At 38.2% G+C, this 248,122-nt stretch overlaps 7 protein-coding genes across 11 annotated transcripts; 3 read left to right on the plus strand and 4 right to left on the minus strand.

The window, feature by feature from the left end:
• Positions 1–3,312: 3,312 nt before the first annotated feature.
• On the plus strand, positions 3,313–39,356 carry LOC129765056 (monocyte to macrophage differentiation factor). Of its 2 annotated transcripts, XM_055764889.1 has the most exons (5): positions 3,313–3,504; positions 3,558–3,844; positions 18,122–18,572; positions 27,150–27,509; positions 27,568–39,356. In XM_055764889.1, the coding sequence occupies exons 3-5, from the start codon at positions 18,132–18,134 to the stop codon at positions 27,847–27,849; spliced, it is 1,083 nt and encodes a 360-aa protein (XP_055620864.1). In that variant the 5' UTR covers positions 3,313–3,504; positions 3,558–3,844; positions 18,122–18,131; the 3' UTR covers positions 27,850–39,356. The 2 variants fall into 2 exon arrangements, with proteins under 2 accessions (XP_055620864.1, XP_055620863.1); XM_055764888.1 differs by having other exon boundaries at positions 3,313–3,844.
• LOC129765057 (uncharacterized) lies at positions 38,979–39,870 on the minus strand. Its single transcript, XM_055764890.1, has 3 exons — positions 39,626–39,870; positions 39,433–39,555; positions 38,979–39,369 (listed from the first exon to the last, which is right to left on the minus strand). The coding sequence occupies exons 1-3, from the start codon at positions 39,733–39,735 to the stop codon at positions 39,234–39,236; spliced, it is 369 nt and encodes a 122-aa protein (XP_055620865.1). The 5' UTR covers positions 39,736–39,870; the 3' UTR covers positions 38,979–39,233.
• A 1,409-nt stretch (positions 39,871–41,279) lies between these two features.
• Positions 41,280–42,197, minus strand: LOC129765059 (uncharacterized). Its single transcript, XM_055764891.1, has 3 exons — positions 41,944–42,197; positions 41,751–41,873; positions 41,280–41,687 (listed from the first exon to the last, which is right to left on the minus strand). Exons 1-3 carry the CDS (start codon positions 42,051–42,053, stop codon positions 41,552–41,554), a joined length of 369 nt encoding a protein of 122 aa, XP_055620866.1. The 5' UTR covers positions 42,054–42,197; the 3' UTR covers positions 41,280–41,551.
• Positions 42,198–55,031: 12,834 nt separating this feature from the next.
• Positions 55,032–56,122, minus strand: LOC129769418 (uncharacterized). The gene is made up of 2 exons (XM_055771694.1): positions 55,844–56,122; positions 55,032–55,785 (listed from the first exon to the last, which is right to left on the minus strand). The coding sequence occupies exons 1-2, from the start codon at positions 56,117–56,119 to the stop codon at positions 55,093–55,095; spliced, it is 969 nt and encodes a 322-aa protein (XP_055627669.1). The 5' UTR covers positions 56,120–56,122; the 3' UTR covers positions 55,032–55,092.
• Positions 56,123–68,422: 12,300 nt separating this feature from the next.
• On the plus strand, positions 68,423–85,888 carry LOC129768640 (regulator of G-protein signaling 7-like). Its single transcript, XM_055770406.1, has 6 exons — positions 68,423–69,193; positions 83,522–83,897; positions 83,958–84,676; positions 84,745–84,858; positions 84,938–85,063; positions 85,147–85,888. The coding sequence occupies exons 2-6, from the start codon at positions 83,574–83,576 to the stop codon at positions 85,472–85,474; spliced, it is 1,611 nt and encodes a 536-aa protein (XP_055626381.1). The 5' UTR covers positions 68,423–69,193; positions 83,522–83,573; the 3' UTR covers positions 85,475–85,888.
• A 6,873-nt stretch (positions 85,889–92,761) lies between these two features.
• On the plus strand, positions 92,762–93,440 carry LOC129769454 (NADH dehydrogenase [ubiquinone] 1 alpha subcomplex subunit 1). The gene is made up of 3 exons (XM_055771738.1): positions 92,762–92,955; positions 93,075–93,161; positions 93,218–93,440. The coding sequence occupies exons 1-3, from the start codon at positions 92,857–92,859 to the stop codon at positions 93,245–93,247; spliced, it is 216 nt and encodes a 71-aa protein (XP_055627713.1). The 5' UTR covers positions 92,762–92,856; the 3' UTR covers positions 93,248–93,440.
• A 25,246-nt stretch (positions 93,441–118,686) lies between these two features.
• LOC129767411 (uncharacterized) lies at positions 118,687–242,186 on the minus strand. Of its 4 annotated transcripts, XR_008741515.1 has the most exons (14): positions 242,113–242,186; positions 241,054–241,317; positions 153,486–153,632; positions 151,618–153,346; positions 142,934–143,299; positions 142,676–142,823; positions 142,242–142,613; positions 141,854–142,177; positions 141,604–141,790; positions 141,380–141,539; positions 141,159–141,282; positions 137,727–137,881; positions 132,880–133,458; positions 118,687–119,490 (listed from the first exon to the last, which is right to left on the minus strand). XR_008741515.1 is itself a non-coding variant. In XM_055768293.1 (13 exons), the coding sequence occupies exons 3-13, from the start codon at positions 153,599–153,601 to the stop codon at positions 133,258–133,260; spliced, it is 3,867 nt and encodes a 1,288-aa protein (XP_055624268.1). In that variant the 5' UTR covers positions 153,602–153,632; positions 241,054–241,317; positions 242,113–242,186; the 3' UTR covers positions 118,687–133,257. The 4 variants fall into 4 exon arrangements, 3 of the variants coding, with proteins under 3 accessions (XP_055624268.1, XP_055624266.1, XP_055624267.1); XM_055768293.1 differs by having other exon boundaries at positions 118,687–133,458; positions 142,676–142,808; XM_055768291.1 differs by having other exon boundaries at positions 118,687–133,458.
• Between the last annotated feature and the right edge of the window lie 5,936 nt (positions 242,187–248,122).

Consider the following 248,122-nt stretch of genomic DNA (forward strand, 5'->3'; position numbering starts at 1 on the left):
GCTCCATTGGCTATAATTGATAGGAATTTGGAACTCAAGTAATTTTGCGTCCGTTTACATCCGTTCACAGCAATCCACCATTCGATGAAATAGAAATCCATGAAATGAAAATCCATTCCATGAAAATTCATAGTGTATACACTTTATAGAACTCCATTTGTGACTGCGGAGAGTTATCTTTAGAAAATCTTAAAATAAAACCGGAAGAACTCTAAAGCCAATCGACCCGGGGATATATTCCGTTATCTATATCGAACTTCAATCTCGAAGGGGGAGAGTTATCTTTTGGAAACTTGAGAAGCAGAGAGAGCTCCTCTAGAAACAATCGTCCTGAAAATATGTTTCATAATGCAGGAGGAGAGTTATTTTTTGGTTACCTTGAGAAGATAACCGAGAGAAGTTCCTATGAAACCAATATTCCTGGTGATATGTTCCGTTATCAGTCGCGTGTACTATGTAGTGAACTTCAATCGCGACGGTGGAGTCATCTTTTTTTACGTAATAGCCATAGATTACAGCTATTACAACCAGAGATGCCAACCTTCCCGATTTTTTAGGATTCCTAGACTTTTTAGCACGCTCTCTAATATCCTGACGAACACTCAGTTTATCCTGATTTTTCTGAAATGATATTGATTTTTCCTGTTTTTTGTACTTTTTACATTATTCGTAATAAATATATTGGTTTCCATGTCAAATTTTTTTGTCATGATCTCCGGTTCGGTTCGCGCCAGGCTGTACCTATCTTTTTTCTCTACCTCCAATTGTTTCGTGGCTTTCCAAAACAGTGCTAGAAAATTTCATGAAACCAGGTTGTCTGACGAATTTATGAAAATACAACGGGATTAAGTTTGAGGAACAACATTGCTTTATTGAGAATAATGTGTATGTAGATGTTACCCCAGAGTTATTAATGTAGGAATACGTTTCAGATTGTAAAATTACTCAAAAGAAAAATTTTAAATCCACAGTCAATATAAAAGATTTTATATGTAATTTGTTCGTCTGATTCAAAGTAGAATCAACTTTAATTGTGGGACTTTGTTAAATATATCTATAACCGTACTAAATATCCTCAAAATTAGGATAAATTCAACAAGCTTCCCACTGCTGATATGCTTTCCTTATTTATTGAGTAAAGATTCATTCCAAAGCATGGACGATGAATTCAGTGAAAATTTTAATATTGTTTTTCCTGCAATTGTCTGTAGTGATACTGTAGGTTTTTCGGAAAAAATATAAACGATCAAAAGGTCAGGCGAAGCACTAGCATTTCCGCTTATGCGAGGATTCATACCATGCTTATTGTTTCTTTTACATATTTGATTTTCGCACGAAAAAAGGTATACTCTGTTTCTGGTGGAATTTGGAATGGATTCTGTATTTTAAGCTAAGGTAAATGATTTTGGTTTGTCTAGACGAAAATATGATCATGGTTTGTCCACTGTTCTGAATGCTTTAGTTCAACGCACCTGTGTCAAATTAGGTATTCGAATATGTCAAAACATATAAATAATATTGTCTTCTTCATGATTTACAGTTGTTTTATAATATATTTTTACAGATTCACATGTTTCAAAGGATTATAAAATCCACATGCTATTGGTGTCAATGCGCCCCTCACTTGAGCTAACTTTTAATGAATCACCAGATGATTATTTCGCACGTATTCAGACCTTTTTTGGATTATAACACTTACAAATGTTGTAAACATCATGCTTGCACTCCATTTGTATCAGATTTACATAGCTAAACCATTAAATTAACGCATTTTGATGAAATCAATTCTGATCATAAGTTGTCCAATTCACTAATGTTGTTTTGTCAACATGATTTCTATGGCAACCGCTTGGCGCGCTGCAGTTTTTTATGTTTGTTTATTGTGTTCTTCGCGCATAGCAGAAATAAAGTTTCTCTGTGTGGAATGTGTTCAGGTGAACACTTTCAAAATGCCTAAAAAAAGGCAACATTCTGAAGAAAGCCTAAACTATGAACGGATCAATATGATGACAGTAAACTCGAGCAATGATAAATGCAACATCTACTTGGAAATTCGATTTTTTCTATTCAAAAATGGTGATTTCTAAAATCGGAAAAACCATGATTATTTTTTGGACAAATCATGATCAGAGCTGGACAAACCATGATCATAATTTCTCTTTGAAACCCAAACTCGTCTCATTATATGTGATTTTCATGAAGAAAAATCGATTTGCATTTACTAGTTGCGTGAAAACACCCTAATTTGGACAAACCAAGATCATTTACCCTACTACCAAGCAACCTGTATCTCACATGTATGGCTCGTTTTCGACGAGGAAGCAAACATGTTCTGGGAGGATTGAATATTTAAGGTGTGCGAATGATGGCGAAAGATTGGGAAATAGAACTATGGATATGAAATTAAATTATAATGCTTTGATTGAAAATTTTTTTTTTCCCAAAAATTGACATTAATTTTTCGGACAGCTATCCTGATTTATCCTGATTTTTATTTTCATTCTTCCCGATTTTTTTAAAATTATAGTTGGCAACCCTTATTACAACCGTCCTCTTCAAGGACTTTGGGCCCTTTGCAATGGTTCTCAATAGTTTTAAGTTATTTTCCGGACATGCTCGTATAGAGATCCGTCATTTGCCGGCGTAGTTTTTTTATTCCACATTCTTCGTGAGTGCAAAAAAGATAGTAACGAAGATGGTCAAAATCGACACTACATAAATGTCAAAATTCGAGTCAGAAGTAAAAAAACCGATGATTTAGATTAGGTTTGATGCAGAGATCTAGAATCAGAAACCATGTCCCCAAGTATCTTTATTATTCACATTGTTGAGCAATAAATACGAGATTTTTCAAGTTTTATCCAAATAAAACTGTATTTTCTAGAGGCTCAAGAAGACAAGATCCTCAAATATTGTTTCACTGTAATGCTCGTGGTGGGAAAAGAATGGTTAATAAATGGTTTATTTCGTTATTTTATGAACCGAATGTAATACGACAAGAAGTAAATTCTTCGAAGAAAATTCTATTTCTCAAGCACTGGAGTAGGTAAAAAAATATTTTAAATAAATCAAAACCGAAGTTCTTAAGATAAAACAATTTTTCAGGATCCAATTTTCTTCCAGTTTTTTAAGAGCAATCTTCCAGTTTTTTGAAAAATGCTATTGGCAACCCTGCGACTAGATTATCACATCATTCATCTGTGTTGGTTCATTGCATGTTTGCGGATTCTCCCGCTCTTTTTATCGAAGCTAGAATTGTTCATTTGCTCCAGTCTTCACGAGAGAATGGTTGAAGCGAGATCAATCTAATCATTCAGGTTCAGTTCATCGCTCGACGTCGTGGTGGTAGCACTGTGTTGGCTTTGTGCTGGCTTCCTCTTGCGTTCACATAAACATACAACATACATGCATATATTTGTATTCTATGCTATCCCACATAGCTTTTTTGACAGTGCGTGGTGTTATAAATAAAAAAAAGTTTTGTTTTTGCTACCTATCATTTACGTAAACAGTTTTCTTGAAAAGTGTGCTACAGTATAACCAGTGTATCATTTTAGTATCAATGTTTTCCGTAAAGTGAATTGAAATACGAATCTCGTGAATAACCTAGGCATTTATCGATCATCCAAGTGCATTTTCTCGACGTTCGTGTAGCCCTGATGGAAATATAAATACCGAGGAGAGGGTAACATCAAAGTTACTGATGCAATTCATTCCAACCCGCTTGCTGAATTTGCTCATTGCTACCAAAGGAAGTGATTTGTGCTAGTCCGATTGTGTACCAATTTACTTGGGGAGTATACGAGAAGGCACAATAGGAGATAACCGCGAAGAAGACTGACCGGTAGGTATCACGCATTCCTGCAGTGGAAGTACTGATTGGAGCGCTCTGGAACCTTCTTGCACATCTGGTGCATTCAGTGGAACGACCCCAATTCCGCTTGTAGGGCATTTCATTCAACATAGATGTTTCAAAAAAGTTGTCTCGGGTCCAATATGTTGCTTCCGAGGAAAGATAGAATTCAGCTTTCATCTCCGATATGAATTAAGGATAAGAATATCATTTCGTGTTTCTATTCAAATTTTGTTCTACAATTTTCGTGTAGCATCCGCTAGTAGAGTAGGAGTAAATTAGCTTATAAATACAATGTGCTGTCCTTGACATTCGAAATACACGAAAGGTAACATACTTTCCACGAGAGGGATCTGATTTGAGAAAAAGATTACACAAAAAATTGTATAGAAAAAAACTGTGACATTCGTTTGTAGCGTTTTTCATCACTGTCGTTTCACATTCATTATGCTACAGCTGCCTTAATATTTCAGATGACTTTCAGAAGCGAGATTTATAAATATAAAACACTTTTTTGCGATCGTGACAAAGCTGAGAATTAGCACAACTTGAGATAGGTTGTCTGTTAGAGGCGAATGAACTGCAAAGTTTAAAGCCTCTTAAAAACAAAGAAAGAAGAAGAAGTTGTCTGATATGCCGGCATAACATGTTGACCCAGACTGTTCATTGATTCTACTAATCCCATCCGACTTGAAGAAACCAAGGTCATTTCTTTGCGAAACACGATTATTTTGTGCAATGTGAAAGCATGAATTTGTGAAGACGAAAAAGAACACCTAAGTTTGAATCGACTTAACATTGTGTCTATTTCTAATCTACTAAATCGTTTCGCATCTTGTCTCTGACGGTTAATCGTATTACGAACTGAACGCACAACACTATCAGGGTACACATTATTGATAGATAGCAATTATCAGGTTGAATCTACTATTCTTAAGGGGGTATTCTAGTGTTGAGACGAATTTCGGGCGTTTTTTCGAGCTCCGCAAAAATAAAACGAAGAATATTTTTACTATCCATTATATCATTATTTGTTCATCTATCTTTTAACAATAAAACAAAAATTGAACGGAGAAAAAGTGTGCATAATTAGAATAGTTAAGGGCAGGTGAAGTGAGGGGGTTCAACAAAAAGTTGTGCCATGGCGTACACGATTCCAGCACTTTTGGTTATCTGAAACAAAAATATCGAACGGATTCTGAATCAGTAAAGATGCCGTTATCGCATGAACCTCGGATAAGTCAAAAACATTTTTTTTCACTAAATGCGGTTTAAGACGTTTTTTCTACGTTTCCCGATTTTTTGAAAATAGTAAAATTTGAAATTTAAAAATTATTTTTTAGAGGTTCATGCGACAGAGAAATGCCTGCAGATTGTATCCATATAAATTCGACATGAATCGGTTCAGTAGAACTAGAGATATCGTGTACGCCAGTTCGAAAAAAATAGTTTCGAGAAAAACGAGTTCAAAGTTCATTGTTATGGCTAGTCTTCAGAAAACGAATTCAGCTCTGTGCTTAAGTTTAATTTTCATCAGCGCGTGTTTAAAGAAAACTCGTATTCTCTCTTGGTACAAAGAGCACAAAATCATAAGCACGACAGCGCAAAATGTACATTTCTTCTCACTTGTGCGATGCGCGTCTCATTCTATACACACAAACACACATACACATCAAATTCTAGCGCCCGCTTTGTCTTCGTTCGTTCTAAGCAAAGTGTAAAAACAACAGCGCGCCCCTATTTGAACCGTATACGCTTGTGTGAAGAAAAAATATCTCAACAGAGAGAGCAATCCAAATTCAAGCGCGCAGTATAGAAATACGGCGCAAATTTCAGCGTAAAACTCAAAACGGCGTTGACAACCAAACATTTCATCTGTGTTTTGAAGCGTGCTCATTCGCCAGAGCGCATGTGTGCACAAGGAGTGGGAGCTCAACTGGGTACAAACATCTTGTTGCGCATCAGCACCGAGTTGCATTGTGAAGACTGGTTATGACCATACCAGATTAGATACCGCATCACTAAAATGGCTCTAACTCGGTAGATAATAGGATTTTCGATAGGTCCTTTCTAAAGTATATTCTTGAATGCCTAAAGCACAGAAATATGAAGGAAAAATTTTTCAATCTTTTTGAAATTTGTAGACTAGAATACTGCCTTAATTCGTCTTTAGAGCTCCGGATACGGGAACCTCTGGGTCCGCATCTGCATGTTTCAGTTCCGCCTTTGACTAGTGTGTGTCCGATCACCCTCCACTTACGCTCCGGTTGGTATCCCTTCTGGTGGCAACGCCGAGGAAGCTTAGCGTATGAGATGCAATTGTGTGTCAATCAGGCTCGAATTAAATATCTCAGACATCGGCACAGTATAATGCCGGGGGTTCAGGTTCGATTCCCATTCAGGTCGGGGGATTTTTCGTCAAAAAAAGTTCTTGTGACCTGCACTGATACATGCGTATTCTTAAGCCAGCCACTCAGAATTCAAGGCGTGTTATTTGGCATACGAAACCTCAATTAAGTATAATGAAAAATGACACTAGTTAACACTAAACCTATCACGAGGAGTCAAATGACCCATTTTAAACACTTTGTCAAAATTTTCTTGCAAATTACATTGGCACAACCTCATTTGCCTACACTACCTTTCTCAAAACATACATCGAATGTATTTTCCAGTGTTCACTTCTCTCTTGTTAGTTTTTTACGGAGAAGATATGTAATCTGCCCTAACTACGCAACGGGTCATTTGACCCGTACAAACATTCATATGATATCAGAAAGATTCGTGTATGTGGTTGTGATACAAGACCATTTCATTACACATTTTTGCTATTGCTTTATATATTTTGTTGTATTTGTTAATGAATAGTGAATGATAAGAATAAATTATATTGCTGATTATCCAAGCGGTAACCATTCCAGGCTACAGTGCTATTTTTTGCGTCAAAAATAGTAATTTCATTATTTTGCTAATAATTGTTATCCTAAAATGTAGAAATACACAGGAGAAAAATCGTATGCAACGTTTCTCAACAAAACTATATAAATCAAGTCATTGTTCACTAACTATTCATAATGGGTTACTTGACCCGCTGTGGTAGGAATACGTATACATGAAACATCGGTAGGTTTAGTGTTAATAAAGACTGGAACGTGCAAAATTTGGTCGACGAAAATATCGTTTCTTTCAGTCAAAATTCATAATATAAAAATCTTCCTATTCTTCTTTTGGTACTTCAATTCATATATTTAAAGGAAAAAATGTTGGTTTATTCTTTTGGTTAAATTTAAACTGCTGCTCATTTTCCATGGATTTATTAGTTTTTGCCATAGAACTACGTCTTTCATTAAGGGTGCCAAATCAGAAAACAGATCACGTTTTTATGAAATAAAGTTAACGTTAATAATTATTTTTGTCGCGAACGAATCTTGACAATTTACATACCAAACGAATCGGAAATTCTCTAAGATTTGTTTTTTATGCTACATATTACAATTCCCTGATCCGTAAACGGTTCAAATTGATGAAAACTAGAAGCATTTCCATTTTCCCATACATTTGTTCTGCTCAGTTGGGGACATCCCTACCCCTGCCGTCAATAACGAGTAATTCATCGGCGATCAACGAAGGAGAATGATTAAAAGCAGTGTTGGAAAAAATCATCTTCGCTAAGATCAAATGCATAGATTTTCGGGCTAGGTTGCATCGATTTTCGTTTGGAATATATAGGTTATTCCAAACGAAAATTAAAATGACAGATCCAGGCAACCATTGAATATGAGAAAATAAACTTTTGTCCTTCAATATGTTTTGATGTTTATTTTTTCCACCCAGTGTCATTTTCATCTTGATTATCGGAAACGTCAGAACTGAATTTCATTTCAGTCAAATGAATATCAGCTGTTGTTAACTTCTAACCTGAGGCTGCTGTGTGCGGTTGGGTTTTGCAGTTGCCGGATGCCTTAATCGGAAATACCTTATGAAATTCCCGATGTCCCAAATGACTTGGCGGTAGCTAAAACCACTCGTTGTATCCATTCTGCATATGCCGTTGCTACCGTCTCGCCAAATAAAATTTATTTTGAACTTAAATTCACTGCCAGAACGAATATCGTTTCGGATGTGATGAATATCAACTTGTTGTTTTCGATATCCAAAGTATCAATAACAGCGAAGTTATGAACCCCACTCAATGTCGCATTCATTCATTATAGCAAATTTGCTCATGCAACAGCGATATGAACAAAATGAACTCGTTTGTTATTGTCATCAATATAATGCAGTGTGTTTCAAGCTGAAAAAAAGTCATTTACACTGGAACAAAATCATATTCGTTTCTCGTGAATATTTGTTGATATTCTAAGACACTGATTAAAAGTCTTCGTGAAACCAAATTACTTACTCGCTGATGTCTCTGGCATTGTAATCTTTCATCAAGCTAACGCCATTCCATTTAGGTTATGAACTACAGAATTCTATGGGGAGTCATCAAACTAGGCTATCAACGGCTCACCAAGAAAATAATTGTTCAGAAATTGTGTGTGTGATTTGGTTTCGCATGACAGAAGTTAAACTCTCAACCAAGAATGACAGCTAAGCTAATCGAGACCGGAAATATTAATAAAAAGGGCTTCTGTTGAAAAGAGCGCTGAGCGGAGATAAGTGTGTGTATATTTAGTTTTTTTTCTTTATTATATTTGTAGCTAAGAGTTTGGAATAAAAATCATTATTAAGCTACCTTTGCAGTGATCTTAGTTTATCAGTTAGCTAACACAGCCTTCTTATTCTAATTATACAAATGTGGCCTTAATCTCCTCTTAAACAATCTCATATTCAAATGTTTCATTTCTAAAGGTAAAGCATACATTATAATACCTTGATAAATCAATTTTTTTGTAGGTTTTCCATGATAAATTTGAATCTATCATCAATCCAAGAAAGTTAACAGAATCTATTTTCTTCAGAGGCTTCGAATTAATTCTCAAATCTATTGAAGCAGTACTATTTATAAGCATGTAGCAAGAATTTTCAACATTCTGCTTTAACCTGTTTGTAGTTAACCATTGTAACAGTAAGTTCATATCAAATTGCATATTTCTTTCCAATTCTTCTATTGTGTTGGCCTCATAAGCAAGACAAGAGTCGTCTGCATACAACTGTAAGCGAGGCAAATTCCCCATGTCATTAACAAAAATTAGAAAAAGGATTGGGCCTAAAATTGAACCTTGCGGGATGCTTCATTTTTCTTCGATGCCTTTGATATTTCATCAATGCATCGAACTGACGCTATGGCGAAGCAGGCATTAAGGTTTTGTTATTTAAGGAACATCAAGCTAAACCATAGTGAATGTCGTGCTGGAATGTTGTGAATTATTTGGGTTCCCGTTACAATCGCAAAACTGCTTTCAACAAGGATGGCATTTGCGCTAATCTTGATCATAATGAAGCAATGCAACTCTTTTCGAGGTTATTGAGATTAACAGACAGAATTTATATCGTTTATTTAGTCACCAGGAAAGTAAATGTCGTTCTAGAAATTTGTATGTAATTGGGTTTCGCTTGCCAGTATCGAAACTTTCTCCACTAAGGATAACAGTTGCGCTTATCTCGAGCATGAGAAAGTAATGCAACTTTTTTCGAGGCCATTAATATTAACATAAGCGCAAGCTTAATGAGAAAAGATGAGAAGTGTTGATATTCTTAGTCGCTTGAAGCCACCAATGCTCTGTATGCATGCTCTGTTGAACGCTTGTTTGATGTAGGTTGGTTTTCGTTGTACGGAGGATGCCTAGAGGTGCGATTCCACTGAGACAATACTAAATAACATGAGCCATGATATTTAATACTTGCAAGTATTGCCATTGTTGTTGTTTCCATTCAGTGCCAAAGAAAGATTGATGTAGTTATGAGATGTGGAATAATGGTGCTGGTGCAACAAGTATATAATCGCCTGTAACCGAGTGTATGTCAATTGCGAAAAAGGCCACCGGAGTAGCGTTCGAGGTAAATTTTCAATGCATTGACATGAAACATTCATATACATACGAGTGCGACATGCGATCAGCTTGTGTATTGTTTTGCGAGGATGAATCATCAATCAATTATCGTCTGATTCTACAATAAAAAACAATTTCAGGGCGACTAATCTACTAAACAGTTATTTCTAAAATTTCGCAGCATTATTGAATAATATCTGAAGCTATAAACAAGTGACTTGAACAAATTAACAGCGTAGTTCTACGTCAACAATGTGACACGCTGCTACTCTTGCTTGGACGTAATTTTGAAAACTGGACAGCAAACGTGAAAATTCATTATAGCAACCATTGTTTATATACTCAACTATCAAATGCAGCATCTCAGGTTTCTTTAATGCATTTTTAACAGAAATACACCAATTAGAAGTCGATCAATTTTTGCGCGTTCCAATCTTTACCTATGTTGAGACGGCATATGTTACATGAATATGAAGTACTTAGCTTTTATCTTGTTGACATCGATGGTAAGATCAGTCACAGAGAAGCATACAGTCAGGTCATTGAGCATACCCTGCATGTCAGAGCGCCGTTGTGATAGTAAAACAATATCGTCAGAAAAAACGAAGTCCATTCTGATGGCCCACGTGTTGGTTCATAGTCAATCGCAACAACAACGATCTCGTCGATAACGATGAGGAACAATAGCTGTGCGATTAAACATCCTTACCTCACACCAGCCGCGACTCTGATCGGGACGGATAGGATTTCATTGTGTAGAACTTTGAGGCTCTCATTTAAGTAGTGCATCGTGATCCTGCACCCTGAATAGGAATCCGACTCCACGATAGTATCGTGCGTTATCTCTTTGTGTGCCAGAGTAATATCTGTGCCGAAGGTAGTCTTTGTTCGCCGAAATTCGAATGGTGTTCATCGAACATTCCGAGTTTCCTGGGCATCGCCTCGCTAGCCAGTTGATCTAGCTTACCCTACACCCAAAGTTAATTTTTAGCACATGTTATGGCATCTCGATCTATTACATTAAATGAGCTTAAAAATAACAGAAAATGTTCTACTCCCCAATACATGTATATCATTTGTATAATATATATATGCTAGAGCCAATATGAGCGAGCGAAACAGGAGACACATTTAAATGAAAGTATATGAAAGTTTTTCGTATAGTTTGCCAAATACACGGCCCAGACAGAGAAAGATATATTCTCGTTCATGTTCTTCTTTATCCTCTTAGAAACCACTTTCCAACTTCATTTTATGATGAGGTATAATATTATCACGCTTCTATATAATAGCACTAGCAGCACACGATAGCGTGATCGTGTGAAATAGCTTTTCATTCCAGCCGGCTTTGGTTCGATCCCCATTGACGTCGTATGGACTTTTTTTTTGTCACAATCCCAAATGAGATGAGAAAAGATAACAGAAAGAGATGTCTGCTCGCATGATACAAACCATTTTCAAGCTTTTAAAACAGCTCATTATTTGCGCATTTGACCCTCCAGCACACGAAATGGCATTATTTCTTCCAAAGATGAAATGTTTTCTGCCAACGCTAGTTTGGGTGTACTAACAATAATCCAGTTCGTATTCTTTCCAACTCGGCTTCCGTAATGGATTTGTTTTCGGGTTCAATGAGTTATTAGCGGCCAGAGCCAGTCTTCCTTTGAATCGATTCACCATGTTTTAACAAAGATGATCTTATAAATGTTAGACCGGCTGTAACTCACAGATTGGAAGGACAGTAGTATTAAAATTTGAAGAGAAAATCTCTTTTGACGTAGGACTACGTCTTTCATTTCTATACCGGGGTGTAAAATCAAAGTTTCGAAAACGAAAGCGTTACGCCGGAGACCGAGATTTTGAGTGTTAATAGCTCCTAAACAACTGAACGAAATGGTATGATAAACACTTCATTCGAAAGATAAAATGTCTACGCTTTCTATACTTTTTACTTTCTGATCCAAAAACTTGTTTCAATAGTCTTAAATTTGCTTTCAAAACAGGCTATTGAAATCACCAATCGGTATATAAGCGAGCGCCGCTCGGAGATCCACTCAGTTCTAATTAGACAGCGATTGAAGCATGTTGTCGCTGTTGTGGTGAAGCTCTTCGTTTATCATGAAAGCGCGGATGAACGGTGTCACCAAGAGCCTGTTTGTGCTCCTTAGGCCAGAAGGGAATCCATCAGGAGGAGAGTGATGCCATAAACGGTTCCCCGGGAAGACATCGCTACACACACACATACACGTGCGGAATTCTTTCCGTTTGGATGCCATTCAGCATCGAGAAAGTTCCGGACAGATCTAATCATTTCTGGAAAATAATCTGCCAGTTCCTCTGGGAATTTAAAAATACATTCATGTGAAAGAGTTTATTTGAATGTTTTCTATCCATGTAACACTGTGACCAAATATGTTTAAATCAAGTGCTATTAACAGATGGTTATCGAGTTAGCATTAACCACTGGTGGGCTTCCAGTATCGAGGAAAATGTGGAAATATCTAATCTTACTGAAAATAATCTGCCAGTTCCTCTGGGAATTTAAAATTACATTCATGTGAAAGAGTTTATTTTGATGTTTTCTATCCATGTAACACTGTGACCAAATACATTTGGTTTTGTGATTTTTCAATCAATCGCAATTAACAGGATAGCTTCTGGAGATTATTCTTCCCCATCAGTAGGATATTTCCGTATCCAATATTGGATGCATGAAACCTTGTGCCTCCAACGTAACGCTCTCGTTTTCGAAGTTCTCCAAACATTCATTCATTCAGAATGAATTCAGATTCAACTTCAAACAAATGATCTCTAAATCAACGATAGTCCTACGTCACCATTGCGGTTATACCATAGATATAACCCACTTCCTGTTTTTGATATTCAATTTATTATCTACTATATGATATTCTCTAACGTTTCCAGAGGAACATCACCACCTCAATGTAGTATCACTACATGGGCTGATTTAAATGAAAACAATCGTTTTATTTGGGAAAGCTGTATTTATTCCTCAACATAGTTTCCTTCGAAGGCAATACACTTGGTATAGCGAGTTTCCAACATTTCGACCGTTGGTCTTTTGGCCGCCTTGGCCTGCTTTCGTGGCTTGTCAGCCACTTTGCAGACTGCCTATTGGACTCAGACAATGGATCCACGTTTCATCCATTGTCACAAAACGTAGGAAGAAGTTCACTCAATTACGCTTCAACAACGCCAAACCAGCTGTTGAATCATAAACGCGCCGCTGTTTTTGGTCGACGGTCAGCAAACGCGGCATATCGCGCGGATAGCTTTTGACTTAGGATTACGTCTTTGATTTCTATATAGGGGAGTCACTCTACGAAAAATGTAACGTTTATTAAGAATTTTGCATATTACGCAGAATCGTTCTTACGATATATGTTATTATACACCCATTCCATGTCAATTAATTGTAGCTGTTTTTTGTTGTTTTCATGACTTTGAACTAGAGGGCACTATTTTTTTTATATTTTTCCTTGAAAAATGAGGATTTTTCACATAACATATCTCGATATCAAACATGCGATTTTTTCATTTTTGAGATATGATTTTCCAAAGTTAACCCTTTATTCAAAAATGACTTTTTGCAAAAATTCATAACATTTGAACTACTGAATCGATTTAGATGATTGACATATTAAATTGATATCAATAAGCTAACCTTTTTTGAAGAAATATCACACGTGTGGAAAGACTGGATTATTCTAGTCGCATAGGTCTAGTCTAGTCACATAGGAATATTGAACGAAGATTTAAAACATGTTAAATTTGAAAAATCATATCCCAAAAATGAAAAAAATAGCAGCTCTGATATCGAGATATGTTATGTAAAAAATCCAGCTTTCCAGAAAAAATATAAAAAAATATAGCACCCATTAGTCGAAAACCATGAAAACAACAAAAAACGACTACAATCAATAATTACGAAAACAAAATCCATTTTTTTGCTTCAATATTTTTTTAATAAAAAGCTCATTGGCTTCAATTTGATATGTCGATCATCTAAAACGGTTCAGTGGTTATAAAAGTTATGAATTCAAAAAAAAAATCATTTGATTTTTTCAATAATGATTTTTCGAACCACCCTAAAATAGAAATGGTCACCCTCACAAAAAAAAAAAAAATACGGGTCAAATGTTTTGTGATAAATAACAAAATTACCACTTTTCACGAAAATCTGAGAACCACTATATCGGTTTGGCATTTTTTCGCCTGAGACATCAACAGTGGAATTAATAAAACTAGTGAGCAATTTAACAAATAAAAGAGGTATGTTTTGCGAGGGGATGCGAAGGTGTATTATCTTGTATTATGTATTCCTTCTTTCAAAATCGTTACCATGAATGTTGTTTGCAACACAAAATTGTGTGCAATAATTCGTTCTATCAAACAAATTAGCAAGACTATTTTCGAATGTAAACATGTTGAAGTAGTCAGATGTTAGATTTCATCAAAGTAACGAGAAAAGTGTCACTAATACAGTGATCGTTCGTTTATTGGGCCAGAAAATCCATACAATTATCGAATTTTACTCGCTAATTGGACTGTACAACAACAAAAACAATACTTCAAATTGAAGATGACATCTATTAGATACATAACTGATTTGCAACCCAGTTAACGTACGCCCTGTTATAGATAAGTCTAGTTAAATATAGTCCAGTTAGCGAATGACTTTTATACGAGGGTCGTTCGAAGAATATGTTTCAGTGCCTCAGAATTCGCGGAAAAATAAAGTTAGGACAAAAAACAAGGTGATTTTCGTTATCTACGTTTTATTTTCTATTTTTCTACATAATCGCCGTAACGTTTGAGGCTTTTTTCATAGCGTGGCACGTGTTTTTCTATTCCGAACGCATAGCGTCCAACTTTCTGAAGTACGATGTAACTGCGTCACGAATTTCTTCAGTGTTATCGATACGTTGAACGCCTGTTTCATCACCGGGAATAAATGATAGTCGCTAGGGGCGAGGTCTGGGGAGTAAGGAGGATGCTCGAACACAGTCCATTTGATTTTTTTTTCAATTGCTCTTGAGTTACGCGAGCACAATGGAGCCGCGCATTATCGTGGATGAGGAACACTCCTTTTGTCAATAAACCTGGCCTTTTGTTCTTAATCGCGGTTCTTAATCGGTCCAAAACTTCACAATAGTACGGTGATGAAACAGGCGTTCGACGGTTAGTTGAACAGTTGAACTTTCTGCCAGAAGCTAATTTTCTTTTTTGTTCGTTACAAACCGTTTGAATGTCGGTAAACATATCAATATTAAGGTACCAATAACTTGCTTCTAATTCAAATGAAAAAATTGTCATTCCATCGGCTCCAAAAAACGTTTGCCTCAGGACTTGACCATTGTCGTAAATTTCTTGAATTTCAAATGGTTCCTATGACCAGATGGGTCAATTCCAAGATTCCATCACCACATAATATTCTCGTAGGATGGTGCGCTTCTAATTCAAATGAAAAAATTGCTATTCCATCGGCTACAAAAAGTGTCAGTTATAATTAGAAGTTATTGGTATCTTGGTATTGGTATCTTCACCAACATAGCGTTTGTCGGTTATGAGTACATATAGCAAACGGCCCTTTTCAGGGCTACTATTTGGAGATTCACTAACAGATTTCTGAACAATGAAAAGAATAACATTTAAAAAAACAACTGTTCTGAGCAAACACAGTTCTACGTCAAACTTCCGTTCGTGTTCCTAGGTTCTACTTTTTTCTAGTCATTGTTGCTTGTGAGGTTAAATGGGACTCCATATTTTTCAGTGGATGGTGGACCACACTTGATTGCGATATCACAGGTATCATTGATAGTCTTCCACAGACAATCTCATGATCAAAATAGTCGTTGCATAACTTGTAGTTGCTCTAGTGTCATTATAAAGATGGTTCCATCCAGTACCATGGAAGTTTATATTACCCGGAATTGGAACTGGGGATTGAAGAATCGAAACTGGATTCCAGAGTTGTCTATGGCTAATAAAAATTCTAGGAGAAACATATACTGAAGCTAAGCAAATTTTTTATTTATAGTTATTTGACAACTTGAGGCCTGGAAGTGTTGGGAGGTGAGTTTCATAGAAAGAGTTGCACTTCTTCATCCCTTAACACTTTGAGCCCCGTGTCCCTCAAAGTGTGAGCTCTTTGTTAGGAGAGCGTTGATCACTGGGACTGACAGTCACAAAATAAAAAATCATAAATATATGGTTTGTTTTCGGATGTTGTTGCAAAATAGTCAGATTTGTGACTTTTTAGTTTTTATGCAACAAATATCTTCGGGAACTGGGACCGACACTGATATGTTGCAAAAGCTCTTGATGTGTGATGAATGGAAAGCGCATCAAAAGTAGTGCGGTACTCAACGCGTTAGAAAACTCTCCGTGAGAATCATGTCGATACAGAGGAACCCTCCAGAGATTTCTTTTTTTATGATTTCGAATTCTAAATGATGAAAGTTTTACTGGTCCCGACGTAATAGTTTAATTAGGAAACATAACGATTAAAAAACAAATGTCAGCGGTGAAATTCAAATACCACCGTAGCACTGAAGTTCTCCTTATGAATTGTTTTGTTTTATTTTTTCAAATACGTCATTATTCAAAGTCTCATTTCACCAGAAAGGAACGAAAAGTGTGGTCATATCACTATCTGGGTCTAGAGTCCACCACCTTATCGCTTATCGTTGTAAATGGTTTCTTTTCCTTTGAGGGAACTGTTCTACTTCTGGATTTTACCTTCAAAGCATCAATACACGCCCATTTTTAACTTTGAAACTTTTAAGACACAGACATACTGGATACTTGCAGAAGAAAAATTATTTTGTATTGTTTTTTTTTCCTAATTACACCCTTCTGTTTCCGCATTCTTTCATGAAATCGAACTGCGCCAATCTTCCACAATGCGATTACATTCGTGCAGGTCGGGTTTTTGTATGGCTTCCTTCATCTGTTATTTTTTTTTAATCAATTTTCGCGACGCTCTGCGAGTGTACCAACAGGTCGATAACAATGACCCACACAATAACGGGCATAGAGCGAACTGTGATCTATAATGATTGTATCGTTTACGTCACATTCGATGGCTCAGCGGCTCATTTTTTTTCTACGACAACCTGTGTTGATCGTGCTGACCGTGAACTTGCTCTCTCTATGTGCACAAGATACTGCCGCCATCGGTCAGTGCTCCCCGTCGTCATACGTCGGCGATTGCATACAAACGTGATTGAACCATGATGCTATTTTGATACACGACGATTGTTGTGTACAATCGGGGTGGTATCTCCCAGCTGATGCAGAAATGAAAGTAGAACGTGTAATCTCTGAGAGTATATCTACACGTGGAAAACACGCGAGGTGTCCGCCACCTTGTAACATTTAGTTGCCGGTCGTTTGCGTTTGTATCGTATTCGGAAGCAATATAGTAAGGGTACGAGTTCTGTCTATCCAGAACAGAGTGAATATAATTCATAAGCATGTTTTAGTGTCTGAACATAAATGGGTGAATGCTAGCGATGTTTCGATTCTCAATAAGACTACTCTTTTCGATCTCAATGTTTGGTACTAGAACTGTGTTCCAGAGTAATAACTCAATATTATAATTGTTTTTCAGGAAATTTTGAAATAAAAATATTTGACATTATTAAGCAGAAATGTATATCATATTGTTAAAATAACACTTTCTATCTTAGAATTCACCTTTAATTAGATGAATTATAATTGGTTTTGGACGTTGATTCGCAAATTATTCCATTTAATCTCGAACCGAATGTGAAAATACTTCAAAGTAAATAAATAATCAGACAACGCGAGGACTGGAGAGTAAGACGCATGACTCAACAGCTTTAAATCCAGTTTCTAATTAGTTTTTTTTTTCGGAGTAACTAACGTTGCGTGTGGTTTTGCGATGTGCTGTATACAGTTGGACGGATTGTTTATTTTTAGTAATATGGCTTCTAACTACTCGCCTCGCACCGAACCTCGAATGTGATCGATAACAGATCTTTACATGGTTCGTCCTCATTGCCTCCTTTTTTTCGTGGCTACATTGATCTCCAACCTATTTGGGCCCTTGAATAAGTCCTAGAGTCCGTAGAGAATATGCCGTGTGCTCCCGTGGCCGAGTGGTTAGCGTACCACACAGCGTACCAACATCATTTGTTTTTTGATGTACACGACAAAATTTGGTTCTATTATACAATTGGAAATGTATATTTCTATCAATATTTTTTCTTCATTTATTTCGTAGGATCATCACAATGCAAGATGTCGTCACTGCTCGGCATGGTGCATCGTACCACAACAGTTCCAAAGCGTATAGCAACGGAAACATCACTAATGGAGGAAGCCCCACAGCACAGCATCACTATCAACATTACCGCACGTCACCGACGTCATCGATGCCTTCATCACCCTGCAAAAAAGCGCCACTTTCCTCGTCTCAAATTTTCCACGCCAATGGCACTGGTACCAGTGCTTGTAATGGCGAATTTAAACTTTGCGGCTACGATGGAAGTGAAGAGTTCGGTTGTGGTACCACCAATTCATCCAGCGGTACGACACCAGCGGAAATATTTGGAATACTGGGCTTCTGGTTGAAGCTGCGTCACGATCTAACTTCCGTTCCTTGGGAGCAACTAAGAGCGGTGAAAATGAAAAACGCCCGAGCTGCTCCCGGATGTGCGTACATTCCGACCGAGGTGAGTTGGATGTTATATCCCGGAGTTCTGTGGAGTTGTTGTACTAGTGGCACTATGATATGTGTAAAACTCGAGTATTAACATTTGCATTGAACATGGAACAGAGCTTTCTTGTGCTGTAACAGCTTTACTAGTCGAATCTTTGACGTGGAAGCTTCAAAGAAAAAGGAAAGAGAAGTTGAAAATTGAAACAAAACATGGAAGGTAAAGGTAAATTTGTCAGAATCATACAAACACACCATACAAACCGCCATATAAACGAAGCATAAATTTCCTGCATAACTCAAAAACTGAACAAGCAAACGGAACCAAATCCACATGCCAGGTTTTAGGAGGCAAGAAACGTTTCTAAGGTGGTTCAACACTTCTCGCACCTCTCTAAGGGACCAGATGAAACACAACCTTTTGCATAACTCGAGAACTAATCAAGCAAATGGAGCCAAATGTGATGGTTTTTGGGTACGAGAAATGTTTCTACGATGGCACGACACTCCTTCCTCCTCTGGAAAGCCGAGTAGGTCCCAGAAAGTAGAAAAAATAATACCCATATTTCAACCAAACATGACAATTGAAAATATTCGGAAAACTCTGAAGAAAATGGGAAAATTCGGAAAATTCAATTCTCATATGTTGTACAATTACATAGTGACAAGCGTTGTTAGTTCATTCGATGTTTGCGCTAACGAAATTGTTCTTTGTTCGAAAGTGGAAACGGATTTTAATGTGATAAAACGCACTCCTATATCTTCTTCTATCTATATAAATAAAAATGGATCGCCGAATGTGTTGATAAGAAAAAAGTTGATGGGCCAGGGCCTAAGGGCACGGACGGAATCTTGACATAGGACTGTGATTGTGTGTAGTAATTGCATTTGAACTGAGTTTTTTCATTGTTCAAAATCTGTATTTTTTTCTCTTTTGATACATCAAATTGAAGCCCTAAAAAAACGTTTCCTATATCAACATGTATCCTTTAAACGGATTAGATAACGTGGTAGAATCAGGAACCACATTCTGCTCAAATGTACACAAAAATACTACCCTTTTGTTCTGTTCATTCAATCATGCAGGAGAAGACAAAGAGCCATCATTTATAATTTTTAAACACAAGTCTAAATAGTTAAGATCTACATTAATATAAGCCTAAGTCAAATAAATCTATGACTACAGAAATATGTTATAGATAAAAATAGCATTTTCTCCTTCGTTGCCACGTTGTCCGTAACATTGTTTGTTGGGGGTTGTAATAACTTTATAGTCAGGTGATGTATTTTGTGTATCCTATGGCCATGAGTGTAGCAAGACCTACACGATAAAAACGTGAATTGAGCACGAATTGATTGGGCAACATACAATACAATAACTGATAAATGCTTATTATCGGTAAATGGCGAATAATTCATTATACGCATCAACTCGCATTGTGAGCTAACGCCCGAATTTAGGCAAAAAGATTGCTTGTTGCAACATGGTTGTCGCAGAGCATCGAGTGGGAGAGTATTGTTTTCTTGACGGGTGAAGGAGGAGTATGGAATAGAATTTCTTTGCACAAGGGCCCTTCTCAGGGCTAGAGGCGGAAACCAAAAATAGAATAGAATGAAAACACAGATGCGAGTGAGCCAGCATTACACAACGAGCGGATATCCATACATACATACACAGCTCGATACAAGGAGAGGAAACCCTCTGTATGCTACGACAAAAAAGAGCAGCATACGAGATTTTTTTGTGCTAGTGCGGATATGGAAGAGTATCCAGAATTTTGAAATATACGAAGGCGGTCCGATAAGTACTTAGCCTCATCGTCCGATGGTGTCAGTATCGCAGGGGATTACTTATCGTGTAGTACATTCTCGTAGTGAAGTGAAGTGAATAATACAATTCCGTAGTTCTACGTCGAAAACTGCGGTCGTGTCCTAGATACAACCCATTACAATTTTTTTTACTAGGAACTTTTACTAGGAATTTTAGAGTGAAAGGTTTTTTTAAAAGGTAGAATAGAAGATCAATCAATGAACAGTTATGCGATTGGACCCATGAACGTGCGCTTAGTGAGAAAATGAAAAGAAAATGTACATTCCATGTGGGAGTGATTTCGGAGTTTTGGAAAAATATTGTTTGATGCCAACTTACTTCAAATTGCATGAAACGTCGAGATCTACCAGAGATTTGATCTTTGATAATATCCCTTGGGTGATTTTACGGCTTTGAAAACAATCAAACTTTGATGACCTTCGACACTAGTAAATAAAGTCCGATTAAGATGAAACTTTGCATAGGGTATTTTTCGCGGGAATCAACATTTTGCAGAAAGTCCTTTTCGAAAATTCGAGAGTCCCTTTTTGGTTCTAGGGCAATCCGTTTTCCTCAGCCCAAATAATAATTTTATCGATTCTACATAAGGCTGTTTCATTTGAAATACAATTTTCGGACTCTTCATCTTCATCATCCTGATGTGCCTCCAAAACTGATGAAGCATTCGCTTTCTTCGAAGTCTAAATCGATTTTTATCATCGTAGAAAGTTGTATTTGGATGCAAAACAATGTTGACTATGTTATCGTCGTTCAGATCCTCAAACTCCACTTCCTCGTCATGCACGGTATTGTCTAGGTCCATCAATTTCCGCTGAATCGAAAGTATGCGTTCTCTTACAACCGATAACGGGATATCGGCATTTTCCATGACTTGGCAATGGAATCAGCCGGTACCTTGTCCCAAGCCTCGGCCACCCAAAACATAGCATTCTTAATGTTGATTCGTTTAACCATGTCATCTAACTCTCCTTGGCGTCCAAGAAGCTCACGCATGAGCTTTTGCTTGTAGCTGGACTAGATCATTTGAATATTGTTAGATTTTGTTAGATTTTCAAAACATAACTCCTTTCCCCAGGACGCGCCAGACAATTTCTGGCTACGAGAATGCAATATACAAATAAATCAGTGAAAATCATAGTTATTTTTTTTTTTATTTTATTTTTTATTTTTTTTATGATTCGATTATCTGGAGGTTTCGATTTTCCGGAGTGAAAAAAAATCAATACTCCGGATAATCGAGTCCGACCTGTATTAAATTGGTTATATCTCGAGGACGGTTAGTCCTAGGATAAAATGTTACACCTAGTTTTTAATGTAGAATCACATGTAGATTTCATTTTTCATGTTACTTCTTTTAAATAGTGATGATTTCACAAAGTATTGGAATTTCAAAAAAAATCAAAAATTAATATCTTCGTGTTGGTGAGATAACCACGACACCACTGTACATCAAACCTTGTTAAATTGGAAGGGCTTTCCAGTAAAAATATACATAAAAATATTGAAGGGGGAATGTTTTGAGATATAAAGGTTTTTATTATAAATTTCAATTTTTGAGTGAGATGTGAACAGTACATCCAAAATGTTATTTTTGACGTAGAACTACGTCTTTCATTAAGGGTGCCAAATCAGAAAACAGGTCACGTTTTTATGAAATAAAGTTAACGATAATAACTATTTTTGCCGCGAACGGATTTTGGCGATACATACCAAACAAATCGGAAAATTCCTAAGATTTGTTTGAAATGCTATACATTACAAACCCATGGCGTATAAATGGTTAAAATTCATGAAAACTATAAGCGTTTCCATTTTCCCATACATTTGTTCTGTCCATTTGTATGCTTCCCCGAACAGAGCTGTCAATAACGAGCAACGAAGGGGAAATCGTAAGACATACAGTCTCCGTGAACAAAGGAAAAGAAGAAAAACGTAGAGGAATATTTGCCTATAGTATAAACAGTGGATCTCGCTGAGGCAAACTTTCATCCTTCGTGAGGACACCGACTGAACAACATCGTTGCTGGGCGAGCTGGATGGTGAGGAGCGGAGGAGTAATACGAGAGAAAAGAAAAGTTTTCCAAGGGCCTTTTTGAAGGTTAGAGACGAATGAGCTAAAGAAGTTTAAAGTCTCACGTGTCTTAGTTTCGGATTGAGTTGTGGACGCGACCAAATTACTGACTCGCTGATGTCTCTAGCATTGCAATAATTGCATCAAACTGACGCCATTGCATTAAGGTTCTGAGCTACACAATTGTGTGGGAAATCATCAAGCTAGGCTATCGTCAGCTCACCAAGAAAATAAATGTTCTGGAATTATGTCTGTGATTCGGTTTCGCATGACGGTAGCAAAACTCTCTCCACAAAGGATGACATTTAAGCTGATCTAGACCGGCAATATTAACAAAAAGGGCTTCTGTTGAGAAGAGCGCAAAACAGAGATAAGTGTGTGCTTATTTAATTGCTACAGGCCCTCTATATATGGATATTTTTGTGTGTGTACGTGCGTGCGTTTTAACGTATTGCGCTGTTGCGGGTGAACACGTCGATCCGAACGTGGCGACAAGGAGGGGAGATAGCAGGAAGGAAATATTTGCAAAACTTTCTCCACAAAGGATGATAACTGCGCTTATTTCGAGCATGTATTGTTCTGAGAGGACAAAAATGAATCATCAAACAATAATCATCAAATGATTCTACAAGAAAAAAATATTTCAGGGCGATCAAACTGGTAGAATGGTTATTTCTGAAATTTCGTAGCATTATAATATAATATTCGCAGTTATAAACAAGCGACTTGAATTAAACTACAGTGTAGTTCTACGTCAACAATGCGGTCGTGTCTTGGACACAACCTCCTATAATTTTTTCTAAATGATTGTCCAATTTATTGTCCAACAACTTTGACAAACACCATATTTTAATCAGACATCTGGATTTTGAGCTACGATTTTTGAAAAGAAAGATCAATTATTCTGAATACGCCCTTTTTAAAAATCAGTCATAATTTAAATTGATCATATGATAAGGAAAATTGTGATTTTAGGTAGTTTCCATTATAAGTACAAAGTTTTTAAAAAATCGGAGAGGGTCGGGTCAGTGGTCGGCTGATTTGGGATGGAATTGCTCTATATAGCTTTTCGAGGTCCATGGTTACTATCTCAATTCGCTGACGGTTTCTTCTAGCTTCAAATATCACCTCCCCGAGGGTCGCAAAGTACATTCTGTTAAATATTTACCAGGAATTTGAGTTTTTAAAGGAAATGCTTTTCAATGCCATCATTTAAATTTATATTATCGCCTTCAAAATGGGCCCCTTCTACAGAATAACATTGTTTCCAACGAGCAGTCCAGTCATCGAAACATGGCTATATTCAGGAATTACCTTCGGTTCACGTAGCGATTCAGTTCTTATGTCTGCAATGCAGTCGAAACGGGTCCCACGAAGCGGTGATTTACGTATAGGAAAAAGGATGTCTCGTCGCCAGTAATTATGCGTTGGATGAAAGTGGGTTCAGATTTTGATCGTTCAAGCATGTCTTCAGTCATTTGATTGCGATTAAATTTTTGATGAGCGTTGAGCTCTACTCGGCACTAGTCGTGTTGCATGAGGAAAGTTCCTCATGCCCATAACATCTACCAAAATATGACGAACGGTCGCGCGAGAGAAATTCAATTCACGGGGTAGCTCTTCTGTAAACAAACTAAATGACAGATCGCGCTCAAAATTGATATTAACACCGCTGACAGTAGTACCAATTAAAAAAAATAAAAATGTTCAGCGGGAAAATTTAGAATTACAAATTCTTGAAATTATTCGAAGTTCTGGAGTTTTTCAATATTTCTTGATTTTAAAAGTTCTAAAAATAAAAAAATATGAAAGTTTGATCTTTTAGACTAATTGCTTTAGGTCTATTAGTACTATAGTTCTTTAGTTGTGTAGTTCTTTTAACTGGTGTCGCGATTGGAGTTAGATAAAGAGTAGGCACGACAAATAACGAAATATATCCCTGGTTTGTATTATTTTAGAAGAATTTCTAGGTTACCTTGTTAGGTTTCTCAAGAATTTTCTGCCATCGTGATTGGAGTAGGCACGAGTAGGCACGATAAATAACGCAATATATCGTCAGTTCGATCAATTTCGAAAGAATTTTCTCAGTTACTTTGTTAAGTTTCCCAATAATAATTTTGTGGCATCACGATTAAAATTCAATGAAGTGTACGCGCTGAATAACGAAATATATCGCCAGGTCGAATAGAAATGAAGGAGTTCTCATGATAACCTTTTCAGGTTTCCCAAGGATATCTCACCTCCGTCGAGATTGGATTACGACAAAAAGTACGTGCGATAAATAATAGATGAAAAAGAAGCCGGCTCAATCAACTTTATAGATTTTAATTCTCAGGATACCTAATCATAATCTCTGTCGCGTTTTACCTATAAAAATTTTGGAATTCCGTTTTACGAGTGGTCGAGAGTTCGTGTTCACATAATCACATCACTTATCTCAGTGAATCCTGATTGTTACCTCTTCCCACTAACAACTATCCCTCCCATGATGATCGCTAGGGAACCACGCTATAGAGGCGACCCTACTGGCCTTCGGGTGGCGAATATCATACTAACATTCCTTCGCTTCCCCTGGTGACCGTAAGGACGTGGCCGGCGTCATTATTGACTATTTGAAGCTCGAATCACCGAAACTTGCACAATGAGGATGATTTGCTGTGTTCTTTGTGCAATTTCGCTGGTTCAGATCAATCAGTCTACCCAAGTTCAAGCTTAGGTCCTGCTCAGGACTCAGTAGTCTACGTCGAGCGGACCAATCAGGCGATATAAGCTGTTTTATCGTCATCTCTGCTTATCACCAATACGATAGTGTAATCGGTAAATCCTATATGCAACTCGTTGTTACTCTCTTAGTCAATTATGAAGAAGATTCTGTATTTGACATCGAATGTTTGTGAAACAGAACGAACACACTCACGCCGAGAAAAGCGATTGTGTAATTTACCATATGTCTTTAATGAGATGAAAATGTACACGATTAAATTCGGCTCTGCTACAGCCGAGAGTGCTTATGAACCAGGCGAGGAGACGACAACCTATCAATACACGTTGTCGGAAATTGTGCAATTCGGAAACGTGGATGGATTTGTTGGACAGCTTGGATTTTTCAGCTCATTATACTGATTTCTTTTTGATAGTTTGTATATCTATCATAACACTGGAATCTTTCCAGTGAGAATGTATTTCTTTTCATAATAAGAAGAGTCGAGATTTCTATAAAAATCGATTCTGGGACAGATGTGTTATTTTTTCGAGAATTCAAGGACGTCACTTTTCCGCCGAAGGGGCGTTGTGATCGTGTAGCAAGCTTCGGAAGCAGCTGAGGTTCATGTAGGTCAGAACATGGTGATTTGTGAAAATATTCAGCAAAAACAACAACATGATTACCAGTACTGTAAATTGGCTCTGAAAAATGCCATCTGTCGAAGCAAATGTTCCGTCTGATGGGAACTGTGGGATGGACTGTATATGTATGGTTGTTCCACTCATGAAGACAACCGGTACGTGGAAGAAACCCTTGTGTTCCTCACGCCTTACTCATCTGGGTGGGAGCCCCTGTGGCTCCGCTCTATGCTCTGAAAAGAGCATGTAAACTCTTTCAGGATGTGTTTTAGAAAACTCTTCGTGTTAAATTTCTCCTGCTACTGATAGTATTAGTGCCACCGCTGATGTGGTTATGTTTTCATCGATGTTGAAACTCTTGCTGTTGTGGGCTACTCTTGCCGCGACTGTTCTTGTTGTTCTTGCTGTTGCTGATGTAGCACTTTTGCGATGATGTGTTGGTTGCTTCTGGGTGTTGTTCTTGCTGCTTGCATTCTTGCACTTGTTGTTTGCACGCTGATGGTTGAGAAAAGACTGTCCCTGAGCGCGGTCGGGTGGCTACTTTTATGCTAGGCTGTTGCGTCACGAAGAGAAAAAAGGGGGTGGGATTTACGTTCTGATTTGTTTCCCTCTTCAGTGCGCTTCTCGGACTGAACAGCAAAGGAAAAGAAAAAAGAAATGAAAGGAAATCCTATCAGATCATATGATCTCTACAGCTCATGATACTGTCTATTTAATCCCCGAAGTTGAATTCACTTAGCCCGGTGGCTCCCAATTCTTTACAGAGTATAAAGTTGAAGAGAGTATCTTGCAGGCCAAAATTGATGTCAAAATGTATCAGAGCGTTGACACTCCGAAACAAGACTTTTTCCGGAAACAAGAGAAACTATCGGAGGAAAACATAAGGGCCCCTGTGACACCTTTGTAGCTCGTCTAGGGTCTATAGATTTGGTGAAAGGTTAATATGTCGAAAATTTGAAACACAATTTGATGTTTGGAAGTGTTTATTTTGTGTTAAACTTACTAAGGACCGCAAATAAATCTGTAAGACATACGCCTGGGACCGCACGTTTTGGGGCAAACTTGTACGTTCGGATTCCACCAATCAGATCGTTTTCTTCGGTGTGGATGAGACGAAGGCGAGCAAGAAGGAACACGAAACACGTAACAGAGGGACGCGGAACACGAGAAAATTTGTGAGCGGTCCCTAATGTGTTAAGAGCAATATGTTTGGCTGAAAAATAATAAGAATTAAGCTTTCTGAAGTTACAATGCATGCATGCAATGATTTGTAATTATCGCATCCAACAACTTAATCCCACGATTAAAACATTTTTTTATCTCTCATTTTTTATCGTTCCATTTCATAGGTTGAACACATCGCTAACGTTCTCACACACGGTTTCTGGGTGCTTCCTTCGGTATATGCAGCCGTTAATCTACTCTACCGCAGCAACACATCGGCCCAGGTGCTGGCGGCGGTTATCTATGGAGCTGCCTTGTCGATGCTCTTTTTCGTGTCAACATTCTTCCACTGCGTGTTCTACTGCAATCGAAATCGGCCCCTGAAGGATGTCCTACATAGGTGCGACAGGGCTATGATTTACGTCTTTATCGCCGGATCGTACTATCCATGGCTCAGCTTGGGTCACAGCACCCATCCGGAGATAGTGTCGGTGATAAAATGGTCTGTTTGGGTGCTGGCCGTTCTGGGCATTGTCTATCAACAGGTATAGGTTGATATATTTTTTTCCTCTGTCTATTATCAATACGGCTGCGATATTCTAGATGTTTCACGAACGCTACAAGTGCCTGGAAACGTTTTTCTATCTGGTCATTGGACTGGGACCATCACTGGCGATTATTTTCTGGGGACATGAATTTACTGGAATGGCCGAACTGAAATTTGGTGGCCTGCTGTACATTATTGGAATTGTGTTTTTCAAATCGGATGGGTTGTTCCCATTCGCACACGCAGTTTGGCATTTGTTCGTAGTTTTGGCTGCTGGAGTGCACTACTTTGCCATACTGACCTATCTGTATCCGGTAGAGGTGATAGATAACACTTAGAAATAAGGATAGCGCACCACAGCTAGGGGATGCTCAACTATCGAAACCGTGATATTATAGTCGACCAACGGATGTTTAGGAAAAGATTTAGCTGAGGACAGTAGGAACAACAACGAATCTGCGGATCCATCAGTATATTGAGACATTTCGCAACTTTTTTTTTTTGCGCAAACGCTTTGTTGTTTGGTTATTTAAGAATATTTTCGCTAAGTAGTATAAAAGTATTGGTTCTAGGGATCCTATTTCATTCTGCATGTGCATCTGATATATGAGAAAAAGTATAATCTAGAACTCGTGTCGATTCAAACCTTAGGTGTTCAAAACTTTGTTTCTATATCGTGCTGTTTTCCTACTCATCACATAATTCGTTTAGTAATATTTCGTAGTCACAAACATGAGCAAATCCATTACCAAAAAAAACACCATAACTTTCATAACCTGCCCGCCGGTGCAACTCGAATATTTTTCGCCAAGTAGAAGCAAGCAGTAGTTTATTGTGATACAACTTTTCTTTAAGAGAAACTTTAAAGTACATATTTAGTTATTTAGTATCGATAAGTATGATAAGTATTCAACAGAATGAAATAGAGCGTTCAGAATATTTAGGAATTGAATGCGTCCCACAACACAGTTCAAGCAACTACCAATTTAAAGAAAAATACTCATTTACAGCATACATTAGTGACTACTCGATGTTATACTCATGCGACTAGCGGGATACTCTTGCGAACCGACGCGTATTAGTGTAGAAAACAGCATGCAAATCTATCAGGCATAACAAAAGAAACTAAACCACCTAAACTATTAAACAATGAATGTTTTTAGCGACTTTCTTTTCGTACAACAGAAATTTACTATCTAGTGAGAATTCCAAAATCATTGTCGACGTTGTCCAGCATATGATGTAGCTATGAATGTTATCAACGTATTTAATTCCACCGTTTTTGGTTTTAGACGGATATATACACATATGTAATCGAGAGTAAATGCAGCAACGGTAGTTCAAGGTTGATTGCTGTAGCATGGTTCAATTAGGAATAGTTAGATAATATAAGAAAAAAAATCAGTAGCTGCATTTGCCATATTTTGATGAAAACAAATGATCGCATGGCATGATATGTGAGGAAAATGAAGGTAACGGGAGTTCTGTATATAAAAGGATAGGGATATTAAATAGAAACCAAAGGTTTATCGCAAGAATGAAATAAAAATTGTCATTACAGAGGTCATAGCATTAGAATGGTGTGATATTGACAGGAAAGCTTAAAAAATGTGAGTAAACTGTAATGAAGCCAGGAGACTTTACATTAGTAGAGACTATGAGTACCAAACTAGAAATCGGATCAGTAGACAGAATTACTGGTGAATAAACATCCAAACCAATTGCAATACAACAAAATCTTGATGAATAGGTCATACAGACTGAATGTTATAACTTAATCGATTTGTATACCATAATGTTGGGAGAAGTGAGATTAACCGTGAATAATATAAATTTGACGAATTTCATGCCAACTTGTTATAGGAGTTGGCAGCACCATCTTTGATATCAGTGGAAAATTGTGGGTGTAGAAGCATTGATCATTTAACCTTTCATAATCCAGTGGAATCTATATTGTCACCCACAAAAATTTTTTTCGCTGCGCTTGTATTATTGTTTCGTTATTTTGTTTAACCAAAGACTTCTAAAGTTATCTGGCAATACTTTATCTTTTAGGAATTGCTAAGAATGTACGATATTAATTTTGGAGATAAATGAATCGTTAGATTTAAAGTCTCCGTAAACAAAGGAAAAGAAGAATAATATTAATTTGGGAGTCATTTACATAAAACAAACCGCGATTTTGGAGCTCCAACAGAAAATTTTGTAAATTCGTTGAAACTGCAACAAGTTGATAAGTTTTTCACCGGAAACCTTCTATTTAGGATCTACTGTATAAGATAATGCAGTTTTTCCAATAAAATTAATGGTGTATTCGATCAAAAATTCAAATCAGAATTTCAGTTTTTCCTCTGTAAGGTTGTATTGCTTGGAAATATCTGTTTCATATCAATCTTTTCAACTGAGTTTCCGACCACATTCGTCCATTATACCATTGCATTCGGGATACCGAAAATGAACCAACGCCAAACCTCACAATCACAGCAAGCCACTCACAGTTTATTCATCCAGTTTCGTTCTGCTCTGCGTTCACGGAATGTGATCAAAAGGAAACATCCCTGGTTTTGTCATTCATTGATATTAATATACCAGTTCATTCACTATCAGCATTGTTCTCGGACACAGACGAAACGGAAAAATTCGTTGAGGAAGATAACAAAGTACAGAATGCTCATAATAGTGACAAGAAATTAAATTGCCAGACACTTGCCAGAAATGCTTCAAAAGACTCCAATTCCGATGTAAAAAATACCGTCCTGACTCCAATTTCGAACATTTAATTTTTTACTCAAATTCCGAACACACGAACATAAAATGGTGGTGTCCAAGACACGACCGCAATGGAAATATATTGAGCTTCCTTTTGCAAACGGATCAAACTGTGCTATAGGATCAGCTGATGCAATTGTAAACATCCAGCTTTGGCTGACGATGTTTGCATTCGTCGTCCAAGCCTATGCAATCCTTAGCTGTGTGTCTGCGTGCAGATCTTGCTCTTCTGTTGGTATTTCCGCTTGCGCCACCGATTTGTGTTGCCCTTTCGGAGTAACTTCAAAAATAACTAAATGAGCAAGGCACTGACTCAATGAGAAAATCATACACTTATCGGGATATTGAAAATGAACAATCTCAACATTCCTGACAATTCAATGGTAATGAATAAATGTGAATGAATTCTCATGATGCGTGCTTTAAGGAAAGCTCAGATAGCACAGAATGAATATGAATGAACACAGTTGTAAATTTGTTTGACGTCGAATGATTGACAGCAGCATCGACAAGCAAAATAAACGCGTTACACTGATAAAAATATATTTTCAATATTACTTATAAAGCTCAATATTTCCAAGCCCTGATTGCACCCACAAAAAATATATTAGGTTGGGGAAAAAGTGATCCATTTTTTTCTCATTAGCTGGCTTTAGTGATCAATATCTCGCGCAATGTCGACATTTCAAACTAAAAAAAAACCTTTGTTGTTTTTTGTTTGTTCCATTCGGTTGTGAGTTACAGGGTATTAACAATGGAGGTCAACAAAGAGAATATTCGGTACATTTACACTTTTACACTGAAATTGAGAATGGTGTTTATGGTGCCGATACTGCAACAGTAAAATACGTGCAGTTCAATTACTTTATTCAATTGTTTAAATTTTCTTCATCTTAAAAAAATATTTTTATAGTGCAAAACACTAAATTAAGATCTCTATTGTCAACAAATGGACCGTTTGAAGCTAGCGATTGACCAGAAACGTCCAGAATTGACCAACAGAAAAGGTGTTGTGTTCCATCAGGACAACGCAAGGCCACTCAATTCCGAGAGCTTGATTGGGATGTTTTTATGCATCCACTATATAGTGCGGACCTGGCATCAAGCGATTACCACCTTTTAATGCAAAATTTTCATAGTGATAAAAAAATTGGATCAAGAGAAGAATTGAAAAATCTATTGCTAGAGTTTTTCGTCAATAAGGACCAACACCTCTATGATAGAGACATTATGAAGCTTCCTTTTAAATGGCAACAAATTTTACAACAAAACGGTGCACATTTGACCCAAATCTGACAATCCGAAGTATATGAAAAATAGTTTTGAATTTCACCCAAAAATAATGGATTATTTTTTCCTCAGCCAAATATTTACGTTGCACTAAAAATATTGTTTTAATTTTCGCATAATCAAAGGCGCAGAAAGTGGGCTTGCAAGGCAGCGGCAAACGGTGTTTTTGGGGTTAACAGTGGCAACTATATTACCACCAATTTTTTCAACTGTTCATTTTTTATCAAGGTTAAATATCTGTTCTTTCTCATGTAAGGATTATGTTTTACTGAAGTTTGAGTCAATTCCTCGCTTAGTTTCCACGGCCTTATAGAAGGTTAGGTAAATTTCCATATTTGAATCCTTAAAAAAATAAGACTTCTTTTTACTTTTTGAAATGGGTCGAAGTTTTTTTTCTTAAGATTTAACAAAAAAATATAAATGAATTACTTTAAACCCACAAAATCCTGGTCAAGGGATGGGATGTAAGAAATTGTTTACGTTTTCATAAAAAATACCAAAATTTTCTTTTAAATTAGATTACAAATTAATATCTTTAAAATTGAAATTCATTTTTCTCAACTTTTTTTCAAATTCTCAAAAAAATATATGAATTTAATTTCATTATAATTTCCAACAAGTCGCCCATACATCGGAAGATGGTCACTATTACAGGGAAACAGTTTTTCTAACAACAACTTTTTCATGTTTTCTTTGAAAAAAATAACGACTAATTTTGATCAGAGACAAGATAGTGATCTAGTTTACTGCACAAATATGAATGGTTGACGTAAGCGCCTTATTTCTTCTGATAACTTATGTTGTTAACTTATGTGCATACTTGTAATAATATATCTTTTCGAAAAATTGGTGACCAAGTACTGTTAGTTATGCCTAATTATATAAATTTCAGGCAATATCGTTCATCGCCCTGTCAGTCGCTATATTTGTTGTTTTCGTTAGCAAAGTGGCTAACAACAATGTCTACAGTTGCTATCAATTTACAAAACGTAAACAATTGACAATCATGAAAACTGAACGATACAGGTACACTGCTCTGATTTATTAGTATGTTCACATCTTTTCATTGCATCTTCGATAAGTTATCACCAAAATAAACATGACTGAAACAAGGATATCCATATTTCTACTTGTTTCTTATTCCACCCAACAGATTTCATTTGCTATATCGCGATGAATAATGGCCGAAAATAGTAGACGCTGTGGAAATGGTGAGAACAGATGTCCCGTTCGAAGGGCGGCTAAATTGTATGGAATTTCGTATTCAGCGCTGCGCGAGAAGGTCTTAGGAATATATTCCAGACCAGGGCTTGCAAAAGCAACCGCTTTCGATGCCACAGAAGAAGGACAAATAGCTGAATGGCTGCTAGCCAAAGCAAAAGCCGGATTCCTCCTGGATACAAAGAGATTGATGTACAGCGTGGCATGATATAGGATTGGAGAAAAAGAAATGTCGTATTTCTGATCGAAATTTGACGCTTTATTTAACATACTTGAAATTATCCAATTTAAGTCAAATATGCGCCGTTTGTTCGCAAACTTGTTGCCATTTAGAAGGCAACTTCATTATCCCGCTCCTTATAAAACCCCCCTCCTTGTTTACAAAAAACTCAGACAGTCAGTTTTCGCAAACCTCTTTTGAGGCCAACTTAGTATCACCAAGAGCGTTTTGCATGGACCGGAAGAGATGATAAGCACTTGGAACCAGGTCCGGACTATACGGTGGGTGCAATAGGACATCCCATCCGAGCTCCCGTAGCTTTTGGCGGGTCATCAAAGATGTGTGAGGCCGAGCGTTGTCTTGGTGGAAAACAACACCATTCCTATTGATCATTTCTGGCCGCTTCTGGTCAATCGCCTGCTTCAAACGGTCAAGCTGTTCACAGTAGAGAACCGAGTTGAGGGTCTGGCCATAGTTGAGCAGCTCATAGTAGATGATTCCCTTCCAATCCCACCAAAAACACAGCAAAACCTCCCTGCCGTCAATCCGGGCTTGGCAACGGTTTGGGCCGGCTCACCGCGCTTCGACCACGACTTTTTTCGCTTTAGGTTGTCGTACGTGATTCCAGTTTCATGCGTCAACTCGTGTGGCACCCATACATCCAGCTTTTTTGGAATCCAATCTTCTGCAAATGGTCCCAAACGGTTTTATGGTCTATACCATGCTCCTGGCCAATCGAGCGAGTGCTCACATGCCGGTCTACTTGGATGATTTCAACGATTTTATCGGTTTCCACGACGATTGGCCTACCAGTACGGGGTGTATCTTTGACAGCCACTACACCAGAACGAAATCGATCAAACCAACGTTGTGCTGTGCGAATCGTTACAGTATCGGGTCCATAAACTACACGAATTTTTTCGGCCGCCTTCGTAGCAGTTTTACCTCGCAGGTAGTAAAAACGTAAAATATGGTGAATTTCTTGCTTCGTGGACTCCATCTTTGACGCGCTATAACGTGAGACTGAAAAGGACAACACAACACTGTCAAAACGACAGTTGTAGCACAGATTTTCGTCTTTAAATAGCCGTATAGTACGACCCGATGCGATGAGTACAACACAAGATATGTTTAAGTGTTGCCATATATTGACAATATACGATATTTTTTTTCCCTCAACCCAATATGTGCGAAAATCAGCTCGATCCAATCCATTCAAAAACGGAATATCGGGTCGTAAATGGATCAATGGGTTCATTAAACGGCATCCAGGAATATTGAAATGGATGCCAAGCGTTTTGCTGTGCAACAAATCGGGAACTGGTTTCACGAAATCCGTGAGTATGTAGAAGAAGAAGCACTGTCCAATGAATTTAAATTTCCGGAACAGATATTCAATTTGGACAAAACAGCGGAACGGAGGAAGTGGTTTTAGCTGGTTCCGGCCAAAAATACGTCCATGCAAAGGTTGGTGACACCGAATCCTGGTTTGTCTTCCACCGAATTCCGCTCAAATTACTCATCCGCTGAACGTCAGCATTTTCCGACCACTTAAAAATGATTGGAATCAAGTTTTGGTAGAATGGAGAATCAACAATAACGGTGAAATACTTCTGAGGAATGAAATTACACCTCTTTTAAAACAAGCTGTGGATAGAATGACGAACCAACGGTTTCCGACGATGTGGTTTGTATCCGTTAGATCCTGATGCATTTAATTACTCAGGTCTTATTGGGAAATCCAGTGAAGCATCTTCATCACAAGCTGTGTTGCCAATAAATAAACGACCTATTACTACTGTAATCTATTCGATTATTGATTTCAGCTCATTTAACTAGTTTAGAACATATAACATTGTCAAATCTACTATTTAAAACGATTCAATGTTATAACAATTTGATTATTGGAATTAGGAACACTAATTAACAGAATTAGGAAAAATGATGTTTTCAACGGTTGACGTATTAAAAAAAAAAAAGGATCAAAAGGTGCCAAATGTTTTCCATCATTATAGGTAGTATGATTGTAGCAACGCTCTCATCCGTATATTTATCAGTAGTGGAAAAAAATTCCAAGCAAGTAGCACATTTAAGAACATTATATATGTGCAAGCAGTAATTTTTAGAGTTCACAAACGTTAAATATTGTCTTAGCTGAGCGGTATATGGGTACATCACGCTATGTTTGTGCAAGAACATTTGAGAATCGTTCAAAAAACCATTTTGACGTAACAGCCATTTCTACGCAATAATGCCGTCGCTCTAAACATGTAGCCAATCGTTTCAAAGGGTTCGGAGTATATATATATATATATATATATATATATATATATATATATATATATCTTCTCAGGTTTCCCAAACATAATTCGTGCGACGTGCGATAAATAATAAAATACACAAATTTCTTTCAGTTATCTTTTAAGATTTCCAAAGGTAATTCTCCACCGTTTTGATATGATTTCGATAAAAAGGACATGCGATAAATATTTTAAAAAAAGTTGGTCCAAATCATTTTACAGGTTTTCCTTCTCAGGATACCTAAATATAATTTCTGCCGCGTATCGTAACACGTGATTTTCGGATTTCCGTTTCGTGAAGCGGTCGATAGTTCGCGATTACATAATCACATCATTACCTCAGTGAATCCTGATTCTTTCCTCCCCCCCACTAACAACTATCCCTTCCATGATATTCGCTAGGGAACCACGCTATAGAGTTGACCCTTCGGGCCTTCGGGTGGCGTATATCATGCTAACATTCTTTCTCTTTCCCTGGTGACTGTAAGGACGTGGCCGGCGTCGTTATTGACTATTTGAAGCTCGAATCACCGAAACTTGCACTATGAGGATGATTCGCTACTACCAAGCGTTATTCTGTGTGTTCTTTGTGCAATTTCGCTGGTTCAGATCAATCACGGAGAGCAACTACGAAATGTACAGTCTCAAGCTCAAGCTCAAAGTCGCTGAAAAATTTGTATGTAGCGAAGGCAAAATATTTAGCAAAAGAAGCAATCTTGCTCAACTGGTGCCAAACTTATTCCCCGCTTTCTTTGCCCTATCGATAATACATTGTTTAACACTAATTATCACTCTTCTCCCCCTTCGTGTGTGATTTAATTTGTATACCATTTCCAAAAGACAAAATATCTTTCGTTTCCAATCAATCTACATAATGTTGCGCTCGCTCTTCCTTCCTCACAACCAGTGTTGCCTTATTTTAATCTGTATCAGAAGGGTTAAAAATCTTGCTCATCTGTACTTTTTCTTCCAAATATCTGTACCAAAAATCTGTACCATCTAAAATATTCGTTGTAAAAAAATATATAATTAGAATGAAAAAAGTACTCATTTATTTATTACAAATACTACATTTACATTTGCAAGTCATTAGTGTGTTTGATGATGCTTAAACATGGCTACTATGTTTAATCAAATCTTTTGTTCTCAAAATAGCGTTCATCGTATCGTTGCTGAGCCGATTTCGATTCTTATTTTTGTTCTGATTATATTCAGAAAAAAAATTTCAGAGGAGTGAGGCGTAGTGAGAAAGTTACAAACAAGGTATCGATGCGCCGAAAATGTGACCGTCAATTATTTTTAAATATTCAATTTCACACGCGAAAAAATCTGTTCCAATCTGTACTTTTTGACGAAAATCTGTATTCTGTACCGTACACAATGTACGTTTTTTTATGTACGTGTGGCAACATTGCTCCCAACACCCACTTCCCATTGAGAAATTGTTGAATAAACATCTTTTTCCGACGAGCGTTGAGCGGAAACGACCTGAATCCCTTAAGATTCATTGTACTCCTAATAAATTGCCGAAATACGTAATCTTACGTTGATCGCACTTGATTGAAAAATTTAAAAAAAATGTATTTCTTCGCAGTAATATATCATAAATGGAAAACAAATAAACTTTTTCGCTTCAAAGAAATTCAATGCTCTAAGGAGCAGTGCTGAAAATATTCACGTTCACGACATTCAAATTCAGCGAATTGCTGCCTTCCTTGTATTGATAACCTACTGCTAAAGCGAGAGTCGATAAATATGAAACAACACTGTCAATGAACCCCCAGTGGAACGAACATCAACATCAGCTTGCCATGAAGTTCATTTTTCATTCGCACCTTCCTTTTCGTCATGGTATTCGTAAGGTCGAAAAAGAAGATCATTGCGTGTTAGTGAAAATCAAAGCATAAAATTCAACGTCACCAATTGAGAGTAAAATCGATTAATGGTAAAGGATGGCAATCCATCACACAAAATTCTTGTTTTTGGCGAGTTCGGCAATAGAATGTATAGAATAACTCTTGCTACGTTTTATGAATCTACTCACGATTGCCCGGAAATGACATACACCACCATTTATATGTACAATGGGTGGTTTTCAATAAAAATTCACTGCAAGCGATGAAGATCAACTTAACGTTCGTGATAATCACCTGAAATTATTGACAGTAATGGAAGTGCCTGAATGCAGACTTTTCGAAATTCGTTCATGCTGTTTTCGATCAATATACCAGACAAAGCTCATGCGTCCCGACTCTTGTGTTATACTCATTATGACAGATATGGTGTTGAGTTTCAACAGAAGAGAATTCATCCGATACTGGGAAAAATCTAATTCCTTCATTCGTGAATAAATTTTGATAATTTGTGGCACTGCTAAGGAGAACTGGATTTGATTTGCTGAAAACAAAATCCCTCGTACTGTGTTGTGCTCAGAACCACTCTGCTGCTTTCTGTGGCATTGTTGATTTCGGCTTCTGTGCAACGGTTTTCGAAGGTTTAGTTTGTTTTTTCTTTGCTAAAGCTGTACCGGCAGTTGCAGGAATTTTTTTTCTTGCTGCTCACCTTCGTCACAGTAGTAACTTTGAGCCTTTCGGCATCGGTAGCTGTTTTCTTCTCATCGGTAGCAGCGATGACTTCGATTCGGTTTTTTCTTGGCGGCTGTTTCCTCGCTCGACGCCGGCCGGAATACAAAAAAAAACAAAAATTTGACTCGGTGAGATTGTATCGACTCCTCAATTCGATTTACATAATAGGGTTCGTTGTTAAAAAAAACGTTTTTTTCTGTAAAAGTGTCCATATAAGTGTGTTGTTTATACGCTATATATATATTGTTTGGACTATACTATGATAATTTTAAAAACATTTTTAAGAAAAATGAATTTAAATTTTCAAAGTACAGTAATTTACATTTAATGCGACATTTAGCTTATTGGATAGATTTGTAATGCGACACGTTTAATTGGACATTTTACATCCAATTGGACATGTTTACCTCTTATTGGCCATTTTTGTAAACATCGAGTTCGGGGCCCAAATTATGGCTCCATATTGAAAGTCGTCACCAGACGTCGACACTGTACCACTCTCATCGCCAATGTCCAATTACAGGTCAAAATCTCCTCCAATGCGACACTGAGTGGCACCTCGGCATGTCGCATTAAATGTAAATTTTTGTATGTGTTCAGTATATTTTTTTAAATATTTTTTTTATTGTTTTTTTATAAACATTTGAACATTTTCTTACAGTTCATCCTTTGATTAGAATTATGTAAGTATTGTAGTTTTTAAGTTATTTTTTTTTGTAAAAAAATAAAGCAACCATTTTTTTTAATTACAAGTATGCGAAGCTGCTTGAATGATCAATGTCATTAGACCCACATTTCACTGCAATCTGAGATGGTGCTGCCAATAGTCAGTGGAGTTGGCATAAAATTCATCATTTACATTACTTTTTTTCTGTTCTTATTGTGTCCATCATATAATTTTCATTGCGTCTTCGAGAAAACATATGAAAAAGTGTACTGTTATTAGTGTAAATTATTGAATTTCGTTGATTCATTCCTCAACATGCTCTTCCAGTGTGTTGAAAGTTATACCATTGCTGTCGTATACCTAAAACCATGACCTTACTCATGAACATAAGCAGAATAACAATATTCAAGAAGCCAAATTATCAGTATAGCATATAGTTTCACACCAATGAATCCCTTTTCGGTATATAATGGTATATTCAGACTATTTAGAGATGTATTACATGACAACGGGATGTAGACCTGAGTTGAAACTATAACCACATGAATATTTTTATTGAGTCACAAATGGCCGTAGCAGGTTACGGTAATTATAATAAAATTGAACAAAACATAGAACTATATTTCCGGCCTGAAAGAAATCCTTGTAACAGAGTCACGCAATCTTATTGTCAGTAGACTGGAGCGTTCATTATGTCATGCAAACGTCTAGTCTGTCGATCTGGTAGACGGAAGAATTTGTCTAAAACATATTCAATTTCCTTTCTCGTGTGCAGCGGAGGCCACAGTGTCGTGATTGCGACGTGTCTGAAAGCAATAGAGGTATCATTGCACCCACCGCCAGTTAATTATTAGAACCAGAACACTAACCTATGAAAACGCATCGAGTCGTAGGCCGAATTCTGCATCAGTTCCAGCATCTTCAGCTCATACTTGAACTGCTTGTCATAGCGAAGCTTGTCCTGATGATAACGCTGGCGACAAACGACAGGGCTGTATACGAGATAATAATGAGCAGTAGTTTTTGCTCTTAATAAATGTAAATATATGTTTCACAACTTACTAAGAAACTTCAAATTTGGAGTAGCTCGGATTTATGCATTCTCTAGAAATTGGTGTACAAACGGATGAAAATGCTACGGATTTACGCTTCGATTTTCTTCGGCCACCCATTTCGACTGCGGAAACCGGAATGCAGACATTTCAGTGTAGGTATCGATTACTCTACTGAACCATGTTACGAATGGACTGATAAACAGTGCGTCGGTTGTCTAGGTTACTTATTAATAATTACAGCTTGATGTAGGTCATTCAAATGTACGAATGCCCTATTTGGGAATCTACTCCGCTACTGTCTTTAACGTATGAGGTGAAAGATATTGGATTTTTTGCAGATTGTTTGATGATGACGTCAAAACTATCAAATATCCCATTGAGCATAATACATTCCGGATATGAAGTTCGACAGATTAGATAGAACTCATTTGCGTCAAAACATAATTTGATGCAAGTCAGTATGTAAAGCATATATGTATCGTTTAGAGTCCAAACTTTAGACTCATATTCCGGACACTTTATTTTTGACCGTAAGCATCGTAGTTCGATCGCCGGGTGGGATGCCAGAGAAGTACAGAATTCCGAGGCTGCCTTGGGCGAGCCAGAAGATTAGTATTCTGGAGAATAGCAGGACAGTGGATTTTTGCAGTTTAAACGTCAGATGTCTCCATGACTCGGGTAGTGTTCCTACGCACTTCCAGAGTGTCTCAATTGAAAAGCTGACAGCGGCTTTCATAGCTAGGAAGAGATTGTATCGACTCCTCAATTCGATTTACATAATAGGGTTCGTTGTTAAAAAAAACGTTTTTTTCTGTAAAAGTGTCCATATAAGTGTGTTGTTTATACGCTATATATATATTGTTTGGACTATACTATGATAATTTTAAAAACATTTTTAAGAAAAATGAATTTAAATTTTCAAAGTACAGTAATTTACATTTAATGCGACATTTAGCTTATTGGATAGATTTGTAATGCGACACGTTTAATTGGACATGTTTACCTCTTATTGGCCATTTTTGTAAACATCGAGTTCGGGGCCCAAATTATGGCTCCATATTGAAAGTCGTCACCAGACGTCGACACTGTACCACTCTCATCGCCAATGTCCAATTACAGGTCAAAATCTCCTCCAATGCGACACTGAGTGGCACCTCGGCATGTCGCATTAAATGTAAATTTTTGTATGTGTTCAGTATATTTTTTTAAATATTTTTTTTATTGTTTTTTTATAAACATTTGAACATTTTCTTACAGTTCATCCTTTGATTAGAATTATGTAAGTATTGTAGTTTTTAAGTTATTTTTTTTTGTAAAAAAATAAAGCAACCATTTTTTTTAATTACAAGTATGCGAAGCTGCTTGAATGATCAATGTCATTAGACCCACATTTCACTGCAATCTGAGATGGTGCTGCCAATAGTCAGTGGAGTTGGCATAAAATTCATCATTTACATTACTTTTTTTCTGTTCTTATTGTGTCCATCATATAATTTTCATTGCGTCTTCGAGAAAACATATGAAAAAGTGTACTGTTATTAGTGTAAATTATTGAATTTCGTTGATTCATTCCTCAACATGCTCTTCCAGTGTGTTGAAAGTTATACCATTGCTGTCGTATACCTAAAACCATGACCTTACTCATGAACATAAGCAGAATAACAATATTCAAGAAGCCAAATTATCAGTATAGCATATAGTTTCACACCAATGAATCCCTTTTCGGTATATAATGGTATATTCAGACTATTTAGAGATGTATTACATGACAACGGGATGTAGACCTGAGTTGAAACTATAACCACATGAATATTTTTATTGAGTCACAAATGGCCGTAGCAGGTTACGGTAATTATAATAAAATTGAACAAAACATAGAACTATATTTCCGGCCTGAAAGAAATCCTTGTAACAGAGTCACGCAATCTTATTGTCAGTAGACTGGAGCATTCATTATGTCATGCAAACGTCTAGTCTGTCGATCTGGTAGACGGAAGAATTTGTCTAAAACATATTCAATTTCCTTTCTCGTGTGCAGCGGAGGCCACAGTGTCGTGATTGCGACGTGTCTGAAAGCAATAGAGGTATCATTGCACCCACCGCCAGTTAATTATTAGAACCAGAACACTAACCTATGAAAACGCATCGAGTCGTAGGCCGAATTCTGCATCAGTTCCAGCATCTTCAGCTCATACTTGAACTGCTTGTCATAGCGAAGCTTGTCCTGATGATAACGCTGGCGACAAACGACAGGGCTGTATACGAGATAATAATGAGCAGTAGTTTTTGCTCTTAATAAATGTAAATATATGTTTCACAACTTACTAAGAAACTTCAAATTTGGAGTAGCTCGGATTTATGCATTCTCTAGAAATTGGTGTACAAACGGATGAAAATGCTACGGATTTACGCTTCGATTTTCTTCGGCCACCCATTTCGACTGCGGAAACCGGAATGCAGACATTTCAGTGTAGGTATCGATTACTCTACTGAACCATGTTACGAATGGACTGATAAACAGTGCGTCGGTTGTCTAGGTTACTTATTAATAATTACAGCTTGATGTAGGTCATTCAAATGTACGAATGCCCTATTTGGGAATCTACTCCGCTACTGTCTTTAACGTATGAGGTGAAAGATATTGGATTTTTTGCAGATTGTTTGATGATGACGTCAAAACTATCAAATATCCCATTGAGCATAATACATTCCGGATATGAAGTTCGACAGATTAGATAGAACTCATTTGCGTCAAAACATAATTTGATGCAAGTCAGTATGTAAAGCATATATGTATCGTTTAGAGTCCAAACTTTAGACTCATATTCCGGACACTTTATTTTTGACCGTAAGCATCGTAGTTCGATCGCCGGGTGGGATGCCAGAGAAGTACAGAATTCCGAGGCTGCCTTGGGCGAGCCAGAAGATTAGTATTCTGGAGAATAGCAGGACAGTGGATTTTTGCAGTTTAAACGTCAGATGTCTCCATGACTCGGGTAGTGTTCCTACGCACTTCCAGAGTGTCTCAATTGAAAAGCTGACAGCGGCTTTCATAGCTAGGAAGACTATACGGGTTTCGCCACGGCAGTAGACGCAGAGTGATGTGAATAAAAACATTTTCGGTGCGGTATACGTTGTTCTGGTAGTAGGGGTTTCAGACGGCAGAACAGTACTCCAGTATTGAGCGAACGAAGCCACAGTAAACCGCTTTCAGAAAATTAATTCTGCACTCTGTGCTGAAACTAAACAAAACATCAAAGGAAACATCGGATTTGTTCAAGACAGCCTCCGGCAAGTTCAAAAGGTCAGCAACTAAACAAATACTCAATCAACAATTTTCTGCAAACGGGTCACATTGTCGTCTGTCCTGTATGTAGATGGACATCCTGAGCAGGTGACCGTTCCCGGATCATCTTGTGCAAAACCGACGTCTCGTTTGATGTTTTCATTAGTTTTACACATACCTTCATCGCACATATTCGTTCTGAACTTCCAACTTAACTTCGACGAGATCAGAAAACAGGGGGTCAAAATCACGACAGAAAAAGACGATGCTCATACATAGTTTTTTTTTCTGAATCTAGATTGGATACTATCATTTATTTAAATTTTCGTGCTTAAATTTTTTCGATGTTTAATCAATTTTTTTAAACCCAACATAGCGTTATCGCATTGTTGCTGGGCCGATTTCGAAGATTGTTTTTGTTCTGATTATATTCAGAAAAAAATCGCTCAACAGTTGCCGAGGAGTGAGAACCTTACAAACAAGGTATCGAAGCGCCGAAAAGGCGAGCGAACCGCCAATTCTTTTCAGGCATCCAACGAACTCTGCACATGCTCGTTTTCTGAAATTGTGATTTCCTTATGGAGCAATTCTATCTTTAAGGTACGGAAATAGTCCTACACATCTTGTACATTCCCATTGTAGAATCCTCGAAACGCTTCTAGCACAACGTTAGTGCTTGTCACATTGGAAAGTATCCAGGGATTCAATATTGCTCCAGACTTGAGCGTCGAATCATCAAAATCGAATATTTTTCTCATTTGTTTGACCAGCGTTGTTTGATGATCTACGAAAAAACTGCGAGCGACAAACATTCTTTTGAAATGATCTGTCTTTCGCTGTCCATTGCTCTGATAATTTCTTCGACTGCTATTCCAACCTAAACTTCTCGTCGCTTTTCAAATGATCTTCATATTTAATAGCATTGGACATTGAAGCAATCTAAGATTCCTCGCAGATATTAGTGTGAATGATCAAATAAAAATCTTCCAGCTCTTCATGTAGCATCGTGAAATCAGGTTTTTCAGCCTGGAACAAACGATTCAATCTGTTGATCTGGGGCAAAACATACGTCGCACCGTCCGGCGCGAATCCTTGCAGACGATCCTTGTAAGGCATTTCTTTCTTATGAAACTGATCAATCATTGCATTGTAAATGCTTTTATGATCAGCAGCACCCAGCGATACTGCGGCGTAAAAGTCGTCACGAACCTCAATGTTGCTTTGTTCAAATGTAAGAAACTTCACAAATGGAAAAAAATCTGTACCAATCTGTATATTTTGACGAAAAGCTGTACTCTGTACCGTAGAGAATCTGTACCAAAAATAACGAAAAAATCTGTATCTTTCCAGATAAATCTGTGCGTGTGGCAAAACTGGTCACGACCACGAGCAGAGGATTATTCATATGCTCCAACAAATCTGCATATACGAACCGTTTTTCTGAAATCCTTTCAATCAGGGCTTCGAACAGCTGCTTTCAAAATTCTGATGCTTGCTCCGATAGCTGTTCTAGCATAAATTGCGTTCCGACGCCAGCTTCATAAAGGGTGCAGTTCTTTCGGCATAGCAGTTCAAGTTCAAGAGACCAGAACTGGTTCGAGGTCATATACCAATTCCTTTATCGCTGTCAGTTTTCAATCGCTGAAGCTTATCCTGTGTCTCGTTTTCAGATCGGGCAGCGATTTTTGAACTGAAGCTCGGTAGAATCGGCGCAACACTGCTAGTTGGTTTGTTCGATATTATTTTGATTCTCGAGCGGCATAAAGACAAATATTATTTATGGTGTAAAATTAAAAATTACCAAAATTACCGTTTATTGATTTGTAAAATTGCCGGTAATTCGGTAATGAACAATGATCCCTACTGGAGAGAGTAAAGAGTGGAGGTGTAGTTAAGGATGGAGCATGCTATGATTGCTATTACAACGGGTGGGTGGGTTGATATGTTTGCTAAAAAACGACCAAGTTTTGATCGTAACACCCTCTAGTTCTTTCGCTTTCAGTATCAGGAGGACATCTTCACGACTTTCATACTAAGGCAACGCACAGCCCTTGAAAATGAAGTCGCAAATGTCATTTATTTTATTCCCCCACTGGATGCACGTTCGAAACTTAAGTTGCCTGTTATTACTCCTGCCTTTTTCTGCTAACTGACGGTTTGTTACAGCAGAGGCACAATTCATTGACTTTTTCATGATTTTCTCGCTTGGGTATAATGATACTCTATACCAGTGGTTTTCAACCTTTTTTGCCCCATGCCCCCCTTTTTCCAAATTCACCCGAGTCCTTCCCCCCCATCCAGATTCACATAAATACGTTGATGCAAATGGCAGTAACACTCGTAACGCTAACTCCGCGATATTTGGATAAGAATCGATCATTGTAGTCCAGAACTCGCATTGTGATTTGTCTTCAAATAAATCTTTCGCAGCAGAGTCATTTTAAAGGTCGATGAGTTCGTCCTGAAATTGATCGGGAACTTTAGACACTGTCAGTCGGAAAATATTTCGAGCCAGGTCCAGATCTTGTTTTTTTATATCAGGGAAATATGTTTCGAATTCAACTTGAAGTGATGACAAATGCTGCACAATCTCATTCTTGATGGTATTTGGTACTATTTTTTCGTCTGTTCCACTATCAATCACTGACTAAACTCTTTCGAACATTGCGAAGTTGTTCGATTGAGCCTTTTGTTTCCAATTCTGAAGTTTGTCGAGGAACGCATTTAACGAATCAATAAAATCTATGATGGTAGTTTTAAGTTTAGCTTGTTGAGCTGTTCAAATATATCAGCCAAGTAGGCTAATTGTATGACCCATCCGGGTTGCTTATCACTGCCAAAAGATCGATTTTTCCTTGCAGCTTAAGAAAAGATTTCATCTCAGTTCTCAATTCAAAAAATCGATCTGTAACATTTCCCTTCGAAAGCCAACGAACATTGGTATGACACAATAGCATCTGGTGATTAGAATCCAAACTTGCACAAAATTGCCTGAAAAGTCTCGAGTTCAATGCACTTGATTTCACAAAATTTACAGTTTTGATTATTTGTTCCAAAACAACAGTTGAAGATTCTGGAAGTGTTTTGGAAGCTAGGGCTTGTCTGTGTATCATGCAATGGATTCCTTTAATCTTTGGATTAAGTTTTTTAACACTTGCCTGAAATCCTGACTTGCTTCCCATCATTGCTGGTGCACCGTCAGTACAGGAACCGCAAACATTATCCCAAGAAAGGCCAGTAGAATCGATGAATGAACTTACTTTCGCAGCCAATTTTTACTCCAAGCCGTTTCCTAGTACGATTTCCACCATTTTCATTGCGCAAGGTTTAATGAGCGTTTCTCCGATTGTATGAGGCTTTTTTTGCTTCGCAATCTCCAATGAAACGACATACGATGCCTCAACAACTTTCGAGTTTGTAGAGAAGAAATTACCGGTTCTATCCATCTTCATCATTTTAACATTCCGTTTACTACGTTCGAAGAAATCTACTCCTTTATCCGAGTATTGAGGGTGTGTTTTGAAATACTACTTCAATTTACATGGTTTCATGGAGTCATTGGTGAGGACTTTCAAACAAATCAAACATTACGGTCTTTCCTCCCCATTCACAATGATAGAGGAGAAACCGAACTGAAGATACGATATGTCGTACTTCCTTATTTTAGAAGCCATAGCTATGTCCTGCAAAAAAAAACACAATATTTATCATGATGAAGAAAATTACGTATTCAAAATAGTACAAATCGTGATCGTAAAGTTTCAGAGCGATTTTTTCTTCACTCAGAAAGTCCACAAGTTACACTGTTTGTTGAAAACCCTGCCGAATTGCAAATCCAACATGAAGCATAAGTCGACTGCTTGGATTTCGTAATAAATGCGGCGTTTTTCACACAAATCAACGCGAGTATTTTCTGTTCCAAGTTGACGTTTATTGTGAACCGCGTTTATGGTGTTATTTGTGAGAGTGAGCAGGACGGTATTAAAACACGGCTCACCGTAAGTCAAGACGACAAAAGATGGAAATATTTACATACATATACAGTGCTGTGGTAGAAGTATTTGGGCCAAGACAATATGACAATCTCGACGTTTTAGTGCCGATGGAGCAAAATTGCTGCATAGGCTGTTTTCAAGCTGATCCGTTGAACACTGAGAAAAAAAATGTTTCTAAACATTTTCAACTGCGAAATAAATGTGTAGTATTCTCTGGCACAATTCCCCCCTTATAATGATCAAATTCCCCCTTAGGGGGGAATTCCCCACCGGTTGAAAACCACTGCTCTATACACTACGAGTAATAGGATTTGTCCAATTCTGGAAATAGCCATTTGTTTATGCAATCATCTCCTCGTTCGAAAAAAATCTTTTCTCCGTCAACCAGTCACTCGTAAAATTTCGTAGTCACTCGAAAAATCACTCGACTTCCTTGATTCAACAGAATACCAAACATAAACAAACAGTCCGATATGGCTGAAACTTGGTGATTGTTCATCCAAGAGATGCTACTATCTAAACATCAGCTTCATACGCGCCAGTAGTGACATCTTTCTAACTTTGTGCGGACTGCAGTTGACTAAACCTGAACGCGTCATCACAGAGAGATAGATGTTTTCATCTGGAATGAATGACAATCATAATTCATATGATGATTAACGCATTAAAAAGATGGACTTTTTTCGGATGGTGATAGAAAAAAACTAAAACAGACAATTGAGTTTTTCTCATGGAGGGTAATTATATTAGCTTACTTGCAGAAAAATTCTACGCCTTTGTGAGCGGCCTTCCAGCAGTTAACCGGAACATTTGCCATGGTGGACAAAAACATGCGTGTAGGCATATTTTTGACTTGGTATTAAATCGATGTTCAGCCGTTCCATCTCCTCTAACGATCGCTTCAAATAGTGGGCCGACGCCAGAACCGGCCAGAACACCGCGTCTCCCTCGATGACCGACGCAACCTTCGGCAGACACTTCGTACTATAAATTTCTCCGTTCACGGCCAGGCCGGAGCTAAAGAAGAGCGGCTTTGACATCTCCTTCTCAATGATTGTCAGCCACAGCAACACCTTCTTGGGGAATTTGGTGTGTGAAATAAATTTCACTTCGGAGCTCACTTCCTTCGTGGGGGAAGTAAAAACGAAGTGTCCTCTAGCAGTCGTTGCCATCCAGGGTGAGATAGGTCTAGTCGTCCATCACTATCACCACGTCGCAATACACCGGGAAAATCGACTTGACCATCCTTTTCAGCCGCTGCCGCTGCGTCATTGTCTGCAGCTCCGAGACCAGATGAAAAATGTGTAGAATACAGGAATATTTTGGTTGCAAGAGATCATCAGGTAAGTACGGGGAATTGGGAGGGAGTCGTTCATTATGAGAAGTTTAAATGGTCTCACAATTAATGCAGAGCTCTACTTTTCACAACTGTATAGATTACCCAAAACTAAAGTGACCAGATGGTCAAAGGTCTAACGCGGGGCAGAAAAAACAAAACGTTATGTATATACGTTATGTGAAAATAAACCAAAGTTTAGCGAGTCTCATTTATTCGCTCAGTTAGAGCATTAAAGCCTTGCAAGCACGATTCAAATTTAACAATTTTCTTCAAATTACCGAATGGAATGCTCGAAAATTTCAATCCATTTTTCATCCAATTTAGTGTTAACGTATGCATTAAAAATGGACTATTTTCGGATGGCGATGAAAAAAAACCTATAAAAAATAATGTAATAGAACAAATTTCCCTTAAATATTACGTTTATTAGGCCTGCAACAAAAATTATTCAAGGCTGTTGATAAGCAGCAGCAGCACTGTCAAGCAACTTCATGATTTTTTCATACTATCAGCTTCACCCCACAGCACAGGAGTTGGACATCCTGAGACACTGTGTGTCCGCCAGACATAGCCCATCTGGTATTTACAACATCCTCTCCCTGTCGCTCCTTAAGCCGGGAGATCGAAACAACCGGCCAAAAGGTGAAGGAGAATCTGGCCAAAATGGACATTTTTATGCGGAAGCGTCAGACGAGACCGGCAGTATCTGAGCAGTAGGCAATCACCCAGAAGGAGTAGCTTCAGGTGCTGATGAAAAACTTCTTTCCGGCGAAAGAAGTGAAAAACTTCTTTTCGTGCTCATAATGGAAGACGAGACGTGCTTGATGCTAGAATTCAACGAATGGTCGGGGACCGGGTACTTCACGTTCCCCAGGTAAGCGATGACGTCGAATATATCATCCACATCAAGTTCTCGAAGAAGGTCCTTCTCTGACAGACGAGAAGGGAATGTTCAAGCCGCTCTTCCTTCGAGTCATATGGTGAACGGGGAACGAGTACGAAGTGCTTGCCGAAACTTGCGAAGGTGATGTGGTCTTTATGCCGAAACGGGGATCAGCCCAATATGCCAAAAGATCACTGGAGAATGGATAATGGATCGGCTGGAGATAAACATTGTCGCGTAGACCGCCAACCTTCCCAACATACCCCAGCTGCGGCCTATAGAAAACTTTTAAGCGAAAGGCCAAAATGGAGAGATAGCTGACTACCAAAGCCACGAAAAGGTAAAAGAACATGTCGACATACATCTTTTCATCAGCCATGATTGAGGTTCCGGCCAACATTTGCTTCGTTTGCAATACTTCATCAAACAACCTTGCCTCTTCCTGTCCAGCATACACTAGATCTTCCGGCTTATTTAACACGTTAAGCCCTGACCGAGCTAGAGGACCAAAGATGAACTTTTTCGTCCTTGCTTTTATAAAAATGATTATAAATATTTATAAAAATCTTAAAAATAAATCTTTATAAAAATCAATTTTCCGATTTTGTTGCTGTCGTTTCCTGTTGACACTCTCTAAACAAAATTCCACTGTCGGTGCGATGAAACCAGCTCAACGTATTAATAGTTGAATGCATTGGAAGCGCTCTTGAACAGTCTGACAAATAAAAGTTTTATTTTGAGGTTCATCCATTTAAGAAAATCAACATGATCAAATTGTAATCTCATTATAAATAAAAGCGCTTAAAAATCTCGTGTCCAAAAGCGCGGTGTAAATAAACAATGAGCATGTTTTGTTAACATACAAAAAGAAAGAGAATTAGCAGTGAACAGCTTGCTTTGTGTTGCATGTCAATGAAGAGTTGAAGAAAATCAGCTGAAAATCTGCAAATGCATGAGTAGCCAATACGTAAATCGATCAAAACAGTGACAAAATTCAACTTATGTCACAAATCTAATCGACAAAAATGTTCTCCTTTGACTTCGGAGGTACTCAGAAAAGTAAATAGGTGAACTTGCGGTTTGTGAGTTCCTCGAGGAGGTCATATCCCGCCCATTAGGTATGTACTGCTAGGAAGATCGCTCCACTGTAGTCCAAGTGTGAGCGCATCGACAAACAGCAATACTGTTCGACTGTTGCCCGGACAGCCGGACCAAACCTATCAGGCTGTTGGTACGCCGGTACAAGTTGTCGGAACTGATCGATTGGTTCCACCAGGTGATGCGCAAGGATGAAAGCTGGTGGGGCTATCGGCGTTTACGGTACGATTCTACTTTCATGATGAAGGTTAGATTTACAGAATTCGTTTGCACCTCGTTCCCGTTGGGAGACTAGCACACCGAACCCGTCGAACGCGAATATGTGACCGATGATGTCAAAAATGGTGTCCCAACGCTGAAAAATTTGGGCGTGAATTTGACACTGATCAGTATACAATGATTAAGTTTCATTCGGTGACTTTTCGTGTCTTCTATCACATTGATTCCACTATACTATGTGAAACTTTAATGCATTAACTTACAAAAATAAAAAGTTCTGACGGTAAGGTCACACGGGATCTGAATATTTGTTGCAGGTATTATAAAACGTTAAATCAATAAAACAAAAGTTGAAAATAGAGGTTACTATTTTTCCACTGTTTTGTTCGCCGGATTAGATTAATTCGCTAAAGTACCGTCGATGGGGATGTGACCCATTCAAAAGTTTTATGTGTAAATACATGTGCAAATGCATCAAACTTTGATAAATTATTAAACAATAACTTCTTGTACTACAGTATAGTATTTGTACCACAGTAAAGCAGATCATATCTGATATAATATGTAATTAAAATACAACATTTGTGGATTTATCATCAGCTCCGTAGTAATTTGTATCGGTTCTTTCTTGAAACAGAAGAATAGATACTTATTTTAGCCTAAGAAATAGGAGGTAAATTGTTAATAATTATCGATAAAAAACAATTGAAGTTGACATTGTGTTGAAGAAGCAACGATATCATTCTGGGTGCTCCGTGAGCTATTTGACAAACACTGAAATCTCAAATTAATATCTACCGTCTGACCATGTACAAGCATTGTTTGGTCAAAAGCATTTTGGTAACACGTACGGAAATCTGGATTAAAGGTGGGCCCCTCTCTGGGAGGTCGGGAAATAATGAATTTTCGTGAATTTCTTTCGAATGTTACAAATAAAGTGAAGTATTCGGGTATTTTGGTTATTGTTTAAGGTTTATCTGAAGTTGTATTTTCCATTTCTTGAGTGCACGAATAATGATTATTACGCTGTTGACAGCTGGATGCGTAGTTGCTGTCTGAAAATTGAAACCTTGCTGGTGATATCGGTTCTGAACTAACGGGGTATCGTAGAACAAATTCCAATGAATATTTTGAAACTTTGAGGCAATACCTAAAGCGTTACATAGGGCTTTTTGAAAATTCGAAACATTGCCAATATGGCGGCCTGTTTTTTAAAATAAGTTATTTTACATGAAAAATCGCTGTTTAGAAGCTCGAAAAACTGGAAAAAATGAAATATCAAAAAACAACTATGTAACGCTTTAGATAATCCATTTTTACAGGCTGATAACAAATTTCAGCTGAATCGGTCGAGTAGATCCTGAGATATCGATACCATCAGTTGAAAAAACATGGTTTCGAGAAAACCACATTTCAAAACTCGTACAGCAATACTACATTCCTTGATGTGATTTCATACTTTTGGCTGTAACTTTCCAACTAAATCAAATATCGAATATTCTTTTGGGATAATATTTCTGAGGGCATTGGCTTCTCAAAAATGCAAAAAACTCAAATTTGATTTTTTCGATTGATATGTTTCTCACAATGCTACTTAAATAGGTTGTCCTACAAATAATAATAAGACGGCGCCAGTGGTTGTATGGTTAGCGTAACAGCCTCACAATCCGATCGGCCTGGGTTCAATCCCAGCTGGCGTCGTTGGGATTTTCTGAGGCGAAAAATCTCTGGTTACGTCTTCCTTCGGAGCGGAAGTAAAAGAAGTTGGCCCGGCTCATGAGTTGTTGAGTCTGATAGGTAGGAACAGGTGGAGTCGCCTCCCTGATGTCGGTGATTGGCACTAAAGTGGCGGAAATAGGCCGACGAAAAATAAGCGAAGATAAAAAAAAAAAAAAAAATAATAATAAAAATGCAAAACTGTAGAATAAATATGCCATGAATTAACTTGAAAAATTTCAAATTGTCCTTTCTAAGGTTACGAGAGAATTAGTTTCGCTATCCTTATCGGACTTTTCAAGGTTGGAGGAAAATGAACTTTGGTGTTTCAAACTTCTATAATAGAAAGGAGAAAAATTAAATTCTGTTCTCGCTCTAGTCAGTCAGTCAACAGCCTTCCTTGAGGCTGGAAGGCAGTCTTCCATGTTTCACAAAAAACACTGCGTCCGGAATAAACATGTCCACGCTGCTGTTCACAGTTTTGTGTTTGAGTACAAACATGATTTTTTCGTACCTATGTTAGAAAATGTGACATGTTTGTATTCGTGGTATGTTTGGACATACGATGTTTAATCCCAATGTTTCACATGATGTTCGAACATGGTGTACAGTTTCTCTTGCATTTCCACCCCAAGCACCGGCAGTGCGTAGAGTAGAAGAAGCGAATCGGACACCACACCACCACCACTTAACGCGTGGTGTGTTGGTATGTTGACATGGAAAAAATGCTTTCCTTTCATGACAATGGGTGCTTCATCAAAAATATTGGGCAAATAAAATAAACCTCTTTTTCTGTTGTGAACAAAATAAACATCGATTGATATGAGAGTTTTTCACATTTGATAACATTATTTAGTGCACGCATCAATTTATATATTGAATTCATGTAACATTCGCTATTATTAGCTATTTGAGCAAGTACTAAAATTGAATTATTCAGCAGTGACATGTTAGGCGTGACGCTAACCACTCGACCATGGGAGCAACAATTTTGGCTGGATCTTTGAATACAAATTTTGATATTTGTACAAACACTATTTTGTTTGCCACTCTTCAATTTCCAACAGTAGTAAACAATATCAAACACCGAACAAGGAAAAAATCAACTGAAATATTCAAGGTAACCTAACCATATACCGACAGGTTCGAAGAACAGACTGAAAAAATATTTTAGGCATCCAATAATTTAATATTTGCTTGTCGTGTTTTGTGTAGAATATATTTGATCAGTACACGTTGGACAAAATTTATCTGTCAAAAAGAGTCAAATATTTGGCTTCGGTCAAACAGTGTATGATCACCCTAACATAGTTGTAAGCAAACATTGTCAAAATATTGAACTCCCGGCCCCGTTAGGCTGACGCCATATGAGCCTTACTAAAAATATATATTTTGGTGCATGAACTTATAGCCTCTTAGTTCGTGCAATTTTTGAAATGCGAGTTCGTTTCTGTGAAAAAGTATTCTTCGAAGAAATGTTTTGGAATGAATAATTTCTTTCCGTGTATGAAAAGAAACGAAACGAAAGCAATGAATACTGCGACATAGGGTGATATGTTTGTACATGATGTTCTTGAATTATAAACATCGTGTTTGTTTTCACATGTCTATGTTTGTGTATCATTGTTCGTGTTGGGGATAGACACTCAACACTAGCGAGAATCATGTTCGAATTCAAACAAAAACATGAAATTTTCACATCGCGTGGACATGTGTAAGTGTTTTTCGGAAGACTGCTGGAAGGTAATTTTAAAATTTTCTGAGAGAGAAAAGAGAACCAGAGAGACAGAGAGTGATTGAAGACATACATACACACAACATACATACAACTTCCTCTTCTAGCGAGAGTTTTTAGTGGAAAGATTGAATGATCAATTTGAACAAACCAAACAACACCAGGGCTCATTTGTTTCAATGAATATGCGAGAAACTTATGAAAACATGGGACGGGGCCGCTAGTATTTAAATATATTGATATCGCGGGACATTTAGTTCCTTTTGCCAAATGCGAGACGTTTCGTGGGACGTAATCCTACGCGGGACATTTTGTTGAAATGCGGGACTGTCCCGCGTAACGCGGGACGTCTTGTCATTTTACCCAAAACGATTAAGAAAAAAAACACCAGAATTGATCAACAGAAAAGGTGATGCTTTCCATCATGACAACGCGAGACCACACAAATATTTGATAACGTTCCAAGTTGGTTGGAAAGTTTTGGTGCATTTTGATGCAGTTCTACGCGGAAGGAATTATGAAATTATTCGAAAATGACAACAGTTTATAGGCAGTGATAACCCGTGAAAACGTTCAAAATTACCAAATTTTGCTCAAATGTTTAGATGAAAGCAATCAAGGTAGATTATTAATTTCAACTTAATGTCTGAAAATTCATTTCTCATCAGAATTGTTTCAGCAGAAATCACAGATCTAACGATATCATATTCAATCACATAAGTGCACCATTTGTTCCTATTTCCGTCATTCCATGCATGTGGCCTTTCGTACCATTCAAACTCGAAAAGTTGAATTACATTAGGATAAAGGCGCGTCTATCGCATCTGCGCACTCAAAAACGCATCGGACGTAAAACAATCAAGCCCTTTATTCAATCAACAGATACTTGGTCACACATTGCGTGGCTTCCTAAACTGGACAACCTTTTATGTGTTGCATTTGTGGGGAGTATTTTTCGTTCTTTACTCGTCGTCATGTTCGTATATTTTTTTATGAATTGTTCTTCAAAAACACGTGCCTGAGCAAGAATTATTATATGAGTGTTTTCAACTCAATTCAATTCAGTTGCATCAATATCGCTATGCACACAAAGTTAATTGAGAATATAACAATATCAATGGTTTTAACAGATTTTCATATTAGCGAATAAATAATTGCACACGAAAACAAACGTATAAAGAATCCGCATAAAACATTCATAATTTAGTTTTCAACAGTAATTTCTTGAGTTGATGTTGCCGTCGGTACTTCGGGAGGAATTACTTCTGATTCAGGCGGTATGTCTCCTTCCGGAATTGTTTGTGGGATATCAAGAGCTTCAGATGCCACTGGAGCTACTTCAACTTTTTCCGGTGCCGTTTGATCCGCATCAACTGTTTCCTGTGCAACCTGATTAGTTTCAGCTGCTTCCGGTGCTGTTTGTGCCGCTTCAACTGCTTCCGGTGTTGGTGTCCTTTGGGCTGCTTCAGTTATGCCCAAATTCTGGGTCATCTGTGCGACATCATCACTTGGCGCTGCTCCGTCGGGTTCTTTCTCCGGAGTAGGTGGTCTAACTGTTTCTATGGGTTGGGCCGATTTGTAACCCCTTTTAATTTTCCCCTTGATCGCTCTCAGAGGAGGATGTAGACGCAGTTGGGCCGGTAACTCTCCATCCGAATAGAGACGATCGCTAAAATAAACACGCTTGATACGAACGTTCGCATGGATTTGGATTCGAACCGTTTCAATGTAATTAGTTCCATAGGCACGCCGTGTGAAATCTGCCAGATTAAACTGAATTTGATTCCATCCTGGGCTTAATGCTAGAGGCATCACTGTGCAGAAATTATCAATTCGTGTTGCACTTTGGTAGTTTGATGCCCGAAATCGTCGCAATTGGTTACAATCATCGAGAATCTGTAATTGAAAACAAGCCATAATAGATCACTCCTGCATTGCGTGCATTGATTGTTACCTGTATTTCGAAGGAGAAAAACTTTTTCAAATTTTTCACAAGAAGCACAAGAAAGGGCAGCTTGACTCCCAGCGAGGGACAGGGACTTCTCGGAGCCACTATGTAGGTGGTGGCCACATTAGCTCCCATCAGTTCCAGTGTCATTAGCTTGAGATCTTCATCGGTTAGTCGTTTGGAGTGGCCGTTTTTTGTGACCACGTCCCATATTTCCAAAGGCTTGCTTCCGCTGCTGGAAAAGACAGTCAGGAAACCTCGCTGATATGCGTTGCGAAACATTGCCCGGCTTCCAAAGAGTGAAAAATATAAAACGGTGCGCAGCCTACTCGAAAATGATTATGCTTACACAATTATAGCCGTTTGGGGTAGTGATGTAATGTATTTGAAAATTTATTAACATAACATATAGGAAAAGCGTTCAGAAGATAATCAACATTTGTTTTATTGTTAAAAGATAGATGAACAAATAATTATATAATGGGTAGTAAAAGTATACTTGTTTTAAATTTTTATTAAGCTTGGAAAAACGTCCGAAATTCTTTTCTCTGCACTAGAATACCCCCTTTAACCGTTAACCTTTACAAAATAAAGTGATACCTCAGACCCCTATGTAGAGTATAGAGAATGATGATTTAAAATGTATCACTTTATTCCTCAGAGGTCATTTGGCGGTTGAATAAATAAAATAAAAGAATAATAACAAGCAGAAGATATATGAGTAACATGCCATGAGAACAACAGACCAATCAGAAGAAAGAACGCGGGTAAGCCATGCTATAAAAGCGCGCGCATTTCGGCGCTGCGATTATTCTTACAACGGACGTGGAACGAGCAACACCTAGCAGTGCTAGCAGCAGCAACAACAACGAGGATTGGCACCGACCCGAGCAACAAGCAGTTGAGCTAGGCATCACATCGGTCTGCTTTTAGCAGCGGCAGCAGCAGCGGAGTAATTCCGTGCGGCCAGCAATTGAGCTGTGCGTCGCATCGGTCTCCATCAGCGATAGTGAATCGGATTGGGCGTCGTATCGGTCTGCTTATAGCAGCACCGAAGTGATTCCGTGCAGCCAGCAATTGAGCTGAGCGTCGCATCGGTCTCCTTAAACGGAAGTGAATCGAATTGGGCGTCGAATCAGTCTGCTTATAGAAGCGACGGTAGCAGTGAAATCAATCCGTCCGACCAGCAATTGAGCTGGGCGTCGCATCGGTCCCCTCAGCGTTAGTTAATTGGACTGGGCATTGGTCTGCTTATAGCAGCGGCAGCAGCAGTGAAGTAAATCCGTGCGACCAGAAATTGGGCTGGGCGTCGCATCGGTCTCCTGCAGCGGTAGCGAATCGGATTGGGCGTCGTATCGTTCTGCTTATAGAAGCAGTGAAGTGATTCCGTGCAGCCAGCAATTGAGCTGAGCGTCGCATCGGTCTCCTTCAACGGTAGTCTGCTTATAGCAGCGGTCTATACCGAAGCTGATCCGAGCGATCACAATGGGCGATCATCCAGGCGGTCGCGACACCCTATAGACAATTTTTTTTCAATCTATCTAGAGTTTTTGCTATTCATACAAAATACTTACCAATTCAAATACTTTGCGGTTGGTTAAGTGAGTAAACTTGACATCATTTTCTCATCAAAATGCAACAAAATAAATAGACATAAAAATCAGTAAATATCAAGTGTAATTAATAATACAAATTCAAACACAATTTTTTGATTGACAAAGTATTAGGTGTACCGGTAAGTTTCTTCGGTTTTACAACAGATGGCGTAGTTTGATTATTATTCCAGTGAATCAAATTTCCAGACATTCGTTGGAGAGCTACTGTCATTGCGCGTATTTTTCAGTATATGTCAAAAAGTTAAAGCGTTAACAACATAGTTTTTGCCACTTCGAATTTCGTACCAACGAGAGTGTTTTTGCGGGGAATGTTACTTCATTACTTCAATATGAAGAAAGCTGCGGAAAGTCATCGCATTTTGGTGGAAGTTTATGGTGACCATGCTCCAACTGAGCGAACGTGTCAGACGTGGTTTGCACGGTTTAAAAGTGGTAATTTTGACTTGAAAGACGAAGAACGTTTCGGACCGCCAAAAAGTTTGAAGATGAAGAATTGGAGGCTTTACTCGATCAAGATCCGTCACAAACGCAACAAGAACTTGCAGATACACTTGGAGTAGCACAGCGAACCATATCCGATCGTTGAAAAGTAATGGGAATGATCCGAAAGATAGGCCATTGGTTGGCGTATGAATTGAAACCACGAGGCTTCGAACGCCGTTTTTTCACGTGCGAACAACTGCTCCAACGGAATAAAAGAAAGGATTTTTGCATTGAATCATTACTGGCGATGAAAGGTAGGTCCATCACGACACTCCTAAACGTCGGGCAACGTATCAACATCGACGGCCGCGCGGAATATTCACGGCCAGAAGGTTATGCTGTCTATTAGGTGGGACCAACGGGGTGTGGTGTAGTACACTGCGTTTCACAACTATAAAACCACTCATTTTTTCCAGAGATTCCAGTTTCCAGAGATATGTAAGAAGTCGGTTGAATTGAAGTATATAGTGTAGGATATAACAACTATCTTCATTTAAAAGACTGGCCATTTGAACTTTATTGTTGTGTTCAGGCGCGAAACATTCGAAAAACAAAAATTCCAGTGTTTCATAACTATAGAACCAGATGGAGAAACTCTCACTCCTTTACAAAATTAACGTCAATTTCAAATGAATAAACTAAAACCGAATAAAACCATTACGGGGGACCTCTACCGACGACAATTGATGCGTTTGACCCGTGCACTGAAGGAAAAACGGCCACAATACGAGCAAAGACACGATAAAGTAATTTTGCAGCACGACAATGCTCGGCCGCATGTCGCGAAACCGGTCAAAACATTCTTGGAAACGCTGAAATGGGAGGTCCTATCCCACCCGCCGTATTCTCCATTCTCCAGCTTCATCCGATCACTATCTTTTTTGATCGATTGACCAGCACCAGCACTCCAATGTTGAGGAAGTCAAAAATTGGATCGATTCGTGGTTAGCCGACAAACCGGCCGATTATTTCCGCAAAAGGATCCGTGAATTGCCAGAAAGATGGGTAAAAGTTGTGACTAGCGATGGGCAATACTTTAAATAATAAATTTGTAACCATTTTTGCAGAATAAAGCATTAATTTTTGAAAAAAAACGAAGAAACTTACTGGTACTCCTATTATGATGATGGAAACAATGTAGGATACTGTATTTCAATGCTGCGTTGTAACAAGAACTTCTGATAGTCTTGGTTGAGCTTTTGCTTAAGCTCCTCATCTGTACTGATGGTAATCAACTTTTCTTACATTATCATAAAGGCTTTTCATGGCTGTGATCAAATTCAGGAGTTTTCCGAACCTTTTTTAAAATCTTTGTGTGATGCATCCAGGTGAGTGACATATGATAATATAACATCTTGGAGCCTTTGTGATAATTTTGACAAATGCAGAAACTGTGAATATTCTTGAGTTTAATCATAAAGTACGATATTATTGATTTTGTCAAGTTGAGATCTTCGCCTTGCAGCTGCTAATTAACTTTGTTCAACATAATTTCTTAAACAACTTGATTGCGATAACATTTTTGAAGAGCTCTCTTCGCACTAGTCGTGCTGCGACTTTTCTCATGCTCAAAACATCAACCAAAATATGACGAACGGTCTCGTGAGAAATATTCAATTCAAATGAGTCAATAAATATCTGCAATTATTCAAATTTTTTCAAGTTCGAATCTTTATCTTCTAAAAACTCCAACACAAATTCAAAAATTGTAGAAAGTCTTTAGTTATATAATAACTTTGTAATCTATTGAAGTAAATCAGTAGCTGAGTGTATTATCATTCAAGCAACAATAATACTTTCTACTAAAATACTAGTCATTTTTATAACAAGTCGGTTTGCGTAACACAATTCATGCAGTATCTTGAAATTTTTCAAATAAGAATCTGTGTTAATTAATAGTCGTCGATTTTTAGACCTCGTCCACCCCCAAAATTAGTTTTCGTTCATGTCGACCCCTGGGAAACCGATATCGATCACTTTAAGAATTCTTGGTCTAGAAAATTGGGCACCGTGACGGTACAACAAAGCTGTGGGTCAGCAAAGCTAGCGATCCTCGAGGTGTTTCTTAATTGGCGTTTTTCAAGGCCTTTGTTTTCTTCATGTGATATAATAATCTCATACAAAAATTTCATCTGAAGATAATTTGATATTATAATGATTAGTTTAGTGGGAAACTAATCTCGCCTCCAGATGTCGACACCGTACCGTTGTCATCGCGAATGCGTTTCATACCGTTTCCACCGTGAAGTGTATTCGAGAATCAGGCCCTCTGTCTCCAGAAAGTCTCTTTCGTAGGCTTCCCTTCTGGTAAATTTGCATTTTTCAGTTCATAACTGCAGATCGTTTATCAGACAAAGAACTTTATGGCGAATTTCGACCGCGCATATTTTGGTAATAAATTTTCGCAAAGTTTCATCAAGCTCTTCTTTGCATCCAAATTCGGATTTGTATTCCAGTACGGCATAAACTGAGCCTTACCACTTCTTAATTCACCTTTCTTCTTCGTTTTTGGATGTTTCCCTTTTCGCCGCTTCCCCCGATGGCAGCTTCGGATTCGGCTTGAAAAGATCCAGTACTTTTGCACGTGTTAGGATTTTTTGGCTTTGGACAACCATGGTCTGTCACTTCCGGGTTTTCGGCCGTAGGTCAGACTTTTTTGAGTAACCATCTCAAAACCATTTCACAACGTCACACACCGTGGATTTCGGAAATTTCAAAAGTTTTGCTAATTATCGTACGGATAGACCGAAATTTTCGTTTCGAGTGCGACGCGTTTTCTCAACCTTGATACCTACTGGAAATGACATGACTGAAATTTGTTAAAATTATATATTTTTATGATGAAATGTATTGACTCATCTGGGCATGGCCTGTATATACAAATTGGGAACCCATTAAGGTTAGTCAATTTTAACAGAAGTTGCTACGAGTTTTGAGAACTTCAACTGCGTCTTGAGCTATTTAATTGCTTTCACAAGATACTTCTTGTCAATACTTGTGTACATTCTGTTAAATATATACCGGGAATTTCTGTTTTTAAAGAAAATGCTCATCAAAACTCATTAGGTTGTGGTAAAATAAATCCCTTATTTGAAAAAAGGTGGTAATCGCTTAGTGCCAGGTCCGGATTATATGGTGGATGCATTAAAACTTCCTATTCAAGCTACCGGAGTTTTTGCCGAGTCACTATAGGCGTGTGCGGTCTTGCGTTGTTCTGATGGAACACAATACCTCTTCTAACTTATAACTTAAACTTTTTTTTAATATTTCCTCATTTAGTAACTGTCAGTCCCAGTGGTGATCAACGTTTTTCTATCGAAAAATTCAACGGCAGTCCCTAGAACCGACATGGGGCTTAACGTGTTAAGAAATGAGTCGATTTTATTCTGTTCGGTGAAGGCTTCGCCGATGGAAATTCGATTCATTATTTTTTTTGATAATAATTGGTGTGGCACTCAAACATCGAGCTTCTTTTTGAATCCAACTTTGCACAAATGGTTTGAAGCTGTTTTATGGTCGACCCCTAGCTCCAGGGCGATGCTACGACTGCTAATATGACGGTCAACTTCGATTATTTGTGTAATTTTATCGATATTTTCGATGAGGGATATGCCTGTGGCAGGTGCATTTTTAACATAAACAATGCCTGAACGAAACCGAACGAGAACAACTGTAAAATGTTCATTTTTTTATTTTTGACTATGAAATAAAATAAAAATTTGCTCTTGATTGTTCTTTTAAATCAAGAGCAAATTATTTTTTTAGTGTGCAATGTAATCCTTACAAAGAGAATAAATTTGAAATTGTTTGAACGATACTATACGAGATATCGATCACTAAAGCAATATACGGAGAAAATAATGGATTTCTTTTTCTCCAACCTAATATTATCGCCTCCAAAATAGGCCCATTCTAACGCAATACAGTGGCAGACATTCGTTGAGCCGCACCCTTTTTTCGTCAATATTTTTAAAAATAAGTCAGTTCTTTGTAAAGTTTTGCTCATAAAAGACGATTATTGTTTATTTTCATCGAATTAATTCTAAAAAAAAGCATAAATTCACTTTTTGTTTTCTAACTAATTCAAATATGTGGAATCAGGGTGGACATTCGTGTAGCCGCATCCTAAAATTTCAATAAAAGAAACTTTGTGCGACAAATTTCGGGTCCAATCGGTAGCTAATATTTCGTATGTACACCTTCCTTTCGTATCATTTGGCATCGAGTCAGACAGCTTTTAAAGTGTTGCCATATTGATTATAGCCCAACATTCCTGATTGACTGCCTTGAGACTGGAAATGTTGTCAAATTGTCATCCGTTTGCATAGACCATCTCCGCCAAGATTCTCCATAGGTTCTCTATGGGATTGCAATCGACTGCCAGCAGGTCATTCAAGAAGCGGAATGTCCTTCTCGTCAAACCATGCCTTCGATTGCTTGGAAACGTTGATCTATGCATAATCCTGCTGAAAAAACGAACATGCTCGGTAGCGTTATTCTCAATATGGCCAATCAAAACGTTCTCCAGTAATTGAAGATACTTTTCGGAGTTCATTCGGGTGAAAATTAAACAAATGAGAAGCTTGCTGTGATAGGAAGCGGCTCCCCACACTGTCAAACTTCCGCCCCCAAAGTTTCGCTGCGATCTAACGACATGCCGTTGACTTAAATTGTACCAATAGCAACTGTAACAGTCCGGACCATCCAAATTGAACTTTTTCGCCGGAAAATACTACATTTCTTTATTCTAGTTTCCATTCCATGTATCTCCGGGCGAAAATGAGATGGTTCTGCTTATGGGTGGCGGTCAGTTTCGGCTTCCCTTGAGGTTTCTTCCACATGATGTTTGGTGACTCATTCAAGATGCGCGCAATATGAGTCTTCGTTACTGGAACAACCGATTCTGCCTTAATGTATGAGCAGGACATCGTTTCCTGGTTGCTTCGTGTCTTATTCGACCGTTAAGACGCAAAGTAACTTTGGTGTTCCTATTTGTTGGTTGTTATATCCCATATTCCTGGCACTATTTAAATAAATTCCGTACCACTTTCTCAGATAGACCAATTTTTGTTACGATCGAGCGATAAGAAAACTTTTGTTCACTGAATATCTTTATTATTTTCCGCCCCTCTTCCGTCAATAGGATACCTTTCGCCATTCCTTTAAATTCTACGTAAATCACTAATCTGACCAACTTCTTACGTTGCACATCTAATATTTATCTTGTAAATTGAACATTCTCAAGTATTTTTTCAAAAAACACAGATAAAGGCTAGGTGAACATGCGAAAACTCGATTTTTATGCCCTGCGGCTAAACATATGTCTCCGGAAAAAACGACGTTTGAATGTTTATATCCACCGATGCCGCCTTGTGTGTGTGTGTGATTGTGACGCACGTACTTTCAATAAAAGTGAAAGAACATTCCTAGTTGTTTTGTACGTGTTTCAAGTTTTTTTTTTCAAGTGCGGCTAAACGAATGTGTATCACTGTATACTTTTTCCAGCGAACAATCCGTCCAACAAGTCTTTGGAACATTTTTTATAGCTGTATTCAGGAATTGCCTTCAGTTCACGCAGCGAATTCGTTTTTTTGTCTTCAATGCCGTCAAAACGGGTCCAACGAAGCGTTTATTCGAGTTTCGGAAATGTCATAGGGGAAGTGGGGGAATAGTGGTCACATAATACATTGCTTGTATTGGGATATGATTTGTATTCTATTTCCAATAGACAAAATAACTGTTGCATCAAATCAGTCTACATATTTTTTGCGTTCGCTCATCCTTTCTCACAACACAACACACGTGCGCATACAATATTGGATACGAAAATTTTCTACTGAGGGGAAGAATAATTTTCAGAAGCTTTCCTGTTAATTCAGATTGATTGAAAAATCACAAAACCAAATGTATTTGGTTGCAGTGTTATAAAGGGTGTGTCACATCAAATTGCATCACGGGAAAAACGCTGTAGAAATTTAATTTTTAGGAATTATATCTTCAGCTTTCGCTTATAATCAGATAAGAGTGTATAGATCACGTTGGCCATGCTTCACTGTCAATTTTTCGTGAATTTGGAAAAATGTCGGCGAACGAAAAAGAGCGTCGTGAATTTATCTTGTGCGCTCATTTCGAGAATCCGGAGTTGTCACATCGGGACATCGGTAAGATGCTGGGAATCGTCCAATCCACGGTCAGCAGAGTACTAAAACGATACTTCGAGAACCTAACCATCGACCGGAAGGTGAAGAACGGCAAAAATGGATGCTCCGTCAGTGAAAAAGATCACAAGCGCGTAGTTAAGCAGTTTAGACGTGATCCGAGAAGTTCGGTTCGGGATGTCACCAATAAGCTGAATTTGTCAAGTTCATTCGTCCAGCGGACCAAGCAGCGGGAGGGCCTGCGTACATACAAGGTTCAGAAGGCTCCTAACCACGACGAAAGGCAAAACATGGTGGGGAAGACGCGAGCCCGGAAGCTGTACACCGAAATGCTGACGAAGCCGCATTGCCTGGTAATGGACGACGAAACCTACGTCAAAGCAGACTTTCGTCAGCTGCCGGGCCTGTTGTTCTTCTCCGCAGAGGACAAATTCAGCGTTCCGGAGGAGATTCGCATACAGAAACTATCCAAGTTTGCCAAAAAGTACATGGTGTGGCAAGCGATCTGCTCTTGCGGAAAGCGGAGCGCCCCCTTCGTGATGACCGGCACGGTAAACGGGCAGGTTTACCTTAAGGAGTGCCTACAGAAGCGCTTACTACCACTATTGAAGCAACACGAGGGGCCGACCATCTTCTGGCCGAATCTCGCTTCGTGCCACTATTCAAAGGACGTGTTGGAGTGGTAAGAAGTCAACGGGGTCACCTTCGTGCCAAAGGAAATGAACCCGCCCAACGCGCCGGAGCTTCGCCCAATAGAGAAATATTGGGCGATTATGAAGCAGGCCCTCCGGAAGAACCCAAAAGTTGTCAAGTCGGAGGCGGACTTCAAGAGAAAATGGATTTCTGTTCAAAAAAACTGCAACCTGACGTTGTACAGAACCTTATGGACGGGGTAAAGAGGAAGGTGCGAGCATACGGGCTTGGGCTCGAAGTATGAATAAAAAGAAAATGCCAAAAGTTGTTTAATAGTTTTTATTTTACTGTCTAAAATTTTCAAAAGGATCGGTCTACTGGGCGAATTTCTACAGCGTTTTTTCCGTGATGCAATTTGATGTGACACACCCTTTATGAATAGAAAACATTAGAATAAATTCTTTCGCATCAATGTATTTTTAAATTCCCAGGGGAACTGACAGAATATTTTTCAGCAACGATTAGTTCTTTCCCAATTTTCCTCGATACTTGAAGCCTATTTATTATATAAGCTTACTGTATACTTACTTCGATGTTATTCGTTTCTCCCTCAGGGTAAGCGAATATAATAAGGGTGGGGTTTACATTTTATACTTTTATGGTTTATAATATCACGCTTCCTTTGCTTTCGTTCAGGGTAGAGGCGAATGAACTACAAAGTTAAAAGCCTCTTAAATTCTTACTCTACTCTCGCACCGTGAGGACTTGTTTGTTGAGGGACCAAGCAGACAGCTCGTTAGTCTTTCGGTGGTAAAGCACCGACCGAATTGCTGATCCGCAAGCTACCTTTGCAGCATTTGGTTCGTGGAATTGCCCAGGACTTCAAAACCGACTTGCTCGTCAAAGTCCCGCGGTTATGTCACTGCAGGAGGCCTATTCGAAGATACCAATGTGTGTGCTATCCACGCAAAGCGCGTCACATTATGCCCAAGGACATCCAGCTGGCCCATCGTATCCGAGGAGAGCGTGCTATATTAGCTTAGCATATAGTCAACGGCCCTTTTCGATGATAATTCGATATCGATAGAGGCCATGTATATGGATTTGATAGTGAAGAATATGAAATACATGACATGGTGTAGTGAATATTTTCCCATATCGAAGAAATCACTTCGATGAAACTGCATTATAAAATTATTTGTGTACGAATGCCGCAATCGATAGTCGACTCTAAATTGCGCTGGGTAATTTCCTCTGAGGACTCGATTCCTCCTTTGAGCATTAATAATCTCTTTCTGGCAAAACGAAGTGGTATGAATCACATTATTCGAAAGATAAAATGAAGATGTTTTCTGCCAAATTCCTTCAACCTCCAAACATCTCTTTCTCCCGTTTGTCGTTATTGCGTTCGCTAATCCTTTCTTACAACACCCATTTCTCGTTTGAGAAATTGTTGAGTAAACATCGTTTGCCAGTGCGCGTAGAGCGGGAATTCCTTAAGATTCATTGCATCTCTAATAAATTGCCGAAAGACGTGGTCTTACTTTGATCGCCCTTGATTGAAAAATCCAAAACGAAATGTATTTGGTCGCAGCATTATATGAGTAGGAAGCAAATAATCGCACGAAAATTACATGATTTTCGCGATGTGAAAAATTTTCCGTTTTTCATGTTATGCATCCAATATTGGATACGAAAATTATCTACTGATGGAGGAAAATAATATTCAGAAGCTTTCCTGTCAATTGCTATTGATTGAAAAATCACAAAACCAAATGTATTTGGTTGCAGTGTTGTATGGATAAAAAACATCAAATTAAACTCTTTCGCATCAATGTATTATTCAATTCCCAGGGGAACTGGTAGATTATTTTTCAGCAACGATGACATCTTTCCGGAATCTTCTCGATGCAACCAAACGAAAATAGTTCCGCGAGTGCATGTGTTTGTGTGTGTGGTGGCTGCTCCGATGTCTCAAGCGGAACCGTTTGTGGCATAACTCTCCTCCTGATGGATTCCCTTCTGGCCTAAGGTGCACAAACAGGCTCTTGGTGACACCGTTCATCAGCGCTTTCGTGATAAACGAAGTTAGCTTCACCACAACAGCGACAACATGCTCCAATCGCTGTTCAATTATAACTGAGTGGGTTTACGAGCGGCGCTCGCTTATATACCGATTGGTGATTTCAATAGCCTGTTTTGAAGGCAATTTTAAGGCTATTGAAACAAGTTTTTGGATGAAAAAGTAACAAGTATATAACGCGTAGACATTTTATCTTTCGAATGAAGTGTTTATCATACCATTTCGTTCAGTTGTTTAGGAGCTATTAACGCTCAAAATCTCGGTCTCCGGCGTAACGCTTTCGTTTTCGAAACATTGATTTTACACCCCGGTATAGAAATGAAAGACGGAGTCCTACGTCAAAAAGGTGAAAAATCGAACTTGGAGGTAAAGTGGTCACCTAGTGGGAGCAAAGTGGTCACTTGCACATATCAAGCTAAATGGGATAGATTTATGCGTTTTTTTCGTCCAAATTTGTTCAAATCATACTTGATATAGTACGTACATGTATGAAATAAACTTGGCCTATTCACCTAGAGTCTCAATTTGATTTTTCTCATGCATACGAGAGTGCAGTAAGAACCACATATCGTTCCGCATAATAAGGCTTCGTTTAGTTGGAGTGGTATATTTTTCCAGAGTCAATGCCACAAAAAAAATCTTCAAGAGCAGAATGTCACAAGGTATATCAGCTTTAGTAAACAGAACATTGTAAGTGAATAACACCTATGACACCTATGCTAATTAATCGCTGAGATTGAACACAATATCTCTTCACCTCTCCTAGAATAGGTTAACAGTTGTCCAAACTGATGATTTGTCCAACATATCAGATTGATTATACTAAATTTCGCGTGAAATTCCTTAGATACCATGCGCACAGAACTACGGCCCAATGATTATCGAGAGAGCAAGCCACTTGATTACGATGAAATTTTTGAAGAGCGCTTTTGGTACTAGTCGTGCTGCGACTTTTCTCATGCCCAAAACATCAACCAAAATTTTACGAACGGTCTCGTGAGAGATATTTAATTCATGTGCTAATTCTCAAACTGAAATGACATACTGAATAACGGACATTGAGACCACTGACTGTAGTACCAATTTAAAAAAATCAAAATGTTAAACAGTAATATTTAAAATTACGAATTCTCTGTATGTATTTGACAGAATGTATCACTCACGGTGATGACATTATAAGTAAATAATTTATGGAATTCCAATCATCAATCAAGAAATATTTTAATAATTCATTCAATGTCTGATAATTGAAGTAGACATTGGTCGCCCGAAGTTTTAATTGCGATCAGACTGCGATAATTCGTCCACATTCAGTTCGGAACACTCGTTAACCACCCACACCGATGCGGAAGGCCTTCCTGTTCGACCTGTACAACCTAGTAGAGACACGAGAATCGTGAACCACCACCAAACCACCAAAACAGTGAACATCTCGCGGCGTGGAAAATCAAATAATGCCAGCTGTGACGGGAAACCGGACGCTAAATGGAGAGCAAGCGAGAATAATTGGCGGCATACATGTTACGATCTCGATAGCGCACGTATTCCGTCTGGAGCGCTTATGCTCTCAGAGCGCTTCCAGATGCTCGTTCAGTATGGGTAGTCAGTTGGTCGTGGAATTTTGGAGGGTGCGAACATCGAGAGAACTACCGTCCGTACGTTTTGGGCGAGCAGAAAAAGTTAAACGTTGGGTGGTATTCACCCGCACTCGCTGGTGACGAGGAGGGAATGAGTGGGATTGTGAGCGAGAAATATTGTAAACTAGAAAGAAAATTCGAACAATATTCCAGGGAATCGGAGTGGATCTTTGTTTTTTCTTTTGTATCTCGAAAGTGTGATTTTTTACGTCAGATATGTTTATCTGGTTGGCGACTGTTGAGTGACCACCAAGTGCATAACTGGACAGTGTATTGGAGTAAATTTTTAAAATGAATTTTTCAAGGGAAGCTGCACGATTTGGGCGGAAAAGCGGAATATTGTAGCACCAGTATCAATACGACGTGAATAGCGATATTAGCAGTCTGAATCTTTATTGCTCCGTTCTGTTTCCTGTTCCTCGATGGTGATTGATACTGCACGATGCCAAAATTTAGTGACTTTCGGCACAGAATGAGTATTTTCCTCAATTTTTCGCGTGACATGGTGTCGGAATAGGATTCTCCATGATGGATGTATAGCAGACTTGCTTTAATGGATAGTGAAAAAGGAAAAGATCTATTACGGATAATCATGGAATTGGAGATGATGTGAATAAACCAATTGAGTGTCATAAGAAGCCTTCGCCAAGTTTAAATGCTATGATTCAAGTGCAAAATGCAAATTGGACGCCAACCCGTGGATAAAGGATGAATGGAAAACTTCGAAAGGGAGCAGTAAGAACAGCGTAAGTCTGGCTATCAATGATGGTGAAAAAGTCCAACAATTTCGAAGATATTCACCATGACAGAAGGGGGAACTAATATGGGCACCCAGAGTTTTTCATATATTGAGCAGGTTTGGAGCAAAGAGAATTTCCTATCCAATTTTGGAGAGTGTTTCATTGCTTTTTCTCTGTTGCCATTACTGTTGGATTTTCAAGAGAGGCAGTGCTAGGTGAAAACGTATTGGAAAAGCGTCCTTTCGAGGAATAATGTGAGTCGGACGGCACTTTTTCTAGCATACAGATTGACAAGTGTATTGAGTTATGCTCGATATAAGCAGTCTTCTGGTTTAGACAACAATTTACGAATTCATTTTGAAGAATCACATATTTTGAAGCCTATATTGATTGATACTAAACCGTTCTTATTTTCTTATTCTTATTATTTTTCTTAGTTTTTTCTTATTTGGAGTATTCCTTAGTGTCATGCTTATATACTTTTATTTGAATGTGAAATACTATCAACATGTATTGTTATGATTATTCGGTTATAAACTAGCTGATCCGGTAAACCTCGTTCTACCCACATTTGATGTTTTCATTTAAATGATTTCAGACACTCAAGTTTCCACAGAAATTCTTTTTCTGTACATGACTTATATTCGTGGTATATAATATCTTTTTTGGCATATAAATCTGATGCAGACTAAGTCGCATCAAACCTGATACTGACTGTCCAAATCCGTTACTCCGTTCTCGAGTTGAATCGTGAGGAACGGATTCGAAAGATAAAATGTCCACGCGTTCTATACTTTTCAAAACAGGCTATTGAAATCACTAATCGGTATATAAGCGAGCGCCGCTCGGAAATCCACTCAGTTCTAATTGAACAGCGATTGGAGCATGTTGTCGCTGTTGTGGTGAAGCTCTTCATTTATCATGAAAGCGCGGATGAACGGTGTCACCAAGAGCCTGTTTTTGCACCTTAGGCCAAAAGGGAATCCATCAGGAGGAGAGTGATGCCACAAACGGTTCCCCGGGAAGATCTCGAAGCAGCTGCTACACACACACACACACACACACACACACACATGTGCCGTGGAGCTGCCGGCCTAGAATAGCACTTCGGGTCGAGGTCCCCGTCCCTGTCGTAGAAGGCGACTAATCGGGTGACAACGCGAGTAAGGGCGCGGTAAAGCCTATTGAGAATGCACGGGGGAAATACCGAGTACAGGAGCAGCGAGAGGAGTGCCGAGCACATCAGGATCGACGCCAGTAAGAGAACACGGCCATCTGGCGAAAGGCTGCTTGGGGCCAGATAGATCCAAACTGTGCAGGAAATGCGGAATAGAGGGACACTTTGCCAGCGACTGCAAGGGAAAGCCAAGGTGTATGCTCTGCGAGGACAGTAATGACCATACGACGGGAGGCTTTAATTGCCCTGTGTACAAACAGGCGAGGGCAAGCGAACAGTGATGGAGATAATCCAAATAAATCTCAACCATTGTGACACCGCACAGCAACTGTTGTGGCAGTCAACGACAGAAACAAAATGTGATGTCGCAATTATCGCGGAGCCGTATCGCATTCCCCCCGGTAACGGTAATTGGGTGACGGATAAAGTGGGAATGGCCGCCATCCAGGTCATGGGCCGATATCCCATTCAGGAGGTAGTCTCGAGGACTCGCGAGGGTTTCGTGATCACAAAGACCAACGGAATTTTCATCTGCAGTTGCTACGCACCTCCCAGATGGACGATGGACCAGTTCCACTATATGCTGGATGTCCTCACCGAGGAGCTCGCTGAACGAAAACCAGTCGTTATAGGAGGGGATTTCAATGCCTGGGCAGTAGATTGGGGAAGCAGATGCACCAACGCGAGAGGGACTTTCTTACTAGAAGCTCTGGCCAAGCTGGATGTTACCCTGTTCAACGAGGGTACCACTAGTACCTTCCGTCGAGATGGCCGAGAGTCCATCATCGACTTGACTTTTTGCAGTCCGTCGTTAATGACAGAAATGAGATGGAGGGTATGCGAAGGATACACACACAGTGATCATCAAGCCATTCGTTATACCATTGGCCAACGACACTCCGTGGCAGTACGGATAACTAGGACATGCCCACGCAGGTGGAAGACAAAAATCTTTGACAAGGATCTTTTCATCGAAGCACTACGCGTGGAGAGTGGCGTCTTGAACATGAACGCAGATGAACTGACGGAAACGCTAGCCAAAGCATGCGATATAACAATGCCAAGAAAAAGGGAACCCAGGTATAAGCGACCTCCAGCCTACTGGTGGAGTGAGACACTTGGCGTACTTCGGGCCAACTGCCTCAACGCCAGAAGACGCTTCCAACGGTCAAGCATAGACACCAGAGAAGAGCGGAGAGTGGAATTTAGAGAGGCTAGATCCACTCTTAAACGGGCGATTAAGCGGAGCAAATCTAATTGCTTCAGGGAGTTATGTCGGGACGTGGACGTCAATCCATGGGGCAATGCTTACCGAGTGGTGATGGCGAAGCTCAGGGGCCCAACGACACCTTCCGAAATGTGTCCCGAAAAATTAAAAACTATCGTGGAAGGGTTATTTCCGCAGCACGACCCAACGACCTGGCCACCCATGCCATATGGAGAGGATGAGGATAACATCGAACGCAGAGAGGTGACGAACGACGAGCTAGTTGCAGCTATGAAACGTCTCAAAACGAAGAAAGCGCCTGGCCCAGATGGAATCCCCAACGTAGCTTTAAAAGCGGCAGTCCTAGCATTCCCTGATATGTTCAGGACAGCAATGCAGAAGTGTCTAGACGAATGCTACTTTCCGGATCGATGGAAGGTACAAAAGCTAGTACTACTGCCCAAACCAGAAAAGACGCCGGGTGATCCAGCATCGTATAGACCCATATGCCTGTTGGACACTCTGGGGAAACTTTTGGAGAGAATCATCCTCAATAGGCTGACGGAATGCACGGAGGGAGTTCGTGGACTGTCCGATAGTCAATTCGGATTTCGGAAAGGGAGATCCACGGTAGATGCCATTCGCATAGTGGTCGAAAGAGCAAACAGAGCATCCAAACAGAAGCTCAGAGGAAATCGATACTGCGCAGTGATAACGATCGACGTTAAGAACGCGTTCAATAGTGCCAGCTGGGAGGCCATCGCGACTGCGCTCCACACGATGAGAGTCCCTGAATACCTGTGTAGAATACTGAGAAGCTACTTCGAGAACCGTGTGCTGGTGTACGAGACAAACACGGGCCAGGCGCAGATTAAAACTACGGCTGGAGTTCCGCAGGGCTCTATCCTGGGTCCATCGCTCTGGAACAGCATGTACGATGGCGTACTAAAACTGAATCTGCCCAGAGGTGTGGAGATCATTGGCTTCGCGGATGACATTGTTATTCTCGTGACCGGAGAATCCTTGGAACGGGTCGAAATGCTCGCGACCGAATCGATAGACATGATCGGAAGGTGGATGCAAAGTGTGAAACTGCAGATAGCCCACCACAAGACGGAAATGTTGATTGTCAGCAACCGCAGGGCGGTGCAACGTGCAGAAATCACCATCGGAGAGCACTTGATAACTTCGAAGCGAGATTTGAAATACCTGGGGGTGCAGATCGATGATCGACTGAACTTCAACAGTCACGTCGACTACGCTTGTAAAAAAGCAACGAAGACAATCAATGCACTGACACGAATCATGCCCAACAACTTTGGCCCAAGCAGCAGCAAGAGGCACCTTTTGGCTAGTGTCTCCTCATCGACATTACGATACGGGGGTCCAGCCTGGATCGCGGCGTTAGAAACTCAGCGGAACACGAGAAGGCTGAATAGTACGTACCGGCTCATGGCGATGCGAGTCGCGAGTGCGTACAGAACCATATCAACAGAAGCGGTCTGCGTCATAGCTAGGCTAGTCCCTATCAACATCATCTTGGCGGAAGACAGCGAGTGCTATATGAGGAGGGGAACCAGAGGAATCCGGAAGCTAATGAGGGCAGAGTCGATGGCTAGGTGGCAGCAAGAGTGGAGTGCGGCTCAAAACGGCAGATGGACGCACAGGCTCATACCGACACTAATGGGCTGGGTAAACAGGAAACATGGAGAGGTGAATTTTCACCTAACACAGTTTCTGTCTGGGCATGGCTGCTTCAGGCAGTATCTGCACCGGTTTGGACATGCAAGATCGCCTCTTTGTCCGGAGTGTGGAGATGTGGAGGAAACACCGGAACACGTCGTATTTGTATGTCCAAGATTCACCACAAGGCGCGAGGGGCTGCCTACCCTTTATGCTGGGAACATCGTAGAGGAAATGTGTCGTGACGAGGGCACCTGGAACGCAGTGAACAGTGCAATCGTCCACATCATGTCCGAGCTACAGCGGAAGTGGAGGGCCGACCAGCGTGCGGATAACGCCTGACTATAAAAGATGAACCACAGTGAGATCTGAAGCACCGGAGTACCCCACGAGAGCGGCCGTGACGGAGTGCGCGTTATGTTGGAGGGCACTACCTAATCGGCGCTCCGCTGGGAAGAGAAATCCTGCGAGGGTGACTGTGACGGGGCGCGTGTTACGTTGGAGGGCGCTTCCTAATCGGTTCACGTCTCGACAGGTGAGAAATCCCGCGAGGGTGGCTGTGACGGGTTGCACGTCAAGTTGGAGGGCAATTCCTAATCGGTACACGTCTCGACGGGTAAGCGGAATCTGGCAAGAAGGATTGACAAATTGCTGGCAATGCCTCATGGTGGATTGTAAGGAAAAATACTGCGAGGACTTCGACGAAGCGAGCGCCTAGGAAGGCGTCACCAAATCGGTTTGTGCCTCACGAGAGTTGCTGTGACGGAGTGCGCGTTATGTTGGAGGGCACTACCTAATCGGCGCTCCGTTGGGAAGCGAAATCCTGCGAGGGTGGCTGTGACGGGGCGCGCGTCAAGTTGGAGGGCGCTTCCTAATCGGTGCACGTCTCGACAGGTAAACGGATACTGTCGCGAAGAACAGAAAAATGCCTGCCTGTCAACGCCTTATCGTGGCCTGGATGGAGGAACACTGCGAACATTTCGAAGGAGCGAGCATCATGGAGGAAGCCATCGACAAACTGGTGCATACCCCACGAGAGTAGCTGTGACGGAGTGCGCGTCATGTTGGAGGGCACTACCTAATCGGCGCTCCGTTGGGAAGAGAAATCCTGCGAGGGTAACTGTGACGGGGCGCGCGTTAAGTTGGAGGGCGCTTCCTAATCGGTACACGTCTCGACGGGTAAATGGATGCCTGCAAAATGGTCATAAGCGCAGTGGAGAGCAACGAATGGTGAATAAGAATATAGAGAAAAAGGAAAGGATCAACGTTAGCTTGCGTTGAAAACTCGTGAAGTGCATGAGCACAGCCGCCCCCTGAAGTAGTCGCCTAGATGTGGTCCCGGGGGGAATGAGGCTACGAGTAGAGGGCTTGGGTGCGATCCCCACTCGACGTCTGGGTTATCCCTTCCCAGATAAGGCTGGAAGAGCGTTCCTCACCTCTATAAAAAAAAAAATAAAAAAAACACACACACACACATACACGCGCGGAATTCTTTCCGTTTGGATGCCATTCAGCATCGAGAAAGATCCGGAAAATAATCTGCCAGTTCCTCTGGGAATTTGAAAATACATTCATGTGAAAGAGTTTAATTGAATGTTTTCTATCCATGTAACACTGTGACCAAATATGTTTCAGTCAAGTGCTATTAACAGATGGTTATCGAGTTAGCATAAACCACTGGTGGGCTTCCAGTATCGAGGAAAATGTGGAAATATCCAATCGTTACTGAAAATAATCTGCCAGTTTCTCTGGGAATTTAAAATTACATTCATGTGAAAGAGTTTATTTGAATGTTTTCTATCCATGTAACACTGTGACTAAATACATTTGGTTTTGTGATTTTTCAATCAATCGCAATTAACAGGATAGCTTCTGAAGATTATTCTTCCCCATCAGTAGGATATTTCCGTATCCAATATTGGATGCATAAAACCTTGTGCCTCCAACGTAACGCTCTCGTTTTCTCCAAATATACATTCATTCAGAATGAATTCAGATTCAACTTCAAACAAATGATCTCTAAATCAACGATAGTCCTACGTCACCCTTGCGGTTATACCATAGATATAACCCACTTCCTGTTTTTTTGGAATCCAATCTTCTGCAAATGGTTCCAAACGGTTTAATGGTCTATACCCAGTTCCTGGCCAATCGAGCGAGTCAAAACGACACTTGTAGCAAAGATTGTCGTCCTTAAATAGCCATATAGTATTACCCGATGCGATAAGTACAACACAAGATACGACATTTCTTTTCCCCAACCCAATATTTCGTGTATATTTATGTTTTCACCATGAACATCAAATAAATATTGTTTTTTTTCAACAATGAGTTTCAAAATTTATATCAATATATCAATTGTGGGTGGGACGTAGTTCGCCGGGTCAGCTAGTTTATTAGTGAAAACGAATTCTATTTCAAATGTTGGACATTTTCAGATATCTTATATTGTCAGTCTCCTCCCTCCCAAAAATTTCCACGTGGTATGTTCGACCATAACACCCATTCATCTCCGTCCATAAAACATCATACAGCACCCCCTCCTTCCCACTGGATGGTGCATACACACTCTGGTAATGATGCTTCTTCCGTTGGTAATGACAAAGCATTTATTTTTGTTACAAGTCACCTCAATTACAATTCAAGGTACAATTCAATAAGTGCGCACTTTTGCCCCGTACGGTGGATACCTTTGCCCCCACTATGGGGCAAATGCACGCATTTGCCATTTTGTATTAAAATAGTTTTTTGTAGAGGCGAACCTTCTGGCCTTCGGGCGGCGATTATCATACTAACATTTCTTCCCTGCTCCTGGTGACTGTAAGCACGTGACCGGCGTCGTTATTGGCTATATAAAGTTCGATTCACTGAAACTTGCACAATGAGAATGGTTTGCTACTCCCAAGCGTCATTCAGTGTGTTCTTTGTGCAATATCGCTGGTTCAGGTGAATCACGGAGAGCAACTTCGAAGTGTACAGTTTACCCGAGCTCAAGCTCAAGCTCAGGTTAATTTTTTTTTTGAATTAGAGTAGGGTGGATCAGATACGTTTTAAAGCGCTTCAGGTCCCAGGTGCATGCATTCCAGAAACAATCCCGTCCGTATGTCCTGACCGTATCTTCAACCCAAAATCTGGTGCTGAGAAACACACCGTCCAATTTTTTGTCACATGCGAAACTTTGAAACAATGAAGTAAAAATATTTTCGCAATTCGGGTTTCAAAAATCAATTATTAGCTCACGACACAATTGGCAATCTAACGCAAAACGTAAACGATAGGTGAGGCATTTGGATTTTGTTTTCTGACTAAGAAAATGTTGATAATGTGAGAAAAAGCTCAGAAATAAATCACGTATATTTTACTTCCGGGCTTTCCAAGGTAGTTCCCATATGCAAGAACTATGCATTTTTCAACTTGTTCTTGATTGTGCTTCCGAATTTCCTTTTTTTGATTTAGCCATAGTTAATATTTATACAGTTTTCATAACTGAAAATAGTAAGAATATAACATATTATACACTGCTTTTCACAACTCGAAGCGTCGCTTGTAAGCTGCATCTACTATTCGTCCGATCACTCCTCAGAAGTTCCTTACAGAGTTCTAACTTGGAACACAAGCTGACCAGTCCAGAATCTGAACCCCTTTTCATTAAACTGAGACTGTTTACTGTGTCTTCCCGGAAAAAGCTCAGTAGTAAGAGACCCCTCGAACTGGGTGTCAGGGTCGGCTTACTACTGGGTAATTGGAGGGGCTTCGCGATCAAATAAAAAGACAATACTCTCACCTTCTTTATAAACAACTTATGTTTTATTTGCTGACGATTCTGGCTTGCCTTGGTTGTTCTACGGTGGAGAGAGAGAGGCGGACACGACTGTGGTTGATTGTACTGCTGCGCCAGTGTCCACGGCAGGTTGACACGTGGACAGTTGACCGTTGCTCGGCGTCCTCCCTCCTTGACGGCAATCGACAGGCCCAGGACGATACCGGAGTGGCACTGTCGAGAGGGGGCCCTCCTTAACGTTTATGGTCAACCTGACCAGAGGGTGCTCGCTGGTCCTTTTCGGTTAGGCGTAGTGGTGGTCCACTAGGCCGAATGGTGTGCCGGTCAACCGGGAGTTCGTCGAGGAAACTATGTCCAAACTCTTCGACCGAACTCTTGGACCAACGTCCGTCACACACCACGCCTGAATCCCCCAAAAAACCCCGTTTTCCATGGCGGATCCTTCCTCCAGCCTTCTCATCGCAATTTTTCGTGGTACAGCGTCCATTTTGTGCCTCGTGTCGCTGACTCTCTCTAGCAATCCTAGCTGTGTCCTGCCATATCGACACGCCACCATTTTCACCCGGTTTTACAAACAAATTACATACACATTGCAATTACTTCCCTACTTAACAAAATATATTCCCTACTAAAAAAAAATTTACAAAAAGGTGACAATACTTTTAAAACAACAACAATTTATTAAAAAAAACTAACAATATTGTAACCAACGGTTACAAAACCATGCCGTAACCTTCCTTTATGAATTGATGCTGAATTACCCAATTATCAAATTGTTTTTAATGTAAGAACAGCAGTAAATAATTTAGAAGTACTTCGTTGGGCTTCTGACTGTTCATTCATGCTCACGGTAAGCTATCTAAACCATGCCTTTATGAGAAAATTCTCCCCAAACCATCAAACCGTTAAATTACGTAACGCTTCAAGGGGGAGGGGGTCGAGGTTGCGTTACTTGCAACGTGTTAGGTATACAACCTGCGCTACGAAAGGAAGGAAAGGGGTTCAAAATCCATATTTTTGGCGTTACGAAATGTGTGCACCACGCCTGAGTGCTTCAACATATGCAGAACGTCATGAGCCAAGCATAGACGCATGGTAAACAAACTGCTTTGATTCATTAGTGATTATACCTTTGGATGTGTAAAAATGTCTGTTGCAACGTATCAAATAATCGCCATTTACGAGGAATTTGATTCTGTCATTCGAAGAAAATGACATCTGAAGCGCATCGAAAACTGCTGAAAATTTACGGAGATGCTACTCCAATGATGCCATAATTGGTCATCCACGAGAAGAAATCTTGGGGAATCTTGTCCCAACCGCCGTGTTGACCCGATATTTCGCCATCTAATTATTTTATGGTCTAACAGATCAGATGCGGACAAAAACTCTATAGATCATGGACGCGAAGATGAACACGCTTAGTACTATTAAGGTTGTACGCATTTTCTATGAGACTAATCCTACATGAAGAATCAAAGTTTCATCTCTACAATTACTTGTGGCTCTAGGTCCAAATCTATGCATTGTTTGTTGTTTTATAAATAGCGGGAGCGCTCTGTACAAGCCCCCGTGCTTTCCTGTCTCCGACACCTGTGTCACGATGGCCTATTACAAAAAGTTTTATGTTTCAAAATGTCAATTTGTTTCAATTTGATCCTCCCACTTATTTAGTAATCGAATAATCTGACTAGCTCCTATTGTCTACTTGTTTCATAAGAAGTTAGTAGGAAGGCAGTCAGTCAATTTATTAAAGGCATTAGGAATGTGTATTGCGCCATTTTAATTTGGTTCGATAAAGTGCCAGTCTAGACTCACAGAGGTTGATTCTTTCGCCGAGTTTGTGCATTGGGCAACTTCTACACAATACAGTGCATCCGTCGACATAAGCGCATATGACACATGGCCAACTTGTGTATTGTTCTCGCAGGAAAAAATAATTAATCACGAATCGACCCACTCTACATTGTTGTGTCGAATCGGACCCAACAAATGGTGTCGACAACGATGCCGATATCGTGCCATTTTGCAATGATTTTGTCGACCTACCCTTCGTATTCGACAACCAATTACGAGCCAAGGATGTGCCAATCTGGCACCACGTCGACCGATCGCAGCACTGCTTGAATCTTATTATAGCTTTGTTTGTGTTCAAGAAAATTAAAATAAAAAGTGCAGAAAAGCGTTCTTTATAATCATTTTATTATACGCATAAGACGATAAGACGATAAACTGATCATTCAACTCTGGTAATACCATCATCATTCGAAGCATCCTTCTCATTCAATTCGTTAACATCACCGGCCGGGATTTTCATACGTTATAATGAGGGAGAAAGTGCGGCAGCAACAGCGGAAATAAAATAAATTTTAAAGCCTAATCTTCTATCGTCTTCGCTAGTAATACCATTCTATTTATCCTCCTCAGTTTAGCCGTAATATATCGTAATTAATCGTTTCACTGGTGTTCCAGCTGCATGTTCTCCAGGACGGGTTTGGTGCATGAAATTTGTGCCACAACAGCTGAAATAAGATGAAGTTTACTTTTGAGAATAATGAAAATATAAGCCTACCGTGTTAGCAAGTCATTTGATTTGGGAAATTACCTTTTGCTGTTGTAACCATTCAACCACTGCTTCAATGTTTTGTTTTTAAATGTAGCACTCGCTTTCGTGTTTTGATTGACAGTTTAGCGAAAAAGAGAGAAAGCAAAGCTACAGTGATCGCTCTGTTCAAGTTATCTTGTAGAATTATAGCTGAAACTATAGACATTGTTGCCTGCGGGAGGCAAGGTGAGGTAATATTCCAGCACTTTTGTAGCACTTTTCGTCGCTCGGCCGACATGGTGTCGATAACTGCTCGAAAATATAGGAATCTGGGGACCATCATTAACTGCTTCCATAAATCGCCGAAAAGTTTGTACTAAGAAGTTAAAGAAAAATGCATTCTATACTGCCGTTCTACGCATAGTTGTCCCATGTTCTAAAATCAGCAACTGAGAAAAACGCAATCAAAGTTTTCTAGTATATTTGTCTATCAGAAGCTTTAAGCAATTCAATTTAGCAATACACCGAGTTTCTTTTAAAGGGTGTGTCATATCAAATTGCATCACGGAAAAAACGCTGTAGAAATTCGCCCAGTAGACCGATCCTTTTGAAAATTTTAGACAGTAAAATAAAAACTATCAAACAACTTTTGGCATTTTCTTTTTATTCATACTTCGAGCCCAAGCCCGTATGCTCGCACCTTCCTCTTTACCCCGTCATAAGGTTCTGTACAACGTCAGGTTGTAGTTTTTTTTTAACAGAAATCCATTTTCTCTTGAAGTCCGCCTCCGATTTGACAACTTTTGGGTTCTTCCGGAGGGCCTGCTTCATAATCGCCCAATAATTCTCTATTGGGCGAAGCTCCGGCGCGTTGGGCGGGTTCATTTCCCTGGCACGAAGGTGACCCCGTTGGCTTCGTACCACTTCAACACGTCCTTTGAATAGTGGCACGAAGCGAGATCCGGCCAGAAGATGGTCGGACCCTCGTGCTGCTTCAATAGTGGTAGTAAGCGCTTCTGTAGGCACTCCTTAAGGTAAACCTGCCCGTTTACCGTGCCGGTCATCACGAAGGGGGCGCTCCGCTTTCCGCAAGAGCAGATCGCTTGCCACACCATGTACTTTTTGGCAAACTTGGATAGTTTCTGCTTGCGAATCTCCTCCGGAACGCTGAATTTGTCCTCTGCGGAGAAGAACAACAGGCCCGGCAGCCGACGAAAGTCCGCTTTGACGTAGGTTTCGTCGTCCATTACCAGGCAATGCGGCTTCGTCAGTATTTCGGTGTACAGCTTCCGGGCTCGAGTCTCCCCACCATGTTTTGCCTTTCGTCGCAGTTAGGAGCCTTCTGAACCTTGTATGTACGCAGGCCCTCCCGCTGCTTGGTCCGCTGGACGAATGAACTTGACAAATTCAGCTTATTGGTGACATCCCGGACCGAACTTCTCGGATCACGTCTAAACTGCTTAACTACGCGCTTGTGATCTTTTTCACTGACGGAGCATCCATTTTTGCCGTTCTTCACCTTCCGGTCGATGGTTAGGTTCTCGAAGTATCGTTTTAGTACTCTGCTGACCGTGGATTGGACGATTCCCAGCATCTTACCGATGTCCCGATGTGACAACTCCGGATTCTCGAAATGAGTGCACAGGATTAATTCACGACGTTCTTATTCGTTCGACGACATTTTTCCAAATTTACGAAAAATTGACAGTGAAGCATGGCCAACGTGATCTATACACTCTTATCTGATTATAAGCGAAAGCTGAAGATAGAATTCCTAAAAATTAAATTTCTACAGCGTTTTTACCGTGATGCAATTTGATGTGACACACCCTTTATAAGCAGTAAACTATTGTTTGATAAAAGGTGACAAGATCATTTCACTCGAAACAATCAAGCTTGATTTCGGGCTTAAAATGCATGATGGGACAGTTATGTTTAGAATATAAACATGGGACAATTGGACTTGATGTTTTTTTTTGAAATACTGGGAACAAACAATAAGTTTTTTTGGGGTTTTCCGAAAGATTATGCATAAAAATATCGTGTTATCAAGAAAAGTGAAATTTGCGAAATTTAGTTTAATATTTTAATAGCATCAAACAGTAAAAGCAATTGGTTTCATAGCAAGTAGCATAGGGATGTAGTATCCAAGTGATATCGCTTGTGAATCGTACAGTAGTGTGAGCGCAGTGAGTGATGAACACCTTTGCGGAAAATAAATCTCAATGTTATTAGGCATTCGCTAACAAGATGTACACGTGTTCTGTTAAACTTTTTTTTTATTTGTTTAAGAATTAGTTCGTTCTCACAAACCAGAAATGAGTGTATTAGCCCTGCTGTAAGCGTGACATGAAATTCTTGTACTTGAACCGATTCATTTATTAGAATATCAGGAATATCAGCATGGAACAACTGGACTTGATGTTGTTTATTTAAAAGCTGGGAAAATTATGTTTAAAACATCGTTTTATGAAGAAAAGTGAAAATTGTCAAAAAGTAACATGGGACAACTATGCGTAGAACGGCAGTATAGTAATATCTAAAGTTATAAAAAGTGAACCAAATATTTTTACTCAAGAATTTATTCATAAATATTTGAAATATTTATTCTCGCCATAATTAATGAATCCTATGTCGATTGATGCTGTCGTATATTGAACACCTTCCTTCTAATTTTCTGTTTTCGGATATAGCATAGGTACACGTTGGGCTGCTAATCCAAAACACTCTGGGTAGTGAACATTCACGCCCTTAAAGTATGAGCTTCCTGTGTCAACCAAATGTCATGTCCCGAAAAAATATGTTTAGGTTTAAAAAGGCTCGAGGAGGATTGTGAGATTGAAGTTTCCACAGCATTAATATATTATATGGTCCACTTAAACCCAAAGGGTCTCAAAGGGTCTTCATAATCCTCGAGATCAAATCAGCGCCGGTAAATACGGACGGTACTTTACCCGTGAAAACCTTGATTGTACGCACCGAAACGCCACCGTCTTTACTCTGCATACGTTCCACTATCGAATCCATCTAAAATGAAAATAAAGTAACTATTGTATTCGTATATTTAAAGACCTGGACACAGTTTGATGGTGTGCCCGTGCAGAATGGTGCCTCTATTTTGAGCTACAGTTCAATATTGTGTTTAAGCAAGAGGAGAAACGCCTTAAGTTTTCGCTAGCGATCGATACATGTCGCATGTCGAATTTGTGAAATCGTTAAATGGAGCCAAATTAACTGTCACCAGCATAATAAAATTGTTCGACACCCAGGAATTCTGGATCGGGGGGAAATTGAAAACCGGAAGCCCCTACCTCTCCACCTGAAATGTCCCATCTAGCTGGGCATGACCATGAATTGAACTAAAAAAGAGCCAAATTCCATTGTGGCCAGATTGATTACACCGCAATCGAAAGGGGAAAGTTGGCAGACATTTTCAAGCATGTGCAATATCTGGCTTGGACCATCAATTTGGAAATATGCGCGTGTGTGGAAAAACGTCTTTTGAAGCAACACGATTGTTCCGTGCTGTTTTGGCCGGATTCTGCAATCTGCTGTTAGGAAGCGGAGGACATTGAGAAGTATTCCGCCAACAACGTATCCAGCCCTTCAGAGCTTCGTTCAATCGAGAAATGTTGCCTGAAACCTGAAGAGGCCCAAAATCTGTACCATGCGAGAAGCAGGCAGTTTACGAGTTGACGAGGTGGTTGTGCAGAATCTTATGATAGGAGTTAAACAAAAAATTCGAAACATTGTTTTTTTCTTGGCATTTATCATTGGATTATGGTATACGAACCGTATGAAACATCAGGACTTCATGATACCCGAATATCACTTGAACGGAAACAGAATACCACTGGAAACGAAGAAAAAAAAATACATGATGCACGTGTTACGAACGCAATTTTTTTTCTAAGAAAGTAATAAATTTTACCATATCTCAGATTGAAACCTTAGAACGGACCCTCGGTAGCATTCGGGCAGCTTCACAGGACAATGGTTACAATGACAACGGAGATCGATAAGGATAAATCGGTGTCGATTAGTATACAGAAAAAAATGGATTCCACGGAAAGAGATAAAGACAAAGAAAATGACAAAGACAAAGAGAAAAACAAAGAGAAGGAGAAAAGTAAGGAAAAAGAAAAGGACAATGAAAAGGGTGTTGTGGCCAGTAACCCTAGTGGTAACAACTGCAATCCGAGCGTCAGTGGAACCAGTTCGGGGAGTGTGGTTCCGAGCGGTAGTCGGAATAATCGATCCCATAGTACCCAAGTTATTATGAACCAAGATGCACCAAATATTTTAGTATATAAGAAGGTTTGATTTGTGTGTTTATCCATTCGGGTGTTGCACTCACTTACGTAATTTTCATTCTAGATGGAATCGATAGTGGAGCGTATGCAGAGTGAAGACGGTGGCGTTTCGGTGCGTACAATCAAGGCTTTCATGAGTAAAGTACCGTCCGTATTTACCGGCGCTGATTTGATCTCGTGGATAATGAAGACTCTCAGTATTGATGATGTTGCCGAAGCACTGCATCTAGCCCATCATTTAGCGTCTCATGGATACCTGTTCCCGATTGATGATCATTTGTTGACAGTGAAGAACGATGGCACATTCTATCGCTTCCAAACACCATACTTTTGGCCTTCAAATTGTTGGGAACCAGAGAATACCGATTACGCGGTATACCTTTGTAAACGTACGATGCAAAACAAGACTCGTCTCGAACTGGCAGACTACGAAGCGGAAAATTTGGCAAAGCTGCAGAAAATGTTTTCCCGCAAGTGGGAGTTCATTTTCATGCAAGCCGAGGCACAGAGCAAGGTGGATAAGAAACGTGACAAGCTGGAGCGAAAAGTGCTGGACTCGCAGGAGCGTGCGTTTTGGGATGTACACCGTCCAATGCCAGGCTGCGTCAACACTACCGAAGTCGATATTAAGAAAGCGTACCGCCGCGGAGCTTCCACACATGGTTCGGGCTCATCCGGGGCGGCCATCAACAGCAATCCTATCGAGCAGCAGACTAGACAAATTAAACTCCTCAAACTCAAGCTGGAACGAAGAACCATTAAGATATCAAAAGTAGCCGAATCGTGAGTTGATAACAGAGAGCTTCATCGTTGTAAATATATAACCTTTTTGTCTTATTCGTCTTGTTTAGATATATATCATATTTCGAACAATACCACGAATATGATTACTTCCTCGCAAGCCCCGATCAGCCAAACCCCTGGATCACCGATAATACGGAAATGTGGGATACCGATCGTACTGCGTAAGTGAATTTCCCGGAATATATTTCTCTTGTCAGAAATCACCTCTTTAGCATAATATTTGCTAATGTTTTTTTTTAGCAAGGACGTCTCTTTGAAACGCGTTAAACGTTGGGCCTTTAGCATAAGAGAGCTGCTAATAGATCCAATAGGACGTGATCAGTTCTCGAAATTTCTTGACAAAGAATTTAGTGGTGAAAATTTGAAGTAAGTTCGCAATCTTTCGAATGTACGAGGGTTAGACCTCGTAGCATATTCTGATCTCTCTTTAAAATCAAAATTTTCCACAGATTTTGGGAGTCGGTACAGAGCATGAAGGCACAGCCCCAATCTAAGGTAAAAGAGGCGGCTCATGCTATCTATTTAGAATTTCTCGCCCCGGATGCGCCCTGCCCTGTGAACGTGGACTCGAAATCAATGGAGCTAGCCCGGGAAGCGGTTAGCAGTGCCGCACCCCCAAATCGGTGGTGTTTCGATGTAGCTGCTGCTCACGTTTATCATTTGATGAAGAGCGACTCCTACTCGCGGTATCTGCGGTCCGACATGTACAAGGAGTTTCTTAGCGGGTCTAAGAAAAAGATCAAATCCATACCGAACTTGTTCGGGGTGAAACGTTAAGGTTTGTTGTAGTTTGTTTAGGACGGTGAGAGCACATTTTAGTGCAAACGATGTAATGATATTGTATGATCCTCGATACGAAGCGAGGAAACGTAAGCTAGATGCCCATTGAATTGCAATCTTTTTGTAGTCGGTAAGTCAAACGAGTTAAGACATTGTGTGCAATTTCAAGTAAACTTAGGTGAAAACAAGGAATTGTTGGACATACTTCAAAGGTAGTGTGATTTGCCATAAACCGCCTTGGCACAAATCAACAGTGTGTAGCATAATTATCTACGACAATGTTATTTAACAACCAAACGAAATCAGTAAATGCAAGTGTATGCTGAAGTAGACGAAGACAAAATCCAATGAATTATAGGAATATTATTAGGAATCTGCAGAATATACTATATAGACGAGAAAACGTCTCGATAAATGGAATGTATGCCTATTTCCTATTGATGACATTCTCATGCAACTTAAAATATATATAATATTCGAGATTTTGAAATGTTTCTGGTTTAAAAAAGAATAATGGGCTTCTATGAACTTTAATGATATGCAATGACAATTTTTCTGTGAAATTGGTGATAACAGGCTATTCAATTGTTACAGTCATTTCCTGTTGGATTTACAAGATTTCTGCAATACGGAACTGTGCAATGAAGTATGCATATAAGGGTGGCAGCGAAAAATGTCATGTCAAATTTCAAAAACCGACCATATACATTTTGTTTATTGGTTTGAAAAAAGACGGGGTCGAAGTTTTGATTTGTTGTTCCTCGAAAATCAGAGTGGCGGGGGGCTTACATGAAATTTGAGAAATCGAAAAAAAAATCGATGCCAAATGACTTAAAAATGCATAAAACCGACCATGTACATTTTGTTTATTGGCCCAAAAAAAATGACCTGTGCAAAATATCTGCTCAAGCGGACATGATTTAGGGGTGCCCCAAAGCGCTCAAAGTTTAGATTTTTTGATTTTCGAAAATCACCACATGAAATCGGGGTTTTGGAAAAAAATGCCAGATGTCTTCAAATTGCATGAAATGTCGAGATCTGGTGTAATCTAAAAAAAATTTTGGCTGAAGATTGACTTCTTGGGCCTGAGTGTTCAAAAATTCGAAATTTTGAGTGCTTTGAGGCACCCCTAAATCATGTCCGATTGAGCAGATATTTTGCACAGGTCATTTTTTTTGGGCCAATAAACAAAATGAACATGGTCGGTTTTATGCATTTTTAAGTCATTTGGCATCGATATTTTTTTCGATTTCTCAAATTTCATGTAAGCCCCCCGCCACTCTGATTTTTGAGGAACAAAAAATCAAAACTTCGACCGCTTTTAGGCATCCCTAAAACACATGTCCGATTGAGCTGAAACTTTGCACAGAGCATTTTTTAAGCGAATAAACAAAATGTACATGGTCGGTTTTTGAAATTCGATGATGAAATTTCTTCCATACATCCACTGCCACCCTAATGCGTATGTGATTGATTGTCTGCTGATGTGCGTCACACATATCACATGTTTCTATTGAGAGAATTTCGCATACGTTGGTGAAAATCTCCAAGTGTTCAGTAGTGGAAATGGGGGAATTACGGACCCCCTAAGCAAATCGCCTAATATTTCCAAACCAATGCAGTCTAAATAAAAAATGTGATATTGTATACTTAACTAAACTTGTTTTCTCTCAATCAATAATGTTTAATTATTAGTTCAAGGCTCAAATTACTAAATATATCATAAAATAAAAGGTATGATTTTTGGACATTGAAGTTTGAGGCGGGGTGATTTGAACCGTCTGTGGGGTGATTTGGTCCAGTGTGTGTTTCATCGAAAAAAAACATACTTATGTTTATGTAAAGTATTTTGGGATAATGTTACAATCAGAAACAGTGTTCTGGGATCGATACCAGGTTTCTTGGATAGATTCCAGACCAGAAAAATTGGATTGAGACCATCTCGAATTCTGCATGGATCTTTTCACTGTTGTTCGAGAATTTTCAAACACTTTTGATGCTTGGTCAAAGAAAACACGTTCTTGATGGCCTGCGTTGCTCTTTCAAGCTCCTCCTTTTTCCAACGTTGTCTGTCCATCCTTCTTTGTAATTCAGCGGAATCTGGATCAAAGAAAAGCCTCAAACCTGTAGGACCAATTCACCCCACAGAAACGTGTCCATGTCACCCCACACAACATGCAAAAACTAATTTCATTTATTGTTATAAAACTTACAGTTTCGCTGCATCAAATTGTTCCTCTTTATTGCACTTTATTGCACAATACACGAAAAGTTTGTTTAATCAGCGGGAAAAACCTCAAAACCACGATCGGAAAACTCACATTTTTTGACAATAAAAGTGCTTGTTGTGTTCATGCTACCGTTTCCTTCCACCTGTTGAATTTCACCAAAGTTTGTTTACGTTAGGTACATACGGTTCAACAATAAAAGACAACAACAATTTTAAGAAATCCAAGTTGAGCCGTACTTTTTGGAATAAAGAGGTGGTCCAAATCACCCCGTATTACCCTACCTGCAGAGAAGCGAAAAATGCATCGTAAGCCCCACCGGAGAATTTAACCCAAGAAAGATTATCTTTCTGCTGAAATCTTTGTGACGTTAGATTCCATCTACACGCAGCTAAAGGAAGAAGGTATAAAAAATTCAGGAAACAATGAATTTCATGCCAAATTGCCTTAGGAGTTGGCAGCACCATCTCAGAAAGCAGTGAAACGTTCTGGGTGTAAAAATATTGGTCACTTAAGCATCCTTGCATACTTGAAATCTTCAGAAAAGAATTAGACTACTTTTTGAAGAGAGCCAAGTTTTTTTTTCTTATTTTTTTTACAAAAATTTATCACTCAAAAACTTTAATACCTACAAAATTCTAATCAAAAGATGAAATGTAGGAAACTGTTGGAATTTTCAAAAAAGTAGCAAAAAAAGTTTAAATAATTACACCGAAAAAAAGTATTTTGAAAATTTAAATTCGTTTTTCTCAAAAACTTTTTTTTAATCTAAAAAAACATATGAAAAGCCCTTACAATTTCCAACAAGTCTCATACGGAATACGGAAGATGGGCACTTTTACAGGGACAAAGGTTTTCTAACAACAACTTTGTCATGTTTGCTTTAAAACTAATTACAACTAATCCTTATTTTGTTTGAAGTGAAGTGCATTCGACAAAGTTTTAGATCTTATTGAAATATGAACCGCTGAAGCCCTCAACTTTCTATCTCTAATAGTTTCTGGAATATATGGCACGTTTGTATGAAGACTCTTGAAAAACAGGAAGTGGGTTATATCTATGGTATAACCGCAAGGGTGACGTAGGACTATCGTTGATTTAGAGATCAATTGTTTGAAGTTGAATCTGAATTCATTCTGAATGAATGAATATTTGGAGAACTTCGAAAACGAGAGCGTTACGTTGGAGGCACAAGGTTTTATGCATCCAATATTGGATACGGAAATATCCTACTGATGGGGAAGAATAATCTTCAGAAGCTATCCTGGTAATTGCGATTGATTGAAAAATCACAAAACCAAATGTATTTGGTCACAGTGTTACATGGATAGAAAACATTCAAATAAACTCTTTCACATGAATGTAATTTTAAATTCCCAGAGGAACTGGCAGATTATTTTCAGTAACGATTAGATATTTCCACATTTTCCTCGATACTGGAAGCCCACCAGTGGTTAATGCTAACTCGATAACCATCTGTTAATAGCACTTGATTGAAACATATTTGGTCACAGTGTTACATGGATAGAAAACATTCAAAGAAACTCTTTCACATGAATGTATTTTTAAATTCCTAGAGGAACTGGCCTAGAGGAACTGGCAGATTATTTTCCGGATCTTTCTCGATGCTAAATGGCATCCAAACGGAAAGAATTCCGTGCGTGTATGTAAGTGTGTAGCGGCTGCTTCGATGGTCAACTTCTCTTCTCCTGAAGGATCGGCTTCTCTGTGCTCCCTCACAGTTTCAAACAAACTGCTCGCGTTTCAGGGCAGATCTCGATCCTTCGCCGTCCAGCACCCTCAGCAACGATGTTGTCTTGTCGATGTCCTCACAAAAAATGAATGCGTCTCACCACCAGAATATCGCTTAAGTATGCTTTTTGTGCGTGATTGAATCGAGAGAAGGCGTGGTTTACGATGGCAATTTGGAAGGCAAACTAGAGGGGAATGAACTCTCTGAGCTCGGAACTTTCGGCGACTGAGCAATAATCGATTGCGGGCGCATACAATATTGGATACGGAAATATCCTACTGATGGAGAAGAATACTCTTCAGAAGCTATCCTGTTAATTGCGATTGATTGAAAAATCACAAAACCAAATGTATTTGGTCACAGTGTTACATGGATAGAAAACATTAAAATAAACTCTTTCACATGAATGTAATTTTAAATTCCCAGAGGAACTGGCAGATTATTTTCAGTAACGATTGGATATTTCCACATTTTCCTCGATACTGGAAGCTCACCAGTGGTTTATGCTAACTCGATAACCATCTATTAATAGCACTTGATTGAAACATATGTATTTGGTCACAGTGTTACATGGATAGAAAACATTCAAATAAACTCTTTCACATGAATGTAATTTTAAATTCCCAGAGGAACTGGCAGATTATTTTCCGGATGTTTCTCGATGCTAAATGGCATCCAAACGGAAAGAATTCCGTGCGTGTATATGTGGTGTGTCATAATGTGGTGTTTCAAAAACTATGTTATTTTTGTATTTGAGTAAACTAAAATAGAAATCATGAGTTTATGGGTGATAAGGCATCAATAACTTGAAGTAGGATTAAGATATTGACAAGTTCTGCATCGCAAAATATTTATCTTAATAAGCTCTAAAAGTCGTTCTAATACAATTTTGATGTAGGATTTGAAATATAAAAGTTAGAGCAAAAAACCCGTACTTTTATGGTCACCCTAATGAAACTTAGCATAGAAAGCGCTATATCGGATATTACAAGATATAGAATACAACTTTGATCTACAAAGTGGCTTAAAATAATTGAGACTACAATATTGTCGAACTATATTTGCCTCTATCCATGAAGATAAGAAAGTTAGATTTTTTATTTCATCGAAAATTTTAGTCACCCTATTTTTGATGACATGAAAATGAGCGTCCTATCATATGTAACAACTTTGTCGAAGACAGTTTTTGTCTAGCGAATAAAGATCTTCCATAAAGTTGTATTCTATCAAAGTTGTGTTAGGGTCATCATGAAAGAAACGGATTTTTTGCCCTAGCTTTTATATTTCAACCTCTGATGGTGACCCTAACGCAACTTAGAAAAAAGCGCTATATCGGTTATTTCAAGAGATAGAAAAAAACTTTATTCCAAAAAGTTAGCATCCTAGAGGAACTGGCAGATTATTTTCCGGATCTTTCTCGATGCTGAATGGCATCCAAACGGAAAGAATTCCGCGCGTGTATGTGTGTGTGTGTGTGTGTGTGTGTGTGTGTAGCGGCTGCTTCGAGATCTTCCCGGGGAACCGTTTGTGGTATCACTCTCCTCCTGATGGATTCCCTTCTGGCCTAAGAGGCACAAACAGGCTCTTGGTGACACCGTTCATCAGCGCTTTCATGATAAATTTAGAGCTTCACCACAACAACGACAACATGCTCCAATCGCTGATCAATTAGAACTTAGTGGATTTCCGAGCGGCGCTCGCTTATATACCGATTGGTGATTTCAATAGCCTGTTTTGAAAGCAAATTTAAGACTATTGAAAGAAGTTTTTGGATCAGAAAGTAACAAGTATAGAACGCGTGGACATTTTATCTTTCGAATGAAGTGTTTATCATACCATTTTGTTCAGTTGTTTAGGAGCTATTAACACTCAAAATCACGGTCTCCGGCGTAACGCTTCCGTTTTCGAAACTTTGATTTTACACCCCGGTATAGAAATGAAAGACGTAGTCCTACGTCAAAAATAATGCTTTACTCGTAACATTTTTGCGTGTGAATTCTCGCGTTTGACATGCTTCTAAATGAATTTTTTTTTCGCAGAACATATCAATCGCGATAATCAACACATAGAAAATGCATTAGTAGTAATTTTTCAAAGAAAACATGAAAAAGTTACCATTAGGAAAACCGTTCTCCCTGTAGCAGTGTCCTTCTTTGGATGCATGGATGATTTGTTGGTAATTGCATGGTCTATAAATATATTTTTTTTAAATTTAAAACAACATATTTTCGAAAAAAAAAAGAATTTGAATTTTCAAAAACATATTTTTTTCAATATTTTTTTTAAATTCGCTTGTGTCTTCAGAGAAAACATGAATAACTACATTACATTTCTTTAACCAAAATTTTCTGACAAATGAGTGTCATCCATTCTCTCGCATTGCATTGTTTCACCGTTGCGAATATATTCTTTGTTTACATTTTTTGAAATAAATTTCAAAACCTCAACGTGTCGTAACGTTTAATGAAACGCTCTATACAACATTATCAATTAGAATAAACATTGAATAATCTTTCAAAAATTGCCCAAAATTACGATATGAATTTTAGTGTCCTTCAATATGACTGCTAAGACGTTTTTTTGTACCATGCGAATACATTTGAAATAAAAATCACCTGGCATCCATGTTCGGAGGTCGTACGGATACATTTCTTGAAAGAGTTTAATCATCTAATATACCCGCAAAATTTCCCATAAACTGGATACAGCTCCAATTAATGAGAACAACAAATCTTCATGATTTGTTTGATTTTGAGAATGCTACTGTGAAGGGGAACGGTGTAAATGTATGTGATACACAAAATAGTCTCGAACATAATTTCGACAAGCTGGCCCTTTTGAACATTCAACAGAAAAAAAATGCCACATTGTCTTCCTTCAAAAATTGAACTTTAAATACCAGTTCTATTGTTTTATTAATATTTTGGCTCAAAAGGGTATAAAATTGCGACCCTTTTCTAAAATAATTTGAAATAGCCTTTTGAGCCAAAATATTACTAACATAATTTCTCATACACAATGCAATATGATCACATATTTTTTTCGATAATCGATCCAAACGTATTACTGGTATGTAACACACTGCCCTTTCATACGAGAGAATGGCACTGATTTGAAATTACATTAATAAATTTCAAGAGAATTTCGCTGCGCTATTGACTTAGGAATTGAAAAATAGAACATCCCCACAAATGTGGTTCAATCTTGTGTCTAGCATTCCCGAACTTGCATGCAAGAATTGCCAAAATTTCGTTTCTCTTCGGTCACAAGCTTCATTACACACCCCTGCGTATAGAAATCCGTCATCAACTGTCAGCTGTGCGCGAATGAAATTATTTTGTTGCATATATTCGACGGTCGCTCTTGCTTTTCACGGTTAAAAACATCAACACAACGCGATGTGGTTCGAAATTTTACCTTCTTTCGGCATCGTGACCGTCTTTATGTCCGTTCCTGGATTTGCTATGTACGGTTTGCACAAGCTAGTACTGGGAAATGTAAGTCTAGTAGAATTGAATGAATGAAATCTGTTCGATGGTGTTTATGTAACAGTATGCTAGCATTTGACGTTCCAGTTGGGTTTTCTTCGGAAGTTTGATGATATCCTTCGTTTCAGGCTTACCGGCGTAATACTGACGAGAGATGGGAACGCGTCATGTATGTAAGGGATATGAGGCTCACTGGTAATCCCTACCAAGGCAATGTAAGTTGTATCTAGTTCTATTCATTGTCTAATAAATGTAATGTCTTTTTTTTCAGGGATTGGAATCTATTCCGGATAAAAACTAAAAACATGATTTAAAATTATCATTCACAGTAGAATAAAAAGGAGTGAGGAAAACGAAATATGAGTATTTTGAACTTAATAATCTGTAACAATAATAGGTCATGGCTTTTAAATTATTTGACCACTGGTTTACACAACCTTATAGAAGGATAGTTCAATGATTTCTGAATTGATAAAACAGTTTTCAAGCTGAAACATTTTTTTTCGTGTTTGCACCTCATTTTTAGTCCTTTATCGCCTTATCCACGAATTTTGTTATTCGCGATGATCTTGCTTGTCTATTCCGCGGATAATAGGGGTTCTATTTAGAGATGGGCAAACCGTTCACGAACTGTACGAACGAACTAGTTCGCCGAAAAGAGAACGAACGGTCGTTCTTTTTCAAAGAACGGTAGTTCTCCCCACGAACTGATTGCGAGCGATCGGTTTGTGAACGAACTGATTCCGAAAGAACGGTTTGCGAGTGAACTGTTTGAGAGTGAACTGATGGAGAGTGAACTTTTTCTTTTTTTGTGAAGATTTTCATAGTTTTAAAAGCAAAACTATATATTTACAATTACATGTATTCTTTCAATTCCGCCTAACATTCATATATTTCGTGATTATCAGAAAAAAAAATCTGGGGGAAGCTGGGGCGATTCATGGATTAGGTAAACATAAAATTTTATAGTGAGGGCATGTTGAGAAAAAAGTTTTTTCGTTGCTTTCAATTCATTGATTTGCCTATTGCGTGTTATTGTGATTTTTTTTTTTTTTATCTTCGCTTATTTTTCGTCGGCCTATTTCCGCCACTTTAGTGCCAATCACCGACATCAGGGAGGCGACTCCACCTGTTCCTACCTATCAGACTCAACAACTCATGAGCCGGGCCAACTTCTTTTACTTCCGCTCCGAAGGAAGACGTAACCAGAGATTTTTCGCCTCAGAAAATCCCAACGACGCCAGCTGGGATTGAACCCAGGCCGATCGGATTGTGAGGCTGTTACGCTAACCATACAACCACTGGCGCCGTCGTGTTATTGTGATTGATTGTTAGTGAAAATCGCTGTTGATTTTTTTCCCTGAATGAACATTATGAAATATGTAATCTTACATGGAACCAGTGTGTTGTCCAATAAGAGAATATGAAAAATTGTACATATTTTGTGCGCATCAAATTATTACATAAATCACATACGTACACTATCCAACGCAACGATATCAATTAATAGCTGTCTATTGATGTTGGGTTCCAGCCAACATTCTATGTTGTTCTTAATACCGCTGAACGAAAGAGCGAAAGAACGGTTCAAAAGAACTGATTCACGTAGATGAACGGTTAGTGAGTGAACCGTTCATCAAAGTGAACTGTTTTGCCCATCTCTAGTTCTATTGTATTATAAAAGTCGGGGAACGGGTCAATCGGTTTTTATTCCGATTTTATGTGGAATTGCTCTATCAGTTGTACATGTACATTAGGGTCGAGATGAAGAATAACGTTGAAAGAGGACGTAAAAATGCTAATTAAAGATTTCCAAATCAAATTTTTCGAATTATGAACAAAAAAAAAACAGAACATCACGAACTAAAATGTCTCGTCTCAATCTAAGTCATACGGAGTCAATTAAATTTATTTTTCAAATTGATTTTACATGAAAAAAACTTGCAACACAGCAGTGGAACTCCATACAATTCACTAACTAAAAAGTGTCCACATTTTCATCGCTTGTTTACGTGAAGAATATAATTTTTTCAGGCACACTTGATTTGAGTGTGTATGGATTTCTAGCTGTCTTAACGCAAGGTCTTTAATGAAGAATGATAAGATGGGAAGGTTGATATAAACATGTTTATAATTAAATAAGTTTATTCAAATATTAATATTGCCCTTCTTTAATTATTCAGTGCAATTTTATCGAAATTTGATAGAGAAATTAAAAAAGGAATGTTTTTTTCAATATTTTCCTGAGATGGTTATTAAAATTATTTATTACTTAAACAACGCCACCCCTCCCCCCTCCCCATAATATTTGTTAATTTTTCCTGCTTTTCGTGCTTTGACCTATCATTTTGACAAGATGTTTTTGAGGTTTAAAATTGTGACAAGATATAAATCTGGTGTGAAAGAGCGAATTGTGGAAAATTAAGTGGCAAATCTCGCTTAACTTTTGAAAAGGTCCTATGTAACAAAAGTAAACAAATCGAGTTAATGGATGCACGCTCTTAGTTTTCAATCATTGAATGCATTACAAAAACAATCGTTCATGTATCTATCTTCTTCATCTTTTTATCGCCGATACAAAAAATATCCAATGTGCAGATTCGTATTTTAAGCACTCGGCTGTTACTTCGGACGCCACTTTCCTCCGACGCTCGGAACGTCCGAAGTAACAAAGCAGTCAAAACAACACAAAGTCGTACTTCGGTCGTTTTGGGTTTTTGTTTCTTACAGGCGTTGTTAGCGATTTCAGTGCAATTCAACGAGTGATAACAAACAATAATACGTCTTTGAAACGAAATGCTGATATTTGAATTGCTGTTTAGTAGTTAATTTCAGATTCGCATCGTGCAACGTAATATGTCCAATGTGCAAACGCGGCAGTCAAAACGTCCAATGTAACATTTTTCGTTCCCAGGCTTCAAATTTAAGCTCAAATCACTGAACAACAGTTACGATTGGTTTTACAGAGTTATTCTTGACTGCTAGTGGTGAAAGTAGCGATAGAGATCGATACTTTTCAATACAATTCGCTGATTAATGTTCGGGTCTTCAACTTCGTTTTTCTCGAGTTGACGAAAATGTTACATTGGACCTTTTCAAAAGTTACGCGAGAAATCCTCTAAACTTTATTAAAGTTTTTCTGAGTTTGTTTCAATGACCGACTGAAGTTGATCCATAGAAGAATAAGATTTCATTTGATATGTCGATTTTTGAAATCGACTCAATGGTTGAAAAGTTATGACGTTTTGGAAGAAATCTTACTTACTTAATCATCAATAGGCCCCAGTGGCATGTGCTGTACACAAAAGTCGTCTCCATTCACATGAATTTTATATTTTTTTTCCAATTCTCAACTTTCAAACTTTTGTTAAGGATCAACATATCATATCTTTCTATTAATCCGCAAACATGCCTAGTAGTTACTTAAAAAAACCAAACTCATAAACGACAAAAAGAGTCTTCGATTGTATATTTTTTATATATTTTTTACAGTTTTACAGTACACATTCACTTATTGGCGCTTTTTTAGTTGGAGTGCTTTTTAATTGGCGGTTCTTTGTTCGTCTTTGAATGTTAAACTCAAAAAATGAAGGCACAGTATAGAAGTTTTTTGGTTTGCAGTTTGTTTGACAAATATTTTAGTTTAAAAATATATAGAAATATATATACAAATATAAAGTGAATTATATCACATCCACCATTCAAGAAAGTTGATGATACTTTTATTTTCTAGCATCAATCCAAATGCAGTAATCCTAATTATTATTATGGCCGCACTAAAAGACATGAAAAACAACAAGAAAAACGCCAACTTTGAAATTTGTGAACTATTGCAGTATTACTTCAGCCATTCCATGCCAAACTGATATAGTGGTTTTCGTATTTTCGTGAAAATTGGTAGCTTGTTTTCGTTATGGTAAAACATTGAACCTGTATTTTTTTTGGGTGATTCGATTTTTTGCACTTTTCCCAGTCATTTTTTATCAAAAAGTCATAACTTTCGAATCACTAAGTCGATTCAGATGATCGACACATCAAATTGAAGTTAATTAGCTAGTCTTTTATCAAACATGCAAGAAATTTGAATTTTGTTTTCGTAATTATTAATTGTATCCATTTTTTATAGTCAACATGGTTTCGGCACCAACGGCGCTATAATTTTCTATTTTTTTTTTGAAAACTGAGAATTTTTTACACATTTACATTTTTTACTCAGTATCAGATGTGTTCTTTTTTTCTTTTTTGAGTTATAATTTTAACCGAGATGATCGATTTATCAAATTGAAGCCAATGAGCTAGAATTTTTAGGAAAAATAATGCACTTGCGAAAAAAAATAATTTAGTTTTCGTGATTAATAATTGTATCTGTTTTTTTTTATAGTTTACATGGTTTCGGGACCAAGGGCGCTATATTTTTTATATTTTTTTTCGTGAAATCTTCACTTAACACAGTAAAAAATCAGAGGTGTGTTCTTTTTCGTTTTTGAGTTATGATTTTTCAAAGTTAACATGTCTTTAAGCTTCGTTCGATCATCCTATGCGATAAGACTATTTATATGCGTATAGAATTCCCCTTTTTGCAAGTGTGAAATTATTGACTTCATTTAACTATGTCGATTATCTGAATCGTTTCAGTAGATCAAAAGTCATGAATTTTTGAAAAACGTAATTTTTTGAAAAAAGGAAAAAAAATGATTTATTTCGGTTAAATTTGAAAAATCATTATTTAAAAACGAAGAAGAACACATTTTGGATGTTATATAAAAACTCCTCAGCTTTCGAGAAAAAACATAAAAAAATATTGCGCCCTTGGACAATGAGAACTATAAAAAACAAATACGATCAATAATTAACGAAACAAAATTATTTTTTCTTGCAAGTATAGTATTTTTTTAAAAAAAGACTAGCTAACTGGCCAATTTGATATGTCGATCATCTGAATCGGTTTAGTCAAGTTATTTTTGAAAAAAGGGGAAAAACTAGATTTTTCGAACCACCCTAAAATGGGATGGGATCTAACATTTTGCGATAAAGAACAAAACTACTAATTTACACGAAAATCTGAGAATGGAATATATATAACACTAAAAAAATATAGTTTGGTGTTAATTTCCCCAGCAACTAAAAAGCTGATTAGAAATTAATTGATGTTAACTTTTCATTACCTTGTAAATTCTAGATACAATACCAACAGAGGGTATTGAAAAAAAATAAATTTATTCAGAAATCATATTTTTATGTTGTTTTTAGGCGTACATACTAGTCGTATAATTATTGTATCATTCAATTTATTTCGATGAGAATGCTTTAAAATATTTCAACTGATGCTCTTGCCACATTTTAATTTTTTTTATTCAATGTCCAGTTTCTATGGCGAAGCTTCATTCGTAAATTACACATTTGTCATTATTGGTGGAATACGACCATAAAGGTTGTTATGAATAGCACAGCAAGTTATGATTACAATACATATGGGTTTATTTTGATAATGCAAATATTAACGACATTATACATAAACCGATAAAAATGCATTATAATATTTGTCCACAGAACTCTCAGCGTCTATATATATATTTTATTCAATTTTCAGTTCGTAATTTCTATCCCATTCGCCGTGTTTATCATGATGATGCTAACATTAATAACATTATATACTAACCTCCCACCTTATATATGACGTCTCCCACCGTTTTAGAAACATCTTAACTTTATGTTCAATTTTTAGAGCGTAAACCATCTGTCAATTTTTTCACTGTTTACATTTTCTTGCCACAAATCGTTGCCACTTTTTTCTCTCATGTTCCACTTCTCTTCTCTGCTTGCAACCTTTTTCTCATGTACTGTCAAATGTTTATCCGTCAATGGAACAAAAGATTGTGTGACTCTGACTTTGTTCGTTTACGTTTTTGGTCGACGTAACGAGAAGTACAATTGAATTGAAATTAAGTTTAGAACACTTCAAAAATACTGAAATTTCAGTTTCTGTTAAAATGTCGGGCCCTTATGATTTTGAACGCATTGATTTAGGAAAAAAAAAACTAGTTCGTTCATTTCATTTGCTTATTTTTACTTTTAATAACAACACTTTTCCTATGTATTGGACTGTTATAAGAATAGTAACATACATGAACAAAATCTGTGACGTCGCAGATTTAAAAAATCTTCCCATCTTCCATCTTCCATCTCGCATTAGGGTCAATTTTACCCCATAAAAAAATGTTCAACACCTCAAAAAAAAAACTGAAAAAAACTGTTTCCCACTGAAACTTATCATTATTATAATTAAAACTTATCATTATTATTATAATCATATTATCTTCAGATGAAATTTTGGGTACTTTCGTATTGTTGTCACCGGAATCGAAATACAATAAATAGCAACTACTTAACCGGGCAAACGTATGCCGTCCGACGCTCGCTAACGCTCGTTCGGACCTAACTAAAGATCGTCTCCTATGTTTCAAACTAACCGGGCAATCAATGGAACACAGGTTCGTTTGCGAAAGGCCGCCGCTTCCCCAAATCCCAAATACGCATTTTCGTAGCATTAAAAAATGACAAAACACTGCATACAACAAGGCAACAACAATACAAATAATATTTGAATGCCAGTGCGAACAATAAAAATGCTATCTATTATATTTCGGCTCCGGTGACGCTAATACGAAAGTACCAAATTTTTGTATGAGATCATTATACCACACCACATTAAGAAAACAATGTTTTCCATTCACATTGAACACCAGGGGGTCTTCGTAGCCACTTGGATACGCGTTCGTTTACTAAGCGATCGATCGTGAGTTCAAACTCAGGGCCCTCAATTGACCATCTTTGTGTTGTTATAGAATAACTACGTCCACGGAACCATCATCAGCGATGGGGATCGAGCCACGGTGGAACAAAGGTCGATTCATCCATACAACTGCTCTGCTCTGCAAGAAACATCGGGCTGCTGTTCTATAAATAACCAAACAATGATCAATATCAACTGTCTCCGCTGCCCGGTCTGCTGAACAATGGAAGAACAGAAACAATACCCTTACACCTAAATGGCTACTACTGTGTAATAATTTACCATAATGTAATGGAACAGAAAACCTAACGCCTAAATGGCTACTACTCCTGTGTAATTTACAATTTATAGAAACATGAACATATGTACATGTACACGATGAAAACCCGGCTCTGTTTACAGCTAAAATGCTATTGAGCCTAATAAATAAATAAATGGAATAAAAAAAATTGAACACCAGTTTGATATGAAGAAGTTTATTTTCATTAATGATTTTTTATTTGAAAAGTGCTCATTCTGCCTAAAAACTCATTATCTTCGACACTTCACTAACTTGTAAAACGTAGTTCAATGGCGTGCTGTTTATTTCGTTTCCACCGTGAAGTGTATTCGAGAATCAGGTCTCGTATTCTTAAAAAAAAATTGAAAAGTCCCAGAGTGTCGATTTTTGACAAAAAAAATTTCGAGATGACACTAGATAAAAAAAAATTCGAAACCCTCGACAACACCATAAAGAAGATTCATTTTGTGTTCAATCGAAAAAAATGAGTTAACAATTTTTTTTTTAAATGTTAACTCGTTTATTTGTACAGCATCAGTCGATCAAAATGATGTCGTAGCAAGATTTTTTGCTCTCCTTTTTTATCTTTAAACCATTATTAGGACAGAATCGATAGCAACCCATATAATACCAAAAGAAATATTTAAATCGCTTTCCAGTTAATTTCACAATATCAGTTTCACAGTGATTAAATTGAAGTATTTTTGTTTGTTCTTCTGTTTAAGATTTATGTCCATGTTTATGTTCTGATAAAAGTATTTCTGTGATGACACTCACAAAAATAGGTTGAATTATTTATGGCTGTCAACCAAACCATACAGAAAGACAAAAGTTACTCGTGTGTACACCAAAAAACTCTTTTTTTGTGTCAGTGTCATTTTATCTGTAATTTTTGTTGTTTTGTTGTGTATTGAAGCTTGCAAAGTTCGAGTTTAATGGAGTCGCAAAAGTAAACATAAATTTATCAAAGTTTTACCTCTTAAAGGATTCTGAATTTTGCTCATTGCTCAAATCTGTGACACAACACTGTCTAGTAGTGTGTAAAAAATGATATCTAGCAATAAAATCCGAAGAAAATGATGAAATCGCAAAAAAATCTATGTTACGTTTGAGCGTATGAAATTTTATACGCTGTACAATTACGGTATATTTTTTTCTCAATAGGATATATCAGCTTGTTGGAAAATCAGGAGGAGCTGTACAATTATTTGATAGATTTGGATAAAGACGCTTTCGAAAATCTTGTGTCTACAAATGATATTGACTTTGTGAACAGAGAACAGACACTCTGTCCAAGTTACTTGTACCAGTATCGAACAAGTAATTGGCCTCTAACTTGAACAGAGTGTCTGTTCTCTATTCACTGGATACTTCAACTGGAGCGCTGACTGGCATCGTCTAAATCAGAAAACAATGTTTTCCATTCACATTGAACACCAGGGGGTCTTCGTAGCCACTTGGATACGCGTTCGTTTACTAAGCGATCGATCGTGAGTTCAAACTCAGGGCCCTCAATTGACCATCTTTGTGTTGTTATAGAATAACTACGTCCACGGAACCATCATCAGCGATGGGGATCGAGCCACGGTGGAACAAAGGTCGATTCATCCATACAACTGCTCTGCTCTGCAAGAAACATCGGGCTGCTGTTCTATAAATAACCAAACAATGATCAATATCAACTGTCTCCGCTGCCCGGTCTGCTGAACAATGGAAGAACAGAAACAATACCCTTACACCTAAATGGCTACTACTGTGTAATAATTTACCATAATGTAATGGAACAGAAAACCTAACGCCTAAATGGCTACTACTCCTGTGTAATTTACAATTTATAGAAACATGAACATATGTACATGTACACGATGAAAACCCGGCTCTGTTTACAGCTAAAATGCTATTGAGCCTAATAAATAAATAAATGGAATAAAAAAAATTGAACACCAGTTTGATATGAAGAAGTTTATTTTCATTAATGATTTTTTATTTGAAAAGTGCTCATTCTGCCTAAAAACTCATTATCTTCGACACTTCACTAACTTGTAAAACGTAGTTCAATGGCGTGCTGTTTATTTCGTTTCCACCGTGAAGTGTATTCGAGAATCAGGTCTCGTATTCTTAAAAAAAAATTGAAAAGTCCCAGAGTGTCGATTTTTGACAAAAAAAATTTCGAGATGACACTAGATAAAAAAAAATTCGAAACCCTCGACAACACCATAAAGAAGATTCATTTTGTGTTCAATCGAAAAAAATGAGTTAACAATTTTTTTTTTAAATGTTAACTCGTTTATTTGTACAGCATCAGTCGATCAAAATGATGTCGTAGCAAGATTTTTTGCTCTCCTTTTTTATCTTTAAACCATTATTAGGACAGAATCGATAGCAACCCATATAATACCAAAAGAAATATTTAAATCGCTTTCCAGTTAATTTCACAATATCAGTTTCACAGTGATTAAATTGAAGTATTTTTGTTTGTTCTTCTGTTTAAGATTTATGTCCATGTTTATGTTCTGATAAAAGTATTTCTGTGATGACACTCACAAAAATAGGTTGAATTATTTATGGCTGTCAACCAAACCATACAGAAAGACAAAAGTTACTCGTGTGTACACCAAAAAACTCTAGGTCGGTTTTTCTAGCGATAGTTTTCTACTACATAGCTTCTATTATGCCATAGCTCAAACTTTCCAGAAATTGTTTCGGAAATTTCATAGAACTATGACTATCACATCTATGTTATAGAGAACTGCGCCGTGGGGCAGCCCCTTCAAAAGTTGCAGTAGTATAGAACCAATAGATCAATTTTTAATCTTTTCTATTATCAATAGCGAACTGTTGGAAAAAAATCAGATAGATATTCCAACATTAATACGAAATCGACATTCTCTGATTTTCTTATATTCATGGCCACAAATGTACAGGGTTTTCCATTTCGGGCTTTCGAAAGTATACAGCCCTGCGCTGACAACCGTTTGACATAGCTGTCAACCAAAGCGTCATATCGTTAGTTGAATGTCTGCCATTTTACAATATGGATCGTTTTAGCATCGCACAACGTGTTAATTTTGTTAAATTATACTATGAAAATGATTAAAAACCAGCAAATGTTTTTCGAGCATTACGGACGGATTTTGGTCGTCATGGACGGCCTACAGAGCACACAATCGCCAATGTAGTGCGTAAATTCGAACAAACTAGATCCGTAGCGGATATTGTGAAACCTGTGCATCATCGTAATGTGCGTTCGGCCGAAAATATTGCTGCTGTTGCTGCCTAGTGTGGAGGATGACCCGAATGTTTCAATTCCACGGCGTGCTCAGCAATTGGGCTTGTCAAACACATCATTGTGGTGAATTTTGCATTTGGACTTGCACCTACATCCATATAAATTCCAACTGGTACAAAAATTAGAGCGTGGTGACCATGGAATGCGTCGGGCATACGTCGATTGGGTGAACGAACAACAGCAGCAAAATGCTGAATTTTCGCAACAAATTTTCTTCAGCGATGAGGCACATTTCGAGCTCTGCTATGTGAACACTCAAAATTTCCGTATATGGGGCTCAGAAAATCCACACGTGATTGTTGAGAGGCCATTGCATCCGCCAAAAGTCACTGTTTGGTGCGCATTATGGTCTGGTGGAGTCATCGGGCTGTATTTCTTTGAAAATGAGGACGGCGAGACGGTAACTGTGAATGGTGAGCGCTATGGCCGCATGTTAATCGATTTTTTTTGCCACAAATTGAAGATATGGATACGGATGACATGTGGTTTCGGCAGGACGGCGCCACGTGCCACACAACACGACCGAACATGGCCATATTGCGATCGAAATTTGAGGGACGCATAATTTCGCGTTTCGGTAATGCCAATTGGCCGTCCAGATCATGCGATTTGAACCCGCTAGACTTTTTTTTTGTGAGGTTATGTGAAAGACCGTGTCTATGCCAACTCTCCGCAAACTCTTGAATATTTGAAAGACAACATTCGTGAAGTTATGACCGAGATACCACCCCATATGTGCCGAAAAGTCATCGAAAATTACCTGTTCCGGATCAAGGTGTGCGAGGAAGCCCTAGGTGGACATTTGAATGATGTTGTATTTCACACATAATGGCATAAACCAAACTTTAATTTGAAATAAAAGTTTCATCGAAATTCGAATTCTAAGTGTGTTTTATTTCAATTTACTTTCGGAATTTAAAGTTGGAAAACCCTGTATATAAAAATCTTCATTAATAAAACCATTCCTTCAGAAATATGAATCGATCGGTCGCCTTTTTCTTTATTTAATTTAATTTATCTGAATACGATAAGAAGTCATCATCTTATAGTGCATTCTTAACCCATTAGTGCCCAGCGTATGAAATTTAATACGCAAAAATACCCGTTTTTGAAAAACAGTTTTTGATGAAACTAAAGTGTTAAGCGCATTTTAAATGATACCACATGACAATTTAAGAGTATTTTTTTTGTGTCAGTGTCATTTTATCTGTAATTTTTGTTGTTTTGTTGTGTATTGAAGCTTGCAAAGTTCGAGTTTAATGGAGTCGCAAAAGTAAACATAAATTTATCAAAGTTTTACCTCTTAAAGGATTCTGAATTTTGCTCATTGCTCAAATCTGTGACACAACACTGTCTAGTAGTGTGTAAAAAATGATATCTAGCAATAAAATCCGAAGAAAATGATGAAATCGCAAAAAAATCTATGTTACGTTTGAGCGTATGAAATTTTATACGCTGTACAATTACGGTATATTTTTTTCTCAATAGGATATATCAGCTTGTTGGAAAATCAGGAGGAGCTGTACAATTATTTGATAGATTTGGATAAAGACGCTTTCGAAAATCTTGTGTCTACAAATGATATTGACTTTGTGAACAGAGAACAGACACTCTGTCCAAGTTACTTGTACCAGTATCGAACAAGTAATTGGCCTCTAACTTGAACAGAGTGTCTGTTCTCTATTCACTGGATACTTCAACTGGAGCGCTGACTGGCATCGTCTAAATCAGCCTTTAGTGACGAAACGGCCTCACCTAGTACCATAGACCCGTCTTGTAGTTGGCTACATAAAAGCCAAGGCGCCTAGAAGTATATCATAAGGTGGGCCAACTTGCTAAAACCATTCTTCAGCCATCTTGGAAGTCTACTCTGTATTGTTTGTAAACAAAACACAATACGCTAATCGTGATCAGTTTATCTTTTTCACGCTACAAGCAAATAATCCCCCTTCTGCTTTCTTTCGTACTGTTTTCAAATACCGCTTCCCTAACCAATTTAGTGACGAAACGGCCTCACCTGATGATATACTTATCATGTCCTTTCAATGATATCGTTAAATTAGAAGAAGAGATGGTGGATTAAAATGACTGCTGCAACAGAGCGTGAAAAATATGATTAGTGGTGTTAGAAGAACTTTCTAGATTTCATCAAAACCAAATCAGAATAATATGGTGAATGAGGCAGGTACTTCCTGTTTTCTTTTTATGATAATTCTCGACAAACCTATGGACATGTGGTCTGACATTTGTCGTCATGGTCAAATATCAAGGCAGATGAACTACTCATAATAAATATATTGGCTGAGTAAGACATTTCGAGCAATGTTGTAAAACACCATGATTTGTTATTATCATTACCTCTTATCTCCCACAACATTGTCTTGCTGTAAAATTTCTTGTCGTCTATTCTTTAATTCCGATTTTTTCTCCTTCAGGCATTTGCCCTATATTATAAATCCGTGAAGTTATACTTGAACACCTAATATCACTTTTCATAACCCGGTGGTGGAAGATATCCCAGGTGATCTGAGAAGGCAACCGAGAAAATTCCTGTATAGTAGAATGTTCGGCGATATATTCCGTGAATCATCACAACAATTTGGAGTACACGACGGGAGGTGAAATCTTTAGACATTTAAGAGAAGTCGTCTAAAATGAAACGAATGATATTTCTATAGAAACGTAGACTCTCAAGCACTCGACGAAACGAAATTCTAAATTGATTTTTTTTAATGCACGATGACAGGGAACCTCCTTAGCCGACCTTCAGACTTCCGGAGCAACTCCTCTATTCTCGATATATTGGAAACACATGTGAACACACGACACCCTCCAGTTCCAGTTCCCACCATGGTTAAACTTTGTTTTCTTGACTTGATTAGAACCCATATAACTGAAAATTTACAATTGCACTCCATACGAGCCTTGAAAATGAATAATCCTGATTGAATATAGCAGCCGATATACCTTTATTAGCATGATATCCGTATCACCCTTGTACACCTAGCATATATTTCCTAAACTGATAAATCGGAATAAAAAATGACCCTCAACTAGAGAATTAAGAGTGTTTCCATACCTGTATTCATACAATAAACTAAATCAGAAGGTTGTGTTACAACCTGTAGTGGATACATTGAAAAAACAATACTAATAGGACGGAGTTTCGGATGCACTGACGAGACGAACATTCTTTTTCTTACATAAAAAGCTTCCTACTTTTCATTCTTTATATTTGTTGGCTCTATAGTTTTGCACATTTGATCTGTTATTTCAACATTGAATACATCAATTTGCTATCCAGCAATAGATATTTTTTGCCTTCTTAAATTATTATGTTTGTTCACTATCTTCAAATGGTTACAAAATATTTTCTTCTATATACGTGTATGTGTAGTTTGTATTCTCTCTAAAAATGATACACAGTTTATTCTTTGTATAATATGAAAACCGTCATTCATAAAATTTTCGCCTACGTAGCTCCAGCCGGAGCCTTCCATCTGCGAATACTAAACAAAGATTTGTTTTATTTTATTTCTCTGAAACTCTTCTAACGAAGTGTAAACATTGGATTCGTGGATTCTGTTCTTTAGAGCAAGTACTTCGGAAAAGCAAACATCACTAATATCAAGAATTGACCAATGTCGGTAGGTTATTCCAAACTGTTCTTATTTTAGAACTAATATAGTCATTGTTGTTATTGTCACTTTTTTCATTGAATATTGTCAATATTTGTTATATTTATAGCTCAAAATGTTTATTAACAGTACTAGTATTGTCTCCGTTGTATTGGTTCTTAAATAATTTGAACACTAGATTTATATATGTTTTAATTGTTTTCTCTTTGATTCACTTATCTGAAACGTAAAGCACTCGCAACCAAATGTAGAAAGGACTGTTCAACTGTTATTTTTTATGTGGTATATGATGAAAAGGCGGCAACGTAATGTTTGATCACAATTTAAACTATTCTGTTTCAGGTTGGTAGCGTTTAAATTACCATGTAAAATATGTTAAGCCTTCTTTACAAAATATATATATAAATATATGTCTTCCTCGGTCGTTCTATTGTTAATAAGATGGCAATCGTGTACTTGATGCTAAAAAGCTTTCTGGATACTGTATTTGTGATATTCAACTTTTTTTTGTTATCAATCTTGCATAACTATTGTTCTACAATGTTTATAAATGCATTTTATTTATATTGTAGAAATGTTTGAATTCCGGTGTAATGCTTTCACTTCCACGGGTGACATAAATGTTTCTGTATAACAGATATACTTTATTTTCTTTTATAAATCCTCCTATATATTCCCAATATCAAAAGCACAATGGTTTCTGCATCATTACAGTATGTATTTTAGTGGTTATTTTCTTCAGTTTCAGCTCAATATGTTTTGATATTTATTCTTTGCAGCTTACCTCTATGTCTTAAACATGGATTTGTTCCAGTTGTATATGAAGAAATACATAAAATCTATCATTTTCACTATTAGATTCTTCTGTATGATTCATTGATATCCTAGGATAATTCTAGTTTTGATTATCCCATATTGTATTTGTGTGCAAGTAAACAGCTAGGCCGTTTACTTGTGATATACTTTTTTTATGGTTAAATGTTGTTTTTTTGTATTCCAAATGTGCGTTGTGTGCCCCACTAGCACTAGCGATGTGTAACTCAGTTTGACGTGGCTACAGCACAGTGCATTGAAAATATTCACCAAACTCAACTTTTAAAAGTTGTTTTAAATATCAAGTTTTTTATTTAATTTTATGGTGTCAATGGATTCATTCTTATGCAAAATAGGGGTCTGATAAATTGATGATTTAAATGACATGGTATGATATAGAAGTGGTGGATGATAATAAGTGTTTTTCTGGAAAATACTGTTTTTTGAAAAAATCCAATAATAGTACATCTTATCTAACTATCGTTTCGAATGAAAGAACTCAGCAACGTGAAACCGGAAATTACAAAATAAGAATAAATAATATGATATTTGTTTTCGCTTATTAATCACTGAAACTCTCTCGATGCTCTATTAGAGGAACAGTAAATAAACGTTCTAGAATATCAGGATAACAATAAAAACGAATGAAGCTCCAAAAACTACATTTCGGTTATAGTTTTTTATAATTTTTTCTGTGATTTTTCGTCACGTTAATCCACAAATATCTGTATCTTTCACATATCGCTGCAGCGTCAAAATGTTTCTAATTTTTCCAATTACATTATTAGAATAAGTATGTTCCAAGTGTGTCAACAACTTGACTAAGAATAAATTTATGGAACCTTGGTCTACGAGACTTTAAGGGAGTATTGTAGTCTAGAAATGCGAAAAAACGAATTTAATTTTCTTCATATTTTTGAAGGTTTAACTTTCAAGAATAGGAGGAAGGTTTTATCGAAAATCTAGTCATTTACCGAGTTATAGCCACCGTAGTGACGCGGTATTGAATGTAGAACATTCTGAATTAGAAATATTTAACAAGTTTTTCTCGAAACTCCTTTTTCCAGACTGGCACACACGATATTGCAAGTTCTGCCGAACCAATTTGTTTTAAATGTGGTATGAACATTCTTTATACGTCTCTCTATCGCATGAACCAGCTTTTTTTCAATTTAACTATATTTACAAATTGAAACCCTCATGAAGAACATCCTAAAGATTTGCTTCTATTTTCGACGTGCCGCCATTCTGACTAAAAACATTTTTTTGGCTTGTTCGAGGTTCATACCATAGCGGTGTCTTAATTGATCAGGAATCTATTGTTTTTTTTTGTTTCGGATAACTATCCGCGTTGACGGCATTGAGCTTCGTATTACGAAATGGGGGAATAGGCATAACAACATGGGTTTGCAGAAGAAATGAACACACTTGTAAAATTTAAATTATGAATGAAAATTGTTTTTCCCAAATGAAATTAGTACTCCATGTAAATTAAAATCACTTTTGCTTGCAAGTAGTGAAAAAATATCATACACAAATTGTGTCTAAAGATTTGATATTATAATGGTAAGTTTTGGAGAGAATATCTGAAAAATCATAGAAAATAGTTTAAATTAGGGTCAGAACAACGTACTTCTAGTAGGTGAATAACGACAAGAGAAAAATTTCATACAAATTTTAGCAATTTAAAACTGCTTCAGGGCCGAATAATCTGATAGAGAATAGTTGGCCTCATACAAACTAATATCGTATCCAGATGTCGACACCATTCAGCCGTCAACGCGAATAAGGGCTATAAAGTGATTGAATGATTCCAAGCTGGTTTATCATACAGTCAAGCGTGAGAAAATAATGTATGAAGAGTAACTGTGAGTGAGATGGATCTTCTGTATTAAACATTTTGAGTAGTTTCATTCCAAAGTTTAATTAACTGGTTTTTATATTTCGGTAGATAGGTAGTTGTTAACCTTAAAGCGACGCTAGAAATGTTTTAAACAGGTAAACGTCCAAAGGTTTATAACAATAATCCGTTTCATCTGCACCACAAAAACGTTCAACTTTTCAGCCGTTTCTTCTTCTAACGAAAACAGTGGAAACGTTCAAATGTTCGTGCTGGTGGGGTAAGATTAAAAACTGCTAGTGTGGGTAAGACGGAAAGCGAAAAATGAATTTTGGAATGGGCATCCAACTCGCACTTTCTTTCTCTCTGTTTACATTACAGTTTAGGCGAACGCTAAGAGAGAGAACATTCAACTATTCTTCTTGCGAGCGAAAAACTTCTTTACGGGTGGCAATTTTAATTTTGGAATTTTATCGAGGCTCTTATGCTCAACAACATACGATCTTAGAGAGAAAAGAGAGTGTGTATGGGTTAGCTCTCTCTCTCTCTCTCTCTCTCTCTCTCTTCTTTCTCTCTCTATCCTCTCTCTGCTAGTATTTATTGTTTTGTTTATACTTGTTCTGTTTTGCTCAAAATGCCGTTGAAACAAGAAGTATTTCTCGAGCGCGTTGTACAGTTCTATGAACTGCACAGAAATCTCGGTAAAAAGTATACGGTACAACATTTTGAAAGCGAAAATGTTGCTGCTCCGGCTATTTACCATATCCTAAGACCCTCAAGAACTACTCGTAAGCAAGGTAGTGGGATACCAGCCAAAATTATGGACGCAAAAAGAAGTTTATTCCCTTTCTCGTGCTTTCAGCAACAATTATTTACTGAGTCAATGGGATGCCGCAAAAATGTTCAACTGTTAATCACTAGTACATCTGCAAAACTTTGAAAAGAGTCAGGAAAAAGTGCCGAAAGAAGGCAAGATCTGGAATACACTGAGAAACAGGTTTCGACACTGAAATCCCAATTCCGTTGGTTGATCAAAAAATATTTCGGAAAACGTTTTGGACGACGAAAGTTACTTCCATCTTTCGAAGACGCAGATTCCCGCAAACGATCGATACTATGCCATGGATAGTACTAGTGCATCTCCGAACGTAAAATATAAGTTTATACATAACTTTCAACAGAACGTGCTGCTGTACATTGCCATTTCCGAGAGATGTATTTCTAAGCCATGGTTTAAGCCCTCTGGTTTGGCTATCAATCAAGATGTGTACCTGAACGAATGTTTGAAGAAAATTTTGATTTCGTTTCAACAAAAAAACATCATGCTGATAGATAATACGTGTTTTGGTCGGATAAAGCGTCGTCGCATTCGCCAAAAAGCACAATCGCTTTTCGGAATCCCCATTCGATCCCATTTGTAGCCTAAAACCTCAACCCGAAAAATCTGCCTCAGTATCGCCCAATCGAAGATTTATTCGGGATTATGAGCTCTTTGGTTTACAAAAATAACTGAAGAGCCACGAATTGCAAACTGTTGGTTGGTAGAATCAAGAGATGCATTCGCAAAGTTGACATATAGCACGTACAAAGCTCCTGTTCCGACATCAAACGGAAGCTTCGCCGAACACCCGATTACAGACCGTTTGCAAATGTTCACGCGTTTTTTCGACATAGATACAAAAATACTTTCAAAAAATCTGATTTTCTTTAAGTATGTTGGTCTTTAATGACATCTTGAGAATGAAATTCCTATGTTTCTGATTGCCGACCGTTAATACTGGAGATATTATTGATTGTGTGAAGGATTATTATTAAAGAATGTTGAGCAAATTAAGTTGAAATATCGAAACGATATTGGGAAGGTAAATAAATTTACGAGTGAAAAATTATAAATGGTACAAAAAATACGATTCTTTTGTGGGATTAAACGGAATAAACGAACAGCTGCTAGTGTGGTTAAAACGAACAGTAAAAAGTTATTATTGAAATAGCATCCAACTCAAGGTTACATGCATTTTTGTTTACATTTCATTTGATGGACATACAAAAGAAGAGAGAGAACATCCTATTCTCATGTGTGATAAACTTCATTGAGATATGGTATCTTTACTGTCTTTCAGAAGATAAAAGGTGATGAAACATCTTTAGCTACGCGTTTTGCTAAAGGTCGTTGAAAAATATAGAAAAAAAAACTAGCGGACCCGGCAAACGTTGTTCTGCCATTTAAATTGTTTCTAGTGAATATTTTAGTTGTTAAACGAATAACAACTAAAAAAATTAACAAAAAAACGTATTTTTCAATTCAACGAATTTTATTATCATAACTGACAGCTTGATATTTTCAATGTCAAATGTAAAGTGAAAAAATCAATATATTTTTTGTCGTAAAATGGAAAAAGAAAATAAAGAAAATCAATATAATTTTCGTTATATTGCTGTCCAGTTAGTAAACAAATACGTGATGCCGTTTTTCATATGGACAGATAAATTTATAAGGGCTGGGTCCCGTTCATGAATTAGAAAACCAAAGATACAAATACAAACATCTTTATTGGAGCTGATGTGTCAACTGATTTGGTAGCTCATTATTTCATCGTTGTCATTCCATCGAGGAGTATCCAAAACGGTGTTCTCAGCTGAGGCGAATATGGTACTACCCAACCATTTGGAATGTCAATTTCTGCATTTTTGATATTTGTGAATGATTATCCATTATTATCAGCGTTTCATAGTTGATATATTGGATAGCACCCATGTTTGTGGTAACCATGTTTGTGGTAACAATATCGAATAGTCATCAATATTCCGAAATCGGATTGCCGAACGGATCTCACAATTCGATCGTAATTGAGTTTTGCATTCTGAAATCCGATCGACCTCAATTCAATCATGCTATGAAATGTGGCTGTCTTGGCTGCCTTCACGCAAAATAAACATACAAACAAATAATCCGTATTCGTGGAGCAATTTACTCTCTACCAGATCAGCAGACACGAAAGCAATTTTATATTGCTAAAATTGGAATAAACATTATTACTCGATGTTGTTTAAATACTTAAAAGACTTATATATACATTTCCTTTATGAATCCGCCAAAACTTTACCCATAATACAAAAACATTATCAGAGACAATTTTCGTTCAATATTCTTCCCCATTTGTAGCGAATGTGTTATCCGGTTACACAGAACACATATTAGAGACTATTTTATTTTATATTGTTTGAGTCCTTTTTTCGTTTTCAATTTTTGTTCTAAATGCGTGTTCATTTCACCCTAAAATTCATTACCATTTTCGCTTCACAGAAATGGAACACGAAGCTCAATGTTGAATTGCATGGCAAGGCAGACACATTTCCACAACTCGATTGAACTTGAGTTGCGATTCGTTCGGGTAACTCTGATTCGATCGATTTTCAGAATACAGGAGAACAGTTGATTAGTGCGTAAAAGGTAATCCTCGCTATTATCATTCAACCGAATACTCCAGCAACATGTTGGAATGAATGCGTGTAATATTGTAATGGAGCTCATTCAAGACTTCATTTCTTTTGTTTGACCACACGTGCTGTCATGGCAATGCAAACGTTTTGGACAACAACAAAGGCTGTGTCGATGTTGCTCAAGATAACGACTTCCAAGTGAATGTATTCTTTCTCAAACCGCTACTGTTCATTGCGTCATAGGCGTATGTTGACCATGGAGTGTTTGCACAACTTAAGACTTCATCGAATGTTTTGTTGCGTCCTGTTGCGTTCTGACCGCGATCTGATCATCAAACAACACATATAAGGATCCAACGAGCGCACTCACTTGTTTGTTTCGTCTCCTCCATCCACATATTTAAAATATTAATTCAAAATGAGTAATGATGAGTAATGATGCGATTAGAATAATTTCAATAATTCGTTGTGCTCATCTAAAAAGGCTTCCAGCTCGCCAGGGTCGAATTGAGGTTTCTTGCGTAAGTGTAAGGTAAAAGTTCGATGAAACGGATGAAGTGCCATCTATCATTTAACAACGTAAACAAATTCGGTCGGTATCCTAGTGATATCATATATAGTTTACGACCTATTCTCATGTCTACCATATTTTTTGGGTACAATTTCAATTTCGAGCCGTTTCGGAGGAGTTCGACCAGGAACATCGTGACATGAGATTTATATATATATATATATATATATATATATATATATATATATATATATATATATATATATATATATATATATATATATATATATTCCGGTTTGATTAAGATTTGAAAGAGGGAGCACCACGCGTCTTGGAGGAGTAGACGAATGACAACTTCCAGCACTGTTCTCAAAAATGGATTATAGGGATAGTGGCAGTCTTCCGATAAACACTTACACATGTGTACGCGATGTTTCAAATTCCAAATGTTGTACACGAACATGCTTTTCGCTGGTGCTCAATGTTCATCCCGAACAAGCCCAATGGCGCACAAAAATAAACATGTACAGATGACACGTGTTTCTCACATCATAGACAAACACGGTGTTTCTAATTCCAACACGTACGAAACATTCCATCCATTGTCGCAGCATTCATTATTCGTTTCCTTTCATGCATTTAGTTCGTATTGCAAAACATGAAAATGAAATATTCTCCGAATCGAAGGAAACATTCTATGAACATTTTTTTCCGTGCACATTACTGATTGTCTGGTCTGGTGAACCGACTGCGCAGTGGGCGACGTCATACAAATGTTGGCAAAATTAATAAATGAATACCCAAACATTAGTTTCAGAAGCACGTTTTCAGGAAAGTTTACACATATTCTTGGTATTTTTATGAAAGATTAATTAGGGCGATCCAAGTCACGGCGTTCAAAAAATCAATTCCAAAAAATACATTTTGTAGGGAAATGTTTCCAAAAGAATTCTGCATTAAACGCATGAAATCAGCTGAGTTGAAACTTATTGTCACCTGCAGAATTATTATGGAGAAATCTATATCCATGATAAGCTTTTGTGATGACGATTTGTGAAAGAATTCCTCCTACAATCAACCCTCCTTTACTCAATGTTCTGTATCTCGATACTCTCTCTAATATAGTTATACCATTCTAAGTGGTATAACTATAGGTATGTCGTTACACCACAATTATTGTGAAACTTAAAATTGTTTTTCCTATGTTTTTTTCCGAAGTTTACATTGATGGTGATAATAAGTTAATATGTAAGGAACCAAAATGAAATGTTCTAGAATGACAGGCCTGCCAGTTCAATAGATTACATAAGAGGATTAAGAATCGAACAAAAATAATATTTCACTCAGAATACAGAATACCTTACACAGCCTAATTCAAGAGTAACTGCCATCGATTTTCCAAACTGTTTTGTGCAAAAGGGGTAATTAAATATATACATTTATACCGTGTCCAATATATTCTCATACACTTTTACTTCGCTGTTGTGGTGGAGTAGCAGCGCATACATTATCAATATTGCTCTATGTTTACACAATCCATTGACGGATCTGTTCGATTATCTTTATTCAGTGTTTAAGAGTCTTGTGTAGTGGTTATATAAAATAGATTGTGGAAGCAGTCCGCCCAGGCGCTATTTTTTTAAAAATAATTAGGGGTGAAGTGTTATTTTGTTATCGAATCTTTGGGAGGTATCGTGAGACTTCCTCGTTGGATTATTCGAAAAGAACCGGCAAAAACGTTCAGAGAGAATTGAGAAACTGATTTAGACTGTCATCGTAAAGTGGCCGCTGAACTGAATATCTCACACATCTCATCTCACTGACCAGAAGAAGGTAGCAAAAGTGCAAATATGCCGTAACCTTCTCAAGCGGCACGCGTGTTGTGAGATCCTCTTCTCGGATAGAAAAATGTTGTTGCTACAAGATCAACATGAGCAGAAGAATGATCGAGTGTATAGAAAACCTGGGCATCCAAAGATTTAAAAATTCAAATAATGGAGCGCGCCAGCCTTCACATCTACAAAATCCTGGAGGTACAGAACCAAAATCCTTATCAAGAAGCTGTACCGAGAGTGGCTGACGATTCCGAGGTAGGTCGTGATGGACATCGAGACTTCTATCAAGGTAGTCGTCACAAAGCAGTTGCCGGAACAGGAGTTTTACGTTACTATATCACGGTTGTCCGTTCCTACGGAGGCAAGGGAGAAGAAGGATGACAAATTCGCCAAAAAGTTCCCGTTTCGGCTGCCCATCGGTGCGTGCAGCTTCGTGGACCAACCGTATATCACGACGGGTACCATCAACGGGCAAATTTACCGGGACAAGTGTCTCCAAAAGAGCGGCCCTGCTTGCGGTTTCACAGAGGCGAGAAGCTGTGTTTTGGTTGTATTTGGCATCCTGCATCCAATAGCAAAAGGCGTCAACCCACAGATCTCATCGGAACTTCGTCCGACGGAGATGTTTTGACCATCATGAAGACAATACTTCATAAAACACTCGAGACGTTGGAGGACGATCTCGCTTTGAAGAAACAGCGGGTGAAAGTATCAAAAGAAATCAGTCTCATCGTTGTCCAAAATCTTATGAGTGGTGTCATGAGCCAGGTGCGGGTATTTGGTTGTGGCGAGAAGATCCAATAAAGCAGTGAAGTAAAAAACTCAACCATAATGTTGTAGTTAATTATGTAAAAGTTTGAAGAGAATCCGGCGTAAAATGAGTTTTTTGCGACCATATTTATTTATCCGCACCAACAAATCAGTCAAAAGCTACTCAGGACTGCTGCGAGTAACATTTTCAAGCACATGCTTAGTGTGCTCGATAGTATTTGTGAATTTTTTGTCTTCCAGACTTGATTATAATATAGATTAATCAACATTTTGAACCGCAGTCTCGGAAGCGCATGAAGTAGATTTTCGAATGTGTTGAGAACAAACCTTCACCATATTCCATATGAGCCTTTGCAATCGTTTGGAGGGCATATACTTATGAAGTATGCAGCATTTCGGAGCATCGTCATTGGCTCCGTTATTGGGAAATTCGATCTTCGTAACAGATAATTTAACGGTCCCAGCAATAACCAAGAGTTGAGCAGATGCAGGAGCTGAGGATTCCGTTCAGGAGATATTGTTGCCCACCTCTAATGGTTCGACTAGGGACGGTAAGCAAGTGATGGTTTCTAGTCGAATCATTTGAATCGAGCAAATCAATCCCAAGTAATTTTCGGAGTTTCACTTTCAGAGTGTTCCAGACTAGTCTGCCGCTGTAATCAAATCTGGTTAGGAAATTCGCATTTCTGTAGTGCAAACTGTTAGAAGCAACTAAGTAAGACCATTGGAAAAGGAAAATACAAGACACTTCTTTTTTACCACTTTGGTTCCTCGAGTAGTCGAGAAATATCGACGCCAATGTAAACTGATCGAACCATATGAAACGAAAAGGCGAATGATCATTAAGTTAAAATGTTTTTCTGAACACAAACGATAACTAGCTCAAAAAGAAACGAACAAAGATCGCACATTTTTCACAAATCTACATTTAACTAAATTTATTCACCATCAAGAGTAATTGATGAAATACGTGAACACTTATAGGTGAAGCATGGGAAGTGGGAAGCGATATGTCAAAAAACTTTGACATTGGAAATTTTGAGGAGTCATGTTGTGAAACTTTAATTGCGAATATAATTGTAATGTAGAGTACTGAAGAGATGTTTATTCAAAATTAGGGTATAGTGGGATGAATGGAGTGTGTGCGAGATGAAAATGTACGGAAACGGTAGCATAAAGGATTTTAAACCTGAAGCTTCAGTCGAAATTTCGGTGTAATTAAATGAAATAAAATATAAGATACATCAGCTGAAAAATTTATCTGTTTCTATTTTTAGATAGATCAAAATACTATGCTATGCATTGTATGTCGTTATGATTCGGTTTATATCCCTAAACCTTTTTCTTCTAAGTTTGAATTAAAGCTGAAACCCACGCATGTGTCACGGGAAATTTTTGTCGAGTGTCGATTGCAGAAGACTCATTTGATACTGCACTGCACTGGAAACAAGAATTGAAACGATTCGCCTTGTCTGTAGCCTGTGTGAGAGCTATAGTCTATATCTTTTTTCTGATACTACCATTCGGAAAATGGTATAGGTCGATAGGTCTAGCTAATCTGAAATCCATGCCATTCTACAGGAAACGTAATTGAACTCGCTAGTATTATGATCTAGTGTTATGTTTTTGTGTTACGAATAATCAATGTATCTCAAACTAAACCTGTTTCTGCTTCCAATTGAAATGTGCTGCTGAACGATTGAAACTGTAACTTCTTCTGAATGAAACTCTAGACAGTGCACTGTAGTTCTGTTGACACATAAAGCATATTCTCTTTCAGTAACTCTGATAATATTTGGTATAAATTCACTAGTCAAACACCCTTACTGTCAAATTCACTACCTTAATTAACACGTACTTGTTTTTTACAACGGTTTGTTATTCATTCCGCACAGCTCCGCCGTTCATTATTTTACCCTTTAACCTCAAACAAACTTTTATTTATGTCGACTTACGGATGTCTTAATCTAAATTATACCTTCCATTCAATGGTAATATATATAGTTTTAGGCTCATTATGCAGCAGTTTTCTAGTTACCCTTCCTTTTTTTGTTTTGTATTTTCTTTCAGTACAAATAATTGTTTTCCATAAGATATTATATTCATAGTCTTTGTCATTAAGAAGTGAATGCCTACGTTTGATGATATAAAAAAGATTGTTTTGTCACTAGCTGAAGGATTCTAATGCCTACATAGCTCAATTTTCTCCAATAATAGTGTTCTACAAAGGTTCGCTAATATAAAAGATAGTATTCTTTCTATCATTCGGTTTGTAAAAACTTCCGTCATAAATCACACTTGTTTTATAGTACATAGTCGATATATTTCTCACATTTTTCTTACATTAAACTCGTTTATTTGATACCGTATGTATGTCCTTTAGCAGTTACAACAGTTCTAAATATATATATATATATATATATATATATATATATATATATATATATATATATATATATATATATATATATATATATATATATATATATATATATATATATATATATATATATATATATATATATATATATATATATATATATATATATATATTCACAACACCATTGGAAAAATCAGCTTTAATCTGTCGTAATTGCATAAATCATCATCCAAATAGGACATCTAAACTCAATATACAAGGTAAAACCACACAACATAAGCATGCCATTGAATCACTCTATTCTAAGCTGACACAATATGCTCGTAAAAGTCAAGCCTATTTGCTCACTTTAATGAAACATGTTCTTCCGTTTTTGTCTATACAAACAGCATTTATTTTATAAAACATCCCTTCTTTCACTTAGTACTAGACGTACTCAACAACATTCCATATAATAAATATGACGAAAGCCACCTAATATTTTGTAGAATTCGTTTTGTCTGGCTTAAAACAAATAACTTGTCCTACGGTAGTACTCCCGCTTCGCTCTGATCATAATATCTTCAACTGTGTAAAATGTGCTTCGATTCAACTTGTGCTCTGTTTTTGTATTGTCAATTGTTCCGTTTTGCAGCAGGTGTACATATTTGTTCCATTGATTTCTCTCATCAAAAGTAAATTATTTGTTTTCGTACTCTTCTCAACAGATATATCAAAATTGACTGCGTGCGTTGTTTCTCTTAATGCTATTTGAAGCTAATAGGACACCGTTTGATCAAATGACAGATACTCCCAAGAATATTTGGCGTTTGGACAACCAGTAAGTTATTAGTTTCAAGAACTACCACCGCTAGTTATTGTCGCGTAGTTTTTATTGTCGTTTTGGTTATCATGTTACACTCCTCCCTTTAATTTATGCTATGGTGATACACTTGATTACAGATGATATGTTCCTAGAATTAAACATTGAATTCAATCGAACGATCTCTTCCCTGGTGAGTGAACTAGTGAGCTACCTTTCCCAGCCACTGACAGTTTTCTTTTTTTTTCTCGTCTGAACTCTACATCAAAGGAGCGAACGGCTCTACGAATATTATCGCGCATTCAGCAAAAAATGGAATGGTCTCCTCCTAAAGTGGGACAAGAGCAGACACGTGATTCACACAAGCACGCGTTGCAGAAAGAAGTCCTTTTTGGTTCACGGTTTCTCAATTGATGGCTTGATTCAAGCTCGGTCGAGCTATGGGTCCAGAGAGGAAACTGGGTTGAAAAACATTCATCATATTTTTTGCCACAGCACATGCAATGTGCCTACACTGAGAGAAATAATTAGTAAATATAACGAATTTTTTGGTAAATACTACCAATCTATAGTCATTTTCGACCGTACTAATAAACACATATGTCAAGCAGAACCATGATTCGGAAGCCCAATATCGACTACATTTTCTCGCCGAAAAGGCACGTATCAGAATTATATCCTTATTATACCTTCGTATTGCCTTATGGGAACAATGAAAATGGTTAATACGTGCTTTTTTCACCAATTTTCAGATATGACAATATCCAAGCTTACTAATGTTATCGAGTAAAATATACTAATCTCTGGTAGGGATGCGGGTTTGTTGACAATATGTACAAAAAAAATTGTACATTCTACTAATTTTGCATTACCAAATGTATTTAGTAGTTTTCGACCGAGGATTTTTCTAAGGGTATGAGCAGATGCCCGGTGGGTACGGTTGTCGAAAATATGTAGGGTAAATGATCTTGGTTTGTCCGATTTGGGGTGTTTTTACGCAACTACTAAATGCAAATCGATTTTCTTCATGAAAATCACACATAATTGATACGAGTTTGGGTTTGTTGAAAAGCCCCAAGTCTCTAGTTGCTAACACTACCATAAGGGGTTGAAATTATTCAAATTTTTATGATTTTTTACGATTTTCCTCAAAGACGAATCAAGTAGATGTTGCATTTATCATTGCTTGATTTTACTGTCATCATATTGATCCATTCATAATTTAGGCTTTTTTCAGAATATTGCATTTTCTTGTGCATTCTAAAAGTGTTCACCTCGAGACACTCAACATAGAGAAACTTTATTTCTGCTATGCGCGAAGGACACAATAAACAAACTGTAGCGCGCCAAGCGGTTGCCATAGAAATCATGTGGACAAAACAACATTGACACCAATAGATGGTGTATTTTATAATCCTTTGAATCACTTGTTTCAAAAATATACTATAAAACTACTGTAAATCATGTATAATGCAATTTTATTTGTATGTTTTGAAACATTCGAATACCTAATTTGACAAAGGCGTGCTGAATTAGAGCATTCAAAATGTGGACAAACCACGATGATATTTTCGACTGGACAAACCAAAATCATTTACCTTAATTAACCCAATACCGCCCGGTTACAATATATTGGTGTTGCGCTCGAAACTATAAAACAAACGGTAATATTACTCGTACTCTTCTTCTTCTTCAATGACACTAACGTTCCTAGAGGAACTTCGCCGTCTCAACGTAGTATTACTTGCGTCATTTTTATTTGTACTTAGTTGAGATTTCTATCTCAAATAACACGCCTTGAATGCATTCTGAGTGGCAAGCTATAGAATACGCGTGATCACAGTGCAAGTCGGAGGAAATTTCTTTGACGAAAAATTCCCCCGACCAGAACGGGAATCGAACCCGAACACCCGGCATGTTAGTTATGACGCTAACCACTCGGCCAAGGGAGCACACAACTATATAGAGTACTCGTACTCTATTCAAATTGAATTCCTTAGTAAATTATCGAAAAGATAATGAATACTCGTACAAAAGTTTTCTTGTATGTTTGTAGATTTTTTCCCAAATTTTGGCCTCTCTCTTTGAACAGCATTTGTTTCTAATATCCACATTGAATCGGGGATATATTTCTCCATTAGCTTCAATTTCATTTGAGTGACTTTTTACAATGGAGCAATTCCACGCCAAATCTGCCAGCCGTAGACCCGGCCCTCTCAGTTTTTCGTAAATTTTGTCCATATGGTACATATTTTGTATATTTCAGAGAGTCTGACACAACGCCACTATATGCCAAAATTTGTTGAATTGAATAAGTTTTCTTATTGTAATTTATAAAAAAAAATATTCGGGGTGGGTCTTTTAAAATACAAAAGTTTTAAACATTAAATCCAAATCTTGAGAAATATTTTTTAACATTGTATTTAAAATATTGTTTTTACTGATTATAATTTTCCAACAAATTTGTCATACATCATATTTTAATCAGACATCTTGATTTCGAGTTACGATTTCTTGAGAAAAAGTTTTTCTACATACGCCCTTACGAAAAATCAATCGTAATTAAAAATGGTCATATGATAATGAAAAGTGCGATTTTGGGTAACCACATATTCAAAAGATTTTGCCAACAAAATTTTCTAATTTCCACAGTAATACACTCTGTACAACTTCTATAAGACCACCCTGATTCTATTTCGTTGCAACACAAACAGTTAGAATTCCAACGAGATACATTCATACATTGTTGAATGCTTAGAATAAAGTATATTTTCGTTCGAATTTAGTTCAAAAGAGTTGTTTGTTTATTTACTGTGCTTAAATATGATGATTTCAGCTGTTCAGTTTCCATAAGACCATTTCAAAACTCATAGGTATTATATATGAAAAATTCAAAACGACCGGCTGATTTACATGTCAATAATTGTCAACCTTGCCATTCCGGCTAAAAATCTGGAAAATTGGTGTTGGAATACTATTTACCAAATGATGCTGAACGATTTTCTCGATATTTTTCCCATGTTTCCGAAATTGCGAGCTTGAGTTCTTCAATCGTGGTGTACCGTTTTCGCTCAGTGTAGATTCTGCGTACAAGGATCCCCTCTAAGATTTTCAACAGGATTCAAGTCTGGAGAGCGAGCCGCCCAGTCCAAAAAATTAAGTTTTTGGCACTGAATCTATTGCTTAGTTCACTTGCTGGTATGAATAGTATCATTGTTTTGCTGGAATGTGAATTTTTTGTGACGATATCCACGCAAAAACGGTAGGAGAGAGGATTCCAGGATGATGTGAAAGCTTGAGCTTTCCGGTTGCACAGAATCTCACCCAAACCATGCACGAGCCTCCACCAAAATTCCTGGTTGAAAAATACTGTTCCTTCTTCCGTAAATCACGCCAGTACTCGTTGTAACCATCAGGACCATCTTAATTAAACTTTTTTCGTCAGTGAAGATAACCTATACATTGAAGAATTTTTCGTATGTAGCAAAATATATTCTTTTGGAAACACTCTTTGTCATAACATACCATGTCCCACTGTCGGTTCATGTGAGCTTTGGCAAAACTCAGACGTCTTCCGATGTGAGATGGTGTAAGATGAGAAGCTTTAACCTTTTAAACCCTTTTTATGTGAGGATTTTTTACTAAAACTTGACGAATTGTCACCCGAGTAACATTTAAATTGAAATATTGCTTTATTTGTATAAGCGATTTTGAGGTATCCGAAGCTGTTTTTGCTATTTCGCGCTTATCCCGGTCAGAGAGCTACGATTTTCGTGGAGCTCTCTCTTCTTCTTACCGTATCCTTAAGGATTCGTCAAATAATTGAGCACTACTTGATGGGATCGTCCAATCCGACGAGAAATTTCTCTGATACCTACATTTTCTTGGTGAAATGCATCGATTTGTGTTTCTTTTCTCTCCGTGAGCACTTTTCCGTTTGGTATTTTCCAGATTTATTGATCAAAACAACTAAAACAACGACAAAATGTAACTGGTCTTATAGAAACTTGACACTTGAAAAATATAAAGCCTTTGGTTTACGCTCAGCGCTTACACACACATATATGAAAATCATGCAGTGTATGGTAGTCACCAATACCAATACACTAGAATATAAGTTGAAGCATTGTTTGTTTACAGTGGCACAAAGCAGCCAGATCATCACCTGGTCTTATAGAAGTTAGACAGAGTGTATGTACCATTTCTAGTTTCCACCCCTGGCAAAGGTTCTCTACTCACAACAAATCAAATTTCTGTCACCATACGAAGAAAACTGCTGCCTAATTATATCAAACAATTTTCAAAGCCTATTGAAAACATGGAGCAATAGAATGATTATTCAAAAGCGTCAAAGATTAGGAATAGCATCCATCCCGATTTAGCAGGACATTTGATATCGTTCTGGGGCATTTTGATTTATTTTGAATATTCTAGCATTTGTTCTGATTTTCATTAAAAATTTTTATCAAGGAATCATTTTTTTCAGTGTATTCTGTTTATAAGTAAAAAACTTTTTTTCTCGCCACTAAAAATTTGCGGGCATGTAAAGAAAGACTGTTGCATCTTACACAACATTCTCCATCTATCTAAATTAAGAATTTTCGTTTCTCCCACCAAGATGCTGTTTTTGTGTTTTGTATCGATATTGATTTTTGATATTTTTAAATGTCTAAACGTAAGTGTCATTGTCTTTTGCTCCACAGAAGGACTTAATGATCATGATGCTAAATAGCGGTATATACATTTTGTCATTTTGTTGAAGCAGTATGATGTTTGACGCCTCGAGAACAGGGTTGTCATAATAAAATCTGTGTTTTTGGTCTCTAAAAATCTTTTTATCTGTGTTTTTTCTCGAAAAATCTGTATCGAAATCTGTATAAACCGTTTGCCGTCGTTTGTCTGCTTTCAGCCACCACACCAAAGAAGCATACTTATATTATAATTTATGCACTTTTTAGTAAACGTCTTGTGAACTTATTTACGAACCAAAACGGTGCTTCTATGAGTAATATATAACGGTATTCAGTATGAACAAAAGTAGTCATCCATGCTTGAGGAAAAGAGTAATAGAAAACTTAATGTATTACGGCACTCTGTAGATGTAAAGAGCATTGTTTTGTATGTTCAAACAGAATGATAAAAGGCGAAAGGCACCAAACTAATCATTTTTGTGATACATGTGAAAGATATCACATGAAGAAGAATTATAGCAAATATTTTTCAAAAATAAACATTAAAACATTGTTTAGGGAACATTTTTCAGAAGTTGACGAAACATAATAGAATCTTGTACATCTTCCATAGTCTCACAAAGTTATACTTCAATGCTTTATCAGTAAAAAAATGCGACCAGTACGACACACATGTCGAAATTTAATACGACCGCAAAGGGTTATATTTATAAGTTCAATCTTGAAGCATAATCTTATTATGGAATTTATTAGTAAAAAATATACAAGAATTCCTGCCAAATTTTTCCTGGCTGCAAATGAGTCATTACAGCTCTCCGGTCCGCATATGTAGGGGAGGTGGGGGTAAAACGGACATGTTAAGAAGAACTTCAATAATATCTTCGGAAACTCATATTTCCCAAAACTTTAATGCAGTTTCTTGCAATTCAACATACTGTTTTTCTAACTAATTGGCCAAATATTTTATAAAAAAGGGTTTGCTATGTTTTTTATAGAAATTAAAACAGACCGAAAAGTTAACATTTTTTTTTCGATGCGGGTAATATGGACACATAGTGGGGGGAATATGGACAGGTTTGAAATATATGAAGCGTAGAGGTTTATCGATCGCGAGAGGAATAATTTTATTCAACCACTTACGTTTAGACATTTAAAATGATGAAGAAATCGAATTAATCCACCTAGAAGGGATATCGAGCTTTTCAGCAGTATAAACGGACAGACCCTCAACTATTTCCAGCCAGCTTATAAACAGTCTACATTTGACGATTTGATTTTCATTCATAGACGCAGGGCATTCCTTAGGAATAGATTAAACAGACTTTTCACAGTCCATCTCACTCTCACTGGTAACTGTCCGTTTTACCCCGCGAGTACAATTATTTCAATAATTTAAATTTTCCACTCAAAACTGAATTTACTTTTCCGAAAATACCTAATATCGCTTCTCTGTTAACTCACAAACCGAAATATAACTTTCAGCGAATTGAATTTAGATATTAAACCACTCAAAACTCTTAATATCGAAGCAGCTGAAATTACATCCACACGTAGAATCATGTATGATTTTCGGTTTTTGTTTCCCTTTTCCATTTTTGATCAGTATTCATTGCCATAGGGTGGCTTAAATATTATAGAATGACATGTAGAAGATGTTCTCATTGACAGAAATCGGAAATTCAAAATGTAACTGTACAAATCAACCACCTGTCCATATTATCCTCACTGTCCGTATTACCCGCGGTTCCCCTACAATGTTTACTTTAAATTGAATTCTCCAGATACAAAGCTGTAGCAAACTTTTTTTTATCAATTTGTATGATCGTTGAAAATCGACTGAACAAACTTTTTTAGAGTGAAAATACCGAATTATCTCCACTACGTACAAATATTTCGATTTATCAAAACAGTGCTAGATAATGCCATGAAACCAGAATATTGGAAGAATTTAAGGAATAACAACAAGATAAAGTTTAAAGGAACACCATTAACTTGTATGATATGTATGTACTAGTAGTCGCAAATATATTGATGAAGCAATACGTCCCAGAGTGCGAAATTTCTTGAATTCAAAGCCAATATAATAAGATTTTCTATAATATTTGCTCGTCAGTTTCAAAGTAGAATCTACTTCAATGGTGAAACTATAGGAAATATATCCATAATTGAATCAAATAACTTCAAAATTAGAAAAAAAAACATTCCACAATTTATACACTGCTGATATGCTTTCCTCATTCTATGAGTAATGTTCATTCCAAAGATTTCTCTGCGATTCAATGTAGTGATGCTACTTTTTTTTTGGGAAAAATATATAAACGATCAAGAGATCCTTGCCAAAATTCTCTTAAGGTGAAGGTGGAAGCTAGTCATTGTAGTAGTATAGGTAAACCCACGTGTAAAGTGGGGTAATAGTGTTTGTGAGAGAAGAGCAAAGCACACGTGAATAGATCAACTCACTTATCAGACTGCGTGGCGCTTCATTGACACGAGTTTTTGAATTCATTTGAAAAAAATAACAATTCAATACTAAAGTAAAATGTATGAACGATATGTTCTGATGAACAATTGCAAATATAAATATATATAAAAGGTGCATTGGCAACCCTAGTGACAGGTGTTCTGATTTTTAACTCCGACCAGATGGTATCCCCATCAAAGATCATCAGTAAGTCTAGACGAGCTAGCAGCATTGAATGCATCTCCACTGACTGTGACTGATTTGAGGTGCTACCAAATGTTCTCTGAGGTACCATAAAGCCGAGGGCACGTGACCATTTCGAAAGGAAAATGTGAACTTTCCAGTAGGACTATGGCCTCGTTCCATCGTACGTGTGTTGACCAAGAATAACTGAGAAGCTCAAATCCACAATAGTACTCAGTATTTGATCAGCACCAAAAGGTAGCAGGAATCTATGCCATTAAAAAAACCATTCTCCAGATATGGGAGGCGGTACCGGAGGAGCACATCTGGGTTGGCTGTTAATAAGGAAGCAGTAAGGGAAGCTAGTTTATCATGCTGCGCAAGAAGTTCGAAATCCTAAGGTTCAGTGAAGTCTATTGATAAAACTTTAGAGGACACCCGTTGTCATCGGAACAAGAAAAGGTATCCTGGTGTCACATACACCAACGCTCGTTTGTTGAGCGAAGAAATACGCTTACGCGTGGTGCGACTTCAAAGGAAGGAAGAAAAACGTGGACGAAAATTCAGAACGGTTCGGGACGATCCTGCTGTCAAGCCGACCCGAGATGCGGATGCACCAGATGAGAAAAGAGCAGTTAATTATTGCGACACTTTCAAACCTGTTTAATTTTTTCAATACTTGACCGAAATTAATCAGATTTTGCCCAGTTTCTCTTTAGAATGTTTGTTTACATCCGCTCAGTTTTGCAGTTGTCAATGTCATTCCGGTCGAAACAGAAGAAAATCAGCAAACCGTTCGCGAAAGGATTTTGTTCATCCACATGCAAAATCCTGGGCTGTAGCATCGCGTCGTGGGAACACTGATGAATACAAATCATTCGACCGTATCGAGGGTCCCACAAGCCAGGAGCTGGGCGAAAACCGGGAATAACGCGCAACAAAAGAGATAGCAGTGATTGCTAGTTCTAAGCGATCCGGATTGAAAATGTTCAAGATGCAAAACTTACCATATCGGGACAAACACCAGCAGAGTTGCCAAAACGCGCGCACGCAAACTCTGCACGTAGCCACTAACGAAATACCGGTGCTGCATTAGTAATGACGAGAACCACATCAAAGCGGATTTTAAACAGTTACCGGGACAGGAATATTTTACGGGTATGGGTAAGATTGCTTTGGATTATTGTCGAAATTCACGACTTTTGCCGTTTTCGAGACAGCACGATCAAAACTTGTTGTGTCGGCCCGATTTGGCTTCATGTCACTACTCCAAAACCGTGCAGAAATTGAATGCGGCTTATTCTGTGGATTTTGCGCCGAAAGACATGAACCTACCAAACTGTCCTGAACTCCGTCCAATCGTAGCCTAGTGAATCATGATGAAGCGGAGTTGTGTTGCGTTATTTCCGACATCAGATGGAGGATTCTGCGTAATCACTTTTATCAGATTATGGGCCCAGATAAGTTTTCATAAAAAGATAAGCAGTTCTGATAGCAACATGTTGAATCCCAACAGAGGCGATGGAAGAAGTGGTGCAGCTGGTGGAACATCAGTTTAAACTGCCAAGATGGTGCTCATTAAGGAGCAAGCCTGTTGAGCCGTGAACAAACGCGATGAAATGTCGGAGCCAGTTCTGGTACCCATCCGCCTTAACATCGATCGGAGCATTTAAAACTTGATGCAGAATGTGGAGACGGCCAAAAAAGCGTTGGACAACTCACGGAACACGTTACATTACAGTGGTTCTACTCGGAGGATCGGCCATCCATGAAATTCGATTGACGAGTATTCGATTGGTAGACCTCAAGAGGGACGAACCATGAGCCAGCAAAATCCACTGCAGCAGAAACCGAACTAGTGATTCGGAATGAGCGAACCGGAGCTGATCAGACTGAACAAATCGAAACACTAACGGCGAACCAAGGACCGAGGACGATGACAGTTAAATTCACTGCGATACTGCGGATGAAACTTACTCCTGCGAAACTTTCCACGAAGTGGCAGATTCGGTGGTTAAAGAAAGTATTCTATGACCTCAAGCCATCCTTGAAATGTGGTTGATTAGAGAACATGACTGTGAGGTGACAAATTAGGAAGACTGCATCAAATGTTTGCGAAGTGTTTCAACGTAGCTGACTCCAACGTGTTTACTACACCCACTGAAAAAAGGTTATCAAGGCGATATGTTCAAACATCGAAGAGGATGAGAATGTACCATTCCGGATCATAGGAGGTTTGCAGTACCTGGCGCAGGCAACAAGACCAGACATTTGTTTTGCAGTCAACGTGGCTAGCGTAGTGAATTCTGCGGTATCTTAAGTGTCACCAGGTCAATGAAGCTAACCTGTTCAATGGAGTCAGATGAAAGTTTTGTCGGTTACAGTGACGCTGATTGAGGGAATGACTCCGACACTCGTTAATCAAGTATCGGATACGTATTCAAGCAATCTAATGATGCGATTCCGTGGAGCTGTCCAAGGAGACTACAGTTGCGCTGTCTACCATGGGAGCGAATCATGTAGCTGTTTCAGCGGCGATATAATGAGCTATATGGTGACCTGGAGTACGGAAAGAGATGCAGGAAAAATCTGAACCAGTTCAAACCACGTGCGACAACCTCAGAGTGAGACATCTGGTGAACAAGGTAATCGGAAATTTACTCAGGAGTAGGTTTCTGTCATAATTTTGTTCAAGAAAAGTTGAAGCAGAACATCATCAAGTTGGACTATGTCGGAACGACGGAATAAATCGATGTCGTTCTTACTGAAGCGATACCGGCTGGGAAGCTAGGGATAGAAAAGATAAATCTCGGAATCAAATAATTAAGGATTAAGGGGCTGTTAGAAAGTAATCATAGAATTTGTAAGCCATGAACTCAATGAATATTCTTCATGCTCATTCGTTACCAAAACCTGGGTAAGATATTCTTTTATCACAAATATCCCTTCAATGGAACCGTAAGAAAATCGTTGCTGCTAATCGAGAAAACTTAAACCTGAAATGCCGTTCGTGTGGATAATCTGTGGAAATGTGGAAAATGATATATATAAAAATGTTAGTGATCGAACTCCTCCGAAACGGCTCAACCGATTATGAAGAAATTATACACAAAAAACATGGTAGGCATGAGGTGGTCGTAAACTATACACGATACCGCTAGGATAACGATTACCATATATAAAATACCATATATTAGGGTGATCCGACGCAGAAATAATTTTTTTTTCTTAAATTTGGCTCAAACCATATAAATAACTCCAAATTTAAACCTCCATCACCTATTTTTAATTGCAATTTGAGAATTTTTTATATAAACAATATTCAAAAATTTAACCGTCGCTCGTTTTCAAACAGAACGAATTTATTTACATTGTTGAATGACAGATGGCGCTACATCCGCTTTATCGAAATTTCATCCACATATGCGCAAGTAACCTCAATTCGTAAAAAGCCAGGCGCTTCGCCGGAGAGCTGAAAGCCTTTTTGAATGAGCACAATAAATTATTGAAATTACAAAATCACCCTTGCTAGGATTACAAAGTGACAATCACGATATTCTCATCAATTCTTATAAAACACCAGCTACAGAGCATGTGTATAGATTCAATTCGCAAGCGTTAATGGAATTATTTTAGGCGATTGCACAATCGCGCGGGAAATTGTGAAAACAATAATCTGGAATTCATCGTTGACACACACCGTTGATACGACTCTCTTCGCGTTCTTCTTCAATGGCACTAATGTTCCTAAAGTTAGCATTCTCAACATAGTAACGTCATTTTCATAAGTACTTAGCTGCGATTGTTATGCTTGAATACAGTCATGCTCTAGAAAAAAGTGTTTGACTATGGTGACTATGAAAGTCAGAAGGGATTTTTCCACGAAAAATCTCCCAGCCGTACTGAAGGGACAAGTCAAACATAAACAAATTGCATAAACAAAGAGACCCGCCACAGGTGCTTCATTCATTATTAATATCATTTCTCATTTTGCATTAAATTTATGAACGACAGTTAGGGGAGACGAAACAAACAAGAAGGTGCGTTCCATGCATTTTTATAAGAATCGACATGGTCATGGTCACCATTCAAAGAAGTCGTTACCTGTGCCAACAATTTATGATTGATTTATGATGTACGCGAAGGTAGAGAGCGAATAAGTGCGATTCCTACGACACTATCAATAAAAGCGGTGTAGGGAAGAATACATTCCCTTGCGAGACGCTCCCATGAACAAAGCCGACACAGTCTTTGCTTTTGCCAGGTTAAAACGCAATACATCATAATGACATTACAGCACTTGTGTTCAAAGGTACAATGAAGTTCTTAATGAGCTTCATTACAACATTACACGTTGTGTCCCACACGTTGCTGGACGTATTCGGTTGAATGGCGGAAGCGATTCAATTTATTCCAAATTCCAAATATGCCTACTGATCTACTGCTTACTCGTATTCTCAAATCCGATCGAATCAAATCGAATCGCAATCTAGCATTCTGTAATCCTGTAGTCCAATCGCTTTGTGTTCCATTTCTGTAAAGTGAAAATTTTTATTGATTTTCTAGTGGAATCAGCACGCTTCAAAAACAAAAATTATCTCTTTCATTAGCTCTTAGATCTACTACGTATAGATCGTTAAAACATCCACGCTACACGCCTACAACACTTTTTAATTAATAGACATATTCATTAGAAATAATGTATATGCCAGAACAACGTTTGCCAGGTTAACTAGTTCTACTATATTTTCAAATGTAGAATACAATTTAAATTATAAGTTCAATTAGATAGTGATGATGTACATACATTGTCATTTTTGTGCATTGACGAAAATCTTGTGGATTTAACCAAGTAATTGGATCTGTAAGGAAATTAATTATAGCATTTACGAAGACGATAGGAAAGGTCTAGGATTTCTCCTGGAATCACAATTTTTCAATACGGGAATTCGCCAATACACAAGGCTTTATCCAGAAAGTCAAGATAAAGTAGTGGATTGCAGACATACAAGGTTCAAAACTTCCCAAACCACGATGAACGCCAGCAAACTGTTGTCAAAACCCGCGCTAGGAAATTTCACACCAAGATGTTGACCAAGTACAACGAAACATACGTCAAGGCTGACTTCCAACAAATATGTACTGGGACAGGAGTTTTGCACCGTGAAAGTAAAGGTAAAAGAAAATAAGTTCAAAGAAGATGATTGTTTAAAGGAGAAAATTTCTATATTCGCATAAATACAAACAGCGAAATTTACAAAACACAATACCTTCAAATACAACTTTTGCTATTTTGCACAATGAAAAATCACTGTTCTAACCGGATCTAGCTTCTAGATTAGGTGAATTTCGCAAAGAGGGGTTGGTTGGAAGCTGCTGTTCTAACTGTTACTACAAAATAAAAATTTAATAAAGAACAGGTACGGATAAGTGCTTATGGAGTCGAATCTCATCTAACCAAAAATGGGACGTTTCTATAACATGTGTCTTTGAATTTTAAAAACAACTGCATCAATTGGTCAAAAGATTTACTAGCATAATATTCAACATTTGTTTATATAATATGTACTTTTCACTTATATTGCTTCCGAAATTCATTTAATGATATTCCTTCTATTCCCCCTTCGATGAAACAGTTCGAATTGTCCATAACAATACATTAAAATGAAAATGATTTTTCGCCAATGTCATAAAATCGATACCGAACCCACCGTGTGCCGCGTTACGCTGACCAGCTCACGGACGACAAAAAAATGCAAGGATATTAGAACCAACGAGTACAGGAAAAGTGAAGCTGTAGAAACTCATCAGACTTCGTGTTTTCAACGGCTCGTGGTGTTAGTCATCACTCAACCACATCACAGTGTTTTTCTTCCTTGGCTGGTTATACCATTTTAAAACTCGTGTCCGTTTAAGTGGGAGGCACAATTGTGAAGGTGTTGTAACTAGGTGGAAGGGTAAATTCGTAGATTGTTTGTCTATTCCCCCCATTACTCGCACCACACACGTTTCCCGGAACTAGGCGAACATTTACTCAACTCCCTTCCGGTATGGAGTTGGAAACATCAAACTCGGAACAATGTTTTTCGCGAATTAGTACTTTGATTTGCCATAAAACAATGGCGATAATTCTAGTTCTCTTATTATTTTTCATCTCTGTCAGTGATTGTGGAATGGTAACTCAGTAAATGCTTTTCAATCATACCTGTAGGCTAACGGATGCTGTTTTTCATTTTTGGCTTCCAATTTAGAAGCACGTAAAGTTATCTTTTGTTCTCCAAACAATGGCCTAATGTATTATTGTCACGCAACCCTTTTTTTTGTTCAAACGGTGGATGTGTATCACATTCATTCGATTCCTTTTCCGATATGTGTGTATCAGGATTATTGTCGTAGGTTATATTCTACTATCTTATTTGTTACCTGAACATACAATGCCTTCGCAATCGAAAGCATGCTGAACCTATGTCTCACTGGCATGATATTCTATCATTTTATCTTCGCCTGGCTGTCAACTTCCGCATCTTAGACTCTATCCAGTGGACTCGCTCATTATAAGTCGATACCGTCGAACCGTTCCAATTTATCGGCCAATTGTATTGGATTGTTGCGATGAAGCATTGTTTATGTTCCCAAGAATCCAGGGGAGGAATTTTGGCACGTTGGCGTACACTCCGGGCAGTTTGGGATGAGCGCAGCGGACACCCCATGAAACGATGCCACCAACAAACCATCGATCCTTCTCGTTCGGATACGGACACAGCAGTGGACCACCAGAGTCACCCTTCGGGATTGATATTGATATTGTTTTATATGTTTTTGTTTTATATATATATCCAGTCATTGCATGCTAAACCGATATAGTGGTTCTCAGATTTTTGTGAAAAGTGGTAGTTTTGTTTTTTATCGCAGAACACCCGTATTTTTTATTTTTTCAGTAGGGTAACCATTTCCATTTTAGGGTTGTCCGAAAAATCAACTTTTCCTCTTTTTTCCAAAAATGACTTTTTTTTAAGAATTTAAAACTTGCTGAACTACTAAACCGATGAAAGATGATCGACATATCAAATTAAATCCAATCCAAACAAACCAGGTGGTCTTGCTACACCCGCAGTGAATTCGAATACTGTTCTCGTTATTATTAATTGTATTCATTTTTTTATGGTTTTCATAGTCTCGGGACCAAGAGCGCTATATTTTTTATATTTTTTTCTGAAAAGCTGAGGATTTTTTGCATAACATATGTGGAAACCAGAGAGGCATTTTTTTCGTTTTTGAGTAAAAATGATTTTATTACTACTGGATCGATTCAGATGATCGATATATCAAATTAAAGCCAAAGCCAATTTTTTGAAAAAATGACACATTTGTCAATTATTTGAATTCATTCAAGAATTTGAAATCATCCAATCTAGTCGCATAGAAATAATGAACGTAGATTGAAAACATATTAACTTTGAAAAATCATAACTTAAAACAAAAAATAACACATCTCTGATTTTTGCATATGTTATGTAAAAAAAACCTCAGCTTTCAAGAAAAAATATAAAAAATATAGCATCCTTGGTCCCGAAACCATGTAAACCAGCGGTACTCAACATTTTTTCATAGGGGCCATAAACACGTGTTAGTCATGGAGTTGAGGGCCGCAAAAAAAAATAATAACGAAGGATGATGTCCAAGACACAACCGCATCGTTAATAGAACTACGACATTATTGCCGGCGAGAACAAACATTAATGAAATTTAATAATAAAACTCTTTGATATAAACATTTGATAGTAGCGACGAGGGCCGATAAATGAATGCTTTCGTTAAGTGAGGAGCGCGAACATTTCAAGAAGCAATTTGTCTTTGTCATTGTCAAATTAGTTCTAGGCATTAACATGCACTGTTGAATGCTCACTGCACTGAAACTGATTCTTTGATATCCAAGTAGTTTTTCAGTAACTGTTAGTTACATTTCCAACACAGAACGGCAACAGAAAATCCGAACCGAAGCTATTTCGCGGTGGCGGCGGAGGCGAAAGCAATAGCATCGAAACAGATTTCCATCTTCAGTTTTCCACCGAAGAACACAACCCTCAACGCTGAAAAATACCTTACTTTTAACCCGAAAACAATAATTGCAATTTCGTAAATTGAATGAACGATTGAAAAAAATCACAAATAAGTCATTAACGATTTAGCTAGCTAGCGACCAGATTCATTCTTGTTCTCGCGATAACAAAACACGCACTCCGAACAATACACGTAACGCACTCAGTATGCATCGCGACATTCTTCTCGTACCACACACAGTGCAGCTCCCGGCGATTATATATTTATTCCACAACTACCGTTATCTATTTGTTAAAGCATAAAATCAACTATTCGTACAATCTCCACAGTATGAGAACCGACAATGTATTGACAATGTAATATTCAATATTTCTCTTCTTCTTTACGCTATGCTTGCTTCTTGCATATTCAGAAGATGCATTCTGTGGCGAAAACAACAACACAATAGCAAAATACAAGCTGAGGTTGGTCAGGGCAAGCACAATATTTAGAGAACTTTCACCGTCAGCCAACGAAATGCATTGACAAATTATGACTGAGATAGACTTTCAAGCAGGTACTCATATTTATAGATTTTTGTGATTTAAAATTTCCATTAGAAGCAGTTTTGAAACAAGCTTTTGGGTCAATAACTAACCAGCATTACTCAAAATGAAGTAATTATCATATCACTTTGTTCAATCGAAAAAGAGATATTAACGCTCAAAACTTTGCTCCCTAAACGAGAAGCTCGCGTTTCAGAAATTTAAAACTAATGCCCCAGTACAGATTCAAATATGATGTGATACACAAATACAGAGACACTCTACACGCCCAAATCCACGCCCAAATTTGCCCCATACTATGCGATATCTATCTTTCATTCTTCCGTGGAGTCGAGCAAAACCACTGTGACCTTAACCTTGAGAAAGACTGCTGTTTGATACTGAAGCAAGACGACTTGAATGATGATGATGATGTTCAGCAGTTAATTTGAAAAAGACTAATTTGGAAAAGTAAAGTAAACACTCGGTCTTGAGAAAGATCATTACGAAAGCTCAGTCTTCCGTGTAGCTGCCGTCTGGTCGCTAGATGACTGATTCATTGTTAATATTGCAATTTGAAATCGCGAATGGCTTGTTTATACCCAATGAATAAAATACAGTGGAGCTTAGATTGCAATATTTTCTCTATCCACATTGTCCGAAGAACGAATGCTGCTTTTGCATTTCGAGCTCACCTGATTAGCAGTGATATTTCAATAATGTACCTCGGCCACGTGAACACGACAGGTTTAATCATAACCGTAATAATCATAAAAATATTCAGAGAATTTCCGATTCTATTAGAATGCAAACCATCAAAATCCGTTGAGAGCTAAAATAATTATTAACGTTAAAACTATTTTATAGAAAAAAAACGAGACATGTGTAGTCTTAGGTCAAAAAATAGGTAATGATTTCATATTCTTATTTTCATGTCCATATCCATATCCATTGTTAATCACTAACGTCAACAAGACTAGCCGTAATGATCGGATGAAATACATTCAATAGATATTTTATATACTCATACCCCTTAACTAGACAACTGACTAATGTGTAATAGTGTATAATGTATCAATCTCCTTTATTCTCATCTCATCTCATTTCTTAAATGATTCCTTAAATTTTGATGATTGTTACACATACAAAATGGTAACGGGCCAGGCGAGCAAACCAAAAGAGCCCGGTGGGCCGCAGGTTGGGTATAGCTGATGTAAACTATAAAAAACTGAGACAATAAATAATTACGAAATCAAAATCCATTTTTTTTTTCGCAAGTCTAGCATTTTTCAAAACAGACTATCTAAATGCCTTAAATTTTATGTGTCGATCATCTGAATTGGTCCAGTAGATCAAAAGTTATGCATTTTTGTGTTGGGAAAAAGAGGAAAAAATTGATTTTTCAAACCATCGGTGACCTTTGAAAAATCATAACTCAAAAACGAAAAAAATACCTCTCTGGTTTCGACATATGTTATGTGAAAAATCCTCAGCTTTTCAGAAAAATACGAACAAATTGAGCGCCCTTGGTCCCGAGACTATGAAAATAATAAAAAAACGAATACAATCAATAATAACGAGAACATATTATAACGAGAACATAAAAACGAATACATTCAATAACAACGAGAACATAATATAATACGAGAACATACAGGTGTAGTATATTTTCAAAAAAGACCAGGTGAGCCTTGCCTTTAATTTGATATGTCGATCATCTGAATCGGTCTAATAGTTCAAAAGTTATGAATTTTCAAAAAAAAGTCATTTTTGGAAAAAGAGGAAAAAGTTAATTTTTCGGACAACCCTAAAATGGAAATGGTTACCCTGAAAAAAAAAAAATGCGGGTCAAATTGTTTGCAATAAAGAACAAAACTACCAATTTTCACGAAAATCCGAGAACCACTATATCGGTTGGGTATGGAATGGCTGTATATTAGGGTGGCAATGAATGTATTGAAAAAATTATCATCGAATTTCAAAAACCGACCGTGTACATTTTGTTTATTGACCCAAAAAATTATCTGTGCAAAGTTTCAGCTTAATCGGACATGATTTAGGGGTGCCTCAAAGCACTCAAAGTTTTGATCTTTTGGCCACTCAAGTCCCAAAAAGTCGATTTTCGGCCAAAAGCTTTTTTTCGAGTAACACCAGATCTCGACGTTTTATGCATTTTTAGGTCGTTTTTCATCGAACAATTTTTTCAATTTTCCTAATTTGTTTTACTCCCCCCTTAGACGATTTTCGAGGATCAAAAAATCAAACCTTTGAGCGCTTTGAGGCACCCGTAAATCATGTCCGATTGAACTGAAACTTTGCACAGATAATTTTTTTTGGACCAATAAACAAAATGTTCATTCATTTGACATGACCATTTTCGCTGCCACCCTACTGTATATATATATATTATTGTCCTCACTGGTTGTTACCGCACGATTCAACTAATGAGATTTTAATTATATATTACCTGGCACGCATCCCGTCCACCTTCCTGATATCCAGCGCAAATCATTCCATCGGTTACGTTCAGATTCTCCAACCATTCGATACACAGGTCACGATTCAATATAGGAACATTGACTTCGTTCAGGGCGGGCTCGTATGTCACCCCATTTGGCAGAGCTGGAAAAATAAATCGAATAATGTTTGATAGATAGAAGGTCCGCGGGGCAAACCGCGGGGCTTCTGTGGATTTTTTTTTCAATTCAATGATGGAAACTGTGATTAAGCGTTCCTATGAAGTCACGATTTTCTCAGAATTCTGGGATTCCACGATCAGAATCGAATCGAATAATCGGAATTTTTAATTTAAACTTCGCGGATTTATTGTATATTGTATTGTATATTGTATAATTCATCCGACATTGTGTTTGTGTTAATGAATAAAAACTTAGACTAGTTTACATACATGAAACTCCACATAAATACACAGATAAAAACAGTCATGCTCTCCTCAATCTATTCCTAAATCGGTTTGACGATTCTCCAAACTCAAACGCAGATTCCACCAAAGAAAATTCACGAATCATCGCTGTCATCGGTTCATGATATTCGTATAGAGTTCGATGGAAACTTGGCTGTAGCAGGGATCATTGCCGCTAAGTCCTTCGGGGAACATGGAAGTCAAGTTGTGCAAGTAACTGAGGGCAGTCCACTTCACCGTTCAGGAGTTTCGCTACTAATACCTGCCGGTGCAGTTTCCTTCTGTCTTCCAGCGTGTCCAAGGCTGCATCGATGTGAATAGGGTGGCAAATTCAACGGTTCACGCCACGGTAGGTTGCGCAATGCGATTCTCACGAACCTTTTTTGGACACACTCGATCCGATGTTTCCAAATTAAATCATATGGAGACCAAACGATAGATGCATTCTCGAGAATAGGTCACACTAACGAGCAACACAGCGCTTTCAGACATTGCGGGTCTTTAAAGTCACGAGCTATTTTGGATATAAATCCCAGTTGTCGATTTGCTCTACAGATGATAGAAGAGTAGTGAAGATTGAAATCCAACTGTGGGTCCAATAGAACACCAAGGTCTGTTACACGATCTACTCTGCGCAGCGTAACATTTTCAACAGAGTAATCGTAGAGGATTGGGTTCATAGAGCGGTGAAACGTCATCACCGCACATTTTGGAACGCTGATATTGAGTTTATTGCGATGGCACCAGTCAACGAAAGTATTCAGCAAAGTCTGAAGACGATGGCACTCCTCAATCGAGTAAACAACAGCATACAGTTTAAGGTCATCAGCATAAATCAGTTTGCATCTGACTCCCAGCAGAGCTGCCACATCGTTGAAGAACAATGTGAACAGAAGTGGTCCCAGGTTGCTTCCCTGCGGTACGCCGGAAGTGCTACTGAACGCGGAAGAGATACGCGAGCCAAGCCGCACCCGAAGAGTTCTTCCAGTCAAGTACGATTTCAACCACGTTATTAGATGCTCGGATGCTCCAAGTCGCGAAAGTTTGCAGAGCAGGATTTTGTGGTCGATCTTATCGAATGCAGCTTTCAGATCCGTATATATTACGTCCACTTGCACTCTTTCCTCCAGAGCGTTGATGCAAGTACTAGTGAAGTATAAAAGGTTGGTAGTTACCGATCGCCCAGGAATAAATCCATGCTGGTCAGTTGATATGTACCGTTTCGAGCGATTCAAGACTACTTCACTACTTCATTTATCGGTAACTCTTGGGGCCTAACGGTTAGCGTCAAACATATCATGCCGGGAGTTACGGAATTGATTTCTGTTCAAGCCGATAAAATAATCGTTAAAGAATTTTCTTTTGTCACCTAGAATATGTACATTAGGGTGCCAATGAAAATTGTCATCTCGAATTTCAAAAAGTTACTCCATAAAAAATGTTCACCACCTCGAAAAACACCCTATGCAAAATATCAGCTCAATCGGACTTAAGGGAGGGTGGCGTAAAGCGGTCAAAGTTTGAGTTTTTTGAAAATCGAAAAATCACCCAAGCGGGGAGTAGAGGAAATCGGGGTTTTCGGAAAAAAATTAATGCCAATTAAAAAATTGAAATTGTATGAAACGTCAAGATCTAGTGTCATCTCGAAAAATTTCTTTGTAAAAAATTGACACTCTGGGACGTAGTTTATTTTCGGAATACGGTTTTGAATGCCAATTAAAATAGCATCAATTTTTTGGCATCAATTTTTTTTAAAACCCCGATTTCCGGTGATTTTTCGGTTTTCAAAAAACTCAAATTTTTACGTCTGCGACACTAGTAAATCAAGCCCAAATGAGCTAATATTTTGCATAGAGTATATTATTGCGCAAATCAACATTTCGTAGCAAGTACCGAATGAAAAATCGAGATAACTATTTTTATTGGCACCCTAAACCATACTTTCGTATCGCATGCCGAAAAAAAAAGTCCCAGAGTGGCGATTTTTGACAACATTTTTTTTTGAGATGACACTAGATCTCGACGTTTCATGCCATTTAAGACATTTTTCAAAAATTGGGTGATTTCCCGATTTTCAAAAAACTCAAACTCTGACCGCCTTGCGCCACTTTCCTCTAAGTCCGATTGAGCTGAAATTTGGCAAAGGGTGTCCGAGGTGGTGAACATTTTGTATAGGGTAACAGTTTTGGTGTTTTTGAAATCATGAGAAAGCCCATGGGAAAAGAATGTTTGTTCAAAAATGTGTCGAAAAATCTGTCGACATAGAATATCTGGAACATTGCAATCCGTGTTGCCTAATCCATCCCTAAACACCGATTCGTGTAAAACCTCTTTTCAAAATAGTTGATAAAGGGGGGACGGACGTGAAACCACCACCGCTGAAAACGGAAAATGGCAAATGTACAACCGGAAATTGAATTTCACTCAACTATTTCCAATCGAACGGCAGAACGGCCTGCGCTCCCCATCTAAATCTGGGCAGACTTTGGGGCTCACAATAGCCCACTTCCTTTTCTTTGGGATTTCCTGGAACACATTCCGAAATAAAGTAATACAGCCAGCCACACCAAGACGATGGCAGGGATGGCAGCAAAATGAACGGTACGGTTATATTCGATGAAAGTTACTATTCTTGTGTTGATTCGCATTGTCGGTTGTGACCGCTTGTGTGGGGTTTTCTTGGAATGAATTTTATATGCCCTCAGTTGTTCCAGTTTCATTTACCCGGGAAGGATATTTCGTGCGAAGGTAAGTAGAATCCGTACAGTTGGATTGAATGTTTGTGTTTGGAAGCGGTGATTTGTTAGATGAGTGCGCGCGCCCACGTGCGCGATTAGATTTCATTTCGATGAATAATTAGATTCACGCTGTGGTGAACATTGAATGTTTTGTCGATCGATTGTGATTACTGGGTGATTACGTGTACATGAAAAATACAATATAGAGCTGATTGGTGTTTTTGTAATAAATACTTACAGCTGTCCTCACGCTTGCCCCAGCCCACCACGGTGCAGTTGGTTCCTGGCGCCAGTTCGCGGATGTGTGGTGGGGGAAGACAAACCGGCAGCAAATGATCGTGGAAAGCAACCCTGGTGGCGAGCTGTTTGGGGGGTGAGAGATGGAAAAACAATTAATTGCCTGACGGGATAGCAGTTTGATGTGTTGAAAACCCAAGCGAGCTCCTTTCGTGACAGTACCTGGAACAGTGCGACATCGTTGTCATGTGGAATGTACAGGTTATAGCGTGGATGTGGTATTACTGCCTTGACCTTCACCCGCTGACCATAGTAAGAATGCGAGTGGCGTCGGGTTATTCCAAGCTGAATAGTCCAATCATTGACATTACGTTTCGTGTAGCTTTAGGAGAGAAATGTTCGATTAGATAGGCGTCTCTTGAACAGATATGTTCGAATACACATACTTTCCAATGCAGTGAGAAGCGGTGAGGACCCATTGGTCTGCGATGAGAACGCCAGCACAGTAGAAGACTTCCTCAGGCCCGCCAAGGATGGCAGCAATGAACGGCCAATCGCCAGGATTGGAAATTCGACCACCTATTATTCTAGTCTGTTGTTTGTGATACTTCTTGTTCGGAACCTTTCCACATTCTGGAAAATAACCGAAAGAGCCAACTGTTGAATCAAAATACGCTCCACAATTCGTACACTCACCATAATTCGAGCAGGTCAACTCAGCTACCGGATAACGTGAACTAACGTCACAACTATTGAACTCCTGCAGCATATTGGTATTTTTCTTCTGATACAATTGCCACATGGAAGACGCATCCTTTGTCCCGATCAGCGTTCGGTTCGATCCTCTCATCGTCGTACGACTCGAATTGACCGAGCTGTATCCAAGCATCGAGCATATCAACGTGGGTGATGTGGCAGAATCCCAGTTCTTAACACAGGCCGGCGCCCACTGTTTCAGGTCTGCTTTGTAAACCTCCAGCGTTCCCCGGCCAAGATCGCCGTTACGTTCACTCAAACGGACTATATTCGGGAAAGAAAAACTCAGGGTAGTCATTCAAAACATCCAACAAATCGAGCCTCTTACTGCAATTCCTCTCGTCCTGGCCGAATGGGCAATCCGCCTTACCGTCGCACACATGCTTCTGGCCCATACATCGCCCGTTGCCACAATGGATTGCGTTTTCTCCGCAAAAGTCGCAGTGCGACTCATCGGTCTGGTCCTGGCAGTCTACGTGTCCATCACAGCGCCAATCGTTCGGAATGCAGCGTCTCTTGTCACATAGAAACCCGGAGCAACTAACGGGCCTCCTCGCCTTCAGGAGGGATTCCTTGTACTCGGTCATACCTACACATTCCTCCTGGTCGGATACCGAGTCGCTGAATATCTGACAACGAAGGTACTCCGGTAGTTCTAGCCCAAAAACGTCGAAGAAGAAACTACATCGTCGCATTGTTTCTAAGAGGAAATATACTTCATTTTGGAGAATCATGTACACAAAATATGTTTCGTAGTTTTACCATTGCACAGACTTTTGCACGGTGGAACCGTTGTCCCGGTAGCCCCGCATTTAGGCACAAACAGAGAGCACAGAAACAGAGGAACCAGCTCGTAACACTGCACATCCACTAGCGCCTCGAACAGATCAATTTCCTGGAAATCATCGCTCTGGGTAAGTGAGAGTGGCAACGAACAAACACAACCAATGAGCCACAGAGGTTGGCTGGAAATACTCACACCGGGGTGTGAGCAGACCGAGGGATCGGACAGTTACTTACCATTTGCGCTTCCGGTTGACCAAAGTGGCCAATGTAGTTGGGAAACACGGTGTAGTTGTATGGTATCTTGTGCTGCTGGCAGAATTTGACGATGATCGGTAGACACACACCCGGGGCCGGATTTTTGTCCACCTTGATCGGCGCTACCATGGTTTCGACCCAAGCGGGCTTGTTGTTTATCGTGCGAATGATGTTCGTTTGGTTCACGTAGGTGATTGGTGGATTTTGGCTGAAAAACGAAGCCAACCCCACGGCGAGGACAATCAGGAGAATCGCGTTGATCACGATTTGGCACATGCGAAATTTTGTCTGACTGCTTGGCTGGAACGTTTCGGAACTTTTGCGCGATTTGAGGATTTGGAGCTTCTGTGGAAGACGATTGTAGTAAGGACAGAACGTGAATTACCTCATTTTTTATGATAATTTTTAAGATCTCGTTATTCTGAGGTTCTGAGGTTCTGTCGATGAAAAAGTGAATAGCTCGTTGGTACCAGAAATTAGGTCGAGAAATGTTCTATTTTGAATACTAGTCAACCAAAATTTTGTACCGGAAAAATTGCGGGAAGACTTATTGTATCATTACATTATACACCAAGGGCTGTCAAATTGAATTACTTAATTTCCAGTAATTTCTCTTAGCAAAATTACATCTCCAAAGATCCCAAAAACATGATTCTCAAAGACACAAACCACAAGTTAAATCATGCAGCATTTTTCGCAGAAGGGCAACAGAAAATCCGAAATCGATTTTATTAGGGAAACTATAGAAGAAAACGGCTCTCACTACTGGAAAATTCGTTCTTCCCATCCGGCTAGCAATGGGTTGTACTTTGACGCCGCTTTTAATCCGGAAACAATGCACAAATTCGTGATAATTGAATAATCGATCGGAAAAAGTTACCAATATGCCCATAATACTTCAAAATTCACACAAATTCTCCCCCGACAAACAAATTATAAAAATTGATTTGCTTTATATTGTTTCGGATATTATTTTAAAATGCATCGATCCAATTTAGGAAACTTATACTGAATTCACGGTCTTGAAAGAAACAAATTTGGACGCCATCAATGCCGCCGTCGTCTGGTTGCTAGCTAGCTAGGTTGCTAGATGGCTGCTAAATTAGTGCTGATGTTTTGTGACAGGTGACAGGAGCACAGCAGACGATTTAGATTGTGCGAGAAATTGAAGCTTTTTGCTGCTGCTACCGCTGCCGATATATTCAAATCTTCATTATTTCCTACATATTCAGTGTTCAGATTTTCATTTTACCTTTCATATCTTCCTATTAGTAGTATTACTACGTCAAAAAATGTTTATACAAACCATTGCACGATCTGTTCGATTCAGTGTCCACTGTTTATCAACGATGAAAGAGTTTCATGGTGGGGTGATGGATGTAAACTAACTATCACCGGTGAACAACAACGACTGAAACTAGCAGAATCAGGGAACAGAACTCTGAAGGAAAAACTACCGGAATAGGAGAATAGACACGAAAAGATAAGTTTACAGCATTACAACGCTAGACCATATATTCATGGATCTGTCAAGAATTATCTAGGAAGAGTGAATTGTGACGTTCTGGGAGGTTTATGAAGAAATAAAAAGGCTCGATGTCTTCATCGCTTCTGAACAACCAGACGTTTACCAGTGTGGAATCCGTGGTTTGCTTGCCAGATGGACCAGATTGTGGATTACGATGGAGCATAATTTGAATATTTAAAGTAAAAGTAAGTATGTTTCGGACGACTGCATTTTTAAGAAGAATGGAATTGGATTGGACTGCTTCTTTTCGGTCAAACTATTTATTCGGACCTGTACCGTACACACCCACCAATTATTGCGTTGGGGTTGTGGGGTTCTTGTGCATCCATCTTGAAGTAAGCTGAAGTAAGCGATTACCTGTTCCTGTGTATGGCGAAAAATTTTGCTGGTTAAAAATTCGTCTCAAGAGAAGATTGTAAAAATAGACATGCTAAACGGGCCTTTAAGATAGTGTACTATATTTGAATTATTGTTTATCGAACAAATATTTGACATTAATGGAAAAAAATGGTTCCTTTTTTCCAAACTAATATCTATGTGTTAGAGTGTTATTTGTTTTGCGCTGTGCTACACACCGAAGCATTGTTCACTTAGAATCCGTATGCATTGTATATCTCGTATAAGTTGCACGGTGCTCAGGGACCGTTACAAGAATATTTTAATAGTGATTTGTTTATGAAGTAGTCCTCTTCTGGAAAGTTTCACCGCTTTTCCTGCAGCGAGTCATACGTTATTTCAGATCTCAGATGATTAAGTCGCAGTGAAATACGGTGTCGTTCGTATTACCGTTTGGGGAATTCATCTGCGAATATGATTTCATTCTTAGCGAGCAAGCAAACAAGTAACGGTACGTTGAAACTGAATCAAATGACCAAAACTTGCACTATGTTTATACAAACCATTGCACGATCTGTTCGATTCAGTGTCCACTGTTTATCAACGATGAAAGAGTTTCATGGTGGGGTGATGGATGTTTTTGGAAGAAGAGTGCCCAGGTGCTATTATAAACCTGGGAGTGAAGCGTGATTTTGTTTATCGAACCACTAGGAGGTACCGTGAGACTATCTCGTTGTATGATCGGAAAAGATCCGACAGAAGACGTTCAGCAGAGACTGATCAAGTGATTAAGATCGTGAGGGAGTGAATTCGACAAAAATCACAAAGCTTTATACACGAAATGGCGACTGAGATAACTGTTTCAAAATATACAATGCACAATGTGCTCAAACATGACCTTGGATGTCAAGCTTCTAAAAACGTAATGTTCATGGGTTTTTGGAAGCATCGAAGTAGAAACGGTTTGAAAGGTCAACTCTCCAACTCCAACTTTGGGATGAACAGTTTGTCTTGTTCAAACAGTCTCTCAATTTTCAAAACGACAGATTTTTGGTCTACAATTCGAGGAATATCCCAGGAACATTTAACTGTTCCAAAGCGCCGCATTCGTGATTTTTTTTTTTTTTTTTTTTTCTTTATTATAGTGACTTTCAACACATTTCGGCTGGTTCGTCACTTTTACTTCCATTTTTGGAAGAATGTCGGGAGTGAGAATTGAACTCGTGATCTCTGCGTGAGAGGTATGGATGTTACCACTACGCCAGATCGCCTCCCTCCCATTCGTGATGGTATGGGGAGGTATTTGCAAACGCGGCAAACTACCACTTATTTTTACTGAGAAAGGCGTTAAAATTAACGGTTTATATTATAAACTGGATGTAAATGCTAGACGATGGAGCTCAGTGTACTTTTGAGAGCACTAGTGCCGCACGCTTGCCGTATCCGAATGTGGGATCATATTTTGGAAACTCCATTAAGTCATCAGCCAGCTGTGATTTAAAGCATGGAAATCGATTTGGTTAATCAATCATTGGAGGCAGTCGTAAAGTAACATTCAACCATATTATCGACTGTACAGATGGGCCTAATACAAAGAAAAGTTCAAAAGGTTCTACCTAAATAGAGTGTTTCGTCTGATCACATGATTTGAAACCATCTGAGACTCCAGCTGAGGCCGATTTAGAGCTTTCGTGAACATGAACGTAAACAAACACTTTTTTGATAATAATTAATCAGTCCACATATGTATAAAACGCGAGGAAAACAGCTTGAAACGATAGGAAGAAACATTTTATAGTTGAAAAACATATTCAAACACAATTCATATTGCATATTGGTGAATATAGACGTCAAAATATTAACCCGTTCATTTTCACGTTCGAATGTCGCAAGGCATTCTGAAAATTATTTCACCGTGAACTGTAAAAGGATATGTTAAGCAACTCTCGAGTTTCCAGTGAAAATTTCCATATGGATGCAATTTTTTTTCAATCGGATCTCTGCACGGGTCGAAAAACTTCGTTGTTCCGGGTTGCTTCGTGAACACGTTTACGGGAACTCTGAACCAGGCTTGAGAAGTAGAAAGAAAGCCGAAAATAACCGTGCTTCTTCTGCTATGAAACTGTAATTAATTGATTATTACTGCTCATAATTACTCAGACAATTATTAGTCCGAAAAATTGATAGGACCGCATATCAGTTGATATACAGTTGAATATCGATCTCTGTCACTGACGATTTTTGCGTGGACGTAATTTTTTTTATAATAACAAACAAAAATAGTTATTTAGTCAATAGTGGCGCTAGGAAAGTAAGATTTAGCACTAGACAGATTAGACAATTTTGTGATTGCATGACACAATTTTGAATGAGTGTCGAAAATGGACATCAGCAAAAGAAAATACATACATAGTACATTAGGGTGGCAGCGAAAATGGTTATGTCAAATTTCAAAAACCGACCATGTACAATTTGTTTATTGGCCCAAAAAAATGACCTGTGCAAAGTTTCAGCTCGATCGGACATGATTTAGGGGTGCCTCAAACCGCTTGAAGTTTTGATTTTTGATCCTTGAAAGTCTTCCAAGGGGGGAGTAAAGGAAATTTGGAAAATCGAAATTTTATTTTCGATGCCAAATGTCTCAAAAATGCATAAAACGTCGAGATCTGGTGTTATCTCGAAAAAAAAAATTGGCCAAAAATCGACTTTTTGGGACTGGACAGAAGGATCGGGTGGTTTTTATGCATCCAACTTATAGACGAACCTGTTACCAACCGATGAGGGTCATTTGTTTATGATCAAAATAAGCAAACTAGGCACCAATGTTTAATGTTCCTAACAATGTATCGAGATCCTCTACCGTTGAAATTAGGTTATTGATTCTGGTTTAAAGCACAACGATTGTTGATGAATCCTTATCCCTACGTACCAATGTCCCTTTTCGATTAAAATTGATACCGGGATTTGTTTGTTTTTAATCCTTATGATAGATTTTCCCCTGGCCATCGAAGCTAACGGGTGTTAACTAAAAAATGATAATTTTTTCAATACCTTTCAGTAATTCAAATAAAGAGCGTAAAATTTTCTCTCTCCAAGAAAATTGCTCTTTGGGCTCCCTAGAAACAGTAGGCGTGTTTGGTTTTGCTAGTTTGAATTTAGTCAAAGCAAAGATGGCGTCGAAACAGCACGTGCTCCGCGAACGCATTGTACGGTTCTACGAAACGCATTTCCAGCAAGGAAAAAGTTCACGGTGGCACATTTTAAGGAAGAAAATGTACCTGTCAGTACGGTATATCGTATCCTGGGTTCCCTGAACGTAGAGCGGAAGGTCGGAAGTGGTCGTCCGGTGACGATAATGACGAAGCAGAGGAAGACATCGTTAAAGAAGCTGTTTGACAACAAGGACGCAACCAGCCTGCGTGACGCCGGTCGGAAATATGGCTGCTCCCACGTATTGTTCCATCGGACCCTCAAGATGGAAGGAATCGTCTGCAGGTAGAAGACGAGGTCGCCGGAGTACACGGTGGAGCAGATTGAGACGGTTAAATCACAGTGTCGGTGGATGACTAAAAAATACGTCCTTCGTTCTGGACGACGAAAGCTATTTTCCGCTGTCCAAAACGCATATTCCAGGAAATGATAATTACTACTCCAGCGACAAGTCATCCACACCGCCTGAAGTGAAATACAAGTTCAAGTATAAGTTTGAAAAAAAAGGTTATGTTGTACATCGCCATTTCCGACCGGGGCATTTCAAACCCTTGGTTTAAGCTGAGCGGTCTGGCAATCAACCAACAAATCTATCGAGAAGAGTGCCTCGATAAAATTCTGCTGCCGTTACTGAACGAGCATCACGCGGATGGGAAGTACGTCTTCTGGCCGGACAAGGCGTCTTCCCATTACGCCAAGAAGACGCTGGCGTATCTTGAGGAGAAAAAGATACCGTTCGTGCCGAAAGATCGTAACCCAACAAACTTGCCCCAGTGCCGCCCAATAGCGGATTTCTTTGGCTCACTCAGTGCCCTAGTGTATAAAAACAATTGGAGGGCCAAGGACACGAAGCAATCCGGAATTGTATCCGGAAAATGGACGTAAGTGCCGTACAACGTTCTTGTGAGAGCATCGCGACAAAGTTGCGTTAAACAGCAGACCACGGCCCTTACTCAAACATTCACTGACATTTTTTTGCAGAAAATACATTATGTTATTAATAAAAAATACTGAAATCGATGAAAAAAAATTGTTATGTGATTGAAAAAATTTTAATTTTTTATTTAACACCCGTTATACAACAGTTATTCAATCGACTTGTCATTTCCCCTGTGATTTCTTCCTGATCTATCGGTTTAGAAAAAAATCAACATCTTTCATTGTGTTTTTGCTAACACAAATAATCCGATGTTTCTTGTTGGAAGCAGCAGATCGTATGTGTACAATTACCCCCGAAAGGTTCTTCTTATTGATAATCCTTGACGGACCGGGAATTAGGAATACTACAGGGTCTTTTAGATTAAACGCTCACGCAAAAAACAAATCGAATAGCTGCTTATTAATTTTTTTTCGCTCCGTCGATGGTAACACTGCATTCCCCACTTTGGGACAATAATAATCGGCTACTCGTTCAGTCTGATCGGATGGTTTTTAGTGTCAAGATGTACAATTTACAAGAACGTGTATTTTTAGTGAAATCGTATTACTCGAGCAACCGAATCCTTAATGAAAGTTTGTCCTTTCATTTCAACATTTCTCGTCGTCGATTACTTTCTCTGGAGGTACGTGAAGGACCTTGCTATGTTGATAAGCCACAAAATTTGGAGGAACTTTCAACAGCATCGAAGTCGTAATGTAAGAGTTGTGCATGAATAATTTTGTTCATCGTTTAAAACGCATCATCGAAAAAAGGGGTGGTCACTTCCAAAATGTCCTAAAACAAGTTTTATTTTCGTTTTTTAGTTTTTTAGTTATTTTTGTAGAAGTTATTAAAATTTGTTGCGTGAGCGTTTAATCCGAAAGACCCTGTGATAAGAGAGAATGAGAGTATTCCCGCTTCGCAAGATGGTCAGCTTTATTTTACAAAACCATATTTTAGCCAACACGCCAGGATCAATTCTTGATTTCATGGAAATTTCCATTAAGAAAAAAAGTGTGTGAATAAAATCTCAGCCAGGTTCAAGAACAACCTTTTGATCGCCAAAAAAAATTTCGATAATCATTTGATTCAGCGTTTGGTTGACTTGGTTCGCTCGTTCTTGCGATTCAATTTGTTTTTGTTTAGTCAAATCAGTCATGAGTTACAGGGTGTTTAGAGAAAATTTGGCACATTTTATAGTTTATTTTATTGATAAAAACTAAAATGCAAGCCAGGCAGCCGAAATATTGTTTATGGTCCTGATACTGTAAAAGCCAATCTGGCGCAATTTTGATTTCATCGATGGTGATGGTGTCGAAGATGTGCCATTTCGTCGAAAGTTCGTCGTTCTAGTATACTGAGGTTTCAATCTTTAAGGTAAAAGTAAACTGTTGATCGAAGCCAAATGTTTGACACTTTTTGACAGACGATATTTGTATACTGATAGTGATACTGTATACTCATCAAATATATTTGACATAAACCACGACGAGCAAATATTTAGGTCTTGTAGTTATCTTGTTTTGTTTAAGACATGCGTCAAATATTTCAGTTAATTTTTTTAATGTTCGATGTTTGACATTGTTTGCCACTGTTGATAATTGCGGAGTGACAAACAATGTAGGGGAAAAGGGGGAAATTTGGACCATCTAAGCAAATTGCTTAATATTTCCAAACCAATACGGTCTAAATAAAAAATGTCACATTGTATACTGAGCTACACTTGTTTTCTCTCAATAAATAATGATTATACATTATGTGAAGCTTTAATCTACGAAATATATCATAAAATAAAAGAGATGATTTTTGGACATTAAAATTTGATGCGGGGTGATTTGGACCGTCTGTGGGGTAATTTGGTCCAGTGTGTGTTTTATTATAAAAAAAACATACTTATGTTTATGTTAAGTATTTTGGGATAATGTTACAATCAGTAACAATGTTTTGGGATCGATACCAGGTGTCTTGGCCAGATTCCAGACCAGAAAAGTTGGATTGACACCATCTCGAGTTCTACATGAATCTTTTCACTGTTGGTCGAGCATTTTCAAACACTTTTGATGCTTGGTCAATGAAAATCCGTTCTCGATGGCCTGTGTTGCTCTTTCAAGCTCCTCCTTCTTCCAACGTTCTCTGTCCATCCTCTTTTTGTAATTCAGTGGCATCTGGAATCAATTAGACCAAAGAAAAGTCTCAAACCTGTAGGACCAATTCACCCCACAGAAACGTGTCCATGTCACCCCACACAACACGCAAAAATTAAAATGCAATTAATTTCATTTATTGTTATCAAAATTACAGTTTCGCTACATCAAATTGTTTCTCTTCTGTAGGCGAACAGAACTTTACTGCACAATACACGAAAAGTTTATTTAATTAGCGGGAAAAACCTTAAAACCACTATCGGAAAACTCACATTTTTTGTGCTTGCTGTGTTTATGCTACCATTTCCCTCTACTTGTGAAGTTTTACCAAAGTTTTTTTTACTTTAGGTACATACGGTTCAACAATAGAAGGAAATAATATTATAAAAAATCCAAGTTGAGCCGTAATTTTTGAGATAAAGGGGTGATCCAAATCACCCCATATGACCAAATCACCCCGTGTTACCCTACCTCCATCTTTAGAAAATCCTATCATTACAGCACTTCGTACATTGCTTCTATTTACCTTTCCCTGCAGCGACATATTCGATCCGTTCGACAGCCGCACGATGGTCTGCAAACTGGCCGGCGTCGACGCGCTCTTGATGATCACCGACGATGACCCGTTCGATTCGTCCTTCACATCCTTCGTTATTTCGTCGAAGTTCCGTGCAATTGGTTTGGAAACTTTGGGCATTTTGGCCGCATGAGACAGAAGCGGCGCTTCCATTATTTTGGCGTTGTAACTCGGACTCGACGTCTGGCTGAGGCTGTCGCTGGAGATCACCGAGTCTTGGCGCATGTTGACTCTCGGTGGTACGGATCGCATCGCGCTCGGATTATGGCCGGTTTCTGGGGGCGTCTGTGTCGGTTCCTGTTGATTTCTTGGGGAATGTTGATTTTGATGGTGTTGTTGTTGTTGCTGCGCTTGATGACCGCGCATTGTTGAGCGATTCATTTTTGTGGTGTGCTGCAGAAGTGGAGCTTCCATGTTCTTACTGTTATATCCCGGACTTGAGGTAACTGAGTAATTATCGCTTGACACACTGGAATCCTGCCGTTGGTTTATTTTCGTGTGGTGCACCTGATTCAACGAGGGTGGCTTTTGCATGTTTCGCCGGAAACCCGTTGGACGAGTGTAAAGCTCTTGTATGTTTTCGAGACTTATTTTACGGCTCAATTGACCATTGTTAAGTTGCTGCTGCTGTTGTTGCTGTTGCTGTTGCTGTTGCTGTTGAAGTTTCAGTAATTTACGTGATTCGAACGCTTGTTGCGATCGAGATGGCAAGGCCGGAGGCGTTATTCTGGAGGGTGGCGCAATTTTGGGTGGCATACTGTTTTGCTTGCGTGTCGGAACCATTGGCAATCGGCGAGAAATTTTGCTTTCGACGCTACGTGGTGAACTGCTATCAATCTTATCGTCGGTTGAGGTGGGCGATATCGAAGAGGTATTCGTTCGGATTTGACCGGTTTTTGCGTCAAAATTGAAAACATTCTTTTTCAAACTGAAAGGCGAATCATTCATTTGCAGCGAGTCAATCGTGTCGGTGCGATGCAGCTCCGAGGAGAGAAAGCTATCCAGCGATGATTGGGTGTCCTCGGAAGAAAACCTGCTTCGGAAAGTCCCTTTGTTTGAACTAGCCATGGTAAAAATGGACCGATCATTCTCGTTGGCGGAAACGTAACCCGTGTCGATCGTTGTTTGCGATTTATTTGAATCGCTGGATGAACGGTTCGATTCTATGGACGACATCTTCTTGTTGAATATCACAAAATCATCGGTATCTCCGATGTCGTCGAAGCTCGTTGTGCTGACACTACTGAGGCAGGAACCAATTGGTTTGGTTTTACTCGCGGAGAAAAACCCAAAAGTCTGTTCATCGAATGCGGACTGACAGATTCGATCGGGGCGGTACTGGGCGTAGCTTTGCGGCTGCTGATGATAAACGTCTAGTGTTGAGTTTGAGGATCGGTTTTGACTGTCGAAGGTGTCTGACAACCGGTGGGTGAACTTACCCTGGAAGGTTCGCTTTGGTACTGGAGGAGGAATCAGTTGCAAGCCGGGGGGTTTTTTAATTTGGCGCTGGGGAATTTGAATGTTCTCGTTTTCAATTGTCGGAAATGAATCCGACGAGTGCCGGCGGCCACTAGTTTCTTTCGGTGGAGGCGCCAAATTGATTGCCTCGAGCAGTTTGTGTTTCTGCTCTAGTAGGTTCAACAGAGAATGATTCGTCAAACTGCCGGCACGTGTCGTTCTGTAAGCAAACAACAGAAAGGAAAAAAACAACTTACTCATTAACACTTACATTTTTTACGTTTACTGTAGCGATAACGTTTCGCTGGGTTGGCAGCAGTCGGGGCGGCGACTAATTGTGCCACAGAAGCGTTTCTCACCTCTTGTCGCGTTCTTCCAATGCACTGCTGCCGCTGCGGTCCAAGTAATTATAGGATGCTGCATCACTAACACTCGTTTCGGGCGCATACGAACAGTTCGCAAATGACGATGCCATGTCGATTATGGAAATAGGAATCACAGCGTGTCTGGAATGGAAACCGAGATTCGAGCATGAGAAAAAATGACCATTATTTAATTGGATGTGGTGAGCCGGGAGAATGATGCGCGGGATGCATACAATGGGATCTAAAGCGAGCGACACACTCTAATGCTTACGCCAATCATAAGTGAGTGACACAATCCAGAAGGCTTCACAACAAAACTATGCTCCCCATGTCTCTCCACTGCTCTGTTGTGATTACCGCAAGTCCGATTTAATGTGCGACGTATGGAGCAGATGTGGAAAAGTGAGAATAATGCTCATTGTACTTTCATCAGTGATGCTAATGCATATACTCGTGCCATGGCGACAAGCAAAAGATGTTTGTGGATAATATCATTTATGCTGCATGTACGAGATCGTTGATTTTTATGTGCACAGATTACTCAATCGAACGTCGACACACCTGTTCGATACACATTCCGTGCAACAAAACACTGAAATGGATTAAGAACGACACAAATATTTGATTCATTTGAGCGAAAATCATTTTATTTATTTAAAGTAACTTCTCTGGACTGAAATTCAATTTTTCATTTGCTCGTTCGATGGGTGTTTCAATTGACTTTTGTATGCTTTTGATTGAGATAATGTTGAGGCCGTTGTCTGTTGGGTAACTTCAATTGAGGTGCAACCTTTCGATCCTTTCGATTGGACCCGCAGTCTTTTTCATATACTTTCAAAATGGAATAATCTTTTCAAAATGAATAGAAAATTGTAAAAAAAGGTCTCTTTGTATTGTCATCTCGTCATGGAAAAACTTACACCAGAGCAACGTTTACAGATCATTCTGTTTTATTACATTCATGCCATGTGAAAATGTATATCGCCTTTTTATTGTGTTCATTTCGGACAACATCATATTTCGGACACTTTGTTCTAATATCTTGAAATGCTTAATGCACTGATGATATAACTATAAAATTAACATCACAATTGCTTCTTTAGAGTAATCCCTTGGTGAATTTGATAGTGAATTTCATGTGAGAACTACATTTGAATTATAACATAATCGGCAAAAATCTGACAACACTACTCATTATCGTTTGTGTTTGACGTTTGCTTAGCGTGAGCACTCGCATGAGCATTCGGGTAGATGTTGCATTTATTGAATATAATGTACAACATCATTACCAGACCGTTGTTATTTGATTTTAGCCCGTTTTGCCACTGGATTGAAACGATTTTTTTTTCGTCGTTAGATTCATACGTTTAAAATCACAATAAAAATGTTTGATTTTCGTAAAGTTATTCATTAAATACAATGGTCACACATGGGGGTCTCCGTAGCCACATTGGTTGCGCGTTCGCTTAGTAAGCGATCGATCGTGAGTTAAAAACTCTGGGCCCTCATTGACCATCTTTGTGTTGTTACAGAATAACTACGTCCACGCAACAATCATCAGCGATGGAGATCGATCCACGGTCGAAATAAGATCGATTCATCCATACAACTGCTCTGCTCTGCAAGAAACATCGGGCTGCTGTTCTATAAATAACTCAACAATGTATCAACGACTGTCTCCGCTGTCCAGTCTTAACTGGATAATGGAAGGACAGATAGAAAACTCTTACGCCTAAATGGCTACTGTGTAAATATGTACCATTTCGAATGGTATAGAAGGGAATACTCTAACGCCGAAAAATGGCAACTGTGTAATGTATTAATTATAGATATGATAAATATGTGACATGTACACGATTAAAATTCGGCTCTGTTACAGCTAAAATGTTAATGAGCCTAAACAAAACAAAAGGGATAAAAAAATGGTCACACATACACACACTTGTGAAAAAATTATGTAAGAATTGTAAACTGTAAACTATAAACTTTTCCACAGTTTCGGTTTTTTTTAAAATTATATTTAATATAACAATATCGACAAAAATCAATTCGTTTAAAATCTTTCCTCTGAATGTCTTAATGATGAACAATCAAAGGCAATCGAAAGTGAATGTAATAATGACGTAATAATGACCTCAATATTCGTGGTATTGTCGATTCAGAATCCCTTCCAGAAGGCCAAACGGTCAATAAAGAGTATAACCTCAGCGTTATGAGGCGTTTGAGAGAGTAAGCTGTAAACTATAATTCGTCGAAAACTGCAATATTTGTGGAAGGATAACATTTGGATTTTGCACCACGATATTGCACCAGCTCATTTACGGCCCCCATACAATCAGATTCCAGGATTTGAAATCGAATCAAGATTCCTAACTTCAGATTTCAGTCTCAAGATTCTGCATTTCGGACTTACAGTTCAAGAAAACAGATTTGAGATATCGGTTCAGATCTAGATTACATTTTCACAAACGAATCGGAACCTATCGCTAGTTCTTCATTGGTACATGACTGCAATTATACACTACGTTTCACAACTATAGAACCACTTATTTTTTTTTGAGTTTCCAGAGATATGTAAGAAGTCGGTTGAATTGAAGTACAACCCTCCTATAGCGCGGTGAGTGCGTTCCGCGTTATATGGAAACCGCGCTATAAGAAAATCGGATTTAACCATACAAATTGTATTGGTGTGGTTACATTGTGGCCAGCTTCTATCGAACAAAGTTGTTTGATGGTACGTTGTTAAACGGAAACCGCGCTCTAAGAGGGCCGCCTTATAGGAGGGCTGTCGCAATTTCGTCTCCGCGTTATATGGGAACCGCGCTCAGAGAGTACCGCGTTATAGGAGGGTTGACTGTATATGGTGTAGGTTATAATAACTATCTTTATTTATAAGCTTGGCCATTTAAGATTCACTGTTGTGTTAAGGCGCAAAGCATTAAAAAAAATCCAGTGTTTCATAACTATAGAATATATATAGGTATAACTATAGAACCAGATGGAAATCCCATTGGAGATAGCATTTTCATGGTTTGGGGAGAATTTTCTCAAAAATGCTTGGTTCAGATAGCCATAAAAATGAATGAACAGTCAGAAGTGCAACGAAGTACTTCAGAATCATTTACTGCTGTTTTCACATCAAAAACAATGTGATCATTGGGTAATTTGGCATCAATTAATAAAATGCAGAAAATCAGGGCATGGTTTCAGGAATAGGGACTTCAGATTCAGGGCTGGTCAGTTTGTTTACCAGATCAAAACCCTACCAAGAACTCATGACGAGTGATCGTACGAATATTAGGTTTACATATCACTGGAAACTCAGAAAAAATGAGTGGTTCTATAGTTGTGAAACGTAGTGTATTCAGCTGCCAAGGAATCCAATATCAACTTCGTACCGGTTTGAAATTTAAAAGCTTTGAGCCGCTCGATAGATTTTTAGATTATATTTCATTCACTAAACTTGTAGTTTGAATTCTTCCTATGAACATTTTTACTACTAGATTCAAGAAGTGAATCAATAGTATAAACAATACAAATTCTAGAAACATATTTAGATCAAAATTTATTTAATATTTTGTGGTCATATCATGTCGAAGCATTTTCAGTAGTTAGTACCCTATTCCTATTTTTTTGGACAACCCTATTCGTCGTAACAAGTAGTGTTTTTTTTTTTTTATTAAATCGTTTATTTTTACAGGCTCAGTTACATAAGTTTAAAGGAGCCAAACTCCTATTTGTATAGTTACAAGTATATATAAACATTTTTTATTAATTCTAATGTTAATGAAGTAGAGAACCGATTACTCGCGGCTTGCTCGAGTTTAGAAGGGTGACATTTTGTTTCAGGAAAAGGATGGGATATAAGGATATGTTGACAATGTTCACACTCACATTCGCACTCACATTCATCATACTCAATTCTTAAGCCTATCTTATATCTAACATGTATTTACATTTCACCTTATTCTATTGTTAGTAAGAAAGGATTTGATTTCTCGCGAAGGGAAAGGAAAAGGAGAATATAAGGATATAAGGACAATCACACACGAAGATTGATAGCTTTTAGGAAGACATATATTTGGGACATGTAATCAAGGTCTAAACCAGCTAACACATCTCTCACCGGCACATTGGGCTGCCTTCCTCTAGCCCGAAGAGAGTTTTCTAAATTCGATCTGGCAACAAGATACTCCTCGCACGACCAAACAACGTGTTCGATGTCGAGGTAACCTTGGCCACAAGCACAGATATTGCCATCGGCAAGATTAAAACGAAAGAGTAGCGCGTCTAACGAACAGTGATTGGACATGAGTCGAGAGAAGGTGCGAATAAAGTCCCGACTTAAGTCCAGACTTTTGAACCATGGTTTGAGGCTAACCTTAGGGATAATCGAGTGAAACCACCGGCCCAATTCATCTTCGTTCCATTTACGTTGCCAGTTAGCGATGGTATTTTTACGGACTAAAGAATAAAATTCATTGAAAGCGATTTGACGCTGATAAATATCGCCTTCAATTGCACCTACCTTTGCCAATGAGTCAGCCCTCTCGTTACCCGGAATTGAGCAATGTGAAGGGACCCAGACAAAGGTAATGACATAACAGCGTCTGGATAAAGCACTCAAAATTTCTCGTATTCTCTCAAGGAAGTACGGCGAGTGCTTTTCCGGCCTCACTGAACGGATAGCTTCGACAGAGCTAAGACTATCCGTTACAATTTAATAGTGTTCAACAGGTCGTGAGGCGACGCTGTCCAGCGTCCAATGTATTGCTGCCAATTCAGCAATATACACAGAGCAAGGATTCTGAAGACTGTGGGAGGTGCTAAAAATTTCGTTGAACACTCCAAATCCTGTGGACTCATTCATAGAGGACCCAGACAAGTAGTGTTGATGTTCGTTGGTTTTGTTTTGTTTCGTAATTTCGCCTAAACCTCTGATTGTGACCCGTATTTCCATTAATTCGTTCGATAATCGTACGCTTATTGTTCTCCCATTGGAGTTCGGTACATTTTTGCTTTAGTGAACACGTGAAACGTATCGCGAGTGTAGTGCTATTTTTTTGTTTTGTTTACATTGATTAGCATCTATTAGTACCTTCCACGCCAATTTTTTCGTCTGAAGCGACATCTTCAGGACTAACGGGGAACCAATACTTTGTTATCGTGTGGTATACTTGTAGGCGATTTTCTAGCTCGATTGTGCTATACTTCGATTCAGTATGAATTCGACTTGCCATTCATGTGCAAATGATATCACGAATTCGCACGTCACTTGTCGCGGATTTTGCAAAGCGGAATTCCATCTTTCCTGCTGTGGTATCCCCTCATCCGCATTCGACGAAGTTTTGATGAATCATCAGATATTCTGGATGTGCAAGTCGTGTACGTCCCTCATGAATAACATGCGCGTGAGGATTGCAGTACGTGCGGCTTACGAATCTGGCCAAGAGGAAGTAATTTCTGCGCACAATGAGATAGTAGAACGCATGAAACAAGAGATACTCTGCGAGATGAAGAAGGAAATCAAATCAAACTTCGCAGCTTTAATCAATTACAGCTCGATGACACCTAGATCATCCAAGCGTCCTGCATCTGGGATTGTTACTACTCGCCGCCGCCGACTCTTCGGAAAGTCCAGTGCTAATAAGCCACAAGCTCAACCACTCTTAATTGGCACTTCCGAATCGCTGTCACCGTCGCTTGGAAATTTCACTGTTACTGTTCCCAGTCAAAAATTTTGGCTGTATCTCTCTCGTATCTCACCCGATGTTACTACAGAGCAAGTGCGAATTCTTGCTTCACGTCGCCTAGGTACTGACGACGTTAAAGTTGTTCGTCTTGTGGGTAAAGGGCGCGACGTGAGCACTCTATCGTTCATCTCCTTCAAAATCGGATTAAATGTTGACGTCAAAGCCAAAGCTCTATCTTCTTCGACCTGGCCGAGAGAAATTTATTACCGCGAATACCAAGACAATCGAACCGGTGCAAATTTTTGGAAACCTGACACCGAATCAGCACATAGAAGAAACTGTAATGATGGACTGAGGATACCGCGACGCACATTTGAAAGCTCTGTGGAGGCCTCTGCTCTGATCGTCACAGTCCGGCCACTTGCTGCCAACGTTCATCTCAGCCGTCGCGGCCCTGCTGTCGAATCTATAGCCGAGGTCCTCCAATTCGCTCTTTCAGGCAAGTACATTTGTCATAATGAACTGTCACTTCCTGATCGCCATTCCGCTTCCAGAAGTAGTCAACATTCTGGCGAAATATCTGCACCACGCACACAAAGTATAGTGCCTAGCAAATCTCATCTGGGACGCCCACAACAATATACCATGGAAGCCCCCGACCGCTTCGACCCAGTCGCGCTTCCAGCCAGCAGCCAACACAGTCGTCCCGAACCTGTGGTCATAAGTCGAGAGGGGGTCTTCCAAATCCCACTTGCAGGCGAGTACACGAATTCTGAAGATCTTCCGATGCCTGATATCTCTTCGGTTTCCAGTTCTACACCATCCCAAAGTCGTCCGATCTCAGCAGAAAATATGCTCTGTATTTATTACCAGAACGTAGGAGGTACAAACTCGTGCAGTGCCGACTACCGTCTCGCGTGTTCGTGTGAAGTCTACGATATCATCGTCCTCACTGAGACTTGGTTGGACGATCGCACCCATTCGCATCAAGTGTTTGGCCCAGGCTATGATGTCTTCCGAGCTGACCGTAGTCCATTAAACAGCCGAAAGACGTCAGGAGGAGGCGTTGCTATCGCAGTTCGCCGAAACTGGAAAGCGCTGATGCTCGACAACAATAACTGGACTGGTGTGGCAAAAGCTGAAATCAAACCCGAAAGCCTTCTGGAAATATGTCAACGATCAATGAAAGGAAAGCGGTATGCCTTCATCAATGTTCTACAAAGATTAAGTTGCGACTGATACTGAAGAGATTCGACGACTTTTCGCACTCAAATTCTCGGGAATGTTCGATAATGCCACGCTATCACCCGATGAAGTATCGACAGCCGCCAGAAATGTTCCGGTTAATGAGATTTTGTTGAGCCGAATTCTCGTAAACGATGAGTGTATCCTCAAGGCTGTAGCCAAATTGAAGTCATCAAGGTCAGCGGGCCCCGATGGGATACCCTCATTCATACTAAAGAAGTGTGCCCAACCGCTGCTCGCCCCGCTCCGCCACTTGTTTGGCCTCTCGTTGTCTAGTGGAAAATTCCCGATCCTTTGGAAAACTGCGTATATGTTCCCGGTACATAAGAAAGGAGACAAATCGAATATTGACAACTACAGGGGAATTTCCAACCTATGCGCCACGTCAAAAATGTTTGAACTCGTAGTTCTGCCGTCTATGTTGTTCCATTTTAAGGAACTAATCAGCAACGATCAGCATGGATTCATGCCCGGACGCTCCACAACAACGAACCTGCTTGTCTTCACATCGCATGTCATCGATGGCTTCTCAGAGGGATGCCACACTGACGCCATCTATACCGACTTGACAGCTGCCTTCGACAAGCTGAACCACGCAATCGCAGTGGCCAAGTTGGAACGCATGGGAGTCTGCGGTAGTCTGCTGCAATGGTTCCAATCTTACCTGACTGGCAGAACAAACTGCGTGAAGATTGGTGATCGTCTATCCTCATGTTTTGCATCGCCAAAACTTTCTTTCAAACGTGGTTCTACCTCGCGTGAAGTGCGTTAACGACCTTGGTGTGCTCCTGGATGCAAAACTTACATACAAGGATCACATCGCATATATTGTCAACAAGGCATCGAGACAACTTGGTTTTATCTTTCGAACGACGAAATCATTTACAGACATTTACTGTCTGAAGACTGTTTACTGTGGCCTCGTTCGCTCCATACTGGAGTATTGCTCTGCCGTCTGGAACCCGTATTACCAGAACAGTGTGTACCGCATTGAAAACGTGCAACGACGGTTTATCCGTTTCGCTTTGCGTCTACTGCCGTGGCGAGATCCGTATAGCCTTCCCAGCTATGAAAGCCGTTGTCAGCTAATCAATTTAGACACTCTGGAAGTGCGTCGGAACACTGCCCGAGCCATGGTGATATCTGACGTTTTAACCTCACGAATCGACTGTCCTGCCATTCTCCAAAGGATCAATCTTCTGGCTCGGCCAAGGCAGCTTCGGAATGCTGCACTTCTCTGGTTTCCCACCCGGCGAACTAACTACGGTGCTTACGGTGCTGTTACAGGTCTGCTGCGCATTTTCAACCGTGTAGTCTCTATGCTTGACTTTAACCTGTCCCGTATTTGTATTAAGCGTAAATTTTTAATGTAATTTTGTAATTTAATGCAATATTTATGTAAAGTCAATTTAGATACTAAGACTACCATTGGGGTTTCTAGCCTGTTGGTAATAAATAAACAAACAAGAAATAAAAATGATACTTTTTTTTACTAAAAACAGAAAGTGGGTTATATCTATGGTATAACCACAATGGTGACGTAGGACTATCGTTGATTCAGTGATCCTTTGTTTGAAGTTGGATCTGAATCCATTCTGAATGAATGAATAAATGAATATTTGGGGGACTTCGAAAACGAGAGCGTTACGTTGGAGGTACAAGGTTTTATGCATCCAATATTGTATACGGAAATATCCTACTGATGGGGAAGAATAATCTTCAGAAGCTATCCTGTTAATTGCGATTGATTGAAAAATCACAAAACCAAATGTATTTGGTCACAGTGTTACATGGATAGAAAACATTAAAATAAACTCTTTCACATGAATGTATTGTTAAATTCCCAGAGAAACTGGCAGATTATTTTCAGTAACGATTAGATATTTCCACATTTTCCTCGATACTGGAAGCCCATCAGTGGTTCATGCTAACTCGATAACCATCTGTTAATAGCACTTGATTGAAACATATTTGGTCACAGTGTTACATGGATAGAAAACATTCAAATAAACTCTTTCACATGAATGTATTTTTAAATTCCCAGAGGAACTGGCAGATTATTTTCCGGATCTTTCTCGATGCTGAATGGCATCCAAACGGAAAGAATTCCGCGCGTGTATGTGTGTGTGTGTGTGTGTGTGTAGCGGCTGCTTCGAGATCTTCCCGGGGAACCGTTTGTGGCATCACTCTCCTCCTGATGGATTAATGTCTGGCCTAAGGTGCACAAACAGGCTCTTGGTGACACCGTTCATCAGCGCTTTCATGATAAACGAAGAGCTTCACCACAACAGCGACAACATGCTCCAATCGCTGTTCAATTAGAACTGAGTGGATTTCCGAGCGGCGCTCGCTTATATACCGATTGGTGATTTCAATAGCCTGTTTTGAAAGCAATTTTAAGACTATTGAAACAAGTTTTTGGATCAAAAAGTAACAAGTATAGAACGCGTAGACATTTTATCTTTCGAATGAAGTGTTTATCATACCATTTCGTTCAGTTGTTTAGGAGCTATTAACGCTCAAAATCTCGGTCTCCGACGTAACGCTTTCGTTTTCGAAACTTTGATTTTACACCCCGGTATAGAAATGAAAGACGTAGTCCTACGTCAAAAAGATCCTGTAATCGTTAATTGAATGTGAGCTGAAATGAGCTGCAGAAAATAGTTTTGTCACCAACTTGACATAATTCCTCTATCATACTGACGCGGAGTTTAAACGCGATCTATCTTCAGTTTAAAATATCTCTTTTTTCAGTGTATATAACATGACTTTTTGCCTGTTTGTCTGTATGCCGAATAATATTTTCAAATATTTCGGCATGAAAAAAGCGTGTACAATTGAGTGGCAGCGAAAATGGTCATGTCAAATCTCAAAAACCGACCATGTACATTTTGTTTATTGGCGCAAAAAAAAAATGACCTGTACAAAGTTTCAGCTCAAACGGATATGATTTAGGGGTGCCTCAAAGCGCTCAAAGTTTTGATTTTTTGATCCTCGAAAATCTTCCAAGGGGGGAGTAAAGGAAATTTGGAAAATCGATTTTTTTTTCGATGCCAAATGACTTAAAAATGCATGAAACGTCGAAATCTGGTGTCATCTCGAAAAAAAAATTTTGGCGGAAGTGGCCTGAATTGGCAAAAATTCAAAACTTTGAGTGCTAAATCATGCCCGATTCAGTTGAAATTTTCCACAGGTCATTTTTTTGGACCAATAAACAAAATGTATATGGTCGGTTTTTGAAATTCGATGCTGAAATTTTTTCCATGCATCCATTGCCACCCTAGTGTACAATATATGGAGAGCACCCAGTACAGTAATGAGCAGAACAAACAAATATTTCGAGAAATCCATTCCAGAAATATAATTCCTCGAAATATTTGTTTGTTTTGCTCATTACTGGACTGGGTGCTCTCCATATATTGTACACGCTTGTACATACATACATATACATATATTGTACATGTACATACATGTACACATATTGTATAAATTAGTCGTTGTAGACTAGGCTGTGATTCGCTTGAAAGTTATAATGAGTTCGTCGGAAAGAAGTATATTCTAAAAACGCTGCCCTTTTGTTTTGTGTCAGGAGTGACGAACAATGAACCAATATAAGATAAATTCACAGACAAAAAAAAATACATCAATCGTAATCGATTTATGTATTATTTTCGTCTGTGAATTTATCTATGTGAATCTATGATTTATATATTATTTTCGTCTGTGAATTTATCTTATATTGGTTCATTGTTCGTCACTACTGACTTATTTATAAACTTCTTTTTCCGCTGAATTCAAATAAAACTGCGATAAACGATTTATTTCTACAATTCAGGCAGTATACAAAAGGGCGACGCTTTTAGAATATATTTCTTTCCGACGAACTCCTTGTAACTTTCGAGCGAATCTTGTATGACAAAATCACAGCACAGTCTACAACGACTAATTTGACCAGGAAAAACATTGGACGCTAAATTGTAGCATAGTTTATCCGCCCGCCTTTCCCTAGAAATAATTAATGAAATAAAGCTTCGGACTATCGTGTTTAATTCAACAAACATAATTTGTAGGTGAAAACGTAAGGCTTAATCCGAACCGTTGTTTTCCGAATTCGAACAGGCTAGATTTTAATCTACGGTTGCGAAACAAAAAAAACAAAGCTAATCCAGTTAAACATTAACCGATCCAAAAGCTTTTGTACAAATATTCCCTTCAACGAATTGCCATTATCATTTGTATGCAAATCTGGCGCTTACTTGAAACTGTATTCGAAAGCCGTGGTGTTGCAGCAAATTTGGACATAATTGAGTTTCCTTGTAACTTCAACCGATATGCGATATGCAGCTTCACATGGAGTGATTTTTTTTTGGTTTTCAACATGTTATGCATGTTTGTACTAGCGGCAAGTCGATTTGAGATAGAGCTAGCGTGTCCCCAAACTCTTCAGTGTCTATCTATCGTACAAGTTCGTAAACATGTGACAACCCTATCTCCCTAAAACACGAACAATATCCTCTCCTTTGTGCATTTATGTTCTCCTAGATTGTGCAGCTAGGAAGAAACATTTTTTATCTTCACATACCTATTTTATGTTTGTTGCATTGCTAACGTGGCTGGGTAAGTAGGGGAGAACAGGGTAAGACGGCCACCCTAAGTATGGGGTACAATCAAACACAATGTATACAAAATTGAAGCATTTCATTATGTTAGCGTCGATCTTTAAGATGGATCACGTTGATTTTCAGAAGGTTTACTTTTCGTTTCACAATGTTATATGATAAATCAAAAAAGGGTATAAAAATGGTGATACTGAAATCATACCGAGTAACGTTGGCCACTATTAGGGGTATGAAGGCCACATGATTCTAGCCGTATAGAGGATTACTGTTTCCGGCAAAATTGTACTACAGATCAAAGTCATTGTACTATAGATCAAGTGCAGTGTTTGGATTTCGATGAAAATCGAATGATACACAATGTGTCATGCAAGTAAACTCTCACGAACATATAACCAAATATGAGAGGATCATTCAGATACTTGTATGAATGTCAGTACAGATAAACTTCGATATAACGTACATTTCACTTTCAAAAAATTACGTTGTATCGAACTGTACGTTATATCGAAGCATAATAAAGTACTCACAAACGTAGTCTATAATACATTATTGTTTTGCTGTTTTAGTAAAGTTAATGAATAACTTCAATCAGAAGACGAATCCAGCTTTTCTCATGATGTTTCCCTTCGTACTGTTGATTAAAACTTGATTCGTTTAGAATCCGGAATTACAAAACCAGCTATATTTCGGGATTGATTGAAGGTACAAAACTTGTTTTAGCATTTCAATACAGATATTCCATTGATCTATCAGAAAAAAATATTGAAACAAAATTTCCTTTATACTTTGGAAATGTGTACGTTATATCGAGGTAAAATGTACGTTATATCGAATGACGTTATATCGAGGGTACGTTATAACGAGGGTACGTTATATCGAAGTTTCCCTGTAATCACTTTTGTAACATTTAGTGATTAAACTAAGAGAGGAACGAAGACTGTTGATTGCATATCCGATCTGTATCAAACATCGCATACCATTTTCGAAGCCTGCATACAACTTTGAACCGCATATATCGTCCCATTTTACTATAGCGAAACCCACTGCACAGAAAAGTGCAAAGCAATAAATGATACAAGAAAAATTACGTCATCATTCAGTCACCATTTGCGGAGAGCAGCGAATGGGAAAAGAGATAAAACGCGAGAGTTTTTGCTTCTCACTGGAGCGGTGTTGCTAGTAAAATTATGCGGTCTATATGAATATACATATTTCAAGGGATAGCGGCGTTAAAAATGGAAAATATAATCTGACTACCCTTCCCTTAGCCTCTATCGAGCTAAATAATCATATAGTTTGCACTCTCTGAGACTTAAAAATCAGGATCTGCTACATTAGCTGAATATGAATCTTTCGCTTTGCGTGGTCCGTACGATCCTGCTGTTTCATGATGCATGGAGAGGTCGATATGCATATGTTAGAGGCAAAGAAGAAAATAAGCTTTCTGACCAAAAGCGTATATGATAGCTTTGCTTGCATGCTGGTGTGTAATAAAGTGCGAGCCGATGCAGAGTTGTCTCGTTCTCTTTTGTGTCGTGACTTGCAACACATAACAACAAAAGAATACCGCTGAGGGAAATGTTTCCTGAATGATCATATTTGAACGAACGAAAGCGATTTTTTCAATGAGTGGATCATTTGGCAAACACTGATCAAGTGTGACAAGAGTGGGAGGTGTTATTTTCTCTGAACCACCTGTAACGTGTAAAACATTTTTATATGTGGCATCTGAAAACAAATCAAATTTGTCATGAATGCACCTTGAGTTATGCAACCAACAATTCATTGATAATATTACACTTCAATATAAAATGAAGATAAAAAGTTTTTTTCTAAGAGTAAAAAGGAGAGCATAAACGTGAATGTATATCCATCTTGGTCTAGGAGGTGTATTTGGCAAAGTATGCGAAAAGGTTTGATGCGTTCTTATTTGCAATGTGTCTCTTGTTTCACTCGCTCATATTGCTGTTATATGGATATAGAATATCTATAAAAATAAAATGAAAGGTCAAATGTGTTGGTAAGGGCTGAACCCGATGAAGGAATGGTCCAATTTGAGTCGTCTTTATTTTGTTGTATTTGTCTCTTCCTGTAGATCAATATAGTGGAGAGAAAAATTGAAAAGTTTTCAGAAAATTTTAAAGGGAGGTCAGAAAATTCGAAAAATTGAATTCCCATATGGACTACAATTACATCATGATAAGTGTTGTCACTACATTCGATGTTTATGCTAACGAAATTGATTTTCGTTCGATAGTGGAAATGATTTTTCAGGCGAAATAACGCACTCCTATTTCTTCTATCTATATAAATAAAAATGGAAGGCCAAATGTGTTGGTTATCGCAAAACTCGAGGAAGAAGTTGACCGATTTGAGCTGTATTTGTTTTAAAATAATCTCTGTATCCAACACGTATTCCATGCAACGGAGAAACGTGTTATTTGCAAGCGATTGAAGAATCATGAACGAGAATTGTGTAGTAATAGGAAATTATATAGGCTCAAAGGGTGATCAATCAATGGAGAGTTCTGCGATTGGATCCACGAACTTTCGCTTAATAAGAAACGAGAATATTTAAAACTATTTATATCAAAAAATAAATGTTGGGCTGGACGAAGTTCGCCGGATCAGCTAGTATATTATAGAAAAAATTGCGTTATGTAAAATTTGAACGACCCCTAGTTTCAAAAATTAAGTAATTTCACTTGTATCATGTCTGTGTATTCATAAATTATGTAGAACATAATGAAGAACGAATTATGAATGATTCATATTTTTTAAATTTATCATCATTCATTCAATGTTTAAAAAATAGTTGATTTTCACTGGTTTCAGCTTATCCCAGGGTTGGAAAAAACATGGGGTTAGTTTGAATGCTCAGAGCTATACGGAAAAAGATGTTAGTAAAATGCCGGATCCTCAGTCGTAGTATCCAGCAGCAGCATCTATTTTCGAAAATTTCACGAGCGTGATTTTATTTATATTAAATTGGTTATATCTCGAGAACGGGCTATCCTAGGATAAAATATTATATATATATTAGGTGTACCGGTAAGTTTCTTCGGTTTTACAACAGATGGCGTAACTTGATTATTATTCCAGTGAATCAAATTTCCAGACATTCTTTGGAAAGCTACTGCCATTGCGCGTCTTCGAAAAAGTTGAAGCGTAAACAAACAAAAAAAAAGTTGAAGCGTAAACAACATAGTTTTTTGCCACTTCGAATATGTCGAATTTCGTACCAACGAGATTGTTGGGAGTGTTACTTCATTACTTTAATATGAAGAAAAAAACTGCCGAAAGTCATCGCATTTTGGTGGAAGTTTATGGTGACCATGTTCCAACTGAGCGAACGTGTCAGACGTGGTTTGCACGGTTTAAAAGTGGTAATTTTGACTTGGAAGACGAATAACGTTCCGGACCGCTAAAAAAGTTTGAAGATGAAGAATTGGAGGCTTTATTCGATCAAGATCCGTCACAAACGCAACAAGAACTTGCAGATACACTTGGAGTAGCTCAGCGAACCATCCGATCGTTTAAAAGCAATGAGAATGATCCGAAAGATAGGACATTTGGTACCGTATGAATTGAAGCCACGAGACGTCGAACGCCGTTTTTTCACGTGCGAACAAATGCTCCAACGGCTTAAAAGAAAGGGTTTTTTTGCATAGACTCGTTACTGGTGATGAAAAGTGGGTCCATTACGACAATCAACATTACGATGCATCAACATCGACGGCCGCGCGGAATATTCACTGCCAGATGGTTATGCTGTCTATTTGGTGGGACCAGCTGGGTGTGGTGTACTATGAGCTGCTAAACCCGAATGAAACCATTACGGGGAACCTCTACCGTGAAACCATTACGGGGAACAGCCGTGCACTGAAAGAAAAACGGTCGCAATACGAGCATAGACACGAAAAAGTTATTTTGCAGTACAACAATGCTCGGCCGCATGTCGTGAAACCGGTCAAAACATACTTGGGAACGCTGAAATAGGAGGTCCTATCCCACCCGCCGTATTCTCCAGACATTGCTCCGTCCGATTACTACCGACAAACCGGTCGATTATTTCCGCAAAGGGATCCGTGAATAGCCAGAAAGATGGGAAAAAGTTGTGACTAACGATGGGCAACACTTTGAATATTCAATTTGTAACCATTTTTGCAGAATAAAGCATTTAAAAAAAAAACTTACCGGTACTATTAATTTTTAATGTTTAATTGCATGTAGATTCTATTTTTCATGTTACTTTTCTTAAATGCTTAGGATTTCACAAAGTATTGAAATTTAATAAATTTTCAAAAAATCATAATTCCATTTTGGTGAATCTGACACGGCACCACAATACGTAAAACTTCGTTAAATTAGAAGTTTTTCGAATAAAAATATACAGAACAATATCGAAGGGTGGGTGTTTTGAGATACAAAAGTTTTTAATGTTTAATTAAATTTTGAGTAGAATTTATTAACAGGGTATTTAAAATGTTATTTCTTTCAAATAGTTAATTGTTTTTCCAACAACTTTGTCAAACATCAGTGTCTCCGAAGAGAAATGTTTATCAATCATCAATTAATTATATAGTGTAGGTCCAATCAGTTTGGCACTAGAATCTATTTACACATTACCACAGTTTACAACACTTCATTTACACAGTTAAACTACTGTAGCAGGAAGTAGTCTAGTACCACATTTTACCATTGTTTCATTCTATCATTGTTGCTACACCAATACATAAACGCCATGAAGGCAATAGATAAATTAAATATATTGTAGAGTTATTTCGAATATATCCGCAGAGCTATCAACATCCATTCACGAGTTTTATTTTTGATACGCACATTCCACGAGTCTCCGAGTCCGAAATTCACTAGTCGGAAAAGTTTGTTTATTTCAAGTTCTCGGTATTGTGCGGAATTTCAGCGAATTAGTGTCGCGAACAATCATATTCGAATCAGACATTTGGATTTTGAGTTCAAATTTTTTGGAGTAAATATCAATGATTTTGAATACACCCTTTTAAAAAATCAGTCGTAATTTAAATCGATCATTTGACAATGAAAATTATGATTTTGGGCAGTTTCCATCATAAGTACCAAGTTTTGAAAAAATCGGAGAGGGTCTACAAAAGTCTGAAACACCTCAAATTGATTGTCACTGAACTGCTTACAGAGTGCATTAGCGATTTTTTCAAGTTTCATGTGTAATTGTTTTGATGTGTTAAAAATGTCTTAAATTTCAGACGCTTCTTCATTTTTGCTGATTCATTTTTTGTTGAAAATGAATAGAAACTGTCAGTTCCCAGCGCTGACATCTTTTAAGAAAATTCATGATTGACACTCTAGAGTACATTTTGCACGGAAATACATCGCTTTTCAAGTATTAGGCGTGGGAAAAGACACATCTTTAACAAGATAAGCATTATCGCAATCGGTGTATCGCCACGGCGTGGAAAGAATATCGAGGTTTCAAAATTTGTGGCTATTCATTAAAACAAATTGAGTGATGGATAGGGTAGGTAAGTTCCATCTCCGAAATACAATGCAAAAGGAAGATTCCCAGAATCTACGAAATCTGAATAGTTGTTATCGTTTATTTTTGTTCTCTCGTACAAGCAATTGATGGTTGTTACACAAGTCAAGATAACTCTGCATGATGCCAGTCAATTACTTAGATAAACATTTAATTTCTAGTCACAATCGAATGCCGCTTAGAGCCAAAAAAAAAACGAAAATCGAATAAAGATATCGATTCCAGCTTTCCACCCGGGGTTCCCCGTTTGATTCGAGCTGAGCGAGCTAGGGGAAGGGACCGGCGAGGGTGCAGTTTTCCAATTATCGAGCGAAGTCAAAATCCGCCAAGAGCTTTCAACAAATCATGCAGCTTCGCAACACGAGCAAATTGTTGTGCCTTGTTACAAAACCGACCGAGACATTGGCTTTTCGCCCCACTCAGGATAACGTCTGTCGTCCCATCCATCCATCATCCAGGCGACGACAGCTGCGGGCTTCTTCGCATTTTTAATATTTCGCCTGTTTGTGTGAGAGCAAGCTAGCTTCCTTCTTGTTATACTCTTCGGCAGTAATCCTCTTTAGCTGCAAGAATGTAACGCTCGGTGAAAAATGCTACTTTCTATACCGAGTTTCCTTCATTTTCCGCGATCAAACATTTTAGCATTTCTCCGAGGGAGGAATGTTTGTAGGGGAATGGGGGGTATGCCCGACCCCCTAAGGAAAAGTATTGTTTTGTGAGATCTGCGTGCAACTATTTATAAATATGTTTCCACCACAGAATCATTGTCTAGATTATTTGCCATGAGATATAAGGAATATCAGTACATTTAAACGGTAATTTTCTCAAGTAATAGTCAATTTAAAAAACTGCCATAAAAATGAAGCTCATCAACCAGTGCGGGTGAAACCGGCACCCCATGGGGGTAACACCGGTACCCTATGGGGTAAGACTGTCATCTCAATTTCTCATAGATCAATAGAAGGTATTCTAATTCTAAATGTCGCTGTCGAGTATGGTTCGAATCGATTCCGGTGATATGGTCGGGACAAGTTCCGATGAACATGAAATATGGAGAAGAAATCACCATACCACACCACAATTCAATTACAAGTTTAATGGAATCTATTACCACATTGAACACTTATCGATGGTCAGTTTTTCTTCTTACTTGAATCAATATCCGTCATACGACGCTTTTAATCACACTAGGATTCGACTTGAAATCACAGAGAAGAATGAGTTCATGACTGTAGGTAATTTTTTCTCAGGTTTTTGTGATTATGATGGCAATAAAACTGATTAAATTATATTTAGTTGTAATTAGTTTATTATTTTCGTTAAGACCATATAGCCATTATTTTTCGTACAATGATGAAGTTCGTTTAATTTTATCGAACAGCTTAAATCCAACATTAAATTTACATCAGTAGTTCAAAAGTCGTGGAAGCACGTTTGATAGAAACTCCACTAACAATTGCCTCTTTTGCAAGGGTGAGGTTCTCCTGGGACCAACTCCCTCGATTCGTTTTCCTTTGGTAGCTGCGAGGCATCTGAAATTGATGGAAAATATGTCTTAGAAACCTTCAACTAAACGCAAACCATGCCGGGATCTCCCACTCAAAGTGTGTCGGACTTACTCCGATAGCACACATTTTTCAAGAGAACTATTTCTATGAACTTATTGCTTAATTTCTATGAACTTATTATCGTAGCCCAGTGATTGCTAACAATCCAGGGGACAAACTGTAGAATTTGAAACCGCGTTCAACAATAAAAGCTTAAACTTCACTGACGGAAAATTACATCCGGCTACATATCATCGGCACTCGCGTTTGTTTTGATTTATATTTTGACAATTGACGGATCACGGTGGGTTCGATGTGATTGAAAACGTCTAAAATAATAAATACTAACATGTAGAGTATTCAAAAACGTAGTTAATCAGAGTTTTCTAGTAAAACTCAGGGGGTGCCAGTCTTATCCTCAGTGGCGGGCTTACCCTCCCTTCCCCTACCATCTTCTCGGGTTCTGCCGCGCGTACTTTCGCTTGTTCCAGAGGAACGAACGAGCTTTATTTGAGGGATTCATAGCTTCAATTGAAAGGAATGAAAATAACAAAAAAAAAATCCAATGCCAGAAGGCGGCCACTTAGTAGTGGTGTGGTTTATACGGGGGGAAAAGGACGAAATGTTTACGGGAAATTTTATCTCGAATCAGCAATCATAAGACCATCTTACGCTTCTTCTTCCTCTTCAATAGTAGTTCGTAGGAAACAAAATATTAGGTGAGTTTCGCCTTTCCAACATTTTTCTACCAATGTGATTTTTTAGGTGATGCTCAAGTGTCAGTTGTTTTATGTCATTACTTTAGAAGTGTAAGTTTAAAAGAGGACAAACCAGTAGTTTTTGAAGAAATCCATAACATTTTGTTAAATGATCTGAAAGTGAAGTAAGGGGAAACTGTTGATATCGTAAAAATTGCAAACCAACGTGTGAGAAATATATTAGGCTGTCAAAAAAGTCCTGCGGTATTTCCGTGAGGTGTCGTTGTAAGCGCGTAGTTCTAGTTGTATTCATTGTATCGAGTCATACTATAGCTTGTTGGAAAGGTATTTTTTAGTCCCTGACAGTATTTTGTTTGGTTAAGTCGTTCGTGAGTTATAGTGTCGCAAATATGGAGCAAAATAAAGAGAAAATCCGACATATTTTACAGTACTACTATGACAAAGGCAAAAATGCATCTCAAGCTGCCAATAAAATTTGTGCAGTTTATGGACCCGATACAGTGAAAATTGAAAAAAAAAAAATACCGCAGGACTTTTTTGACAGCCTAATATTACATTAGAGTTTACACAAAAAAACTTCAAGCAAGATGGGAACGTATAATTTCTTCACATTAAGGTAAAAAAAACTATTTACTATTTACTATTTTACGCCAGTTTGCTTTGAACTGCTTCTCGCTGCTAACAGTTTTTTGGGTCTTCTTAAGGTTCTGCTTAACTATCGCCCAATATTTTTCGATTGGGCGAAGTTCTGGTGTGTTGGGAGGGTTCTTATCCTTGGGCACAACCTGCATATTGTTAGCGGCATACTACTCCATGGCCTTTTTCCCGTAATTGCAGGATGCCAAATCCGGCCAAAACAGCACAGACAAGTCATGTTTCTTCAGGAAAGGCAGCAAACGCTTTTGAAGACACTCTTTCACGTAAATTTCCTGGTTGATGGTCCCGGTTGCAAAGAAAATGTCGCTTTTCAAGCCACAGGTACAGATAGCTTGCCAAACGAGATATTTCTTGGCAAATTTTGATAGTTTAATATGCTTGAAAATGTCTGCCACCTTTCCCCTTCCGGTTGCTGTATAATACTCTTGTCCAGGAAGCTGTCTGAAGTATGCCTTGACGTAGGTTTCCTCGTCCATTACCACACAATCAAACTTTGTCAACAATGTCGTATACAGCTTCCGAGATCTTGTTTTTGCCGTAAGGTTTTGCTTATCGTTGCGATTTGGAGTCACTACCTTCTTATAAGTCGATAGTCCGGATCGTTTTTTAGCTTCATGCACGGTTGTAGACGATATTCCCAACTTATTTGCGACATCTCGAACGGAGAGGTTGGGGTTGCGCTTGAAAGCGCTAGCCACTCTTCTGTTCGTCACTGCGGCTCCCGGCTTTCGATTTCCCCCAGATCCAGGCTTTCTAGTTGTCGACAAACGTTCCCCGAACACTTTTATTACTTTGGTGATAGTTGATTTGGCCACATTCAACGATTTTGCTATTTCTGCGTGCGTGTAGTTTGGATTTTCACGACGCATGTATAAAATTTTGATTCGTCGCTCCTCTTGTTTTGACGCCATTTTGGTAACTAAAGATATAATATCAAAATCCAAATAGAGGCATCATTCTACACACACATACCTACAAAATGAGGGGTGATCAGGTTTTTTATATGAAAAAATACGGCGAATTTAAGTTGACCACTTTTTGATCCGAACACCCTTTAGATTGAAAGCCGTTTGGAGGGGAAACCAACAAATAGCCCGAAATATCACTTACTCTCACAGTAGCTTCGCTGTATATCCCAACAGTGTTCAAAAGTAAACCAATCCTGTTAGTATCACGGAAATATATTTCTCAATTACCATCAAACTTTTGAACGCATAAGAGCTGTCAACGATGTATTACATCAATCAATCTAGGTGCAACACGAAAGTGAAATTATAGGAACGGTAGGAAAATAATGACGAGAAAGATAAAATCGAAAAAAGAGAATTGGCTGGAGCTTTTTGATATTGAGAGGTTGTAATTTCCCGGTGAGCTTCTCTACTGAAAGAATAAAATAATGCATTGAGTCCTATGCCCTATATTATAGAATTTTAGAGAACAATAGAAAGAATTGGTATAAGTAGATAAATATATCAATAGAGAGCACAATCTCGGACAACTTCTTTAATAGGAACAGTTGATATTATCCCTGGAAAACCGAAGATTTGCGCTGTTCACGTTCAGAAGCAAAATAAGACCATACGAGCATCGTTTTTGCAAAGTTTTTCATCTTCTGCTGGATTAGGATATTAAGTCGTGGTGATGTACACTCTGAGAACGATTCGATTATCTGATTATATATCAATTATCGATTATTATACATCAATTATCGAATATCGGCTCAAATGATTTGAAAAAATCTCGAACATCTAGCATATATCATAACATTGCCCAGTTTCCCTTGGACCCGATATACTAGATTCAGTTCCAGTTTGATGAGCAGCTGTCTTTCCCCACATTCATCCCGGATTAATTTTGCAATTCAGTGTCGATAAACGAAAAATAAAATAATGAAACCTTTCATTGAATTCTGGATTTCACCAAGTTTATCACAATCAACCACCTCGAAAAATACATTGGCCTGTGCTGCTTGCTGCTCTTTCGTTGATAAGGGTATTCGTGTGTGGGGCATTACCACTATTGTGCCGCTCATAAGCTGATTTCAGTCGCTTCCACTGTGCGCAGAGTTTTGCAGTCCAGGAAAATTTGCAACGAGATGAAGAGAGCAACCGACGAGCCCAAGGCCACGCAAAACCGGATATGTGAATATCCTGCTTTTTGTTAGCACTCGATGTAACATTATATTTTACTGTTCAAGTTTTTTGCAAGCGAAGTAGTAAAATGTTCCTGTGTTGTATTTTTGTGGTAATAACTAATCAGTTTTCAATATTCATCACTGTTCAGAATTGGTAATCCAATCCAAATCCAGTTTGGTAATACAGGTCGGACTCGATTATCCGGAGTATTGATTTTTTTTTCACTCCGGTAATCGAATCCTCCGGATAATCGAGAAAAAACATTTTTTTTCTTTATTTTTTTTTCATGTATATTTCGTTTTTTGAAAATAAAAGAGGAATTTGATTTTAGATTCATCCCCTTAAAGTCAGAAAACACATTTCTCACATGAAAAAAATAATTTATCCAGATTCTCTCAGGAGGTGATAGACAATCATATTTGATGAAAAAGATCCTCGTACGCATATGTTCGAATTTCAACAATGACAGAGTTACAGATTTTTTTTTGTTTCGGACTCTGTTGCTTAAAACTGGCTCTACATTAAAAAGTACGCTACGGAAGACGATTCTGATGCTTTCATTTGAGAGATGAGAAAATTTAGTACAAGATATAGTAGTGGAACAACTAAATTAGTAAATTTTAATAACATTTTGGAAGTAAAACACTTAAAAGTTAATAATTTGTAATGTGCTATTATTAATTTTATCCTGAAAATTTATATTAAACTAGATTGTTTCTATCAATTAAAATTAAGTTCTTTAACCGCTCCACAGTTTGTTCTTTGACACACAGTTCCTTTATTTGGCTGCAATATCGATATAAACAATTCCTAGTGAACATTCAAGCAAAATCTTCAAAAATCTCGATAATCATAATTTTCACTGGCAGCCTAGTAATTGTGATGGTGCAAATATAACTTGTGACCACTTGTTTTGTAATGACCAAACTTACAAATGCTTCTCCTAAGTTTACGACCACTAATTTGACAACCTTAAAAGGGATCCAATGTTTATGAAATTTGTCAAGTGGTTTTTGGTGAGATTAAAATTAAAATTCACTGAAAAACTAATTTACAACTTTTTTTCTATTATCAGAAGGGTTGGAAAGATCGAATAAAAAGATCGATTTTCGCTATTTTTGGAAGGTGGAGGTGGAGCAGTAGGCAAAGTATACTTGTATTGGTAAACAAAATATGGTGTCGTCATTATATATGGAATGTATATGGACGAAACAAAACATGTTTAAATAACTCACGGTTTCACGATGTCATTGCTCATGAAATCTTGTAACTGAATGTTTTTTAAAAGATGATAACTGTAGTATAACTGATTTACATTATTTAAAACCTCTGGAATAGCATTATTTGCAATGAGAGTTGCTTAATTGTACAAATTTAATTGTACCGGGACACTCACACAGCTATTGGAATGTCTTCTTGCGTCATTTGCATGTGAGGCAAATCACGAATACGCTGCCACTTCGTCATGGTGTAACCGGCAAAACTAAGGAAATCAGCTTCTTTTACTCACAGTCCATTACGACATGAATTATAGCTCATGGGCCGCTTAAACGTTGTTAGTTACTGGTGTGCCTATTAAACGAATGCCGAACCGAAGAATGACGAACGTACCCATATCACGAAATTTTATATCTACTCCAAATCGAGCTACTTCAAAGTTTTTTTTTGTTTTTACACGGTTTAGCTACCATCTCCAGGATCCGTACAAAATAAAAACATTGTACGAAACGTACGTCAGGTAAATTCTGAAATACTGTAGTATGATTAGGTCCCCTTACATAACTTCATACGTAGACAGAATTGAATCTGTGCAAAAAATCATTTTTATTACACGTATACACTTCGTAAACTAGGCTGGTCTCCATGTCATCTTCCTCCATTGCATGATAATCAATATGAAACACTCAAACGAACGCCGGAATTCTATTTACTATGGACATCATATTACAACGAGTGGATTCAGAAGAAATATTTTTTTATCTTCGCTTATTTTTCGTCGGCCTATTTCCGCCACTTTAGTGCCAATCATCGACATCAGGGAGGCGACTCCACCTGTTCCTACCTATCAGACTCAACAACTCATGAGCCGGGCCAACTTCTTTTACTTCCCCTCCGAAGAAAGACGTAACCAGAGATTTTTCGCCTCAGAAAATCCCAACGACGCCAGCTGGGATTGAACCCAGGCCGATCGGATAGTGAGGCTGTTACGCTAACCATACAATCACTGGCGCCGTCTGAAGAAATATTGAGAAACCTATATTTTTACGTACCCATTAGGCATCTGAGAAACTCTAAAATCTTGTACTGAAGATCAAATTATGCCAAATATAGCTCTAACCATCGTATGATGAATCTCTGTAATCTCATATACTATCGTAGTAGAATGAGATATAGTTAAGTTCACCATCATTATTGTATTTGAGAAACATACGACGCTGGTTTGACGAAACAGATAAATATTTTGATTGCGCAACTTTTTTAATTCGCCTTTAAAATTAAATAAATTAATTATCCAGCTAGCTTCCTTTAGTTTTAAGCAAGAAGTATCAAGTAGTATTAAGAATGTATTGGTCTACACAGATTGACAACAAATACATAAATAAATAAATGACTATATAAATAAATAAATAAATAAATAAATAAATAAATAAATAAATAAATAAATAGATAAATAAATAAATACATAAATGAATAAATAAATAAATAAATAAATAAATAAATAAATAAATAAATAAATAACTAAATAAATTTCGAGCTGTTCATTGTTCTCTGAACGGATCGCACTGTTCTGGACGACCTCTCAATCCACCACAACCGTCCAGATATTATGATGTATGACAAGAGCGACCGACACGTCACCATCATCGATGTCGCTATTCCACTGAACCAGAAGCTGGAGGAGATCCACGGTCGCAAAATTTGCAAGTACCGACCATTGGCCGTGGAACTCAAGGAACTGTGGGGGCTAAGAGAGGTACCAATAATTGATCCAGTCGTTCTCTCTGGAACTGGAATTGTCCCGAAGACACTTCTGGAAACGCTAAAGGTGTTGAACATCGAGAAGTTATTGGCCGGCATCCAAATGTCGTTTATCCTTAACACCTGCGCAATTGTCCGACAATTCCTCGGTCAGGACTAAAATGCACGAGCATGCAGATACGTGCATTCCACAGAGCCTAGTCGCCCTTTGACATTCAGATACCCGGTGGCAGGTGAATATTCCTGCTAGGTTCACCTAGCTAAGAAGTGAGATAAGTCTGCCAAAAATGAACAAATATCATCTTATTATGCTCCATCAAAAGCAGATATTAATTCTAAATTCATCAAGAACACTCTTACAAAGAACCTTTATCATCTGGTCTACAAGGTCGTTATACATTCTCGTTCTGCTCTAAGAAACAAAACGAAAAAAAACTTCACAATTGCATAAAATGTAAAAACATATTTTTGTTCCGAGCATGTAGTTATGGTATGTTCTGATTGATATACCAACGGAATCTCTATCGATCACTACTTTTTAATGTTATTCCATAGTTCTTTATACATTTCAGTTATATTCAGTTGTTTATCTTTAGTTAACAACTGGAAAAAAGACGAATTTTGTCATTTGTTTTGGTCTATCGAAGATTACACTGTTTTGAAAAGGCTGAATCTAGACTATTAAAACTGAATTAAGTTGAAGAAAAAACATTTTCTGGAGTTTTTTCTTTAATTTATATCCACATCTTCAAAAAAATACCAATAGCGCAGAAGAAGTAAACAATAGAAATATTTCAGAGAAGTTCAACTTTAGGTCTGTGACACCGTGCGCGAGTATAGGAGTTATGATTTTGCGCGTTAGTAGAGGAACTTTTTTGCTTATCTAAATGGGTAACTAAAATTCGAGAATCATGTCCAGTTTTGAGAATACCCAACTATTAAGTTAGCCTGTCATCTGTTAGTGTTGCAATCATAGTTTTTAAAACCTCGCCTCCGACGAATATCGTTTGGAACCCTCTTCCTGTTGCTTATCTCTGTGCTCGGTTAACGTTTTGCTGTACAAAAAGGCGGAATCATTTAACTTGGCGTGTGTTACCAATACTACCCGGGGAAAAGAATAACAAATTAAGCTTCTCGTTTTATCGCTAAAGGCCGAGTGACAACATCACGCCGAGCACGCAATGGTAAATCCAGCAGAGGTCCAGCGGAGAATGGCTTACCAAGAGAGCAAACAGGGCAGCCAGGCGAGCCCGCACGAGAAAAATAAAAATAAATGACACTCAATTTCTAGCCCGGTCGATCCCATCCCTGGCGCCATAGAAGAGATGGGGCTTCTTCGGCCACATTGAACAAGTACGGGTGAACAAATTCTGGGAAAACTTTCGCCCGGTGTCGTCTCGCTCGTTTGCGACATGACAAAGTGTGGTACTAAGAAATATTAAAATATGGCTCTCGTTATCTCTCGGCAGGCATTCAACGAAGACAAAAAAATGCTTTTGCTCTCTTCTTCCGGCGGGGAAGACCGTGGCCGGGATGAAAATCAACAACGAGGAAAATTCCACGCACAGTTCCACCGTCACTAGTCAACGTTGGGTTCTGAAGGGAAAAATTTAAATAAAACGATATTGTCTCCTTTCTGCTTTTGGCGATGTTTCAGTTTTTGGTCGGATTTAATCGATCGCTTCAGTTAAACCGAGTGTCACCTTACGTCATTGAATTTTGGGTGTGAAAAAGTTTGTTCGATGTTGAGCTTATTATGAGAAATATACCCATGACCTGCCTAATTTCTACAATGTATTTCAAGTCACAATTCAAAATAAAACGAAACTTGAGTAACTAATTTCTGGAGTTCGAAATTCGTTGTAATTATAAATATAAGAATTATAGGAGTGTCTTTTTCCCAAAAGCACACGTGTTGTCCATCACATGTCAGAATAAGCACTCAACCAAATCAAGCATGGAACCACCGGACTTCAATTTGTCATAAGCGTTCTCCGCATTTGACAGCGGTAGAGAAACACTTTCACTGTTTCACTGGAATCGATTCCGAGGAAAACTTCAACTGAGAAGCTCAAGGTATTAAATATTTTGATCTCGTCTCTATAGGCTGATTTAGACGATGCCAGTCAGTGCTCTAGTTGAAGTCTCCAATGAACAGAGAACAGACACTCTGTTCAAGTTACTTGTACCAGTATCAAACAAGTAATTGGCCTCTAACTTGAACAGAGTGTCTGTTCTCTGTTCACTGGATACTTCAACTAGAGCGCTGACTGGCATCGTCTAAATCAGCCTTATCATTCCTTCTGCTCACGTGCGCTAGCGACAGACATGTTTGTTCACTGTGACATTTTTTTTCAGGTAATTGGAACAACGAGTGACTCTGTGTATTGTATCTTTCTAAACATTATTCTTCGTTTCAATTATATATGAGTAACGAGCTCATTCGTGAAGGGGGAGGAATATCACAATCTCGAAACAGATCACACCTCATTTTTCTATTGTGAAGCAAAAGTTTCTCGAGTATTTTGTGTACGTCTTTGGAAACGTGTAATTTCCGGAAACTGTTAGATTGGCTTTTGTGGGATAAATATCTCCCTTAAAAGGAGATACATAATATACACTACTGATTCGTGGTTCGGAAAATATACCGCTATATTCTGACAGCTGTCAAATTTAAATATCATCTAATGTGTGATTTGTTGGATTTCAGGTTTACCATTTCACTAACTATATCGTTTGACAACCGAGTAGCCAGAAAGATTTGTTAGAGGTTCTGTGACCACGTTTCGTATATTTTGGTTTCGTTGCCCGGAATGTTCTCAAATTCCCTAATTTAGACATTGGGTGGTGTGATTACGCGACGTCGTTGCATTTTTTCATTTGAGGCTACGCTAAATATCGTGTTTACGCGGGAATTCTTCAAATGAGCAACAGAAACCAACACTAGTTGAATAAAGATTAAGTATCAGTCAGTCGAATATTCGAACTATTGGAAAAAGGTATGATATGATTCCCTTAGGAAAAAATTAACATATTCTCCTCCTAATTCTGTGTGTCGAATGCCGTGGGATGGATAGGTTTACAATAAAGACTGTCCCAGAAAGTATGACGCGTTCAAAAACCGCTGCCATTTCACAATCCTTTCTACTTAGGGGCTGTCCACATACCACGTGGTCAACTTCAGAGGGGGTAGGGGGTACGAAAAATGTTTACGTCAAATGTAATTATAACCTCATGAATCACCATTTGTATATACAGCGTGCATTCGATTATATATTGTTTTTGATTTCTTTTCACTGTATATAATCAAATCCTATAAATAATCGAGTCAAAGTTTTTTTTATTTGTTGTTTTTTTGCACGTAGTTTTCGTTTTTTGAAAATGAAAGGGGAATTTGATTTTTGATTCATCCCCTTATAGAAATGAGTAATAAGACACTATCGTGACAGACATGTTTGGACTCTATAAAGAATGTGATTCAAATGTAGATTTAGCTTATAGCATATAATACTGACAATTGTTGATTTTCGAACGATGTATGAAAGGTGTATGGAACTACGTCTGTTATGCGGACAAACAGTGATTTTTTGGAAACTTTTTTTTTCAAAATTGCTCAAATGTTTTCGAACAAAAAATCTGAATTTTCGCGTGATCGGTTTAGCGTTATAGTGCTCTCCCTCCGACACGTGGATACATTGGCATGACGAACAGTTTGTTTACCTTCGTCGAATACATCGAGTGCGAGGTTATCGTAGTGAGTGTATCACAACCGAAAGCCATCGAACATGGATGGACTGAGCATGCAGTGGCGTCAGCTAAGTTTTCTTGTTCCATACACACATACAACTTAATAACACTCTCGGGGTCTGCCGCCTCTATTGAATAATATGTTATATAACATGCTTTGTGAGAAACATTTGAATTTTTCTCACGGAGATTCGGCAGTAAGTCGGGTCTCTTACATGGGCCTCCCTCAGGGCTCATGTTTAAGCCCCTTTTTGTACAACTTCTATGTAAGCGACATTGACAATTGTCTTACACAAAATTGCAACCTAAGACAACTTGCAGATGATGGAGTGGTGTCTGTCGTAGGATCAAACGAATCCGACCTGCAAGAACCCTTACAAGATACTGTGTGGTTCGATGGTGGACTGTATATGGTTGGGGAGGAGGCAAAGATGCTCGTGACCTTTCCTCGGTTTAACTGGACAGCTGGTGATGCCTCACGCATGCGACAATCACAATCGCCGGGAAGTAGCTGACTGAAAAGCTGCGTGCTGCGAAACTTTTCACTCGCTGATCTACGCTGACGACCACTCTCGTTGAATCAGCTGCTAAATAGAAACTCTTAAACACTGTGAAATTCAATACACGGAATGTTGTCTTTTATAATACACTTTATTTACATTGCCCTAGCTTAAACTGACCAGACGTCCCGCGTTGCGCGGGACAGTCCCGCATTTCAACAAAATGTCCCGCGTAAGATTCCGTCCCGCGAAACGTCCCGCATTTGGCAAAAGAAACGAAAATGTCCCGCAATATCAATATATTTCAATATCACAATTTGATCATGTTGATTTTCTCAAATGAATGAACCTCACAAAAACTTTTATTTGGCAGACTGTTCAAGAGCGCTTCTAATGCATCCAAAGATTAATACGTTGAGCTGAGTTCATCGCACCGACATTGGGCTTTTCGTTTAGAGAGTGTCAACTGAAAGCGACAGCAGCAAAATTGGAAAATGATTTTTATAAAAGTCCCCTATTGATCCGCAGGGACCAACGTGATTCATACGAAAAGTTCATCTTTGGTCCCCTAGCTCGGTCAGAACCTGAACCATGGCCGATGAAAAGATGTATATCGGCGTGTTATTTTACTTTTTCGTGGCTTTGGTGGTCGTCTGTCTCTCTATTTTGGCCATTCGCCCAAAAGTTTTCTATCGGGCGCAGCTGGGGAATGTTGAGAAGGTTGGTGGTCTTCGCGACAATGTTTATCTCCAGCCGATCCATCCTCCAGTGATCTTTTGGCATAATGGGCTTATCTCAGGTTCGGTCCCTTGCCATTCGTTGAATTCTAGCATCAAGTACGCCTCGTCTTTCATTATGAGTACGAAAAGAAGTTTTTCACTTCTTTCGCCTGAAAGAAGTTTTTCACCAGCACCTCAAGCTGCTCATTCTGGGTGATTGCCTGCTGCTCAGATACGGCCGGTCTCGTTTGACGCTTCCGCACAAAAACGTCCATTTTAGCCAGATTCTTCTCCACTGTTTGGCCGGTTGCTTCGATCTCCCGGCTTAAGGAGCGGCAAAGAGATGATATTGTTAATACCAGATCGGCTATATCTGGCGGACACAAAGTGCCTCAAGATGTCCAACTCCTTCGCTGTGGGGTGGAGCTTGCAGTATGGAAAAATCATCAAGTTGCTTGACAGTGCTGCTGCTGCGAATCAACATCCTTGAATAATTTTTGTTGTTGACTTAATAAACGTAAGATTTAAAGAAAATTTGTTCCTATAAATTATCTTTCATCGCCATCCGAAATTAGTCCATTTTTTTGAATGCATACGTTAACACTAAAATCGATGAAAAATGAATTAGAATTTTAGAGCATTCCATTCGGTAATTTGAAGAAAATTGTAGAATTTGAATCGTGCTTGCCAGGCGTAAATGCTCTGATTGAGCGAGTGATTTTCGGGCGTAAACAAAATCTAAACCACCGAAAAATCACAGCTGAGTGCCGATATTCAGAAACAAATAATACTGATCAGTTTAGACTCGCTAAATTATGGTTTATTTTCACATAACGTATATACATAACGTTTTGTTTTTTGTGTCCCGCGTTAGGCCTCTGACCATCTGGTCACTTTACCCTAGCTTAATCTAAAATTATACTAACTTATTCTAGACTAAAAGAGAAACACATGTAAAAAAAACTGTTCGAGCTAAAGACACTTTGGCACTGTAAGATAAAATTTGATGTGAGAGCGTCTCACTGGCTGAAACGCATAGATTTATTCAGCGGTAATGCTGCAATAGCGATGGACAGCATTTTTATCTCTTGTGTTGTTGCCGTTATTGCGCTATGTAATGCACGTGCGCTGCTGGAGTTTGTTCCTTATGAACATGTACAGACATGTTTTCTCTTGCGGTTTCTCTTTTCTTCAGTCGTGAGACTGAACAAGATACTTTGAAAAATTTTTCAACCTGGGCCATTGTCCTAGGGATAGAATTCTCCACGGAGAATACAGAGATGGTGGTTTTTTCTAGGAAGCATAGACCAGCAAAACCAAAGCTTCAACTTTTGGGTAAACCGATCACTCATGCTATGTCATTCAAGTATCTTGGGGTCTGGTTCGACTCCAAATGTACTGAGTAAAAAATGCCAACAAAGAATAAACTTTCTCCGTACAATTACCGGCACATGGTGGGGAGCCCATCCAGAAGATCTTATAATGTTGTATCGAACAACTATTCTCTCAGTGATGGAGTATGGCAGTTTCTGTCTCCAATCAGCTGCCAAAACACATCTCATTAAACTCGAACGAATTCAGTATCTTTGTCTCCGTATTGCGTTGGGATGTATGCCCTCAACGCATACCATGAGTCTCGAGGTTTTGGCAGGCGTACTCCCACTAACAGATCACTTCAATTTATTATCTCTTCGGTTCCTCATCCGGTGTAAGGTTATGAACCCATTGGTGATTGGAAATTTTGAGCAACTGAGCGAGCTAAATTTTCATTCTGGATTTATGAGCTCATATCATGAATTCATCTCCATGCAGGTTAACCCTTCTTCGTATATTCCCAACCATGTTTGTTTCCCTGACTACATCAATTTCTCTGTGCATTTTGATCTGTTCATGAAGGAGAAAATCCATAATATTCCAGATTATCTTCTATCGGGGATCGTTCCTACGATCTTCAATGCAAAGTATGGGCGTATCAATTGTGATAATATGTACTTTACTGATGGGTCCTATATGAATGAGTCCATAGGATTTGGAGTGTTCAACGTATTTTGACGTAGGACTACGTCTAACCGGAAGATATAGGGGGTGAAATGGAAATCTAGGCACTGAACAAGTAGGAAAAAATGCAGGATTTGGAACGCTTATAACTCGAGCATTTCTCAATATATCGCAAAGGTTTTTGCATCAATTGATAGGAAATATATCGCATCTATCATAACGAATAACATTTCATTTTTCTTGAGATAAATAATTGAATAATTGTGAAATATCAAGCATTGCCAAAATGCACTATGTGCCCATTTTTGATTGGTCCATTTTGTGATCCTCAAATCGTACCGACCAAAACGGGCAACCAGAGCAGCAACGAAATAGGATGAAGCTCGATTGGAAAAGAAAAAAAAATGAACGAAACATTGGTCGCAGTCTCATACATGCGTAATTCTCGAGCCAGCCAGTCAGCTTAAAAATCCCCGCTCCGCTGCCGTAACGATCATTCTCATTCAAACCGTACACCACATCGGTTCGCATCACAACACATCAACAAACCAACCCAAGCAGCCATGTCAGGACATGGCAAAGGAGGAAAAGTGAAGGGAAAGGCAAAATCCCGCTCGAACCGTGTTGATCTGAAGTTCCTCGCAAGGGTAGCTAGGCCGAGCGCGTTAATACCAGTGCACCAAACCACCTAGCCGGCGTTATATAGTTTCGGCCGCCGAAGTGATCGAGTTAGCTGGCAAAGCTGCTCGCGACGATAAGAAAACCCGCATTCGGAACAGAACACATTCGGTTCGGTGGACATCAAGACAACAGGCAGTTGCAGCGAGTGGCGAGTGGTAAACGCAATCGCAAAACGGCATCAGGTAGCAGAAGAAAAAAAAAGTTCTTTATACAAACTGCTTTGGTGGCAAATCCAGAACAAGGCGGCATCGAGGGCGTTCGAAATGGTTTTTTTCAAAACCACGAGTACTAAGTTTTCTAAATTGGAACCATTCCATAAAACAAGGCGCTTTTCAGGGCCATTAAACCTTCCAAAAAAGAGTTTAGGAAATACAGTTCAATGCTTTCTAAAACAATATCCAAAATAATAATAAAACACAAATTGATTTTTTCATAATTTGTTTGCCAGGATATGATGAGTATGTGAATTTGGCAGTTGTTCTGAGCTTATTGATTTTCACCAATTCTTAAATTGCTTCTAGATTGAAAGTACAGTAATTTTCACTTATCTCGACATTTAGCTAATTGGACGGACCTGTAATGCGACATATTTAGTTGGACATTTTTGTAAACATAGAGTTCGGGGTCCAAATTATGACCCCACATTGAAAGTCGACACTGTACCACTGTCATCGCAAATGTTCAATTACAGGTTAAAATTACCTCCAATCCGACACTGAGTGGCGCTTCGGCACGTCGCATTGAATGTAATTTACTGTACAACATGTCACAAAGCTGGATGGGAAGAAATTTTCCAACTGTGAATGCTGTGGCGAGTGGCAACAAATCGCTAAACAGGAAGGTTTAGCCGAACAAGATGGGGATATCGAGTGATAACAAAACAATAAACTCTTTAGATTGAAGATAATTTTGTGATCCTGAAAAGGACCCTTTTTAGCCTGCATGTGAATCCAACGAGCGAACTAAACGTAATGAATGTATTTTTTTGCCATCGCTCCCTTTTAACGCTCATTCGTTCGTCTCGTTGGACTCGCCCCTCTGGCTGAGTCTGCCGATTTGTCTCTATCCTGTGAGTGTGTACTGCTAGAGTATAAAAGAGTAGAGTATATTCTTTCAAATCGTAAACCCGTGTGGTTGTACGGCATCGGCATCGTGGACGTAACAAAGGAGGACAAGTTAAGGGAAAGGCAAAGTCTCACTCGAACCGTGCAGGTCTCCAGTTCCCTGTTGGTCGCATTCACTGATTGCTCCGCAAGGGTAACTAGGCCGAACGGATTGGTGCCGGAGCACCAGTATACCTAACAGCGATTATAGAGTTTCGGCCGTCGGAGTGCTCGAGTTGGCTTGCAAAGCTGCTCACGACAATCAGAAAACCCGCATCAAGAACAGAGCAGCTTCGGTTCGGCGCTCATCAAGGCAACAATTAGTTTCAGTGAGTGGCAAAGTGTTTCTCCGGCACGTCGCATTAAATGTAATTTACTGAACAACATGTACAAGCTGGATGGGAAGAAATTTTCCAACTGTGAAAGCTGTGGCGAGTGGCAAACGCAAACGCAAACGCTAAACAGGAAGGTTTAACCGAACAATATGGGAATATCGAGTGATAACAAAAACACAACACCAAAGGTTCTTTTCAGAACCATCAACATGTTCATAAAGAGTAAACAGTAAACTAATCCATTTTTCAGGTAGATAGGTAGGTATTCACGTAGGAGAAGAAAATAAAACAATATATTTAAAATATATATTTAACAAAAGCTGTCCCCTTTGTATAGTCCTACGTCACTCCGGTTATGTCCCCGACATTACCCACCCATCTTTTTTAGCACCTCACACAGTCTTCAGTATCCTTGCTCAGTATATATTGCTGAATTGGCAGCGATATACTGGACGCTGGACAGCGTCGCCTCACGACCTGTTGAACAATATTACATTGTAACGGATAGTCTTAGCTCTGTTGCGATTGCGTTTGCCACTCGCCACTCGCTGCAACTGCTTGTTGTTGTCTTGGTGTCCACGGAATCGATTGTGGTCTGTTCTGAATGCGGGTTTTCTTATCGTCGCGATCCTCCTTTGCTCCTTTGCTCCTTTGCCATGTCCAGACATGGCTGCTTGAGTTGGTTTGTTGATGTGATGTGATGCGAAACGATGTGATGTATGGTTTGGATGAGAATGATCGTTACGGCAGCGGAGCGGGGATTTTTAAGCTGACTGGCTGACTCGAGAATTACGCATGTGTGAGACTGCGACCAATGTTTCGTTCATTTTTTTCTATTTCCTTTCCAATCGTGCTTCATTGTATTTCGCTGCTGCTCTGGTTGCCCGTCTTGGTCGGTACGATTTGAGGAGCACAAAATGGACCAATCAAAAATGGGCACATAGTGTATTTGGACAATGCTTGATATTTCACAATTATTCAATTATTTATCTCAAGAAAAATGAAATGTTATTCGTTATGATAGATGCGTAGATATATTTCCTATCAATTGATGCAAACACCTGTGCGATCTATTGAGAAATGCCCGAGTTATAAGCGTTGCAAATCTTGCATTTTTTCCTACTTGTTCAGTGCCTAGATTATCATTTCACCCCCTATATCTTCCGGTTAGACGTAGTCCTACGTCAAAAAAAATACAACTTAATTTAATTTACAGGAATTAATTGTAGACCATCTAAAGAGTTTAAACCCGCTTCTCACTCCATAGCAAACGATTGCAATTGTTCTCGTGTTCTCATTATTATTTTGCTTCTTTTCTTTCTAGAGGCAGTGGCAGTAATGGAGTGTGAAAAATGTGAAAAATTTATAGAGTCATAAATTCAGGAATTCTTAGATCCACAGATTCATAAAATTCATAAATTTTAAAATCCATAGATTCAAAAAATTCATATCATTTTTTTATTATACTCATAAATTGATTAATTCTTCCATTATTTTTTTATTTATTGAAAACATTATTTTTTAATCTTTCAATTCATTAATTCATAACTCTTTCAATCCATCCCCCATCGCAATCGAAGTTCTATAAAGAATACGTTCGATGGTTTACGGATTTATTCGCAGGTCCGATTGATTTCTGATTGCTCTCGGTGACCTTCTCAGGTTTCCTAAAGATCTCCATCACTACGAATGAGGTTGAATGAAGACTACGCGTGTGGAATAACGGATTATAGGTCCGATTGTTTTTGAACAGGTTTTATGGTTACTTCCTCAGATTTCCCTCAGTAAATTCTCCACCGTCGTAGTTCGGTTGCGATAAAAAAGTGCAATGAGTACGATGCGAAAAGAATCGTTAGAATACCACTTTGATCAAAAAGTTCCCGGAATTTATTCAGGAAATGAAACATGCAAGACTATACATCAATATCGATACTGCCCCCTTCAAAGTACTCCCCATCGACTGCAACACACTTATGCCAGCGCTCCAATCCTCGAAACATTTATTATATTTAATTTGCGGTATGGTCATCAGCGCCATCTTCGATTTTATCTCATCTCGGGTGCTGAAACGTAGATTCTTGAGTCGTTCGAATAGGAAACGTCGCAGGGAGCCTAATCGGGTGAATTTGGAGGTTGCTGAATGGTATTCGTTTCGTTTTTAGTCAAATATTCTCGAATAATGATTGATTTCGCAAATTTTGCGAATTGTACAAAATCGTGGCATGCACAATAGCAGATGTACCCAATACAGCGTAACTTTTAGAAGTGTGAAACTATCACACTACAAATTTTATAGAATGTCAATGACAGCGCCAACCTACGAAATAGAAGAAAAATAAAAACGAATGACTAAAAGCGCCACACGGTACACGGATTCCGGAAACTTTTTGATCAAAATGGTATATAGGAGATCAATTAATTTTATACGTTTTCCTTCTCAGGATACCTAAAAAAATAATTTCTGCCGCGTGTAGTGACATATCAGAATTTCAGACTTTCGTTTCGAAGAGTGGTCGTTATTTCGCGTTTATATAATCACTTAACATCACTTACCGCAGTGAATTCTGATTTTTACCTCGCCCCACTAACAACTATCCCCTCCATGATAAACGCTAGGGAATCACGCTATAGAGACGACCCTTCTGGCTTTCGGGCAGCGAATATCATACTAACATTCCTTCCCCTCCCCTGGTGAATGTAAGGACGTGGCCGGCGTCGATATTGACAATTTAAAACTCAAATTTACATACTTCATTTTGGAAGTGAAAAACTTTAAAGTTAATAATTTTTAATGTGTTGTTATCAATTTTATCCTAAAAATATTGATAATCAACTAGATTGTTTCTATCAATTAAATTAAAGTTCTTTAACCGCTCTAAAATTTGTTCTTTGACACTCAGCGTCTATCTATTTTAATTTGGCTGAAATATCGATATAAACAATTCCTGGTGAAATTCAAGCAAAATTTTCAAAAATCACGCTTTTGTTTCCCCCTCTAGTCGAATCTTTCGTCAAAAAAGATTCTTCCGACTTGCATTGTAATCACGCGTATTCTAGATCTTCCCACTCAGAATATGCTCAAAACGTGTTATTTGGCATAGAAATCTCTACAACGTTGAAACGGCGAAGTTCCCTTAGAAACGTCAGTGTCATTAAAGAAGGAGGAGAAGAATCTTGATGTGTCAAATTCATAATATGATGTGGTATATCCTCCGTCACGATCTATTATGATTTACTGTTAAATGATATTCCACAGCATGTAACACGATTTTTTCGCGGTACTACATTGATTTAAAATAAACATTTAACCAGAAAACCGTTGAAAGTTATACCGAATTACGACTTAATCTGTAAATAAAATCGTGTTTTACGCACTTTATGCGATTGTAGTGTAACAAAGGGCTTTCATTACGCCCAGCTGGCCGCGTGTACTCCTTTCCTTTCCTTCCCAGGGTCGGCCCAAACCCAGCCAAACCAGGACTATCGAAAATGGAAAACACCAATTTACTTTTCCTAACATGACGACTTTTTATTCGGTTTATTGATGCCCTAATTCTCTAGCTCCTACTGTTTTACAGGTATTCACTGGTTTAGTACGTCGTATCAGGTTCGAAGGAGCGCGGAATCCTTCGATTCCTCACCGATTCCTGACCGCCGCTGCTCGTCTCCCGTTCCAGCGTTGGTTCTCCTGTTTGGTGGAGATTCGGATCGTCGCCGCCTTGTCCTCTCGCTCGTTGTTCAGGATGCCGGTACTGATTCTCGGCCACGACACACGCCACACCGCGCTCTGGTTATTTGACGGTAATCACCGATCTTCTCAATTATTTCACGTTACTGCGCGACCGCTACAAACTGTTTCATTTCATTTAATTTTCACAAAATCGTCGCGGATTTACTTTTCGTTGGTAGTTGAGGACACGTCTAGTCTCCCTCGCGTGGCTCAGACAAATCCCGACTCGATCCCACCGGAAACTCTGATGACCCGCCAAATTCGGGTTGGTTTTCATCGCCCTTAGTAATGCCAACCACAGCGATGTTTTTATGTGTCGTGTAATGTTGTTTGTGCTGTATATAAACCTTAATTCGTGTTGTGTATGACTATGTGCCGTTTTTTTGGTTTGAACCCAGTAAATAGCTATTTTTTAATATATCATTTTGTTATTATTAGGTTTTATTTATTGAAATACAGTTTAGGAAGTAGGTATATGTTTTTCATTTTATGCGAATGACTTTATTTAGATATTTTTTCTATGAATGTGTGTATTCTCCTTTTTTTAATCTCAATAAATAACGTGGGCGGGGGCAAGCTTCAACAGGCAGCAAGAGCCAACAAGTGACTTGTCACAGTAGATATGCACGATGTATACTTTTATTCTTTTGTTTAATTTGTTCAGAGCTTGAAAAAAACGTCCGAAATTCGTAGGTAGCATATAAATTCGTATTGAATTACAATCATATTAAATATCAATCATAGTATGTATCATGTGTATTCGAAATCGTATAAAATGAACACGATTTTCTATATCATTGATTGATTAAGTCGTATATCGATATAACGATCATCCTAGTATCGCGATATGCAGTAAAGGGTGTGTCACATCAAATTGCATCACGAAAAAAACGCTGTAGAAATTTAATTTTTAAGAATTATATCTTCAGCTTTCGCTTATAATCAGATAAGAGTGTATAGATCACGTTGGCCATGCTTCACTGTCAATTTTTCGTAAATTTGGAAAAATGTCGTCGAACGAAAAAGAGCGTCGTGAATTAATCCTGCGCACTCATTTCGAGAATCCGGAGTTGTCACATCGGGACATCGGTAAGATGCTGGGAATCGTCCAATCCACGGTCAGCAGAGTACTAAAACGATACTTCGAGAACCAAACCATCGACCGGAAGGTGAAGAATGGCAAAAATGGATGCTCCGTCAGTGAAAAAAAATCACAAGCACGTAGTTAAGCAGTTTAGACGTGATCCGAGAAGTTCGGTCCGGGATGTCGCCAATAAGTTGAATTTGTCAAGTTCATTCGTCCAGCGGACCAAGCAGCGGGAGGGCCTGCGTACATACAAGGTTCAGAAGGCTCCTATCCGCGACGAAAGGCAAAACATGGTGGGGAAGACGCGAGCCCGGAAGCTGTACACCGAAATGCTGACGAAGCCGCATTGCCTGGTAATGGACGACGAAACCTACGTCAAAGTGAACTTTCGTCAGCTGCCGGGCCTGTTGTTCTTCTCCGCAGAGGAGAAATTCAGCGTTCCGGAGGAGATTCGCAAGCAGGAACTATCCAAGTTTGCCAAAAAGTACATGGTGTGGCAAGCGATCTGCTCTTGCGGAAAGCGGAGCGCCCCCTTCGTGATGACCGGCACGGTAAACGGACAGGTTTACATTAAGGAGTGTCTACAGAAGCGCTTACTACCACTATTGAAGCAGCACGAGGGCCCGACCATCTTCTGGCCGGATCTCGCTTCGTGCCACTATTCAAAGGACGTGTTGGAGCGGTACGAAGCCAACGGGGTCACCTTCGTGACAAAGGAAATGAACCCGGCCAACGCGCCGGAGTTTCGCCCAATAGAGAAATATTGGGCGATTATGAAGCAGGCCCTCCGGAAGAACCCAAAAGTTGTCAAATCGGAGGCGGACTTCAATAGAAAATGGATTTCTGTTAAAAAAAACTACAACCTGACGTTGTACAGAACCTTATGGACGGGGTAAAGAGGAAGGTGCGAGCATACGGGCTTGGGCTCGAAGTATGAATAAAAAGAAAATGCCAAAAGTTGTTTAATAATTTTTATTTTACTGTCTAAAATTTTCAAAAGGATCGGTCTACTGGGCGAATTTCTACAGCGTTTTTTCCGTGATGCAATTTGATGTGACACACCCTTTATTATATACGTACATTTTACATCATCCCATCTATAACATTATCAGGTCAAATCGCATATCAGTTTCACAAGTATCGTATATCGATGTATTTGATAATAAAACATATTTTAAATGCGCTTATGTAGCCTTAGTCGATATATGGGATGGAACGCGTCCTCTGAAAAATTCTTCGAACGATAACGGAAAAGATTTTGTATTGCGTTGAAGACAACAGTCAAGATGGAATGTTGTAGCCTGACGAGGACGCTGAGAAGCTTTTGAACTTTTGCCTACTGCATTTATTGAACACTAGCTGACCCGGCAAACTTCGTCCCGCCCAAAATTTGTTTTTTGTTATCAATACCTTCAAACATTCACATTTCCTTACTATGAGCAAGTTCATGGGTCCAATCGCAGAACTACACATTGATTGATCTTTTAATGGACCCCGTTGAATTTACCTTTTACTATAAAATTCCTAGTATTTCTAACAAAACTCTTCATTATAATATCAGTTTATTTTCAGACATAATTCTCGTTCAAGATTTTTCAACCACTTGCAAATAACATGTTCCTCCGTTACATGGAATAAATGTTTTATACAGAAAATATGATAGAATAAAGACAGCCCTAAATCGGACAATTCCTTCCTTGAGTTCTGCTCTTATCAACACATCCGGCGATAATTTTTTTTGGTATAGATAGAAGAAGATATAGGAGTGCGTTTCATCACATTAAAATCCATTTCCAGTATCGAACAAAGATCAATTTCGCTAGCGCAAACATCAAATGGACTAACAGCACTTATCACTATGTAATTGTTGAACGTATGGGAATTTAATTTTCCGAGTTTTCCCTTTTTCCTTCAGAGTTTTCCGAAAATTTTCAATTGTCATGTTTGGAGGGGTGTCAAACCATCATAGAAACATTTCTCATACCCAAAAACCCTCGTTTTGTGTTTTATTTCTATGGCGATTTCATTTTTATGGCAGTCTCACCTAAGAGAGGAGGGAAGAGTATCTAACCACCATAGAAACATTAATTGCACCCTAGAACCTCCATATGCCTAATTTGGTTTCATTTGCTTGATTAATTCTCGAGTAATGCAGAAACTTGTGTTTCATTTGTATGGCAGCCCCCCCTTAGAGAGGAGGTAGGGGTCTCAAACTATCACGAAAACCTTCCTCGACCCCAGAAACCCATACATACCAAGTTTCATGTTGATCGGTTCAGTAGTTTCCGAGTCAATAAGAATCAGACAGACAGACAGACAGACATATATATGATATAGATATGATTTTCGAAGACGAATGAATCGAAAGATTTTGAGTACATAAAATAAAAAAAAGGAACATGCCCATTTCCTGTGTCTACACACCTTTACAATTCATGTTTTTTGAAGAATACTGTCACTCAACTTATTGTTGTTCAATATAGTAAACGGTTTTTATCATAAAAGTATAAAGTAGTACATTTTCCATTATTAGAGAAAATGTTGAAAAATCAAACTTTTTTTTCAGTGAGGAGGTAGAGGAGAGATTTAAGTATTGAGGTGAAATTTTCTCATACATATTTTTTTTCCTGGATCGAAGCCACAAAAGGGACCTCTTCACGAACAGAAGGCGATAAGGTATATCAGCTTTTGAAAACAGTACATTGTCAGTTGTATTCCTCCACTGACCACTGACCATGATTTCTAACAGCAACACGTTTCGACATGCAACTAAAAGCACAAAACAGCCACGCGCAACCGAAAAGGCAAAGTGTCCCATCGCAAAGCAGGGAAACAAAAGGAAATTGAACAATGAACGGCGTGGATTTGAGTTATTTTCTTGAAGGAAACTTTTTTTATGCGGTCCCTATCTACCGCACAAAAAAAGTTTTTTTCAAAATGTGTACCAAACACGACTGTTTAAAGCTACTGGTGAAGTTTTGCACGATTTTTTTATGCGGACCCTATCCCCCGCACAAAAAAAGGTTTGCTTGTAATTACTATGCGGATTAATCGCTGAACTTGAACAAAATATCTGTTCGCCTCTCCTAATATATGTGAACAGTCACCCAAACTGTAGATTAGTCGAAAATATCAAGTCAAATAAACTAAAGCCAGCGCTACACGATGCTACGAACACCCTCGAATGTTGGATGCTCGATGATTCGACACATCGTGTAGTCGACTGACGAGCTACGAACCTCCAATGTCGAGTGTCGAATATTCGCGTTGGAAGGTAATCCGTTCGTTGTGGATTACCTTCCAACGCGAGTGGCACGAGTCAAAGGATTTTAGTCATTCGTTGATTCGACACTCGATGACATTCGATACACCGCTACACGATTCGCCCAAATCTATCTTTGACAGATTGGTTTGTTTACAAGTATTAGATGAAGGAACTATGAAATTGATTCATAAAATTCAAAATATTCGGCAAAATATTGCAGTTTAATAATGTTGATTTCAAGCATTTTTAATTTACCGCCCGATATCAGTACAATAGCTACGGCAGCAATTACAATACTCGCATCGTCATCCAGTTTCCTAAAGTTTTTGATGGTAAATAAAAACAATAAACATTCGATCCACATACTCGCCGATTGTTTGGACCGATTGCATTGAATCGAACATTCACTTCACCGTGTAGCAGCACATTCGTCACAACATTTGTCGATTCATCGAGTCAAATGTTTGAGTCCAACATTCGAGTGAAACGTTGGACGAATCGTGTAGCACCTGCATAAGGTGCAAGTGTGAAAGCCAAGCGAATAGCGATCGTGAAGTTCAGTGAGGATAACTCGTTTGGGGATGGACCGAAAACGTGTCAAAAAAGATCGTGGCTTTGGATAATCGTACAATGAGTGCGTTCGTGCCAAGGATGGAGGTCAAAAAGGTTTGCACTTCGAAATCAAAGTTCATCGCGCAAAAGATGCTTGCTGGGAATTCGAAATGTATAATGATGGATGATGAAACATACGTGAATTTCGAATTTCGAAAAGTATTTTTAAAATAGTATTACATAAAATTAAAAACTATTCATGTTAGAAAAAAAATCAAACTAAGGCGTCCAAAGTAGCCCCACATATTACAGCACTTTCGTGAGTGAATATCATAGAAAAAAACATCAACCCACCCAATGGCCCACGATTCCCACCCAATTGAGAAACATTGGACCAAACAAAAGCTTGGGAAATGTGGCAGGTGAATCGGGATGCAGCAGAAATGAAGAGATGGTGGAACGGAATGGCCGCAGAGCGTCCAAAACATTCGAAAAAAGCTCACAACTTTATCAAAACCTAACCGAGATAAAGCTGATTTTATTATTCCGCATTTCAAGAGACGAGAACTATGCTTTCACGGTTGTTCTGGATCTCCCTGAGGGCCACCCTATGATCCCGGAACCGAACCGTTCCATAGATTGCAGACATGCGAAAATTGTACGAGTGCGGTGTGCAAAAACAAACGAAGAGTTTGTTGTTGTGCTATCCCGGTATTTTGTGTTTTCTCAGCATTATGCTGAAAAGTTTCAAAAAACACTCGCGACAAACAGGTAGGAAGGAAGCTGTGTACAATATACAATTAGTTCGAAGAATCCACCTTCCGTATAACAGTTTTTTTCTCCACACAACATGGAAATATCTTTCCTAGAAATGCTGCTGCTTTCAACATTATTGATGGAGCATTTATATCACATAGGCAAGGTCAAATGTATAGAAACAGCTCGTTCGGCTATGGCAACTGGTGAAAAGACACACTGCGGAAGAACTTGAGCGGGATTTTCCAGATTTTCCAGATCCACCCAGAAGCGGATACTGGTGGGTTTGATGCATTCCAAGTAGTTTTTCAGAAACCTCCATTTACAGGAAAACTCATCAGAGGGGTGCAATTTCTCGTGCAGACTATCTGCTCTGATTGATTCTCTTCATTGGCATTCTCTTGCGTTGATAATTTAACGGTGAATGTATTTTCTGAATTTAGACAATTTTCAGGTATGCTATAAAGGTCTTCGCGTTAGGATTAGTAAATAGCGTGCAGTTTGGGAGGAATTCTAAACAAAATTTTTGTTCACTTTGTCTTCGAGTTCCACTTTGTGATAGAAAACGAACAGAAAAACGGGTTAATATCAAGGAAATTCACACAATTGTCAGTGGTTCTGAACACAACACTGCACGCCATTTTATACGGGTGAGTAATTTTCGTGTACGATATAAAAAAATTGAGCTCACCTGTAGTATATGTCAAATTACGTTGAACTCAAACATCGATACATACATACGTGATACATGAGAGAGAAACGAACTAATTTTGTGCGGAGTCATTTCAATATGCATTGAAGTACATTTGACGGGGAAGAAAAAAATGAGATATTCGAATCGTAGAGTGAAATAGCAACTAAACGCCCAAATGACTGTTGAGTCATGTTGACAGATAAACCGCTGAAAAAAAACCAGAACTCATTTCCAATTGAATACGAAGACGAATTTCTTCATAGTCCGCTGACTATCCTCAGTTGAATATGACTTTATCGAGCCCTGTACGCCTTTTTTTAAACCGAATCATGACTTCTGGTGAAAGGTGAGTCACTCTAGAAACCATCGAGGAAAAACGGTCGTAATCGAAATTCGGTGAGCCAGCATAAGCCAGCCAGAATTGTCGGTCAGTAGAATTTTTAAGTAATAGACGCGGAATCATGTTCTGGGTTGCTTCTTCACGGATAAACTCTCAATTCTGAATTCAGTCTACAAGACGGTCCTCAAGTCAATAGTAGATGAATTCGACTATCAGAACAACGTAAGGCCACACCAATCGATCGTGACGTGACAGAAGTTTCGGAAGTTTGGTTTGTTTATGCATCCACTGCCTAGGCCAGACCATGCAACAAGTGATTAACACCTGTTTATGGCCTGCCTTTCCTGGTAATATATTCATCTCTGAAAAGCTTGCGAAAAAGTTTTTTTGTCAGTAGGGACAGTGTTCAAGGTCTTAGATATTCTGCTAAATCCGTAGATAATACATATGGATTTTTCTCTTTCCGAAAGTCGAAAGCAAATTTAAACTAATCGCGGAATGAACAATTTATCAAGGATGAAGCACATTTAGATAATGCAACTAAGATGGATGAACACTTATAGTTTCACGGTTCAGATTGTTTAATCCCGTTAAACAAGAGCTCTCATCCGAGTACAACAGTTACGTTTGACTTAGCTCAAATATATTTCAATCATCCACTAGGATGTGCATTTATTCTTGTAAAATACAACAGTCGGGAGAGCACATATTTCGCATTTCACATATCTTCAGCAGGTATCATAATCACACTCCTCCCATGCAAAGCTATCCGTTCGAATTCCTCTCACTCTATACTTGGAGTAAGATGACTCGATAATGATTGCTATAAACCAGGGATGGCCAAACGGTGGTCCGCGGTCTACCTGCATAGGTATTCCTAGGCGCCCGCCAGCTGGTCTAGGATAGTGTCACCACCAAACGCAATCGATTAAATATATAATCCCTACTTTTGTCGTGAATATTTTATTTTTATCGTAAACATTAACCTTAATGGAACATATCAGTTGTGATAGTAGATTCTTATTCATTAAAGTTTCCGTTCTAATATTTCCTTTCAGATTATTAGTTTTTTAATATCCAGATGTTCGACCGTAACTTGTAATAAAGCAAAAAATTGTCACTAGGAACAATTTCAACAAAGTATTCTCCAGGAATATCATTTTTTTAATGACCAATTGAAAATGCTGGAAACATCCGGCATAAGGCTTCGAAAATCAATAAAAACTGAATTTTTGGAGAAAACTTCGCCTTTGAAGACTGTGAATGCGAGTTTTAATGCAGTATTGCTATTTTAAGTTTAAAACTATGTTAAGCAACGTGAATTAATTGTGCAGATTTCTTTCAAAAAATATAGTTACTAAAATTAAATTTTGGGCCCCATTATGTAATTTTAGGTGAACAGAATTTTGCTGGTTAATTCTATTTTGCTGTTATAGATATAGTCGGGTGAAAGTTGTCGGCACAATTTTTCGAGCTGTTTGGTTTGCTTGATGCATTTCTAGTGTTTTGCTTTGGGAAACATTTCGGCAACGTTTCAAAATGTGAAATTCGTCGACGTTCGAGAAAGAACTCGATCCTATAAGATTCAATCGATTTACAAAATACGAAAGTTTGTTCAATGTGAGTGATAGTCATAGGGATCGAATCGACCGTTCGATTGAATTTACATAATAGGGGATAGAGGGTACTTATACCTCTAAGTAATTGAGGAATACATTATTCTTGAGTGAATTTTCATGGAAAAAAGATCCTTTGTATGTTCATAAATGACAATTTCCTCAAAAGAGACAACGATATTGATTGATGAGACTTTACAGAAAATAAAGTATTACTGATCAATTATTTAGTAACCGATAATTATTTTTATTTTACAGAATAACTAGCTGACCCGGCAAACGTTGTTCTGCCATATACATTATTTCTAGTGAATATTTGTGTTTAATAAAAAAAATAATACATTAATTATCAAGCGTGTTTGGATGTTTTAACGATATATACATAGTAGATCTAAGAGTTAACGATAGAGATAATTTTTGTTTTTAAAGCGTGTTGATTCCACCCGAAAATCCATTACTTTCACCTGGCAATAGCAAAGGCTGTGTCGGCTTTGTTCATGATAGCGTCTCGCATGTGAATGTATTATTCCTCACACCGCTTTTGTTGATTGTGTCGTACGAATAGAAGTTATTCGTTTTCTACCTTTGCGTACATGTCGATCATGAATTGTTGGCACAGCTGACGACTTCTTTGAATGGCGCTGTCCTGACCATGTCGATTCATAATAAAAATGCATCGAGCGCACCTTCTTGTTTGTTTCGCCTCCTTTAATTGTCGTTCATAAATTTAATTCAAAATGAGAAATGATGTTAATAATGAATGAAGTACCTGTGGCGGGGTCTCGTTGTTTAATGTTTATGCAATATACGTTGTTCCGTCAGTACGGCTGACATGCACTATAGTCACACTTATTCTAGAGCATGACTGTATTCAAGCATAAAAATCGCAACTAAGTACTAATAAAAATAACGCAAGAATCGCTACGTTGGGCATGCGGACTTTAGGACAACTGTTTGTCAACGATGAATTCCAGATTATTGTTTTTTCTTCGAATCACAATTTCTCGCGTCATTGTGTAATCGTCTAAAATGATTCCGAATTTTATAATTGCGAATTGAATCTATACACATGCTCTGTAGCTGGTGTTTTATCAGGATTGATGATAATATCGTGATTTTCATTTTGAAATTCGAGCAAGTGTGATTTGAAGAATTTCAATAAATCGTTGTGCTAACTCAAAAAGGCTTTCAGCTCTCCGGCGATGTGCCTGGCTTTAGACGAATCGAGGTTGCTTGCGTATGTGTGGATGAAAGTTCGATCAAGCGGATGTGGCGCCATCTGTCATTCAACAATGTAAATAAATTCGTTCTGTGTGAAAAACGAAGGACGGTTAAATTTATGAATATTGTTTATACAAACATGCTCAAATCGCGATTAAAAATAGGGAATGGAGGTCAAAATTTGGAGTTATTTATATGGTTTGAGTCAAAGTTAAGAAATGAAAAATTTCAGAAAAAAAAATTTCTGCGTAGGACTACCCTAAAATATGGTATCAAAGATATGGTAATCGGTATCCTAGCGGTATCGTATATAGATTACGACCTATTCTCATGCCTACCAAGTTTTTTGTGGATAATTTCATCAAAATCGTTTGAGCCGTTTCGGAGGAGTTCGACCACGAACATCGTGACACGAGAATTTTATATATATAGATTTATTATAGAATATTTATTGGTATGATCTATGTTTTTCCTTTAATTAACACTTTAAGCACTGCGTCGGTCTCTAGGGGCCGACGTTGAGCTTTTTGGTAGGAAAGCGCTAACTGACTGGGACTGACAGTTACAACATAAGAAAATAAAAATACATACGGTTTGTTTTCGGATGTTTTACAAAATCTGACTACTTACTAGTCAAATTTCTGACTATTGTCTACTCATGCAAAAAGTATCTGTGGGCAACGATATTGTGCAAACGCTATTGATGCGGGTTGAATGGAAAGCGCAGCAATACAAATTCGGGGTTCAACGTGTTAACCCTCCCATACTCGGGCATACAGTCTCACAGACAGACCAAATTTTGTTTTGAAGAGGCTGAATTAAAAGACTATTGAAACTGATAAAGTTGAAGAAAAAGTATTTTCTGGAGTTTTTTTTTATTTTATTTATGCCCGAAAGTTCGGCCATCCCTGCTATCAACGATCGGAACATTTATTTATTTGCATCCAGAATCCCACAGAAGATTCTTCAGAAACACAACTAGGAAAATTTCACTTGTTACACACATCTATAAGAAAATTCGAAATTCTGATGATAATTTGTTTCCTTTGGTTTCGATTCAGCTTTATCTGAACTCGTATCAAATTGAATTGTGTTTCTCCAGAAGGATTGGTATTTCCAGTACCCACAAAAAATACCAGTGGTCCCGAATTGTGATGGGGTGAAATTCTCCGCAAGGCACTTGTCGACTGGAGCGAGAGAGGGAGAGACTGGCAAAAACATGGAAAATTATTTTTCCAAGCTCCCCATCTTGCGTATGAATAGAGATGTGCGCGTGCACGTGCAGGCTCCAGAACGCGATCTGAATCCCAAATGGGAGCTTAGGAGTTCGGTGTTCTTAAATTTGCGAAGCGGACCATGACGGAAATATGAACCATGCTGGGGCGGGATGTCGGTCAAGTTTTAATTGCAGGGTGTTATTGTAGCACAAGAATAATCGGCTTCCAAAATTTGACGTGTTTGGGAAAGAGAAAAGCTGTGGTAATTTCAGCGATTTCCGATAACCGTTATTCTCTCGCTGTATCGGCACATTCAAGCTAAATTATAAACACTAAAATGTGACATTTGGCTATAAATATTCCACAAGAATATTTTCTTTTCGAAGAATGCATTATGAAAATGAACGACTCTTATCATCGAAACGGTGCATGATGGATTTTTTCTGGTGCACTTATATTCCAATATTTTCATATATACTAAACCGAACTCTGATCTGATGTGTAAAGGCAATGCATCGAAGTGCTCTAGGATGAGATTAATATTTCATTTCGCACTCGAGTGATGCTGCTTCCAAGTACTGCCGCACACAAGGGACCGCTCGGTTGAAACTCATTTATTGCACCCAAAAGAGGGCCACTCTGCATTCGTTTGCCCGGATGTAAGAGGCAATAAACTATATGTGAAATGAAATTCATAGTGTGAAAGACAACGCTTTTGTGGCCCACGGTTAAAAATTGTGCCACTCAGTGAAGCGTTCATTGGAGGACTGGTTGTGGTTAAATTCGAACATAGCCCGGGGGGTTGAGCATTCAGACACGGGAATGCTTTGTGCCCTCTCCAGCGCTTTGGATATTTTTTTGTTCTCCAACCGTTCTAACTTCCGAATAGGTTGCGAAACACATTCGCCTGAAGATGCATATATTAGGCAGTCAAAAAAGTCCTGCAGTATTTCCGCGAGGTGTCGTTGTAAGCGCGTAGTTCTAGTTGTATTCATTGTATCGAGTCATACTATAGCTTGTTGGAAAGTTATTTTTGCGCGCTATAATATAGTCCTTGACAGTGTTTTGTTTGGTTAAGTCGTTCGTGAGTTATAGTGTCGCAAATATGGAGCAAAATAAAGAGAAAATCCGACATATTTTACAGTACTCAAACTGCCAATAAAATTTGTGCAGTTTATGGACCCGATACAGTTTCCATTTCCACCGCACAACGATGGTTTCAACGTTTTCGTTCTGGTGTAGAGGTTGTCGAAGATGCGCCACGCTCCGGAAGGCCTGTCGTCGAAAATTGCGACAAAATCGCTGAATTAGCCGAGAAAGACCGGCATAGTAGCAGCCGTAGCATCGGCCAAGAGGTGGGGATAAGTCATCAAACCGTTATTAACCATTTGAAGAAGCTTGGATTCACAAAGAAGCTCGATGTATGGGTGCCACACACGTTGACGCAAAAAAAACATCTTTGACCGTATCGACGCATGTGAATCGCTGCTGAATCGCAACAAAATCGACCCGTTTCTGAAGCGGATGGTGACTGGCGATGAAAAGTGTGTCACTTACGACAACGTGAAGCGCAAACGGTCGTGGTCGAAGCCCGCTGAAGCGGCTCAGACGGTGGCCAAGCCCTCATTAACGGCCAGGAAGGTTCTGCTTTGTGTTTGGTGGGATTGTCAAGAAAAAATCTATTATGAGCTGCTTCCCTGTGGCCAAACGCTCAATTCGGACCTGTACTTCCAACAACTGGACCGCTTGAAGGTAGTACTCATGAAGAAGAGGCCATCTTTGATAAACAGAGGCCGCATTGTCTTCCATCAGGACAACGCCAGGCCACACACTTCTTTGGTGACGCGCCAGAAGCTCCGAGAGCTCGGATGGGAGGTTCTTTTGCATCCGCAGTATAGTCCGGACCTTGCACCAAGTGACTACCACCTGTTTTTGTCCATGGCGAACGAACTAGGTAGTCAGAAGTTAGCCACAAAAGAGGCCTGTGAAAATTGGCTAACCGAGTTTTTTTGCCAATAAGGAATCGAGCTTCTATAACAGGGGTATTATGAAGTTGGCATCTCGTTGGGAACAAGTCATCGAACAAAACGGCGCATATTTGACTTAAAGCAGATGATTGTAACTAATTTTATGAACAAATGAAAATTCAAAAAAAAATACCGCAGGACTTTTTTGACAGCCTGATATATGGTGTTACAGTATTTTTGCATTGAACTTCAACGATATCTCAGTCAAGCGAAATGCAAGTAGATTACATATAACTTCATATAACTTGCGGTTAAAATTCAAATTAAATGGAAAGAAATCGACGAAACTGGCCACCCATCAAAAAAGCATTGGTGGTTTGGAATTGGTTAACATTGAGATTCGAAAGGGTTCATTCTTAAACGTGAAGCTATTCCATCTCATTTGAATGAGGTGAACGTATAGAGTTAAACGAAAACGAATAATTCATTTTCACGACCTCAGCTTTCTGCAGTGAAGCACCATTTTGGATTCTTCCCTGTCATATAGGCAAAGCATTAACACTCTTTCGGAAAAAAACAGTTAACTCGAACGCATTTCATGAAATGTTGCTACATTGAAATCTGTATTCCTGTGCTAAAAAATCTTTTTTATCTGCAAAGAAAATAGAAAATCTGTATTGGAATCTGTATTGAGGTTTTTGTACCTGATAAGCATTTTTGCATCAAAATTAGGTACGAAGTAATTGCATACTTGTAGTAAAATGTATATATTCTGACCGATTTTTAAGCTCGTGATCACTGGTATAGCTTGCCAGTAGTTTTCTGAATAAAAATATTATTCAATTTTCAGGCCTATGCAAAATATTTACTATGCAATTCTTTTATGCACAGAGATCTAATTTGATAAAGCTGATAAACTCAACGCATTCTGCTCTTGAAGAGGTTCTTTTTGTGGCTTTGACCTTAGGAAAATATGCCACTCCAAACAAACCAAACCTTATGATGCGAAACGTTATGTGTTTCTTACTACGTTTTTGTATCTATGAGAAAATTTAAATTGGGACTATAGGTTAATAGGCCAAGCTTATTTTATACATGTACCTACTATATCAAATATGATTTGAAAAATTCGGACTAAAAAAATGCATAAATATATCCCATTTAGCTTGATATGTAAGAGTGACCACTTTGCCCCCACAAGGTGACACCATTACCTCTAAGCAAAACAAAAGTTCGATTTTTCACCTTTTTTTCCTAATGATGAAAATTGAATTTTTATAATAAAAGCCGTTTGCTATGTTGAACAACAATGAGTTGAACTACAGTATTCTTCGAAAAACGCGAACTAAAGCGGTATGTGAACGCCGGAAATTAGCTTATTCCTTAGGGTGACCACTATGTCCCCACTTCCCCTAATGTCTCAGATTGTGAGATACAAAGAGAATAATGCCTAATGAAAAATAAAAAACATTTTAATATGTTTTTTAGGGAAAACCGACGGAAGTTTAGTTCGTTTCGTTTCGTTTCGCATTATAAACATTCATTTAATGCTCTCTTTCTTTGGTTTGGCAGAATCAATGGAATCAATTTACATGGTTTGGCAGAATCAATCCTTGATGTCGTTTGACAACTGTATTGAGGCCCTAGCCCTTGGATTTTAACAAATGAATTCGATTTGATAATTGCGTTTGGCTCGCTTTATAGAGCGAAAAAATACGCTTAATAGCCGTTGATGAATGTGGAATGATGAGAAAATTAAATGTAAGGGTCTATAATTACAAAATCTGTATAAAATCTGCATGGATATTCAACATCAACAATCTGTAATCTGTATATGCAAATTTTTGGCAAAAAAAAAATGCTGAAAATCTGTATCATTAGAGAAAAAATCTCTATATGTAGCAACACTGATTTCATGTAGCTGCTATACTTATGCGTTAACATCACACTCTCATAGCAGTGCGAGAAGTGTAAGAATGAAGGAAACAAAAAATCGCTCTTGTCAAGTCTGCTGTCTCTATGCTTCTCTCTGAAAACCAATAAAAATATGTCGACAAATCATCGAATATCAATTGAGACTTGGTTACTACTTCAAATGAAATGGAAAAAAGTAGATCTCAAAGAACAGCGTTGGGAGCGGGATGACTGATGAACTATTCTAGTCTATGATTATTCTAATTGACGTGACTAATGAATACAAATCTGCCTCTTCATTCAACTGACTTCAATCCACACTTCTACTCCCCCCTCATACGAATCTCTTTACCCGCGTACACAATCTTTTTTTTTCGTCCATAAAAAGTGGAACGAAAACTTGATTTCTGATGCAAAAAGTAGTTACACCATTAATGGACGGTTTATTGTCTACCCACCGTGAACTCAAACCGAGATGAAGAATAGAAGGTGGGAAGATTTACGGGTTTTGGTTGCATTAACCTTTGATTGTGTTAGTAGCCAGGATAATAGGAAGTTCACGTCAGTCAGACTGAAAACTTCAGTCGTCTAAAACTAAGACGCAAGCGGAAAACTTTTCGTCTCAATCTAAATCATACGGAGTCAATTAAATTTATTTTTCAAGTTCATTTCACATGAAAAAAAACTTGCAACCTTTTTTCCCATGCACTGTGAAATGTTTATCCGTCAAAGGAACAAAAGATTGTGTGACCCTGACATTGTTCGTTTACGTTTTTGGTCGACGTAACGAGAAGTAAAATTGAATTGAAATGAAGTTTAATTTCAGTTAATTTCAGTTTCTGTTAAAATATCGGACCCTTATGATTTTGAACGCTAGCATTGATTTAAGAAAAAAAATAGTTCGTTCATTTTATTTGCTTATTTTTCTTTTAATAACAACACTTTTCATATGTAATGGACTATTATAAGAAAAGTAACATACATAAACAAAATCTGTGACGTCACAGATTAAAAAAATCTTCCCACATTTCATTTTCCATCTCGAACTCAAACCAACGAACTTAGACAGTTATCAGGTACGCTATAAAGGTATTAGTAAACAGAGTGCAAAAAAGCGTGCAATTTGGGAGGAGTTCTAAATAAAATTTTAGTTTACTTTGTCTCCGAGTTCAATTTTGTGAAAAAAAACATACAGGAAAACGAGTTTATATCAACAAAATTCACAAATATGTCAGTGATTCTGAACACAACACTGCACGCTATTTTATTCTTGTGAGTAATTTTCGGGTACGATACATACATCTAGCTCTCCTGTAGTATATGTCAAATCACGTTGAACTCAAACATCGGTACATGCATAAGTGATACATGAAAAAGAGAAAAGAATTCATTTTGAGGGGAGTCACTTCAGAGTGCAATGAAGTCTATTTGACGGGGAAGAATGAAATGAGATAGTCGAGTCGTAGAGGGAAACAGCGATTAAATGCCCGACTGACTGCTGAGTCACGTTGACGGAGACACTGTTGAAAGAAGCCAAAAAATCATTCCTATTGAATACGAAGTGAAATTTCGTCATAGTCCCTTAGCTATTCTCAGTTGAATATGACTATGCAGAGAGAGAAAGAGAGATCGGCATGAATGAAATATGTCCATTCCAATGAAACAGCTCATGAGCTCACGATGTTCGTGATGTTATCAAGCTTGACTGATGCTAATTGTTCGTTCGAACTCAAAGGAATAATTTGACCATTTTTCTGTACTGCCCGATACTCTTAGGCAGCCATGCTAAATCTTGGAAAATATCCGTAGTTCTATGATTATTTTTATAAGCCAAATCTTCGGAACTTAGTACAATCTCTTAGAATTGATACGGATTTGTTTTTAGTGTTTTAGTGTGTTGTTTCGTTCCCTTCAGAATCAAAATATAATACGATTTTAAAAGGTGGAGAAGTAATAGAACAGAATAGAGTGAAACACACCTCTGTCGTTATCAATTCTTTTGTCACGATGATGTTCTTTTTTACACGAATTATGCGAATGCTACGAAATTCGGTTTTCGATAAGTTTCCATTGGAAAACCCCTCGATTGTTTGTGTTCTGACATTTTGACATGCTTTGAAGCAAACAGCTCGATCTGGTGCATTTGTAGACGTGATCGCGTTTGATTCAGTTGAAAAAATGGAAAACGTAGCGACTCCGAAAGCAATTCCCTTGTGATATTTGGATGGAAAATGGATGTGCAAAACAATAAATCGCTGCCACTAGGAAGTACAATATCTTTTTTTTTTGTTTGCTCTGATGCCATTTCGATGACACTCAACCCTTTGCGGTCGTTTGTCTGCACCACAACTAGGAATTATACTTAATTCTTTTATTCAACCATGTAACAGTTTACACTTTTCTAAACGAATTATAATGTCTAGTGTTCCTGTTCACGAACTAATTCGTCGATTCTATGAATAATAGATACCGGTGCTAGGTATAAACAAATGAATATTAGTGTGGAAAGATACGACGATCACTTTCAAGGGAAATTAACTCCGACCGCAAAGCGTTGACAGAGTATGATGAAATTCTGCTAACGTATACTTTACACTCTTAGTTAGTTTCAGTAAAAAAATCAATAATTTTTACACACACACACATTTTAAGTATTTGATGAATACTTTTCAAGTATCGGAACCCAGTTATCTAACGAAATTCCTAAACGTATTCGTAACGATGGTAACCCATTAATGTACTCCCATCATGTCCCAAACTCCATCTTTTTGTATCTGTCAAATCAAACGGAGATGCTTAGGATCATACAAGATCGGAACAGCAAAAAAGGTTGTGGATTCGATAATATTCAAGTGGATGCTATAAAAACGAACGCAGTTGCCCGTTCCAGAATTTGTTCGGAAATGTTCAATATATTGCTGTCTACAGGTAGATATCCAAACTGTTTGAAGATAGTAAGATTATTTGATTTTTTAAATGAAAACAATGTATTTTACAAGTTTCAGTATGGGTTTCGACGTGGCAGCAGCAATATAACTGCCATCACTGAGCTCGTGGATGAGTTGATAGATGGAATCGATCACAAATTGACAGTTGGTGCTCTTTTTCTGGACCTTAAAAAAGCCTTCGATACAATTGATCATGACATATTATCGAAAAATAATAATATTTATGGAATCCGAGGAATAGTCAGCGACCTCGTACATAGCTTTCTCACCGGTAGACAGCAATATGTTGCATTGAATAATGCCAGAAGTGCCCTGCGTTCAATAAACATTGGTGTACCACAGGGCAACAATATTGGACCTCTGTTGTTTCTGTTGTACATCAATGGTATCGGTAATCTGCCATTGATAGGAACTGCTAAACTGTTTGTTATCGACACAGCATTGTTTTATCCATGCTCTGACTCTAGAACCGTCGTATCAAATATAGAAAATGATCTGACTGTTCTTTGTAGGTATTTTCAATGAAATCTATTGTCACTAAATTTGTCAAAAACTAAATACATGTTCTTCCACTCACCAAGGAAAAAAAATCTTCGCTTGTTCCGACCCAAAGTTTGAGAATGTTTCGATTGACAAGGTGAACCATTTTAAATACATTGGAATACATTTAGACACAGGTTTATCATGGACACAACAATTAAATTCTTTAGAAAGAACAATTTCCTCACTTTGTGGTATATTGAAGAGAGTATCCTACTTTGTATCACAGAGACCGTTGAAAAATTTTTATTTTGCATGTATTCACTCATTACTGCAATATGGAATAGTGGATTGGGGACATGCATGTAAAACGAAATTTAAAAAAATTACAAGTGTTGCAGAATAGGTGTCTGAAAATAATATACAGACTGCCAATTCTCCATCCAACGTTAGACTTATATTCCGACGATGTTTTCGTAATATAGAACGATCAACCACAATAATCCTTGTATCGTTGTATGCTTGCCAGTACCCTATTTTGTGAATTTAATGTTCCATGTTTATTTGTTTTTTTTCTATTTAATGTTTTCTCCTCTTATTTTATGGATCCCTTAAAGAAAATATTATTTTTCACTAGTTCTTCATGTTTTTGTCCACTCACCTCGTTTCTTTTTAAATAACCCAACCCTTGTTTCGTTTTAAATAACACAATAACCCATGATCCTAGAGCCCAACACTAGGATCCTCAAATAAAAGTATCTACGAGATGGGGGTGAGTGGAGTGCAATAAAAAAAAAATATAAAAAAAGTTACAAACTAATTAATGTGTATCATTTTTGTCGAGTACAACCTTTAACATGGCTGGTATTTATATAATACTGAATATCGATCTCAACATGATGAGCTGTATGAGCCATTTTCCCATTCATCGTTTAAGAATACAAAGGAAATCCGACAGTTACATTTCCCTAGGCTTTGTTCATGAATCGTTCATGAAAATTTGTTAAGGAAGGTTATGTCTAATAATGATTTTATATTATTATGATCAATTTGATATCATCATCATAGCTATATCATAGTAGTTAAGTCGGGGTCAGAAGTACGGGTCAAATAACACCAAGTCAAAATTTTCATTCAATTTTTTTTAATTCTAAAATGAATGTAATATGTCTCAGAATCCATTCATGTACATTCATGATCGCGGATTGCGAAATATTTTGTCGTCTTATAGAAATCTTAACAGTTGATAATCTGAAGATACAACATCTGGTGAGTAAGGCGGGTGGAGTCTTAGAAGTGCCCTTGATGTGTTCTAGATCGTTGATTTTAATACGTTCAGCTGCGAGCAGTACTTGTTGGAATTCAACAAGACTAGTTGCTTGGTAGAAGCTCATTATACATATTTTCGTTCCGGTCCTACCAGACCCAGAGAACCTGCTTCGGAGTTTTATTAACTTGTCTAATATTCCAATATTTTTTTAACATTATTGTCAATGATTTGCTCTTCTCAATTTGCTACAAATATGTATTTTTGTGCTCCTGTGGCCGGGTGGTTAGCGTCACAGATTATCCAGCTGGGAGTTCGAGTTCGTCTTGCACTGAGGTCACGCGTATTCTAGAGCCTCTCACTCCTGAATACATTCAAGGCATGTTCTTCGGCATAGACATCTCAACTAAGTACTATGTACTAATATAAATGACGCAAGTTATACCTACGTTGAGAAGACTAAAGTTCCACTCTGTGCCATCCAAGTCAAGCCATGCATTTTCGTTGCGTTTATGAAAGGAATTGTAGATTTAGATGCGTTCTTTCAAATGTTTTTCGTTAAAATAAACCCTTATTTCGGAATCCGGTCGGATTTGGAATTAGCACAATATTGCGTTCATTCATCTGATCGAGTCAAATCCAAACGGGTTGTGCAAATGTTGCAACCTTGCAACCCACTAGAAGTGATTACAAAAATTACCAGATCAATAAAGAAAAACATCATTGCAAGAAACAGATCTCCACAGATACGGCCCGTGCACTCATAAAAAAATTTGTTTTTTTTTATCCCATTTATTTATTTAAGGCTCACTAGCATTTAAGCTGTAACAGAGCCGAATTTTAATCGTGTACATGTCACATGGTTATCATATATCTATAATTAGCACATTACACAGTTGCCATTCGCCAGTATTCCTTCTATACCATTACATATGGTACATTCACACAGTAGCCATTTAGGCGTAAGAGTATTCTATCTGTTCTTCCATTATCCAGTTGGACCACCGGACAGCGGAGACAGTTGAATGATCATTGTTGGGTTATTTATAGAACAGCAGCCCGATGTGTCTTGCAGAGCAGAGCAGTTGTATGGATGAATCGATCTTATTTGGACCGTGGATCGATCTCCATCGCTGATGATTGTTGCGTGGACGTAGCTATTCTGTAACAACACAAAGATGGTCAATGAGAGTCCTGAGTTTTGAATTCACGATCGATCGCTTACTAAGCGAACGCGCAACCAATGTGGCTACGGAGACCCCCTAAAAAAAAATTTGTTGTTCGTTTCAATTTTCGGAAAACCTTGGGAGCTCTCGGAAAATAAATACGAAGCCGTTTTGTCGTCAAGAGCTGAATCGAAACCTATACATAAGTCGTGATTTTTCATACTACAAAAATTCCAACATTTTTTGTCTCTTTATCCTGACGGAATACATGGTCCTCTATTACAGATTGAAATGAATTGATCGATGCCAGTTCATGTGCGTTTCTATCAACATAAACATCTCCGGGAAGAAGTCCAGCCATATGAAAAAATATGCAGCACTCTCAGGCAACTCAGTCTTTTTATTGTTGAATACAGAGTATTCAGGGTGGGCGCATATTTAAAAATATCTTGTAAATATAGAACAGATCTCATTGGATTTGGACTATGAATGAGGAGCTCAGAATGAAAGGGGTGTAAGTGATTTGATCGATTTCTTTTCAACAAGTTTCTTTCTAGTTAATAACTCAACTACAAAAACGTTTCAATTTGAGTTTGCTTTAGAATCCGATAGATGTTGCTCTGACACATTGTCAAATACAAATACAGTTATGACCAAAAGAGAGAGAGAGTCGATGTAGAGAAATCGATGATGTCACTTACACCCCTTTCAATATACTTTACATGTCCACGTGGACATTATCTAAACCCCCTCCCCCTTCACCGTGGATAAGCGTGGACATTTTCGTAACCCCTACCCCCCCTAAGGTTGTCCAAGTGGTATGTGGATAGCCCCTTACGTGCAAACAGCTGTTCCATCCTTAAAAACGAATTGTTACTGAGGCTTAAAAGTGCATCCAATACGACAATGTAGAATTATAAAAAAAATTGGGTTATCACAGCCAACAACGACGGCCAAGTCACATATAAAAGCTGTGTGTTTGGTAAAACTATCATCAGAATATACCGAACAGCTTATGGATTTGACTCAAGCATTGATGGATGATTTTACTGCAGATAACATTCGGCTGCATATTGTTCAAGTCGTTAAAACTTGCCTGGAAACACTTCAATGGGATGTTCTAGCCTCCAGATATCGCCTTTTCCCACTATCATTTTTATAGAGCACATGGACTGGCAGAGCAACACTTTCATTTTTACGAATAGTCCAAAAATTAGATAGATTCGTGGATCACTTCGGATAACTAGCAATTCCTTGGACGAGAAGTTCCCCATAGAGCCATTTCACCATGATTCACACCACATAATTGCGAATTGCACGTTATGCACGATATTTTTATTTGGCTTCTTCGACGTTAGTCGGTTTTAGAGAGATAGTTGATTTACTTACTATCTTAAAATCTTCTTGTAGAATTCGTATTCCAGCTCAGATGCTGTCTTTTCAGGGGTGTTGCCTCAATCGGTCGACAGCCTTTCGAAACTGATAGGTACAATACTCTCGTTATTCTTTCTGCACGACACGTTAGCTGAACCAGTTGAAAGAGTTATGTTATCAAAAAACTAACTACTGTTTCACTCGACAGTCACAATCCATCTGATCTTAACTTCCATCCATTCTAACTTTATAACTAGCTTCAACCATATGAGTTCTGTAGAGGTGTCCTGAGTCCCCTTTGTGGTCGAGCACATGGTGTTCGTGCAGAGCACTCCCGGTGCCTGTTGGATTCCAACACCACAATAAAATTATTCGGTAATTGTAATGTTCTTTGGATCCTTTCAGTTGAATATATTTAGCTAAAAACAAATGATTACCACGAATTAAAATGTCGCAAATAATGAATCTATCAAAATTTGCCCGGAGGCTGTTACATACTCAATTACACAAGGAGCTATTAACAGATTGGAGCACACTATTAATCATATATTTCAAGTTGTATTCAAATTTTAGCATGTCACTGCAAATAGGTGGTTATTATTGTCAGATAAATGCTCGAAAAAAAGTTACTGGTCAAATAACTTTTGGCGATTAAATGCGTGACATTTAACGTCCTAGGAATCGTAGGAATATTGTCGATAGTTTTCGTCATAATGTCACCAACCGACATTTAGCAAAAGATTTTGTTCCATTCGTAAATGAAAGTTCACCACCATTCAACGACACGTGAGATCGCAGTGAGGATCGAGTGAGGATTCGTTCTGTTTAACATTAACAGAATTGGCATGATGGAAATTCTTCCTTTAATTGGATTGTGGAGTTTATGGATGCTACGGAGAGAAATGGAAGTTTATAGACGATACGCCTGATGAAAGAACTGTTCAGATTGTTCGTGTTGTTTTTCAACTCAAATTGAAATGCTTGTATTGCGCTATCGTTCGCGATGATCGTTTAGCATATATGAAATCATACTTACCCGAGCATTTATAACGTTGCATCCCAACGTTCAATTAATTAGATTTTCTTTTTACGGTAAATGTACATAAACGGATCTTTTTTTAACTCAGACCAGCCCGTTGCAGGTGAATGAAAAATTAGGAACCGCTCTATGATTTCACGTGTCGTGGCGAATTTTGCTGAATGTCATTTTTTTTCTAAACGGTTCGTGGTATTCAGCCAATAACAATATGGATGGCTACGAAATTAAAAGTAGCATATTATGAAACTGTCAAAACTTCCGAAAACTTGTTACATATTTTTCAGCTTTACGTTATATACTGAATTATGAGTTTAACTTTTTGTACTCGTTCATGCACAAATTTTGTTCCTCACTTGGGGAGAAACTAAAAGCTAAGAATAGTGACTGCTATCAAACCGAATCCATTCGCAATCGACATCTATGCTTCCACACCAACACTGGCGTTCAAGTGGCATGCGCTTTTAATCAGATCCAATTGAACACAGTACAGAGTAACCTCAGCTGGTAATTGCTTCCGAGAACCCTCGATATCGTTCGGCGAATGAAATTTAATATTCGATCCAACACTCCGTGGAACATTAGTGCGGACTTCTTTCATCGAATTGTCATCGAATAAATTAAGTATCGTATTACAATTTATGTGTCTTCCATGGATTCTGCGTTTTCGCCATCCAATTTCAAACCAATTTCACACTGGTGGAACACAAAATCGTCCTTCTGGCGGGCCAAACAGAAGGGGATAAACTTGCCTGCCATGTGGGTGTGTGCGTGTTGCATGATAAGCTGCTCAACTTTGGCCATATTTTGCAGTCAGCTGTAATTGAAAGAATGGCGGAAATGAATAATCTATCGCTTATCGAGGTAAATTCCTATCGTTCGAGGAAAAGTCCGGTTGGCCGGGTAAATGAAATACAGTTGGAGCGCAAAATTTCAATTAGTTGGAATCGAGCCGGTCGAGTAATATTGAAAGGGTAAATTATTTCCCTTCTTTCAGTTTGAACCGCTCGTCTCGGAATTCTGCATGGCTGCGGGGGTGGAGAAGGTATAACGCTTGTTTATTAGTGCGGTATTCAGTTTGCTCCAATCTTATCATACGTGCATTTCATGTCGAAGACAAGATCGAACTGCACTTCTGGGATACGTTCCGGTGGTGGAAAAACGATACCATGAAGCGAAATGAGAAGGATGCTTCTTCAGTGCTTTACCGCATGCTGGCTGACTTTCACTGTGGTGGCGGTATTCCAGTTTCAATGGAGCATCTAACTGCATACCACCCACTCACACTCCTCTCTCTCGATATATAGACTGGGCGGACAGAGTTGCCTCGGCGAATAACAAAGTTTGCCACGGTCACCGCCTCTTGTATGCTAATGATGGCAAAAATGTTATCCAGCACGTTTCGAAATTCAATATACGGGCAAGTATAAGACGTTTTTATTTAATAGGAGATTCCTAGGGACTGAAATTGGTCTTTAGGAGCTGTCTTCGGAGCAAAATGCGCGCCGCTGGCAATATGTTTTCTATCGGAATTGTAACACTTGTGTTTTTTAAACAATGAACTGGAAAAATTGGTACAATATTTTCAAGTCTTAAGACTCATTCCTTTCATAAAGCGGCCCATAGACGATCAATATTATGGCGACAATGATATGTTCAATGATATTGATCAAAAGTATTGATCGTCCTTTGGCCGCTTAAGTGATTCTTAGTGATTATATTGGCTTTTAATTAGAGATGAAACGGATATCCGGTAAGTATCCGTTATCCGGCCTATCCATGCCACGTTTGCTATCTGGCTGGATACCGAATAGTGATCCAGTATCCGGCCTTACTACATGGACTGAAAAGTCCTGGGATTATTCAACAGATGGCGCCACTAAAAATTAACAAGATTCATTTCGAGAGGTTCATCTGTCACTAGCTTATGTGTGAAGTTTCATGACATTTTGTTCATTCGTTCAAAAACTACAGTTGTTTGAGTGTCACTACCAGAGCATTCGTATAGAAAATGGAAAAAGGGTATTTTGATCAAACATTGTTTTGATGCGGAAACTCCTAAACAATCAATGCAGTGGTTCACGAAGTTCACGTTATTCAACCTCTGCTTCTTCGAAAACAACAGATGTGAATTTAAAATGGGCCGTAAAAGCACCGCAGATGGACCTTGCTCTGGAAGTCCAAAAGAGGCTACGAATCCTGACATCGTAAAACAAGTGCATCGACTCGTTTTGAACGATTGTAAAGAGAAGTTACGCGAGTTAGCTCAGGGCGTAGGCATTTCAAAAGGACGAGTGGGATTCATTTTGCATGACGTTTTGGACATGAAAAAGAAATCCGTGCGATGGGTGCCGCGTTTGCTGATCGTCAACCAAAAACAGCAGTGCGTTGATGATTCAACAGCCGGTTTGGCGTTGTTGAAGCGTAGTCGAGTGGACTTCTTTCGACGTTTTGTGACAATGAATGAAACGAGTGTCCGTTACAACACTCCTGAGTCCGATAGGCAGTCTGCAAAGTGACACTGAGGCATATTTCGAAGGCTATGACGTCTCGTACTACAGAAAAGGAATCAAAATTTTGGAAACACGCTATACCAAGTGTATTGCCCTCGAAGGAAACTATGTTGAGGAATGAATACAGCTTTGTCCAAAAAAAAACGATTGTGTTCATAAAAAATCGTTTTCAGCACATGTAGTATATTAGAAAAAAAATTAACAATGTCTTATTAACACAAGATAAATTATTACACAGTAGCGTTTCATTCATATATATTTGAAAATAAGGTTTTTGTTTCAGACATGCCAGAACATTTAGATTATTTTCAATTCATAACAGTATTAATTCATTAACAATTTATAAAATAACCAGGGTAAATTATGATGAATGTTTAGTAGGGGAAATGGGGGGAATTTGGACCCCCTAAGTAAATCGCCTAATATTTCCAAACCAATACGGTGTAAATAAAAAATGTCACATTGTACATTGATTTGGACCGTCTGTGTGGTGATTTGGCCCAGTGTGTGTTTCATTGAAAAAAAACATACTTATGTTCATGTAAAGTATTTAGGGATAATGTTACAATCAGTAAAAGTGTTCTTGGATCGATACCAGGTATTCTGGCCAGATTCCAGACCAGAAAAATTGGATTGAGACCATCTCGAATTCTGTATGGATCTTTTCACTGTTGTTCGGGCATTTTCAAACACTTTCGATGCTTGGTCAAAGAAAATCCGTTCTTGATGGCCTGCGTTGCTCTTTAAAGCTCCTCCTTCTTCCAACGTTGTCTGTCCATCCTCTTTTTGTAGTTCAGCGTAGGATTGGGCAATCTTCATAAAAAGATCGATCTTATCGAATCGATTTTCCAAATGGCTTAGGGATCGATCTACTGATTAAATCGGTACTAAAGAATCGATCTTTGCTGAATCGATCTTTACCCAATCGATTTTTGAAAAATTAAAAGCTTTTTTTCGAATATGCTTGTTCTATATGAATGTCGTCTTTTCTTTGAACGGGGAATACACATTTCATATTTTTATTTGAATATCAAAAGCATTTTGTTTTGTTTCTCAGCATGAAAGCCATAGCCACAGGGCATTCATATTGTGCTGTCAGGTAGTCATTTTATTTAAAAAAATAATTGAAAAAGCATAATTAGAAATTCAACAACGGCCCAAAACTCAGCTGACAATAAGAGCCAATCGTGTCATACATCTGTCATTTAGTCGAAGCCGATTCTTGATTTCGACGCCGGATCCAGAAAATAATCTTTCGCCTATAATTGATGTCAACATCAGGTTCAGTTATCCTATGCGCAATCGTTTACAGTTCATCCCCTCAGTAGCAGCCACTTGTTCCGTCTCTGTCAGCATTTGAACAGAAGTAAATCGTAGAAGAAGCAATCCAAATGTTGACATTATGTTCAAAAAAATGTTAGGTGACATTTGATGAGATAATAAATCGATGTATACTGAAAAACAAATTTACGAAAAGACCGAGAAGATCAAAAGCAAAAAAAAATCGATTTTATCGAGTACAAAAGATCGATCCAAAAAATCGGAAATCGGAATGGAAAAGATCGATCTTCTAAGAATCGATACGATATCGCCCAATCCTAGTTCAGCGGCATCTGGAATCAATTAGACCAAAGAAAAGGCTCAAACCTGTAGGACCAATTCACCACACAGAAATGTGTCCTTGTCACCCCACACAACATGCAAAAATTAAAATGCAATTAATTTCATTTATTGTTATCAAACTTACAGTTTCGTTGCATCAAGTTGTTCCTCTTCTGTAGGCGAACAAAACTTAACTGCACAATACACGAAAAGATTGTTTAATCAGCGGGAAAACCCTTGAAACCACGATCGGAAAACTCACATTTTTTCGGCAATTGCTTGCTGTGTTCATGCTACCGGTTCCTTCCACCTGTCGAATTTTACCAAAGTTTTTTTTTACGTTAGGCACATACGGCTCAAAAATAAAAGGAGATGACATTATAAAAAATCCAAGTTGAGCCGTAGTTTTTGAGGGGGTGGTTAAAATCACCCCGTATGTCCAACTCACCCCGTATTACCTAAAATGCTTCAGCAGTTTTTGGTGACAACAAATTACGCTTTGCTTCATACACTAGGACAGCTCCAGACAACAGTATTTCGCTGTAGACACTACTACAAGAAGGTGAAGGATAAATTCTAGCGAACCTTGACAATTGGGTGTACCGCTTAGAGTGGTATAAGAGGATCGTGATTGCGGAATGATCCGAATGTTTCCACATAACAATCGATTTCGTCAGCAATTGGATTATTTTCCTAGTGGCGACGCTGGCTTGTATTTTTTTGCCACAGTCCCAAAAGGTGTCGTGAGCCTCGAGTATAACGTTTGACTCGTTTAACATGTGTTGAAGGCGACAATGATTGAATTGTTATTGAGAACCTCTCCTACATGTTATTCTATAATATTTGAACCACCCTATGACAAATAAGACTGACCAAAAGTAGAAAAAGGGCAAAAGAAAAAATAAATAGCGTAAGTGATTCCGCATTTTGAGTGGTACAAAAAAAAGTTGAATTCACTGGTTACATCCGGTTATTTCCGGTTATCTTGCGGTGTGTAAGTTAACATCAAAGCGATACTAGGCAGGCACCAAAAAGTAACTTTATTTGTGAGTGGAAAATTTGAATTATTGAAATGATTGAGCTGGTGGGGTGCAGGATGACATCTCAACCAGTGAGCTTCTTCTTCTTCTTCTTCTTCTTAAATGGCACTAACGTTCCTAGAGGAACTTCGCCGTCTCAACGTAGTATTACTTGCGTCATTTTTACTAGTACTTAGTTGAGATTTCTATGTCAAATAACACGCCTTGAATGCATTCTGGGTCACAAGCTCTAGAATACGCGTGACCACAATGCAAGTCGGAGGAAATTTCTTTGACGAAAAATTACCTGGACCAGAACAGGAATCGAACCCCAACCCCCGACATGTTAGATGTGCCGCTAACCACTCGGCCACGGGAGCACTCAAGTAGTCTTAGAGCACATAGATAGGGGAACCGAAATCGAAACACAAGCTCAGATCAGTAATTTTCTCAAGTTATTTCATTAAAAAGTACGTTCGATAAATATAATGTATAGCCGATCCAATTAACTACACATGTTTCCCTTTTCAGGAGACCTAAAAACAATCCCTGCAGCTTGTTGTGAAACGTAGGATTTTCGGAATTTTGTTTCCTCGAGTTTTCGATAGTTCGCATTTACATAATCACATCACTTACCTCAGTTAATCCTGATTCTTATCTCTCCCAACTTACAAATACCCCATCTATGATATTCGCCAGGGAACCACGCTATAGAGACGACTCACTGGCTTTCGGGCGGCGTATATCACACTAACGTTCCTCCCTTCCCCTGGTGATTGTAAGGACGTGGCCGGTGTCGTTATTGACTATTTAAAGTTCGAATCACCGAAACTTGCACAATGAGAATACTTTGCTGCTCCCAAGCGAAATTCGCTCTGTTCTTTGTGCAATTTCGCTGGCTCAGGTCAATCACGGGGAGCAACTACGGACTGTACAGTCTACCCAAGCTTAAGCTCAAGGCTTTTAGGTAATAATAGGTGGAGGAGATACCTACTAAAACTTATCATATTGATAAAAAACATCTTCAGATACAATTTTCGCACAAGATTTTAACTACTTGCAGAAAAAAATGTTTTTCATTTACATAGAATTTTATTTTTTACTACCTGACCCGGCAAACTTCGGCTCGCCCAAAACTTATGTCTCGTTATCACAGCCACGATTTCTCACTAAGCGCACATTCATGAGTCCAGCAGCCCCCATGCCCTTGGAGAGGGGATAGGTGTGTCCAACCATCATAGAAACTTATCGTGCCTCCTAAAACCTCCATATGCCTAATTTGGTTTCATTTGCTTGATTAATTCTCGAGTTATGTAGAAATTTGGTGGTCCAAAAAAACCATTTTTTCCATTTTTTCCCAGAAATGATTTTTTTTTTAATTCATAACTTTTCAACCACTGTAAAACAAAACAATAAAAAATTACGTAGAAAAGAATATATTGTATTTGAATTTTTTTTAGCACATATTTGATGTGTATTTAAGTTTATTCAACACCCTTTATACTATTTATTTTAAAAAAGTGGAGTAACCACACAATTTTGACGTCTTTAATAATCAAGATTAATATGACACTAAGTGGTAAAATAATCTTCAAGACATTTAGAAAAAAAAGCTCATCTGCACTTATTACTTGATTGTCTAGATCTGTTATTCTGTTTTTCGTCTGGAATATACTGCCATTCCACGCATAGTTGTCCCATGTTACATTTTGGTAATTTTCACTTTTCTGCATAAACCGATGTTTTAATGCATAATCTTTCGGAAAAACACAAAAAAAACTTCTTGTTTGTTAGAGATGAACCAGCCTTTGGCTGAAAATCGTTTTAATAAAGAAAGAAAAAAACTTATTGTTTGTTCCCAGCTTTTAAATAAAAACAAAATTAGGCTCAATTATCCCATGCTGAAAATCTAATCATTTGAGGCCACTGAAAATGATTTTTTCTACACTATTTCTGCCGTTCTACGCATAGTTGTCCCATGTTCCAAAACCAGCATCTGATAAGAATGCAATCAAAGTTTTCTACCATATTTCTCTACTAGAAGTCTTTCAGTTTACCAATACACCGTTTTATTATAAACAGTAAGCCACTGTCTAATGAAATGTGAAAAGTTCCTCTCACTTGAATCGAACATGCTTGATTACTGGTTTAAAATTCATGGTGGGACAGTTATACCTAGAATATCAACATGGGACGATTGAACATGATGTTGTTTTCTGAAATTCTGGAAACAGACAACAAGTTATTTTGCGTTTTTCCGAAAGATTATGCATAAAAATATCGCTTCAAGAAGTAAGTGATCTGATTCACCTTTGCAGAATATAAAACTGATTGTTATTAGACTTTCACTAACAAGGCGTACACGTATTCTATTAAACTTTTTCTTTATTTGGTTGTGGACTAGTTCGTTTTTCAAACCAGAAATGAGTGTATTAACCCTGTTGAAAGCGTGACATAAAATTCTTGTACTTGAACCAATTCATTTATTATGGATCTACAAAAAAATACATGGTGAGACAGTTATGCATAGAATATTAACACAATATTAAGCTTGATGTAGTTTTTTTTTAATCTGGGAGCAAACAATAACTTTTTTTTTGTTTTTCCGGAAAACTAGGCATAAAACATCGTTCTATGAAGAAACGTGAAAATCGTCCTAAAGCAACTATGCGTAGACAGAAGATTTCGAATGAGTAACTTTCATATGATAATATGAGAAAATGTTTGTAAATATTGTAAATATTGGAGTCATTGAGAATCTTACTGACAAACAACCCTAATCACACTGTACAATGTCACTCTACTAAACATGCAAGATTACTATCCATCCTGTAGATCGCAGTTACAGGTGTTCTCGGGAAGCAATTTGTAATTTCATTTCCAGCGAAAATGAAATATTTGAATGCCGATATTATTACCACACTAAACACGGTCGTGAGTCTACCAGCACCAAATCGAGTTATCCTAGTTTGATGACATTCCGTCTCTTCGTGCCTTCCTCGAAGATGGAAGCATAGCTCCTGTTAATGCGCTTCACGTACGTCGTTCTACCCGGTTCGACGCAACCGAATCATACTGCGAACCAACCGTCGTACCGATACTTCCGTGGGGCTTGGCTATTGGAAGACATCACGTGGAAGCTGATAAAATGTTTTTCTCGCTAGAATCTGTTGTGCCGGGCTTATAATTCAGCCCCGTTTGTTGTTGTTTACTCACGGCACTTCTAACTACTAAACCTCCGCCCGGAGGAGGCCTATATGACTTGGCCGCCGCTGTCGGTCACATTTATGATTCTGTTTGAATTTGCTGCATTGGGATCATTTATTGCCAGGAGGAGGAGGAGGATGGAACGAATCGCTCGGTGGGGGCAAAGACATTTCCAAGGTCGTTCGAATATTGCTTTGGTTATGAAAGGAGCGATTGCGTCAATTTGAATTATACTTGTGTTTGTGGTGAAGTTTTCTCTTACAAGTCTTGAATGTTTTTTGCTCTAAGAAATTTGCCGTATTTCTGCTTTTGATGTTTAGAGAAACAAAATAGGCAACAGAAGTGCATTCTGCTCATTTGCAACTCTAGATGTTACTAAGGATCTCGTATCGTCAAGAACAACTTTTCAATGGGATTTTTGTGACTTCGCAATGCTGTATAGGAAGACTCTTTTAGTTTGTTTTTCACCAGTTGGTGTGGTTCATGATCTAATATAAGAGAAATACAGAGGACAAATCAGAAGTACATTTTTTACCAGTTCGAAAGGGGTGGTCCTGAAGCGACCCTTCCAAGAATCTTGATAGAGCCGCCCGCCGCCGCGTTATGAACTAGTATCGTATTGGTAAGGGGTCTAGGAGCGATGAGTTACGGAATATATCGCCGGTGTGTCCCAGAGTGTGTCCAAAACCTACAAAGGTAGTAGGTTGCCCAAGGTCATTCCTACGTCAGTGCGTATTGAAATACATTCAAATCTGAACTTCTCGTGGTTCAAGCCTTGTTTTATAAAAAAATCTATGGATTTATTGAAATCAGCTGAATGCATATTCGAAATTTTCGACAACATACCAGCGAAATTGAACAAAGAACACACTGAGTGACGCTTGGGAGTAGCAAAGCATTCTCATTGTATATGTTTCGGTGATTCGTGTTTCAAATAGTCAATAACGACGCCGACCACGTCCATACAGTCACCAGGGAAAGGGAAGAAATGTTAGCATGATAATCATCGCCCGAAGGCCAGAAGGGACTCCTCTATAGCGTGGTTCCCTAGCGATTATCATGGAAGGGATAGTTGTTGGTGAGAAGAGGTAAGAATCAGGATTCACTGTGGTAAGTGATGTGATTATGTGAACGCGAACTATCGACTACTCAACAAAACGAAATTCTGAAAATCTCATATCTCAAAACGCAGCAGAGATTTTTAGGTATTCTGAGAGGGAAAACCTGTAAAATAGATTAAATTGGTTGTATTATTTATTGGATGTTTTTTTGGAAAGCTAAGGATTTTTCACATAACAGATGTTTTTGAGTTATGATTTTTCAAAGTTAACCGATGGTCCGAAAAATCATCTTCCAGGAAAAATATAAAAAAATATAGCGCCTTTGGTCCCGAGACCATGAAAACTATAAAAAACAAATACAATCAATAATAACAAAAAAATAATTCAAATTTTCTTCTGTAGTATTTTTCCCGGAAAGACCAGCTAATTGGCTTTAATTTAATATATCGAACATTTGAATTGGTCCAGTGGTTCAAATGTTATGGAAAAAGTCATTTTTGGCAAAAATGCGAAAAAAATGATTTTTCGGACCACTCTAAAATGGAAACGGTCACCCTAACAAAAAAATAAAAAAATACGAGTCAAATGTTTTGCGACAAAGAACAAAATTTCCACTTCCCACGAAAATCTGAGAACCACTATATCGGTTTGACATGAAACGGCTGTATAGTTAGTTTAATTATAGTTTTGCGTTCATCAATAATGTTTCACTTCATTCCTGTTTGTGGAAACAGATTTATTTGAGCACCGCATTCTGTATCGACTGTTGTTTCATCTGTAGTTAAACTTGAGAGGTCTCAGAGGTGCGTTACAGCGATGCCGCAAGAATAAGTGCAAAATATAATGCAAAAACATTTTATTTTTGCAGCACAAATCGACATGTGTATTAGAGCTCAATAATTGGTTTCGATTCCTTGATATCAGATTATGAACGAATACAGATTGAGTTTATACATTAATAATCCGGCACGATTAGAGTTCGATAAAGAGAATGATGATTAGCGTAATATATCGCCGGACTGTTTATATTGCAGAATGTTTTCGGTTACCTTCTCGGATATCCCAAGGACAACTCTCCTCAGTTGCATTTGGAGTTCTATAGAGCGTACGCGTGATGAATAATGGAACATATAACCGCTCCGATTGGTTTTTGAGGAGTACTGAACATATTGCAGTGTCGATTGGAAAAATTCTCTCGGTTACCGATTGGATTTCGAAAAAAACATCCAATAAATAATACAACCAATTTAATCTATTTTACAGGTTTTCCCTCTCAGGATACCTAAAAATCTCTGCTGCGTTTTGAGATATGAGATTTTCAGAATTTCGTTTTGTTGAGTAGTCGATAGTTCGCGTTCACATAATCACATCACTTACCACAGTGAATCCTGATTCTTACCTCTTCTCACCAACAACTATCCCTTCCATGATAATCGCTAGGGAACCACGCTATAGAGGAGTCCCTTCTGGCCTTCGGGCGATGATTATCATGCTAACATTTCTTCCCTTTCCCTGGTGACTGTATGGACGTGGTCGGCGTCGTTATTGACTATTTAAAACACGAATCACCGAAACATATACAATGAGAATGCTTTGCTACTCCCAAGCGTCACTCAGTGTGTTCTTTGTTCAATTTCGCTGGTATGTTGTCGAAAATTTCGAATATGCATTCAGCTGATTTCAATAAATCCATAGATTTGTTTATAAAACAAGGCTTGAACCACGAGAAGTTCAGATTTGAATGTATTTCAATACGCACTGACGTAGGAATGACCTTGGGCAACCTACTACCTTTGTAGGTTTTGGACACACTCTGGGACACACCGGCGATATATTCCGTAACTCATCGCTCCTAGACCCCTTACCAATACGATACTAGTTCATAACGCGGCGGCGGGCGGCTCTATCAAGATTCTTGGAAGGGTCGCTTCAGGACCACCCCTTTCGAACTGGTAAAAAATGTACTTCTGATTTGTCCTCTGTATTTCTCTTATATTAGATCATGAACCACACCAACTGGTGAAAAACAAACTAAAAGAGTCTTCCTATACAGCATTGCGAAGTCACAAAAATCCCATTGAAAAGTTGTTCTTGACGATACGAGATCCTTAGTAACAACTAGAGTTGCAAATGAGCAGAATGCACTTCTGTTGCCTATTTTGTTTCTCTAAACATCAAAAGCAGAAATACGGCAAATTTCTTAGAGCAAAAAACATTCAAGACTTGTAAGAGAAAACTTCACCACAAACACAAGTATAATTCAAATTGACGCAATCGCTCCTTTCATAACCAAAGCAATATTCGAACGACCTTGGAAATGTCTTTGCCCCCACCGAGCGATTCGTTCCATCCTCCTCCTCCTCCTGGCAATAAATGATCCCAATGCAGCAAATTCAAACAGAATCATAAACGTGACCGACAGCGGCGGCCAAGTCATATAGGCCTCCTCCGGGCGGAGGTTTAGTAGTTAGAAGTGCCGTGAGTAAACAACAACAAACGGGGCTGAATTATAAGCCCGGCACAACAAATTCTAGCGAGAAAAACATTTTATCAGCTTCCACGTGATGTCTTCCAATAGCCAAGCCCCACGGAAGTATCGGTACGACGGTTGGTTCGCAGTATGATTCGGTTGCGTCGAACCGGGTAAAACGACGTACGTGAAGCGCATTAACAGGAGCTATGTTTCCATCTTCGAGGAAGGCACGAAGAGACGGAATGTCATAAACTAGGATAACTCGATTTGGTGCTGGTAGATTCACGACCGTGTTTAGTGGTAATAATATCGGCATTCAAATATTTGATTTTCGCTGGAAATAAAATTACAAATTGCTTCCCGAGAACACCTGTAACTGCGATCTACAGGATGGATAATAATCTTGCATGTTTAGTAGAGTGACATTGTACAGTGTGATTAGGGTTGTTTGTCAGTAAGATTCTCAATGACTCCAATATTTACAATATTTACAAACATTTTCTCATATTATCATATGAAAGTTACTCATTCACTCATTTTTGTAGATCCATAATAAATGAATTGGTTCAAGTACAAGAATTTTATGTCACGCTTTCAACAGGGTTAATGCACTCATTTCTGGTTTGAAAAACGAACTAGTCCACAACCAAATAAAGAAAAAGTATAATAGAATACGTGTACGCCTTGTTAGTGAAAGTCTAATAACAATCAGTTTTATATTCTTTCCAGATATTAGCTTTCCAGAAAAAATATAAAAAATATAGCGCTTTTGGTCCCGAGACTATGAAAACAATAAAAAACGAATACAATCAATAATAACGAGAGCAGAATTCAAATTTTCCACGTTATAGTGTTTTTTCATAAAAGACCAGGTGATTGGCTTTAATTTGATATGTCGATCATCTGAATCGGTGTAGTAGTTCAAAAGTTTTTGAAATTTTTTTGAAAAAAGTCATTTTTGGAAAGAAGGAAAAAGTAGATTTTTCGAACCACCCTAAAATGGAAATGGTCACCCTAATGAAAAACATAAAAAAAATACAGGTCTAATGTTTTGCGATAAGGAATAAAACTACTAATTTTCACGAAAATCTGAGAACCACTACATCGGTTTAGTATGGAATGGCTGTATAATTAAACTAATTGAACTAAAATTAAACATATCATTATATATCAGTATGTCAATGTGAACATAAAAAATAATCTGCCTACAACAGATTCTGAGATTCAACTCATCTGGAATATTTGCATCGTGAAAAATAATATTTCTGAACGTTTGTGAAACAAAACGATCTAACCAAAACGCATCGTGAGGTAAATACCGTTACCTCTCTTCAACAATCTCATGTAGCATCAGAGACACTCTTCGCTGAATGGTCCACGCAGAAATGAGATAAAATATTTGTAGCCATTATCGCGCCGTCGGTCGTTTCATACTTTTACGAAGTAATTGTCCCGAATCCTATGAAAATTATGGATTGGACATGCAATCTCATCCCTTTACAGACAGAAACGAAGTAAATACAGATCGTTAATAGTTCAACAAATACAATGAATCTACAGTAATTTACATTTAATGCGACATGTTGAGGCACCACTCAGTGTCGCATTGGAGGTGATTTTGACCTGTAATTGGACATTTTCGATGAGAGTGGTACAGTGTCAACGTCTGGTGGCCACTTCCAATGTGGGGTCATAATTAGAGGTAAAAATGTCCAATTAAACGTGTCGCATTACAGGTCTGTCCAATAAGCAAAATGTCGTATCAAATGTAAATTGCCGTATTTTCTTCTTGAATGGCTTTAACGTTCCCAGTGGAACTTTCGCCGTCTCAACGTAGTTTCAATTGCGTCATTTTTTATAAGTACTTAGTTGAGATTCCTATGCCAAATAACACGCCTTTGATGTATTCTGAGTGGCAAGCTCTAGAATACGCGTGACCACAGTGCAAGTCGGAAGAAATTTCTTTGACGAAAAATCTTTTGGCCATGACGGGAATCGAACCCGAACCCCCGGCATGATAATGCGTGACGCTAACCACTCGACCACGAGAGCACTACTGTATTTTACGGGAGACGTAACACGCGGAAACGCAGAATAGGAAATTGATCTTTTATCGCAAATCTTATCTATATTTTTTCACACAGCTAAAAAAATAAAGTCGACTACAGGCAAACCTTTTTTTTTGCGGGGGATAGGGACGGCATAAAAAAATCGTGCAAAACTTCACCAGTAGCTTTAAAAAACCGTGTTCGGTACACATTTAGAAAAAAACTTTTTTTGTGCGGTAGATAGGGACCGCATAAAAAAAGTTTCCCCCAAGAAAATAACTCAAATCCACGCCGTTCACCGTTCAATTTCCCTTTGTTTCCCTGCTTTGCGATGGGACAGCTTGCCTCTTCGGTTGCGCGTGTCTTTTTTGTGCTTTAAGTTGTATGCCGAAATGTGATGCTGTTAGATATCATGTCATGCAAAAACTTAGAAAAACATAGAGCATTTGATGGGAGGAGGGGAATGATTTCAGAAGTGGATAATTGAGACGCAAATATGCTTTTTCGCACTGGAATGCATATAAACCATCAAAAAAAAAAAAAAACAAAATGGAAGATAACTTCGTCAAAAAACCGCATAAAAAAATTGCACAAAAAAAATTCGCACAAAAAAAACCGCGCAAAAACAGGTTTTTCTGTACTTCGGATTATTTTAGAGAGATCACTTATTCCATCACATCACTGATTCTTCAGAATAAAATTATACCATAATATACAAACAACGGAGCAACCGAAAACTACATCCGCACTCGTTGACTGCTCTCGCCTCTCCAGCAATAACACTGTGATGAAATGATCTATCCTTTTACTGACTATTATATCCACCAGTTCGGCCAATTCTATGAATAATTAATCAAATTTTTAATGCTCGCAATAGAGATGACTCTCGTGATAGAGTGACGCAAGCAATTCTACGCTAAGACGAAAAAGTTCCTCTAAGAACGTTAGTGCTTTTGAAAAGATGAAAACAGGGAGTTTTCCTACAGAAAACATAAGTTTTAATTACCCTGCTTAGTGTACGTCATCGTTTGCACTAACGAATAATTAAATTTCACCTGAGTCCTCATCGGAGTAAAGTAAAGCACCAATAAATTATTTTCTCGCTGACGGATCACCCTAGTCGAAAAGAGTGGTTAGTCATCGACTTACTCTTCAGCCAGTGTGTCCCAATAACAAGCAATATTCTGAAATTTAAATTGTTGATGGAATCTGCATTCGTGGAAGCTTGCAAAGGACAACTAAACAATAATATTCAGAGCAATGCTCTGCTCGTCTATCTTTATGCAGAGCACTCGTTCCTGGAACACATCATTTGTTTTTATTATGACATATCAAAACACATCGTCTAGAACACAACACACACATACACAGCAGTACCTTCCGACTCGAATTAAATTGCTACGAAAAATCCCTGTTGTGGGGTGGAAAATTTATCGCACCCATCTCTTGGCAGGTCAACAGGGGGATAATACGTGGCGAACGGTACTATGAAGCGTTCTCGATTCGAGTATTCAAGTGTTTGTTTTGCACAATTTCCTGCCGTTTAAGAAAAAGCAAATCTAATATTTTCAACTTTCTTTTGATCATTCTTGTTTTTCTCATTTCTCTGCACGTAGCTAGCAGCGAACGAGCCGCCCTCCCCACTCTGCATCCAGCTTCAACGCTTGAGGAGAAAAGCGGTAACCCTAGAAAACTCTAACGTGCATTTCATGAAGTAGCCAAGCATTACGACCCCAGAAGAGATTTTCATTCGCTTTGATCCTGCCGCCGACGGTGGCTCCACCGATCAAGGACTAAAATCAGAAGCTAATCTTTGTATACCTGTTAGTGTCCGTTTTTCCGTGATTCGAGGAAAACCCGAGAAGCGCAGATATACATGCCATTTACGTGTGCGGACTAGAATCTCGGACACGCTCGAAAAAATAAATGGAAGCCCTCTGTGCTAATTTTAGAATCAAATACATTTATTCCTCTCCCGTTCGGCTCGCTCTCTCTCTCTCTCTCGGACTGTCTTTCGTCGTGGGATTTTCACAAATTGGATTCCACAGCATCTCCAGCCTCTGTGGGTTTTTTTCCTCTCTCACTCTCTCTCTTAATATTATACCTTACGTCCTGTTGCCGTGCATATTTTCGCAGGTTGCCGAATCGATTATTATGAAACGTAATAACCAATAACTCCAAAAAAACTAGCACACTTTGGGAAAAGATGTCCGCTGTTTTCATTTCTGCAAGGTCGATATAAATATACGTAGGGGAAATGAGGTTAAAATGAACAGGTTTACTAACCCTGAACCAGTGCTCAAACTATAAATCAATTGATACTTCGTCATTATCCTATTCTTAGAACATTTGAAGCTATTTAAGACACCTTGTTATGCATGAAACTGTCAAATGTAAAAAATAATAAATAAAACAAAAATTTCTCTCACGGTAGCCATTCGGATGTAAGGGAGGACGGGGTATGACGGCCACCCTAAGTATGGGGTACAATAAAACACAATGTGTACAAAATTGACACATTTCATTGTGTCAGCATCGATCTTTAGGATGTTTTATACAATCACGTTGATTTTCAGAAGGTTAACTCTTTATTTCAGAATGTTATACCCCCATACCTCGCTTTACGGCCTACATACGTTCCACAAAATTCGGCCGCAAAGCGAAAAGCCGTATAAGAAATCAATTATTCTAATACAAATTCATACCAATTCAATAAGATCGGTTCCCAATTTATTAAATATGTAACATGGTTTATTATTCAAAACTCATTTTATCTTTTTATTTTTATTTCATTTTAATCAAAAATTAAATTCATTTAAATCAAAAATACATACATAACATAAACATACAATACATACAACATACATACATAAAAACCAACAACTAAAATGAACAAAAATGAAACAACTTCATGTTACATGGAATATATGTATGTGTACATACCTAATTTGTGTGTTGCTTAAGTTATTGTCACGCAAATATTTTTTCACTTCTGTACAAAAGTGATTTTGAAACCTATCCTCGAATTTTATTTGCCGTTATAACGAAACATTTTAGGCCGTAAATCGAAAGTGTGCCTGAATAGAAGAGGGCCGCTATAGCGAAATGCCGTATAAAGAGCGGCCATATAGCGAGGCATGGATGTATGATAAATCAAAAAAAGTTTAAAAATGGTGATACTGAAATCATGCGGGGTAGCGTTGGCCACCACTAGGGGTATGAGCCACATGATTCTAACCGTATAGAGGACTATTGTTTCAAGCAAAATTGTACTACAGATCAAAGCCATTGTACTATAGATCAAGTGTGGCAAGAGTAGGAGGTGTTATTTTCCCTGAATTATCTATAACGTGCTTAACGCGCAACCATTATCATAATAAAACATTATTATATGTATCACCTGAAAAAAAAATCAAATTAATCATGAATGCGCCATGAGTTATGCAATCAACAATACAAGAAGAGTGATTTTCTCAATGAATTCGTCAATTACGTGGGCAAATCACATCTCTTACAAAAGTGGCCGTCTTAACCAAGGCATGAGTTGAGTAAAAGTGCCTCAATAATTCTACGAAATGCTTAAAAATACAGACCTGTGTGTTTACTATTATAATATTGGTTTCACGATACATGTGCATATTCACCACTTAAACACTAAATTTTAAGCGCGCAAAACCATAAATCGGTGCTCGTCGCCATCTGAAAAGTTTATTTTTCTTGTTTTATCATAACATTTCACCTATACCCACGCCAAAATGAGTATACATAATTCATGGTATTGCAATACACTAAACTAATGTATTAAAACTGTCCAATAGTTGGTTGTTTCAATAATCTAGATAGTGGCCATCCTACCCCGGGTGACCGTCTTCCCCCGCCTTCCCCTAATTTTGCGCGCATCGTATTTAAGAAATTTTCCGTGAAATTTACATTATTCGACCTGATATCTTCGACAAATCATCAGTTTGGACAACTGTTGTTTGGTGCAAAGTGAGCAACCACTGGATAACGACCAACAATGTTATGTTTTCCAAAGCTGATCTACCTCATCACATGTTACTTTTCAAGAAGTTCCTTTTGTGGCTTGGGCCCTGAATAAATATGCCACCTCAACCAAACCTCAATATGTGAAGCGTTATGTGTTTCTTACTACGATTTCGTACGCACGAGAAAATTCTAATTACTACTCTAGGTGAATAAGCTCAGGTTGATTCATACATGTACTTACTATTTCAAAAATGATTTAAACAAATTCAGATAAGAATAAATATCATAAATCTATCTGATATGTGTAATTGTTCATTTTACCACCACCATGTGATCATTTACACCGCACGAGAAAAAAAATGCTCGATTTTACACCTTTTTTTTATTTTAATGAAAAATGTACTATTTTTATTTTTTATGAAAAAACCGTTTGATATCTTGAACAACAATTAGTTAAGCTATATTATTCTTTGAAAAAAATTGTAGCGGTATGTGGACGCAGTATGTGGATTGTAGCGGTATGTGTACGCAGTAAATGGGCATATTCCTTAGGGTGCTCATTTTAACCGCTTTTCCCCTATATGTTATAAAAATGTTAAAAAAATATGAACATTTTACTAAATAAATAATGTTATTTTCTTGACTTGAAGTGTTTAAAAGTTTGCATTAATATATTCATATTATTGGGTGTGCAACTTAATTCGTTCAAGATGGCTCAAGGTGCTATAAATAGTCGAGGCATCAACTTATTTTTCCAGAATGGTGACGTATCGACATCTGTCAACCGAATATTGTTTACAGGTCTTCGTCTTTTGCACAACAAGCTCAATTTTTACTGTGATGAAAATGTCGAGTTTAGTTGCAAATAAGCACCATTTGCGGGAAGTTATCATTTTCTGTTTTCATTGAAAGAAAAGTGCAGCTGAAGCGCATAGAATGCTTGTGTAAGTTTACGGTAACTTTGCACCGTCGGATAGATTTTATAGGGACCATTTAAAAGTAGTGATTTTAGTGTTAAGGACAAAAAGCGCCCGATCAACCAACATCGGTTGAAGACGATGAATTAGAGATATTACTCGATCAAGTTTCATGTCATAAGTACACAGAGCTTGCAAAACCATTGGTTAGTTAACTCGATGAGCTATCTCTACAAATTGAAAGCGAGAGATGTCGAACGGCGATTTTGGATGTCCGAAATGCCTTTTTTGCAACGAATCGTTACCGTCGACGAAAAAAGGTTCAACACGACAATCCAAAATTCAAAAGATCGTAATACCAAAGTAGTGCAGGGTACATGTAAAAAATGCGAGAACCCTTACTCAAGGATCAAACATTTTTCTTATTTATGGCGTAGAACTACGTCTTCCAGTGAGGGTCATTTTTTCTATCTCTATTTTCTATCTCTATCTTTTTTCTTTTTATCTTGAATCTTCTTCAAAGTATTCTATCATTCTTATTTGGGTGGAGACAAACTTAGCGAAAACGAACCTTAATTTGCTGGGGACATCTCCTCTGACAGTGGCCTACCAAAACTTCAGACCTGGGAGCTGTCCAAAGTCCGTCTCCACGTACGTTTTGTCATCTTTTGGTCATCAGATTTTGCTCCAACATCCTGTTGGATTGCTTGCAGGTACGGAAATTACGATAATCTTCTCGCATACGGGTTCTCCGAATGATACCTTGGTTAGAGTTGTGATTTTTGACGATATCGTAGTCCGAAAGTCCCGGGTTTGCCTTATTGTTCGCTTTAGGACCACCGTTTCGAACAAGCCGAAAAAATTTCCACCACCGTCGTCGCTTAGAGTAGTGCGGGGCAAAGGTGCGCACGGGGCAAAAGATTAACTTACCTAAAATAACTGTAAAGTTCGAAACTACACTGTCAAGGAAACCTTCATTCTATAGTAGATGATAGTGCGTATTCGTTATTGTGGAAAAGTTCAAGAGCTTTTCTCAAAAATTCGATTAGTTCAAAAAATGCTTGGTGCGCAGTGGCTGTGGGGCAAAAGTTCGCACCAAAGATTTGCTTTGAAAAAAAATTATAAAAAGTTTTCAACCAAATTTTTAACGGGACCCACAAGAAGAAAACTGATTTGAAAAAATGCACTCCAGAAATGCTCAAATGGCCCAACAGATGCTTCGGGAGGGAGTCTTCAAGCGTCGGATTGCGGCAGACATCGGTATTTCTGAACGTGGTATGTTCGACCATAACACCCACTCATCTCCATCCATAAAACATCATACAGCACCCCTTCCTCCCCACTGGATGGTGCCTACACACTCTGGTAATGATGCCTCTTCCGCTGGTAATGATAAAGCTTTTATTTTTGATACAAGTTACCTCAGAAGTACAATTCAATAAGTGCGCACTTTTGTCCTGTATGGTGCGCACCTTTGCCCCCACTATGGGGCAAAAGTACGCATTTGCCTTTTTGTATTAAAATAGGTTTTTGTCTAACTACAAACAAAACTCGAGAAATTTTTGTACTACGTTTCAAAGGTAATATATATATATAGTTACAATTTGGTAAGCAAATTGAATTTTATTTGCTTTTATTTCAATAGTTATTGGACGACAACAGTTAGGTGCGCACCTTTGCCCCGCACTACTATAATCGGTATTACTAATTATAGAGCAATTCCGTGCCAAATCAGCCGGCCGCTGACTCGACTCTCTTCGATTTTTTTCAAACTTGGTACTAAAATTACAATTTTCATTATAATATCACCAACTTAACCCTCTAAAACCTAACCCCGCCTTCAGACGGGCTTCACGGATTTTTTTTTTAAATTATTCAGATATTATTTTCCATGTTCACACACACCAACACCTCTTCAAAATACTTTCATCTATCATACAAACACATTGGTTTTATGTTGGCTGGTTTCTGCTAGGATTATTTCATGTCGAAAGTCGGAAATTCGAGATGAAAGAGGAAAAAAAATCGTGTACCTTACTGAAAATCAACATCGGATACATCTATTTTACAGAAATTTTACAGTCTATTTTTGTATTTTTTATAGGTTTGTTTCCCAGCACGGTATGGGGACATGGCGGAATAGATCATGTACACGACTTCGGGAGCGATGGTGAATACTACAATGACTAGGAAATTGAAGAAAAAAAAGATACCACTAAAAACCTGAGATTGGAGAACAGTCGAATGTGTCAGGTTACTTGTAGGACCCGGAAAGTTCACCGGATCCGCTCAAAAAAATGATCCGAAGTCTACTGAACTTAAAAACATAAAAAAATCAGATTTTTTTAGAATCCTCATTGAAATATTCATTTACCGAACTTTCGGACTGAGGGTACGAAATCGTATCAAGCCCAGATGTTTTGAAAAATTCTCGGTCGCCCACGTATGATAACCACAAAGAAACCATCCACTTCGAAGCGGGCGTATGTTCCACCCTCTGATGTCAGACATGTTAGAATGGATCATTTTCCAGACACTCCGGAGAAAGGACTTGCAAAAACCCGAGATGCACATCGGAAACGTAAGTCATATACCTTAAATGCGACATCAATTTACACCTACAGCCAAACCAGAATTCTTTTTATGCTTTCCATCATAAGGTATTACAACTACGAGCAGCTCAGAAGAAAAATATTTTTTTTCGACCAGATGCCCAATCTCGCCTTAAGACGAATTACTGATTTTGTACTATAAATTAAAAAACCCGTGACTTCAAAAAATTGCCGTTATGTTTTTCGATTTTTTCATCAAAAATATGATCTACTATAGTTTTTCACGCAAATAAAATAAAATGGGTTTTGGAGCGTTAACATCATACGGCTGATATTTTGAAAGGGCTTATTCAAAAACATTGTTCTATTTTCAAAAAATCGTATCTTATAATCCCGATGTCTGATTAAAATATGATGTTTAACAAAGTTGTTAGAAAATAAATAGTTCATTAATTTTCTTTAGGGAAATAACAAAAAATAGAATCGCATGTAGATTCCACTTTTTATGTTACTTTTGTTAAATGATTACGATTTCGCAAAGTATTGAAATTTATGATTTTCAAAAAATTCATATCTCCATTTAGTGAGTTCAACACGGAACCACTGTACGTCAAACTTTGTTAAATTTATATAGCAAAAATATCGAAGGGAGGATATTTTTGTTGAGATACACAAATTTTTGATATTAAATTCAATTTTTGGGTACGACTTTTTAACAGTGCATTTTAAATGTTATTTTTCCTAAATAGTTCATAAATTTTCTTACAACATTATCAGTCATCATATTTTAATCAGACATATGTATTTTGAGTGACGAATTTTGAAAGAAAGGTCAATGATTTTAAATAAACCCTTTTCAAGAATCAGTCGTAATGATAATGAAAATTGTGATTTCGGGTTGCATCATATGCATCAAGTTTCAATAAAATCGAAGAGAGTCGCGCCAAAATTGGCTGATTTAGCATGGAATTGCTCTATAAACAGTCCAAAACGCTATCGCATTGTTGACTTTGGGCTGCAACATTATTCCATTCAATTCGCGTATTTATTACTTCGGATAATAGAAAAAAACGGAATTTAAGATTCAACTTTTCAGTAGAATTTTTTGGCTAGGGCGTAAACAGTGGATAGTTCGAGCGATTTTATTGTTTGGAATGCCTCAAGCTCAAATAAACCAAATAAACCGTTATACTCCAATATAAACAAGAGAAACTTGGCAGTTTTTTAACCTCGATGTTGAGGTATGTACACATGAACACCACCCAAAAAAACGTCTCTGGTTGCAGAACAAATCACACAAACGAAGCTTCGTAAACACACAAGCGTGAGCTCAAACGCTTTTAGAATTTAACGCGGTGATTTGGGGAATGACTACATAATGCGATATCCTGTATTGATGATTTGTGAAATAAAATGATTTGTTTGAACTTGTTTCGTAACTGAGTCCGGTTTCTGTGATCGAAAAACTTAAAAAAAAGTTCTACTGTATTCTACCCCAAAAAAATGCAGATTTTCCCGTTTACTGGTAACACTTAGATCATTTAGAAATAGGACAGATGCAAATGTGTCTATATCGTTCATGATTCTATGAAAAACGGAAAACTTTTATTTAAATATCGATGATAACATGTATTTCAAGAAAAATACAGAACAAATTATTTCTCGTCATTAAGAAGAAATTTATATACATTCTGAAATTAATTTTATTAAAATTAGCATTTTTTAACATGTGGACACCGTTTTACTACTCAATTTCACCTATTTTTCCTCTGATGTTTCCCTTCATCTTCGACATTCGCTTCACTTTTGTCCACAACTTGCTTTTTGAGCTAGACGGGGGGCTTGATGACGAGTAAGATCCGTTTTTTGAGGCACTCAGTTTTGTATAATTCCGAGTTCAGACTCATTCAAAAAATCTTGGTTTATTTTACCACGTTAGAGATTTTTCGTCAAGGAGGATATTGAACATTTTGTTTTGCTTGAGAGTCCGATCGGGCTGTACTTGCACGGTACAAACGGTTGCAACCTTCTTGAAGACAGATTCGTCGCTCAGTTCAGCGATTCGCGTCCAGTTTTGCTCCAAATTGTAATGTTGGGAGTAACGTTTACATTAAAAGAGTAGATGGTAGAGTACGGGAGCTTGACGTAGGACTGGGATTGTTTGTGGCAATTGCATTTGAATTGAGTTGTTTTTATTGTTCAGATATCTGTGCTATTTTCTCTTTCGATACATTTAATCGAGAGCCTGGAAAAACAGTTGCTTATGTTAACTTATATTCTTTGAACGGGTAAGATGAGGTAGAATCCGGAACCACATCCTATCATGGACACGAAGAACTCGACACTATTTGTTTTTTATATCGATGTTCAAAAATACATTAAAGCCATTACTACCCTTTTCTTCTATTTATTTAATTATGCAGAAGCGGGCAAGGAGTCATCAATTAGATCTACATAGATAAAACCTAAGTCTAATAAATCTATAGCTACAGAAATATATTTTGGAGAGAAATAGCATTTTCTCCTACGGTGCCACGTTGTCCGGAACATTGTTTGTAGAGGGTTGTAATAACTTTATAGTGAGATTGATAGGGAAGTTTGATGTTAAATACATAAAATATTGATAAATTATTAAACAATAACTATTTGTATTTATTTTCAAGTATTATGCATAGGAAGTAGTGAAAATATGTCTCCTACTAAACGGTTCACAGCTTGCAAAAATATTCTCAATATTTGTCAAGATATTACCTATTGTAACTTCCTCCGTTTTTGACCCAATCTCACCCCCATCGACCGTATATTAAGCATCTATTTTAATTTTTTTCAGCTAGGCTCTCGTCAAATCATTGTGGAGAATAGAGTAAAACCATTCAAGATAATTCCATGATCTTTCCAAGATCATCCCTCCATTGATTCTGTCTGATTGACTGATGAATGCCTATCATCGACAAATGGGGAACACTTCATAATACGCATCGACTCACATTGTGAGCTAACGCCTGAATTGTAGACAAAATGATTCCTCGTTGCGTTGTGGGGTAAAACGAGTGGCTAGTAAAAGCGAAATAACATATAACATTGTCTCATATTCCGAACATTTCATTTGTAAATGTAAATTTACTAAACATTTGTTATAAATGTTATAAATAATTGAAACATGAAAACAAAGACATTCTATGCGGTATAGACTTCATTTTGACATCATTTACAGGTATCGATACAGCCTATAATTTATAATATTAGACATTTGCAAAAAAATTAACAGTCAAAACCAATGATAAAATGTTTGCGTTAGCTAATTCCGTAAAAAACAAGCATCGTTCATTTTTCAGTTCTTGTAGTTGTTACGGTTAGGTTGTTTGTTGTTTTCATGTTGAGTGCTAGAGAATGTATGAATCTACAATAAATGGGTGAAAAAATGATATTTTATGCAGAAATCTTCGTTAAGATTAATATTGGAGTAGTGTTCGGAATATGAATCAATTCCGCATGATTCTAATTCCAGACCCATCATTTTAAAATGTAAATTTACTGAACTTTCATGTTATAAATAATTGAATAATCCAAACCCTGAAATTCTGTGGGTTATAGCCTTCATTTTTACATCATTTACAGGTATCAATACAGCATATAATTTATAATATTAATTTTTGTAGTTTTTTCAACAATATTCTTTGGGTTATAGACTTCATTTTTACATAATTTACAGGTATCGATACCGATATAGCGTCCTTGGTCCGGATACCATGTAAACTATAAGAAACAAATACAATCAATAATTACAGAAGCAAACTCCATTTTTTTTGCAAGCATACAAAAGACTAGCTAATTGACTTTAATTTGATATTTTGATCATATGAATCGGTCCAGCAGTTTAAAAGTTATGATTTTTTTTTAATTGCATTTTTGCTGTTCGGAATTTGAGACAAAAGTGTTCGGAATATGAGTCAAAATGGTTTTCGGAATCAGACAGAATCAATGGAGGGATGATCTTGAAATGATCATGGAGATTATCTTGAATGGTTTTACTCTATTCTTATATGATTTGACGAGAGCCTAGCTCAAAAAAATTGAAATAGATACCAAATATACGGTCGATGGGGGTGAGATTGGGTCAAAAACGGAGGAAGTTACAATAAGTAATATCTTGATAAATATTGAGAATATTTTTGAAAGCTCTTTAGTCTCTTTAGTTTTTTTAGTTTTAAGTAGTATTAATAATGTATCGGTTTACAATTTTGATTGACGACAATAAACAAATTTAAAAAAATATAAAATCCTTGTAATTTTAAACAGTCGCCATATTTGCTCATAGTACTTATGGGAAAATGTAAGAAAATCTCCAGATCACGTACGGATCCTGATTAATTTTGCATCTGAGCGTGCACAATGATTTATCATTTTTCATCTTTCATGCTAGGAAACTCTTAAAATCATCGGTCCACAAGCCACAACATAATATAAAAAGATTCCAATTCCTACAAATGGAGACGCTGCATGCATCAAAAGTGGGTTGTTACATATCTTACATTCGATTTCAAGAAGTTTTTCCCTAGTATAGCAAATAAGAGCAGTCTATCTGCAAATGCTCTGGCTGACAAATTGCACAAAATATCCGTCCAAAATCTACACGACTCGATCCCAAGAAGGACATAGGCTGTTTCTTCGACAGGTAGCGTATCCACTCTATACTTATTAAATGCATCTTCTTCATACGTGCATATCCAAAACTAAGATCAATTAGTTCTCCAAAAATTCGACCGACAGTCAGCCAATCGCAAGGAAGATCAATAAAACAACAAAAAATTAAAAAATCAATGTATGTTGTGACAGCTTATGTATTTCCGCTAATTGGTAATCATCACAATAATACACTTGGCATCGCTGCAGGAAAAAAAAACTCTGAAATTTATCTTTCACCAAACATACACAGACGAGAATCCGTTCCTCTTTTGTAGGATATACAGTGATATTGTTTTTCCGAGTTCCGCTCCGGTAGCTATAGCGGTATACACACAGCTCCGGTTTGGCGTGTATATTTATGTCGTGTTTCACAAAATTATGTGACGAGTACATAGAATACGGCCCCAACAAATTAAATAAGAACATCAGCAGGAGTATAAGTTTAACATGCGTCCACAGTTTGTGTAATCGTCAAGCTTTGAACTGCTGTGGGGAAATTCATTTCCCGGAGTAAAATATTTTTGGTAAGAGAGTATTATATAACCCTATCTGTGCATGAAAAATGACGGAAATATCTCGGCTCATTCCACTGTTCGTTAGGAAAGATTGATGTCAGCATAGCATATCGTGTAATAGTCCTGGGAACAAATAGCCTACCTTAAATTTTGTCGCTTTTTGCTGAGTAGAGCTGATGTTCAACCTTTTTTTATCTTCTTATTTGGGAACACATCAAAACACTAGTTCCGGAGCCACCAGAAAATAATAAGCATTCTGTTCACAATTTAAGATTCAAGATATTTTCATTTCACTGAATTTATCCCGGAATTCATAACCTTAACTAGCTTTTCAATAACACAAATATATCATCCAAACTTGCAGCTTAAAAAAAATACATTCATTCTGTAGACACTCTGAAATTCACTAATTAGAACAACTATGAAAACATAAGCACTTCCATAACTGTAGAGCCACGTTATTCCAGAAATTTTGCAATAGCTTCACTGTTATGGCTGTGTTCTGCTATCGATTATATCCACTGAAGCATAAAAAGGGATGAAACAGCACAACCGTAATGATGAGAATCCATTGCCGAAGAGAAGGTGGACATAAAGTTTTGCCGTCATTTCACTGCCTTCTTGCTGAGCCCACAAGGTACACATAAACCACTAGCAATGCTGCCGAGACTCTCCCCCGGGGGCTTGGGGGTTGAAACAACACATAAATTGAAACGATGAAGATTATAGAAAAAATTGTCACCAATTTGCAGCGGAGTGTTCATCAAATGCATAGTAATGTAACGTAACGATGATATCAAACTGACGAACAAACGGCTAGCTCTGAATTTCAACATCCAACAGGATAGCGCTCTGCGGTAATGAGGGTTAATTCTTGCTCATGCATGCAAATTAACACAGAGAAGAGATGACAGTCAAACTGTTGAACCACTGGTCACCTCTGTCCGGGTATATAAACTGTATTCATTTCACACGATATTTGTACGATTTGTACTTTGCGCACTGTCGGGTAGGGATACGTATAGCTCGGCAGGATTTGTGAAGACCCCATCGGGGGGCACGCTCGTAGCAAGAGGACGAAAACTGTTAGACTGTCCGTGTTGATCTGGAGATCATATGAAAACACACACAACACACAAGAGAGTACACAAAGTAGCAACAGAAGAAGGCAGAGAAGCAAAATAAAACTTTATGTTCTAACTGTATTGTATGAAGTGCAAACAGCGTAGCACGTGGTGGTTACGTCTACGACAACCGCCTACGCACTGCAATCGCGACAATGTTACTCACTCAGAAGGGGCCTGGCGCTGGCAAAAATGACCCAAACTAATGTACTCTCGTGTCTCGCAGTTTTCACTTTCGGTCGTACTCGTCGGTTATCGGCAAATGGTCTCTCTCATCTGTTATTGGTCCATCCAGTGGCAAACAAGAGCGAGAGTTTCCCGGCCCGAAAATCAGGTTCGGTTTACCACCCATCGCCCGCTCAATCCTTCGCTGGGGGATTCTGATTCTCAGGGAACATCGGATATATCCGCTCTCTTTCGCGTGCAAGACACGGACGAAGTCCTTGCACGTCACTCTCGCCGGAACAAACGTTGAGAGTGCTCTACGTGCTCTTAGAATTCCAGCCAGATGCTGCCAACGATAGTCGTTGCGGAACGTAGTAAAAGTGGCAATGGCCTAGGCCAATTTACTCTTTTGCAGCTAGCGCGTCAAAGTAAGCCGAAGAGTGGCCCCTGGTACGAGCAAGGAAAAGTTTTCTCAAACCACGGATACAGACAAAACAAACTCTGTTTATGATTCTTGTGACCGCGAATTTATCTAGCTGCGAGCAGGCACAATCAATTGTGCGGGTAAAACCCTCACTGGTGTTAGTGTTGGTAGAAATTCCAGTGGTGTTGGTTTTTCCGGGAGTTTTTTTTTTCAGTTTTATCGTAGTCACTTTAACCCAACTGTTATTCGGAACATTCATCCTGCATATTCAGGCCCGATAGAGGAGTTCTGTCTCGCCGTACATGTCGAGAATTAATTTTTAAGTTTTAGACGAACTATTAAATAACAAAAACCTCTTGGAAGAATCAGCGATTAGAGTAAAAGTGTCAAGTCATCGTAAATTATATATCAATATCGTATATTTGATTTGAATTCTGCTGAATTGTCGCAAGCTATATAGGTAAACTGACCAGACGTCCCGCATTTCAACAAAATGCCCCGCGTTGGATTACGTCCCGCATTTGGCAAAAGAAACGAAAATGTCAATATATTTCAATATTACAATTTGATCATGTTGATTTTCTTAAATGGATGAAACTCAAAAAAAAACTTTTATTTGGCAGACTGTTCAAGAGCTCTTCTAATGCATCCAATGATTAATATGTTGAGCTGGTTTCATCGCACCGACATTGGGCTTTTTGTGTAGAGAGTGTCAACTGGAAGCGACAACAACAAAATTGGAAAATGATTTTTATAAAAGTCCCCTATTGATCCGCAGGGACCAACGTGATTCAGACGAAAAGTTCATCTTTGGTCCCCTAGCTCGGTCAGGGCTTAACGTTTTAAATAAGCCGGAAGATCTAGTGTATACTCGACAGGAAGAGGCAGAGTTGTTTGATGAAGTATCGTAAATGAAACGCTGGGCGGTCCTACGGAAGTTGGCCGGAACCTGAACCATGGCCGATGAAAAGCGTATTATTTTACCTTTTCGTGGCTTTGGTGGTCGTCTGTCTTGGCCATTCGCCCAAAAGTTTTCTATTTCATTTTTTTGAATTCATATGTTAACACTAAAATCGATGAGAAATGAATTGGAATTTTCGAGCATTCCATTCGGTAATTTGAAGAAAATTGTAGAATTCAAATCGTGCTTGTCAGGCGTAAATGCTCTGATTGAGCGAGTGATTTTCGGGCGTAAACAAAATCTAAACCACCAAAAAATCACAAGTGAGTGATGGTACTCAGAAAGAAATAATACTGATCAGTTTAGACTCGCTAAACTATGGTTTATGTTCACATAACGTATATACATACAGTTTGTTTTTTGTGTCCCGCGTTAGACCTCTGACCATCTGGTCACTTTATATATATAGGAATATCAGTAAGAAGTTAGGGCAACCCTCAGTGCGACCAATATTGTTTGTTAAATGCAGTTTAACACGTTCGTCGCCCAATGCGACGTTTTTGAGTTTCTTGCAGAGCCCAACTTGCGATTAAATTATTAAATGAAGATCAGACTATGTTTGTAGATAACTTTTACATGATCTAGCAATGTTTGTTTCCAATTGAAGACGAATTGATGACAATAACACATGCCAAAGTCATATTGCAAAAAACTGCAGTACAAACCATCCGTACTATAAATTAACAAAAAGTATAGTACAAACAGTATAATATTATGGTTATGATTTTATTATTTTTCTTCATATCCTATAGTTACAATTAGGTGCCTATTCTATCAAATTCCTTCTACAAATCCTACTCAATTCGAGCGAGGAAAGTGTCACCCATATCTGGATGACGGGGCGTCGAAAGTGTTAAAGGCAAATAGAAAACGTTTACCCAACTCCAAGTCGTGGTGGAAAAGTTTATAAGACTATTTTGAATTGTTTGGCTCTACTTGGACTGTTCTTTCAAATAAAATGATCTTTTCCTGACTGCATTATTTTCTTTTATCAAATTTCTATAATTAGAATTCGCTTTTTTAGACGTTGACAGGCGCATGTTAGAGTCTTTTACAGCTACTAGATAAAATTTGTTCAGTCTTTGATCAACTTTTGAAAAAGTTACAGGAGGGTTGTGTCCGAGACACGACCGCATAGTTGACGTAGGATTCCGTTAGGCTATATGTTGATTTTGGATATGTTTGAAGAAATACATCGTTAAACTCTTTGATAATGATTTGATGGTCCTGAAAAGGGCAATTTTGTTTGATTGTTGGATATTGTTAGTTCACTCCACCAGTGTTTACCGAGTAGTGATGACAGAAAGATGGTAAACAGTCGTTGGATGATGCGTATCAGATAAAAGATACCGAAGTGGAACGAGATATGATGAAAACCGCCCTCTGTGATCCTAGACGAGATGCCTCCTATGTTATGTATGGATGATATATGAAAAAAACTCACTAATGGAATACAAAATAGTTACTCGGTATTGGTATTATAAATTTATAAATTTTAAATTATAATTTTTTCTCATCAGTAAAAACATGTTACTTCAATATAGAGAAAATATATTTGAAATGGGAAAGGTAATTTTATTCTATAACTTTCACTTTCTGAGTGTTTATTCAACCCAATGCGAATTTTAATTGGACTAACAGCACCTAATACTATATGTAGAGCATATGGAAAATCACTTTTTCTAATATTTTTTCACTTTTCAAAATTTTCTCGCCGTATAAATTTTCCTTGGGTGAAAATAAACACAACAAAACAGATAGCTTAAACCAAACGACCCGTTCTCGAGCGAGAACACACCTTGGTTTTTATTTATGAAATGCTCCCATCTTGCATATATTTTCAAAGCCGATTTCCCCTGGGCACCTTGGTTTTGATGTATCTGTGAGTGAATACATTTCGGTGGGAACAAAAGCATCCCCTACTTTCATGTATTTGCAATGCCGATTTTCCCCAGGCAGCTTGGTTTTGATGTCTCTGTTAGGGAACACATTTAGGTAGGAACAAAAGCTCCCCCTACTTTATGTATTTGCAATGTCGATTTCATCCAGGCAGCTTGGTTTTGATGTCTCTGTTAGGGAACACATCTCGGTAGGAACAAAAGTTCCGCCTACTTTCATGTATTTGCAATGTGGATTTCCCCCAGGTAGCTTGATTTTGATGTCTCTGTTAGGGAACACATGTCGGTAGGAACAAAAGCCCCCCCCCCCCTACTTTCATGTATTTGCAATGCCAATTCCCCCAGGCAGCTTGGTTTTGATGTCTCTGTTAGGGACCCGCCGCATGTGTAGGCAATTTCGACCAATCAGAAGTGGATATTTCCGTTAGGATAAGGGTTGAGATTTTTCGATTGTTCGATAGTTAGTTACATAACATACATTATTTTCTTCAATATAAAAAATTGTTATGGAGTACCGATATCGATTGACGCAAAAATTTCATCAATCCATCATTAAATGACTGAGCAATAAGCGTTTGAAATTGGACAATTTTCACGATGTGCTCGATTTTCGATTTTCAATTTGTACCCCAATATGTTCCCGAAAGACGTAATCCTACGTCAAAAGTCCATCATCGAACCATTTGCTTCATTAGATCACTTAAAAATGTAATACTAGATTACCATTCATCTCACTACTACAGCAGAATATGGAATATTATTTATCTATCTTTTTTATCTTTCAATAATACAACAATTTATTTATTTATTTATATTTCAATGATACAACAAGAACTAAACAGAAAAAATATTCTAAACTAGAATGGTTACAAGCTGGCGTGGTGAGGGAGTTCAAAAAAAAAAAAGATGTGCCATGTGCCCTTCTGGTTAGCTGAGACACTAAAACCAAACAGATTCTGAACCAGTCAAGATGCCGCTATGCCATGAACCTCGGACAAATTAAAGAAATTGTTGATGAAATGATGTTCATTTGAAATAAAAATTGTTTTTTGCACGTATAACATATTACGCGATAACAATGGTAAACAAATGTCGAATCGGCCAGTATAACCCAATATAAGCCGTCGGTTCAAAGTTGGTTTAACATATACCCTCAACATGTTATGTCAGCCCAACCTTTATGCATGTATTGTTATGAGTTTATTTAGTGATTATTTAGCTATTGCATGCATCTTTATTCTTTTATTGAACTATATCTAAAACTATCTACTCTTTAATACGCTATTAACAACATTTATGAGTAGAGAACCAGTAGTTCTGGTTACATTCTAGTTCGCATATACATAGTTCGCATTATACGCATATTCAGCGGGAACTCCACGAAAAGATCTGTTTTTAATTGATAAAAAACATGCCGAGAAAAAGCGTTTTCACATGGATGTGGCAGCAAATGATTGTAAACGCAAATATTGACGTCACAATGTGAATTATGATGTGACAGTGTGCAGTGTATATTTGTGAAATGATGTCGGAAAATATGAATAAAAGTGATATTTTTGTGTGTCATTTTCACTCTCTTACCTTCATAGATACAAACAAATTTTCGTTTTTATAGCGATGACATGATTATATTTTGAAGGCTCTCAGTACCGGTGTATGTGATTTGAGAAAAATAGTTTACAATTAAGCAACATTTCATTGAAAATTCTGCTATTTCCGAGAACTAAGAATAAGATTGTTCTCTGCACGTCACAATACAATTATCATCTATTAAAAAAAACAATCAGTTACAAGATTTCATGAGCATTTTGGCTCATGACATTATCAAATTGAGAGTTATTTAAATATTGTTTCATCTCTTCCATATACATTCCATCAAGGAAAGTGAAGTGGAAGGTAAAACGTAATGTCAGAATTGCCGTTCGGACGTATCCCGTAAGTTTGAACTTCTTTACATAGATGGTATCCAAACAACACTAAACATTGACTACAGTTTCGCCGGCACGGTTGATTGCCGTTATGAACCAGCACAAAAAATAAAGCTGCAAATTATGCGCCAGAGGCGGTACCACGATCAAAGCATTCCCTGAATCACATTAGCCGAGCCAGCTGGCGGAAGCATATGCATAAAGGTTACTAGGTTACTGTTTTCAACGACAACTGTTTATTTATTATACTGCTTCGAATACCTTCGACGAAATCAAATGTAACCATACCAACGTAAGTAATAACATAAACAAATCCAAACTTTTCGTCTTGCCATCCCTCATACGTCTTTTCTAAATAGTGTAAATTACGAGCCACCTGTTAATTCCACCATCTTGCATTCCATATTGAATGCAAATAATGACAACACCATATTTTGTTCACCAATACAAATTTAAGGCTGATTTAGACGATGCCAGTCAGCGCTCTAGTTGAAGTATCCAGTGAATAGAGAACAGACACTCTGTTCAAGTTAGAGGCCATTTACTTGTTTGATACTGGTACAAGTAACTTGAACAGAGTGTCTGTTCTCTGTTCACTGGATACTTCAACTAGAGCGCTGACTGGCATCGTCTAAATCAGCCTTTACTCTGCCTGCTGCTCCACCTCATATGGATTCATTGGACCCAAGGCGCCTCTTGATCTCAACCAAG

This window comes from Toxorhynchites rutilus, chromosome 2 (genome assembly GCF_029784135.1).
Source record: "Toxorhynchites rutilus septentrionalis strain SRP chromosome 2, ASM2978413v1, whole genome shotgun sequence".
In the NCBI taxonomy this organism is placed as follows: Eukaryota; Metazoa; Arthropoda; class Insecta; order Diptera; family Culicidae; genus Toxorhynchites; species Toxorhynchites rutilus.

Excerpts from the sequence above, each read along its gene's own strand:
- LOC129765059 (XM_055764891.1), bottom strand. The coding sequence starts at position 42,053 with ATGGGTGGCCGAAGAAAATCGAAGCGTAAATCCGTAGCATTTTCATCC. Across the intron at positions 41,874-41,943 it reads TCCAAATTTGAAGTTTCTTA|CCCTGTCGTTTGTCGCCAGC; the intron begins GTAAGTTGTGAA and ends TCTCGTATACAG. Across the intron at positions 41,688-41,750 it reads GACTCGATGCGTTTTCATAG|ACACGTCGCAATCACGACAC; the intron begins GTTAGTGTTCTG and ends TATTGCTTTCAG.
- LOC129765056 (XM_055764888.1), top strand. The coding sequence starts at position 18,132 with ATGCAAGATGTCGTCACTGCTCGGCATGGTGCATCGTACCACAACAGT. Across the intron at positions 18,573-27,149 it reads GTGCGTACATTCCGACCGAG|GTTGAACACATCGCTAACGT; the intron begins GTGAGTTGGATG and ends TCCATTTCATAG. Across the intron at positions 27,510-27,567 it reads TGGGCATTGTCTATCAACAG|ATGTTTCACGAACGCTACAA; the intron begins GTATAGGTTGAT and ends GCGATATTCTAG.
- LOC129769454 (XM_055771738.1), top strand. The coding sequence starts at position 92,857 with ATGTGGTTCGAAATTTTACCTTCTTTCGGCATCGTGACCGTCTTTATG. Across the intron at positions 92,956-93,074 it reads ACAAGCTAGTACTGGGAAAT|GCTTACCGGCGTAATACTGA; the intron begins GTAAGTCTAGTA and ends CCTTCGTTTCAG. Across the intron at positions 93,162-93,217 it reads GTAATCCCTACCAAGGCAAT|GGATTGGAATCTATTCCGGA; the intron begins GTAAGTTGTATC and ends CTTTTTTTTCAG.
- LOC129765057 (XM_055764890.1), bottom strand. The coding sequence starts at position 39,735 with ATGGGTGGCCGAAGAAAATCGAAGCGTAAATCCGTAGCATTTTCATCC. Across the intron at positions 39,556-39,625 it reads TCCAAATTTGAAGTTTCTTA|CCCTGTCGTTTGTCGCCAGC; the intron begins GTAAGTTGTGAA and ends TCTCGTATACAG. Across the intron at positions 39,370-39,432 it reads GACTCGATGCGTTTTCATAG|ACACGTCGCAATCACGACAC; the intron begins GTTAGTGTTCTG and ends TATTGCTTTCAG.
- LOC129767411 (XM_055768291.1), bottom strand. The coding sequence starts at position 153,601 with ATGGCATCGTCATTTGCGAACTGTTCGTATGCGCCCGAAACGAGTGTT. Across the intron at positions 141,540-141,603 it reads GCTTCTCACTGCATTGGAAA|CTACACGAAACGTAATGTCA; the intron begins GTATGTGTATTC and ends TCTCTCCTAAAG. Across the intron at positions 137,882-141,158 it reads GGGCAAGCGTGAGGACAGCT|CTCTGCCAAATGGGGTGACA; the intron begins GTAAGTATTTAT and ends TTATTTTTCCAG.
- LOC129768640 (XM_055770406.1), top strand. The coding sequence starts at position 83,574 with ATGGTTACAATGACAACGGAGATCGATAAGGATAAATCGGTGTCGATT. Across the intron at positions 83,898-83,957 it reads ATATTTTAGTATATAAGAAG|ATGGAATCGATAGTGGAGCG; the intron begins GTTTGATTTGTG and ends TTTTCATTCTAG. Across the intron at positions 84,677-84,744 it reads ATATCAAAAGTAGCCGAATC|ATATATATCATATTTCGAAC; the intron begins GTGAGTTGATAA and ends CGTCTTGTTTAG.
- LOC129769418 (XM_055771694.1), bottom strand. The coding sequence starts at position 56,119 with ATGTTTCGCAACGCATATCAGCGAGGTTTCCTGACTGTCTTTTCCAGC. Across the intron at positions 55,786-55,843 it reads TTTTCTCCTTCGAAATACAG|ATTCTCGATGATTGTAACCA; the intron begins GTAACAATCAAT and ends TTTCAATTACAG.